This window comes from Phyllostomus discolor, chromosome 5, assembly GCF_004126475.2.
Source record: "Phyllostomus discolor isolate MPI-MPIP mPhyDis1 chromosome 5, mPhyDis1.pri.v3, whole genome shotgun sequence".
NCBI lineage: Eukaryota > Metazoa > Chordata > Mammalia > Chiroptera > Phyllostomidae > Phyllostomus > Phyllostomus discolor.
Window position 1 is genome coordinate 30,864,125 of NC_040907.2, and position 288,358 is coordinate 31,152,482.

A 288,358-nucleotide genomic window follows, 5' to 3' on the forward strand; every position below is an offset into this window, starting at 1 on the left:
GTTGCAAGGTCTGTCTCACTCCCCAGTTTCGCCTGGTTTATCTGTGTGCAAATGTGGGACTGCCTGGTTCCGCAAGCCACCCTGTGCACCGCACCCCTCCACAATCCGATGCCTCGCTGGGTCTGCCCACTGCCGCCTTGCATGCCTGGGGTCCGCCAGCCACTGCTTGTTTTTTTTGGCTGCCACCCCTCCCTGCCCGGCCACCCGACTGCACCCCTCTTACCTGTCTGGATGAATGTGTCTATTTTAACTCCTTGGTTGTTGGAGTTCCATAGAGTTCAGTTTTCTGTCAGTATTGATTGTTTTTTTGTTTCTAAATTTTTTGTCCTTATTTCGTTTGTGTGAGAAGGCACAGTGTGTCTACCTATGCCTCCATCTTGGCCGGAAGTGACACTTGGGTTTTCTGAACCAGCCTATTATAGTACGGAAAACATCCACATTTAGCCATTAAAACAGTGGGGGTTGGGTGGAGGGAGAGTTAGTGAAGACTTAAATGAGTCAGTTATACTGAACAGAACAATGGCTTGAAGAGACCAAGTTAAGTGGAGATAGATCTCTGGTAGAAGCCTTGCAAGCAGACTAGCCAGCAAGTTCGAAGGCCATGAAGAGAGACTGCATGTTCAAAGAACACCAAAGAGGCCAGTGTGACTGAAGGGAAGTAAGCCAATGGGAAGGTGAATAATGGCACAGGAGTTTAGAGAGGCAATGGGGAAGAAGGTGAAGAGCTCAGGTCCTGTGGGTCTTGTAGGCCATTGTGAGAACCTTGAATTAAGTAGAGGAGGGACATAATATGACAGGTTTTAGAAGGATCACTGTGCTGTATTAATAGACTCTGGGAGCAGGGAGACCACTTAAGAGGCTGCAACTGCATGAAAGGCCACAAACACCTGAGTCTAGACAACTCTAACAGTTTGAGATTGTGAGATGTAGTAAAATAATTGTTTTAAGCAGTGAGTTTTGGGTGGTGTGTTAAGTTGCAGTAGACACTGAAAAAATGGTCTTTCTCTCTTTCTCACATATTCCTACAATTTTCCAATCCTTTGGAAGCTTTCTCTTTTTATATCTGTCTCTTAAATGTTGAGTTGCTTTAGCACCCTGCCAGTTAGGAGGCAGAATCATTCCACAGTATTTATTGAGTGCCTAATATGCTGGAGATACAGCATTCAATAAGAAAGACAGATCTTATAATTTTCCCCAGACTTTTAGCCAGAAGAACAGAAACTCAGCTTTGGTCCTACTAAAAAGAAAGACCTGAGGCCATATCCATAAAACCAGCCTCATCCCTGCACTGCCTCCCCTTCACTTTATAATGCTTGTGATAAGTTATTGAATAATTATTTTAACTCAACTATAACACAGTTTGTTGGTAAAAGCAAGCCATGGAGTGGTTGACTTGGCCACGAGAGGCCTAAAATTTGACTTCTCTTTCCTTTGGAAGCAAGATTTCGTTCTCCTTGGTATAAGCTCAAGCAAGCAGAAGCCTTTGGAATTATACTTTTGAGGTAAGAACTAGTTATAAAATAAGAACAACATTCTTCAATGTCATTAATCATCAGAGAAATGCAAATTAAAACCACAATGAGATATCACCTCACCTGTCAGAATGGCCATCATCTATAAATCTATAAACAGTCCTGACCGTGTGGTTCAGTAGGTTGAGCATCATTCTGCAAAGTGAAAGGTCACTGGTTTGATTCCCAGTCAGGGCACATGCCTGAGTTGTGGGCATGTGAGAGGCAACCGATCGATGTTTCTCTTTCTTTTTCCCTTCCCCTCTCTCTGAAAATAAATAAAAATTTAAAATATATAAATAAATAAACATGTATTGATAAGGATGCAGAGAAGAGGGAACCCTGATGCACTGTTGGTGGAAATGCAGATTGGTGCAGCCACTGTGGTTGGGGTTTCCTTAAAAAAGTAAAAATGAACTGCCTTATGACCCAGTGACTCTACTTCTGGTAATATATCCAAAGAATCCCACAACCCTAATTCAAAAGAATATATGCACCCGTGTGTTCATTGTAGCATTATTTACAGTAGCCAAGATTTGGAAGCAGCCCAAATGTCCATTATTAGATGAGTGGATAAAAAAGCTTTAGGACATTTACACAATGAAATACTACTCAGCTGTAAAAAAGAAGGAAATCTTACCCTTTGCGACAGCATGGATGGACCTGGAGAGTATTATGCTAAGTGAAATAAGCCAGTCAGAGAAAGATGAATACCATATGATTTCACTTACATGTATATAATTTAATGAACAAAATAAACAAAATAGAAACAGACTCGTAGATACAGAGAACAGACTGACAGCTATCAGAGGAGAGGGGGTGGGGGACTGGGTGGAAAAGGTGAAGGGATTACACAAAAACAAAGCAAATACCCCCTCACAGACCGCAGTATGATAATTACCAAAGGGAAAGTGGAGTAGGGGAGGGAGAAGAGGGTGAGGGGGAGATAAATGGTGATTGATGGAAAGAGATTTGACTTGGGGTGGTGAACACAATGTAATACACAGATGATGTGTTATGGAATTGCACCCCTGAAACCTATATAATTTTATTAAAGAATGTCACTCTAATAAATTCCATTTAAAAACTAGAATTGGATCACATTATAAAGTATAAAAATAAAAACAGTATTCAACCCCACATCTAGTGTTTGTTGTAACTGCTCATGTTTAAACTAGCAAATGTTTTCAGAGAACTAGAGGACCTTCTTCTCTAGTTGAGGAAGAGCAGTTGAAGGATTGCTTCATTTAAACTCACTTTAAATTATTCCCTTAGGGCAGTGGTTCTTAAACTTTTGGCTCTCTGGACCCTTTCCACTGTTAAAAATTATTGGGACCCAATAAGTTTATATGGATTATATTTATTGATAGTTGCCATATTAAAAATTCAGACAAATTATAAAAACATTAATTCATTTTAAAAATAAAACTAAAACTGCTACATGGTAACACAAGTGACATTTTAATGAAAACATACCACTATGTTTTCAAAATAGAACATTTACTGAGAAGAATGTCATGGTTTTATCCTTACTTAAAAAAAATTTTTTAACCTTCCTGAGGACATTTTTTCACTGCTTTTAGAGAGAGAGGCAGGAGAGGAAGGGAGAAACATCGATGCAAGAGAGAAGCATCAATTGGTTGCTTCCTGTATGCACCTGTACTGGGGACCCTAAACACCAGGACAGGGGATCAAACCTGCAACCTATATATGTGCTCCAACCAGGAATCAAACCCAAACCCTTTCAGTTCCTAGATGATGTTCCACCTGATTAAGCCACATGGGTCAGGGTTGGTTTTGCTTTTATAGATCTCTTTAATGTCTGACCAAGCAGAGAACAGTTGGATTTTCCTATAAGTTCTGATATATTGCTTTGGGTGAATTATGTGATGAAAACCTGACCTCACACAGATAGGTAATGGAAAAGAAAGCTATTTTAGTAGGTTTGTCAGGTAGTTGTAGGTATTCTCTGATACTACACCAAAACTCAATACATGGTAGTTTGTAAAGATGAGTTGCAATTTAGGATCGTTATATTAATGAACATTTTACACTATTGTATAATACTCTTACTTTGAGTGGACACTTTATTCATGCATGGTTTTGCAACTTGATGCACTGATCATTTGTAAAATACTGGCTCACTGAGTTATGCAGATCTTCCCAATGTTGATTCATTCCACAGTATTTTTAAAATCACATTTGTTAATATCACCACTAATCTCATCAGGAAAATCCTTAAATGTTGGAAAGCTGGCAACCTTCTAAGGACAGATACAAGTTTTCCAAACTTCTGATTTTCTTCTGAAAGCTCAAACATTATCAATGGCAACAACTATTGTTAGTGGTATTCCTTGAAGTGACTGGCTTACTTTATTGTGATAGTTTGTTGGCCATAGTTTGTCAATTGTTCTTTCAAGTAAATAGAATGTTCTATGAAAAAAGCCATAGTTCACAAATCAAACAATCACACAAGTGCTCCTTCTGGAGACAATCATCATACTCCTTTAGTATGCACATACGTGTTAACATGCATACTTCCCATTTCATCACATGGGGTACTAAGAAGATGTGTACCCAAGGACCAAGATGTAGTGAAATTATTTGATTGCTTCGTCAAAGGCATTCTTAAGTGAAACTTACTTAGCTTTATTATTATTTTTATTGCAACTGTGTGGGAGGAAGAGTACCATGACTATCAGTACAGTTTGGTATCACAGCTTTGATTCATGCCAAAGCACCAGCAGTTTCTACCCATCACTGCATTTGCACCATCAGTGTAAATATCAATACAAGGACAGAGGCAAACCGTGTTTTGGTATTATCACGAATATAGTCTTGACCTGACAGATACCTTGAAAGTGTCTTGGGGACTCCACAGAGCCCACTGTAAGAACTACTGCCCTAGGGACTCCTTCCTTCTGTCCCCCACTGTTTCCGGTCCTCACACTGCAGCACTCACCACAAAGAACTGTCGTTCCTTTTCCATGTCCTGTGCTACATGGGACCCTCGGAGGACAAAGTCTGTATCTTACTTGCTGTTCTCTCAAGGAAAGGACAGCTCCCAGCACAGGACCTGGGACATGCTAAGTAAATAATAGTGAATGAATTTGAAACTTTTCATAAATCTTCCCTTGGCCTTCCATTTGTTGGTGGGAAAACAGGGCCGAGGGCCAGGGTCAGTGATACCTCTTCACCTCAATATTCCTTCTTACGAAATCAATCCATATTATTATCTCTCATGCCTAACCTTATGCTTACTTATTTGTATTTATTAGTCACATGGGAAGTACTTAATAAATGTTCATTGAACACAAGATGTTCCCTATGTTTGTTTCCTGCTTGCATTTCTTCTGGACCGGGACATTTGTGTGTATGTGTTTGTATGTGGTGGGGGAATAATTTAAGAAACTCAAGCTCCAGCCCTGGCTAGGTGGCTCAGTTGGTTGGAGAGTCATCCCATACACCAAAAATTTGTGGGTTTGATTCTGAATCAGGGCACATACCTAGGTTGTGGGTTTGATACCCTTTTGGGGTGTATGTGAGAAGCAACTGATTGATGTTTCTCTCTCACATCGATGCTTTTCTCTCTCTCTAGACCAATGAAAATATCCTTGGGTGAGGATAAAACAACAACAACAAGTCAAGCTCTAAAGTCTCTTTGAACTGTGGGAGACAAAAGCAACCTTTCAAAGGGCCTTGGTGCAGAAACTCTTCCCACGGTCTGCCTGCAAGAGGTCTCTCTTTGGGAATTTGCTGGACACGTCACAATATTCATCCACTCCATTTGGCTGTGGATTTATCAATGGGGCAGGGAATCATTATTTTTAGAGGGCAAGTAAAAGATAAAAATGAAAAAGAAACCACTTTGGCAGCCAACTGCAGATACTAAAATATCTGTTTTATTTCTGTACACAGGCCCGGCGGTTGCCCAACAGATTCATGGTAAGTTAGAGAGCAAGTGGTGCTGCAGGAAGATCCTTCATTAGTCAGGACTTGACTGTTTCAAGCACACGGAATTTTCATTGTTGGTGGTTTTAAAGGTCAGAATCTAAACATTTATGCTCTAAACCAGTGATTTTCAACTTTTTTTCCATCTCACAGAACACATAACTTACTAAAATTCCATGGCACACCATGAAATATATACTATTTTTTGCTGATGTGACTAAAAAGAGGTATCATTTTGATTCATTCACACTGGACGGCTATTATTGTGTTGGCTGTCATCATTTTTTTTATTTGACAACCTAAGGGTTTAAAGAGGTCAGTGCCCCTGACTAAGTAGTTGGGTGTTGCATATTTAAAAAATTCTTGCCCAGGCAGGGTGGCTTAGTTGGCTGGAGCATCATCCCATATACCAAAAAAGGTTATGGGTTTGATTTCCCATCAGGACATATATGTAGGTAGTGGGTTTGATCCTCAGTCAGGGGTCAGGGCACATACGAGAGGCAGCTGATGGATGTTTCTCACATTGATGTTTCTCTCTGTCTGTCTCTCTCTAAAATCAATAAACACATCCTCGGGTGAACATTAAAAAAAGTATTGTGGCACACAAGTTGAAAGTTGTTGCTCTAAACTAATGGGTCAATTTTAAACATAAGTAATGTAATCAGTTTGCTGATTTTTCCCACCCTTATTGAAAATAAAACTTTGCAAATGGCTTATTTTCCTTGTTTTTCAATTCGAAAGTATGGTTTATGGGCCACTGTTCACTTATCTATTGAACAACGATTTACTGGGTGACTACTAAGTGTCAAGGACAGTTTTAGGCTCTTGGGCTTTATTAGTGAACAAAAAAAGACCCAGCTCTCATCCTAACAGACAGAGGCAGCAGAAATTATGAAGCAGTGTAAAAAACAGAATAAACTGTTGGGTAGATTAAAGGTGGCAAGTGCTGTGGGAGTAAGGAAAAGTAGGCAGGGGAGGAACAGAGAGAGGGTGAACACCACACTGACCGCTATAAAGTCCTGGAGTTTAATAAAGGCTATTGAAACTTGGGACACGTATCTTATCTAAATTTTTCTACAACATTCTCATAAATGTAGAAGCAAATACAAAAGGGACAGGTGACATCAGTGAAAATGGTGGTCCTCCAAAAATTCTCTCCTCCCTAGAGCCATGAGAATACTGTCAAAACTACCAGAATTAACTTTTTTGGATGTTCACCATGAGCAGTGAGTCATGTTGCTTCCTTCAGCCTGCTGGTGATAGTCACCACGCATCTCCAGTTCATGCACAGACAGCAAAGAATGTGGTTGTACTGCTTTCCTGTCTCCCGTGATAAACCCATGTGACATTTAAAAACAAAGAATAATTGAGAATTGTCCAACAAAATGAAAGTGCAGCTAAAAAAGAAAAGGTGATCATGATGGATGTAAAATTCAGATTGAACATAAGTGGAGTAACACCAGAAAGAGCCGGTCGTGGGGGTGCTGTGGACACCACCATCACCGAAGGGTAGATCCGCAGCCACAGGAACGGAGCGAAGGCAACCTTATCTGCAGAAATGAGGAAAGTGCTCGTGATAAAAAGATGCAGCTGTCGCAGGGGAAGTGACGCCAGCAAAAACCTTCACACTAAGGGAATGCTCAGAGATAGTTCCTGGCGTTGAAAGCACAGAGAATAACATGCAGGGAGCTGATCCAAATTTAAATTTAAAAAGGAGCACGACAGTTCAGCGAGGTGGAGGGAAGACGCTTCATGTCATCAGAGAAGAAAAAAGAAGCTCTGTTTGAACTGTTCTCCGTAACTTTTTTACAAAGAAAACATCGAATTCTCCATTTTTCTAAATGCTTCAGATTACAATGTACTAAATAAATATTAGTTTTACTATCTTTTCAGTTCCCTATACATTAGTAATGGACAGTGAGAGAGTTTTTAATGTTGACAAAAAATTGTAAAGGTCACAGAACAATGGTAATCTCTCTCACTGGTTATTAGGATCTCTGGTGTCAACCTGCTGGGTCATTTTTACAGTTTCGGCATTACTGTACTGTGCAGAATGAGGGTTCCTTATACATAAAAATTCAGCATCAAGTGGTAAGTATGTGAAGAGGTCAGCATTTCAGATTAATGGTGAGAGGATGGGTACTTGAAAAAAGGAGACCGAGGACACTGGTTAATAGCAAGGACACGGTGAAACCAGGATTGAACACAGGCAAGCTGACTCTCGAGAATGTGCTCTTAACTAATGCACTACATTGCCTTCCTGTGGTGTATATCCAATAAATGGTTTCTTCCATAAAGATTCTGAATTCATAAAAATTAAAAATTTTGTACATTAGGAAAGAATATATATGAACTCAAACGGCAGACATATACATATGGGAAAACATATACAACAACGGACACAAAAAAGGGTGAACGTAGAGGTTTCAGCACCTAAATTAGCATGATCAGCAGGCTTTGCGGCTGGCAGACCACCATCTAATCTCTGGCTTCATCAATTACGTACTATTTATGAGACCTAGGGCAGTCACTTACTGCACCTTTGCTCTTGGTTTCTCATCTGGAAATGGGCATAATAATAGTATTTACTTCATAGGGTTGCTCAGAAGGTAAAACAAGATAACAGATGCATAGCTCTTAGCACAGTGCCTTGTCTTGGTACCTGTTGTTTTAGTGCTATGTAAAGAGTGTCATAAATCAATGAGAAAAGTAAAATCAAACCAACAGAAAAATGGACAAAAACACATAAAGGGTGGTTTATAAAGAAGAAAAACATTTGCTCAATACAGTAAGTAATCAAAGCATTGAAGATTAAATCATTCATACTATTTTCAGCACAATAAAATATCAGAATATTTTTAAGTGTTAATACCCAAGATAGAAGTTTAGGAAACAGATACTAAAGGGAGTGAAAATCGATACCTCCTGGCAATTTGGCAGTTTGATGAAGTGATTTTATGAATAAACAGTATCAAAATTCCTCACAATATAATGCATGTGGTCGATAAAAATGGCCTCAGCAACCATCATTTCCTGCTTGGATCACTCCCTGCTTCCAGTCTCCTCTCAGTTCATTCCCAACACAACTGCCAAAGCCAAATCTGACCATGCTTCTCCCTTGCTTGATGCCCTCTTGGCTCCTCACTGCAAAACCCTAAAGCGGCCCTCCAAGGCTGGAGGCCCTCCAAGCCTGGAGTCCCTCCTCTCCTCCTTCACACCTCAGTGACATGGGACTTGACGCGCTTCTCCACTGGCCTTTGTGCCAGTTGTTCTCCATCAGGATTTGGCATCCATCCAGAGTCCAGCTGGTTAGAATCATCCCATTCTGTCCTCTAACAATACCCTTCACTTCTTTGGAGTTCTCACACACACGTTATTAAATGTTTATGCCAGTATTTGTTTACTATCTCTCTCCCATTGGAATCTTGAGAGGGTAAGAATTGTCTCCTTAGCCACCATTTGATTTATTGCACCTGGTATGGTGCCTAAATAGGTGCTCGATGCAGTCACTGAATGGATGAGTGAATGATTTAAATGAATAGCATGCTACAAAATACGAATGCAAATCCAACTTGTTAAAAGAGGGACTAGAAACTCCTGTGGCCCGTAACAGACACAGAAACGAACTGCCTCGGGCAAGTTGGCGCTGGCCAGGTCTTTCCCAGAAAAGGGGAAGGCGCGCTTGGATGGCAGAGACACGGGCAGGAGCTTGCTGGAAAGAGCAGAGCTGAGTGGGAGCGTGGCAGGGCGTGCCCTTGAGGACAACAGCATGGGGAAGCGTTGGGAGCGACCTGGTGCTTGCCACTCTCTTAGGGACCCCTTGTGAGGGTGACTGCCGACTGTGACAGTGAGGGGACTGTGTTCGTACTTCTGTCACAGGGTGCTTGTTCTTCAGGACTGCACCTTAGCTGTGTGGCAGCTGGAGGCATAGTGGGGGTGGATAGCCATGATGCTGCCGCCTCCTCTTCTGTCAAAATCTGGATCTGGGTGGTTTATCAGCCACCTCAGGCTTTGTCCTTCCTCCCCGATACCAAATTCTTCTGCCTACTTGGCTCCTGAAGGAGGACTCCCATCTCCCAAATTGCCACATCCACCCCAGACGATGCCAGGCCACCTTTTCCCCCCTCTTCTGGGTAGCAGGGTCCTTGCTTCCCTGCTCAGCTCCAGGCTTAATGTTTGCCTCTAAGAAGCCCACCACTCCCACCTGACAGACATTTCCTTGGCTCCCAGCAGGACCGTGAAGTCCTGGAAAAGCCTTCTCTACCACCACTCAGGAGACCAATAAAGACATTCTAAAGGAATGAATTCAGCCATTTATTCAACTTTCCCACGTGCAAAACATTTTTTGGTAGAGTGTCATGGAGGCCCCGAAGGGAGGGAGATGTGGGGCAGGGACATGCAAACAGCCTAGAGGTAGGTTTAATTTAAAATCTAGGCTTTATTTTAGAGTTGGGTACAGAGGAGCTATTGAAGATTTCAGAGGAAATAGCTAGCCATGCTTGTGCAGAATCTTGGGAGTGGGACAGAAGGAGGGGAGTTGGGCTGGCAGTAATGCAGAAGTGACTGATGCGGGGCGCTAGTGGCAGTGAAGATTTAATGTTGAGCAGATGTAGGTTCTGGCCCAGGGAAGGCAGTGGCACTTGTCAGCTGAGACTATGTAGGAGGAAGAGAGGAGGGAGTTCACATCGTGGGTATGGAGGGAGAGGAAGAAAAGACAGTACATGAGGGAGGGGTGCTCAGTTGTTGCTTTATTCCTGGGGCAGGTGACTAAGGAGAAAGACCATCATCACTTGCTATTCATCCTTGACACCTTGTCTGGGGAGGAGCCTCCACCATCCTACATAGTTTTTAGTTTTGAGTCCAGGCTGAACCAGAGAAAAGTTGAAAAAAAAAAAAAAAAAAAAAAAAAGAGGAGCCAAAATTTGAAGCAACGTCTGTGGTGGGTAAAGAGCTAGAAGGCTTCCTTCAAGTAACTCAGGCCTGGCAGCTTATACTGGGCTTGTGGAAGGTTCCCTCTCACAGAGGCTAAGTAACACCAGAAGTAAGCCCCAGCACGCGTAGGCTCGGCATCTGCGGGGCTGAGTCACCAGTGGCAACCCGCCGCCCCTACTGTAACCCTGCGTGGGGGCTTTGTCTGAGTGCGTCAGCTGAAGCCCAGAACAGGAGTGCAGATCCCAGCTGGTCTATGCGAGGTGTCTCGCCCCAGGCAAGGCAGAGCAGGATACCGCTGACCCAGGGCTGCCCCCTGGCGCCGACTCACTCCTCCCATGGGCTCATGTCGGTGTCGATGGCCACGCAGTTGTAAGCTGCATAGCGGAGCTTCTCTTCGCACACTTTGGCACTGCGATGGAGTGGGGGTGGAGGCGGGGAGTTGGTCAGTATCAGGTACAGAGGCCCTCCCTATCACTACCAGGGGCGATGGGGCTCCAATTAGTACAGTTCCGCACTTCATCCACCCTAGCACATCACCTTTCTCCCACTCCCCACTCTGGACTCGAACCTAGGAAACCCACCTGGCATAATGCGGTAGGAAGAGGGTACTGGAGCAGGTGGAAGACTCGGGCAGCGCGTCTGTGGTCTCGCCACTGGAGGTGTGGAGTGGCCACAGGTCAGAAAGAATTACAGGGGCACAGGGCAGGGGTCTGACATATTTTTGTGTGGGGGGCTGGTCCGCTTCGGACCTGGCCTCCGCACTCACCCCAGCTTGTCCGGGTAGATGTAGATCCGCGCAGGCAGCCGGCTGCGTCCTGTGACAAAGCGCAGGAAGCGACTCCGGTCCTCTGGGTGAAAAGGAAATCAATGTCCACACTTCCAGCCTGACTCCGAGGCCCACGAGTGGAGTCAGCCCCAGGTATCATTCTGCCCTCTCCCACTGACCATTGGTGAAGTTGTTCAGTGCCTCCCAGAAATACTGCACCCGTGTGTCAGACGGCTCGAAGTCCTCAAACCGGGCTGGTGGTGACAGAGACAGAATTCATTCTTGTGTCCAGACAGACACAGGGCTTAAGCTCCACCCTTGTGCTGCCCCGCCCTGCCCCGCCCCACACTCACTGAGCTTGCGCAGAGCGTCCACAGTGACCTCTGGGTCCCCGCACACCTTCTTCTCTAACTCTTGCCAGGTCAGCAAGTCCAGCACAGCCTGCGGCACCACCTTCAGCAGACCTGTCTGCATGGCTGCCACCTGGTGGGGAGGGAAAGGCCTGGCTGGGGAAGAGGGCACAACTCCGAGCTCCGTGTGTGGTGGGGCCACTAGGGCTCCACTCAAGGAGATAATGTTGGACACATTCTTTGCCCAGCACTGGGGTATCTTGGTACTCCACAGATTAGCAGGAATGTGGGGCAGAGGGATGGTGGGGGCCAGAATTCTTGGGATTGGGTGCTAGTGTCCTGTCCAGCTGGGCTTTGGCTACTAGAAGTTGTCCAAAGTTCTCTGTTCTTCTGGCCCCTGGGCAGTACCTGCTCCTTGCTCTCCTCTAGCCGTGCCTTCTGCACCAGCTGGATGAAACGGGAACGATCCTCATACTCCACCACAATGCCTGCACCCCCGGGGATCAGCTCTACCACCTGCTGGTCACTGAGCACGGTGGTGAATGTTAGCTCCTTCCCAAATTTGAACTCAAATGTCTCCTTGTCCATTCCTTCCATCACTTCCAGAAGCTTTACCTAGGGGTTAGAGAGGGAGGCAGGAAGGTCAGTTTTTCATTGTGGAAACAGTCCTTGTTCTTCCTCAAGATACTCACAGAGAAGCAGGACAGACAGCCAGGCAAGGACGCCCCCATGCAGGGCCACGGGGGAAGTGAGGGGATCAGCACAAGGGCTTTGAAAGCATCAAGGCTGCAGGTAATTAGGCTTGGAGGCCAGGGAAGGCATCCTGGAGGGAACGGCCTCTACACTGAGACCCAAAGGATGGCTGGGACTTGGTTGGGCTGTAAGGAATTCAAGAGAGAGGATTTGGGGAAAAGGTGGAAAGAACAAAAGACCTAAGGAGTCTGGCTGGAACCTGAATGTGAACCACACAGACGTGGGCCAAGTAGCACTTTCTGGTTTCTGTATTTTGTCTTGAGCCCAAGGCAGAGCCATTGAAGGGTTAATGAGGAGTGTGAACTGAATTACTCTGGCCGCCGGAGATCAGCTGGTAAGAACAGATAGGGACACTGGCTTTGTAGCTGGCGGTTGGGTCAGAAAGGAAGGCGGCCTGAGCCAGGGGTGCAGTAGTGAGATGGGAAAAACAGACTCCAGAAGGAGATGTGACAGAGGGAGGGAGGTGAGGAGGAAAGAGGAGTGAAGAATAAGCCTGAGGGGCTTGGCAGGGGAAAGGGTGGGTGGCAGTGCCATTCCGGAGACAGGGAGCTCTAGAGAGCAGCAGACTGGGGACACCGAGCGTGTGCTGAACTCGAGGCGCCATCGCAGGGCAGATGTCCGGCAGGCAGGTGCACACAGGGCTCCGGGCTTTGAAGACAGGCTGGGGCTGGAGGTGAAGATTTAGGAGTCACCAGAACATGGACAGTAGTGGAAGCCACCGGAGAAGATGTGATCGAAGAGGGAGCATGTATGTGGCGAGAGGAGGTTCAGGACAGCCCTGGGGCGCAGCAACCATCAGCGGCTGGGCACAGGAAACGCTGCCTCCAAGCCCTGCTCACCAGCACGGAGTCCACGGTGGGGAAGTCCTTGCTCCAGCTCACCTCCTCACCAGAAAGCTGCTTCCACACGAAACCAGGCAGAGCCAGGACCTGTGGGACAAGTGTTCACTCATGTCTTCTCATCCTGAGCTGCCCAAGCTTGGCTGGCCCTTCTTCCTTCCAGGACCCAGGGCTGGTCTGAGGGAGGGCAGACTAGGCTACTCACCAGGAACTCCTTACCCCGAAGGGCAGCCCCCATCAGCTGTCCAATCCACTCGTACTTGGCAAAGTCTCGGCAGGAGGGGTTGGGCACATACATGTCCCGGGCCTCACCTGTGCCGTTGCCCTGTCCCCGAGACAGAGCTGTCAGCACGGCATGGGATGGACCTACTTTGTTCCCTGAACGGCCTCCCCAGGGGCCTGAGTGGTCCCTCCGAATGCACAACGGCTCCCTGTCCCCTGTGTGCCCAGAGGCTGCCCAGGGCAACTCAGACCCTCTGCCCCGTCTCTAGCTCAGCCTGGTACCTGCGAGGCTTGAGGAGACAAAACAGCAGAAACAACGTGGGAGGCAGGAGTGGGAGATTACCTGGTTGGCTGTGCGCACAAAGAAGGGCAGAGGCACAGGGGTGTCTGCCGAGCTAGGACACAGCTCTTCTGACATGTCCGCCAGGCTATCCCGGAAACCACCCCCTGAAACGACAGGGAGATGCCCTCAGCTGGGGCAATTGAGAGCTCCGGTCCACGTGATGGGGTTAATAAAGCAGGTCCCCTAGCTTGGTTGTTAGCTGGTGACCCGAGAAGCCTCTGCCACTCTAACTAGGGCAGGATACTTATTACCCTCCTTCAGGGTCTCACCTTGGTCAATAATGCCTTCTGCAATGAATTTACACTCCCACCACTGGTCATAGCGCATGGGCCACCTGTAAATAGGGGTAGACCTCTGTCATCATGCTGGGCCAGGGCTGGGAACAATTCCCCAACCCAGACACCAGCCAGGGGTGGGGCTACAGAGGGGTAATGATGAGGGGTGCCCCGGGCAGCGTGTGGATGTACATGTGTACATGTCTGCTAAGAAAGTCCCTTACCCTGAGGCCATACCTGTAGTCCAGGGGCTTTTCATACTTGTCAGAGGGTTTGAGGCCTTCATAAACCTGGGGCGGGGGAAAGAGGAGGGAGTTGCAGCAAAGTCTGTGTCGCAACTGGCTCCACTCTGGCCCAAGGACCTTGCTTGGGCCCCTTTTAGCCCAGCCTCCTAAGCCCCTTACTGAGCCTCCCTCAGTACGACCGCAGGGAGTCCAGACCTGGGTGAAGACAGCGTTCTTGCAGGAAGGGTCCCTTAAGGGGCAGGCACGGTGTTCCATAGCAAGGCGCCGGTTGATGTACAGGCGTGGCATAAAGCTGGGCTTGCTGCTCTCGGAATCACGCAGGCACTGGGCCACAAGGCCTGGCCGCTGGTGTGACAGTAGCAGGAACTGCTTCACTTGCTGGTGAGAAAAAGTGGCCAGAGCAGGACTGGTAGGCAGCCAGCCTCTGTCCAGACCCTGGAAGCCTCCTCTATGCCTGGACCCAACTCCACCATTCCAGTCCAAGCCTAGTCCATCCCTGTCCTTGCCCCAGGCCCTCCCTTAGGCCAGCCACCAGGGGGAGCTTTCTAAAACAAAAATATCCACCTTTGTCATTACCTGACTTAAAACCCTTCCAATGCATCCACTGACCTGGGATAAAGTCCCTGCTTCACAGCCCACCTCACAGTGCCCTCTGCTACCAGGGCCTGCTTCCCGCCCACCCCCTCCGGGCTTCATCGCCATTCCACAATCATGTCATCTAGATGCTCCTAGTACGCCACTCTCAAGTCATCTGGAGTTGCTATAACTCCCGTATGTACCTTTTATTGCAACTTCTCCTGTGCATGCTGTCACCTTTCCTCCCCCAGCCCTTGTGGATTTCACACACTATCTGAGGGTTAGCACCCCAAAGGCTGGGTTCTGACTATTCACGTCTAGCTTTCTTCTCATCCAGCCAGAGCCCAGCAAAGGTCAAGGCCTAGAGTAGGTTTTAAGAACTCTCTGCTGAACAGTGAACAATAGCACGAGCAGAAAGCGGGAGCCCACTGCCAAGACCGGCACTGGCTGGACCAGACTCACCTTAATCTCACTGAAAGTGCCCAGCGTGTGGTCCCAGGCAGGTACCAGGTGGTGTAGGACGCTGTCTAGGATCTTTATGAATCTGGGGTGGGTAAAAGCAACTGCAGCTAAAGTGTTTGGCAGGGATGTAATACCCCCTCAGTCACCAACACACAGGTACAGGAGCAACCAGCGCCCAGGGGCTACTCTGACACTTGAAGTTGAACAGCTTACAGTACAAGTCCTTGGGGATCTCCTCCACATATACATACAAAGCTCAGGACAGGGGAAAGGGAAAACTGGCAAGTCCAGGACCACAGTTACCTCTGCAGGAGGACAGCTCTGCGGTACAGTACTTCCGGGTCAGTGCCTTCCAGGCGCGGATATCGCACCAGGCTGGTGGGCTGGAACAGGTCTGCATTCAGCCCCAGCTCCCGCTGTCTTGAGGACTTGATCTTGACCCCTCGAAGGCGCACATCAATCCCATCATCTGGGGGAAAAGTCAGAGTGAGGTCACTTCCTGTGCCTGTTGCCTCCTTGGCCCTCAGGGGGAGAATGTCTCCTTAGTGCTTAGTCTTTTGTCCCTAGACCCTTGGGACCTTTGAGATCCCCTTCTACTCACCTATTTCTGATTATTATATTCTGTGTTGGTTCTTCCATCCACCACTATAACTGTTGTAATGCCTGAGGGTGCCAACTCAGTTCCTCTTCCTGGTGAGCCTAAAAATCTCTACAGCTTTAAATCACGTCTATACCTGGTAGCTTCCTCCTGGCTCAGGCCCCAAAGGTTCAAATCCTGGAGTTAGTTTAGCTATCACCTTCATCTCAACTCCAAGCCCATCCCCTTTTCTTCTGGGGGGGTGCCAGCTAGCCCCCCTCCAGATAATGGGGCTCCCTTTCCCTCCTTATAGCCTTAAGCCTCACCTCGGCATTCGACGATGCGGATCTCAATGATTGGCAGGTGGACAGTCATGTCCTCTAGGACACAGACATCCCCGATCAGGGTCCTGAGGAGACAGATGTGAAGCACTGTGGATATCTCTTGCCTTCAGGGACTGCTGGGGTCTTACCCAACCTTCCAAGCTGTGCCAGGCCCCATTGCTAGGATCATGCCCCACCTCCCACCCAGGCCAGCTTGCTCACTCGTCAATGCTCACGTCACTCAGCTTCTTCAGGTTGTCCCCTTCACCCCCATAGACCACCACTCGCTTAGGCATAAAGTTGTCATCTGTGGTATCAACTGTGATTAGCAGTTTCCTAGGGGATCAGAGTAAGCACATGGGTCTCCGTACACTCACAGACACGTGGTTCACCCACCTGTCCTATTGGAGCCCACTCACTTGACAATGGTGCCCTTTTTCATGGTAAGCCGCACCCAGTGCTGGCACTGGGACCCATCACTCTCCCAGTAGGTGTCTGCATTGCTGTCTGTTAGGCAGGACACATTGAACTCCTCCTGGGGAGGGGTAGAGAGGTGGAATCAGTTTTCACCCGCCCCCACCCCCATTCCCTGCGGTGGGAGTGTGGCTTTGGGTCAGAGAGCATGACAGAGAAGAGTGGATCTGTGTTAGGTAGCTGGAATTATCTAAGGGTTCCTATAAGATTTCCAAGATGGCGGGGGCTGGACTGAGTGTGGCCTGTCGGGATTCAGGTTTAGCCCCCATCTAGAGGTGCGGGTTCTGGATCTAGCAAGATGTGACTACCTCTTGCTTGAGGTGGGAAGAGTCCCAGCACCCACCGTGTAGGAGGAAACGTCTATGCTCTCCACATACTGCTTCACGCTACCCAGGTTCTCATCCTCCTTGCCCAGGTGGTCGTACAAGAAATGGATCAGGTCCTCGTCGCACTCGTAGGTCCACGTCGGGGGCACATAGCTAAGCAACCCCAAGTCCCTAATTAGGTCGGTCCCAGACCTGGAGCTCCTTCCTCCCCATCCCACCCAAGCTCACTCACAGTAGCCTTTGTACAGCTTCTGTGTAAGCCTCGGCTGCCTGAGGCCTCGATCCCAGGCGATGTGAGTACGTAAGGTCTACCACCTGTTCCCACCTGTGGGCAGAGAGTGTGGGGGCGGGGTTTAATGGGGGAGACATCAGCAGGCAGCAGGGCAACCTGCCCAAGGCTTGGAACCTTATCCAGAGCTCTATCTACTCCAAACTACACCAGCAGAAGCCCCACCCCAGCTCCTTCAGGCCCCGCCCTTTCCTGTTCTGAACCCGGCCTTCCTTTGGTACCCCACCTAATGGGCGGTGCCAGACTACTTTTCAACTCCTAGGGACCCCAGCCGACTGATAGTGAGCCCTTCCCCTCCAAGTGCAGGACCTGAGCAGTGGGCGGTAGTCCACTCCAAAGAGTTGTTGCTGTCGCTGGAGGTGGTCGGGAGTGTCTATGGGTACAAGGCGGGCCCCGCCTTCTGCCGGGCGGCACACCAGCAGCCAGCCTTCCTCCAGCCCGCAGTCACCCAGGTGCTCCGTCAGTTGCTCCTGCAGGGATACGTCAGATGGAGGCAGGTGTCAGGGAACTGCCCATGTTCAGGGGCCTGCCCTGCCCAGCCCAAGGCAAAGGGCACCGAATGCAATGCCACCTCAATATAGGGAGGGGAGGGGAACAGCCAGGGGCTTCCCAGGCCCCGAGAGTCTTTTGCGGGGCCCAGGGCAAGCCAGGGCGCACCTTAGTTAGCTTCACCCACAGCCCGTGGCCGTTGCACAGCTCCTCGCCGGTGGTGCGCACGCAAGAACCGCGCCGCAGTTCGATGCTGTTGCGGGCAGCGCGCAGGGACCCGGAGCTGGTACCGGGGGCCGTGCTTGCAGCTCCCACGCGGAGCCCCAGGCCCTCCGCCTCCCACACCGGCAGCAACACACGCGACGGTCCCGCCGGGTCCTTGTAAAGCTTGTACAGAACCTCGCGCGGCACGAAAGCCAGCGCTGCCGGGAGCGGCTGTCCTGCACGGAGGCTGCGCGCTGCCTCCGCCAGGAAGCGTACTCGACCCAACAGCTGCCGTGGGGTCTCTAGCGCCGCGCCCGGGCCGGGGCCTGCCATGGCGACGTGGCAGAGGTAGCCCAGGGGCGACCCAGCTCTGGAAGCAGCGGCCGGGAAGGTGGACAGAGCTTCTCACTGAGCTTCCCACTGAGCTCTGCCCCGCCTCCGGCCAGCTTTGCCGTAAGTTCTGGACTAAGCGCACCTGCCGCTGTATTGCCCTTTGTACACGGATCCTCAAGCATGTTACCCACCCCTGAGCCTCCCACTCAGCCAAACAGACCCAGGTTCAGTAGTTTCTACCCGATCAATCTCCCCTTTGCTATCCCTATTTCCACTATCATTTTATCTCCACGGCTACCACCCTTATTCAAGCCACCATCCTATTCAGGATGGATGGATCGTTGCAACCCCATTTTTCTGGTCCTGTGGTCTCCTGTTTTACCTTCTTGCTAACAAGTCATACTACTATACAACCAGAAGAATCTTTAAAAATTTTCTGAACATCCTCTTGGGCTCCCTATCCTAGAGACAGAACGACTAAAATATTTGGGAGAATAACCTCCTCCCCAGCCCTTGACACTGACAAGTGCCTTGAGTCACTTACGTTTGATCCTGGTTGTTAATCCAAATCCCAGGATACTACTAGTGGTCATTATCCAGTGTCTCCCTGTAATTCTGAACCAAAAGAGAGGAGAGGTCTAGATGGGAAGAGAGGAAGCAAAAAAGATTGACAGGAGCAGTTGGTGAAGAACAATTATGGAAGAAAGGAAACTGTCCCCTTCTCCCATTTAAAAAAAGATTTCATTTAAATATAATTTACATACCATTCAATTCACCCATTTAAACTGTACAATTCAATGGCTTCTGATATATTACATTAATTAAATAATTTTTTAAATTAATTGATTTTAGAGCAAGAGAGGAAGAGGAGCGAGATAGAGAGAAGCATTGATTTGTTGTGCAACTCACCTATGCATTCATTGGTTGCTTCGTGTATGTGCCCTGACTTGGGATGGAACGCACAACCTTGGCGTATGAAGATGAGATGCTCTAATTGATTAAGCTACCAGGCCAGGGCCCATATTACATTAATTTTAAAAATTGTGATAGAATGTATATAACAAAAGTTGCCATTTTAATACATTTTAAGTGCACAATGATATATTTTCAAAACTTTTTCATCACCCCAAACAAAAACTCTGTACCCTCTAAGCAATTAACTCTTCATTGCTTCCTCCTCGGCTCTTGGTAAACAAACTGTAATCTACTTTCTGCCTTATGAATTTGCCTACTCTAGATTTTTCATGTGAGTGGGACCTTACAATATTTGTCCTTTGTGTCTTATTCACTAAGCATAATGTTACAAAAATGTAGCATGTATCAGAACTTAAATTCCTTATGGCTAAATAATATTTTATTGTATGTATATACAACATTTTGTTTATCTGGTCAGCTGTTGATGGACACTTGGGTGGAACTCTGTTTTGATATAGTTTTCAAATAATTGAAGTTATCAATAAATTAATATGAAATGATCCCATGTAATTTTGACAGTTTTCCATTTTTTCTCACTAGAAAATTGGGAACACAGTTCTTTCCTTCTCTTCAAGCTATTTGTATGCTTTAACGCTGCTACAGGACAAAGTGAACCAATGCACCTCACAAGGGGCCTGCATGACCTAAACTCCGTAGACATTCCCAGCCTCTTTAATTCCACCCGATTGACCTCCTGGGTTTCATAACAATAGCCATTTGCTCTTTAGCCTCTTTGCTTTACACATGCTGTTCCCTTTGCTTGGAATACCCCCACTGCTTCCCCTAGTTAAGTGAGAAGCCCTTACTAGTTGCTTCTAGTTTTTTCCTTTGAAAACATTGTGATTGCTGATTTCTCTTTCTCCCCATCAGTCTGTAGCTCCTTAAAGGAAGAGGCTATCTTGTTCACCAATTACTTCTGTACCTATTATAGGCTCTTAGTAGTTAATAGAAATATTTAATGATTTCAGATTCTTGTATAGTTTGGTTCCATAATCCACTGTATGCCTAGCTGGCCAGGCATGACCATTAGAAACATGGACAGTGGGAGTGAAAGTGAGACCTTAGGCTGAGACTTCGGGATTCCTAGTCCATCAGAGAAAGGCAAATTCCCCAAGTCACGGTAAAGGGTAATTTAGAGAGAAGTTACTTTTTTTTTTTAGTTGCGTCGCTACACTTGACTTTATGGTTAAGTGAGGCCGGGAGTCCCCTACGCAGCGGCTGGGGCTGCCGGGTAGCGGTAGCTACAGTCTGGTCATGTGACTTTCAACATGGCTACCACTTTGACTCGGTCCATGGAGGGGCGGAGTTTGGGGAGGGGCCTGCTCAGACACAGGTTGAAGTTGGATTGGGTCGAAGTTACAGACATCTTACCATGGAGGCGAACGGGCTGGGGTGAGTTCTCTGCACCCTGCGCGGTCCGGCCACCGAGGCATCTGACTCGGGTCTTCCACCTGAGGGATCTGTCCCTGTACCCCCTTCCCTGGACAGTCCTGGGAATCAGGGTCCGAGGTCAACCTGAACCAGAGTCCGGAATCCCGAAAATCCTCCAATCATGGATTCCTAAGACCATCCCAGGATCCGCCTAGCCGGGACTGCGACCCCCAGACCTTCATTTAGGGGATACTCCTAGGACTTTCTAGTCCTCAATTAGGACCCCTATTGCTGGACCATCAACTCTGAGCCCTCCTTGGACTAGCCCCCAGAGCTGGAACTAGCCCACTTATACTCCCCTGTTCCTGTGATTTTCTGACCCTGAGACCCTCCAACTATCCTTTTGGGGTTTCCCCCGCCCCACTTCGCCAGTCTTTCCAGTCTTTGAACTTGGGGAAGCTGGCACTGGGGTAGGGTAGAGGCCCCAGCACGGCCCCTTGCAGTCTTGTGCACCACCTGATAGGCAGAAAGGAGGTGAAGTGGGCCGGGAGCCACAGCTTGGGAACTGTTCTGGTGAAGGCAGATAACGGTGCTGGACTGACTACGCCTTAGGACCTGGGCCTTCCCCACCTTTCAGCTTAGCTTACTGACACCAACCTCCCACCTCTGACCCCCATGTCCAGGCCCCAGGGCTTTCCAGAGCTGAAGAATGACACATTCCTACGAGCAGCTTGGGGAGAAGAGACAGACTACACGCCGGTTTGGTGCATGCGGCAGGCAGGCCGCTACTTACCAGGTCAGGGTCAGGGCCTGGGAATCTAGGTAAAACTGTGGAGGGCAAAAAGTTTGGCGGGGGCACAGAGGAGAGCTGTTCAAGGTTCTTCAAGGCTGAGCCCTGCCTTTTCTCTCCGGTCTACAGAGTTTAGGGAAGCTCGGGCTGCCCAGGACTTTTTCAGTACCTGTCGATCTCCAGAGACCTGTTGTGAACTGACTCTGCAGGTGAGGGGCCCACAACAGAGGGGAGAGATTTATGTCCTCCGCTCACTATCTAGCAACCTGTCTTCTATTCCCTGTAGCCACTGCATCGCTTCCCTCTGGATGCTGCCATCATCTTCTCCGACATCCTTGTTGTACCCCAGGTATCCACTCAAACCTGATTCTGGAATGGATGAAACAGGGATTAGACAGTGAGGCTCAAGATGGACACTTATCCTCAATGGATGTGGGGAAAACAGGCTGGAAGAGATGGTTTGGCTGAGGTTCACTCTCTTTTTCCTCTTTCCTGGTATGGGCTGAACAGAGCCTCTCTCCTGGAGTTACAGGTTGGGAACACGGATGTTTTCTTCCCCTTCAGGCACTGGGCATGGAGGTGACCATGGTACCTGGCAAAGGCCCCAGCTTCCCAGAGCCATTAAGAGAGGAGCGGGATTTAGAGCGCCTCCAGGATCCAGCAACAGTGGCCTCTGAGCTGGCCTATGTATTCCAGGCCATCACCCTCACTCGACAACGGCTGGCTGGACGTGTGCCCCTGATTGGCTTTGCTGGTGCCCCGGTAATGTGGAACAGGGCAGGTACTCGGGCATGGGGAAATCACTCTGGCAGGTCTGGTGTAGACAAGGGAAGGAAGTGTCAGACTTCTACACCTGTGACATTCTCTTTGTATCCTTTTGCAGTGGACTCTGATGACATACATGATTGAGGGTGGCAGCTCAAGCACCATGGCTCAGGCCAAGCGCTGGCTTTACCAGAGACCAAAGGCCAGTCACCAGCTGCTTCGCATCCTTACTGATGCTCTGGTACCATATCTGGTGGGACAAGTGGTTGCTGGTGCCCAGGTGAGTCCTGAGGGAGAGACAGATAGGCTGGGGTTTAGCATATAAGGACCAGAATCAATGTAGGTCCCTACACCTGAGAAGGTAGGTGTCTTAATGCCAGGCATGAAAGAAGTTTGGCTTGCAGTGATCTGGCCAGAGCAGCTGAGTGCACCCTGACACTGGCAGGGGCGCTAATGTTTTGTGTGTTCAAAGACCAAGGCTAGCACTGGGACCTGGAGGAAAAGACAGAACTTTTTGACTGGAACTGGGTGTATAGGTGCAGGCAGTATCAAGGATTCACGTCACTTGAGGAAAAATGGAGGCACATTCTGTGTGTGGGCCTGAGATATTTCCTTTGTGTGTGTTAAATGTGCCTCTTCACCACCACCTCACTGTAGGCACTGCAGCTCTTTGAGTCCCACGCAGGGCATCTTGGCCCCCAGCTCTTCAATAAGTTTGCGCTGCCCTACATCCGTGAAGTGGCCAAGCGAGTAAAGGCCAGGCTGCAGGAGGCAGGCCTGGCACCGGTGCCCATGGTAAGAATGGGGGAGGATGAGTGAAGGAGGTGTGACTGGAACTTTCAGGGTAAGTCCTGCATGGAATGAAGTGACCACTGAAGGGCAGCAAAGGTACAGCTAAGATAATAGTAGGTTAGTAGGCAGAGCAAAGGCCCTCTGTAGCCTCAGGAATCTGCCCTTGTTTCCCCCAGATTATCTTTGCTAAGGATGGACATTTTGCTCTGGAGGAGCTGGCTCAGGCTGGCTACGAGGTGGTTGGGCTTGACTGGACAGTGACCCCAGAGAAAGCCCGGTGAGTGAGGGAGCGGGAGGTAGAGGGGGTGCAGCTGCCATATGTTCTGTCACTAGAACGTAGCATCGACTCTGCTTCCAGGGAGCGTGTGGGGAAGAGCGTGACGTTGCAGGGCAACCTGGACCCGTGCGCCCTGTATGCATCTGAGGTAACAACCAGGGCCCCTGGGTGTGTCTGCGAGTGTGTCTCTGTGCACTGCACGGCGGTAGATGTGGTTGTATTCTTGTGTGTTTTCATGTCTGCCTGTCCCCTCTACCCTACACACACCATGTGAACTTTAGGAAGACAGGAATTTCTTTTTGTTGTTGTTGTGTTTTCACAGTGCCTGGCCCATCCTAGGCATCCAATAAATATTTTTTGGATTAATGACTGAATGAATTACACCAAGTAGAATCACGCCTACATATATGTATGTCACTATTATGTATAAGGAGGACAGAGGTTGCTGGCCCTCCCTGCAGCCAATGCCCTGTTGGTCCCCAGGAGGAGATTGGGCGGCTGGTGCAGCAGATGCTGGATGACTTTGGGCCACAGCGCTACATTGCCAACCTGGGCCATGGACTGTACCCTGACATGGACCCAGAGCACGTGGGGGCCTTTGTAGATGCTGTGCACAAATACTCACGTGTACTTCGACGGAAGTGAGCGTACATTCTTCTCCCCTCAAGTTCCACCAACACAGAATATTATTTCCAGGAGAATAAAAGTCCCAGAGCTGGAGTCTAGCATGTGGTTTTGTTTACCTGTGCCCTTATCTTCAGTTCCTTCTTAGCCTCTGCTCCCTCCCCGGGGCTTCCTTCTACACCCTTCCCAAAGCTGTGGAACTCAGGTATCGGAATATGTGCCATAGGACTTAACGTCAGGGCCCTCACCCCCACTGTGTCCTCAGTTCTCCAAGCCCCAGAGCAACCTAACAGCCGGAGCTGTGACATTTGCCAAGAAATTGGGTCCCCACAGCTTATGAGGTCAAAGTGACAGGGCTTTGTGTCTGAGGAGGTAGGTCAGAGAGGGGCACAGGAATGGCTAGAGTATTTCAGAGAGGCCTTCAAGGAAGATGGAGTCTAGGTAAGCAGGGAGAAGCTGAGAAGCCTTTAGCTTTGATACTGAAAGATACCAGAGAGGGGAGGACATGAGGACTGTGAGCCAGGGTGCTTGGGAACAGAGCCTTAGACCTGCGTCGCTGAGGTGGAAAGGCCTCTGACGCCAGAGGTCCCAATGGTGCTCAGGGTGGTTCTGCGTACCCTCTAATTTTCTCAGGATCTTGGAGTTTCTGGCCATTATGATGGCACCTGCTTCCTGGGACAAGGCTCTGAGCTGTCTGTGAACTCCGGAGAGGGGTCTGGTGTGGTGGGGAATCTTCCTTTGTCATTGCACATCTCACACCACTAGAAACCCACTGCAGTCTAGGCCCCAACAGCTCCCCGTCCCAGCCAGGGCAATGCAGAAGAGAGAGAAGGGCCCCATTTATTGAGAGAACACAATTTCTGTTTTCACAGAAATGATCTTTTCTGTGATCTGTGATTTATTTATAGAAAAGCACTCTGAGTTCACATACTTGCTAAAAAATGGTAATCATGATACAGAAATGGGAGTGGCTTTTTTTTAAACCAACCTACTGGGCCGAGAGGTTGTAGGGGCCCATGGCTGAACAGTGAGACTTCATTAGCCACAAACAGCAAATACAACTTCCTGGTTAGTGTAGAGGGAGAAAAAGGTGACACAACCAGTTTGTCAAAGAAAGGAAAATAAAGCAGACAGGTCCCTAGTTCACACTCTAGCTATTCCACCCTTTCCCTATCACACCCCACCCCCTACTCAGGAACTAAAACCTAGAACAGTCAACACCAAGACACTGGCATCCAAATGACTTCTGAATGCCCTTGCTACCTTCTATGGGAATTCCAGGCTCAGCACAGGGCAGGAAGGTAACAGGAACATCATACACTGGAGGTCAGCCAGGGCTAAGACAGAGGTTGCCCACTAGGACTAGAAACTAGTCAGAAAGGGAAAGGCCAAATGCATCCCAGCCCCAGCCTCCAAATCAGTAATCAATGGGACTGTGACAAAGCTTGAGGTAGCGAGGCGGGGGAAGAAAGCAAGTACAGGGTGAGAAGAGAACTGTGGAGCTGAAGAAGCCACTCTTAAGGTAGAGGGAGACGTGCTTAGAAGCTTGTTTGGTGACAGAATAAAGGAGGCACAGAGACGGGGAACATATTTAGCTGGTGAGAGACTAAGAGGAACTGGGAAGGGATCTGGCAAAAAGAGAAGAGCCACATTTACGCAGATCCTCAAGCATGAGTTCACAGATATACCTACATGTTGAAATATACAAAGTTACATGTGTAAAGACAGAACAATGGAGAGCAGGCATACACACAAACATGTTCATATACATGCACTCCTGTGTGCCCACATACTAAACATGCAACAAACATGAACACACATACGTATTCTTACATATTCACAAATGTGTGTGCCCTCACACAGAAACCCAGAGTCTAGCACACAGACATGTATTCACACAGATACATATATGTGCATGTACAGGCACACACAGATACATCTAAGCATACAGACATATGTACTTAGCCATACAGATATATACACATACATAATTAGAGATGAAACCAGACATTCTTTAACACAAAGGCGACCACAGCAAATGAATACTATGAGCTCAGTGGCCTCCCAGACCTTCACCTTCTCCCTGCACTTGTTTTCCAGGAGCTCAACAGGCTCCTAGAGGCTGTGTGAAGCAGGAGCAAGAGCTTCAGTGTCCTCATGGCTTCGTGCAGTGAAAGTCTAAGTCCAGTCCTGGCCCTGCCCCTCACCCACCGCGGAGCTACAGATGCCCTGTCTGTAGGCTGGGGTTTCTGCATAGACTAGACTTGGGATTTATTCTAACTGGCCATTTTTCTTCCTTCCACCCTCACTCTTCCACTGCCACCAGCATATACTCTGCAAAGAAAACCTGAGAAATGGTGTGAGTCTCCTCAGAAAACAGGCCTATCTTCCTACCCACAGCTGTTTCAAGTACCCATCAAATTAGAACCAGAGTTATAAATAGTTATAACTTTACAATGTAATTGGCAACACATATACTATAATATTTACAGTACCATAAATGCTTCTGTTTCTCTGGTTAAGCAATCCCTGAGACGGAACAGTGTTCAGTGTTTGCCAATGGAGAGAGGGCCAATGCCCAGGACACACGCAGGATACAGGAGTGTGAGGTGGCATGTTGTAAGGTTTCTGATTGATCTGCAGGACCCAGCTCCTCCAGGAACAGTGGGCTATGTGAGAATCTTGCCAAGGCAGGCATATTGGCTACAGTCGGACTCTCCCCATGCTCAGCCCTGTGGCCTGTGGTTCAGCCACAGGTGCTTCGAGTCCTCTCAGGGTGGACAAATGTCTCAGTGTCCTTGGCCTGACCTGATGGTACCTGGGAGCCCAGGCTGCCCCAGCAGTGAGCTGTCTGCTTTCTCAGCCAAAGCGTTCTCTCACCAGCAGCATCAGCTTCTTCTTGCCTTTGTAGATTTGTTTGAGGTTGTCGATGAACTGGGCAAACTGCAGGTGGCCGTCTTGCGGCAGCAGGAAGGTCTCCCGAGCCTTGCTCAGAAACTCAATAAACTCTCCATAGTGGCGAGGGCTGATGTGTGTCAGGCGTGAGTGTGTAGTGTTGATGTAGGCATTGATGGTGGCGTCCAGCAGTTGGCGCAGTGGAGCTTTGTCAGTGGACATAAGCTTCCCAGAGCTGCGGCGCCCCGGGATGCCAGCCAGGCCTGGCGCAGTCACGGTGCAGCGCCGCAGGATGTCCGACAGCACTGTGGCACAGTGCACGCTCTTCACCACCAGGGGAATGAGGGCCGCCAGCTCATTCTTGCCCAGAGAGTGGCTAAGGGCGCATGCCCAGAGCACATCATTGATGGCTGGATGGGTGTCCTGGTTGTAGGCTAGGTTGAGATGGCTCATGGCCAGCGAGGCCAGCTTGAAGGCACGTAGCGGGTAGCCACGGAGCTCCATGTAGCGGGCGATGGTGAACAGCTGTGAATGGGTCATGCCCCCAGCAGCAGCGTCAATGGCGATCTGGTAGGCTGCCTCAAAGGCGATGTGGTCTTTTTCACAGAGTGTAAGGGCTGACAGGGCACAGCTCTGCGGATCCTTCATAGCACACTGCAGGGCCAGTGTGCGAGCACAGCTAGCTAGCTCCTCCCGCTGTGGATAATCAAGACTGAGGCGCAGGATAGTGGTGTGGGACACGGCTGTGGCAGCCACAATGCTAGTAGCCTCGGTGGGGGTGAAGAGTGTGTACCAGCTCTGCAAGATGCTCACCAGGGCCCGCACACCTGTCAGGGAGAGCCTGAGCTCAGCCGTGGCCATCCGGGTCCCGATCCAGGTCTGCCCAGATTACCAACTGGGGTCAGAACTTGGCTTGCAGAGATGAGTTCTCCTTTCTCCTCCGCAGCCTTGAGATGATCTGAGGCAAACCAGGGAATGGGGAGCATCCCGGATGGCCAGACCCTGTCTGGGGTCTCTTCCCATCCCTTCCTTCCCCAGGTCAGAGGACTGAAGGTCTCTGCAGGTGCTCTTATCCCCTCACAAGGATGGAGCAGCACAGCCTGTGGTTTGCCTGCCCCAAGGCAGGGGTTGCAGATCTGCCTGGGCGTTCTAGCTGAAGTGGGGCCTCTCAGGGTAGAGTCCTGTGCTGGGGCTTTGGACTCTAGATGGGGTCCTGAGCCTCCAAGTTGTTTGGGGTTTCTCAGAAGTACGGACAGGGACTGGGACCAAACCACCAGGTCAACTACCTCACAGGGGTGCACTTGAGTACTGATGAAAATTCATTCTCTCGGATGTCCCTGATCAGAGAGTCAAAGTGCTGTTGACATCAGGGTATAGTCCAAGCAGAGAGAGCAGAGCTTGGACTGGCTGAAGAGAGGCCCCTTTCTACCAGTAGCCCCGTCCTTTCTCAGGCCATCAGTAACAGGAATATGAGAGCTCTAATGGTCTGTTGTCTTGTCACAAGAGTAGGGCCCAGGAATCCTTTACCCTGGGGGCGGAGGGAGGTAGGAGACTCACCCACTTCTGTAGCACACGTCACCAACCACCGCACCATCTCCCGGCGCCTCCAGTTAAGGGTTGATAAGGTCATCCTCATCACCTGGGCAAAAAAAGGGGCATTACCAGTAAGTTAAGCATAACTGGTATGAACCCCGTCTCCCTTCTTCCCCTTGCCATTTCTTTATGAAACAAGTATTTATTGGTGCTTTACATGACCATTTCTCCCAATAAGGACAGGCAGGTTCATTACATTTCAGCCCCACACTTCCTACAAATCAGACAGAAGGCTTCACTGATGACCTCTAACAAATAAAGTCCTTACCTACCACGCCATGCTTGACTTCAAGGAGTGGGAGTAGGGTGGGGAGATGAAGGGGTCCCCATGGAGCCTAAAGCTATGTTGCTTCTGGACTTAACTTCAAAATGGGGCCTGATTTATAGAGTTCTTATCTTGTGCCTAGGCTAGAAGTTGTACTGTGGGGACACAGAAAGAACCAGACCTGGCCTATGCCCAGACCCCCTAGGGTTGTATCTTTCATCAATTATTGCCAGGCCAGAAGCCTAAAGCTGGGATGGCCCACTCCTCCGTACCTGCAACCCCAGCTCCAGGGCCACGTTGAGCAGGGTGCTGTCAGCACTACTGTCCGTGGGGGTGGCAATCTTGAATGCATCTTGGGCCAGTTTGAAGATGAGGGAGGAAGAATGGATGTGCTTCTGTATTGCTTCCAGGATTGTTCGGAGCCTCAGAGTATCCCCTATAGGTACCAAGAAAAGGAGCAGGGACAAGGTCTTCTTTAAAGTTTCCCTGAATGGTCCACCGATCACAACAGGTACTGGTTGAAATGGCCGCTATCAGTTCACTGAATGCTCCTGAATGCTCCCATCCCTTCTGGATGATCAAGCACTGTCTCCACTGAACCCACAGAACGCTGTTTCCTTCCCCAACACCCACATGAATTCACTTCTTCTCACCTTTTCATCTGCTTCTACCCCTTGCTCTCTTTACGTCTCAGAAATAATTTTCATGAACACCTCAGTTTTGAGAGCTACTTATACAGAAGTCAGGAAGCCATATTATTGCCAAAAAAGTATGCCAGTCCCACTGTTTGCCTCCTTGGAGCAAAAAGAACATGGGTCACTATTTCCTATTCAGTAGGCAAGAATTCTACACAAAGTACTAGGGCACAGAGTAGGGAATACACCACAGGAAAGGCATCTGCGCCATTAGAAGTGAAGGCCACTGTATGAAGGCAGTATGGCATGTGAAAGATTGGCGTATCTTATAGAGGAGTAAATGTTAAGTAAATATAGAACAAAAAATAGGTCTTATGTTTTACAGAAATATAGTGGTAAGAAATAGGCTTTGGAATAAAATACACTGGAAATTGAACCTAGTTTCAGCCCTTTTACCAGTTACTTCATCTATAACATAGAAATGATATCTTTTAGGGTTGTTGTGGGAATTATATATAATTTGTATATAGGTAATATTTTATGATTCTAGTTTTATTAAAAAGAAATAAGGCCCTGGCTGGGTGACTTGGTTGGAGCATTATCTCATATACCAAAAAGTTAGGGGTTCAGTCCCAGTCAAGGCACATACCTAGCTTGTGGGTTCGATCCCCTCATTGGGGTGCATATGGGAGGCAACCAATCAGTGTTTCTCTCACACACTGATGTTCCTCTTTCTTCTCTCTAAAATCAATAAACATATCCTCTGGTGATGATTTAAAAAAAAAAGCTAAGTAGCATAGTGTGTATAGTGTGTCATGTGCATCCATATGAATAGACAATCTCCAGGAATATTTATTTATTTATTTTTTATTGTTTTACTTTTAGAGAGAGAGGAAGGGAGGGAGAGAGGGAGAAAAACATCAATGAGTGGTTGCTTCTTGCGCGCCCCCTACCAGGGACCTGACCTGCAACCCAGGCATGTGCCCTAAGAATCAAACCTGCGACCTTTGGTTTGCAGGTCGGCACCCAATCCACTGAGCCACACCAGCCAGGACTCCAGGAATATTTATATGAATGTCTTAGTAGTAGTTATCTTTGGATATTAGGATTATAGAAGAAATTACCTTTTTTCTTTTCTTTTTGATTCCAGAGAGAAAGGGGAGGGGGAGCAGAGAGAGAGACAGAAACAGAGACAGAGAAAGAGAGAGACACAGAGAAACACATCGATATGAGAGAAACATCAATCAGCTAGCTGCCTTTCAAATATGCCCTGACCAGGGGCTGAACCTGCAACCTACATATGCGACCTGGCCGGGGATTGAACCTGCAATCTTTTGGTTTATAGGACGATGCTCCAGCCAACTGAGCCACACCAGCCAGGGTGAGATTACCTTTTTTCTTCTATTATCTTTAAAAACAGTTTTTTTTTTAAATTAATAGACTTTGGCCTTGCCCTGACCAGTGTGGCTCAGTTGGTTGGGAGTTATTCTGCAGAACAAAAGGTCATGGGTTTGATTCTCGGTCAAGGTACATGCTTGGGTTCCAGGTTCAGTTCCTGGTCTGGGCTGTACAAGGAGCAACCAATGAATGTTTCTCTTCCTCTTTTTCTCCCTCCCTTCCTCTCTCTGTAAAAATAATTAAAATATTTTTTAAAAAATAGACTTTGGCTCTGGCTGGTGTGGCTCAGATGGTTGGAACATCATCCTGTAAACTGAAAGGTTGTGGGTTTGAATATTGGTTAGGGCACATGCCTAGATTGTGGATTTGTCCCCTGCTGGGGCATGTTCGGGTGGTGGCCCATCGATGTTTCTCTCACACTAAGGTTTCTCTCTCTCTCCTTCCCTTCCTCTCACTCTAAAAGCAAGGAAAAAAATGTCCTCAGATGAGGATAAAAAAATTTAATACTTTTTTTCAAAGTAGTTACAGGTATACAGAAAATTAAGCAGATAGTACAGAGAGTTCCCATATATCTCATCTCCTTACTTCCAGTCTCCTCTATGATAACATTTTACATGAGTGATATATTTGATGGGTCAACACCCACATGTTATCAACTACAGCCCGTAGTTTTGTTAGGGTTCATTGTGGTTATACAGGTCTATGGTTTTTACAAATGCACAGTATCATGGATCCCCCATTACTGTATCATACAGAATAGATTCATTGCTCTAAAAACCTGTGCTACACCTACCTATTCATCCCTCTCTTCATTCTTTCTGTGACTGCTGGTCTTTTCACTGTCCATAGTTTTACCAAGTACAATGCCATGAACTTAGACTTACAGTATGTAACATTTTCAGCCTGCCTTCTTTCACTAAGCAATATCCATTTAAAGTTCTCCATGTCTTTTTGTGGTTTGATAGCTCATTTCTTTTTATTGGTAAATACTATTCCACTGTATGGATCTATCAGTTTTTTTATCCATTCACTTTTTGAAGGACACCTGGTTGCTTCCAGTTTTGGACGATTATAAAAAAAATGCTGCAAACATTTGTGTGCAAGTTTTTGTGTGGACACAAGTTTTCAACTTATTTTGGTAAATACCCAAGAGAACAATTTCAGGATTATATGATAATACTATATTTAGCTTTGAAAAAAACTGCAAAACTGCCTTCCAAACGCTCCACCTTTTGCATCCCCAACAATGAGAGTTCCCGTTGCTCCACAGCCTCACCCGTGCTTGGTGCTGCCTGGGTTTTGGTAAGCTCTTCTAATAGGTATGTGGTGGTATCTCACTTTTGTTTTCTTTTCCCTAAACACAATATGCTGAGCATTTTTCATGTGCTTGTTTGCCACCTGTGTGTCTTGTTTGGTGAGACATCTGTTCACGTCTCTGACCCATTTTAAAATTCAGTTGTTTGTTTTATTGTTAAGTTTTAAGTGTTATTTGTATATTTGGGATACAAATCTTCTATCAGGTAAGTGTTTTACAAATATTTTCTCCCAGTCTGTGGCTTATCATTTCAGTTTCTTAACAGTGTTTTTCACTGAGCAGAAGTTTTTCATTTTAATGAAGTCCTATTTATCAATTTTTTCTTTCGTGGATTGTATTTTTGGCATCTAAAAAGTCATTGCCGAACTCAAAGTCACCTCGATTTTTCTGTTATTTTCTGTTAAGTTTCAGCTCTGCATTTTACTTTACGTCACTGATCCATTCTGAGTTAATTTTTATAAAAGGTGTAAGGTCAGTGTCTGTATTCATTTTTTTGAATGTGGATGTCCTGTTTTTCCAGTACCACTTGTTGAACAGACTATTCTTTGCTCCTTTGTCAAAGATCAGTTGACCATATTTGTGTGGGTCTATTTCTGAGCTCTGTATTCTGTTCCATTTAACCATTTGTCTGTTCTCTGGCCAATACCACACTATCTTGATTATAACAGCTTTACGATAAGTCTTAAAGTTGGGTGGTGTTAAGTTCTCCAAATGTGTTCTTTAATATTGTGTTGGCTATTCTAGGTATTTTGTTTTTCCATGTAAACTTTAGAAAGAGTTTGTCGATACCCACAAAATATCATGGGATTTTGATTGAGGTTGTATTGATCTATAGATCAAGTTGGGAACACTGACATGAAAACTGACATGAAAATATTGGACATGAATTATTTATTTAGATTTTCTTTTGTCTCTTATCAAAGTTTTATATTTTCCTAATATAGATATTGCGTGTACATATTTTGTTAGATTTATTCCTAAATCCTTTTCTTGGATGCTAATGTAAATGGTATTGTTTTTAACTTCAAATCTAAATTGTTTGTTGTTGGTGTATAGGAAAGCAGTGGACTTTTCTATCTTAACCTTGTGTGCTTGATATAATCACTTATAAACAGTTCCAATTTACTGTTAATTCCTTGAGATTTTCTACATAATCGTGTCATTTGCAAGCAAAGACAGTTTTTTCTTCCTTCTTAATCTGAATAATTTCCTTTCTTGTCTTATTGCTTTAGCTAGAATTTCCAGTATGATACTGAATGGGAGTGGTAAGAGAGGACATTTTTATCTCATACATGATTTTCAGGGGAGCACCTAGTTTCTCTCCATTAAGTATGGTGGTAGTTACAGGTTCTTTGTAGTTGTTCTTTATAAAGCTGACTGTCTGCTCTACTCCTATTTGCTGAGTTTTTTTTTTATTTTTAAATAATGGATTTAAAAAATCCACATCTGGATTTGGTCAAATCATTTTCTTGCATCTACTTATATAATCATATGAGCTTTCTTTTTTAGCCTGTGGATATGATGGATTACCTCACTTTTCAAGTACTTGAACCAGCTTTCCATCCCTGAAATAAATCCCACTTGGTCATGGTGTATACTTTTTTTATACTTTGTTGGATCCAATTAGCTAACATTTTATTTAAGAGTTTTACATTTATTTACATGAGTGATATCGGTCTGTAGTTTTCCTTTCTTGTATTATTTTTACCTGCTTTTGGTTTACCAGTAATGCTGGCCTCACCAGATAACTTCAGAGGTGTTCTCTCTGTTTCTGTTTTCTGGGAAGAGATTATAGAGAACTGGTATCCTTTTTCCCCATAAATATTTGATAGAACTCACCAGTGAACTCATCTGGGCCAAGTACTTTCTGTTTGAAAAATAATTGAATCAATTTCTGTAATACAGATCAGCCTAATCAGATTTATTTCTACATCTGTGAGTTTTATTAGATTGTGTTTTTTCAAAGTTGTGAACATATAGTTGTTCATAATTTTCCTTTATTGTCCTTCTACTGACCATAGGATCAGTAGTGATAGCCTGCCTCTCTCTCTCTCTCCTTCTCTCCTTTCTTTCTTTTGTTTAAAATAAATCCTCACCCAAGGATATGTTTACTGATATTTAGAGGGAGAGGAGAGAGAGAAACATCAATGTGAGAAACATCAGTTGGTTGCCTCCTGTACACGCCCTAACTGGGGATAGAACCCAAAACAGGTATGTACCCTGACCAGGAATGACGTGTAACCTTTTGGTGCACAGGACGACACTCCAACCAATCAGTCACCCAGCCAGGGCTCCCTCTCTCAGTTATTTATTTATTTATTCTTTCGTTTCCTGGTTAGTTGGGTAGAGGTTTATCAAATTTAATGGTCCTACCCTGGCTGGTGTAGCTCAGTGGATTGAGCACGGGCTGCGAACCAAAGTGTCGCAGGTTCAATTCCCAGTCAGAGTACATGCCTGGGTTGCAGGCCATGACCCCCAGCAACCGCACATTGATGTTTCTCTCTCTCTTTCTCCCTCCCTTCCCTCTCTACAAATAAATAAATAAAATCTTTTAAAAAATTCAATGGACTTTAAAAAAAATTAATGGTCCTTTCAAAGAAGCAGTATTTGCCTTCACTGGTTTTCTCTATATTTTTCCTATTTTAAATTTCACTGATTTCTGCTCTAATTTTTATTATATCTTTTTCTGCTCGTTTTAGGTTTATATTGCTCTTCTTTTTCTGGTTTTCGAAGGTGGAAACTTAGATTATTTATTTTAATTTCCCCCAAGCTTTACTGAGATATAATAGGCTTACCATTGGGTAAGTTTAAGGTACACAATGTAAAAAAAAAAAAAATACATATATATATATATATATATATATATATATATATATGGCAAGTGAGTACCACAATAAAGTTAATTAACACATCTGTCACTTCACACAATTACCTTTATTTTTAATCCTCACCTGAGGACATGCTTATTAATTTCAGAGAGAGAGGGGAAGGGGGGAAGAGACAGAGGGAGAGAAACATCGATCGGCTGCCTCTCGTGCCTAGGCCTATGTGCTGACTGGGAACTAAAACCATGACCTTTCAGTTTCTGGGGTGATGCTCCACCCACTGAGCCACACCAGCCAGGGCCAGTTACCTTTATTTTTGTGTGTGTCAAGAACATTTAATATTTACTCTATTAGGAAATTTCAAGTGTACAATACAGTATTGTTAACTATAGTCACATTATACATTGGATTCCCAGAACTTTTTCATCTTACAACTGAAAATTTGTGACCTTTGACCAACATCTCCTCCTCTCCCCGACTCCTTGGGCCCTGCCAACCACCAGTCTATGTTGTTACTATGAGTTTGGTGTTTTTAGATTCCACACATAAAATGAGATCATACAGTATTTGTCTTTTTCTGTCTGAATTATTTAACACAATGTCCTTAAGGTTTGTTCATCCATGTTGTCACAGGTGACTGTATTTTCTTTTTTTAATGGCTGAATAATATTCTCTGTGTGAGCATGCGTGTGTGTATACCACACTTTCTTTATCCATGTATCTGTCAATGGACACCTAGGCTGTTTCCAAATCTTTACTACTGTGAACAGCACTGCAAAGCAATAAAAATGGAAGTACAGGATTCTCCATACTGTTTTCCATAGTGGCTGTGCCAATTTACATTCCTACCAATAGTGCAAAAGGGTCCTTTCTCCTTTACATCCTTGTTATCTCATCTTTTTGATAATAGCCATCCTAACATGTGAGGTGATAAATTATTGATTTAAAATTTCCTTCTTTTTTTTGTTTTAAAAAGATTTTACTTCTTATTTTGGGAGGGAGAGAAACATCAATCAGTTACCTCTCAAATGCTCCCAACTGGGGACCTAGCAACCTGGGCATTTATCCTGACTGGGAATTGAACTAGCAACCTTTCGCTTCACAGGCTGGTGCTCAATCCACTGAGCCACACCAGCCAGGGCTCCTTCTTTTCTAACATGAATTTGATGTTGTAAATTTCCCTCCAAGCACCATTTTCTCTGCATCCCACACATTTTGATCAGTTCAATTTTAACTCATTTAGCACAAAATATCTAAAAATGTCTCTGGAGACTTTTTTGACTCTGTATTACTTAGAAGTGTGTTGTTTGATCTCCATGTATTTTGGGGGTTTTCCAGTTATCTTTCTGTTATTGATTTCTAGTTTAATTCCACTGTGGTTTGAGAGCATGCTTTATATGATTTCTATTCTTGTAAATTTACTGAGGTGTGTCTTATGGTTGAGAATGTAATCTATCTTGGTGAACATTTCATGTGAGCTTGAGAAGAATGTGTATTCTGTTGTTGTTTGATGAAGTATTTTATAAATATTAATTAGATCCAGTCAATTGATGGTGCTATTCAAGTATATTCTTACTGGTTTTCTGCCTGCTGTAGTTTGTCAGTTACTGTAAGGGGGTGCTGAATTCTCCAGCTATGATAGATTTTTCCATTTCTCCTTGAAGTTCTATTAGTTTTTGCCTCACATATTTTGATGCTCTGTTGTGAGATGAACACACATTAAGGATTAGTATATCTTCTTGTATAACTGACCTATTGATTTTATAGAGAGGAAGGGAGGGAAGAGTTGGGGAGAGAGAGGAAGAGATTGATTTGTTGTTTCAATTATTTATGCATTCATTGGTTGATTCTTGCATGTGTCCTGACCAGGGATTGAACTCACAATCTTGGCATATCGGGATGACACTCTAACCAACTGAGCTACCCAGCCAGCACCATGAGTATATATATCACATTTTCTTTATCCATTAATCTGTTGATGAACATGAGTTATTTCCAACTTTTGGTTACTGTGAATAGTACTGCTATGAACACTGGTGTACAAGTAGCTGTTGGAGGCCATGTTTTCAATTCTTTTGGGGCTATAGCTAGCTCATTTTAATTTATTCTTGAGTGAACTTTGGTAGTTTGTATCTTTCAAGTCCATTTCATTTCTGTTATTGAATTTATTGGCATATAATTGTTCACAATATTCCCTTATCACCTTATTTAAAGTCTTTAAAATTTGTTGTGTTGTCATCTTCCTCAATCTTGATATTGGTAATTTTTGTCATCTTTTTTTCTTGATCATCTGGACAGATTTCAATTTTATTTTTCTTTCCAAAGAAACAGCTTTTGGTTTCATTGACTTTCTCTACAGTTTTTCTATATTCTCAGAGCATTGATTTATGCTCTGATCTTTATTTCCTTTCTTTTGCTTACTTTGGGTATCATTTGTTCTTCTTCCTCTTTTTTTTTGGTTTCTTAAGGTAGAAGCATAGATTACTAATTTGAAACCTTTCTTCTTTTCAAATCTAGGCATTTAGTGCTAAATATTGCTTCTAAGCAAGTTTTAGCTGCATTACACAAACTTTGATATGTTGTGCTTTCATTTTTATTGTTGAAAACATTTTCTAATTTTCTTGTGGTTTTTCTTCCATTGTCCAGTGAGTTGTATGGAAGTATGTGATTTAATTTCCAAAATTTTGGTGGATTTTCCAGGTAACTTTTATGATTGATTTATAATTGTGATTTTCTAAAAAAGATTTTTATTTCACCTTTGTTTTTGAAAGATATTTTCACTGATATAGAATTCTAGGTTGACATTTTTTTAATAAAGTATTCTTTTCCCCCCACTATCTTCTGGCTTACACAGCTTCCAAGAGATACATTGATCTGTTGCCTCTTGCACGCCTCCAACCGGGGACCTGGCCTACAACCCGGGCATGTGCTCTGACTGGGAGTCAAACCTGCAACCTTTCAGTTTGCAGGCTGTCCCCCAATCCACTGAGCCACACCAGCCAGGGCTTATCCTTGTCATTTGTCCTTTGTATATAATGTGTCTTTTATTTCCTCTAGTTGCTTTTAAGTGAGAGTTTTGTTTTTTTTTTTTATCACTGGTTTTAAGCAATTTGTTTATGATGTGCCTTGGTATAGTGCCTGCCCCCCCCCCCCCCCCCCCCCCCCCCCCACCATATCTGGTGCTTGAGATTGAGCATCTTGATCTGCAGTCATCCTTACCATCCTACTCGGAATCTGACACTCCATGCCAGGCCACTGCCACCACCACTCCCTGCATAGATGCCTATTATCGAATTTGTTGAGGTTTACCAATAAGATTGGTAAAAAATCTTATCCCAGGGTAATTTTAATTTGTATTTCTCAAGTGAAGCCAAGCATTTTAATTGTTTATGTCATCTATATCCTTTTTTTCTATAAACTGCCTAATTATAGCTTTTGTTCAATTTTTGTACTATTTTATTGATCATTTCTATATTGCTCCATCTGTATATTTTACCTTTTTTAAAATGAGCATGCATTTTTTGGGCAGTAAGATACCATATAAAGTTACTTTATAAAAAAAATGCTTTGAGCTCTGGCTGGTGTGGCTCAGTGGACTGAGTGCTGGCCTATGAACCAGAAGGTCACCACTTTGATTCCCAGTAGTGGCACATGCCTGGGTTGTGGGCCAGGTCCCCTGCTGGGGGCATGAGGAAGGCAAATGATTGATGTTTCTGTCCCTCTCTTTCTCCTTCCCTTCCCCTCTCTATAAAAATAAATAAAAATCTAAAAAACATTTTTAAATACTTTTAAAAATACATATTATTACCTGGTATCAGAAAAACATTTACAGTTCATGGTAGCTAGTATTTTATTATAACTTCTCAGGGGTTTATTTTCATTTTTCTTTGTGGTGAAACCTCCATAGTTAACTGGGAGTATGTGAGTTTGAAAGCCTGAGAGTCACATTGGCTGCCTATCTTTTGACCAGGGCCTTGGGAAAAGCACCAACTGTCCTATCTGTAGAGAGAGTTGCAGCTCCGTCGTAGTCATCACTTTACCGAATCTCCCAATGGCCGTGGGAGGCTGATAGGTCATTGACAGTGATCCCCATGTTATAGCTTTTGAAACTGAGGTTTGGAAAGGTAAAGTGATTTTATCATATGGATGCTTAGATTTAGAAGTTTCCTTAAAAACGATCTCGTTCTGTGTATTCAGTCAGGGTCTTATAATCATTAAATAGGGCAAAACTCTGGACTGAACCCAAGTGCTCATTCTCAATGCGGCAATCAAAGTGAGGATCCCTATCAGTCTAAGAGGTTAAGGGAGGGTGATCAGCTTCCCTTCTTTAGGAGACTGCAGGCCAAGCCCATGACAGGGCCATGATATGGCTGGCACAGTGGGGGGTGCCAAAGGCTAGGATCTATCTGTGCTCACCTTTGGCAGCAGTCAGCATGGTGGAGGCCAGTTCACACTGCTGTGATTCCAAGTGTCCAAGTGTGAACCAGCGAGGGTAACGGCTGGGCACCACAGACACCACATGATGAGGGTGGGAAGTGTCGCCTGGAGAAACTGAGTTTTCCAGAACAGGTAACCTAGAAGATCCAGGGAGAGTCATTAGCCACCATTCAGATCCTTGCCATGCTGAGCCGTCTTAGAAAAGCTTGTTTTTGCAGGGAAATAAATGAGCAGGAAAGGGTTAACTAAAAACTTGTGAAGATTTTAAAATCTGGGGTACTGTACTTTATACGAGGTGAGTGCTGGGGTACTTGTAGAACTCAAGCTGAACAGTCACTACAAATGTACCTGAAAGGCAGTTCAAGAGCCATAAGAATATTTTTTTTAAGTATAAGGAATATATGCCAAAGAATCCCGAGCAGCTCTTTTCTGATTGAGGTGAGAAGCTCCCTCAACCTTATGGTCTAACTAAAAATTCTTCTGTACGGTCTGCTGCATCCTTGAGGTCCACCTGCTTAAACCAAGGATCCTATTCTAGTTTGGGAACAAGATGCCCACAGCTCATTGTTCTCACGTCTTGGTATATAAAGACTTATTTCTGTCTCCCCCATGTATCTGGTGACTGTTCCTGGGAGCCATGACTCAGCTGAGCTATGGAAGGGCTCAAACCCCTTCTCAGGCTGTCTAACTGGCCCAAGAACAGAAATACTCAGGTCATGGGTGCTCCATATCTACTAAAAACTGAGGAGCTTCCTCAGATGACCCACCAAGAGTAGTCAGGGAGCCAAGTGGGTCACCAGCAATGCAACCCAGATAGAAATTCTAGATCAGATGAAAATGTCTAAGCCATTTTAGGGCAGGCTTGGTGGCAGGTCCAATGGAATAGACAAAGAAGGAATGTGATACAAGTGAGATAAAGAAAAAGAGCATCAAAGACTTCTGCTTTGACGGAGGCAACTGGGCTGGGAAAGGGCTACCCACCTCATGGCACGTAAGGCTAATTTGTAAGACAGGTCTGGATCATGAGGCAGCAGAGCTGAGAACAAATACTTGGCAAAGGTATGCATGGGAACACTCTCTCGGTGAATGACTTCTCCCAGACCACTGAAGGGACCTCCTGTAGGAAGATAAGCCAGCCAGCTATTTATCTGTATGCTTCTATTTGCCAGCCTAGACTTGAGCCCTAGGATCCCACACGTTTGCTAGCCATGGGAACCTTCAGCACACTTTAATGCCAAAAATGTTTCTGTACCCATGCTCTATTATTGCAGAAGGTCCCCCAGAGTCATAGGTTAAAGACACTGTGACAATAGCCCCTTCTCTACTTACCTTCCAGTAGTAAGATGCACTGTTTCTGCAGTGTTTGCACTAGTGTATCGTCCAGCTGCAGCTCCTGGAGTCGACTCAGGAGCTGTTCCTCATTACGGCACACCTTGTCCTGTGCGTAGAGGCCTTCAGGCATCACCCTCTGTTGACCCATACCCATCAGAGCAACTTCCAAGGCCAGTGATAGGTAGGACTCACCGCTGTTTGGGTAGCCTGCTGCCATAGGTACATGCTGGTACACAGGGGGTCTGCTTTCATTCATATCTGAGGGCAACAGGTCACCAGATTCCTTAAGTCAGGCCCCATGGATTCATCTGCTTGTCTCTCCCTTCCACTTTGTCATTCAGCTTGGTCAACAGTTGTAACAGGGAAGCTGAGTCAGAATCCCATAGCAGTAAGAAAAATATACTGAACAAAGTTTACACAGAGCCACAAAGACTCCCAGCTCCTTCCTAATATATGGCTGGGCCAGTTGAAGATGGGGAAGTATAAACATCTTATACCAATCTTTTGATAGCATATTATGTAATACCATAATTACTTGTTTTTGTGTCTGTCTCTTTCACTAGAGTGTGAGCATCTTAAAGGCAAGAGACTTATTTTCTAGATATTTCCAGGGCCTGGTGTATGGAAGGAGTTAAGTATATGTCTGTGGTAAATAAATCCCAAGTACAACCTCAGGCTTTGCAGATGCATCACCTTGCAGATGAAATAGACCAAAGATGATGATACCCTTTTAAGGGATAAGAAGGAAGGTAACGGCAGCCCTAGCTTGGATTGGGGCCGTCCCTTGTATCTCTACCAAGATAAATCTGACTCCACCCAGCTAAACTATTACTTCTATAACACAACTTCTTTGTTATTATTACTTTATATGGTCCACCTCTGGGTTCAAAGTTTCAGGAAAAAAAAGCACAGGTTTAAAAGTCAAAGTTTTGGTTTCTTTCCTTTTCCCTTTCATTCACCTGGTAAGTATTTATGGAAGACTATTAATGGGAAGTATTACACTAAGTGCTGGGATCACAAAGATAAGTCAGTCATAATTTCTACTTTCAAGGTACTGACAGCCTAATAAGAGATACTCACTTGTAAACAAAGTGAAATGCAGTGTGCTAAATACTATAATAGGTGTATATATACAATATAGTAATGGCATAAATGAGAGAAGAATCAATTCTGTCTCTAGTCCTTGCTACTTTGAGACTCTCTTGAGTTACTTCCCTTCTATTTCTCATTTATAAAATTGGTACAAAACCATCATGGGAAAGAAAGGAAACATGAAATTATACAATTGCAAGGGATACACACACTCTTGATAGAAGCAAGGTTTTCCCCACCAGAGTGCTCCAAGAATTTGGCCTGACTCCTGAAGTATCTCTACTCCTTGCTTCCCTTCGATCATACTCCTCAGGGATTCATGGGAAGTGAGAGGAGCAAAAGAAGGTGGCAAGGTAAAATGTGAGAGTAGGAGACAGCTAGTTCACAGGGTGGGAAAGAAAGGTAAGAAAGAAGGACTAAGGAAACCAGGTATAGTTTCGATGAGAAAAAAAAGCTACAGGAGGGGCAGAATACATGCAGCAGGAAGGAGAGTGTTATGGACAATTCCGGCTTGCCTTCAGGCTGACCCCCATACCTGACACTTCCAGGTAACTATCATCATTCAGGCGACAGGCCTCAGTTAAAGTAAGAAATAGGCAGCCAATAGGATCCAGGGGGTGGCCCACCCAGCCTTCCAGGTTTGTGATGGTTGTGGTTCCTCTTTGCAACAGTTCTGGAAACAAGCAGGTCAAAGTTTTAGAGAGTGATGTAGACACATGGCTCTCTGTCCCTGCCTGAGTCTCCTCATAGTCTCTATCAGGACTCGGCCCTGAGACTCAGAGAAAGCTTCCCTCATTGTCTTGCCTTGGGTTGATAGGACTGGCCATAGGCTTATCAGCCAGCCACAAGGACTTGTCGTCTACATTTAGGTTATCTGCTGGCACAACATAAGTAGCTACAGCTTTACAGTTTTAAAAGGGTCTTCTCATGTCAGGTGTTAGTGGGCCTTCCAACAATCCTCTGAGGGAGGCATGCTGGCATTATTATTCCCATTTTACAGACAAAGATTCACAGAGGTAAAATGAGGCATTCCACATAACAGGTAGAATGATCTGGAATCCACTAGACTCTGCCACACCATCAAACTTAGTGAAAATTAAGTAATACACCTTGCAGTCCCTGAGGATCCTCACCAGCCATAGCCTAAGGAGTTAAGATGGCTCCTAAGAGCCTAAGAGTTAATGTGGGTCCTAGTCATTATACCTTTCTTCTGATGCTTGTAGATTTCCAGCTGCCGTTGTTGCTGCAACCTCAGAGTATTGATAATGGCCACTGCGAGTCTGAGGGCTTCTTTTGGATAACCATGGGAACGCAGGGCATCAACCCGAGCACAGGCTGTAGGCACATGTTCTACCAGAAGAAAATATTTTGGCTGAGTTATCTTTTCAAATGAGGAAGATTCATGCTTGAGGAAGAGGGTTTGTGCCCTGTTCAGTTCCTCAAATTCAACCTGACATCTATGGTGTACCAGAAACTAGATTCCATCTTTTAAGGATAGAAAGTTGAGTAAGTCACAAGCATTACCTTTAAAGAGCTGCCTTGAAGCCTCAGGATGTAGTGTAGAAAGGGACACACAACTAGGATAATGAAATGTACCTCTTTGTGAACAATGTACTATTAGAACCCAGTGGAGATAGCAACTAACTGCTGAAAGGGAGAGGCCTCATTCATTTATTAATCCTACATTTTCTGAGAACCTATCATATTCCAGGTAGTATATGGGCAAACAAAGTACAAACACAAATAAGAAAGGTCAGTTCCTTCAAAAAGCTTAAAAATGTTACATAAACAGACCATATAAAACAGTAAAAAAGAAATGACATAATAGAAATATATACAGAGAGAAAATAATATTTGAGCTGCACTTTTTGGACAAGATTTTAAATAGGTAGACAAACAGGGAAAGGCATTCCTGGCAAAGGGAATATATAAGCAAAGGCATACAAGTAAAAGTATAAAAAGTATTCTACATAGCATCTTCAGAGTATGACAAATAGTTCTGTGTAGGGAGTTGGCTATATGGCTAGAATAGCCTAGAAAGGGAGAATCTAGAATATAAAGAGCTTCAAATGCCATACTAAGGAGTTTGGGTTTACCTTAGGGATAATGGAGGACTACAAAAGGCTGTAACAGGCAAGTGATTATAATGAGATTTATGGTTTATTTCATAATTTCTTTTAGATGCGGTGTAGGTAAACATGGTACTTGCCTCCTATAATCACACAAAATTACAACTAACCTACAGAACAACCACCATTCAGAAGCACCTAAAATTTAGCTGAATGAAAGACTAACAACTAGAAAACTAAAGAAAAAGCCACATGAGACTGGTAGGAAGGGTGGAGATGTAGAGCAGACTGGTCTCACATCCAAGTGTGGCAGATAAAAATCAGGAGGTATATCTTGGTTGCAGAGGTCTCTCCTGAGGAGCACAGGATTTCAGGCCCAAACCAGCTCCTCCCAGCCCTGAAACCCTCCTCCCAGGGTTTCAGTGCTGGGAAAAAAAAAGTCCCCATAACTTCTGGCTGTAAAAATCAGCAGGGAATGAAGCTGCATGAGATGGAAGCTACTGGATCCCAGGCAGTTCCTCTTAAAGGGCCCATGAGTAGACTAATTTGGACTCACTCCCTCTGAGCTCCAGTGTGTAGATAGCAGCTTGAAAGGAACCAGAGACACAGGGGGAGAAAATGAATTGTCTGGCATCAGGGCAAGAGCTAGGAGGCAGCCTTCTCCTAGAGAGAAGTGCTGGCAGTGGCCACTGTTCCTTTTCTGAGACCTCTCCCCTGAGAGCTGGCAGGTGGGTGACATACCTGAGACTCCATCAATCTGGCTCACATTGTTTGCCCTACCCTGGTGGTTCCCTGAGACCCTGTCACATCCAATTTATGGATTTTTTGCCCACCTCAGCTTCCTCCAATAGCTTTTCCATGCAAATGGAAAAACCTCCCAAAAGGGCCCCTGAGCCAGCACACCCAGTAGACGGCTTCAGACCACATTGAGGCACCACCTAACCACCTCTACAAGTGACATACTCAAGGGGTGGACTCTGCAGCAACCAGAGTCCTGCTGAAGTAAGTCCAGCTCTGTGGGGTGGGTCCCAGCGCAGATCACCCTCCACAGCTGTTGAAGGTCAGTGTTCAGAGCCAGTCCTTGCAGCTGATCAGCCTCAGGGTAAATGCCTCCCATTGATGTGCTAACAGCAATCAAGGGTCAACTTAAAGAGGATGGTGTACACAGCCCAAATAGGGGGGCACACCTGGAGTGCACAGCTTGAGTGAATGAGGAGGCTCTGTCACTGGACCCTACAGGATACCTTCTGTATTAGGCCACACTACCAAATCCAGGAAGTGTAGCAACTCTACCTGATACATAGAAACAAACACAGGGAGGCTGCCAAAATGAGGAGACAAAGAAGCATGTCTTAAATGAAAGAACAGAACAAAGCTCCAGAAAAAGAACTAATCAAAATGGAGATAAGCAATCTAACAGATGCAGAGTTCAAAACACTAGTTATAAGGGTACTCAAGGAACTTAGCGAGGACCTCAACAGCATAAAAGAGATCCAGCCAGAAATGAAGAATACACTAATTGAAAAAAGGACAATTTACAGGGAAACAACAGTAGAGTGGATGAAGCTGAGAATCAAATCAATGATTTGGAACATAAGGAAGCAAAAACAACCAATCAGAACAGAAAAAAAATGAGGATAGTGTAAGGAGCCTCTGGGACAACTTCAAGTATTCCAAAATCCACATCATGGTGATGCCTGAAGAAGAGAGAGAGCAAGAAATTGGCAATCTATTTGAAAAAATAATGTCAGAAAACTTCCTTAACCTGGTGAAGGAAACAGACATACAAGTCCAGGAAGTGTAGAGTCCCAAATGACATGAACCCAAAGAGGCCCACATCAAGACACATCATAATTAAAATGTAAAAATTAAAAATAAAGAGAGAATTTTAAAAGCAGAAAGAGAAAAAACAGGTAGTTACTTACAAGGGAGCTCCTATAAGACTCAGCTGATTTCTGAACATAGACATTGCAGGCCGGAAGGGACTGGCAAGAAGTATTCAAAGTGATGAAAAGCAAGGACCTACAACCAAGATTACTCTACCCAGAAAAGCTATCATTTAGAATCAAAGGACAGATAAAGAGCTTCCCAGACAAGAAAAAGCTAAAGGATTTCATCACCACCAAACCAGTATTATATGAAATGTTAAAGGGACTTATTGAAGGAAAAAAACAGATCAAATATATAAATAATAAAATGGAAATGAATGTGTATCTATTAATAATTGAATATAGAAAAAAACAAAATAGATGAACAAGCAAAACAAACTCACAGATACAGAGAAAATTTTGATGGTTGTCAGATGGAATGGGGTTTGGGGGATTGGTGAAAAAGGTGAAGGGATTAAGAAGTACAGATGGATTGCTGCAGAATAGTCATGGGGATGTAAAGTACAGCATGGGGATGTATGGTGTCAATGAATGTGAGATTTATGAGGATGATCACTTAGTAGGTTATGTAATGTCTAATCACCGGGGTGTACACCTGAAACTAACATAATAATGTATGTCAACTGCAATTTAAAATAAAACTTTAAAAATTATAGAAATAACTGCAGAAAATTAGAAAACAGATAAGCAAAATATAAAATAAACATGAGAAATAAGGATTATTCTTTAAAAAGCTTTTATTTATTTATTCTTAGAGAGAAGGGAAAGGAGGAAGAAAGAGTGAGAAAAACATCGATCAGCTGCCTCTTGCACATGCCCCAAATGGGGACTGGTCTGCAACCCAGGCATGTGCCCTACCTGTGACCTTATGCTCTGTGGGATGACACCCAACTGAGCCACACCTGTTAGGGCCAGAAATAAGCATTTCCACTTTTATCTATATATATCCAGATTTTTCTATTCAATTTTAATTATAATGGGATGATATTATAATTATTTTTAAAAATATTTTTATATACTCTTTATTATATTTTTCTCTTTTTTTAGATTTTATTTATTTATTTCTAGAGAGGGAAGGGAGGGAGAAAGAGAGAGAGAAACATCAATGTGCGGTTGCTGGGGGCCGTGGCCTGCAACCCAGGCATGTGCCCTGACTGGGAATTGAACCTGTGATGCTTTGGTTCCCAGCCTGTGCTCAATCCACTGAGCTACGCTAGCCACGGGTATTTTTTTATAACTGGTTTTCCCACTTCACACAGTGTAAATATTTTTCCATGTCATTAAATGTACTTCTATAACACTAAAAATGTTTATATGTTACTCCACTGGCTGTGTACTGCCCACTGAGTCAATCAATCAGTCCTCTATTGTCAGATATTAGATTATTTCCAATTTTTGTCATCTGTGCATTATTTACAACCATGCTCTAAGAAACCCCTTAGCTATATGCATATTTTTAAGTAGTTATAGCTGAGGTTAAATTCCTAAGTGAACAATTCCTGGATCAAAAGGTATGAATATATTTTAAAGGCTTTGGTAAGTGCTGCTGAAATATCCTTCAAAAAGGCTGTAAGCATTTAACACTCCTACTAGTAGTATGAGAGTACCTATCTCCATGCAACCTCTTCCAACCAAAAAGTAATAATCTTTATTTTTAAAATCCTTGACCATTTGACAGGTAAAAATGATAATTCAATTATTGTTTAGTGAGCTGTATATTTTATCATAATCTTGTTAAAATTATATAAGTGTTATATCAGAGAAGAGGAAAGATAATCAAAGGGAACTTCAGGTAGTGACTCACAGTGAGTTGGCTGAGGCTTTCATGAGAGAGACAGAGACATATCCAGATTCAGCAAGATCTCAAGAAAGACAAAATAATGGGTTGAGGCATAGAGGTAGGGTAATAGGAACAGATAATAAAAATATATATCATTATTGTAAAACTCAGAAGATGAATATATTTAAGAATGTATATTTTGTAATGAGCATCCTGTGATAAAATCAAGAATAGATTGACAGAAGGCCAGAGGATGGTTTAAGCTGACAATAGAGCAGCTTTATTCTGCTCTGATGAAGGAAGGAAGGAGAGGTGGGAAGAAGATTGGTGATAGATGCAGATTGTGCCCTAGCTATTAGCACCAGGTAATTTGTGTCAAACATACTGCCTTTTTAGCAAAACATAATTTCAAAGCTAATTATAATGTTGCTCAGTAACTGTTGACTAAGAAAGCCTATGAACTGATGTCTAATGGTTTTGGTACTACTCTTTGAGTACTACCTTTCAACTCCCAAAATTTAGGATACAGAAAATAAATTCCTCTTTTTGAGATTATTGTACCTCAGCAGAGTACATATGCCAAAGGCTTAGGCTTCACATAAGTACTGAGACCCGGGTCAAGGCCCCAAAGATTTGCATGAAGACTGTCCAAATTATACTTGTGTTGCTGGTACCAATGCAGATGGCTCATTCAGGCCGAGTTGAAGCTGGGTTCCAAAAGTGTTCGAGTAGAGGAGGGGTACACTTACCAAGCCACAATGGCTGGCCTTGGGAATTAAAGAGCAGTCTCTCACTTTCCTGCTGACAGGCAGGAGCTACATATATATCGCTGTTAATTATTCGCTGTAGGTGGCTGTCTTGCCAATGCAATTCACGGCCCTCGATGGCTCTAGTAAACACTGTTCGTCTTGGTCTGGGTAAGGAGTCTGGGGAAAGAAAGAAATGCAGCAGTTTAATGATAGGCAATCTGAAACTCTAACTCCTGTCTTCAGGGTGGGACAGTGGGTTAGTGAGAGCAGCCACTCTACCATCTGTCTGAGTGTGTGTTGTGATTTGTTGTAATACTTGTTTACTGGACAGCTTTTAGTGTGTCTTTGCCCTCTATGGAAAGATCTTTTCTACAGAGATCTACGGCTGTCTTTGTGCTTCTTACAGAAAAGCAGTATCTCCTAGGACCCAGAGCCACATTGAAGAGAGGAGGAACAGTGGTGTTCAGCTGCCCAATTACCAGGATACAAACTGCATCTATAGAAGTCAGAGGAAGAAAGAAGTAGTCAGGTAATTAATCTAGTCAATCCAGAGCCTGTCCCATTTACAGCACGACCCTTATCAGACTGAGGACTTCCATGAAATTCATATTAAAAGCTGAAAAAAAAAAAGAGCTGAAGCCCTGTGTATTCTGGTATCGTTACCACACTGATAACTACAGGCTTACAGCCTTGTTCTGCAATAAGAAAATCTGATGCTGACAAAAGACTAATTAACTTCTTTTCTCATTAGAGTCTTACTATGCCATTTCTCTTCCAGAAAAAAGCTACAGGGAAATCATAACAATAGACAAGTGAGGCTCAATTCTTAGGAATAGTGGGTAGAAAGATCAAGTAGAAGATACACTGTCATAAACTGTAGCTATACGAAGACTCATGGAAATGACATTTAAGGAAATATAAAAAAAGCATAAAAGATTATTTAACTAGCTCCCTGCCAAATTAAGGGCAGCTGAACCTATTTTAGGATAAAGAACTAAAGTACTGTACAGATGTTTCCAGAGATGCCTAAATAAAGTGAGCATCTACTGAGCCTGTGCAAAATAATTGGGAGGGAAAGTCAGAAGATTCAGACTGAACATGAAAGAAATTAACATGTTCATCCACTAAGCAAAAGTCCTTGGATTCTGGTCATCTCTTCAGAATTTGATATATTTCACAGAGTATGGGCTCAGAGACTTAAGAAAGAATAGCACTGGCAGTATTTACTGAAATTGCTTCTCCTTCATGTTGTCCCTCAGTAGAAGCATAAGGATCCTTCTACAGCCTGCAGTCTAAGCCCCTGTCCTGCTGAAGAGAGAGTCCACTGTGGATCCACTGAGACCACAGTAGGGGTTAGGCTCCCAATATGTTTTAGAATTCATTAAATTAGCAAAAACCGAGTGCCTACCACATAGAATAAACTGTTCTAGGTGCTGAAGATAAAGTCTCTGCCTTTAGGGATCTTTATGTTCAAATGGGAAGAGGTGTATAAATAAATATATATCAGATGGTTATAAATACTATAGAAAAGATGAGAGCAGAGTTGTGGAGAAAGGCAAGATGGTGTTAGGTGGGGGTAATTGTTTTGTATAGACTGGTCTCAATAAGGTAGCATTTGAACAGAGACCTGAAGGAACTAAAGGCAAGACATAACTAAGGGAAGAGCATTCCAGGCAAAAGGAACAGCAAGTGCTAAGATCCTGAGGTGGTTAAATATCTGGAGGGTTTGAGGGCAACAAAGAGGTCAGTGTACTCGGAATGGAATGAGCAAGCAAGGAAATTATAGGAGATCAGGCCAGATAGATACTAGGCAGCCAGATCATGAGGGCATTGCAGGCCATGAGTGAAAAATGACCTTGGCTTTCTGAGTAAGATGAGAAGCCACTGGAGGGCTTTGAACTGTTGAAGATATATAATGTAACTTGCATTTTAAAAGGCTAACTGGAAGCAGTATTGAGAACAGACTATAAGGCAGAAGGGCAGGTGCAGGAGGAGCTATTAGGAGACCACTTCAATAATTTGTGAAATATGATGGTAACTTGGCAAGAGTAATAAACAGTGGGGATGATGACAGTAGAGGGATTCTTGATATATTCTGAAAATAAAGGCAATAGGATTCGCTCATGGATTAGATCTGGGGTGAGAGAAAAAGGGAAAAATTAAGTATGGCTCCCAGGTTTTTAAGACACACCTGCCATATTAGAGACAGGAAAGACTGCAGGAAGAGCAGGTTTGGGTGGGAATTGAGGGGTTTAGAAATCCTACTGAATGCCTACATACCTAAGTAGAGAAAATGAAAGGCCAATGAACATAAAGCCTGGAGATGAGAGGAAAACTCTAAGCAGTAGGTATAAATTTGGGAATTGTTAGTATATTGATGATTATTAAAACAATGCAATGATGGTGGATAAAAATTCAGGAGGGAAATCTCAGGAGTGAGGAGTCCAAGCTACACACCAGGGCCTCCAGAGTTCCAGTGCCAGGTAGATTAGTCCCCATAACTACTGGCTGCAAAAATCACTGAGGACTGAGTTGGTGGAAGAAACTTCTGAAGTCCCAAGCAGTTCCTCTTAAAGAACCCACACATGAACTTACTCAGACTCACTCCCTCTGAGCTCCAGCAGCAGGAAGCAGAGCAGCCTGAAAGGCACTAGTGGTAGACAGGAGAAACTAAAGTGTCTGGCATCAAGGTGAGAGCTGGTAGGCTGCTTTCTCCCAGATAGAAAGTCAGGCAGAGGCCATTGTTCCTTGTCTGAACCCTCTCTCTACAGAGCCACAAAACCGGCAGGCAGGTGCCATATATGAGACTCATCGATCTGGCTAACACTGTTTGCCCCACCTTGGAGATCCCCTCAGACTCTGACCTACCCAACTTATACGCCCACCCAAGTTGTTAACAGTGACTTTTCCTTCTGAATGGCTGGTGTTGGCTAATGCATCATATCTTCCTAAATCCTATCAAACAAGCAATAGCCAAACTCAGTGAGCTCCCAGCTCCTGTACTTCTTGTTAAGCAGCCCCAGATCCAGCACTAGCAGCAGCCAGCCTAGATTCACAGCTTGGCTTCTCCTGGAAACATCCAAGCCCAGCACAACTAACAGCCATCTCAAATTGCTTTATAGCTCATGAATGTGTGGCTCTGGGTAGAACATAGGTGGTGGCTGACATTGGCCTGTACCACCCAGTAAACCCAAGAGCCTGCACACTCAGTGGACAGCTGCAGGCCACATCTGAGCACCACTACCCTGCCCCTGCACAGCTGATCCTCCATGGTGGCTGTAGGTTGGTGGTCAGAGGTCATAGCCAGGCCTTGAAGCTGACTGGCCTGGGTAAATCCCTCCCATTGACCTGTCAACAACAACCAAGACTCAACTCTAAGAGGAGGGTGTATTCAACCCACATGGAGGGTGTACACTGAGTACCCAGCTTGGGGGATAGGGGAGGCTTTGCCACTGGACCCTATAGGACACATACTACATTAGGCCACACTGAGACAAGAGGTCTCTATGAGACATAGCAGCTCTACCTAATACATAGGAACAAACACCGGGAGGCTGCCAAAATGAGGAGACAAAGAAACATGGCCTAAATTTAAGAACAGATCAAAACTCCAGAAAAAGAACTGAACAAAATGGTCATAAGCAATCTATCAGATGCTGGGTTTAAAACACTGGTTATAAGGATGCTTAAAGAACTTGGTGAGTACCTCAACAGCATAAAAAAGATCCAGTCAGTGATGAAGGATACATTAACTGAAATAAAGAGCAATTTATAGGGAAACAACAGTAGAGTGGATGAAGCTGAGAGTTGAATCAATGATTTGGAACATAAGGAAGCAAAAAACAACCGATTAGAACAAGAAGAAAAAAGAATCCAAAAAATCAAGGAGAGTGTAAGGAGCCTCTGGGACAGCTTCAAGCATTCCAACATTTGCATCATAGGGATGCCAGAAGGAAAAGAGAAAGGGTAAGAAATTGGATATCTATTTGAACAAATAATGAAGTAAAACTTCCCTAAATTGGTGAATAGACATGCAAGTCCAGGAAGCACAGAGAATCCCAATCAAGTTGGATCCAGAGAGGACCACACCAAGACACATCATAATTAAAATGCCAAGTGTTAAAGATAAAGAGAGAGTCTTAAAAGTAGCAAGAAAAAAGCAGTTAGTTACTTACAGGGGAATTCCCATAAGACTGTCAGCTGATTTCTCAAAAAAAAAACTTTGCAGGCTAGAAGGGACTGGCAAGAAATATTCAAAGTGATGAAAAGCAGGGCCTTACAGCCAATATTGTTCTACAAAGAAACATGTTTCAGCAAAGATATCATTAGAATTGAAGGGCAGATAGAGAACTTCCCAGATAAGAAAAAAACTAAAGGAATTCATCATCACCAAACCATTACTGCAGACATGTTAAAGGAACTTATTTAAGATAAAGGAGAATATCCAAATTATGAACAATAAAATGGCAAAAAAATTACATATCAACAATTGAATCTAAAAAACAAACTAAGCACACAAGAAGAACAGAGGCAGAATCATGGATATGGAGAGAGTTTTGATGTTTGCCACATGGTAGGGGCATGTGGGGGGATGGGTGAGAGGTAAGGGAATTAAGAATTACAAATTGGTAGTTACAGAATAGCCATTGGGATGTAAAGTACACTATAGGAAATGGAGTACCAAAGAACTTATTTGCATGACCAATAAACATGAACAAAGGTGTGGGTATTACCTGAGGGAGTTGGGGTTATTGAATGGAGAGGGGGAAAGGGGGGAAAATGGGATAGCTATAATAGCTTAATCAATAAAATATAATTAAAAAATAAAACAAGACAATGAAATAAGTACAGAAGGAAAAGAAGAATGGTTTGATGACTGAGCCCTGGGCACTCTAGCATATTAGGCGGGTGGGAGGAGACAGTAAAAAAGACTGAGGAGGAGGAACCAATGAAGTAAGAGAGTAGAGTCTTGTAAATAAGATGAAAAAGGTGTTTCCAGGAATTAGAGATCAATTGTGACAAATACTGCTTATTGGTCAAGTAAAATTATGACTGAGAATCATCCAGCAGGTTTAGCAATGGTTGTTAACGTTAGTGACCAGTACAAGAGCTGTTTTAGTAGTGGGGGGATGAACTAACTGACTAGAGTTAGTTCAAGAGAGATTAAGAACAGAAGAGATAGAGATGGTAAATACATACTATTTTAAAAATAATTTTTCTTAATTCTACCACTATTTCTACTACCTCAGAAAAACAGGTAGGTAGCCAGAGAGGCATGTGGGGCCACAATTTTTTGTTTTATTTTGGGAGGACAGATAAAACAATGTGCTTGTATGCTCACAGGAATAATCCACAAAAATTTATAATGCAGGAGAGAGAGGGAAGAATTATGGAATGATATCTTGGATAAAAAGGAATAGGATCATTAAAAATAGTGGAAGAAGCACAGTAGATTGACATAGACTGAGGCATATGTGGTGATATAATTATGGAAATTCTGTTCTGATTGCTTCTATATTCTCAGTGAATAAGAAGCTAGACTATTAGGGAGGAAAGAGAGGAATATAAAAAGTTTTAGTGAAAAGATGGTAGAAAATAGAAATTTAGAAGAGTGAAACAAGGCATAGACTAGGGAAATGCACTGGATGTCCAGTCTACACAGTACTACATATACTCTTGAGATTAGTGGTCCTAAGCTTAAAATAAGATCAGTTATCATGGTTGTATTTCTCTCTACCATGTTTAGTTGTGCAGATGTGATCACCGAGTAATCAGACAGTTAGACTGAACTACTAACATTAGGAATGTAACATGAATGTAACAGAGGGAAAGGGGGGACTAAGTATGTATGCAAGGGAATAATTATAATGATGCACCAAGGAATCTAACCTGGATAGGGAGGAAAACGAAGCTGCAAGAGAATGAGAAAATAATAGGATCAAAATTCCTAGTGGGTCAAAGAATTACCAGAAAAGGAAACTAAAGCAAAAAAGCTAGTGAAGACTGGCAGTAGTAATTAGAGCTGCTTTAAATTGAGATTATGAAGAAAGAGAAAGTTATTGGCAATAGCAAGGTCTAGGGTATGATATTGGGACTGTATAGCTAATCACGTTGGAAGATGAATCTATTAAAAGAGAGGAGTCAAAGAACTGAGAGGCTAGAATACTGGAGGGATCGTCTATGTGGCTACTGAAATCATCAAGAATTGTAATAGAAGTAATGATAGAGAGTAGTGTTGTGAGCCAACAGCCAAAAATCTCAGGGAACAAGGAACTGACCCACAGGTCTACAAATGACCTAAACCAGAATGTTAGCAGACAGTATATTTTGATGATATACACTTTAAAGCCGGGGGCTACTTAGGAAGGAGGGGAGTACACTAATGTAGAAATGGCAATGAAGAATAAGCAGGATGCCTATTGTTCCATCAGGTCCAATGATAAAGAGATGTGACACATAAATCACCCACAATTTGAAAAGACTGCAGAGGAAGCAACATACTCAAACGAGAACCAGTTAACAGTGACACCAATACACTATGACAAAGAAGAAGATGCCAGACTGGAGGCATGTGTTTATATACATTTCACTTTCTCTAGGCCAACCCAAAGCCAATAGTAAAAAGATGGCTCCCTGTGTTGTGGAGGTTAGGTGAGTGCCAGTAAAGGGTAGTTTAAAGAAGTGGCAAAATTGAAGCCTTTTCACCTCTCGTTACCTTATTTGCCTTAAATACACTGACAGTCAATTATGGTACAGATGATGAAGACCAAGCAAGAACAGTAATTCAAGTAATTTTATTTTTGAGGCTAAAAATATCAGATTTATCACCTAAAATAAAGGCGACCACATGTAATATTAATATCTGATCAAAATCTCCTAAAATACAGCCCTGGCTGGCGTAGCTCAGTGGATTGAGCGCGGGCTGGGAACCAAAGTGTCCCAGGTTTGATTCCCAGCCAGGGTACATTCCTAGGTTGCAGGCCATAACCCCCAGCAACCACACATTGATGTTTCTCTCTCTCTCTCTCTCTCTCTCTCCCTCTCTTCCCTCTCTAAAAATAAATAAATAAAACCTTTAAAAAAAAAAATCTCCTAAAATAAAGGTTCCCAATAGGCCAAAGAGCACTCAATTGCCAACATCAAATAGCCAGAGCTGGATGAATTAAAACCGATATAAATGCTGATGCCCAGTGATATCAGTAAGCTACTGGGCTCAAAATGCAGAGTACAGTATCACTGTACTGGATTTGTCTTAAAATGAGGTAAGAGTCCTAATAGTAACTTGGGAGCATGACTCTTCCTTGCTCTCTGCTGTATAAACATTTGAGGAAAACAGAGAAACATAAGAAAGGCAACTGTCAGGACATCTTTAAAAGTTGTTTTCTGCAGGCCTTCCATCCTTCTGCTGAGATAGGTCTTCTGAGCTAAAATCAGCCCCAGCTAGGCCAAGATTCATTAGTCATCAAGAACTTGAAGGGTATATAAGATTCATGCAGAGGGCTCTAGGAATTTATGCTGGGTACTAAAAAGGACATTCTAGATGTGGAAAAAGACAGCATCCCCAATGTCAATGATAAAGGCTTACCCTTATTTAAAGTTTTGCATTTCAAGACAAAAAGGACTGACTTTCTTATTTAGGATGACAATTCTAATAGCCAAAAGTTTGTCCAGCTACCTTGCTCTAGGGCTTTCCCCTCAATCTTTTGGAATTACAGGCATGAAGACCCTAAAAAGGTATCTGCTCACCTGGGCTGTGATTGGCATTCTGGGAAAGTGCGTTGGTGATGTTGGGCAGCTCATGCCCATAGTTCCCATCCTCCAGGGGACAGACATCCAAGTTGCTCCACTTCTGCAGTTGCTGCAGCCAAGAGGATTTTTCCTCCAGTTTGCAATGTGGATTTAAAATGATGCACACCCATAAGGCCCCTGGAAAATAAAATAACCCACATTCTTCATATCTGTTTTTTGATGTATATGTAAGCCTCACTCTTGTTCAGTGTGCTCTCTCATTTTTAGCTGGTAGGAAAAGTTCTGAAAACATCAGCATTTCCCAATATACAATAAAAAATGAGATCTGCTAAGTTTTGAGAACGGGCATATTTTTCCTTCCCAAATCTTCCTTAAAGCAGAGTGACTATGATGATATCTGGATGTGTGCCTATGATAATGAACAAGACATTTGGGCTTGAATTCTTAGATTGAACCTGTAGTCTGACAAACATTTAGTGAGAGCTTTCCATGTTCAAGGCCCTGTGTTGGAGAATAAGACACTATTCCTACTCTTCAGCAGCTATCTAGTGGGGGAGATAGTTAAAAAACAGACACCGTTTGAATATGGTAAGTGTCAAGATAAAGATATATTCAGGGAACAAGAGCAGCACAGAGGAAGGGCATTTAGCACAAGGGCAGGAGTCAGCAGGGAGGTGCTCAGAAAAGGTTTTAATTTTTGGTTAGTTGACCTTGGACTGGGATTCAAATCCCTCAGCTATAAAACATATAAAAACACCTACGTTGTGGAGATATTGTAAGAGTTAAATGAGATAACATTTCTAAAAGGCCTAGCACATTACTTGGCACATAGTAAAATTTTAGTATTTCCTTTTTCTAGGGAAAATGGTTTATGTGGACTTGGATTTTGATACTGCTGATAAACTGTGATGCCTTACAACTATCACATTCTTGCATCTTCTCTGTTACTGTAGCAGAGTATCACACACTCCACATTACCAATGGGTACTGTTTCTTTGACTATATCACTCTTCTTTTTAAGCAAACCCACTTCTTCTTTTCAAGATTGGACATATGTATAGCTAAGCCAGATATATTCTCAATCTCAAGTTAGCAGTAAGCCTGGCTGTAGAATGGTTTAAGTTAAACATCCTTTGGGATAGAGCTACAGCTATGGATGAAGGTATGTTCAGATACTCTTTTAAGGCCCCTCAAAATAGGAATGTTCTAAAAGGCCATGTTAGCCTCAATTTCATATACTAACTGAAGATGAATATTCATTTCTATTGGCTCAATTAAAATGTTAAAATCTACCAAGGAAAGGGAACTATAGTATGCAATGTAATAGTATTATGTAATGATGGCTCTCAAGAGGATTATAGTTAGGAGTCATCCAAATAATTATAATAAAGTTTGGTAAATGCTACCATAGACATATATAAAACCCTATGAGAATACATATAAAGGAGCAATTAATTTTTCGCATGGGGTCAGAGAAAGTTTGGCCTTAAAAAATAAACATGAGTTATTCTGGTTAAAGATGTCTAACAAAACATATTTAACACAACTCCATCCTGAAACCTCACTAAAATGAAAGTAAAGGGACTTCTGGCCAAGATGGAGGCATGGGTGGACACACTGTGCCTCCCTACACAACCAAAATTAAGGACAACAAAAATTTAGAAACAAAAAAAACCCCCAACCAGAACAGACAGAAAACTGAACTGTACAGAAGTCCTGACAACCATTCATCCAGAACGGTAAGAGGGGCGGAGTCAGCAGCCAGCGGAGAGGGGTGGCGGTGGGGAAAAAGTGGTGGCTGGCAGACCCGGGCATGCAGGGCACAGGCAGTGGCTAGCAGACCCCGGTGGCAGATCCTGGGCGCAGGCGTGGGGAGGCAATGAGCACACCCAGCGAGACGTCCAAGACAGCTGGCTGTCCGCAGTCACACATTCACGCTCAGATAAACCAGGTAAAAACCGGCAGCGACACAGACCTCGCAACCCAGGGCCCGGGCGTGGGGAAATAAAGCCTAAAAGCACTGATTGAAAACACTTGTGCAGGTTGAGGTGCCAGGAGAGACTCCCAGCCTCACAGGAGAGTTTGTTGGAGAGACCCACAGGGTCCTAGAACATACACAAGCCCACCCACCAGGAAACCAACACCAGAAGAGCCCAATTTGCTTGTAGGAAGCAACAGAGGGGACTGAAATCTGACAGAGAGTGGAGCAAGCGCCATTGTTCCCTCTATGACCCTGCCCCCACATACAGCATCACAATGCAGTGACTGGGTTGCCCTGCCCTGGTGAACACCTAAGGCCCCGCCCCGCACTACGTAACAGACACAACCAGACCCTCTCCCCCGCCCCTAAAAAAGGCTCAAATGGAAGAACAAATCAAAGCTTCAGAGCCAATACTTTTAAGTGACCAAGAGATAGCCAGCCTATCAGATGCACAGTTCAAAGCACTGGTGATCAGGATGCTCACAGAATTGGTTGATTTTGGTCACAAATTAGATGAAAAAATGAAAGCTACACTAAGTGAAATGAAGAAAAATGCACAGGGAACCAATAGTGATGGAAAGAAAACTGGGTCTCAAATCAATGGAGTGGACCAGAAGGAAGAAAAAAACATACAATAAGAAAAGAAGGAAGAAAAAAGAATTCAAAAAAATGAGGAGAGGCTTAGGAACCTCTAGGACATCTTGAAACATTCCAACATCCGAATTACAGGGATACCAGAAGGAGAAGAGGAAGAGCAACAAGTGGAAAAGTTATTTGAACAAATAATAAAGGAGAACTTCCCCAATCTGGCAGAGGAAATAGACTTTCAGGAAGTCCAGGGAGCTCAGAGTCCCAAAGAAGTTGGACCCAAGGAGGAACACACCAAGGCACATCATAATTACATTAGCCAAGGTAAAAATGAAGGAGAGAATCCTAGAAGCAGCAAGAGATAAGAGGACAGTAACCTACAAAGGAGTTCCCATCAGACTGTCAGCTGATTTCTGAAAAGAGACCTTACAGGCAAGAAGGGACTGGAAAGAAGTATTCCAAGTCATGAAAGTCAAGGACCTACATCCCAGATTGCTCTATCCAGCAACGCTTTCATTTAGAATGGAAGGGCAGATAAAGTGCTTCTCAGATAAGGTCAAGTTAAAGGTGTTCATCATCACCAAGCCTTTATTATATGAAATGTTAAAGGGACTTATCTAAGAAAAAGAAGATAAAAAACATGAACAGTAAAAAGACAGCAAACTCACAGTTATTAACAACCACACCTAAAGCAAAAACAAACTAAGCAAATAACTAGAACAGGAACAGAACCACAGAAATGAGATCACATGGAGGGTTAGCAACAGGGGAGTGGGAGGAGGAGAGAGGGGGAAAAGGTACAGAGAATAAGTAGCATAGACGGTAGGAAGAAAATGGACAGGGGGAGAGCAAGAATAGTATGGGAAATGTAGGAGCTAAAGAACTTATGACACATGGACATGAACTAAAGAAGGGAATGTGGGTAGGAGGGGGTGTGCAGGGGGGAGGGGAGTGAAAGGGGGAAATGGGACAACTGTAATAGCAAAATCAAGAAAAAATGAAAGGGATAAAAACAGGCATAAACTCACACAGACACAAAATGGAAGAGATGAAAAAGAACAGCACAAATTTTGGAGTCTGCAAATCATGTGGATGAGTGATGGCTGATTTAGCAAAACTGACAAAGCTGAAATTTCCATCAGCTATTAGGAGAGCCCAGAAGCAGACTGATTCATAGTGTAGAATCACACTGGAAAAAGGGCAGAAAATACATAGTAGAATTGGTTAGAAGTCTGTCAAAGGTTCCCCAGTTTCCTCTTTTATTCAAGGTAGCTGAGTGCCTGCTCCTTCCCTCTCCTGGAAGAAGACCAGAGCTTTATTCACTGGAAAGGTTGATTCAGAGAGGCTCTGGATTAAAAATGCTACACATAGCTGAGAGTGAGGTTTCCGTAATGAAAACTAAGGGATTAAGGGAAGCTGTATTTATTGAACAAATGGATACCCTCCTTACCCAACCCTCTTTCACCACTTCGTTCTGAGAAGATGTGACAGGCTTATAACACACAGACAAGGTAATAGAGAACTTATCTTTGGGAAAGTACCATAATCAGCCCAACAGCAAAAAACACTGCAGATTCTGGTAGTTGGGGTTCGCCAATGAATAAGCCCAACCAGATCATCTTGAGTTAAGCTGACTAGTTGACAAAGCCACACACACACAGCCTCGTTTTTGCTTCTAAGTGTCTTACTCTTAAATAAGAATGTACAGCTAAAGAAAATTGGATATATGAGGAATGCATCTTACATAAAGGACAGAGAATGAAGCAAATAAGATGAAGAAAACACTTGGAGGAAACACAAACAAGGCAGAGAACAGTGAAAACACGAAGAAGAAAAACTGAACTATATTGATAGTCTCAAAGTGGGAAGATACTGCATCTGTGAAACAAGCACAGGATGCAACAACAACAAAAGGGCTCTTAGAAACTAGAAATACAATGATAAAAAATAGATTAAAATTTATAAGGTAGTTAAAAGATAAAATTGAGAAAATGTCCCAGAAGATAAAAACAAAAATAAATAAAAAGATACAGAAATAAAGACAGAAAAAAATAATACAACTAGAAGATCAATATCTATTCAATATGTTCAGTTGCATCAAATCATCTATCAATTTTATTATCTTCTTAGAGACATCCCTTCTGAAACCCTCTGTTATCTTATCCCTGATGTAGACTGTTTGTCCTCTAATCCTGCTGTAACCCACAAGCTAATATCCGAACATCAAGAGTAGTTCCAGACACAGAGAAAATAAGGGTAAGAAAATTTTTTAAGAAAAGTTTTCAAACTAAAAGACATCGTCTCTCATTTTAGGAGGCTATTGACTATTTTTTTAAAATTACATTTCATTGCTTATATTATGACAGTTGTCCCAAATTTTCCCCCATTGCCTCCCTCCACCCAGAACCCCACCTCTCTCAGGCAATCCCCCCACCATTGTTCATGTCTATGGGTCATGTGTATAAGTTCTTTGGCTAGTCCATTTCCTATACTGTACTTTACATCCACAAGGCTATTCTGTAATTACCTATTTGCACTTCTTATTACCCTCACCTTTTTCACCCAAATACCCACCCCCCTCCCATCTGGCAACCATCAAAATGTTTTCTATATCTATGATTGTGTTTCTGTTCTGCTTGTTTATTTTGTTTTTTAGATTCAATTGTTGATAGATACGTATTTTTTTGCCATTTTATTGTTCATAATTTTCATTTTCTTCTTTTAAAGAAGACCCTCTAACATTTCATATAATACTGGTTTGGTGGTGATGAAATCCTTTAGCTTTTTTTTGTCTGGGAAGCTCTTTATCTGTCCTTCAATTCCAAATTACAGCTTTGCTGGGTATATTCTTGGTTGTAGGTCCCTGCTTTTCATCACTTTGAATATTTCTTGCCAATACCCTCTAGCCTGCAAAGTTACTTTTGAGAAATCAGCTGACAGTCTTATGCAGGCTCCCTTATAGGTAGCCAACTGCTTTTCTTTTACTTATTTTAAGATCCTCTCTTTGTATTTAATCTTTGCCATTTTAATTATGATGTGTCTTGGGGTGGGCCTTTTTGAGTTCATTTTGTTTGGGACTCTCTGAGCTTACTGCATTTGTATGTCTATTTCCTTCACCAGGTTAGGGAAGTTTTCCATCATGATTTTTTCTAAGGTTTTCTATTCCATGTTCTCTCTCTTTTCCTTCAGGCACCCCCATGATGCAAATGTTGGTATGCCTAAAGTTGTCCCAGAGGCTCCTTACATTATCCTCATATTTTTGGATTCTTTTTTTTCTCTTGCTATTCTGATTGGTTGTTTTTTGCTTCCTTAAATTCCAAATTGCTGATTTGATTCATGACTTCATCCACTCTACTGCCGTTTCCCTATAAATGGTTCTTTGTTTCAGTTGGTGTATCTTTCATTTCTAAATAGTTATTTTTTATGGTCCTTTCATGTCCTTTTTGTCACTGGTTTGATTCCTGGTTAGGGCACATGCCTGGAGTGAGGGTTCAGTCCCTGGTCAGGGTATGTACAAGAGGAAGCTAATCAATATTTCTCTCTCACATCAATATATTCTTCCTTTCTTTCTCCTACTTTCCTCTCTCTCTAAAAATAAAAGTAATAAAATCTTTAAAAAATTAATGTAGGGAGGGATAGGGGCTCTCCCACTAACAAAAAAGAAAACCTTATCATTTTGGATGTGAGGAGATGAATGCTAAGAACAAAATTTTGAGAAAACATCCATATTTATGTAGTGAACAGAAAATGAGGAATAAGTACAACAGGAGCGAGATGGAAGAGCCAGGAGAAATTGGTGACACATGAGCCAATTAGCAATGTGGCACTGTCTGTATTAGTAATAAGCATTTATTTTACAGTTTAAAAAGTACTTTTCATTTATAGTGAAGTAACAGTTTTTCACATTTAATCTTCACAAGTAGAATGAGAACCAAAAAGAGGCAGTAAATTTGGCAACTAAAGGGATTCTAATGATCGAATTCCAAAATCGATAGGACTAAAGGAATGGAAAACCAATTGGGTGAGTTGGAAGAGGATTAATATAAACAGAAAATGTGTAACTCTAGTCATCAAGGAGTTCCTATTTCCTAGGCATTTAGGTATTAAAGAAGGGATCCCTAGAAAGTGAAAACATGTACTTTCACCTGTAAGTTAAAAATAAGTTTTCTGTTTTATTAAGTCCTTATGAATTTATTTCAAAAACACTCCAAGTTTTTTTTATTTCAAAAAAACTATCACATCTCTTGCCCTGGCTTGCGTGGCTCAGTGGATTGAGCAATGGACAGCCAAGCAAAGGGTTGCCAGTTCAATTCCCAGTCAGGGCACATGCCTGGGTTGTGGGCCAGGTCCCCAGTGGGGGCATGTGAGAGGCAATCACACACTGATGTTTCTCTCCCTCTCTCCCTCCCTCCCTCCCCCTCTCTCTTAAAATAAATAAATAAACTCTTAAAACAAAACAAAACAAAACAAAACAAAAGGTATCACATCTCTAAGAATGAGCCAAAGCAAAAAACATCCTGCAGTTGCCTCCTTATAATAGCACTCATGGGACTAATTACCAATATCCAAAAGCATATTGTCCAGCAACTTAAAAAAAGTGTCAAAAACTCTAACCAAAGTTTAAAATATACATAATAATTACACATTAAATTTAATAGTAAAGTAATATCAATTACATTTTAATGGGAAAAGCATTATATTAAGCATTTTATATACATTATCTCATTCAGTGCTCTAACTCTGTGAGTCAACAGGTTCTGGATAGGGTGCAGAAGATAGGAAACACAGGGAACCAAGGATGACTTAGGTTTTCTTCTTGAGCATCCAGATACATCTTGCTGATGTGTACTGAGATGGGGACAACAAGGGGAAAATCAGGCTTTGACAGGAAAATTAAGAGCTCTGTGATGGTCATGTTAAGTTTGGGTGTTTCTTAGAAGTGTAAGGAAGCCGGACATTGAGCCTAGAGCTCAGGAGAAGGGTCAGGGCTAGAGACATAAATTTATAATTTACCTGCATCTGGATGGTATTTAAAGCCATGGGACTGAATATGATCACTTAAGAAGGGAATGTAGATAGGGAAGTGGGTGCTGTGGCATTCTCAATATTAGGAAGGGTTGAGGAAAAGCAGAAACGCCTGCAAAGCAAGCTATGAAAACAGGAAGAAACCAAGAGTGAGTACTGTTGTAGAAGCCAAGAGGAGAATAGGTTTCAATATGGATATGGTCATTTTTATTGTAAACTGCTAAGAGGTTACAACTGAGAAGTGACCGCTGTATCTGGCAATATTGAAGTTACTGATGACTTTGACAAGAACTACTTTAGCAGGGTGGCACCAATGAGCAATGGAAGCTCAACTATAGTGGGCTCAAGAGACAATCGAGGTGAGCAAATGCAAAAGAGTGATTACAGGTAAGTTTTTCAAGAATTGTTGCTTTAAAGGGAAGAAAAATGGAGTAATGATTGGAGGGTGGTGGGAACATTAAAAGCACTTTTTTATGAGACTGAAGGTATTAGAACATATTTGTATGCTGATGGGGTTGACCTAGTAGAGGGAAAAGAATTAATGATGCCAGAGAAAGGAGATAAGTGTAGGAGCAAAATTCTTGAGAAAAGGAGATGGCATAGGGCCATAAGGACTGGCCTTTTATGGGAGCAGAGACACTTTACAGATTTTAACAGAAGAGTCAGTAAAGCACATGTGTATAGACATGGGAAGATGAGAAAACTTCATGTCTGACAGTTTCTATTTTATCTGGTTCAGGAACTGAAAGTAGTGAGCCCACTGTCTAAGTTCCTACAAACCCTGTCGAGGCCCTCCCAAAGCGAGCGGGCCTTGTGACCAGTAAGTAATGGTCAGGGTAGACAGGGGAAGCACGAATGCACTGTGCTCCAGTATCTAAACCCATAAGGCTTCCCTTAGGGCAGTGGTTCTCAAAACGTGGTCTCTGGAATAGTAGCATCAGCATCCCCTGGCAATTTGTTTGAGCCAGAAACTCTAGGGACAGGTCTCATAATTTGTTTAAACAGGTACTCCAGGTGATTCAGAGAAATTTTAGAACCAGTTTTTGCAGAATGCTGAGAGTTTCTTGGAAGACTGATGTAACAATTTCTTATATATGAAAATGTCAGAAGCAAGAGCTTTTCATAATGAACCTAAATATATGATGAGAGCTTTAAAAGCACATGGGAGGCAGCTCTGCTTACTTCCTCTCACCTACCTTTGACCCAAAGACCAAGCCCAAGTCCACAGCACAATCCCATGATTGTTATAAAAATTACTCCAAGAAGAATCAGATGAAACTGCCTCTGAAGAAGGATAACTTCAAATTCTTAGGAAGTATGCATTTTGAGGGGGAAAAGTACAAGACAAGATAGAACTGAAGGAGATGTTGCAGAAGGATGTTTGTTTTGGAGTCAGATTGGGGTTCAAGTATTAGAGCCACTACTTATTAGTGTGTGACTTTGAATGGAAAACTTAACTTTTCTGAGCTCAGTCTTGTCTTCTAAAAATATGGAGATGCCAGTATCTTAAATCCAGAAGGAAGTCTACCTATAATTCCTTCTTGTGAAAGAGTCTAGAAGCAGTTCTCAAGTTGCCATGCATTATGTCATGTGACCCTGGTCACAACGAGTTGGAGCAGTAGCTACAGACTAATAGCACAACATTCCTGTATTTCAGGAAGTGTGATTATGTGAAGGCAGAGAGAATTTTCTATAATTCATTTTATTCTGTATCTAGAAGTAACCAGAGCTATCTGTTTCTTTGCAATAAATATATGATTACTTTATAGGGTTGTTATGAGAATTAAATGAAACAATGTGAGTACAATCTTTAATATGGAGATTGGCACATAACAACATAGCTAGTCATCATTAATGAAAGCTCCAATGCCATTAGTGCTCCACATAATATAAAAAAGCCTCAGCACCCAAACTAAAATGCACACTTAGCCTCAAGGTAACCAAGTCCCAGAGTCATTATATCTCATTCTCCAAGGCTTTTGCCCTAATACTATAAAATATAGGCTTCAGTCCAGAAGAATTCACTAAAACCCTCAACTACAGGTTTTTTGGGCTATATTGTACAAGTGGAAGGTTTGTTGTTGCTTTCTGGGGTGAGGGAAGTACTGAGGAGCTGTATTAACTTTTAGACTATGTCATACAGAGCTTTTTCAGTATAACCCATGATTAGATGGTGAGTCCAAGGTATGGAAGATTCTGAAAACAAGGAGAGGAGTTGAGTCTTGGCACTGCAAACTAGTGTTGGAGCAGCAAGGGAATGATAAAAGGAAATGATAACCAAAGAATATGGCCTTAGTAAGAAGAATGTGCCAGAGAGGCCATTCAGGAAGCCACAGTTCTAATTTAATCTAAAAGTCCCAAGGCCCTCAACAAGACTGGTGGTGATGGGATATAAAAAGTGGGAATGGACACTAAACTGCATTTTGAAGATTGGGGAATCAAATGAAGCTGGTGACTGGAAGTAGGGAATGAAAGAAAAATGAGTGTTCAAGAATCACAGAAATGGAGATCACATGGAGGGTTATCAGAGGGGAAGAGGAGGGGGAAAATGGTAGAAAAGGTACAGGGAATAAGAAGCATAAATGGTAGGTAGAAAATAGGCAGGGGGAGGTTAAGAATAGTATGAGAAATGGAGAAGCCAAAGAACTTATATGTATGACCCATGGACATGAACTAAGAGGGGAATGCTGGTGGGAGGAGGGACAGGGTAGAGGGGAATAAAGAGGAGAAAAAATGGAACAACTGTAATAGCATAAACAATAAAATGTATTTAATAAATAAAAAAGAAATTAAAAAAAGAAAAGGAAGAAAAATGAGTGTTCGGAATATGTTTGGTAGACTAAGGAATTGCCAGAGTCAGGGGAACCTTTTCTTGTTGGAGGCCTGAGCTCATTTTAGATTTCCCAAGCTTAATGTGATCAAGGAATTTTTCACTGGACATGGTTAAAGGGTAGCTGCTAATATGAAACTGGTACTCAGATAAGTGGGAAGAAGATGAGGCTGAGATCACCATAGAGGTAAACTCTGAAGCCATGATAATAAAAGTTTTCAAGGGAGTACAGAGAAAGGAGAATGGAAGTCCAAGGCCCTGGTCTTGGAAATTGCTCTATGTCTAAGAGGACTGTTTCAGAGTAAAAAGGAAGAACAGAGCCAGGGACTTGAGGTGGGGAAATAAGGCTGACAAATATTTGGAGAGCCTGGCTAATGCCAAGCAACAGAAGCCAAGGGAAGAGGTTTCCTCTCAGCAAAAGTATCTGTGTGATATCATCTGGAACAGAATGCTGATATCAATAACAAAGTGCAATGCTATAGTGCAAATATCAAATATCAATGCTGATATCAATGCAAAGTGCAAGCAGCACAGGCGAGTTCAGAATTACTCCACTGGCCTTTGTAGAGCCTAAGTCCTCCACCAGCTGTGCTAAAGTTCACTCAGCAAGATCTATGTAATGACCGATGGCAAGTGTTCACTAACACTTGTTGCCCGTGAGTGCGCTGGTAGGACAGACATAGCACTTCTCTTAGATATGAAAACTTACCTAGTTCATCCCAGAGCTGCCTGCACTTATCTGTCATGCTTGTTCCTTGCTGCCTCCAGAGTGTGAGTCGTGGGTCAGCCATAAACTGCTCAGTTATTAGCGTCAGCATCCTCGCTCCGTTGGAATCTCTCATCCGCAGCATCTCTCGGACCTGACACATAAGGAGGGGGAAGGGGTTGGTGACTGCACATCATAAAAAAAGTAGGAGAATTAGAAAGGTGAGGAGGGGGGAGAGATGAAGTATCTAATCACAACATTTCCAAAGAGCCTTTAGAAGGCCTCTTGTTCTGTAAGCAAGTTCACCACATGTATCAAGAAAGCCTGCGATGCATAATCAGATACCACTTCACACCCACTAGGGCGGTGAGAAGCAGAAAGTCAGGTAACAAGTATTGGTGAGGATATAGAGAAATCAGGACACTAATACACCATTGGTGGGGGTGTAAAATGATGCCGCCAATTTGGAATCAGTTTAGCAGTTCCTCAAACAATTAAACACAGAGTTATCATATGACCCATCAATTCCATGTCCTGGAGAGAAAAGAAAACATATGTCCACATAGGAACTTGTACAAAAATGTTTCTATTAGCATTATTTGTAATAGCCAAAAGGTGGAAACAATCCAAACGGCCATCAACAGGCAAATGGATAAACAAAATGTGGGGTATCCATACAATGGACTATTATTCGGACATAAAGAAGATGAAGTACTGATACATGTCACTAATGCAGCTGGCCCCTGAAATATGCTAGTTGTAAGAAGCCAGTCACAAAAGACTGCATACTACATGATTCTATTCCTATTAAGGTCCAGAATAGGAAAATCTATAGAGACAAGAAGTAGATTAGTGGTTGCTCAGTGCTGGGGGAGGGGACATGCCGGATAGGGGAATGATAACTAAAGGGTAGGGGGGCTCTTTTTAAGGTAATGAAAATACGCTAAAGCTGACTGTGGTGATGGGTGCGTATATCTGAACATACTGAAAACCACTGAACTGCTGTATGGTAAATGGGAACATGAGCCCCTACCCGAGCTCCAACTCCCTTCCCACCTTGTGGGAGCATGATGAAAGCTATCAGTAAGTGGACTGTGGGACCCACCCTGGGAACCTGGCCCGCACCTCAGTCAAGAAATGGCTCAGTGTCGCAGGTTCGATTCCCAGTCAGGGCATATGCCTGGGTTGCAGGCCACGGCCCCCAGCAACCGCACATTGATGTTTCTCCCTCCCTCCCTCTCTCTCTCTCTCTCTCTCTCTCTCTCTCTCTCTCTCTCTCTCTCTCTCTCTCTCCCTCCCCCTCCCTCCCTCCCTTCCCTCTCTAAAAATGAGTAAATAAAATCTTAAAAAAAAAAAAAAAAAGAAACAGCTCAACAGAAACTGTTCTCGGATGTCACACAGCTTGTGCACGAGCACAACCCCCTCCGCCTGCATGCCCGCTTTTGCTTTGTTTTCTGTACTCTGTATAACTTTGTACTGGGAGAGTCTGAGTTATGGTAAAATTTCACTTATCGGCCACCTCCTGTGTGGCTTGTCCACAGGCCAGATGGAAAATTTCTCCAGCCAGCCAGCAACAGTGTGCACTTAACTCCTAATAAACCCCGACACAGGTTTATTAGGAGTTAACCCGATCAGTTTCACAACCGGTCGACCAGGTTATTTCTTTGGAATCAACAAACAATATGCTGAGATTTCCTTGGACCTCAGCTCTTTGCATAACAATTACACACTTTAAAATGGATGAATTCTATGGTATGTGAATTATATCTCACTAAATGTGTTTTTTAAAAAGAAAGAAAACCTGCTGGGAGAGCCCCCAGCACCAAAAGTCTCCTCAAGGCCTCATCAGCCAGTCTTGGGTCCAAATCTTCATGACTAAAAACCCCAGCAATGCCAGCCGATTTCGAGTGGAGCAGAAGGAAGAAGGCCACCAGGGTGAGGCAGCAGGGCTCCCCGGATGCAGCCTGCTCAGCTCTGCTCTGGTCAACTGCTCCCATTAATGTTCAAGCACTTGGTACAGCTAGGGCAAGTGAGCTGGCTACAATGCATGAAGCCAAAAGTGTGTTGAATTCCATTTACTTAAAAAAGTGAAATAAAAAAATTTAAGAACCTTTCCACAGCTTACCTTGGCAAACATTGAATTGAGTTGCTTTCCAGAGCCATAGTAACCACCCTGGGAGAGAAAGAGCTTCACTTGTTCTTTCACCTGTTCTTCATCCAAGTGCCAACAGTTTTCATCATCAATGCTGGCCCCAGCTGTGGGGTCAGGGGCACCTGTGAAGAATGGGAGTCATGAAATGAATTTCTTGGGTTTCATATGCTTCACCTTCAGGAGGAGGGGAAATCTGTGAGTGTATTCAAAAATATTTGCAGATGGCATATTATATACAGAAAACCCTAAAGAATCCACCAAGACTTAATAGAATTAATGAAAGAATTCAGTAAAGTAGCAGGATACAAAATTAATATACAGAAGCTTTTCACGTTCCTATATACTAATAACAAACAATCAGATGGAGAATTAAGAAAACAATCCCATTAACAATTGTGTCAAAAAGGAGAAAATAACAAGGAATAAGTTTAACTGATGAGGTAAAATACCTATACTCTGAAGACTATAAGACATTGGAGAAAGAAATTTAAGAGGATACAAATAAATGAAAGGATACACCATGCTCATGGATTAGAAAAATAAATATTGTTAAAATAACAACACTACCCAAAGCAATCTACAGATTCAATACAATTCCTATCAAAATACCAATGACATTCTTCTCAGAATTTGAATAATCCTAAAGTTTATATGGAATCACAAAAGGCCACAAGTAGCCAGAACAATCCTGAGAAAGAAGTACAGAGTTGGAGGTGTCATGCTCCCTGATTGCAACCTATACTTCAAAGCCATAATAACCAAAACAGTATGGTACTGACACACAAAAAAGACACATAGATCTAGACACAATGGACTAGAATGGAGAGCCCACAAATAAACCCTCGCTTGTATGGCTGACTATTCTACAACAAAGAAGGTAAGAATATACAAGGACTAATGACAGTTTCTTCAACAAGTGGTATTGGGAAAACTAGACTGACACACGCAAAAAGATCAAACTGGACTACTCTTGTACACCATATGTAAAAATAAACTCAAAATGGATTAAAGATGTAAATGTAAGACCTGAAACTATGAAACTCCTATAAGAAAACATAGGTAGTAAACTATTTAACATCAATCTGAGTAACACCTTTTTGGATATGTCCCCTAGAGCAAGGGAAACAAAGGTAAAAATAAATAGGTGGAACTTCATCTGACTAAAAAGCTTATGCACAGTGAAGGAAACTATGAACAAAACAAAAAGACAATCTGCTCAATGTGAGAATATATTCCCAAATGATGTATCTGTTAAGAGGCTGGTATCCAAAATACATTAGATACTCATACAACTTAATAACAAGACATATGAAAAGATGCTCGATATCACAAATCAAAACCACAATGAGATACTACCTCACACCAGTCAGAATGACTCTTATAAGAAAGTGACCAAAAAGACGTGTTGGCAAGGATATGGAGAAAAGGGAACACTAGTGCACTGTTGCTGGGACTGAAAATCGGTGCAGCCACTATGGAAACCAGTACGGAGATTCCTCAAAAAAACTAATAGTAGATCAATGGATTCAGCAATTCTACTTCTGGGTATTTATCCAAAGAAAATGAAAACACTAATTTGAATAGATATACCTCTCTATGTACATTGCAGCATTATTTACAATAGCTAAGATATGGAAGCAATGTAGCTGTCTATCCATACATGACTGGATAAAGAAGATGTATTATATATACACTCAATGGAATATTACACAGCAATAAAAAATTGAAATCTTGCCATCTGAGGCAACATGTATGGATCAAGAGGGTATTAGGCTAAGTGATATAGGTCGGACACAGATGGACAAATACTCTATGGTTTCACTGATATGTAGAATCTAAAAACTAACAAAATAAAAACAGACCCATAGAGAACAAAGGGATGATTGCCAGAGGGAGGCAGTGGAGGGATGAGTGAAAAAGGTGAAGGAGAAGTCAATAATATTGTGATAAGTTTGCATGGTGACTAATGATTACTAGAATTAGTGGGGTAATCACATTATAAGGTATAAAAAATGTCAAAGTCCTTACTGTACACATAACATTAATATAACTAATATAATATTGTATACCAGCTATATTTAAATAAAATCTTAAGAAACAACCCCCCCAAGTGGGTATTTTGCCTTAATCTAGGTTTTTTCAATTGTGTGGTCCAGAATAAATGTAAGAGATCTAATGCTAATTCCACGTTCATTTAAATTTCAGTAGTATCCTCTTCCAAAATCAGCCTATACCATCCTAGTAGAAAAAAGCCTGGAAAAACATACACAAACATAAAAATAGTGATTTTTTTCCTTAGAAGGATGACTTTATATTTTTCTTATTTTCCCTTTCTATGAGTTCAAAGAAGCTTTAAAGTACATGTACTGTTGTAAAATGAAGAATGCTTTCTCAAAAAATAAAAATTCCATTTTTAAAGCCCACTCTAAATATGTAGCTTCTCAGGTGAAGTCAACACTCCTAAATTCCTAAAAACTTGCCCCACAAAGCACAGGCAGAGTTGCATACAAGGTGATATAATTTTACAATTTTTTAAAATAATTTTTTCAATTACAGTTGATGTACAATATTATATTAGTTTCACATGTACAACCCAGTGATTAAACATTTATATAATATACATTGATCACCTTGATAAATCTAGCACCCATCTGAAACCATATTACAATATTATTACATTATTATTGACTATATTCCCTATGCTGTATGTTACATCCCCATGAGCATTCTGTAACTACCAATAGGTACTTCTTAATCCCTTCATCTCTTCCACCCATCTTTCAACCCCTCCTCCCATCTGGCAACTGTCAAAATGTTTTCTGTATCTAAGCCTATTTCTGTTCTGCTTATTTTATTTTGTTTTTTAGATTCCACATACAAATGAAATTATAAAGCATTTGTCTTTCTCTGTCTGAATTAATTAATTTAGTATAATACTCTAGGTCCATCTATGTTGTTGCAGATGGCAGGATTTCATTCTTTTTTGTGGTTGAGTTATATTCCATTATATATATTCACCACTTATTTATCCATTCATTTATTGATGGACACTTAGGTTGGCCACTGTAAATAATTCTGCAATTAATATATGAATACATATATATTTTTGATTTAGTGTTTTGGGATTCTTTGGATAAATTCCTAGAAGTAGAATTTCTAGGTCCTTCTTTGTCTCTTGTTATAGCCTTTGTTTTAAAGTCTATTTTGTCTGGTTTAAGTATTGCTACTTCAATTTTTTTTTCTTTGTTTCCATTTTCATGAAGTATTTTTCCATCACTTAACTTTCAGTCTGTGTGTTTTTTTAATCTGAAATCTCTTGTAGACAGCAAACATAAGGGTCTTACTTTGTTATCCAATCAGCTGCCATATTTAGATTAGAGCATTTAACCCACTTGTATTCAATATAATTGTTGATAGATATGTATTTATTGCCATTTTGTTATGCATACTTTTAATCTTTCTCCTTCTCTTCCTCCTTCTTAAAGAAGACCCTTTAATGTTTCTTGAAATACTGGTTTGGTGGTGGTGAGCTCCTTTAACTTTTTCTAGTCTGGAAAGCTCTTTATCTGTCCTTTTATTGTAAATGATAGCTTTGTTGGGTATATTACTTGTAGGTCCTTGCTTTTTATCACTTAATATTTTATGCCAATCCCTTCTGGCTTGCCAAGTTTCTGTTCGGAATACAGTGGACTACCTTTGAGACCTCCCTTGTTGGTAAGTACCTGCTTTTCTCTTGTGGGTTTTTTTTTTTTAAGATTTTACTTATTTACTCTCAGAGAAAGGGGAGGGGAGGGAAAAAGAGAGGGAGAGAAACATTAATGTGCGGTTGCCTGTAGAGTGCCCCCACACCAGGGACCTGGCCCACAACCCAGGCACATGCCCTGACTGGGAATTAAACCAGTGACCCTTTGGTTTGCAGGCCAGTGCTCAATCCACTGAGCCACACCAGCCAGGGCTCTCTTGTTGCTTTTAAATTTCTTTGTCTTTAACCTCTGGCATTTTATTTTTATTTATTTTTATTTTTTTATTGATTTATCTACTTTTTTTAAAAGATTTTATTTATTTATTTTTAGAGAGGGAAGGGAGGGAGAACGAGAGAGAGAGAGAAACATCAATGTGCAGTTGCTGGGGGCCGTGCCCTGCAACCCGGACATGTGCCCTGACTGGGAATTGAACCTGCGATGCTTTGGTTCACAGCCCGCACTCAATCCACTGAGCTACGCCAGCCAGGACCTTTGGTATTTTAATTATAATGTGCTTTGGTGTGGACCTCTTTGAGTTCATCTTGTTTGGGACTCTCTGCACTTCTTGGACTTCTATGCCTATTTCCTTCATCAGATTAGGGAAGTTTTCCATCATTATTTTTTCTAATAGGTTTTCTAATCCTTACTTTCTCTCTTCTCCTTTAGGTAACCCCATGATTGTATGTACACTTGATGTTATCCCAGAGGTTCTTTAAAGTATCCTCATTAAAAAAAATTTTTTTTTGCCATTCTGATTGGGTATTTTCTGCTTCCTTATATTCCAAATCACTGATTTGATGCTCTGCTTCATCTACTCTACTGTTTATTCCCTGTAATGTATTCTTCATTTCAGTTAGTAGGTCCTTCATATCTGACTGGTTCTTTATGTTCTCTAACTCCATTTTTGTTGAAATTCTCACTAAGTTCATCTACTCTTCCCCTAAGTTCACTGAGCATCCTTATAACCAATGTTTTGAACTCTGCATCTGGTAGATGGCTTGTCTATTTTTTTTTTTTGTTTAGTTCTTTTTCTGGAGTTTTGACCTATTCTTTCATTTGGACCATGTTTCTTTGTCTCCTCATTTTGGCTGCCTCCTGTGTTTGTTTCTATGGATTAGACAGATATGCTACATCTCCCAGTCTTGGTAGAGTGGCTTTATGTAGGTGTCCTATAGGGCCCAGTGGCACTGCCTCCCCCATCACCTGAGCTGGGTGCTCCAGATGTGCCCTTCTATTGGGCTGTTGTGCTCCTTCCTGTTGATGTTGAGCCTTAATTGCTGTTGGTACATCAATGGGAGGGATTTACCCTCAGGCTGATTGGTTGTGAGCGCTGGCACAGAAAATCTACTATGCAGGGGCTAAATCCATGCAGGACTCCCTCCAGCAGGGCTCTGGTGCCCAACGAGTCCTCCTCTTGAGTGTGTTGAACATAGAAGTGGTTGGGTGGTACTTTGGCATGGTCTGAAGCTGTCCACTGGGGGCACTGGCTCTAGGGTCTCCTGGGAGGTGCATGCCAAGGTCAGTTGCTGCCTGTGCCTTGCTGCGTATTAAGTGATCAGCAGATGCCTGCTACTTGCACTAGGCTTGGAGGTGCCTGGAAGAGGCCACCTGAAAACTGAGGTTATGACTGCCAGTGGTGCTAAGCCTAGGGCTGCTTAGCAAGAGGTATGAGGTACACTTAGGCCAGATATGGCTTGTTTGGGATTTGCGGACCCTTGAGAGATTTTAAGAATATCAAAAGCATGAAACAAAACAGGACATTTGAATGGAAACACCACTGGAAGATGCTTATGTGGGCTCACAAGATGGGTGGAGTGGGGTCTCAGGGAATCATCAGGGCAGTGAAAATAGTGTTAGCGAGGTTGATAATCAGATACAACACCCACCAGTCAGCTCTTTGTAGGGCAGAGCTCAGGAAAGGAGCAATGGCCTCAGCCAGAACTCTGTTTGGGAAAAACAGAGTTGCCCCTCCAGTCCTTGCTGGATGATTCAGTTCCTTTCCCTATGTCCTGGGTGCCTTTTGAGCTGTTGCCCCAGCACTGGAGCTCAGAGTGAGTGAATCCAACTAAGTCTGTTCATGGGCCCCTTAAAAGGAACTGCTGTGACTCAAGCACTGCTCTGTCTCACTCAGCCACAATGCCCGGTGGTTTTCACAGCCATAAGTCATTGGTACTTCTCTTCCCAGCATTAGAACCCTGGGCTGGGACTCCTCACTCTTCAGGGGATACCTGCATAACTGAGATATCCCTCCCATTTTTATCCACCGCACGTGGGACCAGCCTATTTTGTGTCTCTGCCCCTCCTACCAGTCTCAATGTAGCTTCTTCTTTATATCTATAATTATAGGATTTCTGTTCAGCTACACATCAGGTGGTTCTGAAAGATGTGGTTGTGGGAGGGTGTGAGTACCACATTTACTACTCTGATATCTTGACTGGAAGCCCTGTAATTTTATAAATTTATACTCAAAATATATTTCATGTTGATTCACCTCAACAACAGCACTTAAAACACAGTTTTAGTTATTTACACATCTCTCTCCCCCACTAGCCTGTTAGTTCCTGGCTCACAGCTGAATTCCAAGTTGAATCCATGGTTAAATCACCTATAGCACAGTTCTGGTAATGTGACAGACACCCCGGCGAATGTGTGTGGAATGAAAACTGAACCTTATTTCAATTTCTCAGAGACAGAATCCTGTAATACATTCTTAGAAACCTGCCTCCCAGTGACAATAAACTATAAGTCAATAGTCTATAGGTGTGGATACACAAAGATTACCAATTTGTGTCATGTTTAATCAGAGTACATTCTTCTTTGTCCCGACATCAAAGCTCTACTTAATTAAATGAAATCCAGGTCTGCAGAGCAAAGCTTTTTTAGTGCATCTTATTCCCCAGAGAATCAGGAGGGCTCCCACTGTCATTTATTCCACAAGTACTGACTAACACATATGATCTTCCCGTTTGTAGTAGACTAGTCCACCCTTATCCATGAGGGATACATTCCAAGACCAGCAGTGGATGCCTGAAACTGCAGGTACTGAACCTTATACATACGATGTTACTTCCCATACAGTGGTGCCTCGGTACTCATGGTTAATTTGTTCCAGAACTCGTGATGAGTGCCAAAACTGACAAGTACTGAACTGTTCATGAGTTGCTGTGAGACTGACACCTTGACTTCTGTTTCATCGTGAGAGAGGGGCACTGAGGGGCAAATGCTGAGTGCTGAAACATTTTTTTCTCATCAGAATGCAACAAGTACAGGGTTTGACAAGTTCTGAAGCCAATGAGTACTGAGGTATGACTGTATGTACTTAGGCACAGTGAAAGATTAGCAACAATAATTAATAATAGAATATTTATAACAATATACTGTAATAAGTTATGTTACTATACCGTACTCACCTTTCCACTTAAAGGAAGCACTTACAGCTTGTCTTTGGTGTATCCGAATTGCTAGCACTTACTGGCAATCACTGGCAATGCCAGTAGCATCACTACTATTATGCTTTGGGCCATTACTAAGTAAAATAAGGGCTACTTGAATACAAGCACTATGATACCAGTGCAGCTGTGATAACCAACATAGCTCCTAAGTGGCTAATGGGTGGGTAGTACACACTGTGTGGATATGCTAGACAAAGGAATGATTCATGTACTGGGTGGGACAAAGCCGCATGGAGTGAGACTTCACACTACTCAGAATGGTATGCAATTTAAAACTTATAAATTGTTTATTTCTGGAATTTTCAATTTAATATGGGGGGACCCCCAAAATGGAATTTATTTATTTAAAAATTGTGTGTTTATTCTTACATGTTTAAACTTCAAGTCCCTTTCAAAGTACTCTCCATTTGATGTGATATACCTGTTGAGATGTTTTTTTTCCACTGCTCAAAACGGTTTCTCAATTCATTGTTTTTTTTAAGATTTTATTTTATTTATTTATTTTTAGAGAGGAAAGGGAGGGAGAAAGAGAGAGAGAAACATCAATGTGTGGTTGCTGGGGGCTGTGGCCTACAACCCAGGCATGTGCCCTGACTGGGAATCGAACCTGAGACACTTTGGTTTGCAACCCATGCTCAATTCACTGAGCTATGCCAGCCAGTCAGCTCATTGATTTTGATGCCTTTCAGTGCTTCTGCCATTTTTTGTTCACTTCTTCCATATCAGCAAAACATTTCCCTTTGAGGACTTTTTTCATCCAGGGACACAAGAAAAGTCACTCAGACTCAGAATAGGGAGGGTGGGGCATCGGGATCATGCCATTTTTTGGTCAGAAACTGCTGAACAGTGCAGTGTGGACAGGTGCACTTGTAAGTCACACAACATGAAATGGGCAAATGCATTGAAAGAGTCTACAAAAAAATTCACTGAAGCTGAATACAGCCTCTTACAACAATGTCAACTGGTACACTGATACAGAAGGGTTCTCAGAACACTCACCTACCAGGGGAAGCCTATACTACAAGGGACCCACCCCCTAAAAGATAATTCTGGTATTTGTTGGGTCCCCCTGTATTTCAGACTATGGTTGACCATGGGTAACTAAAACCATAGAAAATGAAACTGCCGATATGGGAGAATGATATCTATTATATGCTACTTTTTTTCAAATGTATTATTCCAACCACTGTTGTGATCATATCATTTCCCTGCTCAAAAGTCTTCAGTGATGAGTCAGACTCTTAATAAATTAAGTCCAAATTCCTTAGCTTTGCATTCAAAGCCCTTCACAGACAGACCCTATCTTTCATTTCTAGCCCTGTCTTCCTGTATGTTATGCTTCAGCCAGAAAGTTAGTGTTCCCAGGAGTCAACAACATTTCCTCATGACTTTAATGATGCTTTTCCCTTTACTTCCCTTCCTCTCCTCCCAGCTTGTTCTTTGGCCAAAAACAACACTTCTCATTGTCAGTATTGCCTCGGCTCCAGAGTCAGGGCCACAATAAGAAATGCAAACCATAAAATAAGTACACAGAGAGGCTAATGCTGCCAAAGTTCATGTACTGCTTAGTTTACTTGGCAGGAGGGACTCTTTTTTTATCCCCTTACTGAATTAGCCATATACCTTATTGCCACCTGTTAAAGTATGTCCACCTTATGCTCACATACATATAAAGGCAATAACACTCTTCTGAACACTTTATTATCACTTCTCTTAAAGACCTGTTGTATTTTGTTTTATACTGAAATTTTCATTTTTCATTTAGTCCCAACTAAACTGAAGTTTTTAAGAGTAGGGACTCATATCTACCTCACAGTGCCTGGCACTGAGTTAATATTTATAGAATGAACAAATATATGTCTGATTTATCATCTATATTTAAGCTCTAGGTGGGCAAATAATATATCCTACACTTCTTTTCTACCCTGACAGTGGCAAAGCAAAACAAACATACTCTTCCTTATCCTTAAATATCTGTTAATAACCATATATAGGGTGCTTCCTGCAGGATGGAGTCTAAGCACTTTTTGGACACATTGTCAAAAGGATGTATACTCCTTAAGGGCAAAAACTACTTTGCTTGCTGGTATATTTGCAACGTGTAGAACAGTGCTCTGCAAATAGTAGGTACTCAGTGAGTGTCTACTGAATGGATCCAGTGAACTCTTGTAACAACTCTATGAGACAGTACTACTAATCTAATTTTAAAATGAAAAAAAAAACCCCTAAAGCTTATAAAGATAAGTAAAATAACACATGGAAAGTATAAGAGTCAGGATTTACATGTTGGTCTTTCTCCAAAGTTTATGTTCTTTACTACAAGGCTATTTTGGCCTCTTGACTCTATTGCTGTGATCCACTAGCTGTTTTCAGGCCCTTGAAGGAAGCTGGGTGGTGTGTCTGAAAACAGCCAAATCATTTTTTCACCTACGCTGCTACATAGGATACAGGCATACCTCACTCTGTTATACTTCACTTTATTGTGCTTCACAGATACTGTCGTTTTTACAAATTGGAGGTTTGTGGCAACTCTGCACCAAGCAAGTCTATCAGAGCCATTTTTCCAACAGGCTCAAAAAGATGGTTAGCACTTTTCACACCAAAAAAGTATTTTTTATATTAAGTTATGTACATTTTTAAAAGACATAATGCTAGCCATGGCCAGGTGGCTCAGTTGGTTGGAACATCATCCTGTACACCAAAAGGGTGCAGGTCTGATTCCTGGTCAGGGCACATACCTTGGTTGTGGCTTCAATCGCCAGCCAGAGCAGGTACGGGAGGTAACCAATCAATGTTTCTCTCTTACATTGATGTTCTTCCCTCTCTCTCCCTTCCTCCATCTCTAAAATCAATAAACATACCTTTGGGAGAGGATTAAAAAAAGACATAATGCTATTATTGTACGCTTAGATTACAGTGCAGTGTAAACATAATCATGTGACTTGCTTCATTTGATATTCAGTTTACTTTGGTGGTCTGAAACCAAATCCATGATATCTCTGAGGTATGCTCACATAGGATTGGTCAGATTAATGCAGTTTTCTCACTAGTAAGTGATTCTTAAATGTTAATATATAGAATAACCACTTGGGGTTTGTGTTAAAAAAGAAGATGACAGTCTCACCTTTAATGATTCTATAGTAGCTCTATAGAGACAGAACTGGGATAAAATGAGATAAACTAAGTATAAACCAGAAACTAGGCCTCTGAGTACCTTGTTGCCAAGAATGAGGATGAGGCAAGAACAGCAATGGTGCTCCAAAAGCAAGTGACAGAGATGGTTTAAAGACCAATTCTGACCTTTGGGTGGTTCAATTAGGGTATGAAAAAGTAGGAGCCAGTCTCCAGGGGAGCTGACTCTAATCAACTGGCTGGAAGTGTGCAGTGACATCCTTTCTAAGGATCTGAAATGGTATAGAGAAAATTGGAGAATCTTTTGGGCCCAGGTGGTGGTAGTGGCAGCAACTGTGGAAGAAATAAAGCAAAATTTATAAATACCCTACTGTGCAGACTATAGAAAACTGCTGGGATAGGACAAGGATAAGGCAAAGAAACCTTGAGAGTTACTAAGAGTAAAATTTCACCTGAAACCTCAAAAGGGTTTATTTGATAGGGAAAAAGGTAGGTAAACTGTGTAACTGTTTGCTGGTGCACAATGAGCCCAGGAGATGAGAATCAATTGCCAAAATCGGTGTTGCAGCAAGAAAGAAGTCAGTCAATATTTGAAGCACCCAGGTAGTAAATTACTATAAGGAGCAGGGTATAACTGAAGAAATCAGTCACCTGGGAAAGCATGAATTGGCAAGGAGGATTTTCTAAGACATTTTGATTTATTCAGTCAATATTTATATTATTGAGAGCCTACTATGTGCTGGGGCCTGTGGCAAATACTGAATATATAATGCTAAACAAAGCAGATATAGCCCCTTGTCCTCGTGGAGCTAATATACTAGTTTGGGGAAAGGGATGTTAAGCGAATACACCCCCCCCACACACACACACACACAATGTACTTATATTGTAAGAAAGAAAGACAGGTCAACAAGTCTTCCTTGAGAAGGTGACATTTGAGCAGACATCTGAAAAATGAATACGAGTTACCTAGCAAAGAGTGGAACAAAAACTGTGTATTTTTTGTTCAAAAAGTATGAAGTCATAAATTACTGTGATAATTAAGTACCTCTATAACTGGGGGAAGAGGATAGGAAGAGTATTCCAAGGAGAGGGAATATCATGTGAAAATGCAGGCAAAAGCCAGATCATGCAAGGTTTTGTAGGCCATGTGAAATCTGGATTTTATCCTAAGTGCAACAGGAGACCACTGAAGGATTTTAAACAGGAGTGATACTGACAAAATCTGTAGTTGTACAAAAATTACTTTGGATGGCTGTGTCAGAATGGGATAGATGGCAGCAACAATGGATATGGAAAGATCAGTTAGTAGGCTATGGTAACAATCTAGGTGGGAAATTATAGTAGTTTGATTTAGGGTGATAGCAGAGTTATCCTAAACATAGAAGTGAAAAATGATGAAACAACTTAGCAGGTAAAGTTAACAGGCCTTGCAATGGAATGCACATATATTATAAGAAAGAGGTGTCAGGGACTATAAGGGTTCTTATCATGATCTAGTAGCTAGATGGTGGTGCTATTTATTAAGCAAGTTTGAGGTAAAAGATGAATTCACATTTGGGTATGTTGATCTTGGGATGTCTCTGTGATATGGAACAGTTAGTTGAATATAGAGTATAAAGCTCAAAAGATCTGGGCTGGAGAAATAAATCTGTGAGTCACGGTACACAGATGACATTTCAAGTCATGGATATAGTAAAGATAGGCTATAGAGCTCATGTAGAATAAGAAGAAAAAAAGCCTATGATTAATCTATAAGAAATATCAACATTAAAGCAGATAGTACAGCAGGGTACAGCATGGAGGAATGAATAAAAGAGTGCAGATAATTTTGACTAGATAAACTAAGCCTGGTGTTCACAATAAGCCTCTCTAGCTGTCCTTCTCTAACTCCAACACAAAATTTTTCTCTAAAACTTTAGAGAAAAGATGAGAGTGTCCCTATATATATGCTCACTGGTTAGAACATGTCAGTCTTTTCATAAACAGATGAGTATGAAACTCAGTAGTGGTAAAGTGGACCCAGCTGATGTAATTGACACTTTAACATTGTAGTGTGCAATTTTCCATAGGAAGATAAAATAAAAAGGATATCTTTTCTAAATAGTTGTGAAAGAAAACATCATGTGAGTTGAGGCTTCAAGTTAGCATGATGCTGTAACAATGAGACCTGTCTTGATGGGACTTCATGTCTATGGAACCAATCTTCTTTCATTCTTAAAACATCCTTTTTATAAATTAAAATATAATACTTGCTTATGGTAGAAAATATACTAAAGCATAAAAAAATAAAAATCTATTCATAATTCTACCAGCCATAGATTACCATCGTTAATATTATGGTGTGTTCTTTTTTAAAGTATATTTTATTGATTATGTTACAGGTGTTCCAATTTTTTTCCCTTCGCCACCCTCTGCCCTGTACCTACCTTCCCTCCAGCAATACCACCATCTTAGTTCATGTCCATGGGTTGTGCATGTAAGTTTTCAGGCTTCTCCCTTTCCTATACTATTCTTACCACCCCCCTATTTTATTCCTATCAACTGTGCTTCCTGATCCCTGCACCACTACCCCTGTTCTCCCCCTTCCCCCTTCCTGCTCCCAGCTGATAAGCCTCCAAATGATCCCCATGCTTATGATTTTGTTCCTGTTCTGGTTATTTGCTTAGTTTGTTTTAATTTTTATTCTTTTATTATTTTTAAGATTTTATTTATTTAATTTTAGAGAGGAAGAGAAACATCAGTGTATGGTTGCCTCTCACATGCCACCTACCAGGGACCTGGCCCACAACCCCAACCCTCTCATTCGCAGGCTAGCGCTCAATCCACTGAGCCACACCAGCCTGGGCTGTCTTTATTTTGTAGATTCAGCTGTTCATAGTTGTTAGTTTGTTGTCATTTTACTGTTCATAGTTTTGATCTTGTATTTCTTAAATAAGTTCTTTTACATTTCATATAATAATGGCTTGGTGGTGATGAATTCCTTTAGCTTTACCTTGTTTGGAAAGCACTTTATCTGCTCTTCCATTCTAAATGATAGCTCTGCTGGATAGAGTAATCTTGGTTGTAGGTCCTTGCTTTTCATCACTTTGAATACTTTTTGCCAGCCCCTTCTTGCCTGCAAGGTTTCTTTTGAGAAATCAGCTGACAGTCTTATGGGAACTCCTTTTTAGGTAACTCTCTGCTTTTTACTGGCAGCTTGTGAAATTCTCTCTTTATCTTTAACCCTAGGCATTTTAATTATGATGTGTCTTGGTGTGGTTCTCTTTGGATCAAACTTGATTGGGATTCTCTGTGCTTCCTAGACTTGCACATCTGTTTCCTTCACCAAATTAGAGAAGTTTTCTTTCATTATTTTTTTCAAATAGATTTCCAATTCCTTGCTCTTCCTCTTCTCCTTCTGGCACCCCTATGAGGCAAATGTTGGACCTCTTCAAGTTGTTCCAGAGGCTGCTTATACTATCCCTTTATATTTTTATTTTTTTTCTTCTTGTTCTGATTAGTTGTTTTTTGCTTCCCGATGTTCCAAATCATTGATATGATTCTCAGCTTCATCCACTCTACTGTTGTTTCTTGTAAATTGTTTTTTATTTCAAATAGTGAATCCTTCATTTCTGACTGGGTCTTCTTTATGCTGCTGAGGTCCTCACTAAGTTCCTTGAGCATCCTCATAACCAGTATTTTGAACTCTATATCTGATAGATTGCTTATCTTCATTTTGTTTATCTCTTTTTCTTGAGTTTTGATCTTTTCTTTCATTTGGGCCATCTTTCTCTGTCTCCTCATTTTGGCATTCTCCTCAGTATTCTCACCAATACTTGATACTGATTTAGCCATTCTGGTAGATATGTACTGGTATCTCATTGTGGTTTTAATTTGCATTTCCCCAATTACTAATTGGTTAAGGCACTTTTTAATATGCCCATTAGGCATTTGGATATCCTTTTTGTCAAGAGCATTTTTGTGTTTCTTGTTCATTTTACTATTTGTAGGCATTTTTTATATATTCAGAATACAAACTTCTTGTCAGTTATCCATGCTACAAATATTTTCTCCCACTACTTGATTGCCTTTTCAGACTATCTATCCATCAATCTACCTACTATTTATTTATTGTAATTTTTTCAATTGGAATTGACATACAATATTATATTAGTTTCAATTGTACAACACAGTGATTAGACATTTATATAACTTATGAATTTTTTACCCCATAAATCTAGTTACCTTCTGACACCATACATATATTGCAATATTATTGACTATGTTCCCTCTGCTATACTTTACATGCTTTTAAAATTGGCAGTTTGTACATCTTATCCCTTCTCCTTTTTCACTCATCCCTCAACCCCCTCCCATCTGGCAACCATCAAAATGTTCTCTGTATCTATTAGTTTGTTTCTGTTTTGTTTGTTCTTTTATTTACTTTTCTAATTCCACATATAAGTGAAATCACATGGCATTTGTCTTTCTCAGTATGACTTCTTTCACATAGCATAATACTCTCTAAGTATATACATGTTTTTGCAAATGGCAAGATTTCATTCTTTTTATGGCTGAGTAATAGTCCACTGTATAGGTAATACCTCTTCTTTATCCAGTCATCTATTGATGGACCTTTATGTTGCTTCCATATCTTGGCTATTGTAAATAATGCTGCAATAAACATAGGGGTGTATATGTCTTTTCAAATTAGTGTTTTAGGTTTCTTTGTATAAATACTCTGAAATGGAATTGCTGGGTCATATGGTAGTCTTATTTTTAATTTTTTGAGGAACTGCCATATTTTTTTCTTAGTGGCTAAACCAAGTTATCCTCACCAGCACTTGTTCTTTGTTGATTTATCGATGATGGCCATCCTGACTGGTATAAGGTGATATCTCACTAGGGTTTTAATTTGCATTTCCCTGATGATTAGTGATGTTGAGCAGTTTTTCACATGTCTATTGGCTATATGTATGTACTGTTTGGAGAAATGTCTATTCAGGTTCTTTGCCCATTTTTTAATTGGATTATTTGTTTTTTTTCTTTTTTTGATTTTAAGTTATAAGTTTCTTTTTAGTCTCTTAATGGTGCCTTTTGACAAAGAGGAGTTTAAATTTTTAATGTAATCCAATTTATCAATCTTTTCCTATTTAATTTTTTTTCTTCCTCAAGGACATGAGAGTCATTTTCTCATTATCTCCTCAAAATTTATTGTTTTATTTTTCACATTTATATCTGCAATCCATCTGCAACTGATCTTTCTGTATGGTATGACATAGTAATCAAGTATTTTTTTTCATTAAGTGATATAGAAAATATTCTTTTTCCTATACCATTGAGAAGATTCTTCTTTCCCTCTACTGGGTATTTGGTGGGATCCTTTCACTGTGGAAACTCAATGGTTTTGTTCTAGAAAATCTTTTGCAATTATTTCACTGATACATTTCTTACCTCTGTTTTCTATTTCTGGAATCCCTGTTATTCAAACATTGTAGTTCCAGGACTTGTTCCTTAATTTTTGACATCTTTTTTTCCTTCTATTTTTGATATTTGTCTTTTTGCTGTATTCTCTATAGGAAATTTCCTTACATGTCCCCCCATCATTTAGTTTTATAATTTTTTGCCATTATATTTATTAGTTCTTTCTGTTTTGTATTTTGTTTTTATAGTATCTAGTTTTTATTTCATGATTGCAATATCTTCTTTTATTCCTATGATGACAATATTAATACTTTTTCAAAGGTGTCTTTTCTTTTCATGGCCCCTACTCCAAATTACCTTTCTATGTTTGTAAGTGCTGGTCTGTTGACTTGATCATTCACTTCTAGAAACTCAATTCTATAGTGACTTTAATAGTAACTTGCTAGCTTTTTCTCATTTCTCATTCTATTTTGCTAATTCCTCCTTCGGTTCGTGTTTCATCACCTATACATGCATGGCTGTATTCATGAAATAAACCCTTATTATTTTGCAGGTACCATGCTTGGAGACTCAAAAATTAGTAAAACATGGTTCCTGACTTGACTCCTCAAGTTATCTTCCCTTTATCTTGATGTCCAATTTCTCCTCATAGGTAAGCAGCAACTGAAGACCTGGCCAGCATGTTTACAGCAGAGAATCTCAGGGTAGGCAGTTACCAGAGCAAACTGAATCACCAATCCAGAGAGCACAAGGCAAAGTCTAGCTATAACCACATATAGGGCCCTAATAAAAGAAAAGTTTTCAGGGAAGTTAGGAGCATAGCATTCCTGAGATTTAAGGCACATAGTTAGCAGTTTTAGAAATTTTACCCCTGCCCCTCCCCACCTTTTTTTTAATATCCCTGCTTTTTAAGTCTGTTTTGGTGAGGAGTAGGGTTTGGTAGAGAGGAGAAGGAAGATGTTCTAAGTGTTTAAAGATTCAGCAGGGAACAGAAACATGACTTCAAACATCATTTCTATGGTAGTAACTCCAAAAATTTAATTTTTTTCTGAGTTCCAAATCCATATACCCAACAGCCTACCAGAAATTTTTACCTAAACATTCTACAAGCACCTCAAAGTTAAACTGAATTCACCCTTCTTCTAGATTCGTTCCTTCTCTAATGTTCCGTAAGTGAATGGAAACATTATCATTAAATCTATGAGTGCCATCCTAGCAAGACATTCTGGAACTCAGTTTTCTCTTATCTTCCTTTTCTTTACTCCCCACTCCTCCTACACACCTGGACATTGTATCCAGTCCATGTTACCTCTAAGATATCCCCGCCCTACTTTCAGTATCATTGTCTTCATAGCTCTGGTTATTACAATAGAAAGGACTTGCAGAAAACTATGGAACCTGGGGGACAAAGCTAATGTAAGTGTAGGATAAACACAGGTGCAGAAGTAGGAGCTCCTGGGGAAGGCTGAGGATCACATCTCAAGTTCAATGTGATCACTTCAACCTAATTTCAGACAAATAATAAGATACTGAGATGGGAGGTGTAATGAGGGATGGATAAAGGTTGCTTCAGCATAGCAGTAAAGAAAAAAGAGGGTTGTACTGGTGACAACAGTGGTGAAAAAGACAGATACAATGCAGGTCCTGAACCAAGGCTGTCTGTGTAAAAAAAGGCAAGACAGGTTGGACATAGAAAAAAAGTCTGAGAAAGAGCTAGTGGGAATGTGGCATGAATGCAGGCTATAGCCCAGTTGTTAGGGTACACAGCTGTACTTCTCTCCAGGGAAGGGGCAGAACTCAGGTCCCTAAGAACTCAGAAAAGTAGAACAGCCTCCCTGTGTGGGATACAAAGAGATAGAGAGGGCTACTGTTTAACAGTGTCACTCAAATAGGAGGATCTCAATTATTGTGTAACACACTATAACTTTAGAGTTTTATAAAGCAACAGAAGATTATTTCTGCTAGTTAGCAAGAGTTCCTGGAAGCCTGACTGCCTGACTATTCTCTAAGGAGTAGTGAGGCTGTGTGTAGGACTTAACTCTATTGGACAAATAGGACAGGGAGGCCCTTTGGCAAATGGACTACAGTATTACACAGGCTCCCTACCTGGCCTAATTGCCTCTTTTCACATTAATACCATAGTTATCTTCTAAAAATAGAAAGGTTGTATAAACAAGTCTAAAAACTTGAGTTCTGAAGTCAGGTAAGTGTGGGTTATAAATAATGTCCTTATTTATAAAATGGTGATAGTTGTATCACATACCTAACTGGGTAGTTTTGAAAACTAAATGAATTAACATATTAAACAATCACTTGCATGACGCCTGGAATATAGGACATAACAAACAAAATGAAAAATTGGCTCTACAGCTTCTTCTTCTCAATATCCTTTAATGGTTTCCAGGTTTTCTAAGTCTCTACAACCTGGCCTCACTATAAAAGCAAGCATTTGTTTCAGACTTGGCTGTCTTTTCTACTAGATTATAAGCTACTGGAAAGCAGGAACCATGTCGGTTTTATGTCCTCATCAATCGGCACTATTGCTTGCATATAGTAGCTACTCAGTATATACTTATTGAATGAATGCATGCACATACTATCTTTCTTCATCCATGCACTCCCCCTGTTATATAACTCATACACACAATCCTAACAGATGCTCTTTAGAATAACCCTGATGGTGTGCAGGATCCTGAAATGTTAAGGGAATTCTCATATCCATCCATTTCACTGAATGACAAAAATTTTTATGCTTTCTCTCACTCTTACAAATGCCAGGTTTTGGGGTCACAGATTGCGTGGACAAATAAAACCCATAAACTAGATCTATACCTCTAAATTTCTCTGTCCTTTTTTTGCCAAACCTTCCTGAGGTAAACAAGTGAACTGCTTTAAGACAGTAAGAGTTTAAATACACAGTTTGGAATAGAATGAGCTGATTAAGGCTAATTGATTATAACTGCAAAACATCCCAACCTCTAAACTTGTAATAAAATAACAAAGTAGATTTTTAGCAACAAAAATATTGTATAATTACCATTCACTTGGTTGATTTCTGAGTTGGAGGACAGAATTTCATCTGCCAGTTTCTGTGCCGTAGGAAGAACTTCAGTGTGGTGTGCTGTGATTAAATACTGAATAAACTTTTGTAGCTGGTCCCTATTCATCTGGAAAAGGGTTTCTGAGATAGGAAGACGCAATTTGACTTGGTCTGGTTTACGGATCCTGTAGAGTGACAGTGCTACCACATGAGCACAATAGAATATGTCCCTGTTGCCACAGCCACATGTCACTGAAGTGATTTTGCAGCGGTCAAAACTGATTGCAACTTTGTAAGTCATTGCTGGTTCCGAAGTAGTGGCAGGCTCAGTTACTGTGCCACTGAGATGGAAGCCTAAGGAAACAAAGAAAGTATGTTTAGAGATTCTGTAGTAAGAAACTTGAAGATTTTCATTTTGCATTTCAGTTAATCAATTCAGATACTATTTGCTGAGTATCTCCTATATCTATGGTAGGCTCTGCCAAAGATAGGTCAATGCAACTTAGGAACACACAATCTCGAAAGAGTCTTTTCCCTGGAGTCCTCCTGAACTAATAAGAAAACTTTGGTTTTTGGTTTTTACATATGTTCATTTTTCTGGGGAGGCAGTTCATAGTTTTCATCACAAGTCGCAAAAAAGTTAATAAGGAAACCCAAATAAGTTAAAAACCTCTGTAGTAAATTTTAAGCTCTAGGTGGTGAGCAAAGAGAAGCCTACAAATAACATCAGTACAATCTAGAGTAAGGTGAATGCTGTAAATAAAAAAGAAACCAAAAGAATGCCACATGGAGAGACAGGAAGAATAACAAGGAAGATAAAGACATTTCTTCCTCAAAACATGCAAGTCTAAAGTGGTGACCATGTAGAATACCTAAAAAGAAAAGAAACCTCATAAGACACGGAAAACACAGTATGGTATGGTAAGAATATGCAGCGTTACACCTATACTCACTAGCACGCAGCACCAACAATTTGCAATTACGTTTGTTGTCAACTTTTCACCTAATAGTTTTAGTAGTCACTGAGAATCATTTGCCTTCATCTAGCATTTCATTAGGGTGATTTTGTTTTTTGTTTTTTAAGATTTTATTTATTTATTTTTAGAGAGGGAAGGGAGGGAGATAGAGAGAGAGAAACATCAATGTGCGGTTGCTGGGGGTCATGGCCTGCAACCCAGGCATGTGCCCTGACTGGGAATCGAACCTGTGACACTTTGGTTTGCAGCCCGAGCTCAATCCACTGAGCTATGCCAGCCAGGGCCGTGACTTTGTTTTTTACTTAAATTTTGATGCTCACCTGCTCTGACTCTTGATACCCTCATCTGTAAAATAAGTAAAAAATATGTAAAGTGGTCAGCTCACTGCCTAGAACATAGTGGGTGCTTAATTTTAAAAAGTAAAAAAAAAAGCCCCACAAAAATTGCTTAGAACTTATGGGAAAAACAACTGCTTTATAGTCAAAAATCCCCTGAATATCATCTTTGTAATGATCTTTTATTCATATTTTCCTAAAATACTAAGAGAAACTTCTGGTCAAGATGGAGGTGAAGGTAAACGCGGCTTTCCCCCTTGCATAACCCATGTCAATATTACAACTGAACTACAGAACAAGCATCACTGACACCATCAAATTCGAGCTGAATGGAAGTCTGAGAATTATGGAATTGAAGAAACCACATTCATACAGACTGGTAGGAGAGGAGAAGATGCAGAGATGCGGAATGACCTGGTCCCAACACCCATTGTGGTGAATAAAATTTCAGGAGGGGTATCTTGAGAGTGAGGGGTCCCAGTCCCACACCAGGCCCCCAAGGCAGGATTCCAGTGCCAAGAAGATAAGTACCCATAACTTCTGACTGCAAAAACCAGCAGGGATTGAGTCAGTGGAAAAAACTGCTGGATTTCCAAACAGTTCCTCTTAAAGAACCCACACATGAAATTATTCAGACTCACTCCCTTTGAGCTCCAGCACTAGGGTAACATCTTGAAAGTCACCAGTGACGTACAAGGAGGAACTGAAGTGTCTTGTGTCAAGGTGAGAACTGGGGGAGAATCTTTCTCTCAGACAAAAAGGTCATAGTCCCTTCACCGAGCCCTCCAGCCGCAGAGCCACAGAGCACAACCCATGGATACGAACGAGGTGTGGGGACTGCCTGAGGGAGTGGAGTGCAGACTGGTGGGGGGCAAAGAGGAAAGAACTGGACAACTGTAACAGCATAATCAATAAAATAAAATTTTAAAAAAGCAGCAAGAGAAAAGCAGCTAGTTATCTACAAAGGAGCTCCTATAAGACTTGTCAGCTAACTTCTTAACAGAAACTTTACAGGCAGGAGGGATTGGGGAAAAAATATTCAAAGTGATGAAAAGCAAGGACCTACAATCAAGATTACTCTACCCAGCAGAGCTATCATTTAGAATTGAAGGGCAGATAAAGAGCTTCCCAGAAGAGAAAAAGCTAGATCTCTTACCACCAAACCAGTATTATATTAAATGTTAAAGGGTCTTCTTTATAAAAAACAAAATATATGAACAGTAAAAAAATATGAACAATACAATGGCAACAAATACATATCTATCAACAACAGAATCTAAAAAACAAAATAAATGAACATGTAGAACAGAAACAGACTCTTATGTACAGAGAACATTCTGAAGGTTGCCAGATGGCTGGGGTGTTGGGTGGATGGGTGAAAAATGTGAAGGGATTAAGAGGTACAAATGGTTGTTACAGAATAGTCATTGGGATGTAACCTACAGCATAGGGAATATTGTCAATAATATTTCTAATAACTATGTATGGTGTCAGGTGGGAGATTCATCAGGATGCTCACTTAGTAAATTATGTAACGTTTAATCACTGGGATATACACCTGAATCTAATATAGTAATGTATGTCAATTGTAATTGAAAAATAAAAATGAGCCCTGACTGGTGGGGCTTGGTTGGGTGTCTTCCTGCAAAGCAAAAGGTCACCAGTTCAATTACCAGTGAGGGGACCTGCCTGGATCGCAGGTTCAGTCCCTGGCTGGGACACGTATAAGAGGCAATCGATAAATGTTTCACTCTCACATTGACGTTTCTCTCCCGTTCTCCCTCCGCTTCTCTTTATAAATAAATACATACATACATACATAAATAAACAAAATCTTTAAAAAAAGAAAAAATGATTTAAAAAGTAATAAAACATCCCACAGCCTGTAAACTGTTAGAATTCAGATATAAATACAGGTAGTCTGGCTCCAGAGCCTTTGTTCTTAACTACTGCAATATATGCATATGACTATGCAGTTTAAAATATGTATACAAAACTTTATAAAAGTAATTAGGAAGTAAAACTCTACAAAAATGCATCAATGTCAAGTCTGTAAATTTTTACATTTTCCTGGCTTCCTGAGCAATTGGTCAAGGCAACTGAAACTGACTGCTGTCATGCTCTCACAGTTGGAAGGTGGGCTCATGAACTCATCTGCCCAAGACAATGTCTCAGCACAGTGAGCGAATCATCTGCTGAGAGTTCTAAAAGAAAGCGCTTCTCAGTACAGCCCTCTGACACTATTCAAAGCCTTTTGTGTTCCTGAGTGCAAGAAAGGCTCTAGTAAAGCTTGGGCAATTAAAACCACTTTGCTCATTGCTCTTTTGATTCACCAGACCCACGAGCAGGTGCCAATGCATGAAAATGAATGTAATTTCAACCAATGGCAGGGAAAGGAGAGCTGAGGTTTACAGAAAGAATCATTTTCTTATAGTCAGTTTAAGTGTGGGAAATGTGGGTGAGCAGTGTGTGTGTGTGTGTGTGTGTGTGTGTGTGTACACACTATATATATACAAACTAAGTAACTCCTTTGAATAAGCATACTTTCCTCTTGAATAAATTTGGTTTTGATGATGCTGCATCATGTAAATTAGACCTTCTCCCTTAGTTTCATTCTCCTGGAAGGCTGCAGCAGTATACCAGCAGTCACTTTCTCCTTTCTGTCACCTAGCAAAATGGCAGCCACACAAAGGCATAAAATGGTGATAGTGACATCCTCAAAAATAACTGATTTCCTTTCCAGAAGGCCTTATTCAAAAGCTGGATAACTGCTGCCTAAACAAGAACACTGAAATGGCTCTGTGGACTCACCATGATATACAGAAGTCAGGAATCAGGATGCTTAAATTCTAATTCCAGTATCCCTCAATTCCCTTTTGCCTCAGTTTCTTATTAATGCAAAAAAATATATTATCTATATGCCTATCAGACTCATGTGAAAGTAATTTGTAAAGAACACATTTCCAAGGGATATCATTCAATTGCACTCCCAACTGGCCAGGGCCAGCACCTACATAAGTTCACAAGAAGCAGATGGTGCCCTCAGCACTGGGTGTGCATGAGAGAGATTGTAGTGAGGAACAGTATTGTTATTCGGGAATACAAATGATACTGCCCCATTACCCTGAGAGCCACTTGGTTTGTTTGTTTTAAAGAGGTCACCCTAAGCTTCTCAGAGCAGCTGAGTAAGCTGGAGGGCCCTTCTTGTGGCCATCTGCTCCCCTCCCAGACTTCTCTGGCAAATCAAGAGGTTTTCCTTGTATTAACCTCTGGTCCTTCTTAGCACCAGCTTCTGCAAGCAATGGTCTCCACTGTCCATCTGTGCCAGCAACCAGCTAAAAAACAGTGAGGCTTCCCAAGCCCAGGCATTCACTTACAGAGATGCCCTTGCATTGTCTTCCAGTACTCTTACTTGGACCTCTATAAGGGGAGGAAGTATATATTTTAAAAGACTGAGTTATTTTCTTTTGTTATTTTAGAAACATTTTATGTAGGAAAATACAAAATAGGAAGAATTTGTCTGGAAAATTCATTTAAAAATCTAACATGCATAAAACAATCACTTTAAAAATAGTAATTTCATTCCCCTACCCCCAACTACTCTGTGGAGCATTATGATTCAGAGAACAAGTTGTCTTGTATATTGATGGATAACCTATCTATTCAGAACTACAGATTAGGTGCCGTTCCTCAGTTCACAGATTTGAACACATATTGGAAAAAAAAAATACCAGACTTCTTAGGCAGTTCTCAGCAGAAACAATGTACACATACACCAGGTACACATGTTGCCAAAATGGATGTTATAGGCTAGTAATTGCCACATGGCCTATTGATTTGAACAGAAAAAGGGCAACATATAGGCCTGTCCAGAAGGTATCCAGCCATGTAATATGAAAAAGACATTTACTGAAGAAGATACAAGATACACTGTACACAGGACAATGACGCCTCAGTTCCCTTCAAAGTAGGCACCTTAGGACCTCACATAGTTCTCCCAGTCATCATCAGCTGCCCTGTCATAGTTTCCTGAATCTCATGGATGGTCTGAAATCTCTTCCCTTTCAAAAGTGATTTTAGTTTTGGGAAAAGCCAGAAGTCACATGGCGCCAAGTCTGGGCTGTAGGGGGGCTGAGTCACCTGGGGGATTTGATGTTTCAACAAAAAACTCTGCATGAGACATGATGCATGAGCTCATGTGTTATCGTGATGAAGTTGCCGATCACCAGTTGCCCATAGCTACAGGCTTCTGAATCATCTGAACAGTTTCTGAGGAGGAATGTTCAAGATTAACGCAAAATTGGATGCAGATTTGTTGCTCTACTTGCTCAGTCATTTTGGATGCGACAGCCACACAGTACACGTGCTCACTCAACAATGTCTACTGCCCTCACTGACTAGTACAGTGAAGTCATTATTGTTCACACATGCACATTCCAGTCCATTCTCCTTGGCTGCCAGGCTACATCGATGTTGTGCAAATGTTCTCGTTATATTAACAATGGCTGGACTTTTTCCAGACAGACCTCATCTAATTGTAAAGTGATTTCAGAAATTACCATATTCCATTCAGTAGCCTACATCAGTGGAGGAAAAGAAAAACTGAACAATAAACTACTTTTCAAAAGAAAGAGGATACATGTAGCTATTTTTTATCGACCACCATATTAAGTGATCAAATATTTATATTTGAGAGTCTTAAAAATAGTATTCAGATTTATTTTAAAGCATTAAAAAATACCAGCCTTGGTCGGGTGGCTCAGTTGGTTGGAGTATCATCCTGTATACCATAGATAATGAATTTGATCCCTGGTCAGGGCACATACCTAGGTTGAGGGTTTGATCCCCAGTCGGGGCGTATACATGAGGCAACCTATTGAATGTTTCTCTCTCACATCAATGTTTCTTTCTCTTCTTCCCTCTCTCCCTCTCTTCCTCTCTCCCTCCCTCTTCCTCTTTAAAATCAATAAACATATCCTCATGTGAGGATTTTTTTTAAATTAACAAAATACCCCTTTCCAAGAGGAAAAAGATTTTCTGGTTACTTCTCTGAGATTGTGTGCACTGAATCAAATTATCAGAATATACTGAAATTAAAATTCAGTTAATATATACAGCACTTAGAAGAAAAGTGTCTGGCATACCCTCAGTACTCAAACATGTTATCATTATGTTAGCATTTCAGCTATAACTGTAGCTAGTTCCCTTATTCCAATGTCTAAACTTCCCTAATTTTAAGCAGACCCTAACCTCCAATGACCTAAAAAAAAATGCCTATGCATAAATGTCATGAACTATAATCACATTCTTCTTTTAAATTATAAATTTTTATTACTATTTACATTCAATATTATTTTGTATTAGTTTCAGATGTACAGCATAGTGGTTAGACAATCATATACTTTACAAAGTGTTCTTCCTGATAATTCCAGTACTCAACTGGCACCATACATAGTTATTACAATATTATTGATTATATTATGCTGTTGTAATCAAATTCTTATAGCAATCAAAAGACTAATTTTCAAAGTGATCTTAATCCTCACCTTTTCTAAACTCCATATTTTATTTTTAACACTGCCTTTTTAATATGGAAATGAATACATATCCCACATAACATCCTTTATTTAAAGATTTCATACATTAGTAAGAATGCCATTCCTAACATTTACAGCATTTTGGTCAAAGGCCTCATAGTACCCTCCAGCTTTATTCTTTTGTTCAGTCTTGCAACTTGACCTGTGTGGAGAAACAAGAATGTCAAAACAAATTCAATTAGGACAATGCTTTTCATTTTGTTTAGAAACTGGGGCAAAATCATTTTTCCACATTCTACAGTAACCTTATTCCATACAAACAGCAATCAAAGAGAAGACATTCTCATTTATCGTCACTGAGGGTTCTAAATGCATTCACATCACCCACTGGATCCGAGGAGCAGTTCTTCATAGGAAAAAGCTCTAGTGTCAGCAACTCTTTTGAATCACAATTGCCCTCTTACTGCACAATTCCACGAATTGGCCAGCATCTCTTTATGCCCACTGTTTTTGTATGGCTTTTTAACTTCTTTGCTGTTCTAACTCCAAAGGCAGGGAACAAAATTGTTAAGGAAACATTCTTCCTCATTTATACTTCTTTATAAAGATTCCCTGGCACCTTTAGAATATCAAAATGATGAATTGTGCATTTACGGGTTCCCAGGCTCTGTGTAATATAATTTGTTTTTCTGTTCTTTAAAATGAGTTTAAATTTGTTTATAAAATTCATGATTGATACTAGTTTTCTGAGTGTATTTGTGTGTGTGCTTAAAGAATAGGTGTTGAATTCTGTCAAATGATTTTTCTGAATCTTTTGAGGTGATCATATGGTTTTCCTTTTTTGGTTTTTAATATGGTGAATTACATTGATTAAATTTTTACATGTTTTTTTCTTTTTCTTAAGTTTAATCTTTACTGTATTTTTTCCATTACCATTTCATATATTTTCAATTGACTTATAATTTGCATTATTTTAAAAATGTTTTATTGGCTCCTGGTCAAGAGGGCAACTAGGCAGACATGGCTCACCTCTTTGCACAACCACATCAAAATTACAACTAAAATATAGAACAACCATCACTCATGACCCATGCACATAAACTAAGGGGAGGGACTGCTGAAGGCAAGGGGATACCAGGTGGAGGGGGGCAAAGGGAAAAAATCAGGACAACTGTAATAGCATAATCAATAAAATATATATAAAAATAAAAGTCTTCAACAAAATACTAGCAAAAGGAATTCAGAAATACATTTAAAAGATGTGGGGAGGGAGATATAAGGGGGCAAAAAGGTAATGAAAAAGTACAATGAAGATTAAATTTTAAAAATCACACACCATGATCAACAGGGATTCATTCCTTGGATGCAAGATTGGTTCAATATCCACAAATCAATTAAGTGATAGACCAAATAAATACAATGAAAGATAAAAATCATCTCATATTAACAGATGCAGAACAACTAATATCAAAATCCAGCATCCATTTATGATAAACTCTCAGCAAAGTGGGAATAGAGGGAACATACCTCAACATAACAAAGGTCATACATGACAAACCCACAGTTAACATCATCCTCAACAGGGAAAAGCTAAAAGTGTTTCCCTTAGATCAGGAACAAGACAGGGACATCTGCTTTCACCACTTTTTTTCTTTCACCACTTTTATTCAACATAATACTGCAAGTCCTAGCCACAGAAATCAGACAAGAAACAAAAGGCATCCAAACTGGAAAGAAAATAAGTAAAACTGTCATTATTTACAGACAACATATATAGAGAACCCTAAAGATTCTACCAAAAAAACTGTCAGAACTGATGAATAAACTCAGTAAAGTAGTAGGACACAAAATTAGTATTCAGAAAGAGATAATTAAGAAAAATACCATTTATAATTGTATCAGAAAAATAAAGCACCTAGGAATAAATTTAATTGAGGAGGTAAACAACTTGTATTCAAAAAATTATAAGACACTGAAGAAAATGCAAATAAATGGAAGCATATATCATGTTCAAGACTAGGAAGAATTAACATTGTTAAATTATCCGTAGTATACAAAGCAATCTACAGATGTAATGCAATCCCTATCAAAATACTACTAGCACTTTTTTACAGAACTAGAACAAATAATTATAAAATGTACATGGAATCACAAATAGACTCCAAATAGTCACAGCAATCTTGAGAAAGAAAAGCAAAGTTGGAAATATCATGCTATCTGGCACCAAACTATACTACAAGCCTATAGTAATGAAAACAGCATGGTATTGGCATAAAAAACAGACACATAGATCAATGAAACAGAATAGACAGCCCATAAAAAAAACCTACACCTTTATGACAAAGGAGGCAAGAATATATGATAGAGTAAAGAAAGTCTTACTCAATAAATAATGTTGGGAAAACTGGACAGATACATGGAAAAACATAAAACTAGACCACCTTCTTATACCATATTCAAGATTAAACTCAAAATAAATTAAACATTTAAATTTAAGACTAAAAACTATAAAACTCCTAAAAGAAAACATAAGCAGTAAACTCTCTGACATTGCCTTCATAATATTTTTTATTATGATATATCCTCTAGGTCAAGAAAAAAAACAAATGGGACTACAGCAAACTTAACATGTTATTTATGCACAGCAAAGGAAACTACCAACAAAACATAAGACAACCTACCAAATGGGAGAAGCTATTCACCAATGATACACCCAATAAGGGGTCAATATCCAAAATTTATAAAGAACTCACACAGCCCTGGCTTGTGTGCTGCGGTAGATTGAGTGCTGGCCTGTGAATCAGAGGATAACTAGTTCCATTCCCAGTCAAGGCACATGGTTGCAGACCAGGTGTCCAGTGGGGGACATGCGAGAAGCAACCACACATTGATGTTTCTCTCCTCTTTCTCCCTCCCTTCTCCTCTCTCTAAAAATAAATAAATAAAATCTTTTTCTAAAAAAAGAATTCATACAACTTAACACCAAAAAAAAAAAAAAAAAAGAATCCAGTTATAAAATGGGTAGAGGGCCTAAACAGACATTTCCCAAAAGATGGCATACAGATGGCCAATAGACATATGAAAAATGCTCAATGTAACTAATAGTCAGAGAAAATTCAAATTAAAACCACAATGAGCTATCACCTCACACCTGTCAGAATAGCTGTCATCAATAAATGAACAAACAAGTGTTAGCAGGATGGGGAGAAAAGGAAACAGTCATATATTGTTGATGGGATTACAAATTGGTATAGCCACTATGGAAAACTGTATAAATGTTCCTCAAAAAATGAAAAGTACAATGAACAGTATTTTATGACCCAGCAATTCTATTCCCGGGTACATTCAAAGAAATACAAAACACTAATTTGAAAAGATGAACGCACCCCTATGTTCACTGTGGCACTACTTACAATAGCCAAGATATGGAAGCAACCTAAGTGCCCATCAATAGACAACTGGTTAAAGAAGATGTGCTAGATATAAACAATAGATTATTACTTAGCCATTAAAAACAACAAAATCTTACCACCTGTAACAGCACAGATGTAACTGGAGGGTATTATATACACTAAGTGAAATCATCCAGAGAAAGACAAATACTATATCATTTCACTTACATTTGGAATCTAAAGAACAAAATAAATGAACAAACAAAACAGAAAAAGACTCATAGATATAAAGAACAAACTGATGTTTGCCGGATGGGAGGGAGGTTGGGGAACTGGGTGAAAAATATAAAGGGATTAAGAAGTACAAATCGGTAGTTACAAAACAGTCAAGGGGATTTTCTATACTATGTACAGCATAGGAGAATATAGTCAATAATATTGTAATAACTATGTACAGTACTAGGTGGTAGATACTAGACTTATGGGGGTAGGGGAATCACTTTGTAAATTATATGAATGTCTAACCATTAGGCTGTACACCTGAAACTTGTATGAAGTAATATTAAACGTCAACTGTAATTGACAAAAAATGAAAACAAAAAATAGTATAGTATAGTATAGTAAATACATAAACCAGGAACATAGTCATTTACTATATCATTATAAGTATTATGTATTATACATAATTGTATGTGCTGTATTTTTAGGTCTCTTTATACCAGCATCACAACCACATGAATGAGTTGCACTACAATGTGCAATGGCTATCTCACCAGGCAATAGGAATATTTTAGCTCCATTATAATCTTATGAGACCACCACTGTATATGTGGTGGGTCACTGACCGAAATATGGTGTGTATTATTATTATTATTATTATTGAATAAACTGAACTAGAGATGTTCGGTGACTTGCACAAGGTCATACAACTTATAGCTAACCAGTACTATGGAAGTTATATACAATGAACGTATGAAGAGAATATCAGAAAGTTTCAGAGAACTGAATCTCAAAGGATACTAAGCAGTTTCTCTGGAATTCTAAACTGATGATTCTAGGTATGCAAATTTCAATGATGTGAGGTAAGAAGAGATGGAAGTCAGTTAGGTTCCCTGCCCTCACAAAATAAGTAGTTTGGACTGTGTTATCTCTAAAGTCTCTTCTAGTTCATACAGTCTATGATTCCATGCTGCTAGTGCAGAAAATTAAACAAAGTGGGGCCTGTTGGTACAGACCTTGTCTCTATGTAATACTAGAAATAACCTATGGGAAATGTGTTGTTGTGTCCAAGAAACAAGGGCACAGATATTTGGAATGGAATTATAAATTATAAATGGAATACAGTTTTAAAGGCTTTGAAGTTAGCTGGGGAAACCAAACCACCATTTTAATATTGTTTCTTTCTAACTAAATATACCATATAAAGCAATTATTTAAAAGTTGTGCATGCTCTGTTCAAATGTACTCTGAAATGTTTGTTCAGGAAAAAAAGAGATGGGTCCCTTAAAAAATTAGAATCAGGCCTGGAACAAGCTGTGGCTCTTAGCAAAACGTTAATGAATAACCTTTTATGTCTAATGCCAATTAGCTTTTATAACAGTTCTAGCCTTCAAAGGACAGGAAGCAGCAAGGAAATTCAACAGAGAATTTCCATTCAGGCTGGAAAAAAGCAGCAGAGGGTAATCCCAGGAAAACAGTGGGATATATAAGCAGAATCATTTCCCTTCTTTTTGGTTTAGACTGGAAAAAAGCAGGATGCTAAAAGATGCTAGGAGGTAAGTGAAACCTGAACTAGGATGGAAGAATAAAAAAGAGCCTTTCGTAGGACCCAGTAGTATTAGAGCAACTGAGAGTGGTACATTCTCTTAGTTTTTCCTTCCTATAAGTTAAAAAGAAAAGTTAGAATTCTTTTTTAAGTATATTTTATTGATTATGCTATTACAGTTGTTCCTACTTTTCCTCCTTTATCCCCTCTCTGCCCTGCACCACCCAACCCTCCAGTATTCCCCTGCTCCTTAGTTCACGTCCATGGGTTGTACATATAAGCTCTTTGAATTCTCTGTTTCCTATACCATTTTTCACCTCTCCCTGTCTATTTTGTGCCTACCAATTATGCTTCCTATTCACTGTACCTTTTCGCCTATTCCTCCCTTCCCCCTCCACACCAAAATCCCTCCATGTGATGTCCGTTCTCTGATTCTGTTTCTCTTCTAGTTATCTGCTTAGTTTTTGTTTTCGTTATTTTTCTTTTCTTTTACAAGAAAGATAGTCGATAGTTGTGATTTTGTGGTCATTTTACTGTTCATATTTTTTATCTTCTTTTTCTTAGATAAGTCCCTTTAAATTTTCATATAATAAGGGCTTGGTGATGATGAACCCCTTTAACTTGACCTTGTCTGGGAAGCACTTTATCTGCCCTTCCATTCTAAATGAAAGCTTTGCTGGATAGAGCAATCTTGGATGTAGGTCCTTGCTTTTCATGACTTCAAATACTTCTTTCCAGCCCCTTCTTGCCTGCAAGATTTCTTTTGAGAAATCAGCAAATAGCCTTATGGGCACTCCTTTGTAAGTAACGGTCTCCCTTCCTCTTGCTGCTTTTAAGATTCTCTTTATCCTTAATCTTGGGTAACTTAATGATGATGTGCCTTGGTGTAGTCCTCTTTGGGTCCAAACTCTTTGGGACTCTCTGGACTTCCTGGAAGTCTATTTCCCTCGCCAGATTGGGTAAGTTTTCCTTCATTATTTGTTCAAATAAGTTTTCAATTCCTTGCTGTTGTTCTTCTCCTTTTGGCATCCCTATAATTAGGACATTTGAATATTTCAGGTTGTCCCAGAGGTTCCTAAGTCACTCTTCATTTTTTTGAATTCTTGTTTCTTCATTCTGTTCCAGTTGGATGTTTATTTCTTCCTTTTGTTCCAAATTATTGCTTTAAGCCTTCCTGTCACTGTTGGTTCCCTGAATATTTTGCTTTATTTCATTTTGGGTATCTTTCATTTGTTCTTTCATTTTTCATCCAAGCTCAATCAGTTCTGTGAGCATTTTGATTATCAGGGTTTTAAATTCTCCATCAGATAGGTTGGCTATTTCTTCATTGCTTAGCTCTCTTCCTGAAGTTTCGCCTTGTTCTTTCATTTGGGCCCTATTTCTTTGTCTCTGCACACATGTTAAGTTGTAAGGGGGAGGGGCCTTAGGTATTCACTAGGGCTGGGCAACCCTCTTACTGCAGTGCTGCCTGTGGGGGAGGGGCCAGAGAGGGAACAATGCAGCCCACCTGCTCAGCTCTAGCCCACTTTCCAAAGAGCTCCTGAACTCTCCTGTGAGACTGGGAGTTTCTCCCACTGGGGCAATGCCGCAGTACACAGTCAGCTCTGAGTCTCAGTTTCCAGTTCAGCCAGCTCTGCCCGAGTGGTCTGCTGCCTCGCCGTAAGTTCTTACTGATCTGGTTGTTCTGGTTGACTATTTCTTTAATTCCTTGGTTGTTGGAGTTCCATACAGTTTGATTTCCAGTACTACTGGTCATATATTGCTTTTAGATTGGTTGTTTTCCTCCTTTTGGTTGTGCAAGGAAGCAAAGGGTTTCTACCTATGCCTCCATCTTGGCCAGAACTCTACAAAGGTTCTTAAAGGTGGATTAATTAAATTGATAATGCACCAGAACCTGTGGACTGGTATAGACTGAGGTGTCTCAGCATGGATTGAGATTGAAAAGTCAGAATTCTTGTTAAACCAGAGTAAAGCCAAGGTTAAATCACAATAGTGGGTGTTTTATTTTGATGAAATACACAAGTGTGCTATGCATTTTATTAAATTATGCATTTTATACAGAAGTGCCAGGTTGTATATATTCCCAAGCAGTTATTTATATTTATAGTTTAGGATACTTTTCTAAATTTTGAAATATATTTTTTCAACTGCCTACCTGATATTGCCACTTAGATGCCTCACAGGCACATCATACTTAATTCTTCTGTACTTCTGATCTCAACCTATGCCTTCTTCTACCCCTGCTCCTGGCATAGCTTCCCTCCAATCTTCTCCACATCAAGAAATGGCACCACCATTAACCAAAGTACCCAACCCATAAATCTGGGAGTCATCTTTAACTTTTCCTTCTCTCTGACCTTTCACATATGCTCTGTTATCACATCATGTTGGCTCTACTTCCAAAATATTATTCTACTCCTTCCATTTTCTCCACTGGCACCAGCAGGACCCGATCATCTGTTGCTTACGTATATGGCAAGCACCTTTTAACTGATTTTCCTACTCCCACTCTAGTATATGCTGATCTAATTCCTACTCAGCAGCCAGACTGACCTTAAACTGTAAATTAAATTAGATATTGTTGGCAACCTGTAAAATGGGAAAAAATAACCCTGGCCAGTGTGGCTCAGTTGGTTGTCTTTTACAGTGTCTAAAAGACAATTAAAAAATTGTCTTTGGGTGACAATAAAAAAATAATTAAAATGGGAAAAATATTTGCAAATCATATATCTGATAAGGGCTTAATATTTAGAATATATAAGAAACTCCTATAACTCAACAACAGCAGCAAAATGACCCAATTAAAATATGAGTAAAGTACTTTGAATAGACAGTTCTCCAAAGAAGATATACATATGAAAAGATGCTCAACATCACTAAACATAAAAGAAATACAAATCAAAACCACAATGAAGGCCTGGCTAGTGTGGCTCAGTGGACTGAGTACAGGCCTGTGAACCAAGGGGTTGCTGGTTCAATTCCCAGTCACGGCACATGCCTAGGCTGTGAGCCAGGTCCCCAGTAGGGGCTGTGTAAGAGACAACCACACACTGATGTTTCTCTCCCTCTCTTTCTCCTTCCCTTCCCATCTCTCTTAAAAATAAGTAAATAAAATCTTTAAAAAAAGAAAAGAAAAGAAACCAGCAGTTTCTTCCATTGCCCAACCCCCACTGGTTTTTAAGGCCAGAACTTATAAGGCTTTATTTTGTGGCACTGGAGCCCTGGGCAGTGTGGTCTGCCCTGGGACTGGGATTGCTTGCTCCCAAGGTATCCCTGCCGATTTTTATCCACCACACATGAACGTGGAACTGCCCGTTCTGCCACCACTGCCTCTCAGGTGCCACACCACCTCTGCTCCTTGGCCCTAGCTCCCCATTTCTGCCCCTCCTACCCATCTGTATGAATATGGCTTTTTTAAATCCTTGGTTGTTGGACTTCCATACAGTTCTAATTTCTGGCAGTTCTGGGTGTTTTTTGTTTTGAGGTTAGTTGTTATTCTTGTGGTTGTGTGAGGAAGTAAAGCAGTCTACCTACACTTCCATCTTGATGAGATGTCAAAACAACACACTCTTTTTTTTAAACCATTATTTTTTTAAACTACTTTTTTAAGTTTTTATTTATTTATTTTTAGAGAGAGAAGGGAGGGGGAGAGAGAGAGAGAGAGAGAGAGAGAAACATCAATGTGTGGTTGCTAGGGGTTATGGCCTGCAACCCAGGAATGTACCCTGGCTGGGAATCGAGCCTGTGACACTTCAGTTCGCAGCCTGTGCTCAATCCACTGAGCTACGCCAGCCAGGACCCAAAACAACACACTCTTAAATAATCAATAGAACAAAGAAGAAGGCAAGGGGAATTAGAAAATAGATAACGAAGAAAATGAAAATATAAGATATCAAAATTTATGAAACACAGCAAAAGCAATGCTGAGGTAAATTTATACCTATAAATCCTTATATAAAAAAAACAATGAAGATCTCAAATCAACAACCTAATTTTACAATCAAAGCAACTAGAAAAAGAAGAACTAAATCTAAAGCTAGCGGAAGAAAGGAAATAATAAAGATTAGAACAGAAATAAACAAAGTATGAAATAGAAAAGTAGAGAAAATCAGTAAAACCAAAAAGATAATTTCTTTAAAAGATCAACAAAATTGACAAACTTTTAGTTAGATGGACTAAGAAAAAGAGAAATACTCAAAATACTATAACCAAAAATAAAAGCAGGGATATTACTACTAATTCTACAGAAATAAAAAGGATTATAAGAGAGTGTTATGAAATGACAAATTCCTAGAAATACAAAACCTACCAAGATTAAATCACACAGAAACAGAATATGTGAATAGACCATTAACTAATAAGGAAATTAAATCACTAATCAAAACTCTTCTAACAAATGAAAGCCCTAGATCTGATGACTTCGCTGGGGTATTCTAGAAAACATTTAAAGAACAATTACCACACTTTCTTAAACTTCTCCAAAAAACTGAAGAGGAGGGAAAACTTCCTGAGTCATTCTAGGAGGGCAGCAATACCAATATCAAAGCCAGGCAAAACACCACAAGAAAAGAACAATACAGACCAATAACCCTTATGAACATTGATGAAAGCATCCTCAACATAGTACAGCAAACCAAATTCAGCATCATGTTAAAAAGATTATATACCATGACCAAATGGGCCTTATTCCTGGAATGTAAACATGGTTCAACATACAAAAATCAATTAATATAATGGACCAAATTAACAGAATAAAGAGGAAAAAATGGAATAATTTCATTGATGTGGAAAAGGCATTTAACAAAATTCAACACCTTTTCATGATAAAAAAGGAAAAAGAAAAAAACTAGGAATAGAAGGAAACCACCTCAACATCGTAAGTCAAATTATTATAGACCAATATTTCTTATGAATACAGAGGTAAAAATCCTCAACAAAACATTAGCTAACAGAATTCAACAATATAGTAAAAGGATCAGATACCATAATCAAGTGGAATTTATTACAGAGATTCAAGGATGGTTTAATGTCTGCAAATCAATCAATGTGATAACCACATTAGTCAAATGAAGAATAAAAGTCATTGTGATCATTCCAACAGATGTAAAATAAGCATATGACAATATTCAACATCCATTCATGATAAAAAAGACTTTCAACAAAGTGGGTATAGAAAGAATATACCCTTACATAATAAAGGCCATATATGACAAGCTCACAGCTAACGTTATAATCTATAGAAAAATGGGTGTTTTTCATCTAAGATCAGAAACAAGACAAGTATGCCCAATCACACAACTCTTATTCACTATAGTACTGGAAGTCCAAGCCAGAGCAATTAGGTAAGAAAAAGAAATAAAAGGTAACCAGATCAAAAGGGATGATGTAAAACTGTCTCTATTTGCAGATGACATGGCATTATATATAGAAAACCCTGAAGATTCTACCAAACAACTGTTAAAACTAATAAACCAATTCAGTAAACTTGCAGGATAAAAAATCAAAATATATAAATCAGTTTCATTTCTATACACTAAAAAGTAACTATCAGAAAAAAATTAATAAAATAATCCCACTTAGAATTACATCAAAAAGAAAAAAATCCTAGAAATAAATTCAACCAAGGAGGAGAAAAACCTGTAAAATGAACTTTATGATATTGATAAAAAAAAACTGGAGACAACACATATAAAGAGAAAGATACCACATGCTCATGGGATTAGAAGAATTAATACTATTAAAATGTCCCTATTAGAGTAATTTACAGATTCAACACCATCCCTATTAAAATTACAATGGTATTTTTCACAGAACAATCTTAAAATTTATATGGAACCACAAAAGATCTTGAACAGCCAAAGCAATTTTGAGAAAAAACAAAAACAAAAAAACAAAGCTGGAGGCATTAGTTACTGGTTACAAACTACAGAGGTAAGCAAAAAATAGGTGCAATTACCAGCCATCATTACCTAAAAGATAAATTTCAAGATATGAAATAATAATAAGACAAATAACAATAATACAATAATTAATAAATAATACAGGAATAAACCGTGTTTTATGTACTCACAACTATGAACCTACTTTTGCCCACCCCTTCATATATTACAAAGCTATATAGTAATCAGAACATTAGATAGTATTAGAAAAAAACAACCACATAGATCAGTGGAATCAGAACAGAGAGTCCAGACATAAACACATATATAAATGGTCTATTAATTTAAGACAAAGCAGCCAAGAATATACAATGGGGAAGGGACAGTCTCTTCAATAAATGGTGCTGGGAAAACTGGACAGCCACAACCAAAACAATACAACTGGACCATTATCTTATACCATACACAAAAACTAATTCAAAATGGATTGAAAACTTGAATATAAGTCCAGAAACCATACACCTCCTAGAAGAAAACATAGGGGGTAAACTCTTTGATATCAGTATTATCAATATCTTTTTGGGGATGTCTCTTCAGCAAGGGCAACAAAACCAAAAATAAACGAATGGAACTTGACCAAACTAAAGAGATTCCACACAATGAAGGAAATCATCAATAGAACAAAAAGACAACCTACCAATTAGGAAAAGATATTCACAAATGATATATCCAATAAGGGGTGGATATCCAAAATATATAAGGAACTCATACAACTTGACATAAAAAAACCCTGATTTAAAATAGGAAGAGGACCTAAGTAGACATTTCTCCAGAGAAGACAGACAGATGGCCAGCACACATATGAGAAGGTGCTCAGTGTCACTAATCACTGAAAAAATTCAAATCAAAACCACAAGAGATACCATCTCACACCTGTCAGAATGGTTATTATGAAAAAGTCAATAAATAACAAGTGCTGATGAGGATGTGGAGAAAAGGTAAACCATCATGCACTGTTGGTGGGACTGTATAGTGCTACATCCATTATGGAAAACAGTATGTGAATTCCTAAAAAAATAAAAAATAGAACTACCATAAACCCAAAAATTCCATAACTGGATATTTATCTGAAGAAAAGATATATACATCCTTATGTTCAATGCAACATTACTTACAATAGCCAAGATATAGAAGCAACTTAGGTGTTCATCAATAGATGAATGGATAAAAAATGTGGTGTACATATGTACAATGGACTATTACTCAGCAATAAAAAGATTTTTGGTTTGCAAAAACATGGATGGGCCTAGAGGATATTATGCCGTGAAATAAAATATAAATATGACAAATACTGTATAATTTCACTCATGTGGAACCTTTAAAAAAAACAAAAATAAATGAACCAACAAAACAAAAATAGACTCATAGAGAATAAACTGATGGTTGCTGGGGGGAGGTGGGTAGGGATGAAAAAGGTGAAAGGGAGTAAGGGGTACAAACTTCCAGTTATAAAGTAAGGAATACACCCTTGCTGGTGTGGTCCTGTGGATTGAGCGCCAGCCTGCAAACTGAAAGGTCGTTGATTTGATTCCAAGTCAGGGCAAAGCCTGGGTTGCAAGTCAGGTCCCCAGTTGGAGGGGTGTGAGAGGCAACAGATCCATGTATCTCTTGCACATCAATGTTTCTCTCCCTTCCTCTTTCCCACCTTAACCCTCTCATGAAAAATAAATAAATAAAATCTTTTTAAAAAATAAATAAATAATCCACAGGACTGTAGTGTACAGCACAGGGAATACAGTCAATAATAATTTTGTACAATGACAGATGATTAGATACTAGGCTTACTGTGGTGATTGCATGATAAGGTATATAAATGTTGAAATCACATTATACATCTGAAACTAATATAATATTGTATGCCAACTATACTATAATACAACAAATAATTAAAATAAAAGTAGGATAGTAATTTTTAAAACATCCTAAATTTTGAAAGTAGGAAATCCTAATTCAAACTTGGCTAAACTTTTTTATTGTTGTTGTTCAAGTGCAGTTGTCTGCCTTTTCCCCTCACCACTCCCCCACAACCCCAGCCATCCCCACCGCCCTCCCCTGGTTCCACCCCCTCCACCCCTTGGTTTTATCCATGTGTCCTATATAGGTGTTCCTGAAATCCCTTTCCCCCTTTCTCCCCATTATCCCCTCCCACCTCCCCTCTGGTTACTGTCAGATTGTTCTTAATTTCTATGTCTCTGGTTATATTTTGCTTGCTTGTTTGTTTTGCTGATTAGGTTACACTTAAAGGTGAGATCACATGGTACTTGTCTTTCACCACCTGGTTTATTTCACTTAGCATAATGCTCTCCAGTTCCATCCATGCTGTTGCGAAGGGTAGGAGCTCCTTCTTTCTTTCTGCTGTGCAGTATTCCATTGTGTAAATGGACCACAGTTTTTTGATCCACCCATTTACTGATGGGCACTTAGGTTACTTCCAGCACTTTGGCTATTGTGAATTGTGCTGCTATGAACATTGGGGTGCATAGGTTCTTTTGAATTAGTGTTTCAGGATTCTTAGGGTATAATCCCAGCAGTGGAATTGCTGGGTCAAAAGGCAGTTCCATTTTTAGTTTGTTTTTTTTTTGTTTTTGGGGGGTTTTTTTAGGAAATTCCACACTGTTTTCAACAATGGCTGCACCAGTCTGCATTCCCACCAACAATGTACTAGGGTTCCCTTTTCTCCACAACTTTGTCAGCACTTGTTGTTTGCTGATTTGGATATGATGGCCATTCTGACCAGTGTGAGGTGGTATTTCATTGTGGTTTTAATCTGCATCTCTCTGATGGCTAGTGATGCTGAGCATCCTTTCATGTGTCTCTGGGACCTCTGTATGTCCTCCTTGGAGAAGTGTCTGTTCAGGTCTTTTGCCCATTTTTTAATTGGGTTGTTTGTCTTCCTGGAATGGACTTGTGTGAGTTCTTTATATATTTTGGAGTTCAAACCCTTTTCCAAGGTGTCATTAGCAAATATATTTTCCCACACAGTTGGTTTTCTTACCATTTTAATGCTGTTTTCTTTAGCTGTGAAGAAGCTTTTTATTTTGATGAAGTCCCATTTGTTTATTCTTTCCTTTATGTCTCTTGCTCCAGGGGACATATTGGTGAAAATATTGCTGTGTGGAATATCTGAGATTTTCCTGCTTATGTTTTCCTCTAGGACTTTTACAAACATGGCTAAATTTCTATGTAGATACCAGTTTACATGAAATTCCATATTAATTCAAGAAATAACTTTTCTATATAAAGCCACATCCAATTACCACAAAAAGAGGAAGAAGGAAAAAAAAAATATATATTTTTTTTCAACTTGTCGGTTTCACTAGTAAATGTACAATTACCATTACAGGAAAGGTTTCTTCTTTGCAGAACTCTACTGTGCATTCAAAAACAGTTCTAAGAAAGGCCTGTAATCTGTTTCATTGTTAGTCAAGTGCTTTATACATGCAGGAAAAAAGAAAAGAAAATCAGATATATATAATATGGAAACAGAAATACGGGCCAGAAGAAATCACCTCAATAATTCTTATTTTTCTCCTTTCCAAAAATTCCTTCTTATTACCCCTTTCGCTCTCCTCCCTCCCAAAAGAAAAAAGAAGCCAGGATACTTGCCAAACCCCACAAAAACCCTTAGGCCTCTCTCAAGCATGCAAATGCAATTTTCTACCCAGACAACACACTCCCTTTTTATGAACTCCAAAAACAATCTGTGAATGCCCACAGAAGAGAAAAGAAGAAAATTACAATGAAAGAAAACACAAACAGAGAGATGTCGGGGAGGATAAAGATGGATATGGCAAGTCCATATTTTAAACAGACATAAAAGATAATTAAGGTGAAGGGACTGTAATCAAATAAAATAGTCTGAAGGCTGTCATTTCATACAAATTAGGGAAAACCTAAGTCAGAGAAATATATGAATATTCACTTGAATAAAAATCACTCATTATAGGAGTGGTCCTTCAAGTAAAAGGATCCCTGTCAAGACCCAATGTGGCTGTCATTCTTTGTTCTATTTTGTAATTAAAAAAACAAAAAAAAGTGTATAGACAAAAAAAAAAGAAAAAAATAATTTTACGTATGCACCCACCTCTTAAACAGTCAAGAGCAAGAGCAAGTTTCTTTATGGTATAACTAAATATTATGTCAAAATTAGATATTCAAAGACTGTAAATAAATGACAAGAGACACTTTAGTCAGTCACATGATTCGGAATCCCTCCAGGTGCACATTATGATTCAGATTTGAACACTAAACAGAGTAGGCCACAGGGTAGAGAGGGAAGACTTGAAGAAAAACACAATGCAGGAAGGTCATCAAAATGAAAACTGTCTTCTTGCCTCACAATTTAAAGACAAGTTTTATTTTAAAAAAAAGCTTTAAGCCAATTTAGGCTGAAATAATTACAACATTTCACAATCTAACCTCTTAACGATGAATAGAATGCTTCTCCCTGCCTAAGGATCAAATTGGTTGGGCTCTACACTTGCCTGGCACCATGCTGTGGGCTATTTCCTTTAAAATATAACCAATCAAAGTTGTATTCAGGCTTTTGTGAGATTCAAAGCTTTCCTAACTGCTTATCCTAGAGCATCATTAAATTTCTCTGAAAGGAACAGACAAAGCTACATACAGTGATAGCCTCCTTTGGATATAGCTAATGTTCAGTGGCCCTTCGTTTCTCAAAGGTAGACATTGAACCCCTTTATAATACACCAAATAGATCTATTTTAAATAATATTTATAGTACTTGTCCTATAATATTTATACTAATTTTTTCTCCCTTCAATTTGCACCAACGCCCCACAAGATCACAGATGCTTAAGAGAGTGACAGAGGAAAACAAACTCTTCAAAATATGTAATTGTTACAAACACAATAATCTGTAAGTACTAACTGAAAACTAATACTATTTTATCAAGCTTAATGATAAATATCATTAACTGAATATACAATTTAGTATGAATATTTGTGGAGTGACTATGCTGTATAAGGCATACATAAACACTATATTAGTGTTAAATTTATGGTTTATAGGTGAGAGTAATTTTGCATACTGACACACATGTCACATAATAATATCTATACAAACAGGAGACTGAACATATAGTCTTTTAAAACCTTCCTAACAAAATGCATTAAGGTAACCAAGTTATATCACGGATTCAAGCATAAAAGAACATGCATAACAGATACTCATGGGTTAAATCTTGTTTTCAGTTATTTACAACATATGAGTCACCCAGGACACTCGCATGGGAGTATAGAACACAGAGCTAAGTATCTGTTTATATTGAAAAGTCACATATATCTTCATAATAAGTGTCTTTCAAGTTTACCACATCTTTTCCAACACAATATTTTGTTCATTTTCCCTATAAATCATGTTGAAACACAAATTAATGCTATGATAACTTTTAGACTACCAGAGAAAAGCTGCTATAAAGAAGATACACAAGTGGCCAACAAGCTAATGAAAAGATGTTTAACATGGATCATTAAGAAAGTGTAAATCAAAACTACAGTGGGATACCATTTCACACCCACTATGATGGTTATAATCAAAACAAGGGAAATCGACAAGTATTGAGAAGGATGTGGAGATACAGAAAACCCTTGTACATTGCTGGCGGAAATGTGGAAGTAAAAAATGGCACAGCCACTGTAAAAAACAATTTGGCAGTTTCTTAAAACGTTGAACACAGAATTACCATATGACCCAGCAATTCCACTCCTAGGAATTTACCCAAGAAAAATGAAAACATATGTCCATCCAGACACTTGTACACAAATATTTAAAAATAGCAGCATTATTCATTATAGCCAAAAGGCAGACACAACTCAAAGTCCATCAACTGATGAACAGATAAACTGTGGTATACCCATACAGCGAAATACATATTCAGCCACAAAAAGGTATAATGCTAGAACCTGAATGAACCATGAAAACATTAAGAGAAACAAGCAGGTCACAAAGGTCACATATTGTATGATTCTATTTATATGAAATATCCAAAATAAGCAAATCTACAGACAGAAAGCATCTTAGAGGTTCCAGTTTTAGACAACTTAATGGATACAGGGTATTCTGAGGTATGAAAAAGTTTTGAAGCAAGAAAAAGGTGGTGGTTGCACAACATTGTGAATGCATCAAATGTCACTACCGTCCACTTCAAAATGGTTAATTGTGTTGTGTGAATCATCTCAGTAAAGAAAACAAGAAAAAGCTTCTGTATTTTTAGAAGTTAGTATTTAAAATGGTATATAAATGTTATACATTATATGTTCTGAGGAAAAAAGTATAAAGTAAAATAATATCAACTATGGTAAAGGTAATAGTAAAATTCAAGGATATTATTTAAAACTGACAAACCACAAAGTAAAAGGTTGAGGGGTTTTTTTTTAATTATTTTATTGTTGTTCAATTACAGTTGTTTGCATTTACTCCCCACCACTATCCACCCCCAGCCAAACCCTCCTTCCTCCCTTGCTTCCAGCTCGCCTTGGTTTTGTCCACGTGTCCTTTAAAAGGTTAAGTTTTTAAACAAAGATTGTGGGCATGATAAAAGGTGTCAACATAAAGATAAGCACTAGAACAAAAAGCAGACCTTTCCTTATGCCAAAAGAAACCTTAAAAGAATAACAAAGGTATAGAAAAGAATGCCCCAAACGATAATATGGCAGTAATCAAAACATAAAATAATAATACAATAGCATTGAAACCAAACATATCAGTCACATCAACAAATGGAAATGGGCTTAATTCACTTATGAAATCTCTTTTCAATTGGCCCATAGGAAAATCTAAATTTATGCTATATATTGGAGATACATATATAAAAATACCAAAAATAAGGAATAAACAAAGCTATAATCAGCAAATGAAAACAATAAGAAAGCAATCCTGATATCAAGCAAAGTAGAATTAATTCAAAATCATTATATGAATCAAGAATATTTTATAATGCTAAAAGCCAAAATTAAAAATGAAGAAATAACAGTTCTCTATATCTATGTATCAGAAAAGATAAAACCCACCCATATAAAGCAGAAACACTAGGAGATAAAACTAGAAATTGACAAAAATCACTACTAGTAGAAAGCTTTAACATACCACTCTCAATAAAAGTGTACCTTGTGCACTGTTGGTGGTGATGTTAATTGGTGCAGCTACTATGGGAAACAGTATGCAGGCTCCACAAAAAAGTAAAAAGCAAACTGCTTTATGAACCAGCAACTCCACTTCTGGGCCCTTATTCAAAGAAATTCAAAACACTATTTTGAAAAGATATATGCACCCCTATGTTCACTGCAGCATTATTGATAATAGCCAAGATATGGAATCAACCTAAGTGTCTACCAATAGAGAATTGTTAAAGAAGATGTTGTACATAGGAATATTACTTGGCCATTAAAAACAACGAAATCTTAACCGTTTACAACAGCATGGATGTACCTGAAGAGTATTACACTAAGTGAAATAAGTCGGTCAGAAACTAATATATCATTTCATTTATATGTGGAATCTAAAGAATATAAGTGAACAAACAAAACAGAAACAGGCTCATAGATACAGAGAACAGACTGATGGCTTCCAGAGGGGAGTAGGGGAGGAGACTAGGTGAGAAAGGTGATGGGATTGAGAAGCACAGGCTGGTTATTACAAAACAGTCACGGGGATGTAAAGTACAGCATTGGAAATATAGTCAGTAATATTGTAGAACTATGTAGGGTGCCAGATGGGTACTGGAAATATCATGGGGAACACTTTGTAAAGTCTATAACTGTCTAACCACTATGCCACACACCTGAAACTAATACAAAATAATATTGAATGTGAACTATAATTTTAAAAATATAAAATTTAAAGAAAACTACTTTGATTGCAAAGTAATAAGAAAAACCTTTGACCTAAAATGACCTAAGAAGTGAAAAAAGTCTTGTGTTAAGTAACTCTTGAGTAAAAGGGGAAATACAAACAGAAATTATAAACTTTCTGAAAAATAATATAAAAAATACTATGTATCAGAATCTATGGGATCCATTTAAAGCAGTGATCAAAAGAAAAATTCATAGCATTAAACATCTATAGCAATAAAAATAATAAAAATTAATTAACTTAAATTCCAATCTCATAAAGGTAGAAAAATAACAGAAAAATAGCAAGTAATAAAAATGAAAGCAGAAATTAATGAGGTAGAGAAGAGAAATTATTTGATGAAATTAATAAATTAAAATTCAGGTTCTTTAGCGCTGGCTGGTGTAGCTCAGTGGATTGAGCACGGGCTGCGAACCAAAGCATCACAAAATGGTTCGATTCCCAGTCAGGGCACATGCCTGGGTTGCAGGCCACGGCCCCCAGCAACCACACATTGATGTTTCTCTCTCTCTCTTTCCCTCTCCCTCTCTCTCTCTCTCTAAAAATAAATAAATAAAATCTTTAAAAAAAAGTAAAACGATGTTGTACATGAGTACCCAGAAAGACCAAGAGAATAAAACAAATCCGGAAACTGACTCCATTCAGAAGTATATGATAAAGGCGGTATTTAAAATCACAAGAAAGATGGACTTTTTAATAAATGATGTTGGAACAACATCATGTGGATAAAACATCACATGGATAAAAGATAAAATTAGGTACACACTTCATACCATATTACAATAAACTTCAAATGGATCCGAGATCTAAGTGTAAAAAAGTGCAACTATACAAGTACTAGAAGAAAACACAAATAGGTTTCTCTATAACCTAGATGTAGGGAGAAGTTTCTTTTCTTTTTTATTTTCATTGTTTACACTACTAAAGATGTCTCCATTTACCGGCCACTTTGCCCATCTCCCTCACACCCCCCATTCATCCTCTTCCCTCTGGCCATCACCACACTGTTGTCTATGCCTATGGCTCGTGCATATATATTCTTTGGCTAATCCCTTCATCTTCTTTTATCCAGTCCCCCATGTCTCCCCTCCCCTTTGAGAGCTGTCAGTCTGTTCTATGTATCCATGCTTCTGTTTCTGTTTTATTCCTCAGTTGTTGTTTTTTTTATTAGATTCTACACATAAGTATCTGTCTTTCCCTGACTGGCTTATTTCACTTAGCATAATAATCTCCAGGTCCACCATGCTGTTGCAAAAGGTAGAGTTTCCCTCTTTTTTATAGCTGCATATATTCCATTGAGTAAATGTACCACAGTTTTTTTATCCACTCATATACTGACGGGTACTTTGGCTGTTTCCAGATCTGAACATAGGGGTGCATATATTCTTTCAAATTGGTGTTTCAAGATTCTTAGGATATATTCCCAGAAGTGGATTGCTGGGTCAAAAGACACATCCATTTTTTATTTTTTGAGAAAACTCCATACTGTTTTCCACAGCGGCTGTATCAGTCTACATTCCCACCAACAGTGCACTAGGGTTCCCTTTTAGGGTGTGAGATGATTCTCATTGTGGCTGTAATTTGCATCTCTCCGATGATCAGTTATGTCTTGTAACAATTCAAAATCCAGATGAATAAAAGATTGTTAAATATGACTACATTAAAGTAAAAAAATTTTTTGCATGTCACAAACCACCATAAAGTCAAAAGACAAATGACAACTTGCTAAAGAACTTCTAAAAATCAAGACAGAAAAGACAACAAAATCTGAAGATCCTTTTAAAAATTAAGAGGGAAAAAAACCCTCTAAACTTTGAAGCAAAAAAACCTCACAAGTCCTCTTAAATAATGAGGAGAAAATGGAGGAAAAGACATGAACAGAAAATTTACAAATAAAGATTAAAAAAAGCATTCAATTTTAAATGGTCCTTAAACATATGAAAAGATGTTCAATTTCACTCACAAGAAAAATGCGAATTAAAAATATTATGACTACCATTTCTCACCAATTAGATTGGCAAAAAACAAAACATATAACAAATTCTTCTGGTGAGTCTATATGGAAATAGGCACTCCTAAACTGCTTCTGGGAATACAAACTGTTTACACATTTTCAAGACTTTGGCACTATCTAATGAAGCTTTCTATGCAATTTTATCATTTGACCCAACAATCCCACTTACATGAATTTATTCTGTAATAATACCTATATTATCATGCACAAGGTTATTTATTGCAGCAAAATATTGGAAACTATCTAAATACCTGAACACAGGAGATTGGTTACATAAACTATAGTACTATAATACATTCATATATTAAGGTAATTTGTAGCTTTTATTAAAAAAATCTGTATTAACTGGTATGGAGTGATTTTCAGGATATACAGGGTGGAGAAAAGTAGATTTATAGTTGTAAGTATGTGAAACACAAAGTTTATTCTTGTATTATTTTTTAATTATTGCATTATTTTCCATATGAACAACTGTAAACCTACTTTTGCCCATCCTGTATTGTTAAGCAAGGAGAAAAAAGCAAATTTCAAAAGAGTATATAAAGTATGCTATTTTTGTGTAAGAAAGAGTTTGGAATTAAAAACACATAAATGTATCTGTCTATTTTTGCAAAAGGAAACAGAGGAAGAATAAATCAGAAACCAGTGAAATCGGTTACCTACAATGATACAAAGATAGGATAGAAGGGATGGAGGAGAGAGTAATGTCTCTCTGATTATATCATTTTGATAGTTTTCATTACACAACATGTTAATAATGTTCTACATACTGGGAAGATAAAATTACATCAATAAAGACGATGGATGGGCATGGAAAAACTGAATGCAAACAGGAACAAATGACCCCAACAGTATTTCAAAGTGATAACACAACCACATCTCAGCAAGTTCCTTCATGCCATTTCCCAATGCCCATCCTTCTACCTGCTCCAGTGACAACCTCTATTCTGAATTTTTTTGCCATGACTCATCTTTGCCCATTCTAGAACTTCATATGGGTGGAACTATATTTTACATTCCTTTGAGTAAAGCTTCTTTTACTTGGCATAATGTTTTTGAGATCCATCTATGTTGTTGTATATATCAGTATTTCCCTTTATTGCTAAGTAGTAGTGCATTGCATGAATACATAGTGTTAGTTATTCTCCTACAGATGTTTCACCCTTCTGATATTTCCAGTTTTGTGCTATGATGAATAAAGCTGCTATTAATCTTCACATACAAAGTGTTCATGGACATGTTTCATTTTCATTGGTAAACACCTATGAGGGAAAGCTTGTCATAAGGAGGTAGAAATGTAGTCTTACAGGAAACTCACTTTTTTCCAAAGTAGTCTGTTCCATTTCCAACAACGATGTGTGAGAGGAAAGATCTAATTGTTCCACGTCTTCACATTTGGTGTCGTCATCTCTGTACTACTACTCATAACTTTGCTATATGTTTGAACTTCCAAATAAATAAGGTAGCAATTATTTTTATTTACTTTCCGATAGTTCCATCCTAATAAATATAAGATAGGTACTGCTGTTCTTCTCATTTTAAATCAACTGACCCAAAGCCACACAGAAAACTGTTATATTATCCACTGATTGGTCTCTCCATTTCATCCACTGCAAAAACTGATAACGACTTACAATTAGATTCTACTAGAAGTCAATGCCATCATGTGATCATCTTTAGCAACCATGTAGATAAGCAAATTGAAAACCTGCTTCTAAATTCTTTAACTTTCTTATTTCCAGTGTGGTCTTATCTTACACTTCATTTCATGCTACCTACTCCCTTGGCCACACTTCAGAGTTTATCTTCCCAACCTCTGAAATCACTAAGCCATACATCCTACTCTCTTCTTTTTATTCACTGATTGATTGATTTTATAAAGAGAAACTTAAATTTGTTATTCCACTTACTTATGCATTCATTGATTGGTTCTTGTATGTGCCCTGAGGATCAAACCCATAACCTTGGTGTATTGGGATGATGTTCTAACCAACTCAACTACCCAGCCAGGGACCCACTTTCTTCTAACTCCTTTCCTTCTGGAGTGTTCAGTCAATTATCCCATTATAGTTGTTCTTTCACCTCATTAGGATTTCCAGTCCATTAACTAGTCCATTAATTTTTTTCTACCTATTCTTCACTCATCTTCTAGGAGCCTGGTACACAGTAATCACTTAACAAATAATAATATATTAAATTATCATTATTATCCAGCTTACACTTCTTGGATCATTATTTTAATTACTCTCTTGTCAATATCCTAAATCCGTCATTTAACTATCTTTCACAACAACCTGGCAAAACGTTAATACTAGAACTATCCACCTTCTCTATACTTGCACCCAGACTGAAACACTGTTAAATGAAAAATACACAATTAGGTTAATGAATGCTATTGAAAATTCAGGTTCACCAATTTTATTTGGGTCCACATCATTTTCAAGATTCTTAACCATGCTTTCTTCATCTATTACTCTACCAATTCTCAAGATGTAAGTTCTTCTTTCTTCAAAACTGTTATCTACACTTAGATGTATCACAGACATTTCAAATTCAATACATTGAAGACTGAACTCAACATCCTTCCTACCCAAAACTTGCCCTCAATCATCCAAACACATTCCTTCCTCTTCTGCAGACTCCTTACCTTGGTAATGATACCACCATAAGGCCAGAAACCTTGTCTCTTAACTGCTGCTTCTATAGCAATCCTCCCAATACCTAATTAATCACCAAGTCATTGACTACTTTTTATATACGTCTAGAATCCAACCACTTTTTCCATGAGTTCCACTGGCCCAGATTAATATTATTTCTAACAGTTATAGTTTCCCAAAACCTACTCTCCCTGCTTCCACTCTTACCATATCTCTAATTCTTTCTCCAAACTGCAGTTAGCTTTCCAATTGAGTTAAGACTCTTACAAGGCCCTGTTTGATCTGACCTAGCCAAACTTTCTAACTTTATTAAATTTCTTTCAGTCTCAAATTTGTCACTTTCTCACCTCTAGGACTTCACATACACTATTCTCTCTACTTGAGATACTTTCCTTATACCTTTTCATCCAGCTCACTCTTACTCAAACTTCAGGTCTCAAATTTAACATCACTTACTCTAGGCCCTATCCTACTTCCCAAAATAGTTAATAGTCTGCTGTTATTTGTCTTCCACCATATAATGTCCCTGTCCTCAAGGAATTTACAATCTAATATAAACAAATGCAACACAGAGTAGTACTTAGAATATATAAGGAGTATACAAGAAAGGAGTCTTTTTTTTAAGCTGAGAGAGTTGCAAAAAAGTTGACACCTGAACATAGTTTTAAAGGATGAAGAGAGGGTTAGCAGAATAATGAAGATACTGATCCCCCCACTCCCACCTTAAACACACACAGACACACACCACACACAAAGGTGAAGATGTGAGAGGATAGCATCCAAACAGCAGTACCTTGGTACTCATTGTTAATTCATTCGGGAACTCATGATGAGTGCTAAAACCGACCAGTACTGAACAATAGATCATTTTCTCTTGCTGGGCGGCAGCGTGACTCATACAAGTTCTAGCAAATGTGACAAGTCCCAAGCAAGAGCTGAGTGCTGAAACATTTTTTTCTTATCAAAATGAGATGAGTACAGGGTTTGACGAGTTCTGAAGCCAATGAATACTTAGGGATGACTGTACAAATGTTCATGGGCAAGGCAGGAGGAAGATTTGATAGAGGGGAAATGAGAGAGGTCAAGGACAAGTAAATAATTCTGAGCACACAGTAGAAGAGTATAGGAGAACCTACTCAGTAATTCCCAAAGGTGGTCTTCAGACCACCTGCTTCAGAATCAGCAGGCATTTGTTAAAATATGCCCATTTCTAGGCCTCCTGTCAGATCTAATCAACCAGAATCTCTGGAGTTGGGGGCTAACACATAACCTTCCTTACCAATAGCCCAAGACATCTTATGCACATCAATGTTTGAGAACTGTAGGTAATAATTTTTTAAGAGAGACACTGACCTTTGTCCTAAAAAGGGTCACTGAAGGCGTTTCATTTTTATGTAAATATAAAAAAGCAGGAAGATTTACTTAGTGATTAGAGGTTTGTAAAATACTCTGAGAGTCAAGAATAGATACCACACTCTAGATCCCTCCATCCCTGGCTACCATGGAGGAATAAGTCGCTTAAACAAACACTTTCTGAAAAGGATACAATATGGGGCCTTTTGCATTTGCATGGTAGAAAAAATACTGCTTCATTCTTGGGGGATTCTCATAAAGAGACATTGATTGTGTCCCTGCAAGAAGAGAATACCCGAGCTCAGCTAGGCACAACTCCTCTGTGACAGCAGGGCCTTAGAAAAGAATGGACAGTGTTATATATGCCAGAAGAGATTGGGAACAAGAAGTATATGAAGAGGGACACTCTGGGTCAACTGGAACACTGAGAGTAAACTTGTCCATGTAATAGTCCTTATTTGAAAGGACCTTACCAGCGTTTGCTTGGGCAGGCCAGTGAAATTTTGCTGTGTGGGGACTACAGCACCAGACAATGGAGGTATCTGACGTCTGTACCATCTGGCAACAGAGAACAACACTAATAGCAGGCTGAGAGTCACCACGAGTCCTCCGTGCTTAGAAATGGGAATCAGATACACCTGTTTAGGATGAACAACTGCTTTGAACCTTCCAGCTTATACAGGGAAAAGGAAAATGCCTATATTTCAGACTTTACATGGGAAAGGGTGATACTGACCTTTCTGTTAACTATAGAATAAAGGGACTTGGGTTGGTTTTCATTTAAATCAGAGAAATAAGATATGGACTGCATTTTCACTTGTGAGTTTTGTGAGGCAGATCATACAAGCTACATAAAATGTTTAGCGCAGAGTCTAGCTCACTGCAATTAATACATGGTAGTCACTGTGGTTGTTACTATTTTAGAAGGAGAGAGAAACAAAGGTACAATAGATACAAGGTTTTTAGTCTGAATATTAGGAGAAGGACCACAAACAAGGAAATGAGGAGAAAGATCTGAGTTTATGGAAAATATTTGGCTTTACACATGCCGTTTGGATAGAAAATAGGCATCCAAACAAGGTGATTGCTTAAAATGCACTGCCTACAAGGTCTGTTGGTTGGAATCTTACCCTTCCTTTAGCAGGTTTCCCCTTCCTGCTCCCCTTCTGCCCCCACCCCCTCTGCAATTATTCTTATCTTCTTGGATCCTTAGGCATATTTCTACTATTATTCTTATTATATTGTTTTATACTATAATTATTATTCTTACATGTATGTCTTTTTTTAATGTTTTATTGTTTATACTATTACAGTTGTCCCAATTTTCCCTCATCCTTCCCCCCCAGTATTTATCTGAAGAAAACAAAAACACTAGTTTGAAAAGATATATGCATCCCTATGTTCATTGAAGCATTTTTTACAATTACCAATATATGAAATCAGTTTAAGTGTCCACTGACAGCAAATGGATAAAGAAGATGTGGTATATACATATACAATGGAATATTACTCAGCCATAAAAAAGAATAAAATCTTACCATTTACAGTAATATGGATGGACCTAGAAGGTATTGTACTAAGTGAATAAGTCAGAGAAAGACAAATACCATATGATTACTTGTATGTGTAATCTAAAAAACAAAATAAATGTACAAACAAAACAGAAACACACTCATAGATGCGAAGAAAAAACTGATGGGTGCCAGTTGAAAGAAGAGTTAGAGGGCTGGGTGAAGAAGGTATTAATTAGACTTATCAGATGATCACTTTTTAAGGTATATAACTGTCTCATCACTATGTTGTACACATGAAACTAATATAATATTGTATACCAACTGCAATTAAAAAATAAATTTAAAAAATACTGTGTTATATACTTGAAAGTTGCTGAGTAGAGTTTCAATATTCTTACTGTAACAACAAAATGGTGAAGGGTATGTTAACTAATCTTATTGTGCGAAACACGTCACAATATATAAGTGTATCAAATAATCACATTGTGTACCTTAAACGTGTACAATGTCACGTGTCAATCATGTCAACAAAGTGGGGGAAAAAAAGAACAAAGTTGGAAACTCACACTTCCCAATTTTACAAGTTACTACAAAGTAACAGTAATCAAGGCATAAGAACAAACATGTAGATCAATGGAGTAGAATTAAGAGTCCAGAAATAAACCCACCTGTGGTCAGTTAATTTTCAACAAGAGTGCCAAGACCATTTGATGGGAAAAGAACAGTCTCTTAAACAAATCATGCTGGACAACTAGATAGCCACATGCAAAAGAATGAAATTGGAGACCTTTCTAACACCATACACAAATACAACTCAAAATGGAACATAGACATAAATATAAAACCTAAAACTACAAAGCTCTTAGAAGAATACATAGGAGGTAAATCTTAGTGACACTGGGTTAGAAATGGTTTCTTAGACATACTTTCAAAAAACAAGCAACACCTGGCTGGCGTAACTCAGTGGGTTGAGCTCGGGCTGCAAACTAAAGCATCGCAGGTTCACTTCCCAGTCAGGGCACATGCCTGGGTTGCTGGCCAGGTCCCCGGTGGGGGCCACATGAGAGGCAACCACACATTGATGTCTCTCTCTCTCTCTTTTTCCCTCCCTTACCATCTCTAAAATATAAATAAATAAAATATTTTAAAAAGTTAAAATGAAGGATTTAAAAAAAACAAGCAACAAAAGAAAAAAGAGATAAACTGTACTTCATCAAAATTAAAAATTTTTATTTTTCAAAGGATACTACCAATAAAGTAAAAAGACAACCCACAAAATAGAGTATGTTAGCAAATCATGCATCAGATAAGAGACTAGTGTCTCAAATAAAGAACTCTTACAACTCAACAATAAAAAGACAAATAACCCAACTTAAAAATGGGCAAAGGATCTGAATAGTCATTTCTCCAAAGATATGCAAATGAACAATTAGCACATGAAAAGATGCTCAACATCATTAGTCATCAAGGAACTGAAAATCAAAACCAACTACAATGAAATACCACTTCATCCTCACTAGGATGGCAATACTGAAAAAAAATTGATGATAATAAGTGTTGACAAGAATGAAGAAAAATTACAAATCTCATACATTGCTGGCTGGATTATAAAATGGTGCAGCTACTTTGGAAAATAGTTTGGCAGTTCCTCCAAAAGTTAAACATAGTTATCACATGACCCAACAATTCTATTCCCAAAAGAAATAAAAGCCTACATCCACACAAAAGCTTGTATGTAAATATTCATGACAGCATTAATTATGATCAAAAGGAAAGAATTCAGAAGTCCAACAACTAATAAATGAGAAACAAAATGAGGTATAGCCATACGATGGAATATTATTTAGCCATAAAAAGAAATGAATTAATGATACATACTACAATACGGATGAACCTTAAAGAAACCAGTCTCAAATGACTATGAATTATATGATTCCATTCATATAAAATATCCAGAATAAGTACAGAGACATAAATTAATGGTTACTTAAGTGCTAGAGGGGATGGAAGGGTTAAGGAGCGGTATTAAGGGGCATGGGGTTTCTTTTTGAGATGATGAAAATGTTCTCAAATTGACTGGGGTGATAGCTGCCATATCTGTGAATTAAAAAACCATTTAATTGTACACTTTAAATGGGTGAGTGGTCTGCTATGTTAATTATATCTTACTCAAAGTGTTAAGAGAAAGGAAGGAGAGGGAAGTGGGGGAGGAGAGGGAAGTGGGGGAGGAGAGGAAAGGAAAGGCTGCTATGAGAACCCTCAGTTCCGAATTACGAGGTCTCTTCAGGGCCACTGCTGACACTCTCATCTTCAAGGCCTTATCAGGCAGCCTTGGGCTCAAAGCAGAGGGAAGGTAGCTTCCTTACTAAAACCTCCCAGCAATGCTAAGTTGTTTCAATGGTTTGCTAAATGACATCTTTATCACATGGCTATAAAACTGCAGTAAATTAAACTCAAACTCCTCCATTTTTCAATTCTAATCTCTAAGTAGAAAACTCACTACTAAATAAAGTTCTAAATAAAACTACACTAAAACACTAGAAATAAAAACATAAGATTTTAGTTGACTGACTTCTTTTGTTGCTAGTTATCCTGATGATATATTAATGATACTTGCAAGGGGCAACAGAAGTGGTGAAAATCTATAAGACTTTGCAATTAACACCCTGATAATGTATCAAAGAAACATTAATAAAGCAGATTCAACAATGTTTTATTTGATCTTTAAAGCCTACATAATACACCTGATTTTGATGTTGCATACTGTGCTACCTTAGCAACATACGGTGTTTATGAAATAAAGTAGATTCACCAACATAAAGAAAAGTAACATCAGAGACGAGAGGACATTTAGCACCCAGGTTATCACTGGGGCATGACTTGGTACTCCCTTGCCCAATGTTGATAGTAAATGAACAGGTACAGTGGTCAAGGCATGAAAAGGCCATAGTAACTAGGACCATGACAGTCACCCCAGCTGGTAAGAGATTCTGGTCAAGAATCTAGAATGAAGATTAGAAGATTATCAGTTGTTACCTGGAGATTAGCTGTAGTGGCAGTGGTTGGAATTTGCCCACTAATCTTACTCTTGTAAATTACCCAGAAAAAGAGACAAAACAATGCTGTAGGAGTTGCTCCCACATGGGGTGAATTTACTATATGAAATGAATCCAAGCGGCACAAGGAGTACAGTGATCAGACATTCCCTTAAGGTTCAAGGCATTCATTCGTTCCTCTAAATGCCAGGAGAGCTGGTTCCTAGCAGCTCACAACTGTCTTCTGCTACAAACTGCCTTCAACGAAAGTATCATGGGTTGAGTTCTCTGAAAGCAGACTCTGAGATGGGCTTTGGGATCCAAGATACTTATTTAGAAATCAACATCTGTGAAGGAAAGCAGCAGACACAGGACTGAGAAGAGGAAAGTCAAACCACAATACAGGCTGACAACCAGGTATGGCTCTCCTAAAGCAATTATCGCCTGTCAGAGTTCCATGTTAGACTGAAATAGTTGGACCTCTATACCCTCACCATGCTCAGCCATTTGCACGCTGCCCCTAGATAGGGGTGTCCAACTTGCGGCCCACAGGCTACATGTGGCTCTGGATGTCTATGAATGTGGCCCAACACGAAATCATAAATTTACTTAAAACATTATGAGATTTTTCTGTGATTACATGTCACAATGTATTTAATGTGTGGTCTAAGACAACTCTTCTTCCAGTGTAGCCCAGAGATGCCAAAAGGTTGGACTCCCTGCTAGAAGATTGTGACCTCAAGTAAAGCAGCTGACAGCTGGAAGCTGTCTGCTGAAAGCACTTTCTGCAGCTGGGAAGGGGGAATGTGAGTTCATCTTCAACTCTTACCAGAGAAAGAAACTGCCTTTCCCAAGGCTATGCTGTCTCCACCTCAGGTCAGCCCACGTCTAATTCCAGACAAATGTGAAGTGTCACCCTAGCTCCAGAGTTCCAAAAAGGATTAACTAAAGTTTCTGTCACATCTGCATCAGTTCAATCTCTCTGCCCTCCCAATCTTTCTTCCCTCACTCCATTACAAGTGTTGTTTCCCAATAAACCTTTTGCGAGCAAATCTCAGACTCTATTTCCCAGGAAACATAACCTAAAAATCCCAATTCCGTAGGAACATGAAATAAAAAAAGTAGCTATGACCTACTCTGTTCAGTAATCTCATAGGATATTGTTTTATTTCAGCTAGGGCAAATCATTAAAATTCAGCTGTCTATGGCATAATAATGTCAAGCCATCATCCCATTGAAACAAACAAACAAATAAAAAGCAACTTATAGAACAGCATTTAGATAAGAAGCAGGATGAATATATCAGAGGTACCAAAATTGAAATATGTAACTAGTAGAAGCAAATAGTAGATGTGTGTTAACCTTTAAGGAAATAATGTAACTGTTCAATCCAAGACCTGAAAATGGGTAAAATAAGAAAGGTTAATGAATCACATTCACCCATGTTATATACATCAACGCTCAAAGGTAATAGAGGAATTGCAGAATTTTTATCAAATAAAGGAGATTATTTTGCATAAATTAGTGATTCCTGAACTTATTTTGAGTCATGGATCCCTCTGAGTATCAAATAACAGTTATGGACTGTCTTCTCCAAGAAATGTCCATATGTTTTTATAAAATCTGAAAATAATTTCAGGAGTTCATGGATCCCTGAAAGCCACGTACTATTGCCAGGTTAAGAACCCTGGATCTAAATCAGGTTTATGTCTCTCTAACCCATGTTAATGTAAAAGGTAAAAAAGATGCTAACCAAAAAATAAAGCACATTGAATAAAGCACATTGTCTTTCCTTTACTTTAGTTACAAAATTATATAGAAATATGTAAATAGGTTCTCACCATAAAACTATTCAAATAATAGAGATCATGCTAAATTTCTTCTTGGTCACTACCCATTTCCCCTTTCTCTTCACAGAGATGGCAATCCTGTCAGAGTTTTTCAGTGCTTTTTCAAAAACTATATTATCTATTAAAATGTAGAGAATTATTCTGAATAAGCTACATTAAGAACTAGCATTTTAAAACAACAAAGGATAGATACTAGAGATTTTCCTAGTACCAGCAAATTGTAGGGCTACTGAACTTAATGACTTTTCATATAACTCTTCCCTGAATCCATTCTTTCCATTTAATTCAATTTGACCCACAAGTTCCAAATCTGGTTTGGAACAAACTAGTGTATAATTAAATCAATAAATCAATTCAACCAACATTTATCAAGCACATTTCTATGCAAATCATTGTGTTTAAGTGCTATGGAGCAGTGAGTGGTTCCCAAACATTTAAACCTTGAGACAATGTCAAAAATACAGATTCCTACTGTAATTGAAAAAAAATTTAAAAATACAGATTCCTGAGCCTCATTCCAAGCATAGTTAACTAGAATTTCCAAGAGTAGAACCCCAGGATCTGTATTTTACCAAAGCTCTTCAAGTGACTTGAATAAAGTGTCAACAGCCAGTGCTGGGATTCACTATTATGAAAGCCATAGAAAAGGAAACGATAAGGTTCTCAACTCAATTCCACAAAGACCTCTTAAAAGTCCATTACGAAACCTACTGGATATTATGCTGGATGCTGAATGTATTGTAGAGTATAGTCCTTGCCCTGGAAGCCTTTGCAGACTGGAAGGGAAGACTGTACCTGTAACAAACAACTAACATGAGCTGGAGGGTGTTAAGTGGAGGGTGCTGTCTGTCTCCCCTCACTAAAGCATATGCTCCCTGAAAGCAGGAACTTCACTTAATTCACTGCCACATCTTCAGTGGCTAGACCAGACCCTAGCACATAATAGGTGCTCAATAAACAATTGTTGCATAATGTGTAGGACTAAAGTGGAAAGAAAGTTTTTAATTTCAACTAAATAGCTAAGGAAATGGCACTTTTAACAATAGATGTACAGACTGTTAAGAGGCAGGAAAGGGGGAAAGAAAGAGAACTAATATTCATAGTACCCCTACAGTGTATAAGAAATTCCAAGCTGATTTTGAATATATAATTGCATTTAATTATTATATAAACATTTTGAGATGGTATTTTGTCTCCATTTTACAGATGGAGAAACTAAGGCACAGAACAGTTAAGTAACCTGTCATTCCAAGTTCCACAGCTAGAAAGTGATAGAACTGGAATTTGAACCTAGATCTCCAAAAATAAACCTTAGGAATTTAGACCTCATTCCCAAGAAAGAGAAAACCTTTGGAGGTTTTCTTGTTTTCATTCTGGAATACTTGCTTTTTTAATACCAGCTTTATTGTGATATAATTCATATCTCATTAAACTCATCCTTTTAGGGTGTACAATTCAATGGCTTTAGTATATTTACTGATTTGTGCAACATACTGTAAATATTAGTTTTAGAACAGTTCATCATCCCAAAAGGAAACCTCATGCCCATTAGCAATTACCCCAGCTGACATAAACCACTAATCTACTTTGTCTCTAGGATTTGCCTATTCTGGACATTTCACATAAATGGAATCACATAACATGTAGCCTTTAAAAAAAAAAAACCTTTTATTGTGGCAAAATATACATAAGATTTACCATTTAACATGTTTAAGTGTACAGTTCTACACCATTAAGTATATTCACAGTGGTGTACAACCATCACCACTATCCATTTCCAGATCTTTTTAATCGACCCATATAAACTCTGTGTACCTATTAAATAATAACTCTCTATTCCCCTCTCCTCAGCCTGTGGTAACTATAACTAACCTCTTTTTTACATTCTCTGTAAATTTGCCTATTCTAGGTAGCTCATATAAATGGAGTAACATAATGTTTGCCCTTTTGTGCCTGGTTTCACTTAACACTTAAAATAACACCTTTAAGGTTCATCCATGTTGTAGCACGTATCAGGAGTTCCTTCATACTTAAGGTTGAATAACATTCCATTGTATGTATACACCAAATTTTGTTTATCCATAGATGGACACTTGCATTGCTCCCACCTTTTGGCTATTGTGACTAATGCTGCTATAAACATGGATGTAGAAATACCTGTTTCAGTTCCTGCTTTCAATTGTTTTAGTTTTATGCTGAGAAATGAAATTTCTGGATCATATGGTAATTTTATGTTTAATTTTTTGAGAAACTGCCATACCCTTTTCCACAGTGGCAGCACCATTTTCTGTATCTACTAGTGATGCACTAAGGTTCCAATTTCTCCATATCCTCAATAACAGTTGTTTCCTTTTTCTTTTTTTAGTTTTAAACAATTGTTGGTTTATGAAGAAATTTAGATGAAAAAAGCAAAAGTCTTTTGTATTTACTCAGACATTTACTATTTTTGGTATCATTTCTCTTCCATCTAAATAACTTCTAGCATTTTTTTAAGATTTTATTTCTTCATTTTTAGAGACAGGGGAAGGGAGGGAGAGAGAGGGAGAGCAACACCAATGTGTGGTGGCCTCTCACACGCCTCCTACTGGGGACCTGGCCTGCAACCCAGGCATGTGCCCTCACTGGGAATTGAACCGGCAACACTTGGGCTCACAAGCCCGCGCTCAATCCACTGAGCCACACCAGCCAGGGCACTTCAAGCATTTTTTAAGGATATGTTATTGATTATGCTATTATAATTGTCCCATTTATTTCCTCCCTTTTATCTCCCCTCCACCTAGTACTCCCATGCCCTCTAGCATTCCCCCCACTTAATAAGTTCTCCATTATTTTTTCAAATAAGTTTTCAATTCCTTGCTCTTCCTCTTCTTCTGGCACCCCTATGATTTGGATGCTGGAACATTTGAAGTTGTCCCAGAGGTTCCCTAAGCCTCTCCTCATTTATTTGAATTCTTGTTGCTTCATTCTGTTCCAGTTGAATGTTTATTTCTTCCTTTTGTTCCAAATCATTGATTTAAGTCCCAATTTTTTTCCCTTCACTGTTGGTTCCCTGTATACTTTTTCTTACTTCACTTTGTATAGAGGCAAAGCATATCTACCTACACCTCCATCTTGGCTGGAAGAACCCTATTTTCTGTTTTGTTTTGTTTTGTTTTGATAACAGCCATCCTGATTAGCGGGTATGAAGTGGTGTCATATTGTGGTTTTGAGTTTCATTTCCCTAATAATAAGTGATGTTACACATCTTTGCATTTATTTATTGCCATTTACATATTTTCTTTGTATAAGTATTCATGTCCTTTGTTCATTTTTTAATCACATTATTTTTTGTTGTTGAGTTGTAACAGTTCTTTATATATTCCGGACATTAATCTCTTATCAGACGAGTTGATTTTGAGTGACTAATGGTGTATCTATTTAGAATTATCTCGCAGGCAAATATACATGCCAATCTGGGAGAAACAAGTATTCAGACTTAACAGTCATATTATTTGCATGGTGACATTTATAAAGTATTTTACATATATTAGTTTACTTATAATCTCACAAAGATCTTGACACTTTTACAGATAAGAAATTAAGACAGATCTCCTGATTCCAAATCCCAATATAAGATTATTTGGAAGTGCATCAGGGATTCAAAGAGAAAATGAGGGCCAAGCTGACGGACTCCTGGACCCCACCCCAACTCCCCAAACAGCTCATATTTTTCAGCTGCAAAAAAACTGGAATGCCATTTAGATTTCATTTGAAAATGAACAGAGTTTTGTTTAATTTTGCTTTAAACAAAATTTAAGCCACTATATTATATGATGCTAACTTATGTTCATGAAACAGTAATTGAAGCTGTAGAAATAAAGGAGAGCTTGAGCAAGAAGGTACATCCTACTTTTGTGAGGTAAGAGAATAAAGAAGGAAGGTAGAAAGAAAACCAGAATGGTAAGGTAAAACAAAAATCTAGGATAAAGCATTTCAAGAGGAAGGTGCAGTAGACTACAGAAAATTCTCTACAAAGGATATGAAGGATGAGGACTGGAAAATGGATACTGTGTTCAGCAATTATGAGGTCACAGTGACCTTTAAGAGATTGATTTTAAAACAGCAAGTGAAAGCACAAGTCAGATTGAAAAGGCTTCAGAAATAGGGAAAAGGTTGAAAAAGGTAACACATATGTAACAATTTTGGTATAATAATAGAAAATATTTACATAGTACTTAATAAGTGCTAGGAACTGCCCTAAATACTTTACATTAATTTATCCTCAAAACTGAGACATAGTGAGGAGCCAGACAGAATTCTGAGACTACCTGCTGCACAGTCCCTGCATGCAGTGATTGTATTAGATTACATATCAGAGATAATATAAATGGTACATATATGCAAATATATAAATGATAGTACAGAGTACAATAATATAATATGGAGTAAGAGAAAAGATTAAAAAAATTATTTTTCACCATAGGGAACCATAAATGGAGGATTTTTTTTTAGAAAAATTTTTAAAGATTTTATTTATTTTATTTTTACACAGAGGGGAAGAGAGGAAGAAATAGAGGGAGAGAAACATCAATGTGCGGTTGCCCCTCCCATGCCCCCTACTGGGTACCAGGCCTGCAACCCAGGCATATGCCCTGACTGGGAATCAAACTGGGGAGCCTTTGGTTCATAGGCCAGGCACTCAATCCACTGAGCTACACCAGCCAGGGCAGAAGGATTTTTACATTGTTAACATTAATGTATGTTAGTGACGCTTGCCAGTCATGTCAGTTTAGCAAGTGTTGATACATCTAAGCAAATTAAAAACAGGTGGGACTCCCAGTAAAAATGACGGCATGGGTAAACACGGCTCACCTCCTCACACAACCATATTAAAATTATAACTAAACTACAGAACAACCATCATTCAGAACCATCAGAAACTGAGCTAAATGGAAGTCCCACAACTATAGAATTAAAGAAACCACATCAATACTGATAGGAGTGGCAGGGACACAAAACAGGCTGGTCCCACATCCACGTGTGGTGGATAAAAATTGTGAGGAATATTTCAGGAGTGAGGGGTCCCAGCCCCACACCAAGCGTCCTAGCCCCAAGGTTTCAGTGCCAGGAAGGTAAGTCTCCATAACTTCTGACTAAAAGCCAGCAGGGATTGAGGCTGTAGAAGACAGAAACTGCTAGAATCCTAGGCAGTTCCTCTTAAAGGCCCATGCACAAACTTATTTGGACTCACTCTCTCTGAACTTCAGTGCCAGAGCAGCAGATTAAAAGACATCAGAGACATACAAGTAGGAAATGAATTGTCCGGCATCAAGGCAAGAGCCAGAGGCAGCTTTCTCCCAGACAGAAGGGCTAGCAGAGACCATTTTTCCTTTTCTGACTCCTTCACTCACAAAGCTGGCAGTTGCCATATCTGATTCTCCATCAACCTGGTTCACACTGTTTGCCCCACCCAGGTGATTCTCTGAGGCCTTTCCCACCAAACGTTAAGGCCCACCCAAGCTGTTTCCTGTAGCTTTTCCACACGAATTGCTTGTCTTGCCCCATACTTCAGATTTTCCTAAATCCTCTCAAACAAGCAGCATCTGGCTTCAGCCAGCCCTGTAACTGTGCTAAGTTGCCCCAAGCCCAGAAATAGCAGCAGCTGGCCTTGGTTCATAGCTTGGCCTCTCCTGGGCACCTCCAAGCCTAGCATAAGTAGCAGTCATCTGTAGATTGCTTTGTAGCTTATGCTGTGTGATCCCAGACAGGACACAGATGGCTGGCTGCTCTAGATGTGCCCACAACAACCAAGGCTCAACTATAAGTTGAAGGTGTATGCAGCCCACACAGTGGGCACACCTTGAGTACCCAGCTTGGGTAATAGGGGAGGTTGTGCCACTGGACCCTACAGGGCACATGCTACATTAGGCCACACCAACAAGACGGAGTCATAGCAGCTCTACTTCATACACAGGAACAAACACAGAGAGGCTGCCAAAATGAGGAGACAAAGAAACATGGCTCAAATGAAAGAACAGATCAAAACTCCAGAAAAAGAACTAAACAAAATGGAGACAAGTAATCAACTAGATGCACAGTTCAAAACACTGGTTATAAAGATACTCAATGAACTTAACAAGAACCTCAACAGCATAAAAAAGGACCAGTCAGAAATAAAAGATACACTAACTGAAATGAAGAATAATTTACTGGGAATCAACAGTAGAGTATATGAAGCTGAGAATCAAATCAGCGATTTGGAATATAAGAAAACTAAAAACACCCAATCAGAACAGTAAAAAGAAAAAAGAATCCCAAAAATGAGGATACTGTAAGGAACCTCCGGGACAACTTCAAGCACACTAACATTTGCATAATGGAGGTGCTGGAAAGAGAAGAAAGCAAGAAATTGGAAACCTATTTGAAAAAATGACACAAAATTTCCCTAACTTGGTGAAGGAAATATACATACAAGTCCAGAAGGTGCAGAGTCCCAAGCAAAATGAACTAAAGAGGCCCACAAGAAGACACATTATAATTAAAATGCCAAGTATTAAAGATAAAGATAAAATTTTGAAAGTAGCAAGAGAAAAGCAGTTAGTTCCCTACAAGGGCATTCCCATAAGCCTGTCAGCTGATTTCTCAACAGAAATTTTACAGGCTAGAAGGGAATGGCAAGAAATATTCAAAGTGATGAAAAGCAAGGACCTACAACCAAGATTATTCTACCCAGCAAAGCTATCATTTAGAACCAAAGGACAGATAAAGAGCTTCCCTGACAAGAAAAAGCTAAAGGAGTTAACTCTTCACTACCAAATTGGTATTATATGAAATGTAAAGAGTCTTCTTTAAGAAGATCAAAAATATGAACAATAAAAGGGTAATAAATACATAGCTATCAATAATTGAATGTAAAACACACAATAAACAAACAAGCAGAACAGAAACAGAATCATAGATACAGAGAACATTTTGATGGTTGCCAGACGGGAGGGGGCTCAGGGGAATGGGTGAATAAGGTGGAGAGATTAAGTACAAATAGGTAGTTACAGAATAGCCATGGGGATGTAAAGTACAGCACAGCAAATAAGAGTAACCAAAGAACATATATGCATGATCCAAGGCCATGGACAACAAGGTGGGGACTGCCTGAGAGGGTGGGGGGACTGGGTGGTAAGGGACAAAAGGGGAAAAATTGGACAACTGTAATAACATAACCAATAAAAAGAATAAACAGAATGGTTAGGCTTTTCCTGAACGTACTAATACTGCAGGCTTTCATTCAGTAAAATCATGAATGATTAGGGAAAAAATATGTAATTATCTCCAAGGCTCTCAAAGACAAAATAACATTTTCGTATCGCTTACCAACCATAAGATAATGACTGAATAGACAAAAATCTATTTGCTCATTGTCTCTATCATACATTTGTATCTAAAAGAAGCAACAATTTTTAAAGAATTATAAAGATAACAAAGCTATTCTATAGACAGAAGTCTGTAAAAATTTATTCTGAGGGAAAAGGATTAATATATGATATAATAGTTGTCATCTTCCTGCCTGCTGATATTACTCTTTTGAATCAACTAACATCTAGTATTACAGTAATGTCAATACAAAAGGATTGATATTCCTTGAAGGGTTAATCTAACTTGTCAGTAATAGTGTTTTCACTCTTCTTAATATTAGACATAATTTTAATATTTATCCTTGGCATTACATTAAAATTGAGCAACAGATCCAGCTGTTGCCATTTCTCTAGTTAATCACCTCTTACTCTTTGCCTCCATTGTAACTATGTCTATTTACAAAACATGGTATTAAATGCTATTTTATATTTGTATCCTAAAGCGTGTACTCCTTAAATATAGATTTTATGTTCTAATTTGCACAGAACATTAAAATTATTAAAATTAAGTTTCACAAATGAATGAATGAGTGAACAAACATGAAGAAAATATGTTGGCACCACATTTATACTAGTATCTTTTGATGGTGACAATGATAAAGAATTGATATACTTTTGCATAAGATCATTCCAAAACACAGACATTATTTAAGTAGTAAAAGAATAATTTTCCACCCTGACTGGTGTAGCTAAGTGGATTGAGCTCGGACCTGCAAACCAAAGGATCGAGGTTCCATTCCCAATCAGGGCACATGCCTGGGTTACAGGCCAGTTCCCAGCAGGGGACGCACAAGAGGCAACCATACATTGATATTTCTCTCCCTCTCTCCTTCCCTTCCCCTCTAAAGATAAATAAATAAAATCTTTTTTAAAAAAAGAATAATTTTCCTGAGATCCATTAATAGACATAAGATAAATAAGAGAACAGATTGAAGCAGAAAAGAAAATTGGCATGACATGATCAATAGCATTTGTGTAATAAATATTACATAATGCTTTGATTGCCTACAATAAGTTTTTAAATGTTGAAAATACTAATAAAGGTGATCATTTTTCTAGAGCAGTGTTTTTCAAACTTTGCTGTACATACAACTACCTAGAAGCTTTTTTTAAATTCTTAATTTCAGTTCTTAACAGATTCTGATTTAATTAATCTGGTGATGTCCTAGGCACTGTCTTTTAAAAATCTCCCCAGGTAACTTTAATGTGAAACCAAGACTGCAACCCACTATTCTTTCCTTTAAAATCAAATTTTTTAAGTATAGCTTATATTCAGTAAAATTTACCAATTTTATGTGTACAATTCAGTAAGTTTTGACAAACAAATAGTCATGAGACCACCACCATAATCATGCTGCAGAACATTTCCATCATCCAAAAAAGTTTAATGTCCAATCTGAGTTCCAGGGTAGGAAAATGCAACATATTGTGGAATGAATTCCACCAGAAACAGGTAAATAATTACTTACTGAGCCTTATCACTATACAAATGACTAAACGTTCAATGAAGTATGAAGAACCAGTTAATAATAAGCTTCAAGGGTATTTTTTAATATATATAATGTTTAGCCCTGGCTGGCGTAGCTCAGTGGATTGAGCATGGGCTAGGAACCAAAGTGTCCCAGGTTCGATTCCCAGCCAGGGTACATGCCTGGGTTGCAGGCCATAACCCCCAGCAACCGCACATTGATGTTTCTCTCTCTCTCCCCCCTTCCTTCCCTCCCTAAAAATAAATAAATAAAATCTTAAAAAAAATATATATATATATATAATGTTTGAAAAATCAGAAACATCCAGAAATTACAAAATGTCTGTATATTTCCTAGGCTCTGGTTGCATATAAATCAATGAAGATACTATAAAATATTTAAAAAGTTATATAACAATTTTTTTTAGTTTTTTTAATACTCACCTGAGGATATGTTTATTGATGAGAGAGTGTGAGAGAGAGAATGATAAACATCAATGTGAGAGAGAAACATCCATTAGTTGCCTCTGTACACACCGCAAATGGGGATCTAACTGGTAACCTATGTACCCTGATGGAAAATCGAACCCACAACCTTTTGGTATATGGGACAACACTCCAACCAACTGAGCCACCTGGCCAGGGCTAAAAATGTTATACGACAATTTACTCATTGATTCAATAAACATTTATTGAACACAAACTTAGCATATGTTACAATACACATAAGGGGAAAATCATTTTTCTCAATACTGAGAACCAAAAATTAACCAGTTAGTTGTATGTAGCAGGATAATTTAGTATATGATAATATTGTTGGGAACCACCCTGCCTGGTTTCAGAAGCGGTAACCCACATGGCTAAAGCTGAGTAAAGAGACCTTGGGACCATTAGCCACTAATGAGACAAAGCTTATCTTCCTGGCAGGGGTGCCGCCTTTGCCCCCTTTTACTTCACCCTGCTTGGCCCCAGGGGAATGACTGGTTATTCAATGATGGGTAAGATTCCTCAAGGGAGGGATGATCTGAGACAGGCATGGTCGTGAAGGGGCCCTCATAGAAGGACTTGGGAGGCTATAGAAAAAGGGGATGACGGACCCTCGCTCCTCAGCTTTGACATAGCCTGAGTCCTCATTCTGTCTGTAAGACGTCTCCTAATCTCTTGGCTGCCTTACTTCCCCTGCCCGATTTAAGCCTGAAACAATGCTGGAGGGCAGTGCGGCCCTGGGCAGGAACAGGTGGTTCCCACTGGTGATCAGGCCTAAGAAAGAATGCATAAAATCCTGTGAAACCTGCTTTGCTAAGAATATCCTCAATTTTCTGATAAGGGTCCAAGCATAAAATGAGTTTGTTTTCCAAAGTTTAATGGCCCTTTAGCTAACTGACCCTGACTCAGAATAAGCCCTCATAGTTCTTTGAATGTTATCTGTTGTTTTATCATTACTGCCTGACAATGATGAATGAAGACCTTCCTTGAGGTAATGCTCCCAGAAACGCAGTAAAAGCCTGTCCAGGCAAGGGTCTGGGCGCTCTCTCACTCAGAGAGTGGCCACGCCGTGCCTTTTTCTCCACAGGACTTCTGCAGTTCATGTGAGTTTGTTCGTCACATCCACAATACCTTGGACACCACTGGTTGGAGTCTGCATCATAAGATAACGATAACATTAACATTAAAATGAGCTGATTTTCTTGACATACCACCTTGATGACAGGCTAAAAGTGGCCAAGGAGTATACCGCCTGTATTAGGAAAGAGCCTATAAATAGGTAAACCACCAGGTAGAAAATTCACATAGAAGTAATCTTGGGTGGCCCTGGCTGGTGTGGCTCAGTGGGCTGAATGCCAGTCTGTTAACCAAAGAGCTGCTGGTTCAACTCCCAGTCAGGGCATAAGCCTGGGCTGCAGGTCAGGTCCCCAGCTGGGGCCACATGAGAGGCAACCACACATTGGTGTTTCTCTCCCTCTCTTTCTCCTTTCCTTTCCCTCTCTCTAAAAATAAATAAAATCTTTAAAAAAACTCATATAAAAAATAAAATAAAATAGTCTGGAATGGATTGTAGTGTAGTCTATATCAAATATCAAATTTTAATTCCAAACCATATAACTTAGGGTTCAGAAGCTGGGAAAGACATGGTTCATATGCTTTCAGGGTTACCTATCTCTAAAGATGAGATTTTTTTTTCATGGTATGCATGAAAAAAAAAATTCCACTGTAATCTGTCCATCCATGTATGAGTGCTGGATTGCACAGTTGCACAGTCATCATTTTTTATAAATAATATAAACCAGAATGACAGGTTTAACCTTTAAATAACCACTTATTTGTCAAAAGTTCCACATGTATTATAAATATTAAATAATCATGCAAATTGAATCAATTACATTGAAACAATGTTTACCTAATTAAATAAATGTGGTGATTTCTAAATTTAAGCTACATCAGATGTAAAAAATATGAAAATTCACAAGAAACTCTCTTAGGCAACAAAAAGCAAGTATGAGATGCTGTTATGAGTTGAATTGTGCCCCCCTCAAAAATGGTATACAGATTGTGACCTTATTTGGAAACAGGGTCATAGCACATGTAATTAGTTACAATGAGGTCATACTGGAGTAGGGTGGGCCCCTAATCCATATGACTGATGTCCTTATAAAATGGCCATGTGATGACAGACACACAGGAAGAACGCCATATGACAAAGAAGGCAAAGATTGGAGTTATGCGGCTGCATGCCAAGGAATGCCAAAGGCTGCTGGCTAACCACCAGACCCTACGGAGAGGCAAGGAAGGATTCCCTACATAGGTTTCAGAAGGAGCAAGGCTGTGCAGAAACCTTGATTTCAGACTTCTGGCCTCCAGACTAAATCTGCCACCCAGAATGTGGCACTTGGTTACAGCAGCCATGGAAAACTAACATAGCATTTCCAGTATCTCTTTTAAACATTAATTTACCAACATATTAATGTCTTCAGTTTAAAAAATTATTTTCTAAAGTCTAATACAGTAAACTTGACTTTTTGGGACATATTTTAATACATGTGTATATATTCATATAATCATCACCATAATAGGATACTAACAGTTAATGTCTTGATTTTTAACAGCCATTGCATTAACAAAAGAAATTGTTTCACACAAGCATAAATTTCCATCCCTTTCACTTCAAAATTTAGACTTTGTATTCACACTTCAGTAACATATTTTAAAATTCCCAAGGTAGATATAAGTAGATATAACTACTTAGCTATAAGTAGGTATAGATCATGAATAAGTAGAGTATTCATTATCTTTAAAATCTAAAGCTCTGTCCTTGAGAAAGTCACCTTCAGTAAGAACTCACCTAAAGCTTTCATTTGAAGAAAGTGATAAATTATCATTCTTCCCACAAAACAGGTGATCAACATAAAAGATACACACATGTTGTAACACTCATACTACTTAATGCTATCAGTTTATTACATGCACAAGATTGGGGTTTTCTCCATATCTTCTAATACCACTTTCATACTAAAAACCCAGGCTTCTCTTTCTTTCCTTTTTTAGTTATATTACACTGAGATGTTCATTCTTAATATTCACTATTCAACAAACATTGGTTGAAGACTGCATGTGATGTGGTTGGTGGGGAGGGAGAGGTAAAGAGCTCATTGCTTAAAAAAAAAATGGCACAGTAATTTTAAATTGGTAAATTTCTACCCAAAACATTGTTACCACTTACCCCTTAAGAGGTATGCCACTGCCTCCTGTGTTGGAGTATGTTACATATAAATTAAGTAACTTTTCCCCACATGAAGTTTTATTATGATTTTATATCTTAGTCTAAGTAAAACACATGCTATAAAGCTTTTGAGGTGAGGATATCTTTTGTTCCCCCAAATAATATAGATAAAAACAAATTACATGTAAAACTCAAAAACTGTAATACTTGTTACTGCTGCATTTCACAAAAATTGTTATACAGTGGGAGGGAGGTGGGGAGGACTGGGAGGGCGGGCTGGGATGGTAGTAAAAGACAGAAAACTGTACTAGAACAACAACTAAAATTAAAAAATTGTACTAGAGAAAAAATTCACAGACATTTATTGATAATATATAGTGCTCATAATTATAAATTTACTTCTTGATGTTTAAACTATGGATAACTTTCTGAAATGGACCTTTTTATTATAATGGACTTTGTAACTACACTTTTTCCACATATGGTAGTGAAGATTATCCAATGACAATTACATGATTATTAGAACATGTGTGTTGGGGGGGTAGGACTGAGGGTGGGAAGTGGGAGTGGGTGGGGTGGTGGAAGTGGTGGCAGAAAAATGAAGACAACTACACTTGAAAAAACTTTGAAAAAAGGAAAAAGAAAATGTGTGGACTAAAAATGGTCTAGGGTTTTGCTGAAGTCAACTGTCAATATATGAAAATTTCTGGGTAAGTGTTTATATAATTAAGATATACCAGCACAGAATACACCCACATGGCTTTCCCTCACTTTTTAAAATCTAAATATATAAATAAATATAGTAGATCTGCATTTAGAGAAAAACTGTGAATGCTCCTTTTCCCTCAATCAATTCAGAGTTCCTTCAAAAGGCACAAATTTCCTTTTAAATTTTACCAAACAAAAAGATGTTAATTTAAAATATGATGGATAGCAAAAAACAGGTCCACATTTAAAAATTACTAGAAAATTTGTACTTGTCCTATTCTTATACCATCTGCAGACTCCTGAATAAGTATTTTCCCAAGGTTTATGCTATTGCTATTTCCATGGGCTTCTTAAACAGGTTAAAAATGCAGATGCTGAAAGCATCTGAACTCCATTACCTTCATAATACTGAGAGAGCAGTCTCTAAGTCTATTCGCACAGCTTCAAACCTACAGATGTCCGTGAAAAGACTAATTTACAATTTCCCCCTTTTAAAAGGAACAATACTTCTGATTCAACACTGTTATGTAAAAGAAATGTATCCTTTGAGCTTTTAACAACCTATAGTTTCACCATTTGTTTACATGAGCTGGGAAAATTTTAGTTCTGATTCAAAATCTGATGTTTTCTACAGAGTCTTTGCCTTCTAGCCATTCCATGATTTCCCATCACCACCAGACTCCATATGAAAAGTAATCAGAAGTTACTGAACTTAATATATTTACTTTTTGTACAAGTTTTTCTTGTTGTCTAATTTGTTTTCCTTCAAAAACTTTTGTGTTGTGCCATTTTCTTCATTTTAAAAATGTATTTATTTATGTTTATTTTAAGGTCTTTTTGTTTTCTTCATTTAGATCCCCTTAGGAATCTTTTCTTTAAAAGAATGTTTTAGAAATACCCTATCTTCCCTTCCTTCCTAAAGCATCAGGCTTCACTAACTTCCCTATTCTGAGGTTGTAAATATGGCTTGGAAACAGTAAGGTATGATGTAGAATGTTTAATTAGCACAATGTAGTAATTAAATTGAGTTTGAAGTGAAGTTATAAACTGAAGAATATAACTATCCTGCCTTCTAAATTACTTTCTCACTCATCTTTTGGCAATACTTTTTATAAAAACCTGTCTTCTAGATTAAGTCAAGTACTCACATTTTAAGTTTATGAGGAATGAGTCTCTAATTTTACATGTTAAAAGGTGGTTCATGCCAGATACAGAACTCATAATGAAACAAAATGGCATATCCTTTTCTTTCACACTCATTAGCATAAATTAAGGACAGAAGAATAAAGATTACACAGTGCATGGTTCTCAAATAGCATCACATACCTAGATGTGATTAATTCATTCTCCTACCTACCTTCGTCTATGAAATCCAAAGTGAGAATCTTTTCTCTAGTCCCCAAAACCATCATACAAAAGCTCATCAACCCCGGTAGCATGCTATCATATCATGAAAGAAAAATACCTGATTTACACATGATATGGATCACCTACAAAATCTAATTGCTTCTGGAACTTGACATTATAGTCACTTTCAAAATATATACCTCTTTAAAACTTTTCATCTCCATTTGCCCCCTCAGGTTTGCAAATTCTTTCAAATCCATCTCTTACTATAAAATGACCACTTAAATTGACACTTTTCAACTTAAAATATTGTAAACTAAAATCTTAAAAATTAACTAATCTAAGCTTATACAAAGAAGTTTACAGGTAATAAATTTCTATATTCATTTTCATGTTTTCAGTATGTCTGTTAAAGCTGTACATCTTAATTATCTGATTATTCAATTCATTCTTTCAAAAATACACATAAATACACAAAGGACTAGCCTTTTTCAAATAAAACTTCCTCAATGAACTGTCACTGTATTCTGATACAGGATGAATTTAGATAAATTTACATTTCCCATTTGCAAAACAAATTGTGATATACTTTTGTTTTAAAAAGAAACACAGGATTCAGTGATTCTCAATAACCAGAAATAGATTACTTTATGTGAAACACCACAAATGCACTACTCTTCAAAAGAAAAAAAAATGTTAGTTTTACCTGGGTAGAAGAGAGCTAGATGTTTGGAGTGTGTGTGTGTGTGCGTGTTCCTGTGCTTAATTCTAAAAGCAACCTCTGCCCAACTCCTTTCAAAATCAATATTTTTCAATAAATATGAGCATATAGTGTATAATAAAGTGCATAGAGATAATGTGCACTTCCAAAATGCTATAATAACCCAACAGAAAAAACATCAGTGGTTTAGTTTTCCACATTGAAAGTCAATATTAAACAATGTCATTTTTTTCTCTTTCTCCCTAACCATTCCACAAATCGGAACTACTGTGTTTGTATATTTAATAAGCATAACAAACTGACCAGAAGCTCTGGAAGAGTAAAAGAAAAAGAAATCATTTTTCATTTTCCCACAAACAAAAAAGATAAAAAAGCAAATACGAAGACTTGTTAAATAAGAAGCACTTGAAAAACCCAACGTGACCAGCTTTTTATTTACTCCAGTGTGACAAGGAAGAGAGACCCCACCCCCACTCCAGATTGTGTAGCTTTTTTTTTTTCCTTGGGTGAGGGTGTGGAGAAGCGAAGCTGTCACATTTCCATCTTCCGTTATTGTTAAGTCCGCTGCCTAGATTCCCAAGTATAGCTGGTTGAGAAGGAAAAAAAATACTAAAGCAGAAAATTTAAATTGCCTGAAATTAATTCTGTTGGTTTTTTCCAATTTTAAAATTACATACAGCCTCAACATGCTAAGACTATACATTGCCTTTGACAGCCTGTCCCTTAAACATTCCCTATTAAGACGGCTTGCTCCGGATTCACTAACAATTCTCTCCTCTCTAAACTTAAATTAGAAAAACGCATTCCAGAAATTAGTACATCCAAAAAAGCATTCCTCCCAATCCTTTTTGTTTTAGGTGTGAGTGTAGAATAAAGAGTAAAAAAGAGCCCTATTCGCTCTTCAAACAAAGTGAAACGGGGGTAGAGGGCCAGTGGGGAGAAAGAGCAGCAGTGGACCTGAAAGAAATGTTGAGAAAAGTTTTTATGTGGTTAGTATGTCCTTGAGCAAGGGAACAGGAGTTTGACAGTAAGCTGGGGTCTTGCCCCCGGGCTGGGGCAGAGAGAGAAGGCACCTGCGGGAGAAGCCAGGGACCAGAGAAGAGCCCGGTGAGCACCTACCGACTTGCAGCACGTTCTCCACGGAGCCGCTGTCCAGCAGACGGATGCCCCGGCGGAACGGCAGCCCCTCGCCGGCTGCTCCCGCCCCAGCACCCTGCCCAGGAGATGCCCCCGCCGCTGCAGCCCCGGGGGCGGAGCCGGCCTGAGCAGTGGCCCCTGGGGGTGGCTGCGGCCCCTCTTCAGTCAGCGATGCCCCCGCAGCGCAGCCAGCCGCGCTGACGCTCGGGCCGCCCCGGTACTGGAAGCTGGAGTACATGCAGATCTCCCGCTCATTCCGCGGGAAGGACCAGTAGACGATGCGGCGCTGCACAGGTTCCGGAATCCGCTCGAAGCGCTCCTCCACCCGTTCATACGCCCACTTTTCTGCCACTGTCTTGGCGGCGCAGTCCAGCAGGGACTCGGGCTGCAGGTGGGGGCGGGCCCCGGAGGGCAGGCAGCTACCGCCGACGCCCCCCACCCCGCCGCTGGCCGCCCCGGGCAAACCGCGAGGGTGGTGAGCCCGCGGGCTGGGCCAGGAGCAGAGGCGCTTGGCCGGAGAGACTGGCGGCGGTGAGAGCAGCTCCTCTCGCTCACCTTCTTCCGCCATTTCTGGGGACTGACTGATTGACTGAAGCGGCAGCGGCCGCGGCTGCACGGATTGCGGCGGAGACCCCAGCCACGGCCACGCGCCCCGCGCAAGCGCCCAGCTGCGGCACCGGGGCGGGGGTGGGGAGGCGGGGCGAGCAAACCTGCTGGCCGGCCGACCGAAGCGGGTGCCTGGGCTGGCCCGGTGCGCGCGCTGCGAAGGCCAACCGGAGCGGCCGGAGGACTAGCGCGAGGCAGCGCGCGCTGTCCGTGCCGCCGCGAGAGCGAGAAGGGACGAGAACGAGCGCCGGGCCGCAGCGCGCGCCAGGCGCAGACAGCCCAGAACGCGCCCAGCGCTCTCGCACCGCACCGCCGCCGACGGCCACCTAGGGGTCCCTCGTCGGTTCACGTACCTCCTTGCCCGCATGCCTCCAGCCTGCCTGCCTCCAGCCCACCTGCCTCCAGCCCACCTGCCTCGCGGCCAGAGGAGGTGCACTGTGTGGCCATGTGAAATGGCCGGGCCGCGAACCATCCAAAAATCCGCCTCCGTGAAGTTCTAAGCTTGTCTAAGCTTGCGGACGCAAGGAAAAATAAAACTCAAATTCCGGATAGTGCGTAGGATCTGACAGCAAAATGCTAGCAATAGACCAGGAAAAAGTCCGCAAGTTCAAGTGGTGAAAATTTTTCTCACCCCATAAGGATGTAGAATACAGTCGGCGGTCCCCTCCAAAATCATGCAAAGTCGCACTAGCCAGTGACTGGTCAGTCAGTGGGGAGCCAAGATCTCACCGCCCCTGCCACTGCAGTCCCCTGGGGATCTGCAACGTTTAGCCATTTGCATTGTAGGAAACAAAAACACTTTGTGTGGTTTTTGATAGAATTGTCTGATCCCCTGTCCCTAATCTAAATTAGTTCTTTTATATTTTTCCTTACTTGGCTCAGTCTTCTACACCTTCAATTTATTTGTAACAAGTTGTACACATAGTTTTATACATCTGTGTATAATGTCAGACTGCCCAACTAACTGTAAACTAATCAGAGTGAGGATCTCATTTTCTACTTCAGTCTGTTTTCTTCACTATAATTAATCCTCTGTCCTTCAAGTATTTTACCTAGAATTACATTAAATGTATAGATTAATTTGGGAACAACTAATATCTTTATAATTGAGTCTTCATAAATATACTACATTTCTTCATTTATATGGGTCTTCTTTACCAGTCTTGTTAAAATATCTACATATTTTGTTATCCTTATTTATTTTGTGATCCTAGTGATTGCTAGACCTTTTCCAAAATACTGTTAAACAAGAAACAATCTCACCTCTGGCAGCTTAATATCTAATTAGTGACATAAATGATGAAGTATATTAAAGTTAAATAACAATAAAAGACTAGAATAATAAAAAAGCAATAGCTTCAGAGGATTGTCAAGTGAATTGAAGAAGCAGTAATTATTAGAAGAATGATCATTTTGAGTAGAAATGAGAGAAAAACTCTACTGTATAGTCTTATTCCATCTAGATTTTGGAGAATTAAATAGGATTCAAACAGGCCAAAGGCTTAGGGAGGAAATTTTAATCGGGTTGAACAACTTCAGCAAAAATTCAAAAACTGAAATTATAAATCATTTTCATGGCACTGTTAAAAATAAATCTGGTTATAAAAAGGATGGTAAATAAAACTTAGAAGGTCTTTAAAGCCAAATTATGGATAATCTGAAATGCCAGGTTTAGGGATTTAAAATTGAATATACAACATGGGCAATGGGGAGCTAACACAGTGAAAATTGTTAGACATCTGTACAGCATTATAACATTGAATATGATCTGTTTTTTCACATTTTTGCCCAAATTAGTCTGTGCTTTGTACTTAGTACATAATAAATCCTTTATAAATGTTTCAAGAGTGAATAAATGAATGATCTGTCTGATATGGAGAACCTATTTGAAGGGGAGAGGTGAGAGATATAGAAACCTCTTAGGTACCTATAATAATCTGGTCATGCATTTTAGTGGCCTCAATTCAGATGACAGTAGAAAAACAAAAACTTCCCTGAATAAAGTGCTTCTGCCCTATTGTTATTAAAAACTGATATAATGAATATTTATCATCTATCCTGTACTTAAAGTAGCAGGGTGATTTTTTTTTAATTGACCATGAAGTTACACTTTGTGTTTTCTGATATATTTGCCATTTTTAAACAAATACAAATAAATAAACTCTTTGTGGGGCATTATAAGTTAAACATAGTGAAGGATACTAGGTTGTTTAAAACAGTTTGAGCATTAAGAATGGAGAAATCATACGTAGGCCTGAGCTGCAACTGGAATTGATACAGAGGAAGTTGCAGGAAGATAGGGAAGCAGGGGCATTTAATAACAATGGTACTTAAAACTGACGCCGTGCTTTCCAGTTTTCAGCTAAGAAACAGGTGGTTGCTGAAGAAAATTCACTGAATTGTACTGACCAAGAACACTAATTTTATTTGGACCCTGAACTATGCTTAGTAACTCTATTATTCATTCCTAATTGACTACTACCTTTATCCTTGCTTTGCCTATGAAGAAAGGCTCAGAAAAGTTGTGTCTTAGTCTAGGTTGCTAGAAAATGAGTACCAGAAGCAGAACTCCAGTCCATGCTGTTGAATTCTAAGTCCAGTGAAATGTCTTTTCAATACTGTAGTTGTCTCATCCAGGAGTTAAGGGATTTTGTAAGGATAGGATCAAAGTGACCATATATTCTCTCTCCTGGACAGGGACTCAATTTTTGGACAGGGTCTCAATTTTGGCCAGAAATGGACTAACCAGACTGTGTGATTTATAAGGGAATTGGCAGTTAAATTTCTCAGTGAAGCATTAGAACCATTTCATTGGCTATAATCAAATAGTAAAACTTAAAAAAAAAAAAAAAAAAAAAAAAGAGGGAGCCCTGGCTGGTGTGGCTCAGTGGATGGAGAGCCAGCCTGCAAACAGAAGGGTCACCGACTCAATTCCCCCAGTCAGGGCACATGCCTGGGTTGCAGGCCAGGTCCCCACCAGTTGGAGGCATGTATTTCTCTCCCTCTCTTTTTTCCTCCCTTCCCCTCTCTCTAAAAATAATTAAGTAAATAAAATCTTTAAAAAAGAGAGAAGGGAGAAAAAAGTGACAAAAATAAGAGGAAGGTAAAGAAAAAAACGAAAGATGAGAAGGAAAAGCAGCAGTGACTAAGAAACCATAATACACCAAAACTGTCAGCAACTAGAATAATGAGACCCAAAGTAAGGCCTTGTTAACATGTGGCTTGTGTGGAGTAAATACTGAGGATAGTGTTATTTAAAGCTATGTGAGGCCATTGTTGACATCTTCCAGCTCTTTTCAAGGTTAGTCTAAACATTGGTTCAGATTAAAATAATACTGGTTTGTTGATGTTAGCATAATTGTTCTAATGCTTTAGATACTAAAGTCAACATACAATGTCAAGCTTATAGTCTTGTTTGGGAAACAATCATTAAACAAATAAATATATAAATACAGATGGTAATGATATGGCACATAAGACTTCAGGGAATTTGTAAAATGTGGTTGGGAATAGCAAGTACTCTAGTTATAATGTAGGGGGTTGCTATTTTTTTTTTTTTATTATTGTTCAATTACAGTTGCCCCAGTTTTCCCCCTGTTGTTCTCCCTGTCCCATCCCCCCTCCTTTATTGTATTTTTTCCATTACTATTTATCCCCCTTGTACCCTCTTCCACCTCCCCCCTCCCCACCCCACCGCTGCACTCATCACACTATTGTCCGCTTCCTTGAGTTCCTGTTATTGTTTTTCCTTGATATGTCCACCCCGCTACGCTCCCCTACTTGAGGCAAGTACACACTCTAGGTTAATTGGAACACAAAGATTATGGTACAAAGACTGTAAAGGAGACTTGAGAGACATTGTGAAAAGTTTTACTTTTTTTATTCTCACTGAGGACATTTATTTCACTGTTTTTAGAGACAGAAAAAGAGAAAGAGGAAGCGAGAAAGAGAAAAGCATCAGTTGGTTAGTTGCCTCCTGTATGCATCACCATGGATCAGACTGCAACCTAGGTATGTGCCATAATCAGGAATCGAACCTGAAACCCTTCAGTTATGGGAGGATACTCCCACCAACTGAGCCACAACAGCCAGAGCTGTGAAAAAGCTTTAAAATACTAACCTAAAGAACCTGAATTCTCTTAGGTTGGCAGAGGTAAGCTGATAAAGATGTTTTGAGCAGAGGAATAACATGATACTCAACTACCAACTTACACCACACACAAAAATAAACTCAAGATGAATAAAAGACTTAAATATAAGTCATGATACCATAAAAGCCTTAGAGGAGAACATAGGCAGGAAAATCTCAGATATTCCACACAGCAATATTTTCACCAATATGTCCCCTAGAGCAAGGGACATAAAGGAAAGAATAAAGAGATGGGACTTCATCAAAATAAAAAGCTTCTGCACAGCTAAAGAAAATACCAGCAGCCCTGGCTGGTGTAGCTCAGTAGATTGAGTGTGGGCTGCGAACCAAAGCATCGCAGGTTCGATTCCCAGTCAGGGCACATGCCTGGGTTGCAGGTCACGGCCCCCAGCAACCACACATTGATGTTTCTCTCTCTCTCTCTCTCTCTCCCTCCCTTCCCTCTCTAAAAATAAATAAATAAAATCTTAAAAAAAAAAAGAAAAGAAAATATCAGCCAAATGAAAAGAGAACCAACTCTATGGGAAAATATATTTGCCAATGATACCTTGGACAAAAGTCTGACCTCTAAAATATGTAAAGAACTCACATGACTCCACTCCAGGAAGACAGACAATCCAATTAAAAAATGGGCAAAGAATCTGAACACAGTTCTCCAAGGAGGACATACAGAGGTCCCAGAGACACATGAAAGGATGCTCAGCATCACTAGCCATCAGAGAGATGCAGATTAAAACCACAATGAGATACCACCTCACACTGGTCAGAATGGCCATCATATCCAAATCAGCAAACAACAAGTGCTGACAAAGTTGTGGAGAAAAGGGAACCCTAGTACATTGTTGGTGGAAATGCAGACTGGTGCAGCCACTGTGGAAAACAGTATGAAATTTCAAAAAAAAAAAAAAAAAACACCTAAAAATGGAACTGCCTTTTGACCCAGCAATTCCACTGCTGGGATTATACCCTAAGAATCCTGAAACACTAATTCAAAAGAACCTATGCACCCCAATGTTCATAGCAGCACAATTCACAATAGCCAAGTGCTGGAAGTAACCTAAGTGCCCATCAGTAAATGGATCAAAAAACTGTGGTCCATTTACACAATGGAATACTGCACAGCAGAAAGAAAGAAGGAACTCCTACCCTTCACAACAGCATGGATGGAACTGGAGAGCATTATGCTAAGTGAAATAAACCAGGTGGTGAAAGACAAGTACCATGTGATCTCACCTTTAAGTGTAACCTAATCAACAAAACAAACAAGCAAGGAAAATATAACCAGAGACACTGAAATAAAGGACAAACTGACAGTGACCAGAGGGGAGGGGTGAGGGAGATAATGGAGGAAAGAAAAGAAAGGGTAGTCAAGGAACATGTATAAAGGACCCATAGACAAAGCCAAAGAGGGAGAGGATTGAGGGTGGTAGGTGAGGATGGGTGGGGCAGGGGAAAGTGGTGGTGGGAAAAGGGAGACAATTGTATTTAAACAACAATAAAAAATGATTAAAGAAGAAGAAGAAGAGGAGGAGGAGAAAGAAGAACATGGTAAAAGACAGTGTTTTAAGAAGGTTAATCAGGCCCTGGCTGGCATAGCTCGGTAGACTGAGTGCGGGCTTTGAACCAAAGCATCACAGGTTCAATTCCCAGTCAGGGCACATGCCTGGGTTGCAGGCCATGGCCCCCAGCAACCACACATTGATGCCTCTCTCTCTCTCTCTCTCTCTCTCTCCCTCTCTCTCTTTCTCTTTCTCCCTCCCTTCCCTCTCTAAAAATAAATAAATAAAATATGTTTTAAAAAAAGAAGGTTAATCAGACAGAAATATGTAGGACCAATGGGGAGAAGAGTAAGAGCCTAGAGGCAGAGGATGAGTTAAGAGGCTGTGGTGACATGCGAGAAGGAAGTGGTAAAGTCCTGTAGAGGGCATAGGACATCTAGACATAGGGGTAAATAGGGACTGAAATCTACCCTGCACCCCATTTGCCCAGCCCTGCACCTAAAGAATTGCCTTTGGGTACCCTTTTCTAATTCTCACCAAGGGACCATATGGGCAGTGTCTCTAGGCCTGTATTACTCTGATCTCTTTCCTCTGGTGAGGACATTGACCCATTTCAAAGAGGCTGTGGGTGTCTAAAGATATTTTTTATAGCATTGCAATGTCAAGTGTGAACACACAAATACCAAAATCAATGACCAGGAAGAATTCATGATAGTTTACAACAGCTCTTTTCATGTCAGGAAAATGTTCAGCCAACCCTAAAAACAAATCTTTAAAATTATATCTGTGAAACATCCTCAGCCCCTCTGGAATGGAACAAAAATCACTGATAAGATGAGGGTGAGGGATAGAGTAAGACCTAGAGATGAAGATTTAGGCATCATCTAGCAAGCACACTATATGCAACCCAGAATCATTTATTTAATAGTGGAATTTATTCTGGTTTCCATTTCAAAATGTAGAAAATGGATATGCCTTCTAAAATGTAGCTAGCTGATAATGCTAACTTTCCTTGGGTCTATGTTAGATACTGAATGAAATGGGGGTAGGGAAAGATATTTGGGAAATAAAAAGGAAAATCATTATTAAAACAATATTCAGTTGATCGGACCTATTACCCAACTCGGCCATATTTCTTGTAGTAGAAAACAGCCATAAAATTAGAGGAATTTAGCTCCAGGGGTAAGCCCCAACTTGACTAATCAATTGGAATAATCCCATACACCATTCTAAAGTGATTTATCCGGGGATAGGCAGATGTAAATTAATCTGTGTAGGGCATTTCCCTGGTCTTAGGGATCAGTTCAATAATCGGCATAATCCATTAGGCCAATGAGACTTGTGACTTGCTAGCAGCGTCCAGGAAAGAAGTGTTCTTGCTCTTTTTAAGAGAGTTTATAAAATCAATGCAATTCTCTTAGGACTATGATACAGAAAAAGTGATTGTTGGCAGCATGTTATGAATACATGGGTAAACTAGGCTTGAGTTGAGGCTGACACACCAGAAGACATATGGAAGAATAGAAAATAGATTTCTAGCAGCGTCATTGAGCAGATGAATCAAACCTACTTGAAGCCCTCTATGCCTGTCTACACCCAATTATATAAGCCAATAAATCCCCTTTATTATTTTCTCATTACTTTATTAAGGTATAATTTACATGCATTAAAATGCACAAATCTTAAGTGTACAGCTTAATGACTCTTTTTACATATGTACATACCCATGAGGCACCACACACATCAAAATATAGAACATTTCTGTCATTCCAGAAAGTTTTCTTGCATCCCTTCCTAGTCAATATCCATCCCCCACCCCCCCGCCCAGAATTGCACATTATTCATTTAAATGGAATCATATAGTGTGAAATTTTTATGCCTGTCTTTCTTTTACTAAGTATGTTTTTAAGAGTCATCTATGTTATTTACATGTAGCAGCCCTTTGTTTTGTTTTAATCCTGAGTAGTATTCCATTATATAAATGTACCATACGTTGTTTACCCAGTCTCCCTCTGATGGACATTTGGAATGTGTGTTAGTCAAGAAGGATTAGATGTGCAAGATATTTATTAGAGGTTATGCTTGGTAGGGAACATGGAGCAGGAGCTAGGAGCCAGAGAAGACTGTGAGAGCAATCAGACCTCAATGCAGATGAAGAAAAGGAGGTTGAATGGAAAGAGTCTTTGGACTGCAGTGTCTCACTTCTAAAAAAGTAAGACAAAACCAAAGTCACCCTTCAGAGAAGCCCTGCATCTCCGGGGAACAGGCCTACCTTACCACTCCTTCTATACTTAGTCAGAGGAGCATCCTGTGGACACTGTGGCCTCTAGGTGGATGCAGGGATAGATTTTAGAGCACAGCAGTTAGAACGGTCAATAAAGCATGTTCTCCACAGCCAGAGATCTGAGAAGAGTATTTTCATGGATGCCACCACCCACACTTGTACCTGACACATTTACTTCTCCATGCAATATTAGGGAGCAGATCCTCCATAGTTCTCTTTCTGAGGGGAAACTCAGAAGAGGAAGGTTGGTGGGGTGAACTACAGCCCTCGTTGCTACAATTGGTGTTGAAGCCGCAACTAGTATTCATCTTCTCCTCCTCCATTCATCCGTTCTGAATTCCCCTCACCCTCAGCTTTCACTAAGCAGGTCTCAGAGCTTGCTTAGTGGTGTGACCCAAACCCGCAGCCTTTAGGATTCTGAGCCCTTAGCATTCATTCTTTTTCAGGTTAGGATTGTTTCACCGTTACAGTGTGGTGAGAGAGTACCAGGAAGCACTCAAGTAGATCTCTTGGGTTCTACACGTATTCCTGCCTGACCCCACTGTGTACAAGGAACCTCACCTCCTTCTGCTAAAGTGTCAATGACTCCTGCCAGCATAGTGACTCCTCTTTTCACCTGCTAGTCTCTGGGCATCCAGAGTCACTGGTGCCCTGGTAGCAGCTACAATTTGTGGTATAATGGACCAGGACCTTTAAGCAGAACCAGTGTTGTGGAGACAGGAAGCACAGAATTCTCCAGAAGGTGATTGGGAATGATAAGTGGTGCCACTCCTGCTTCTATTCCTTGGTTTCGGGGCCTATGTCTCCTTCCTGGTAGGGACATAGCACCATACGGAGGTTCCCGGTTTTGAGCACTTTCTATGTGCCACAAAGTATACTAAGAATTTACCGTATTATCTCATTTATCAACCTTATTAACCCTTTGGGTTCAACAACATTTCAGCTATTCAGATGAGGAAACTAAGGCTTGAAGAGGTTGTTAGCCTGCCCAAGATCGCACAAAGTTAAATTCAAAACTACTCAGTACCTCAGCCCTTTTTTCATGATCTACTGTCTCCAAAACATGTTGTGAAAAATTGTTTTGATATGCCAAAGATAATGGAGGACTTTTATTTAATTTCCTTGCTTTGCAGCAACACTTACACAACCTCAACCACACTGTGATTTAAAATCCCCCTGCATTTTGAGCAGTGGTGGGTTAGTGGCTGTTGTTTAGAAGCCAATCCAAGAGGCCTCTAAGATGAGTATCAGCATGATTAAAGAAGCTCTGTACGGGTCCTGGCTGGGTGGCTGAGTTAGTTGGAGTGTTGTCTCATTTATCAAAAGACTGTGGGTTAGATCAACAGTCAGGGCATGTACCTGGGTTGTGGGTTCCATCCCCAGTCAGAGTGCATATAGGAAGTGATGAATTGATATTTCTCTTTCACACCAATGTTTCTCTCTCTGTCTCTGTTTCTGTCTCTCTCTCTCTCTATCTCTCTGTCTCTCTCTTTTCCTCTCTCTCTAAAGATCAATGACAATCTCCTCAGGTGAGGATTTAAAAAAAAGAAGTACCACATCAAGTTTTCACCTATTCACTTCAACTTCAGTTTTCACAGACTTTTAATGGCATTGTTTCCTCAGAAATCTCTACAGTCTATGTTATAGTGAGAGCTCTGTTTGCTGACAAGGTAGCCTGAGAATCTGTCCAGCAGGTAAGAAGAGAATGCAGGTCAAGGAGACATCCCAAGGATGAAAGAGAAAAGGGAGGAGGGCTCATATCAAAAGCAAAGAACCCAGAGTCCTTCCTTCTGGAACAAACAAGGATTCTGACTTCTTCTTGTCTTTTGCCTCTTCCCTTCTTCATGGTATGATTATGAACCAAATAATTTAGATCTCAGATTTCTAATTTCTTTATTCTTTCTTCTGCTCTTTCAGTCAAAAGCTCCTGTAGAGTCCATAGCTGTGTTCCTGCTTTGGATTTACCCATGCAACTCTATCCCCAATCCTTTTGCCTTTAAGTTGGTTGATCAAAAAGTATCTTGCTTGCAATGAGATAACGGGAGGAACTGTTACTATAGCTGCTACAATCCATCTTTCTTCTTAAAAGATGGTAATGGTGGTGGACTCTTTGGAATTTATGGCATTTCTTTTATACTTGTATGTTAAAGTCTACACAGAAATGTGATCAGAACCTCTTAACCATAGTGTCTGCTTTAAAGTAATTTCTGCTTTTTAACTTGGTTAATTCTCTGACCTACTTCCCATAGTGGCTTTTCCAAATCTTCTTCATGAAACTCTACCTAAAGCTCTCAACCTATCATTTTCTTTTTTTTAAGATTTTATTTATTTCTTTTTAGAGAGAGGGGAATGGAGGAAGAGATAGGGGGAGAGAAGCATTGATGTGTGACAACTTGTCATTTTCATAAGATGAGCTGTCCATGTATTATTTTACTAAACGTAATAGGCCATTGGGCAGCTCTCCATCTGTCCTCTCTAACCAGTCCATCTCTAAAGATCACAGCATTTGGCCTTCTTTTCATTCTGCTTCCTACCAAGGTCCAGCTCTCTGCCCATGCCCTCAATACCATCATCTTTGGGTCCTTTGAGATCTTCCTGCCACAATTATTCCCTATTTTCAGGTGTTCTCTCAATTTCTTTCTCTTCACTGGGTCTTTTCACCCTGCCTTCCAATATGTGCAAAATCTCTCATCCTGAGGGGAAAGGACTTTCCACTTGACTCCTCAGTTATCCCTAACTTGTTATATTTCATACTCTCTTTTCATTAGTCACACGTTTTGAATAAAAGTGATACACTAAAAGATCTCCTCCTGTTCACCTGTACCTCAATGATGCCCTGGAGTCCAGGCATTAAGGAAAACTGGCAGCACCAATTGTATCTGAAACTAGGGATAAAGGAGAGTGGCTAAAATGAGGAGGATTGGATAAAAGCTGTTTGAGAAGTGATTACTTCCCTAGATCTCCCAAATCCCAGGTGGCTGAATAGCTATCCCTCCCTTGTCACCGCAGAGATCTGGAGGCTGATTTTTTGGAGAGGATATGAGGACCCATGAATTGGGGAAATGCCAGGCAGTTAAAGGTTTGGGTACCTGCAGAAACAGGGAGTTCAAACGACCACATGTATACTAAATGCTGAGACGCCTCTAGCCCATCTTCCACACTCCTCCCAGAATGTTGGCAGTCACTGGACCTCTACTCCTCAGGCAGGAGATACAACTCTTCTCTGGGAATTTGACTACCCCAAGAGAAAGACCTAAAGATGCTAACGACGGGAATTTCCCCAACAAATGACGCATCCAAGTCTGTCCACAGGGAGACTCGAAGTCAACAATGCCCCATTTCATGCTCAAGCTCCCAGTCAGCTCTTCAACTTGTAACCATGAGCAGGCAACAAAGCATTATCTTGCATCTCCGAAAAAGCCTCTGACGTGAAAGACGTAGATCAAAACAATCAAACAGCAAACAGAAAAAAAACCTGAGAAAAATAAATTCCCTCTCGTGTAGAGGGAATTACTCAAAAAGAAGAGAAAGTAACACATTCAAAAAACAAGAATAGGAGGTTATTAATAAATGAAATAATAAAAGGATAATTCAGTGGAGAAAAAAAACTCTTGGAGTAAAGGGAGTCAAAAGGTACAAACTTCCAGTTACAAAATAGGTGAGTCACAGGATGTAACGCACAGCATGGCAACGATAGTGAGCAATGCTGGACTGCGTGCATGAAAGCTGCTAAGAAAGAAAATCTGAAAAGTTCTCAGCACAAGAAACCAAACTATGTGTAGTGATAAAGGCTAACTAGACTTATTATGATGATCATTTTGCAATATATGCAAACAGCAAGTCATTATGTTGTACCACTGAAGCTAGTGTGACGTTATATGTGAGTAAAAAAGAAAACAGAGGGAGGTGGGTGGAGGTGGAAGAGGGCATGGGGGGATAAATGGTAATAGAAAAAAATACAATAAATTTAAAATTAATTCTAAAAATAAAAAATAAAAAGAGAAAAACATCTTGGAAATTAAATACATAATAGCAGAAATCCAAATATTAATAGACAAATTGGAAGAAACCTTAAAAATAGTACAAAATGAGCTAAAGATGGAAAATAAGAAAGAAAAGATGAAAATATTAGATAACCAGTCCAAAAGGGATAACATCAGAATAATAGGCATGACAGGAAAGGGAGGGGGTCTTTAATAACATAATTCAAGAAAATTTCCCAGAATTGAGGCACATGAGTTTGAGATTTAAAAATGCTATGGCAAAAAGTTTGAAGTAACTAAAGCACGAGGAGTTTAGGGCTACCTGGTAAAAAAGGGGGGGGGGGCTTCAATTTTATCTTGTAAGCATTTAGGAGCCAGTAGTTATTTCTATATAGGAAATGAACAGATTAGATTGTATCCTAAGGGGTTTCGGGGGCAGAGGTTGCAGTAGGATGAATAACAGTGTGGAGAGGAAACAGAATAATGGCAATGACAATGGTCCCAAAGCTATTTAAAATGGTAGAGAAAAGACTGTTGAAGCAGGTTTGAAAGCTATTTAGAATATAAACTAGGCAGGCTTAGAACAATAAAGAAAATTTGATGGAAAATAAAGAAAGTAGAAAATGGCTCCCGGGTTCCTAATTTGGCTTACATAGTAAAAGTTAAAGTCGATAACCAAAATAGTAAAATCAGGAGTACAAGATTTAAAGGAAAGGTTAACTAGTTCATTGGGGACATTAGGTTTGAGGTGCCTGTGAGACATCCAGGTGTAAGTGGACTGAAACTGAAAAGACTACTTAGGACAAGGGAGAGTTTGGTTAGGGTTAGGGTAAAGTTGGGGTCTTGTGGAAGAAACTAGATCACCCAGACCAAGCGTATAGAGTGCAGGGGGCAGGCAGGGATGAACTAGATCAAAACCAAGTGATCACCAACCATTAAGGGGTAAACACACAGGGAAAAAAAACAAGCAAAGGAGAGTGGGGTCATATAAGAAACAGAGAATAGGATCACAAAAAATTGAACAGGTGAAATAGCATAAGGACAGAAACAATTTTGGATTTGACCATTAAGAGATTCAGGTTCGATATTGTGGTGGGTCATACATCAGACTTTAGTTTCTTAAGGGTTGAAATGGGAAGGAAAGAAACGAGGACATGTAAACACAAATAACTGCAATACAAGGTGTATATGGATAGTACTAGAAGATAAACATATATTCTTCTACTCTTCAGGTCGCAGTATGTTGTCTCCATGATAGCTGACTTCCTTCAGACTGCTGGCCTCCCCCAAGCTACCCAGACAACAGTGCCCATGTCTCAACCTCCAGTAGTGCCCCCTTTGCCCGTTCAATACACCACATTCTGCTTTCTAGGACCAGCAGCTCAGCAGAGCTGATGGGCCCCCAGTATGCAGGATTTTTTTCCATTCAGCCCACTCCTTTCCAGAACAGGTAGACACTCTAGAAGGGGCTGGAGAGAGCAGGATTAAATTATGGTCAGCACAGACTTTCCCCACACCTGCACCTACTACTGCAACTGCTCTCCAGGGCTGGGCATTTAGTCTAGCCCCCTGCACCAGGCTCCTTCCTTCAGCATGTTTTTCTCTTAGAAGGTCTGTGAACTCTCCTTCCAATCCTGTCCTGCAGACAATATGTGTATGCCAGAACTCAAACATGAGCCAAATGCAGGTTCTTTTCCCAGAAGACTTCTGGGCTTGAAGCAAACCACAGAATGTGACTGAAAACATTTTTCAACATTCTCATATATCCCATGGCAGATAGAGAATGGAGATAAATGGGGAATATGGAGAAAAATAACAACTACCATAAAATGAGTACTTACCAGGCATCAGGCACTGGGATAAATTCTATGTATTTTACAGGTGAGGGAACTGACTTAGAAGTTAAATAACTTGCCCAAAGTAATATTGCTGGGAAATGGCAGACACTATTTGAACTACACAGTTAGTCCAGAGTTCTTTCTAGATTAAGGACAAAGAATTAAGCACTGAATTTAAAAAAAAAAAAAGCATAAGTACATTGTCTCTGTTTCAAATATCATTTTTGAATAGGAAGTTCAGTTTAATAAAAGGACTAAAAAGTAAATAAAGGAAATGTCAGGGAACATAAGAAACAAATACATAAAGCAAAGTATCCAAAATAGAAATAAATGTCAGTCATGATGATAGATGCAAATAATCTAAAATCTCACATTAAAGGACTAAGACATGGGAATTCCACTTCAAGCTGTTAATATGGGCACAAGAATTCAACTTTCTATCAGGCAGGGTCCAGCAAGGAAACAGAAACCACACCAGTATTTAGGATGAGGAAAATTTAATATAAAGAGTGGTTAACTCGTAAAAAGTTAACTAATAAAAGGATAAAAGAGGACTTAAGAGGTATACAAGTCACAGGTACAAAAACAGTTATTATTTCTAAGGCTGAAGAAGCATGGACAAGGAAAGAACAAAGACCTAAGAAGGGTCCCACTCCTAAGCCAAGACTCAGACCTTCCTGGAGGTGGTCCACCAAAGCATAAACGGCATGCTGTAAGGCAGAAGAACCTCATTCTTTCCTGCTGTTTCTCCTAACCTGATAATCCACAGTCATTCTCCAAGATCCATCCAACTTCTGCAGAGGCCAAACAGTTATGTTAAATGTAGATGTGATAGGTATCAGTATCCCAGCATACATCAGGTGTTTGGTGGTCGCACTAATATCTGCAATTCCTACAGGGATGTGGTACTGCTATTTTGGTAGAGATGGTTAGCCTTTCTACCACAATGGCTCTCACAAACATGTTTATTCCAATTACACATTCAGGAACTCGGGAAATAAGCAAAGGATGTGTCTGTGAGTCAACTAGTCCCACCATAACTTAGGCTAAGACTCCCTCTATCCCCTAGCAACCATAACCCCCACTGTAAGACACAGTGTCATTTTAGATCCTCAGTAATTTGCATCGGTTCAGAGGCAGTGTGTCTTAATACCTGAAAGGTCTGGCTATTCCTTTTCTCCCAGTGCACAGCCACTTTAGCAAATGAGTGAAGGTGCCGTTGAACCAGGCCTGGAGGAAGATTTATGATGCGCTCACGCAGCAGTGCTGCAGAGTCATCCTCAAGGGCAAGAAGCCTCCCATTCAATCAGACTCCACATTTGTGAACTGGCTTAAGTCAGGAAATTGAGAAAGAGATGTTACTTTTTGAAAATTCTTATTTATTTATTTATTATTTATTTGAGAGATGGGGAGGGAGGGAGAAAGAGAGGAAGAGAAGCTTCGATGTGAGAGAGAAATATCGATCCATTGCCTCTTGCATACACCTCAACCCAGAGACTGAGCCCACAACCCAGGCATGTGCCCTGACCAGTAATTGAACCAGCGACCTTTCATATTGTGGGACAACGCCCAGCCAACTAAGCCTCACTGATCAGGGCAAGGCATGACTTTTTACTGTGGTAACTCAAGTCAGGTTTTTGGCCAACAGCCACAGACCAGGCTGTTCATCTGTTTGACTACATGGGATGTCATGATCAGTTAGCCACAGCCAAAGGTCCCTGTGGGCCAGAGCATTCTTATTACTGCTAAAGCCCTGCTGCCCTTCACAGTAAACATACACACCTTGTCTTTTATGGTTAAGGGCTGCCACTTGACCTCTGCTACTTGGAACCCATTGTTGCACGGCCATATGTTTCCCACGAAGGAAAGCAACCACAGACCTCTCCGATGTAACTTTCCATGCCTTAATATACCTTTGTCACTAGTGTATTTCTCAATGACTTAGTGACAGGAGTGCCTTTCAGGCCTCCTCAGGGATTTTAGTGGGAGACAAGTGTGCAGTCTTCACATGATAAACACTCTCAACCTCCCCATCTCCTTAAGTCTTTGGATTCCCATCCTTACTTCATGCCAGTGAAGCTCTGGTATCCTATCCTCACTAAACACAGGCCACCAATGAGTCAAAATTTTAGTCAACCAACCCATTAAGCTGTCAGAGACACTTCCATTTGCACAAATTAACACAGTAAATCTGGAATCTCTAATAAGCAACTCTGTATCAGTGAATTCTCCCTCATCTAGTCATATTTTGCCTTAGAATCTACTCTGACACATATTTCTGCTGATACTATATATATTAGCTAACCTTGTAATAACTCATTGAATGTAGTAGCTACTCCTTTCTGGGTCACATTATATACTATACTCTAGTGACACTGAGAGACCACTTTGTACTGCCTACCTGTTTCTGGTAACAGTAGCAGCCCAGACTGACATTTGACCCTGCCTATGGTTCTAGAGGCAACCAAGAATGACTGTGGTGGTTCTTACCGATGGACATCCCCTTGCAAGGTATCTGTCCCCAGTCAGGTTATTGCCAGGTTTTCAAGCAAAACAAGGCTAGTTTCCATAGAGTCCTGCCTTTGGAGGTGGTGGATATGTTTATGGCACAAATTGTGGTGACGGTTTCATGGATGCATACTTATCTCTAAACTCATCAAGTTGTATGTATTAAATACAAACAGTTTTTTGTATGTCAATAACTTTTTGAACTCAGTAAAGTGGCTTTAGCCCTGGCTGGTGTGGCACAGTAGACTGAACCCTGGCCTGGAAACTGAGCAAGAGTAGATTGAGCCCCAGCCTGCGAACCAGAATGCCAACGATTCAATTCCCAGTCAGGGCACATGCCTGGGTTGTGGGCCAGGTTCCCAGTTGGGGACAGGCGAGAGGCAACAAATTGATGTTTCTCTCCCTCTCTTTCTCCCTCCCTTCCCCTCTCTCTAAAAATAAATAATAAACTCTTTTTAAAACATTGTTTAAAAAAAAAAAAACAAGAATGTTGAATCCTTGAAGGAACTGAAGAAAGACTCTGCAGCTGAGCAAAATGTGTTGAACGCAATGTTGGCTTCCAGCATGAACTCAAGAAACGAGTCTCAAAATTTATATAATGTTGTTAACCAATGTTCCAAGAAACTAAATTTTTAAAAGATTTTAAAAGATTGGATGACACTCCAACCAACTGAGCCACACTGGCCGAGGCCATTCACTCCCTGTGTTTTAATAAGCATTTCCCCCTAGGGATTCCAATGTAGGTGGTTTGCAAAACGCACTTTGAGGATTGTGACAAACAGCAGCTTTTATCATCTCTTTTCTTGTCTGTCTCCCACAGACTCTGCATTCCTTTCAGGGCATTTCCTAGCACTGAACGCACTTGCTAAGTATTTGAGGAATGAGTAAATGACAATAAAAATTGGAGACAGGGCCATGTAGTAACAACGGAATACCTAAAAGCTACTCACCTTGTAAACCATAAATAAAATGTTCTATACTACAAACAGTGACTTTCAAACTTATTGGACCATGTCCCACAGTAAGAGATACATTTTACATCGTGACCCCATATACACATATACACATACATGTATAACTATGAAACAACACATTCACATACCAATACTCACCCTTACTACAAGTAAAGCATTCTGACATTTTCTAGTCCATCCTCTTTCAAAAACATACGTTGTTCCCTGGCTGGCATAGCTCAGTGGATTGAGCGCAGGCTGCAAACCAAAGTGTCACAGGTTCGATTCCCAGTCGGGGCACATGCCTGGGTTGCAGGCCACGGCCCCCAGCAACCACACATTGATGTTTCTCTCTCTCTCTCTCTTTCTCTCTCTCTCCCTCCCTTCCCACTCTAAAAATAAATAATTTTTTAAAAAATACGTTGTTCTAATGACCCATTAATGAATCTTGCACAGTTTAAAGAACAATGTGTAAGTGCTATTCTTGCCACTACCCCTTGGCTCACCCTGTCCCCCCGCCCTCCAGCTATGACCTGGCTTTGCTAAATTAGCTGCAGGTACCCAGGAGTCCCGTGAACTCTAATTCTCCAGTCTTGCACATGCTGCTTCCTCTGACTCAAAGGCCCTTTTCCCCTTTCTTACTTGAGTGATTCCCATTTATTCCATCTGACTATGGCCTGGAAAGCCTTCCCTCTTCTGGGCTAAGACAGTGTAGTCTTCTTATCTCCCTCGCTTTGTATGAAGATAGTCCACGTATCCCATATTCCTTAGCAGACTGTGACTGCTCAGAACTCAAGGACTGAACAAACTGAGCACTCAAAAAATGCTCGTCAAACACTGGAATAAAATTCAAAGTGCTGTCATGTGCTGTTTTGAGAGCAGAAATCTAGATGCTGACTGGACGGAGGGGAGGCATAATCTTAGTAAGATAGTTATGTTGTTAAAAACATGAAACTTTGTAAACAACCAGGAAAAAAACTCACGTTTTCAGATTCCTCCAATTTCCACGACTCACTAAAACTAGTCACTATTCAATCAAGTTTCAATTCATATACAGTACAGGTTTTTGCTGTGTGGTTTTTGTACAAAACCTAAGTCTTTAAGAGTTTTCAACATAGATATTAATAGAAATATTGATTCACTGAGAGTTGAGAAAGGCTTTGGTGCTGGAATCAAATCGATTGGATGAAACTCAAAGATGTCACCTCAAAGTGGTCAGCATGGTGGCCATTATAGGATGGACACATAGCCCTTAAAGGGGCCCTGCTCCTCAGCTCTCCAAAAGGCACACTGACAATGTCCACATGCAAAGTGAGGAACTGCAGGTACAAGGTCTTGTCTTTTCTTCACTCCCAAGGTTACTTCTGTTAGTGAATTTACTTACACTGTATTTTTGGTACAGCATTAACAAAATCCAAAGGTACCAAAGATATTTGTGGTGCCTTTATAAATTGTTTAGTCTTTGTGAAGACTTCAAGCATTTTTGTCATTTCCTAGTCTCCTTTGCTTTAAGCATTTCCACTTAAGGGGACTCTTAACATCTTTCACTCCTCTTTCTGTCCCTAGAGTGTTTCTTGTATCTTGTATTCTCCCTCTTCTCCTGTGTAATCAAAAACCAAGAGGATCTTTGAAATGCAGCTCTCTGACAGCTGATGGAGGTGAGGGACTAACCTGTGTCCTACTTTACAAAGGACGATGCCAGAGAGTGAGGCTTGGCCCCTGACCCCGGAGAGCAGGGGATGGTGTTCAGCACAGATGGCAGCGATGCAGGGATTGGAGAGGAAAATGAAGAAGGATGATTAGTTATGAAGTGTGTGTTTGTTGTGCAGCCTTATTCTCTTCTTCTAGGGCACTGACACTAGGTAAAATTCATCAACCCAGATTTAATTCTTACCGTTTTCATTTTATCTATTAAGAACTAAAAAGTGCTGCATGCTAGACCACTGGCAAGCTGCATATTCATCTGCACTTATGAAACAGCCTTGTTTCCGTTCTGAGAGCATGTGGTCTGCCACTAAGCCCCCTACTTGTTTATGTTTAATACAGAATAGAACTAAGAGAACTATCATAATATTTATAGGGAATACTATGTTGCAAATACACAACATTTACAATACTATGCCTATTGAGGTTTTTAATCTTTTGAGATATTTTTAAACATTCAAATTTCCTTGTCAGTTATGAGGTATATAAACATAAGTACAAATTAAAGAAAAAAATTACTCTCACTACTATAACAAATCAAAACTCTTTTTACTTTCCCTTTTTTCCCTTTAAGTGCTTGCCTATATTTCTATTAGTTATTTAACTTGCAAATAACTAAACAAGCAATAAAGGAATTGCTGAAAAGTCTCACTTCAAGTGAGGCTTGACCCAACAGTGCAAACTAAATCACCAAGTGAGCACCAAGTCTCTCCCGTGTACTCTATTCTTCCTCACTGTGTTGCTTTACCTTCAGGCTCCCTAGGGTGACCTTAGGGAGTTCTAGGCTCTCTCCGTGTGGTGACAAAACAGCTGCAGAAGTTCCCGATCCCACATCCTCACACTTCATCAAGCCCTACCAGAATGGCCTTTGATTTGGTTACCACCCTTCCCTGAACCAACCACCATGCCCATGGAGATGAAGTTCAGGATCCACACACGTGGCTGAGCACTGGTGGAAAGTGGTTTCCTTCACAGCAAAACATGTGTGTCTTAGGAAAAGAATAGATGCTAAACTGCATAAACAACATATATCTGTGACCATGTGCAAGCTTTATCTGTTTTATCATTATAATCATGGTCTGGATGTTATTTTATATTCTGTTTTTAAACACAATAGTCTATAGAATTATATTTCATTGTGTTTGACTAATAGTAAGCATATTTTCAGTGCTGTTAAATTTATGTCACTGTTAGTGATTCTGTCATCATTTAAACTTGAATGTGAAATATTGTTGATGTTAATGAAAAATCTAGTGACAAGTCATTCCCATGATATCAACATGTAAAATGAATCATCCACGATGCTGGTGAATCATAAGAATGACCAAAACGTATCTTTGGTGTGGTCAAGAGTTTAAGGCCAAGGTATTCTGAATATTTATCGGCTGACTGACTCCTTTATTCAGCTAGTGCTCACACGTGCCAGCGTGTGCCAGTAGTGGAGACATACAGATGGATCAAACTTGGTCCCTGACCTCAAGGAACGTGCGATTTTTTTCCAGCCTTTCCCTAAACCTCATTCTGGGTTTTGCAATCTTGTTTTCTATGTATTTTACTTTAACATAGCAAAATTCAATAACAACCTGAAGCTTATCTCTGATAAGCTTTTCCCTGGGGCAGCCTGGACATTATTTCAACATTCTTCACACTGAGCGTCAGGTCGTAGGACTGCAGTGTCTGACTTCAGAAAAGACCCTCGAGTACCTGTTTACGTGCTTCCAGAATTGTTATCAGTATGGAAGAGTTCCTAGAGGAATAAAGGAAGATTTGACTAAATGGAGCCAGGTACACCTGGATGTCAGCTCTTCTCCAACTAATGCATTGTTAGGTGAAATTCCAGTCTATCATCAAATTAATATTTTAATTATAACATGATTTAAATATCATTCTAATATTTCCCGAGAGAATATAAAATAAAAAATAAGTGATTAGCCTTTCACAGAAGCTTTAAATGTGTTAAAATCTATAAAACAATAGTAAATCTTTCTTTCAGAAGAATTCCTAATAATGTATGTAGATACACATCCCTCATTAAGACATTTAACTTAATTCCAGCCCTCTCCTCTCTGACAGTTGGCTATACCAACTCCCTATGTAAAATGAAGCAGGGAAAAGGAAAACTAGTAACTTAGAGTGGAGAAATCTGGCAAACATGACCTTAACCAAGTGACGAATGCTGACATTATCAGTAATGTCACATTTACCTTGAGGGGGCACTTCACCTCTGACATTCTTTCCAGAAGCTCGTAAACCCAGTCTGATCATGAGAAAAACATCAGACAAACCCAGACTGGGGGATGTTCTACAGAATACCTGGTCAGTACTTTTCAAGAACAACAAGGTCATCAGGAACAAGGAAAAACTAAAAACTACCACAGACTAGAGAGACCGAGAAGACACAATAACTTAGTGCAATGTAGTGCCCTCGGATGGATCCCGGAACAGAAAGAGGACGTCACTGGAAAAACTGGTGGAAACTCAAAGTTTTGCATTTCATTAGCTGTAATGTACCAATGTTAGTGTCTTAGTTTTGACATATCTACCAAATAAATGTAAGATGTCACCAGTAGGGGAAACTGGGTGAGGGGTATACAGGAACTCTTCATACTCTATTTGCAACTTTCCCATAAATCTAAAAGTATTCCAAAATAAAAGTTTATTTTTTAAAAAAGCATGATATGGGCATAATTACATGTAGACAGAGCAACAGGATTGAAGATATTGCCAAGAAATAGACTTACAGTATATAAAAATGTAATATGATAAAAGAAGATGTCATAAATTATGGGTAATGTACAGACTAGTCAACAAATGAAATTGGGTTAAGGTTGTTCAGCAATTTGGGATGAAATCATATTTGATCCTTCAACCATTTATTCATTTATAAACAATCTTTTAGTATTTACTGAGCACCACCTACATGCTAGGCATTATATTAGCTGTTAACGCTGCCCCTGTTCTCAAGCTGCTTACAATTTAGTGGGAAATGAGACATGGAATAAGTAATTAGAAATGTGATTATTATAAAGGAAAAAATACAGAGTGCTTGAAAAGGTTTCCTAACTTAGCCTATGGAATTAAGGAAGTCTTTTCTGAGGAAGTGACATTTAGGCTGAGATCCAAAGAACAATAGAAATCAGCAGTTTACAAGGTGATGGAGAGTATTCTAGGCAGAGAAAACAACCCAAGTAAAGACCTGAGACGTATGAGATAACCTAAGGAGAAAGATTATTGTGGCAAGAAAAGACACACACTGAGGAAATGGTCTTTAGGTACCCTACCCAGAGAGGATGCAGTGGAGGGAGAGCCAGCCCTGAGACAGGGCAGAAGCAGTCAGAGATGAGCAAGGAACTCCAAAGGAGAATGGCAACAGGGAAGCTGGGAACAGAAACTGTGAGATGCTGCTGAAGGCTGCGGTGTCCCTTGGATGTAGCACCATGAGCTTATTGGTAATCTTAACAAGAGCACTGGAATGATAGGAATGAAAGCCAAATTAAGTGGTTTGAAAGGGCAGAGGATAGGTGTTCCAAATTGAGAAGCAAAATCACCATGCGGGACTTGAAATGAGATTTTTTTAAAACCAGTCCATAACTCTTTGGTTCACACCCCATTTAGGGTAACTGAAGAACTGGGAGCTGGAGATGGAAAGGGGAGAGGTAGGGAGGCCTTGTTGGAACAGTCTGTCTTGTGCTCTCCAAGTCGGTCAGGGCCAAGGATGCATAAGTGAGCCTCATGCGTGAGAGAAAGTTGCTTTGGGATCATTGTAGAGCCTGTCCAAGAGGGACCCCTAGAGGAGTAAAGGAACTCAGATGCCTAGGGCTGACGAAGGCAGGAGTCACTAGCGACCAATTGGAAAAGACATTTTCACCCACATCAGATAAATGCCAGTGAGGGATGTCCATTACGGCAGGGGAGTCTCCAAAGAACTCACAAAAACACCCCATGACAGAGAGAGTCAGATTCAAATGCCTGCAGACTGTGTTTTGTAACTTGAAGAGCCCAGAAGACTTTTTATTACCTAAGAGTAATCAGAAAAGTTATGGGCCTACCCAAAATTTTATCCAGAAGCAAGGGAAGAACTAACTCTGAAGCATAAATTCAAGGGGTAAGTGGAAAACCAAAAATAATGAATAATGCTGCTTTAAAGTGACCTCCAAAATGTTGTGCTTTTTCAAAGTATTGGTTACATTTGGAATACAACATAGCAGGTAAAAAGCCTAAACTAGAGGAATGTACATCAACACATAAATCTTGAAACTAGAATGTTGAATAAAAACAGCAAGTTGGAGGAGGGTAAATGGAATATGATAAGACTCACACAAAATTTGAATATGTGTGAAATACACCACATACCATTTCGGTATACAGTCGTGCCTCCTTATCCACAGGGGAAACCGCGAGGCTGATGTGGCCCCCAGTGAAAATGAGTCTGACACCCCTGTCTTAGGGGAACCCACCCTAAGACAGAGGGCCTTCCTGGTGGAGCTTCACAAAGCCTCCCCTCAGGCCCCAGACACAATTCATGCCACTTCCTCTCCACTCCCTTTTCTCCAGCTCCTTCTTGGCTCTGCCACACTACCCTGGAGCCTTTCCAGCTGCAGGCCTGGCTAGCCCACTGTGAACAGCTAGGGGTCGACCCCTGTTCTTTGCCCTTCTTACACCACACCACAGCAGAGCTGCTCATCGAACGTCTGCTGGACGGGCTGAGGTGTTGAAAGTCCATCTTACATTTTAATTGATTGATCCTCTCCACCTCCCAAACCATGTACATGCATACCTAGGAGTTATTGCAGGTTAGGTTCCCAACAACCTCAATAAAGCAAGTCTCTCAATAAAGCAAGTCATAATCTTTTTGCTGGCAGAGGGTCTAGCCTTCAATTTGTAAAAACTGAAACATCTGTGAAGTTCAATAAAGCCCAGAGTAATGAAATGAGGTACACCCGTGTTACTCTTAAGCTGAGAACTGTTTACAGGTGCTAAAATCAAGATGCAAAGGTGGTAACAAAATTAGAATAAATTCTTCCTCCATTTGGACCAGAAATCAGCTAGAAAAAAATCCAACAATTTATTAGATTTAGACATTAATTCTGACAGTTTTCCTTTAAAAAAAAACCTGATTATGTTGGATGCTTTGACTTAGGTTGTCTAGATGAATGGAGGTAATTGTTTATTAATTTCTGCTTATTAATAATGAAAATGCATTGCTTGAAATGAACACACACAGGCTAGCCTCAACCAGCGCTCTCTAAAGAGAAACGTGTCTTACTCTTTTCAGTGAGGTGACCTCACGAGACTGCACGGATTTGGAAGCCAGCCCGCCTCTGTTCCAATCTTGGCTCCACCACCTAACAGCCAGGTGACTGGAAACAATTCACTCAACCCCTCTATTTCTAGTTACCTTAATTATAAGTTGGAGATAATAATAGTACCTATCTCATAAGGTTGCTGTTGTTGAGACCAGAATGGGGATGATCATGTTGCTGTTGTTTTGGGCTTGCAGGGCTTCTCACTGCCATCTTCCTCCTGCTCAGTCAGGGAGCATCTTACCTACCCCCCACCTTTCATCCTTGCACATCCCTCCTTCTTCTCTTAGCCAGCCACTGTGCAACCTCCTCCCTTCTCCCTCACTATTGGAGTCCAGCCCAATCCCTCTCTCCATCAAGCGACTGTGCCCTGATCCTCCACCTCTCATACCTTGGTGTCCCCGCACCATCTCTCTCCTCCAGCAGAGGATATAGGTATATGGGAGAGGTCTATTAGAAGGTTGCAGAATGGAAGCTTAAGAGGGTACAGTGGAATGACTGAGGATCAAAGCAAGGGAGGAGGGTGGTCAGTTGAGGGGATGTACAGAACAGCGGGAGAAAGGTCAGAAAGGTAGGATGACCCAGTGACTGAGATTCATCCAGAGAGTCTTGTGGAGGAAGAAGCATTACCCCTGACCCTTTCTCTCCCCAAGACAGTTCTTTTTCTCATCTTACCCTGGGACCTCAGGGGACTCCCTCATCCCCAGTGTCTGGAAGGAGTAATCGAACCAGAATCATCTGTCTCTCTCACAGATTAAGATGGTAGGTCTGTCGCTTCTGAAGAGAAGGCCTTAGGAGAGGAGCACGGCTCCTCTTGTTCCCAGCCTGGCCCCGTCTGCAGCGCCGTCTTGGCTTATCTGGGAAGTGGGAGATAAGAATACTGTGTTTCTTATCTATAAAATACTGGCTCTCTGGCCGTAGGCTTAATTTAGATTATAATCTCCTGGAATCCTGTTTGGCAGTGCTGCACAGAAACAAAGGATAAACTGTGGTGTGATAGGAATCGGTTCAATTTTCAGCTCACCAGCCATATGACTTCGAGCAAGTCATTCAGCCTCTCTGAGTCTGTTTCCTCATGAGGTCGAGTACCCACCGCAGAGGTTATAGGGAGAATTAAATGAGATGATGTGCGAAAGGCCCACAACACTATGAGAGCTGAGACTGCCTATTTGCTCGCCATTTGTAGTCCAATGCTTGGCACAGAGTATTCCCTCAATAAATATTTGCAATAACTAAATGAATGAGTAGGCACCTGACAAAATGTAGCCAGTATCCCTTTGCCTGTGCTCATTCTGGCTAATGGTAATGAAACTCTGCCCTGACATAGTCCAGGAAACAAATATCTGCTTCAAATCCAGGAATAGTGGCGCACCAGTCTAATGTGTCTGGGAAACTGCATCAGATGAGCTGGTTGGAGCTTCGTCCCCTGTACAACAAAGAGTTGCAGGTTTAATCCTCGGTTGGGGGTGTACAGAAGGCAACCAATCAATGTCTCTTTCTCAATCAAGGTTTCTCTCTCTCTCTTTCTCTCTCTCTCTCTCCCCCCCTTGCTCTAAAAATCAGTATATATATATATATATATATATATATATATATATATACTGATTTTTATATAATATATATATATATATATAAATATATATATATATCCTTGGGTAAGGATTTTTTAAAAAGGATGGGGGAGGCTTGTATGAAATGAAAGTCTCAACAATATTGATCGTCCCCATTGAGGAATTGAGTACAGTCCTTCTCAAACCTTAATGTGCCTCCACATCACCTGGGGACCTTGTTAAAAAGCAGGTTCTATTCACCCTCTTCCCATGCCACTAAACAGTGCTCATGATACCCCGGCTGATGCTCTCCAGAGCATCGACAGTGCCAATAAGGGAGGCGAACACTAGGCCGTGCTCCAAAGTCATTGCCCAGTTTCTAGCGGTGATGATGAAGCATTGTTACATTGAAGGATTCAAAGTCATTGATGTTCACAAAGCTGGGAAAGTTGTGATGAACCACATGGCATGGAGTGATCAGCCCCAGGTTTGATGTGCAGCTTGAAGATGTAGAGAAAGGGCAGAATAATCTGCTCCTGTCCCATCAGTTTGGGTTCCTTATAATGACAACTTCAGCTAACATCATGGACCACGAAGGAGCAAAAAGCAAATACAAAAGAGGAAAAAACCTTATGATTCTTTTGCAAGAGATATAATACACATACGCAAAAAAAAAATGCCTCCATTGGGGACAAAAAAGCAGGCTCTGGTTCAGGGAGGCCTGACAAGCTCCTGGTGATTGCTGACTGCTGGCTTGTGACCTCATTTGGAGAAGCAGGGGTCTAACACGGGGGTCGACAAACTTCTTTTGTAAAGGGCCAGACAGTAAATATTGTAGACTTTATGTCCTTTGTGGTCTCTGCTGTGGCTGCTCGACTCTGCCCGTCTGCAACAAGGGCGGTCATGGACAACACAAGCGAATGGGTGTGGTTGTGTCCCAATAACACCGTATTTACAAAAACCAGGGGCAGACTAGATTTGGCCTCTGGGCTGTAGTTTGCCTGCATCTGGTCTAATACATTTAAAGTCAGCATATACTTTTTGTAATGGACATCAGTGAGCTTGTCTCCTGAGCTTTCAATAACTGCTTCAGATATGGTTACTTCCCTTTCCTGCAGAGCCACCTCCCACTACCCGTAGTGGTTCCAGAGTGGAGCACCCACCGCCAGCTTCCCACAATGGGACTCTGACTCCGGACTCCAGGCGATTGGTTCTGGATGGTGGTACAACTCCAGTGGGCATCATTCACATTCTGCTCTACAGAACATTGTGCTCCAGGGATGCCCTTTGCATAAAAAAATAAGAGGAATGGCATCCTTTGTGTTGTACAGTTTTGACTGAAGAGGGCTACTCATACTTCTTCCTTAAGATTCTGAAATTGAGCCCTGGCTGGTGAGACTCAGTGGGTTGAGTACCGGCCTCCAAGCCAAAGGGTCATTGGTTTGATTCCTAGTCAGGGTGCATGCCTGGGTTGTGGACCAGGTCCCCAGTAAGGGCCATGAGAGGCAACCACACATTGATGTTTCTCTCCCTCTCTTTCTCCCTCCCTTCCCCTCTCTGAAAATAAATAAATACAATACTTATTTTTACAGATTCTGAAATTGAGTCTAAGAAATTTCTGATTCAGTCTTCCTGTCTGTCCTCTCAAACTGAGGATATATTAGTGAACATGAAGCCCCCCTATTTTTAAACTCTATCAATTGGGATGCAGAGGAAAGTAGCAGTGAGGAAGAATGAAGCAGATATTTGGAGGGAAACAATGGGGAGAAGTGGCGAGAGGGCTTCCCGGGTTGCCGCTGGCATTGCCTTGGCTCCAGGCCATTCCTGAGATCCAGCTGCATCTTTGCCCTTGCCTTCTATGGGAGAATCTGTATTCTTATATAAATTCATTTTCTTTTCATTAACTCTAGTAGAATTCTGTTGCGTGCAAACCACAGTCCTAACAGTATTAGCAAACAACAAAAGAATATCTTAGTAGAATTCAAACTTGGTAGGATTTTTTTAAAAAACAGGTGTGCAGATTAGTACAGGAGCACACATTTTTGTTTCAAACTGGATCTCCCAGACTATGGAGTATGTGCTATTTCATAAATATTAAAGTACATCTGTATTCTAATGATCTACATAGTCATAAATCATTTTGTCAGCTGTATAATAACTTTTCAACCCCTGCTTTAGTTAGAGTCAGTGGCAGAGAAAAGAAAACTACTCCCTTGGACAGAAAAGGATTTATCGCAAGGTATTAATGGCTTACAACGTTGTTACATGGGCTGAAGAAACAGACCCTGGGCTCATCTTCCAGGAACAGCTCTCCAACCCACGCTGCACAGCTGGGCTGCGAAGGAGGCCTCCGCTCCTGCCAAGCACAGGAGTCCACCCGCCTGCTGAATCAGGGTGTAATCACCAGCAGCCACTAGCTCCAGGATCATGCCATGCTTACACATCAGGAAGCTACCTGCCAAATTAGGGAGATGTCACCTACGCTTCCAGGTTCAGACCACACTGCTTCCCTCAGGACCAGCAAGTTAGATGCCTCAAACTCTCCCTCTCTTTTCCTCTCTTAACTCAGTTCACTTTCAGGTCCTGGGTGAATGCATTTGATTGAAGGAGCCTAAGTCTCATTCAGAATCCTAGCAGCAAAGGAGTCTGGAAAATGTAGTTTCAAATGTTATAGTCTCTGTATCCAGGAAGACACGCCACAGTGAGACTTGAACAGATGTTGAGTGAATCCACAGCACCGGCCACACCCCTAATTGGTCACACAGTTGTAAAACAAAAATTACATTTTTGTGAAGAAAATGCAAACATGAGCAAACAAACAATAATACAATAGTTCACTGCATTTGTCAAAATAATACCACATAATTTAGACTTTTCTCTTTTTTTTTTTTTGCCAGATAGTGTTAGTTATGTATTCATTTCTACTTAGGCATCTGGAACAGCTTTTAACATCTGAACGATTATGATGAATACAAAGATTTGCTCACTCATTCATTTCCTCAACAAACACTTTCTGAACACTTGGTGTGTCAGGTGTGGCTTCTGCCCTGCAGCTACAACAGGGAACAATGGGTGTTACATCCCACCAGCCCTTGAAAAGTTGTGTGTAGCTGAGTGATTTCAGCAGGAAGATTAATTGTATTTGCTCTTTCACTGCACATCGCCAAGGATTAGTGGGCTTCAAAGAAAGCAAGCGAGGCAGAAACTCTTCAAGATCATGGAACCACGGTGAAATTTTGGTCAAGACAGATTTTTGTTTTAAAATCTTATATGTAGATTTTTAAAGTTGACTTACGTGCCATTCCGTGCTTTAACCAAGTGTTTGTCCTTTGAGGTTAAAAAGCCGAATATTTAAAGATCATCAACCATTCCAACTACTTGTTTTTGCCTCTGTTGCCAGAAGCCCCTGAATCCTTTCAGCCTCACAGAAGACAGAGGAAATTTTCCTAGGGAATCTCTTTCCATTACCCCTTTCTCTCACCCCACCTGTCTCCTGTATCTGTAACTTCTCCCTCTGTAGCAGAGCCTGCTAGCTGTTCACCCAACCCATTTCCTCTTCTTCCTGGGTGCGCAGCAAGACTAAATTTCCCAGTGTCACTGGGTATGACCATGAGACTGATGTTCTCTGCACTGAACTGATATACACTACTTCTGGGCCAGACCCATAAAAACGTCGTATGAACATCACCCATGCTCTTTCCCTTCCGTGGCTTCATGCAGGCAAGCTTGGAATCATAGAAGCCATCTTGAAAATGGCTTCAAGGTGGAAGAAGTCTAGGTCCTGAATCACCATTTGAAGGACTGCCTCTGATTTTAAGTTATCAAGACATAGACTTGTATCATGTTTGAGCCTGTATGCAAGATTGGGATGATTTCTGTAGCAACTAGTGTTATCTTAACAAATGCATCCCTTACTGAATTTTTCCCATCAGCACTTGCACATGGGCTAGGCTCCTCCACAGAAAATGGGAAACTCTCCCTTGATTCAATATCCCCTTCCAGCTCCTACCCTATCTCTGAACAGCCAACTGTTGTCAGAAATTGTCTTCTCTTACTTTCTCTAGTTCCTCCATTCTACTCACACTTTGATCCCCCCTAACCTGGCTTCCACCCCCAGCACTTCACAAAAATTCCTCTCACCAAGGCCACTAGTAACCTCCACATCGCTGAGTCCAATGGACCGTTTCAGTGTCCATTAGATCTCTGAGGAATATCCGATTCAGCTGATCCCTCCCTGCCCCCAAAACACTTTTTCCTACTCTTTGTAGCACCACTCTCTCCTGGCTGATCTCCCGTCCCTGCATCTATTTCTTCTCTTTCTCCATTCTTGGCTCATTTTTTTTGACCTGAACTCCAAATATTTTTATTACACTTCTCACTCAAACTTCTTTTGTTATACAATTCCATCCACACCCATACCTTTAATAACTAACAAGAACTCAAATTTATGTCTCCGATTGAGACCTCCCTTATGAGCTCTGAACTCTCTGTCTACTTGCTGTATTCCCTTTACCCTTTATTCATGACACTGAAGACAGAACCGAGATTCCAGGACCAGAGAAATGAGAATGATTGCTGGTATATGCCCTGGCCAGGTAGTTCAGTTGGTTAGAACATCATCCCAGTATGCCAAGGTTGTGGGTTCGATTTCCAGTTAGGGGACATACAAGAATCAGTCAATAAACACATACATAAGTGGAACAACAAATCAATCTCTCTCTCTCAAATCAATAAATTTAAAAAATTTTACAGTCTACATATGAGTGAGATCATGCAGTACTTTTCTTTCACTGACTGGTATAATAGCATAAACAATAAAAAAATTTAATTTTTTTACATTTTAAACAGGAGTAACAAGTTGGACTGAGAGTGGAAGGAAGACTTTGAAGAAGACACTGTCTAACAGACCCTGGAGCATGTGGCCTGGGCAAATCACTCCCATTAAAGGACCAGTGGAGCAGAGATACAGTAAGAGATGCTTTGTTCCATCCTTTGCCTATAATGCCCCTCCTCTAAATCAGAGGACTGTTTCAACCTGTATGTCAGACTTGCAAAATTCCAAGAAATATTTAAATAATAGGGAATGTGTTTTAAGTCAACATTTGGGGAGAATTTTAAACATATGAAATTTGTTTTTGTTGGGTTAGGAACATAAATGTAGGGTAAGTGGAGGCAGCCTGGCTTCCTCGCCCAGGTGTGTGGGTAGCTAAGGGGAGCAGTGTTCCCACAGCCTTGGAGGGGCCTGATAACCAGTGTTCCCACAGCCTTGAGACTGGGTCAGATACACTGTTCCCATAACATGAAGTGAGCTCGCATGTGCAGAACTATGCTATGTTATGTAATGTTCTGGCATCTTGCTGGCTTTTTTTCCCCTCTGGCACTCAAACAGGAAGGGACTCCCTGCTGGGGGCGATGATGATGAGACACACAAGGGGACAGGTGCCACGCTGGGTGCCACGCTGGGGAGCGGGGGCCATGACATGAGACAGGCAGATAGACATGCAGCCTGCAGCGTGAGTGGCTCTCCCACCCGTGAATAAAGGCGTGCCCGACATCCCAGTGGCTCCATGAATATTTTTCTGTCTACACAAATACTATGAACCTGCCTGGCCTTGAACGGTGGAAACACAATAAATTTGTATTTTGTATAATTTTATTTGCTCGAGGTGATTATATTTTGTATATATGTTTTAAATTTTTTTCATTCAGAACATCAATTACAATATAATTGATTTAAATTATTTTTAAATATAAAAATGGAGCCCTGGCTGGTGTGACTCAGTGGGTTGACTGCCGGCCTGTGACCCAAAGGGTCACTGGTTCAATTCCCAGTCAGTGCACATGCCTGGGGTTCAGGCCAGGTCCCCAGTTGGGGGTGCGTGAGAGGCAACCACACACCGATGTTTCTTTCCCTTTCTTTCTCCTTCCCTTCCCCTCTTTCTGAAAATAAATAAATGAATAAAATATTTTAAAAAGAAATTGTTAAATATAAAAATGGAGCCCACAAGCTGCTACATATTAAGAATAAAGTACTGTTTCCCAGCTAGTAAAAGCAGGCAAAACTTGGCAATAATTTTAAAAAGTGGTATCAACATAGCAAATTAGATGTAATTCAGCTGTCACCCTGAGTCCTCCAGCCTGCGGGGGTTGGCTACTTTTTTTTTTTTTTAAGAGAGAGAGGGAAAGGAAGGGAGGAGAGGCAGAGAAACATTGGTGTGAGAGAGAAACATCAACTGGTTGCCTCTTGTACACAGCAAACCCACAACCTAGTCATGTGCACTGACTGGGAACCGAACCAGCTACCCTTCGCTTTGCGAGACAATGCCCAACCGAGCCAAACAGGTCAGGGCTAGTTACTTTTTAACATCCAGATGAACACTGCTCAGGCCACTGTCCCACAGAACGCAGAAGTCTGTGTCCTCCCGATGTTCTGTACATTCTCGGGGAGAACTTGTGTTCTTATCACCGAAACCCCTGTTCTCCAGCCCACAATGCTTTCTTTATTTTCCTCAGAGTTCTTCCTTGGACCTGGTCTTCCCATCTTTCCATTTCTCCCCCTCACTGCGAGTTGCCCAGGCCTGTTCCCCCAGGCTGCCCAAACTCCACATTCCTCACTTCTTACTTTCTTTGGCAGATCAGTTCTGCTCTCTTCATCTTATACTCCCCTTCCTCTCTGCCCATCCCTCATGCCTTCCCAAAAGGTCAGGGGGAGCAGCACAACATTTATATTTTTTGTAGGACAAACAAGGTTTTGTACAATTGAACAAAGAAGAGGAGCCGTGATTTTTTTTCTGAAGAGAATGTTTTCCCACAACAAAGAGAAAAGTCATTCCTTGATCATCAACAGCTGCCTCTCTTCGGTGCCTCAGCGTACACTGTGCCCTCTGTCTGGGGCAACCAGCACACTGCCCCCTACCCGCCTGGCGGCCCACACTCGTCCCAGGCACCATCACTGTCCCCTGCACCCGGTACCTGTTTGCTGACTGAATAAACAGATTAATCACATTTTCTCAACCCATCAATACAAACAGCATTCATTTCTGGAAAAAAATCTTCAGGAAAAATAGTGTAAAATTGACCCAGACCTAACCTAACAGCCTCATACTCTAAGCTACCATTACATTCAGTTTCTGCTTCTGCTGCTTCATTTCTAGAATTTTTATTGGCTCCTCTAAGTTGAAGGCCAGCCGAGACTGGACCACTTCCAAGATGGAGCATGTTGCTTGTCAGAACCCCAGCTACCTCGCTGTGATTTAGGGACACGCTCTGGTCCAGCCCTGGGAGACTAAGGGGACATCTGTGGGGGCCCTCCCTGGCATGCTGTCTTTTGGTCAACATTTGTGGGTTTTCGTTTCTGCCTCTGTAAGTGGAATATCTACAACACTGGCTATTAGCTAACAATACAATTCCTCTGACTTCTTAAAAATTCCTCTCTTGACTGTTTGGAAAGGGACTGCTTCGTCTCTATTTAACAACTCCTAAATCTCTATCACCAAACCAGACTAGTCTCAGAGCTCCACAGGTACCCATTCCACTGGCCCTGGAAAGCTCCATGTGGATGTCCCCCAGGCACATCAAGTCCTGCCCAACCCTCAGCTGTGCTCACACCAGAGGCTGCCTTCTACTGTCTTTCCCTGACAAGAGCTAATGTACGAGCTGAAGCCATCTGGGTCCTGAGGGAGGGATCGCATCCCAGATTTTTCTGTGTCTTCCACAGCATCTGGCACAAAAACTCACACTTGGTCAATAGTGATTAGTCAGGAGGTTGAGTTCAGGCGACCTTACTCAGATCAGTTATGGGTCTGTTTCAGCAAAGCCTGTGAACAGCTGTTGTCAGAGTTGAACAGCTTTGGTGACTGGGAAGACAATGTATTGGATTTTTTAAAGCTAAATCAATATATGAAAGATAAATTTAACTCTTCGAGTTCCCAACTGCTTTCAAACATGATGTGATTTATTACAATTCCTACCCCACAGAGCAGAGAGGAAGAGCAAAGCAAAGTCCTTGCTCTCAGCGCTTAGGAAAGTTGCAAAGGCTGAAAGCCGGGTGGCGGGGTGGCGTACCACTACTCCCTGCTCTTCCCGCGCCAGAGAAAAGGTAATTAAAAGGTAATTAGCGTCACAAAGCCCTTGTTGAATGCCGGTTGCTTGAGGTATGTCTGAGTCTCTGTTATGGGCTGAACTGTATACCCCCCAAATTCACATCTGAAGTCCTAACCCCTAGTACCTCAGAATGTGACCATATGTGGAGAGAAGACCTTTAAAGAGGTAATGAAGGTGAAAAGAAGTCCTATGGGTGGTCCTTAATCCAATATTCCCGGAGTCCTTACAAGAAGTCATTAGGACACAGACACACACAGAGGAAAGACCAGGTGAAGACACAAGAGGAAGACGGCAGTGGTCCAGCAAGGCGAGGGGGCTTAAAAGAAACCAGCCCTGCAGAATCTTTGATCTCAGACTTCCAGAAGATCTCCAGAACCGTGGGAAAATAAATGTCTGTTGTCTAAGCCACCTAGTCTGTGGTACTTTGTATGGCAGCCTGAGTAACCTAATATGGTTCCTTTTAGTCCTTCCACCAGCCAGAAAATAAGTTCATTAGCTCCATTTTATGGATAAGGAAGCTGAGGCATAAAGCAGCGACTTTCCCAATCCTGCAGCACATAAGTGACTGGGTCGGGAAGGGAGCTCTGGTTTGCTCAACACAGAGAGACTCTTCAGCAACCAGTGTCCTTCGTTCCTGGGCTCGGGGCCATTTGGAGACTTGCAGAAATGAGAAACGTAGTGTGCTCCTGCTGACCTCCCCTCTCTCCTCGACCTTTGTGGGTTCTCTCGATCTCTCCCTCTCTCTCAGCGCCCCTAGACAACCCAGGCATTGTCAGGGACTCCAGCACAATTAGCTCCTTGGTTTCATTCAAATTGTTTAGAAATGTTTGAATCCCCTTACGTAGGTGCTCTTCCTTGAAACCCTTGTACTTTACAGCCTATCTCACCCCAACACTCCCAACAAGAGTTAGAGGAGCTGTGGGGGTCTCTTCACTACTTCTCCCATCCAGAAAGCCAGACAGGGGCAGGACAGTTGCCCAAGCAAAGCACTGTACCAGTCTGACTTCACAGTGGTTCCCGTGCACCATTTTATTTACCTCTCGCAGCAAAACTAGGAACTAAGCATTATTTTCTACTTTTAAGAATACACACACACACACACACACACACACACAAGCCCTGGCTGGTGTGGCTCAGTGGATTGAGCACCAGCCTGAGAACAAAAGGGTTGCTGGTTCTATTCCCAGTCAGGGCACGTGCCTAGGTTTCAAGCCAGGTTCTCTGTGTGGGGCCCTGAAGAGGCAACCACACATTAATGTTTCTCACCCTCTCTTTCTCCTTCCCTTCCCCTCTCTCTGAAAATAAATAAATAAATAAGATCTTGCCCTGGCTGGTGTAGCTCAGTAGATTGAGCCCAGGCTGGAAACCAAAGTGTCCCAGGTTCGATTCCCAGCCATGGTACATGCCTGGGTTGCAGGCCATAACCCCCAGCAACTGCACATTGATGTTGCTCTCTCTCGCTCTCTATCTCTCTCCCATCCCTCTCTAAAAATAAATAAATAAAATCTTAAAAAAAATAAAAAATAAAAAAATCTTTTTAAAAAGAACCCACAAAAATGCTTTAATCTCTTTTAAATCAAAAGAAAAACAGGGAGAAAACTGTACTTGAACAATGATTGAAATAAAAAAAAAAACATTTAAGTCAAACAAGATATAAGGTTTTTAAATTTTTACTTATTTATTTTTAGAGAGAGGGGAAGGGAGAAAGAGAGGGAGAGAGACATGGATGGGAGAGAGAAACATTGATCGGTTGCCTGTTGCACACGCCTAGACCAAGGACCAAACGCTCAACCCAGGGATGTGGCCTGACCGGGAATTGAACCAGCCACCTTTCACTTTGTAGGATAATGCCCAACAAACTAAGCCACACCGATCAGGGTAGTGAAGATATTTTAATATATAATATTAACATATTCATCTTTATACCAGTGCAGTCATAAAATATAATTTAAGAAGAAATAGCTCAGTAGGAAGAGGCCCGAGAAAGTCATGGTGCTGCCCTGGGTGAACTAGTAGGAATACTTTCTGCCACAGACGTCAGGGAGCCCGCTCTCAATGGCTCGCAGCGGCAATGTTTCGTTTCCCGTACAGGAGGAAGTTCGGCATGAGGGGGCCTCCAGGGCCGTCAAAGACAGAGACTCCTTCCTGCTCTCCCCTCCACTGTCCAGGCAGCTGGCTTTATCCTCAGCTGTGAGCACAACAGCACAACATTCCAGGACACCTCCAGACTGGACAATGTGCCCAGGAAGAAGACACACTGTCACTCCCAGTGGCTCTCTCACAGAAGTGAGAACACCCTTCCCAGCATGCCCCCAACAAACATCCCCCCAGTCTCACTGGGCAGGAGCAGAGTGTGTCCCCATTCCTGAACCAGTTACTGGCAAGAAGGAGGGAATTAATACAATGGACTCAGACTAACCCTCTCAGATGGAAGAGAGGTGATGGAGTCAACCATAACACCTTCTGTAGAAGTCTTCCTCGGAGAGGGAGGAACAGAAGCCAACAGGACAGATGAGCTCACCCAGGGAGAGCGTTCAGACAACAAAAGTCAGAGAATGCAGGGGCTTCGGCGTCCACACCTACTGAGGGCAAAGAAGCAGAGATGGAGCCAGTTATGGTTCCTGCTGCTGAGGGGCTTCCTGGTGGGAGAGACACACCATTAGACAGTTACGGATGGGCTGGAGCGCTGGCTGGGGTCAGCGCAGGGCCTGTAAGGGTGGACTGGGCGGGAGGCCCGGTTGCACATTAATAACTGTGCGATTGGGCAGGTTATGCAAGGTCTCTGCCTCAGATTCCTCTCTGTAAAGTACCCTATACACAGTAAGCATCAAATAAGTGAAGCTATTGTTGCTTTATTACCATCCACATCATTATCATATTTAGGTAGTGGAAGCCATTAGATGGGAATTAACAGGCCAGTGTGCTGGTCAGATTTGTGTCTTGGTTAGGTGGCTTGGGCCGGTGGGGGCTGCCCCTGCTCTGGGTTTTCTCTTCGCTAGGTCACCATGAGCCATACACTGAGTTTCCCTCTGGCTGTCCCCAGCAGACCCCTCCACACCCGGCAGCATCTCTATAAAATCTCTGTTGGTTTTAGCTGCAATCCTGTGCTTCCGAATTGGAATGAATTACTGTCCCTCCTTTCACCCCTGTCTGCTTGCATGGTTGCCACTCAAAGAAATTAATCAGGTTTATTAAGTATGACCTCTCTTTTGTGAGCCCTGCTCCCGGTCTGCAGATCTGTACCTGTCTGCCTCTCTCCTAGCCTGGCTCCAGTCGCAGAGGCCTCAGCCTCTCTCGGCACTATCGTGGGGGCAGGGACAGGCAGCTGGGTGGCCACATCTTTTATTGTTTACAGAGACCAATGCACCAGGCTGGATCGGACAAAGGCAGGCCTCTCTGTTATAGTGAGTACAAGGCCCTTTGTTGCTAAGGCTGTGGAAAAAAATAGGAACAAAAAGGATAAACGTTGCATCCAAATATGCTAATAATTAACACTTAGCACCATGGATATAAAAAGCACTTAATACTAAATTACTGTGATCATAATAGCTATTCTTCGTTCAGCCTTACTCCATATGGCATCATTGCTTGTAGTTAAGTACATGGGGGCTGGAGCCTGACTGCTTGGGTCCAGTCCTGGCTCTGCTATTTACCAGGTCTGTGACTTTGAGCCAGTTACTTGAGTTACTCAAACTCCTCCTGTCTTGGTTCTACATCTAAAGCACAAAGTATATAACTCATAGGTTGATATGAGTTCATACTATGCTTATAAGGCATTTAAACATGGCCTGCACATAATAAACACTCAATAAATATCATATTTTTATATACCAGCTTAGGGCTTTGTGTGCGTTGATCAACAAATTTAGCCCTCAACACAAATTCGTGGCATAGACATTATTATTATTATCATCCTTATTTATCAGTTGAGGAAATCAAGACTCAGAGAGGTTAAGTAAGTTTGTCAAGGTCACTCAGCAAGAAAGTAGCAGAACCCAATTCTGTCTGACTCTAAAAGTCACGCACTTTCCACTGCATTAGGTCACTGTCTCCATGAGCTCCTGGCAAGAGGTCCCACATCAGTTGTGATGGCACATGTTGGTGGCACATTGTTGGTGACTGTTTCACAGATTCCTCCTCCCGTTAGTCACAACTGGAACACACTAGGTACTTTCAGAATGAAGGACAGAAGAATCCTGTATTTAAGGCAGATGAACCAATGATTTCTCTCCTCTCCAGCCTGGCTTTATGCCAAGGCCCCAACCTGCTCTAGAGTGCACAAAGCCCACTTCTCAAGGTGGAAAGCCAGCTAGGGAAGAGCATGAGCATGGCCCAGCTCCGGCAAGGACACACTCAGGTTCTACTGGCAGAGTGGAGCCACAGGGCAGAACCTGGCCATGGGGCACCAGGCCTCCCAGGACAGATAGTGTGCCTTATTTATTTTTTAAAAGATTTTATTTATTTATTTTTATAGAGAGAGGAAGGGAGGGAGATAGAAAAGGAGAGAAACATCAATGTATGGTTGTCTCTTAAGTGCCTCCTACTGAAGACTTGGCCGGAAACCCAGACATGTGCCCTGACTGGGAATCAAACCAGTGACCCTTTTGTTCTCAGGCTGGCACCCAATCCACTGAGCCACACCAGCTGTGGCAGACCTTGTACCTTAAAGTCTTTGGATATCACTAAGGAAATAAAGTGAAGCTGCATGGCCCAAAGCTCCTCTCCTGCCTTCCAGAGAACTTGAAATTCTTGAGGGATGTCTGCATTTTGTTTTTTAAAAGGAGAAAGATTTGTGTGATCCAAAGAGAAACCAGAGTGCATTTTGTTTTTTAACATAAAGGGTCCCAGAGTCTGAGCTATTATACCTCCGGTGGAACAACCATCTGGGTGCCAGAACAGTGAGAGCCCGTCAGGGCTCTGACCACTGCCCAGTCCTTCAGGCCTCTGCCTATACCTCTACAAACCAAAGTTGGCCCTCCCTCTGCTCACACTTCTACACAACCAACACTCAGTTAGCATTCCCAAGCTGCTCAGTTTCTAAACAGCAACCTGAGCAAAACTAAAACTCAGCCCTACAGTATCTCTGTGGAAGAGAGGCAGCTGGCTATATCATTCACTGCAAACATTCGCAGAGACCTAACTTCAGGCAAGGCATTGTGCTTAGTGTGACCCTTGTCTCAGTCCCTGCCCATCCCCCCACCCCTCACTTGTTTCTCTAGTTTATTGCTAGCTCCTGATGGCTCCTCCCCGGTGCCTCTCCCACATCCAGATGTCCATTTGCAATCAGATAAGAGCTGGCTGGGCTCATCCAGGACTCTGGGAAACGCAGCCCGGGCTCCTCAATGAGGACACGGACTGGTGTCAGGATAATAGTCTATTAGGGGCCTCCTGGAGGTCCCCAGGTTACGTCCACAACCTAGTTCAAGGTGGCAGAGCTCACTCATGTGTTGACAGGCAAGCCGTCAACGCTATGTGGACCCCGCCCCCCAGACCCCCATCACAGGCCTCCTTCCTCACTCCCTCCCACCCATACCTGCCTCTTGCCTCCTAGTCACAGCCCTGGGACTCACAAATGAAGACCAGAGCAGGAGGGAAATGGCCGGGCTGCAGATTCCATGAAAATAAAATGCTCTATAGTTAGAGAGACATAGATTTGAATTTCACTGTGTTACTTAACAGCTGTATGACTTGGGCTGGTCACTTAACCTCTCTGGTCTCATTTTTCTCATCTCTGAAAGGAGAATAATTTATACTATTGGGGTTTCTGTGAGGGTTAGAAACAATATAAATAGGTGTGTTTTACCCAGTGGCACTCAGTAAATAGTAGCTATTATGTGACATAGGTTAGGTCTTTCTATATTTATTTAATGTATATATATTTTATCTCTCTAAATTCTTACAACCACCAGGCTACCGGGTCAGCCCACTGGTGATGCTGCTCTGAAGGGCTTGACTGGTTTTAAACTAAGTTCTCCTGCAGGGTCTAGACCTTAGTCTGGTGCAGACATGGGGGTTTTGGCCACTCTGTCCCTGGTTGGGTGACCAACTGTCCCAATTTGCTTGAGATTGTCCCAGTTTTAGGATTGAGAGTTCCACATCCTGAGAACATGAAAGTTCAGTCTTGGGAAAACTGGGATGGTTGGTCACCCTATCAAGGCAGTTGACCCAGAGCAGATGGAAAAGAAGCTGGGTTTCCATAACCCTTCCCACCTTACCGGATACAGAAGCCAGACTGGGCCCCTCCTGGGTTCCCAGACAAAGCCTGGTTAAGCTAAGGCCAAGGGTGACACCTAGAGGTTATATGTAGAACTGCAAGTCTGGTAGTTACCCACCTGGCCCTGGAGACTTTATTTAGTTGGTTCATTTATCTACTGAGTTCTCAGCATGTACCAACCCTCCTATTAGACACTGGTAATAAGTCTTGGAGTGAGGGTTGGGGGAGTCTTGGAAGGCATCCTCAAGCAAGTTAAATTTATGCTGAGACCTACTGATTGAGAAGGTGTTAGCCAGGTCAAGACGGGAGGGAAGGGCAAAAACAAAAGCTCTGAGTGGAAAGGAGGGTGAAACTGTCAAGAAACTAATCATAGTAAGGGGGAATTGGATAGTGGTTATCTGGAAAAAAAAATAAAGCTGGAAATATTGGCAAAGCCTAACCAGCCACAGGAAATGTTTTTGTCTTTACCCCGAGGGCAATCAGAACTTAGTGAAGGGTTTCGCCCTGGCAGGGCGGCTCGGTTGGTCAGAGCATTGTCCACAGTGCCACAGCTGCAGGCTTGGTCCCTGTCAGGGTATATATAAGAATCCACCAATGAATGCATGAGTAAGTGGAACAACAAATCAATGTTTCCCTCACTCTCTAAAATCAATAAATTAAACATATTTTTTTAAAAAAGGACTGAAGGGTTTTAAGCAGGACAGTAACATCAGATGTGCATTTCTCAAAGCCAGCTTGCTGCAGGGTGGGGACTGGTTTGGACAGCAGTAAGCCTGGAGCCAGGGAAGCAATGAGATATCAGTGTAGTTTATAGGTGGTGCAGAGACAGTGAGGGCCTGGGTTTGAGTGGTGCAGGGGATGAAGAAAGAGGTGATGGTTTGAGAGATGAGGAAATGGGCAGGGACATGGTGGCTGGCAGGAGGTAAGGACTGAAGGAACTGGAGGTTGAAACATGGCTTGCAAGAGGGCATGGGGGGATAAATAGTGATAGAAGGAGACTTGGGGAGGTAAACACACAATACAGTGCACAGATGATGTGTTGAGGAATTGTGAGCCTGAAACTTGTATAATTTTGTTAACCAGTGTCACCCCAATAAGTTCAATAAAAAGGGGGAAAAAAATGAGCCCTGGCTGGTGTGGCTCAGTGGATTGAGCACCAGACTGCAAACCAAAGGGTCACCAGTTTGATTCCCAGTCAGGGCACATGCCTGGGGTGCAGGCCAGGGCCCCAGTTGGGGGAGTATGAGAGGCAACCACATATTGATGTTTCTCTCCCTCTCTTTCTCCCTCCCTTCCCTTTTTTAAAAACAAATAAATAAAACCTTTAAAAAGGGGGGAGTGGGAAATTACTTGCAGGTTTCTAGCTAGGACCCCTGAGAGCAGCAGGACTGCTGTGGAGACAGGAGCACTGGAAGGAGGACAATGGTGCACATTGCATTCGAGGTTCTTATAGGGCATCTAAGTCAAGATGGCAAGTAAACAGTTAAACAAAGATTAGGAAAAAGGACATAAATATGGGGCCATATGCATGTAGATGGCAACCAAAGCCTAGAGAAGTACCAATATTTAAGAGCAAGAAAAGAGAGACAACACAGCCAGAGGACATACGGTGTTAAGAAAGCCAAGGCAAGAGCATTTCGGGAAGGACAGAGTGGTTGACTGGGTTAAACATTTCTGAGAGGCAGAGAGAGGACATCTGAAGAGCGTTAGTGACCTGTGATCCTTTCAAAGTGGAGCTATCTGGCAGTGGCTCTGATGACTAAGAAGGCCACTAAGTGACTAACACACGCACAGCCCGGGCACACTGGACAAGGGGGGTGATTCATATGCTGGGTGGGGCAGAGCAGGACAGTGCAAGATTTCATCATGCTACTCAGGAGGGCATGCAATTGAAAATTTATTAATTGTTTATTTCTAGAATTTCCCATTTATTATTTCAAAACTCAGTTGACTGCGAGTAAACAAAACAGTAGGAATTAAAACCACGGGTGAGAGGGAAGGGAGTAGGGGACCACTGCAAATGCCAGGCAATGGTTCTCACTCCCCTTCTACAGCTAGAAAGGGCCCCTAAAACACCAGGAGAGGGCCCTGCCATAGGACTATGGAACTGAAACGTCACCTCTTCCTCAAGAAGTTTCCAATGCAGGGAAGGATTTAATTACTGACAATTGCCAATCAAGCACATTTGTGAGGCAGCAGATAGGAAGGAGGAAGCTCCAGAGGTGCCCCAGGGCTAACTAAGATGGACAAAAAAGAAAGCAATCTGCATGATAAAAACCCTTCCCCTTTTTCTTTGCCCAAAGAAAATATACTGGGAAAATATTTGGGGAATTACTTCCCCCAAATAATCCTTTCTTTTCTTTTGTTAATAGTTCCCTTGCCCCACTATCCTTCTTCCAAAAACCTTCCATTTTGTACAACCCTCAGAGTGGTCCTTCTAGTTGCTAAATGAGTAGGTGCCCAATTCAATTCATAAATCGCTAATAAAGACAATTAGATCTTCAAAATAAACTTTATTTTGTTAAATTTTACTTAACAATGCCAAAACCATAACATGCTACAAAATTTGCCTTATTGTCCCTCCCCTCCCCTCGCCCACCCCTCCCATTTTCTTCCAGCTGCAATTGGCCTTCTGGTCCACCACCCGGCCCAGCCCTGCCTCCGGGCCTGCACACTTGTTCCTTTTGCTCCCTCGCTTCTGGCTTCTCAGGAATTCACTCAGAAGTCACCTACAAATCTGACATTTGTTACAACATGGATGAACCTTGAAGGCATTATTCTAAGTGGAATAAGCCTTTTGCAAAAAAAAAAAAAAAAAGCCGCATGATTTCCCACACACGAGGCACCTCGAGTGGCCAGCATCACAGAGACAGAAAGCGGAACAGTGGTTGCCAGGAGCTGGGGAGTGTGGAGCTGGGAGTGCGGCGTTACCATTTGGTGGGTACGGGACTTCAGCCGGGGATGGTGAATTCAGTGAACGGATGGTGAAAGGGTAAAGGCAGCGCCATGTGCTATCAAGGTGCCATTATCTGAGCAGGCCTAGGACCTTGTGAAACGTGACCACCATTTTACTCTTCTGAGTTTGTCCCCAGGACTGGAAATTACTGGAAGCAAGAACAGAACTAAGCGCTCCCTACAGCCACAAGCGGAAGATAACGGGCACAACTGCAGCCCCTGTTACAAGCCCCCCCTCCCGCCCCCAGCCGGTGGACACACAACAGCAATCCCCCCCACCCTTTTTAATCCAGTTAGGATCCAATAAAAGCTCAAAGCCCCTACTGCTCAATACTGGTGTATCTCTCCACACCACGCCCCTCTCCTTTCTTGAGGAGTGAAAACAAGCACAGCACAGATGGCAGTGCTGGTTGCAAAACACTACATATGTACTTAATACCCCTGAACTTTAAACTTAAAAAATGGTTAACACGGTAAATATTGTTATGTATATTTTACCACCACCACACAAAAAAATAGTCTCCAGAATTTTTTAGCTAAAACATGAAATTGCTTAAACAAAAAACTACTTGTCAGGAAGAATTTGTGCTCCTCCCCTATTGGGGCTGATTCCCTTTGTTCAGAGGTTAGAGTATGAGAGCCCACTCCTGGCATGGAGTGAAGACAGCTATTGTGATTTCGGGAGGCTGGGGGAGGGAGGCTCAGTGCCCAAGGGTATGACCCAGCCAGAGGTTCTGGGAAGGAGCAACCTAGTGTCCACGCTCTGCCCTCTTCCCTGAGACAACCTCCCGCCGAGCTTGAGAGTAGCAGCATTCGCTCCGCCCCCTCTCTCTCCCTCCGGCTCCGCCCTGCACTGGCTCCACGCGGTTTTCACTCTCCAGGCACAGACCCCGCGCTCTGAGGCGTCTTCAGATTGGGCTGGTGCGGCAGAGAAAACCGTCCGCCCCCGAGTGATCCGTGTGTGATTTCTCCCTGGGAAAGTGCTAAGAATACGCTCTGCGGGCAAAACTGGACTCCACAGGTTTGGGACAGAGAATCCTAGAATCCCGAAAAACAGGTGAGCGCGCCCAAGGGAAGGACAGTCCAGGGTCACTAGCCAGAACTCCATGGCCGCGGCCGCCCGCCGCCTGTGCCATATCACCTTCCACGTGCCGGTGGGGCAGCCTCTTGCCCAGGATCTGCAGCGCCTCTTCGGCTTCCAGCCCGTGGCTGTGCGGGAGGCAAACGGCTGGCGGCAACTGGCCCTGCGCAGCGGGGACGCAGTCTTTTTGGTGAATGAGGGCGCGGGGACCCGGGAGCCTCTTTACAGCCTGGACCGGTGTCACGCTGTGCCCAGCGCCACCAACCTGTGCTTTGAGGTGGCAGACGCGGCAGTAGCTGCTCGGGCGCTGGAGTTGCGGGGCTGCAGCGTGCTGGTGCCCCCAGTTAACGTAGGGGATGAGCAGGGTGCTGCCACCTACACCGTGGTCAGCTCGCCGGTTGGCAACCTCAGCCTAACGCTGCTAGAGCGCACCCACTACCATGGACCTTTCCTGCCTGGCTTCCGGCCCCTGTCCTCCAAAACTGGCCAGGGCTGGATCAGCCACATAGACCACCTGACCCTGGCCTGCACCCGCGGCAGCTCCCCCAGACTGATGCGCTGGTTCCACGACTGTCTAGGCTTTTGCCACCTGCCACTGAGCCAGGGTGAGGATCCTGACTTGGGCCTTGAGGTGACAGCAGGGTCTGGACCAGGGGGTCTGAGGCTCACTGCCCTGCAGACCCCACCAAGCAGTGCTGTCCCCACCCTTGTGCTGGCCGAGTCTCTGCCAGGGGCCACCAGGAGCCAGGACCAAGTGGAACAGTTCCTGGCCCACCACAGAGGGCCAGGTGTGCAGCACGTGGGTCTGTACACACCGAACATCATGGAAGCCACTGAAAAGGTGACCTTGGCTGGGGGTCAGCTCCTGACTCCTCCTGAGGCGTACTACCAGCAGCCAGGCAAGGAAAGTCAGATCCTAGCTGCAGGGCATGAGCCTAGCAGGCTGGCCCAGCAGGGAATCCTGCTAGATGGCGATAAAGGCAAGTTTTTGCTTCAGATCTTCACCAAGTCACTCTTTGCAGAAGACACCTTCTTCCTGGAGCTGATTCAGAGGCAGGGGGCCACAGGCTTTGGCCAGGGCAATATCCGGGCCCTGTGGCAGTCAGTCCTTGAAGGAGCAAGCTGCCAGGGGTCAAGAAGCCTGGCAGCCGGTAAGACATCCAGCACAGGGCCTGGGAGAACGAAGAGTCACCTAGAGGCCCAGAGTGAAAGGCTCTGTCCCTAGGGGCCAGGTGTGGCCTCCACCTCATCAGTACCTACTGAAAGAAACGAACGCTGAATCTGTCACTGGTGTCCAAAGAAGATGGTTGGTTTTTAACTATAAAATGTTTCTTACGTAGTATGTATGTAATACATGTGGAAGATATAAATAAAGGAGTGTAACTCCTTTAGGAAATAGGACATGACCATTACTTCTGAAGACTTTTGTGCCCTTCTCTGATCCCATTTCCCTTCACCCTCTCCCTATTTTAGGGCCATTAACGCCTTGCTTTTCTGTGTTGTTTCACTACATATGTCATCTATCCCTAAATAAAAGATTTGAGGTAGAAATGTAAGACAACGAATCTTCCCCAGTGCTTTCTTCCTCCCTAAGGAGCAGCCACAGCAGCGGGGAGGGCTAGGTCAGGCCTGAGCCAAATCACCCACTGGCAGGGGCTCCCTATAGCTGCTTTCTCCCTCTCCCCTGGGGGCCAAGGGAGCTCAGATGACTGGACAGAACACCTTCCTCTGTCTGCCCGGGGCCGGCTGGGAGCTCAGCCAGCGAAATTCAGGACCAAGTAGGACCTGACCACTTTCTGGGACCCTGAGGTAAGGGGACTAGGGAGAGGATGCAAAGTCTCCAAAACAACTATAAAAATAAGCAATTTATTAAACAGGATTCACAAGGGGTGGGGACTTCCAGAGGTATCACTGGGCCACACTGGTGAGTCCAGGTGCATCAGTGGGGATGATGGGCCGAAAGAAACTATCCAGGACTTGCTGGCCTGGGCTGGGCTTTTTCCGACTGGACAGAGGAGACACCTGGGATCTTTTGGAACTCTGTTTAGAAGCCAAAAAAGGCACTGAGGGGACAGCAATGAATATTATCCTTTCTCCCCTACCCCCACTCCACTGATCTAACTCAGGCTCTCTTGAAATGTAGAAAAGCTTCTGACCTATCTCTAGGATCTGCCTCTTTGGTCAACTCTCTAAAAGGCAGTCAGAGGTAAGCTTCCTCAAATATAAATCTGAGTCCTGTCTCCATCTATAATGCTCCGGTGGCCTAGTGTTCACGACCCTGCTGACTGCTTCAGCTGAACCAAATGCTCGGAGTTCCTCACACGCTGCATTGTGCCCACCGTTACCTCCACTACTCCTGGGCCTGGAAGAACAAACATCCTTATGCTGATTCCCTTCCCAAACCCAGATTACCAGTTGCTCCTTTCAAACAGCCTTTCTCGGATCCTTGCCTCTTACACAGAACTGACGGCTCTCCACCTCTGTCCCACAAAATCTAATACAAACATTTCACACACCTGACACTACTGTGTCCATCATTTGCTCTGGTCCCCTCTCCATCTGGACCCCAGACTAACTGTAAGTTCTCTAGGTCAAGAACCATTTCCCTCCCCCTAGTGAAAATTGGAGTGGGTGATGTTCACCCAGTGTGTATTGCTTAACTCAGTGGATTCAGGCTTAGGGAGAGATGGCTGGGTGAGGACCCGGGGACTCACCTTGTAGGTCCCTGGATGTTGCCCTTCATATACACGGAACACCTAGCCAAGAAGAGGCAGAAAGCGCAAGGCTAGCATCCTCCCCCACAGAGCCAGAACCCTGTGTTCTGTCCTCAACTTCATGCCCCAGCACTTTTAAATATATGCTATTCTTTTTTCTGTTTACATAGTAGTAGGTTCACACAGAACACGTAGGAAATACAACAAAAGATAACAAAGACAATGCCTTTTTCATGGCAGTGGAGACAGCAGCAGTGCGAAACTCTTCCCGGGTCAGCCAGCGAACGCCAGGTGGTGTGATTGTCACTGGGGCCTGCCCTGTCAGGGCCAGACCGTATACTTGATAGGTCAGCTTGATGTGAGAGAAGGAGTGGACCACCTGGGGGAGGACGATGGGGCTGAAGCAGGCCTGTGGATGTGGCTGAAGGAGTCATCATTGTTGACCCCTCACTGCTCACTCACCTGCCCAAGGTGACACAGGCGAGTGGCAGGGAGGGGCCCCACCCAACTCTGCAGTTCCTGCAGCAGAGCCTTGCGCTGACACTGCCCAGAGGGTTCCATGGTTACAGACGGGAACTCCCACAGCCCTGCCAGCAGACCTGAGACAGAGATCAGCAGGTGTGGTTGAGGCCTTAGCTGTTGACGCCTCCATTCATCCCTTTTTGCTCATGCCACTGCCCTCCACTCCCAGGACCCAGGTACCTGAATTGGGCCTCTGCACCAGCAGAATTCGGGCACCCCCAGGGGCCCCAGGCTGCTCCAGAACACAGGTGGCTGAGTATTCCTCCCTGGGGGGTCTGCGGCTGGCCTTTCTGGGAAAGCTGGCCACTCCCAGGGTCTGGTCCCAGGGCTCGGCAGGAGGTGCGCACAGCCGGCACTGTTCAGTGCTGGGAGCTGGGGACAGAGCCCCAAGCCCCACTCAGGCCAGGTGGGCTTAGGTGAGAGCAGGCCTTGGCCCAGCTCTGCAGAATCTTACTCAAGTTGTAGGATGAACTGAAATAAGGCTTCCATGGGTAGGTCCTTGACAGTGCAGGGATGGGCTGGGACTGGGGCAGGCACTTACCACACTCCTCCACATCAAGACTGCCTGGCAGGCTCTGTGAGGCTAAGAGCTGTTTCCACTCCACCTGAGAGGCATAGGGTAAGACATCGTGGGGCAGAGCTCATTCCTAGGACGGGACTGCCCCTTCCCCTGATGGCTTACCCTCTGGTGTGCCCGGCACAGGCTCTGCACAGGGCATTGGCTGCAGAGTGGGTGCTGTGGGGTGCACACTGTAGCCCCCAATTCCATGGCTGCTTGGTTAAAGTCTCCCGGCCAGGCTGGATCTACCAGTTGCTGGGCTAGGCTCCTACCAGAAGGGAACACTTCTGTGAGCCGAAGAACCTTTGGTGGCATCCTTCCCAATATCCCGCATTACCCCAACATCCTACCAGAGCTGCTGGGAGACAAGGGTGCTGCCGGGATCGGCACCAATGACTCGGACACGGCATAGCACCCGCACCACATTCCCGTCTACCACACCGGTCACCTGGCAGAGGAGGCTAGGAGTCAGCCTGGGCCGGGGGGAGAGTGGGCACACACAAAACGCAAGTGGGCTATGGACTCACCTGGCCAAAGGCAATGGAAGCAATGGCTCCAGCTGTGTACCGCCCCACACCAGGCAGGAGCCGCTGCAAGGTCTCTGCTGTACGTGGCACATGGCCCCCGAGCTCCTTTACCACCTGATTGGGGTAGGAAAGCTCAAGGTTAGGAGACACTTGAGGCCCTGGGGATCCCACCCTCCCTGCTACCCCCTTACCTTCCGGGCTCCCTCCTGCAGCCTCCGGCCTCGAGAGTAGTACCCCAGGCCAGCCCAGAGCTGGTTCACCTCCTGTGGGTAGGGTCAAAGGTCAGAGGGATCAGAGGTCAGTCCTCTTTGTCCCCATTCCCCCACCACCTCCCCACCTTAGGGTGGGTCTCACCTCCAGGGAAGCACTGGCCAGATCCTGCAGTGTTGGCCACTTCTGTAGCCACAGGGTAGGCAAAAATAGATGAAGTCAAGGGTGAGGGAGACAGAAGAAGCCTTCTTTACCCCTTCCCCAAAGGACAGGCTCTCATCTGGGATCTAGCCCATGACCCTCCCCTTCCTTCCCTGAAGTCACCTGCATCCATCTGGTATAATAGTCGATCACCGTGGCAACCTGGGTCTGCTGCAGCATGACCTCTGAGACCCACACTGGGGGAGAGGGGTTGGCATGAGGGCGCTGCTGTCCTGCCTGCTCCTAGCCCATAGCTCCTGACCCCAGACCTGAGGGCATCCAGGCAAAACAGCTCTGCTCTCAGGAGATGTACTCACCAGCATATGCCCGCCTGTCCAGGTCCTCCTCACCTTCTGCCTGCCAATGCAATCCCAGATGGGGAGTTATTGTGGAGGGGGCTGGGCACTAGCCTCCCACCCCATGGTCACTGTCACTGTCCTTTGTCTGCCTACCAGTCTTCTCCAGGGTAGGTCCCGCTTCTTTCGGTCGTACCAGCTCAGCAGGCTCTCCCGGAAGACTGTGACCTCAGCTGTATCTCTGAATAGATGGTCCGGGCAGACAGAGGCCTGCAATCCCACCTCCTCCTGTCGCCTGGCCAGGCCTGCCGGGGCCTCAGGAAATTCAGGAGTTGTCCCAGAACAGGCTGTGCACACAGGACCTGGGCACCGCAGCCTGCCTGCGGTCTGCTCCCAATTAGGGCTCCCCGCACTCCCAACCCCTTGCTTAAGCCTTGGGCCTGGAGTCAGACCAGAATTCTCTGTGTGTTGCCTTAGCCAAGTTTCTAGCCTTATAATTTTCCCAGAGTGGTACTGCTGGCTCCTTTGTCTCTGGGTCTTAATGAAAATCCAACAGTTTCAGCCAAGCATAACATACCTGTGCAGGGCTTTCCCATGTAAAAAATACTTTCAGGCTGATAAACTCATTTGATCCCATGAAAGCCACACGAGAAAGAAAATGCAGACTACTGCTCCATGCTGCTGGTAAGAAAGCAGCCATTCAGAGCAATTATCCCAAAGTCACGAAGCAAAGTCAGAATCAGATCTGTAATTAGTCCCTTAATGCCTTGATATATAATATATATACCATACTCCCTTCCTAGCCTGAATCTGCACCCTTTCGTGGCCAATGAAACCTGCCCCGAGCTCCTCACCATCAGAGACAGAGGGCTTGGCCTGGTTGCTGCTGGGGGCATGTTTCTTCCTTCTCTCCTGGCTGGATGCCTGCTTCCTGCAATGACTTCCCACAGCTGCTCGTGGCTTCTTCATGATGGCCTAGAACACAAAGGCCCAGACCAAGTAGTCAGTCAAAATGAGGCTGAGTCTTGGGGCCCTGCAGAGGGTGGAGTAATTTGAGGCTTGTAGAGATTAAGCAGCTTGTCCATTCAAACCCAAAAAGTTTGCTTCCAGAGCCTATCCTCGTGTACTCTGCTATACTGCAGTCCCTGCTGAGCCTCTGCGAACTCTCAAACTTTTGACTTTATTACCTCATTTTCATCAAAAGAGCTTGTTTCCTTTTTGAGAAAAAAAAAAGAATATACACAAGCTGACCTCCATCTGCACTCTCCTTCTACGAAAAGTGGTCCCTCCTCCTAAATAGAGCTCAAGGTCCTGTTCCTCCAAGCCCCTCCACAAGACCACTTTCCTCCCCTTCATAGCCAAACTTCCTTCACCAACTCACTTACTTCCATAATTCATTCTACAATCCATTCTCCACAGAGTAAAGTGATCTTTTAAGACATGATCATGTCCCTTACTTAAAACTTTCAGTAGCTTCCCATTAGTTCGTTCAACAAATATTTATGGAGTGCCCATGTGCCAAGCAGGCACACAGTCTAGATACTTGAACACTTCGCTAAATCAAGCATCAAGGGTTCCTGCCCTCATGGTGTTTACGAGTATATTCTAATGTTCTAATGGGGGCAGACAATAAATAATATACATGAGTAAATAACATAGGAGGTTAGGTGATAAACACTAGCATAAAGAGTAGAGCAGGTGAAGGGGATAAGAAATGGATAGGGGAAGAAGGTTGCAATGTTAAAGAGTGTGGTCATGGTGGGCCTTATTAAAGTGATATTTGACCAATGACTTGAAACAGTTACAGAAGTTAGCCGTGTGGACCCCTGTGGAAAGGCATACTAAGAAGGATCTAGCGTAAAGGCCCTAAGGAGGGTGCCTGCTATGTTTGTGGAACCATAAGGAAGCCAGCGCGGTTAGAATTGAATGAGGAAGGGATGAGGAGTAGGAAATAAGGTCAGAGAAATAGGGTAAAGAAGGTGGGGGGCACAGCATCACAAAGTACCTTGTAGGCCACTGGAGGATTTTGGATGTCACACCCATTGCTCTTAGAAGCCAATCCTCTTAATATATATAGCCTTGCAAGCTCCAAGACCCCATCTACCTCATCCCCTAGGTCACTATGCTCCAGTCATGTTTGCTTGAAATAGATGCTTCACTCTGGACAGACACCACCTTGAGGCCTCACCCAGTCCATGTCCTCTGCTGGGACAGCTCTCCTATGCTTTACCCAACATCTACTCATTTTTCAGGCCTTTTTTTTTTTCCTTCAGGTCTTGACTTAAATGCCCCAATCAGATACCCTGAGTCCTACCCTCTTGTGTACATTTCCATTGTTGGTCTTACACCAATTGCAATTTGACATTTATTTATGATTCTCTGATCTATGTCTGCTTCCCCAACTTAACTGTAAAACTCCATGAGAGCAAATACTGGGTCTCTTTTATGACTGTTGTGTCCCCTGAGCTAAGCACAGTGCCAGGTCAATTGAAAGCAAACACTTGGCTTCCTTATGAGGAAACCATGAGGGGTTTTTCTTATTTTTAGAATGGGAAAAATCCAAATAATTCTGAATAATGAAGAAAAGGACTCAGTAGAGAGAAAGGATGAATATGAACTAGAAACAGTGAATAACCAAGAAGAAAGGGTTGAGAGTCTTTGGTAGGAACTGGAGATCTTGGGAAAGGGCTGCTCTTTGGTAGGGATACCGCCCTCCGGGTGGCAGGAGTCATGTCCAATCACCCTCGAGGTCAACTTCCCTCCGAACTGCTTACAATTTGTCTCCTCCCCATAGTTTCCATTGCTGGAGCCTTAATTCAAGTCTTTAGCATTACTTGCTTGGATTATTTCAAAAGCTTCCCTGCTAGTGCATTGCTCTAACCCCTCTGCAGCCTCGGCTCTTGCCCACCTCCTCGCCTCCCACTTCCTGGAACACAGTGAGCCCCATCCTTCCAGGGCACCTGCCCTTTCCTAGAATGTTCATCTTTCCCCTACATTTCCCGGTACTCGCCTACTCGTGATTTGAACTTAGCTGCGGCAGCGCCACCTCCTCTAGAACACCCACCTCTAACCGGGAGCTGTGTCCACGAAGACAGCCTAAATCTCGAGCCCTCCTGGCCTCTAACTTGAACGCCAAATTACCTCCCCGGCCTCGGTTCCAGGGGGCGTGGCTCCGGCCAATCCGGCAACGAGGCGGCCCGCGATAGCCAATAGGCTCCCAGAATGCTGCGAACCCACTTCTCCGCGCCAGGCCCGGGAGGTCTAAACCGAAATACGACCCTCCAGCGACTTCCGGAGGCGACCGTCTGCGCCCACCCCCGACCCAGTAAATCGCGCCTGGAGACAAAGCGGAAGTTTCGCGTACCCACAGATTATTCAGGCGAGGGACCCACGGTGTCATGGCGGCCAGCGGTGGCGCAGCCTCAGCTACAGCGGTCTCTGATGGTGAGTGGCTCTTCAGGGGCCGTCATAAAAGTCTGTGCACTCGGGGAGAGGGGAAGGCCTCGGGCTTATAGTTCTAGAAACCGACCTCAAGTTTCAGAGAACTAGTTTTTTCCTTCTCAACCAGCCACGTGGAGACTACAAGTCCCGGTGTGCACCGCGGCTCTGGCCGCCAAAGCCGGGAGTGTTGGGAACCTGTCAGGGTAGGTGGGGCCATGTCGGGAGATGTAGTCTAGAGCTCATGGTTCTGTTAAATGGGGCAGATTGGGAGTTGTGGTCCAAAGGAAATTGGACGTTTTGAAATCCCGGGTGTGGGGCATTATCAGGCTCTGGCGCATACAAGCTACTGCCACTTGCGGCTGCTTGGGCACCATGGGAACAGTGCTATGGAGCCTGAGAAGTTACAAGAGCTGAATTCCTTGAGCCATAACGGTCCCTTCAGGACATGGGAAAAACAAAGCTCACAGATTATCTAAACTTCGTCTTCTACAGATAGTGACACTGAGGGAAATTTTCCCCAAAATCTCACATAAGCCACTGGGAAAACGCAGGCTTTCTGTCTCCAACTTCAGGGCACCGTTCACTCCAAGGCTGGTGTGTAAAGCATGCCTGTAACAAAGGCTTGAAGGGAAAGCTGCTATTTCTTGCCGTCATGGAAAATATTCCCAAACCATGGTCTAGCTTGGCATCTTTCACAGCAGCCCTTGCCTGAGCATTAATATTGATGGTCCTGTCCTTACCCCCAGGTGGTGTGAGCACAAGCTCAAAATCTGGAGATGAGCTAGTAGTCCAGGTTCCTGTGGTGGATGTGCAAAGTGACAACTTTAAGGAGATGTGGCCATCCCTTCTGTTGGCCATAAAGACGGCTAGCTTCGTGGCTGTGGACACGGTGAGGGTTTGGGATTGGGGAGAGCAGGTGGTTGTGAAAGTGCTGGTGCTGGGGACCTAACTGAACTCTCCCTTTACCCACCCGTAGGAACTGAGTGGGCTGGGGGACAGGAAGAGTTTGCTGAACCAGTAAGTATAACCATGACCTCTTTGGTTCCAGCCTTGACGAGGGGAATGGGGGGATAAACCTTAATCCTTGAGTGGAGGTCACATCCTGGGTGGTTTGGGTCCTTCATGAGACTAACTCCTAGCCACAGCCACCCCCAAACCCAACTCCAAGGTGCATTGAGGAACGTTACAAGGCCGTGTGTCACGCTGCCAGGACCCGTTCTATCCTCTCCCTGGGCCTTGCCTGCTTCAAGCAGCAGCCAGACAAGGTATGGGGCTGGTTTCACCCACTTCCCAGGTTTGTGGCTGGGGGGAGGAAGAGGGTTGAGATCCTGGGAAACATCGTGTGTGAGGTTGTGATATAGCAGATCCTCCTCCCCACCCAGGGCGAACACTCATACCTGACCCAGGTGTTCAACCTGACCCTGCTGTGCATGGAAGAGTATGTCATAGAACCAAAGTCTGTGCAGTTTCTGGTACAGCACGGCTTCAACTTCAACCGGCAGTATGCCCAGGGTATCCCGTACCACAAGGGCAATGACAAGGTAGGCCTCCAGCCTGGAGACTGCCCCTTCCATGACTCTTTCTTCCTACCCTAGGCTGGATGCACGGGGAGGATCTGCTTCTTACAGCAAATGGGGAATCACTAGGGACAGGGCTGGAGAAACAAGACTAATACGTGGGTGAATAGCACTGAGTTAGGAGGGAGGGAGTGCTTTCCAGGTAGGGGAGCTTAGAATAAGCATGGGACTCTGTCCTTCCCCATGACCCCTTTCTTTCCACCCAGGGTGATGAGAGCCAGAGCCAGTCAGTGAGGACACTGTTCCTGGAGCTAATCCGGGCCCGCAGGCCCCTGATACTGCACAATGGTCTCATAGACTTGGTGTTCCTGTACCAGAATTTCTATGCACACCTACCTGAGAGCTTGGGTACCTTCACTGCTGACCTGTGTGAAATGTTCCCAGCTGGCATTTATGACACCAAATATGCTGCTGAGTTTCATGCCCGCTTTGTGGCCTCCTACCTAGAATATGCCTTCAGGAAATGGTGAGGGACTGGTTGAGGGAAAGGGATGGGGCCTGGTGTAAACCTGTTTCATTCATTTAGGATATTTATTGGGTGGTTACCATGTGCCAGGCACTGTTTTAGGTGCTGAGGATTCAGCAGTGAACAAAACAGAAACCCTTGTTCTCATGGAATTTATATGCTAGTGGGCCAATACCCTCTTTCGCTGTTACAGTGAGCGGGACAATGGGAAGCAGCGGGCAGCTGGCAGCCCACACCTTGTCCTGGAGTTCTGCAGCTATCCTTCTAGCATGAGGGCCCACATAGACTACCGCTGTTGTATGCCCCCTGCAACCCACCGTCCTCATTCCACCAGCGTCTGTGACAAGTTCTCGGTGAGAACACCCACCCATTTCCTGGGGGAGGGGAGGATCTGGTACCTGGAACCCCTCTCTAGTCCTTCTTCCTACCTCTAGGCGTATGGCTGGTGCCCCCTAGGATCACAGTGTCCTCAGTCCCACGATATTGACCTTATCATTGACACTGATGAAGCTGCCATGGAGGACAAGCGGCGACGGCGACGACGTAAGGAGAAACGGCGGAGGGCTTTGTTGGGCCTGCCTGGGAAACAGACCTCTGGGGAAACTGAGGATGGCCCTCCCACGAAGCAGGTCTGTGGGGAAGGCCTCAAGGCTGAGAAAATTGAGCAGGAGGTGGCTGAGGATGAGACTGGCAACCAGCATGGCTCTCAGCAAGGTCACAAAAATGACCTAGAGGTGGAACTTAAAGCAACAAGCCCTGAAACATCTGACGTGGCTACCTTAGAAGCACCAGGGAGTCTAGTCAGTCCTAACCCAGTGCCTGCAGATGGACTGCATCGGGCTGGTTTTGATGCCTTTATGACAGGTTACATAATGGCCTATGTGGCAATGGGTCAAGGACCTCAGCCCTGTAGCTCTGGACCCTGGCTACCTGAGTGCCACAACAAGGTATACCTGAGTGGCAAAGCTGTACCCCTCACAGTGGCCAAGAGCCAGTTCTCCCGTTCCTCCAAAGCCCACAAGCAGAAGATGAAGCTGGCTTGGGGCAGCAGCTGACTTAACTGCTACTGCACTCAGAGCCCAAGAAGAGAAAGCTGAGGGTAGAACGAGGGGTCTGGGTCCCTCTGGCCTGTGAATGTCCCACTCCCAACTACTACAGAGTTGAGGAGCAGGGGGTTCCTGACAGAGATACTGCTACATGGCTCCTGGACCTTCTTGACGCCAGAGGCTGAGGAACAATGGTACAAGTAAGAAGGCTGATCAGCACCTGTAACACCAACTTTATTTTTAAATCTGAAAGTGTTTTGGGATAGTTTTACCAAAAAAATCAGCAGAAACAAGTTAAGAAAATATTTGACCGGCTTCATCTTTGGTTATTTCGTATTGTGGCTCTGTAAGAACAGACTGTTCCCACACCTCCAACCACAGCAGGAAGGGAGGAAAATCAGTCCACATATAAACCGTTTAACCAGTTGGGTATATTACATGTTGACAAAGACAAAGAGCAGGCCCTAGGGCCTACAAAACCAGCCCCACTCCCAACCACAAGGTTGAAAGTCATAGGGCAGAACATTAAGACTCCTTCATAAATATGAAAATAGATTAATCAACTGGAAAAGATCTTTGAATAGGTTAGCTACAAGCCATGACCACCTCGCTGCCTTACTCTCCCCTTGCATAGAAATGTAGTGACGTGGTCTGACCATGTAAGTGCAAACAGCAATTATTCATTCAAGTGTCTTAGACATACTGGCAAGAAGCACCCCAGTGTTCAGGTCCAAGAAACAGTCATGCCCTTTATGGCCTCCTGGCCAGCTCCAGGTTCCATCCAGTAGCTTATATGCCCCAGAAAAGGGCAAGAGACAGACCTGGGGTGGAAGGAGAACCTGGGGTAATAACCACCTGCCAGCTCAAACTAGAACTAAGTCTTCTGGTCCTGTCTGCAGAAGTGCATTGGGGGTCAGGTGGAAGCCAGAGCTCCTTGCTGGATTCCAGAGGCTTGGTATCAGCTGTTGGCCCTAATTAGGAAGGCCTCTCACTGCTGCCTCCCCTCTAATACACAGCCATTGGGCACTGGGAGCCCCAAAGTTGAGCCTGGCTTGGCCTAGCCTGCTTGTTCTGTGGGCCCCAGGGAAGAGTCTAGGCTGTGCACCAAGAGGGGGTGGGGAAGGGGGCACTGGCTTCAGCTGAAGGTCCATCCTCACGGTGAAGCAGGACTTAACCCTTCTCACCCATCCTGCTGTCCCTGGGTTTTCAGGCCTATGCCTGAGACAGAGAAGGGAACTGGAGCCAAGCCTCTTGGCCTTTCTTCTTCTACCTCCATCTCCTCAGAGGTACCTGCAAGGCATGGACTGGCCCCCTGAGGCCTGGGCCCAAAACCGTTTTCTTCCTGGGGAGTGGAACAGTCCATGGCTTCATGGGCTGGAGCAGCTGGTAGGGCAGGTGCTCGGAATGGCGGGATATCTCTTACTTTGTACTTGAGACTACTGAGACGTGGTAGGGGCCCATCAGACAGTGATTCCTCTTGACCTACAAATGGACAGGCCTCTTGATGCAAAAACTCTGGTGAACCAGGCAAAGAACGCCACCGGCGAGCAGGTGGGGCCAGGGGTTCCTGCCAGTCAGCCACAGGCAAAGTTCCAGGCCCTGGTGCATTCAGGTCAAATACGAGGGAGATAACAGACTTGCTGGGCAGGTCAAAAAACTTGATCTTGCCACCCTTGAGGTCCTGGCGAGCACTGAAAGGGTTGATTTTGGGTGTGCGGGCAGCACCACCTTGTGGCTGGTAGTAGGGGTCCAAGACATTCACTGTACGTGGGGGCTTGTGGGAGAAGATGTCTGATTGGCTTCGAGACAGCCAGATAGTACGTCTTGGGCGTGGGGCCTTGGGAGGGATCTTGTCATCTAGTGAGCTCAGTCGCTTCACCCCAGGTCCTCTTTCCAAGAGTCCTAAAGAATAATACATCAAGTCAGGGTTACTTTCACTAGTCATGACACATAGCAGCAGTATACAAAATGGTGTTTTTTGTTTGTTTGTTTGTTTGTTTGTTTTTTCACTTGAGAAAACAAAGTAGGTGCTGTTGTCCTCATTTCGCCAGTGAGAAAACACACACAAAAGGGAAGCGATATACCAAGTCACAACTCTTGGAGTTCAGTATTTTTTCCATTGTCCCCTTGCCCCTGCACCTTTCTTTTGAACATGGAATCACAGCCGTAGAGGAGAAGACCCCACAACCTAATTTCCTCCCTTGGGGTCAGATTGGGCACTGGTCAAATCTCTTACCCTTGGCTGTAGGCTGTAGTTTCATGTCCCTCTCCAGCTCTTCCTCCTGTAGACGGCTCAGAATTTCCTCCAGGGTCTTCTCAATCTCCACAAAGGATGGGCGCAGTTTGGGGTCCATCTGTAGTCCACAGCAGCCATTAGTCCTGCCCTCCAACCTCCCACCCCAAGGATAACATTTTAGTCTGTTTCTAGCATCTTTTAAGACTCACGTGCAGCTAAGAGATCTTTTCTGAAGGCCATAGACCATGAGGATAACTCCCAGAGCTAAGATCAGGGGAGATGCTATTGTCTAATGCCCTCCCCTATCGCAGCACCCTTTCTGTGTCTTATTCCCTTGTCCCCTTGTTTGGCACAGAACTCTCCTAGAGGGTTTATTCTGTTCTTTCTTGAGTTCTGCAGCTAATGTGTTTCTTGAAGCTACCTAGACAGAGCCCAGCTACTCCTTGGTCATAACAGGTAGGTAGGTCCAGCCCCAGAGCTGTATGAAATGAAAGCTAACAAGAAAGGCAACATGTGGTGGGTCTACCCTACAGGCTAAGGATCGGATATTACAAAGCTACTTTCCTTTCCTTGGTCCAGGGCTCTGGAGAGTCTGGCAGGCCCAGAGGAGGGGGCAAGGGCACTGCCATTCATCAGTGAAAATGAAGCCCCTCATGAAGCTAATTAAGGAGCCCCTCCCTATAGTCCTAACCAGGTGAACCTAGCCCCTGACCAAAAACAGAAGCAAGTAGAGACACTCACATTACAGCAGTTGAAGGTAAGCTGCAAAAAGTCTGGGGGACAGTCTCCCACCATGTGCTGGAAAGCATCATAGTCCAGCCCGAAGTTCTGTGCATGGGTATGTTGGGGAGGGAACAGGGGACATGGGTAAATGGGTTATTAATCCCTCCATCCATCCTGGCCCACTCAGAAGGAGAGGCTGGGAGTTGCCCCTGAGAAATAGCCACACAGACTAATTCCACCCCAAGAACAACTGTCTCAAAAGCACCCCACCGCAGTGGTACAATGCCCATGCCTGCAGCTCACCTCTGTGCGGGGAAGGTAGTCCGGATCAGCCTGGATACGGGCGATGATCTCACAGAGGATGATACCATAAGAGAACACGTCCGCCTGGTGGGTAGTAAGACCTCAGTTTCCCTCTCAGTGGGGTGTGAGGTGGGGTTTCTGCACCTCATGTCCACCAGCACAGGCCTGGGCATGAATGCCCATTTCATTCACTGGGTAGCTGCCAGGTACCAACCCTGCTCCTGTTTGCAGAATCTCACTCTAAACATAAAGGGTGATCCTGGACACTGCTAAGAGTATTCTGAGAACCAAGCCTTGGTTCCCTAGACTCACCTTCTCATTGTAGGGCTCATCTCGGAGAACTTCAGGTGCCATCCAGAAGGGTGAGCCCACCACAGCCAGCTTCTCACTGCCCCCGCTGTGGGGTGAGATTATAGGGAAAATGAGCTTGTTACTGGCTGGTTCAATGGGACATCTGAATATTGGGAATTTTCCCCTGAGGATAGGCGCAGACTAGGACTGATCAAATTTAGGGAGCTGAGGTTGAGCTGTGACCATGTCCTGGCCTCTGGGGAGGAAACTGGAATTTTCCTTTTGCCTTAGTCCCTTCTGTAACCCCAGCACCCGTTAGGGCTACCCACCTGACATCAGGAATCTTCTCAGCCAGGCCAAAGTCAGCTACCACTGCAGAATAACCATTTTCATCCCTCTTTATCAGGCAGTTCTACGGTTCCCAAAGAAGAAGACAGTGTGGCTCAGAAGTGGGGACCAGGCTGCCGTAAAATCACCACCACCACCCCCGTCACAGGGCACCTTGCTCCTTGCAAGTGTACCCTTAGGCTGACCCTGGTGATTGGACCTGGGGGTTCTAACAGCCATGTGAGATGAGTTAGGCCTGGATCATGGGTGGCTGCCCTAGGGTTCATATCACGCTCCTACCACCAATACTTATCTTTGCTTTCTATGTGCTAGGCATGGTTCTAAGTGCTAGAGATATGCCAATGAATGAAAACCCTTGTCCTCTTGGAGCTAACAACCTAGCGAAGGAAAGACAGACTTTCAGCGCCCTGGCCTCCCTTCCTCTTTTCCTCAGAATGTGGAGACCAAAGGCCAGGCCTGACCTTGCCAAGAAATGTAAGCATAGGACAAGCATCCAAGGCTACACTAACTTTCACTGCCCACAGGATCATACATAATCTCCTCTCTGGTATTAAAGCCTATGATCTGGCTCTAACCAACCAGCCTACCTCACACCTGCCCCCTCTGGCCCTGGTCTCCTGCACACATCTCCACCCAGACTTGTCACAGACATGCTTGCCTTGTGAGGCCTGAACAGGCTCTTCAAACCTTTGCCTTTGCTTATACTGTTCCCTTCCATTTGGAATGTTCTCCAAATTCTCCTTTTTACCTCAGAAAATTTTGTGTGTTAAGGCAAGCTGCGTTTCCAGCTCTGCCCTCCAGCTTTCACCTTTATGTGTTTCATCTCAACTCCTGTAACTCCTCTATGCCACTTCCTCTTACAGTCTAGCAGGCTATCACCTCCTCAGGAGCAAGCTCTGGTTCCCCACAGCATTCAACTCAAGAGAGGCTCAGGTCATGCTCACTGAGCAAATGCTACTGTCTCCAGAGAAAGGGTGAGCCCAAAAAGCTCATAAATAAATACAAAGCAGTGACAAACTCTCCCAAACAACTGCATTCAGAATAGCCCTACACCACTGTGGCTCAGGAGGCACCTTGCTTTACTCCACTTCCACAGGCAACAGACAGCAGGGATCCTTGGCTCACAGGGATATTTCTGGGGCCAGCAAGGCCCTATCTGACCCAAACCAGCCATTGCCAAGTCACCTCCTTCTTAGGTCACATTAGGTACAAAACAGTCCCTTATTCTGGCCTGGATGTGATCACACTATTCTCTCTTTCCCTGAACTAGAATAGGCTTGTGATTTCATCATACCCTCTCCCACCTTGGATCCCAGGTAGGCAAGCATCGTCTCTGGCTTTCAGGCAGGACCATCCTTGTGCCTGTCCCGCTGTTAGCCCTCCCATCAGTACTGCCGGCTCAGCATCCTCCAGCTCCTTGACCGTGAATGTCTGTGGGGCCCCAGGCCAGCTTTAGTATTAGCCAAAGTGCAGGCTATAGGGCACTGGCCTAGGAGCAGTGGCAGCTCAGATCTGTTACCTACTTTTCTGCCCTCTTCCTCCTATTTTATTAATAACTCAGACTCCTGTCTCCAAGGCACAGCCTAAAATCCTATTTACTATTTGCTTTACAATCCCCCAGAAACAACCTTGTTAAATTCAGCTTGGGAGCAGCAAGTAAGGAGCATGGCCACAGTGCACTGTCTTGTCAAAGCTGTTCAGTTTCGGCTCCATTTTCACATTCATGGAGACCTGTTCATTCATTGCAAACCAACCATTCAGAAGTAAATGGCTTCACAGTAGCTTCTCTGAGTGGCTGAGAAATGGCTAAGGCAGAATGAACAGAACCCCACAACATAAGGCAAGGTGGCACCTGCTTCTGATCTGCACTGCTCCTCAGCCAATAACTGGGCATTAGAGCCAAAGACAAAGGACAGGATACTGAAAACCAAAAGGGGACAAACTTTAGTAGAGTGTATCTCAGGTGATAAGGAAAATGGGGGAGGAGCCCCTGACCAGGATTAGCCCTTGGGATTTTCTGACAAACTCCTGAGCCTGCCTTTAATAGGGCCCAGGCTAGTGAGGTCTGTCTGGCAACACTTGCTGTTTCTACTTCCTTATCTCCTATTTATTCTTCGCTGGCTTCTGCTGTTATCATGGAGTATTATCATGGAGGATCCCAATGAGTTCCATGGCATTAAGCTCAATAGCCAGAACTAGTGCTTACATTACTGGATCATTCTGCTGTTACCATTACTGACTCCTTCCATCAGTGTTTTCAGGTATCCTTCAGGAACTGTATTAGTACTAGGCGCACAGAGAATAACCAGTTGTCCTGGAGCTAATAGGTTAGCTATTAGAGGCTAGTTAGAGGCTATTCCTGTTTCTTTTAGATTCTTCTCTCCTGGCTTCTATGACAACTACAATTCTGGATTTCCTTCTCTATCTTTGGCTACTCTGCAGACTCCAACACAGGCTCTTCTTCCCATTCTATGAGGATGATGCTCTCAGGATTCTATCTTGGGCCTACAGCTCTTGTGCTCTGCTGCAGAGGCTATACCACATTTCTTTTCTCATTACCACCTTCATGCTGGATGACTCCCAAAGGTGTATCCTCAGCTCCGACCTTGATCCTCAAGCTGCAGGTTTGCACAGCCCACCTATTTCTGGGCATCTCCTGGATTACTCATATTGAACTTCATACAGTCAACTTTCTCTCCCCAAAGTTAAAATTCTAGCTATATTTTTATGTCAATTGGTACTGCTATTTTCCATCCAGTTTGTTAAGCTAGAAACCTGGGATGTATCCTAGATTTTTTACACTTACTCCAGCTAGTTCTTGCATCTAAATGTTTTTTAAATCAGGGCCCCCCTCCTTCATCCTTACTTCTATTGTCCCTGAATACTGCAATACTCTTCTAACTGGTCTCTGTGGCTTGCGCCAGTCTTGATCTCCATAATCCACCTTCCTCATTCCCGTCAGCATGATCTTCGTAAAATGCCAAAGCTAACTGGTACTTCCCTATTTAAATAAAGCCAGAGGTAACATATTGTGTTGATTCCATTTACATGAATGTCCAGAATAAGCAAATCCATAGAAACTAAAAATAGATTAGTGTTTGCCAAGGGCTGGAGGGAGAGGGAAATAGGATAAGGGGTTTTCCTTTTGGAGTGATGAAAGTTCTGAAATTAGATAGTGGCAATGGTGGAATATACTAAAAACCATTGAAATGTTATACTTGAGAGGATGAATTTTATTTTATGTGAAAGTATATCTTTAAAAAGCTGTTACTTTAAAAAAGCCAACAATGGTTCTTCATTTCCTATCTATTAGATAAATTACAAGTCAGAGAATATAATATGATCAGACTCCTCTCTTTTCAAGTCCTACCCCCTACCACTTTAACCTCACGGTCTGCACGGCACACTGTTTATGCCTCTATGCCTTTGTTTATGCAGTCTGTTTTGTCTGGTCTGGAATATTAGCCACCCCCTTTCCCCACCAACACACACAATACTTACTAAGTAGAATTCTATTTTCAGATTCAGCTCAGGCATCATCTCTTCCAAGAAAGAAACTTTCTCAATATCCTCAGGTCAGGTTAAATATACCCCTTTTCAAACATCCTATGCATTCTCTCTCTCTAATCTAACATTTGCCATCATAATGAAAGTATCTGTACCTTCCATAGCTACAGTCTTTAAACCATAGACTATATAAGCTTTAGGAAAGCAGGGGAGTCTTTAAGAGGAAGGTGGCCTGGAAAATATTTCCTGGCCCCCTGGCTAAGGGGGAAGTTTGCCTACTTCTGTCTGTGTGGTACCCTAGAAATTATAAAACATTTTCCACAAACACAAAAGCAATCACAAATGCTTCTTCAAAACAATACTTTCAGTGGGCATATCTGAGATTTTTTAGATTTAAGATGAGAAAAGTGAAGTTTCCAACTACAAGTGGTAAAAAACCAGTTTTCCTGATTCCAAAGGTTTCCTACCTGAGGCTTTTGGACTCTCCAGAGGAGCAGGCTGAAAAGCTTTCCACTGGAGACAGCAAGGCCACGGCAAGGGCAATGTAGTCTTAAGAGAGCAGCATTACGGGGGCCCATGGAGAAGGCAGCACCGTTGTGCAGGCAATGTAATAAGACCCCTTCGATGGGGATGCAAGCCCCTACTTCCAACGTGAGTTAATCCAAGGCCATCTAGTGTAATGATTTCTCACCCAACTTGGACAAGGCATTTCTCACCCAACTTGGACATGGCCCCAATACAGACCACAAAATATGAAGCTCAGGCCACTGTGGGGTTTTGCAGAAGCCAAACCAATTTTCAGGTCGTGTGGGAAGAACGGCAGCAGAGTGAGAGAGAGAGAGGGGAGAGGGAGGGGCGAGAGAGAGGGAGAGAGAGAGAGAGAGGGAGAGAGAGAGAGGAGAGAGAGAGAGAGAGGAGAGAGAGAGAGAGAGAGAGAGAGAGAGAGATGCCTTATTTAAAAATGTCCTTGCTAGAGTCAGTAGCAGACAAAAGAGAGGCCCAGTCAGACTACCCTGAGGTGAGAGGTGACCTTTTCAGGTTCAAAAAGGAACCAAGACATTGCTTTGTCCTCAAACCTATTACATGTTTTCCTCTTTGGGGCAGGGAAGGATCCCATTCGTTTGTATGTCTAACCTAGCACAGACACACAAAGAGCTGAGCAAAAGCTTGTTATATGAAAGTTTGGACTATGACTCAAGCAAATGGGCTTCTTTCAAAAGCATATGTCAAAGGCATACACTGATCAAACATTCAACTCTCGATAGTGGGGACTGAGCTAACAACAGACTCAAAGGGGTAGCAATGAATGCACTTCTGGAACCAACACAAATCCTTCAGTACTGGGCCACAGTAGACACCTGAGAGTACTTCCTGAGGTCTCCTAGAACAACTGCATCATCAATAGTGGCACTGAATAAAGCCAACACAGCACAGGGAGATCAGAGACTACACTACCCTCCTAAATGCCCCAGAAACTATTTAAACCTCTTAGAAGGTTATTTGGTTTGCTGTCCCATCCCTTGCCTTCCATCCCACCATGTGATTCTATATTTTTACCATAGCTCTTATGTACTAATCTGCTCACATATCTGTCTGGTCAACTAGCCTAAAGCCCAAGATGGCCCTAGTGGGTGTGGCTCAGTGGATTGAGCACTGGCCTGTGAACCCGAAAGGTCACCAATTTGATTCCCAGTCAGGGCACATGGCTGGGTTGCAGGCCAGGTCCCCAGCTGGGGGCTTGTGAATAGCACAACCCCTCAATGTTTCTCACCTCTTTCTTTTTCCCTTCTGCTCTCTCTAAAAATAAATAAATAAAATAAATGCCCAAGGATGGTACAGATTGGGTTCCAGTCATTTCTATGTCCACAACACTATGTCCTCTAATAGCACAATATAAATGACTCTCAAGCTACTGATGAATTTCATTATAAAAAACAACTACAGAGTGCCCTACTAGACATTCTCTACATCCCTCCAGTATTCAACGTGTTCCTAATTCATGCTCTTTTAAGTCTCTGAAAAGTGTCATTTTCTGTTCCTAGTTATTGTATGGTTCCGCCTAAGACCATAGTTAAGATATAGGCTTTTCATACTGATGGATTCACCATAGTGGCCTCTTTGGAGTCAATGAAAAGAAATATATATATATATAAAAAAACAAAAATAGAGTTACAATTCATAATTCATACTCCTAAGGGTAACCAAACACATTGGTGCTTGCCTGATCCTGGGCAGCAATGGTAATAAGCAGAAAGAAACTGCTCTCTCAGCTGCCCCTAAGAGCCAAGCCGCATGCACAGTGGTACTAGCTACTCCTAGAGCCACAGGTAAAAGCCTATGTGTGGTAATTGCCACTTCCTGATGGAGCTCATGAACCGAATATTTGAAGCCACATTACCTTCTACTCCTTCTAAGTAAACTATCAGCACCACTACTGCACAAAGTTGTGTCAGATTATTTCTCAAAAGTAATTACATAATTAGACTGAACAGCTACCTCTGATAGACTTTCCAGTCTTGAAAACAGTACTGCAGTAACGTGTGAATCCTGCAAGGGCAATGCTACTTTTAGGAGGCACTCTGACAGGTTCTTTGCTTTTGCCACACAGGCTCAGGATTATTTGGAAAAAAGGATCATCTGCTTCTGTCATGCTTTACTCACCTGGAACATGTTCTCAATACTTTAAATCCCTCCTATGAGTTCTGCTCTGAGATATCTGGGCTGATCGCTTCTGTGAGGTCAAGGACAGAATTTATTTTACAGACTAGAAACCCTGAGGCCCCAAGGGCACTGAATTCATTTGGAGCGGTGGGACAAAACTGGGTCTGGGACTCAAAATCTCAGCTCTCAAGCAGATGTTTTGGCTTCTGTGCCACCAAATGCATTTTCTGAAAGAGGACCAGGAAGGCCCTCCTCTGACAGGCTCTGTGCTAGGTGTGAGACACAACACAATAAAAAAAACAAATAATATGAAGCAAACCTTCTATTGTACTTAAATTAAACTCAGACCCAAGGCTGGCAAAGAGGAGATATTTTGGAAACCTCAAAGCCCTACTCTGTCCCCTTAGCCTTATTTCTCCCTTGAGGCTTCTTATTCTTATAGTCACTATCACCACAGTCCAGGTTTTTGGGTGGGGCTGCTCTGGCCTACGTGTGGACCTTCATCCTTCTCCCTAATCCTGGCCACACAGTTACAGTGAGGCTGAGATTCAAACAAAAGGTCAGAGATGATGAAAGGGCAATGAGAATAGTCTCTCCTTCTGGATGGTCTGGCTTGTAAAATTTCCCTGTTTTTCTTCAACTTGAGATTCCCTAAAATGCACTTCCTAGCCTGTCTCCAGTTTGCAAAGTCATTTGTTCTTACCACCTGGAAGTATCCCCAATACCTCCTTAAAGTTCAGGCCCAAGAAAGCACAGCCCTAAGGGGCACACTTCTTTCTCCTAAGTTCCTAGTTTCTTGTCTCAGGCCACTGGGAGACACCAGAAATACTTACTCCCCATTAGTAAAACCAAGGGACAGTGGTCTTACCCTATAGCTCCAAAAAGATTATAGTCATTAAAAAAAAATTGTTTAAATCCTTGCCCAAGGACATCTTCCTACCTTTTTTTTTTTTTAACAGAGAGAGTAAGGGGGGAGAGAAACATCGATGTGAGAGAGAAGCGTAGATTGGCTGCCTCCCGTATGTGCAGCCTGGGGGCATCGTATGCTCCTGGACCAGGAATTGAACCCACAACCTTTCAGTTATGGGATGACATTCAACCAACTGAGCCACACCAGCCAGAGCAGTTACAGTCATTTTTACAACATGACAAGCCTACACAGAACCACACTTGTACATTATCACAATGGGACAAAGTACTTTGGGAACAGAGAGGAGAAAATGATGAGCTTTTAGAACCTATTAGGGGAGCTTTTCTCCAGAAAGTCTAGTGATATTTCTTTTCTCTGAAAATCTATATCCTATGGCTGAACACTCAATTGTAAAATATTGTGGACTATTTTTTAATTATTCCCCAAAAAGACTGTGATACCTCTAGGTCAGCAAAATTGTCCTTTTCTAATATGCCTTCATCCATGGTGCCAGGCACAGGAGACACTCATGTAGGGGTGGGAGAAATGTCTGCGTGTCTGATAGATAACTTGTCATGATTTTGCTCTACCTTGGAGGAAAAGACGCTCTCTGAATAAGAAGCAAAGATTTGATTTTGGCTCCATGCCCGAGGGAGACGAGGCTATCGACTTAAGGCAGTATCTAAATTGACACGACCCTACCTATTTGCCTGGAAGAAGTGCAGATTTCCTAGTCTTGACTTTCTAAAGCAATCTAGGAAATAAAAAAGGCTGATGAAGGGAAAAGATACCATCTTCCATGCCCCAGCTGTCCAACTGTCCAGTCCTTGCAGGTACTGATAAAGACAAAGGCTTCCTCATAAGTAGGCCTCAGCTGGTCACCAGATTCTACCTGCCAGCCTTAGTTAGTGTTCCTTTCTTAACAGTGCAGCTGACTACAAATGGCCCTTCAATCACCTCCCCCAGAGCTTTTCTGTGTAGTACGCAGTTTATAAAACAATGGCCAGGGTCCCTTGGGGACAGTACTTCTATTTGGAACACTGGAATCATTCCAATGTGAGGCCAGAAACTTACTTCTCTAGGCCTTATTGGCTCTGAGAATACAGCTTGCTTTTGTTCCCTTTGTACACTTTTTCTTATAACAGTCTCTCTTACCCTGGTCCAGGACAGAAGAGGTATAGGAGTATATGTGTATGCATGTATGTGTGTATCCACATGTATATGTTGAGGATGCGGAATGAAATGACAGCTCTTCTTGGGCAAGTACAAAACTCCCATATACCTCTCTAAAGACTTTAAATTGGGTCTTGGACAGAAGTAATATTAGATGAGGTATGCTTCTCACATCAATGATCAAACGTTACTACTTATATAAGCCTTGTCTCAATGGTATCCTGGGCAAATTGGCCCTGACATGCCGATGGGTAGCATGGCCAACTTCCTCTAAAACAACTCTTTTCTGACCTGGTCACACAGCATTTGGACAGCAAGAGAATACTACAGAGACTAGCTGACACCAAACAGGAACTGGCAGAATGGCAGAAACTCAATCACAGAGATAGAAAATGGGTTAGTACATTACAGCCCCCAAAACCTGCACTCGAGTGACTAAAAATCACTGAACTCCCCCTGCTCTCAGTTAAGAGCCACTTCCTGGAGGCCATGAGAGAAAACAGTCAGAGACAGGCTCCCACATTGTCTTGACTGCTGTCATCCTATTGGTCAAGAACCTCTTAACTCTCCTCACACCAGTTGCTCCTGCAACACACATTTTCAGGAGATTAAAGTAAAGCATGAAAGTTCTCAAGATGTATGTGTTGTCTGGCTCAACACTGAAAGGTACCCACTGCGAGCCAAGATTGGCTTTCTAAGGACTACCTTAACAGAGTATTAAGTTGTATCCTCTGTGACTAACTGTTAAATGTAGAGGAGAGCTCCATCTCTCCAAAGCTTATTATGACTGGTTTCTTAACACAGCTTTCTTGGTCATGGAGGACAGTGTCTCAAAGAGTTGTGCAAGAAAAGCCTTCGTACCTTAGATGTGAGGTCCCGATGGAAAATGCCTTTGAAGTGAAGGTAGCTGAGGCCCACTGCTATGTCATAGGCCAGCTTCACCCTCAGAGTCCAGGGCAAATGCAGGTTACTGTCTAGCAACTGTTCCAGGTTTCCAGAGTTGATATACTGCAAAACAGAAGGAAAGCCCAGCTACCATTTGTCAGGAATGTTCGGCTCATGGTAAAACCACTAGAGAGTAAACAGAAGATAGACTGTAGGTTTTTGTTTGTTTTAAGTGACTGAGGCCTATTGTGCATCTGATAAGTGTTACACATAAAGATACCTTCTGTTAAGGAGATCACAATCTATTAAGACATAGACAGACAATATCATTTGTTAAATGCTAAAGCATTAACTTGGTACATGTACAACAACACTATGCAGAGCAGAGAAAAAAGTTACTAACTCAATCTGAACATGTCAGAGAAGGCTGCACAAAGAAAATAAGGAGTCAAAACAAAAAAGAAGGAGTCAAAAGCATAACCTGGGGGAGCAGGAGACAGTCCATACAAAGGGAGCAGCACAGGCAAAGATACAGGTTAGTGCACGCTGCACGTAGAAAAGATGGCCCCGATATGCGGATGAGGCTGATACACTTGGCTAAAATCTATGGGCTTTACCTTGTCTATAGGGAACAAAAAAAGCCTTTTAAGCAGAAGAGTAACACATTCATATTTGCTTTTTAAAGAAAAGATTATTTTAGCAATGGTATTGATAGATGGATTAGAGTGGAGAATATGGAGAAGAGAAAATAAGTAGAAGATATTGCAATACTCCTGGTGTGAAGTTGATGCCTGAGTTAAGGCAATAGTGAAGGCAATGGAACAGAGTAAGATTCAAGATACTCAGATGGCAGAATAAAAACAAAACTTGATGACTGCCTGTACAGGGGGATAAGGGCAATGAAAAGCTGTAAGTTGCTCCCAAGTTATTGGTCCCTGGATGCCATTATGAAATATACAGAATACAGAGAGTGAAGCAGGTTTTCAGAAGAAGAGGCAATGTTAAAAGATAAGTTCAGCCAAGATGTGTTGAGTTTAAAGACTTATGGGACAACCAAGGTTGAGATGCTCTGTAGAGAGTTAAAAGTTCAGGAACAAAGTCTGGGCTAGAGACTAACATTTACGAGGCAATAACATTGAGCTGAGTGGTCACAGAGGCCAAGGGGTGTACAAAATTGCCCAGGGGCTAACATGTAAGGTGGCAAACTAACATATAAAGAAGCAGGCATAAAAAAGAAGAACCAAACAAGAATCATCATAGAAGTCAAAGAAAGAGAATACTCCAAAGAATAAAAGACCAAAAGTATCAAGTGTTATAGATCAAGTATGATGAGCATTAAAAATGTCTACTAAACTTGTAAGAGGAGTCACTGGCAACCATGGCCAGAGTAGTTTCAGTAAAATGGTTAAGACCAGAGTAAGGTGAAAGTGAATTGAGGGATGAACAAGAGATAAAGCTGCAGAGAAACTATGTGAAGATGTACCCTTTTAAGAAACTTGGCTGTTCATCATTCCTACCTAGCCATGAAGGGCTGCTTTGCTTTTTTTTAAAGAGCAAATAAACATATTATATAGAGATGATAATAACAGCAGCTAATATTTATTTATATGCTACTTTGTGCCAGGCCCTATTCTAAGAATTTTACATTAATTATCTCATTTAATCTGCACATAACCCTATGTGATAAAGTGTACTATCATCCTCATTTTACAAAAGGCATTTAGAGGTCAAGAATCTTGCTCAAAGTGACCCAGTTATTAAGGAACAGAGCCAAGGCTCAAACCCAGGCAGTCTGGTTCCAGACTTATGCTCTTTACCACTGCATTATACCAGAGAGTCAGAGGCCGCAGTATCCAAGCCAGCCTCATGCAGAACAGGAGCTCTCAGTTTTCTGTCAATTAGGTTAATGGATTTATTTAAACCTTACATGGTGTAGTATTATCTTCCTCCTCCTTCCAAGGAAGAAAAAGGGACAAATTCCTCTAACCCTAAAATTAAGCTCTTAATACCTATTTATGGGGGGTACTATTGAATTTACAAAAAAACTAGGAAACCTAATGGGCTAGGAGGCAAAAGATCTGACTTATAGTCCAATTTTGCCTCTTGAGAGTCATTTAACTTTGGGCATATCAATTAATATGACTATCCTTCAGTTTTCCCACCTATAAAGTAGGTATGGTAATCTCTGATCCATATAACACATAATATTATTATGAGAATCTAATAAAAATATATGAAAGTGCTTAGAAAAAAATTAAGTGCCATATCATCAAAGACTTTCTGATGTGGTAACATAAGCACCAAAAAGAGCCAGTTGGGGGCAGCACGGTGTAGCACTTCAAGATCCTTGGATCAGGAGGATCAGGTTTGGCAAAGCAGAGAGAAGGGCTAAAAATACACCTAATTTCTCAAAACAGAAATCTGTCGATTTGCTTCATCCTGCTTGATAACCCATCTTTGGACATCTCAGAATGGAGGCACAATACAGCATTCGCACAGTGCCTTCAATTTCGTTCACTCCAGTTGATACTGTCCACAGTGCACAGGAGTGAAGTGCTCATTTGCCTAAAAAGAAACTGAAACCTGCAAACTCTCAAGCCACACGGGGGCATAAAAGCTGACCACCTAATCATGCAGACAATTTCTTTCGGCTATGCGAGTCAGAAAGATCGGAGGTGGTCACTTCTTTGGCATGGTGACAATGGAACACGGAGACCTGACTTCAGAGCCACTCCGTTTCCCAACGGAAGGTGGCCGGGCAGAAAAGACTGATGCAAGGCTGGCTGTGTGTGCACTATCTGTAGGTCGGACTAAGCAGGACTCTTGATTCTGGTTCAAAAACACGTCTACTCTTTCGCTGTAGCTCTGAAGACCTGAGAAACCCACAGACCAAGCCAGAGGGGTGAGAGCAGAGAAGAAAGGTGAGACACAGTGAGGAATCACACTAGTTAATAGGCTCTAAATTTTCTGGGCAAGATGGAAAAAGTACAAACCAGGACCAGAGAGTGGAACCACATGAAGTTTTACTGTTACAATCAATCTCTCTCGCCACGCCTTTGGTGAATACTTTGGTGGGCTGGTCAAGTCGCTGGGCCTTCAGAAACCACAATGTCTCAGTGTCTCAAGATCTTTTGCATTTATGAGAAAAGGAGTTTGAGACCCCCAACAGGAAGATTCTAAGTTGCTACATACTCTGTGTGCCATTAGTTGGAACGTTCACTTCCCCATAGGCAACTCCCAGTGCAGACTCAGCTGGCGTGTCCTCTGAACAAATAAATCCCTCTGCAAGGAAGCAGAGGCAAGAGAAACTTGCACGAGCCACACTCAGCTTTCTGGGATGAGGATAACAGCTGCTCTTTGCTTTCTTTTTCTTCCAGACCACTCCCTTGGCAGCTCTACAAAGCACCTAAGGCATTGGCAATATATTGACATAACTACAGAGAGAGAGGTATTTACACTTTCCATTTCTTACTGGTTTTCTTTTAAACTTTCAAACTCAGAAAAATATAATATCAGCGAATCAAATGTGTTACTGGTACTTCGTACCCCTCAGTGACAGGTCGGCCAACTTTTCCTGCCCCACAACCTGCCTGTCCTCTTCATGATCTAATCAAACGTTATAACAGAGTTTCTGCCACTTCATTTGTGTTTGATACCTAAGTTCAGTTAAAGACGGTTTTCCCTAGAAGGCACTCAATAGATAAATGTATGTTGTGGTAACTAAACAGTATTATTATATATGTAAAAAATCATATGCCAACACCCTAAAAAAAATCACCAAAGGGACAGATGAGTTGATACTCAGCTCTCCACTCAGGAATATCATTTCAGGTTATTTCCACAACACTTTCATTGAGCACGCCTTCCTGTCTTGCTGCACCCATATGAGAGTAAGAACAGGTCCGTTACAATGAACTTTATATCCCCAATGAGTAGAAAGAGTCCTAGCACATGGTAAACATAGTGCATCTAAAGATGAATAACATGTAGATAAGACTTTAAAGAAGTCCAGTGAAAGACACATAGGTTAAGTATATAATACCAACAGGCCTCTTACCAGAGGTAAATACTAGGGGTATGAAAGTAGAAACTGACTCTGCCTGAGGAGTCTGGAAAGTTTCAGAGAGGAAGTAACATCTGAGTTGGATCCTAACAGATAGCAGTGGTCTAGGCTGAGAGAATGGTTCTTTCCCTGTATCCCATAGAGGCTCTGAGGGTACCAGCTCAGGCACAGAGAGGCACACAAACACGGTCCACACAGGGCATATTCTGGAGCAAGGCTTGACAATACCTACCACTCACTACACCCACAGCTCCTGTTCCCGATTCTTGCTGATTCTAGTCAACTACAGCAGCCTCACCTGGTCTATATACCCAGAGCTCCTGTTTCCAATTCTTACTGATGCTAGTTGACCACAGCAGCCTCACCTGATCAAAACCAGAAAGAATAAGACCAAATGGCTGCTTTTATTTTATTACTTAGAATTATCACATACTGATATCTGCAACCAAAAAACTTATTCCTGAACAGTGATTCAAAACCCATATTCAGACAGCTCTAAGAAAATATCAACTGTAATATCCCGTTTTGAAAAATCTACCTGCAGGACTGGAGCTAGAATGCAGATAAATGTGCTGCCATGCAACTACGATCACTTGTTGTCATCTAATTAGCAGGGCTGTCCTGAGGAAGATCCATCCACCAACCAATAAAAACCTACTATGGTGAAACACAGAGATAAGTGGGGCCATTTTCTGCCCTTAGGTTTGCAGTCTAGTAGACAAAAACATATTTGTAATCAACTAATAAGGTTTTTTTTTCCACACAGGACAGTAATATGATCAGATATGCTACCTAGAATACCATTTTAACAGTAATATAAAAACTGTATGGAAAGATCATGAATTGAGGCTTGGAGGATAGTTAGGAGACTTCTGGAATCATCCAGGTGGGAAGAAATAAAGGCCTGAATAACACAATGGCAGCGAGGAAGGTAATATCTGGAGACATCTCAGAGGCAGAATCAACAGGATGTAATGTTTTATCAAAGGTTGGTTATAATTAAGAGATAAGGTATACATAATATGTTCAGCACAGTGCTTATCTCACAGTACACAATTTATTCCCTCCATTATCAATATCTTTTTTTTTTTCAGATTTTATTATTTATTTTTAGAGAGGGAAGGGAGAAAGAAAGAGAAGGAGAAAAACATCAATGTGTAGTTGCCTCTTGCACACCCCCTACTGGAGACCTGGCCTGTAACCCAGGCATGTGCCCTGACTGGGAATCGAATCAGTGACCCTTTGGTTCACAAGCTGGCACTCAATCCATTGAGCCACACCAGCCAGAGCTCCCCATTATCAATATCTTATCATCATCATTCTTCCCCTGGGTTACTCCGTTAGTTTTCTAACTAGTATCTGGTCTCCTTCATAGATCTTGAACACACTTAGCCCTTATTCTAACCCATTTTATATAATAGAAACAAGATAATCCTTCTGAAATGCCAACCTGAAGCCCCCCTCCTGTTACAATTATTCATTGATGCCCAATTACTCTTAGGGTAAAACCCACATCAGCAAGGCAAACAAAATATTTCACTCCTGCTTATAAAGGTTTCATTCCCTGCTCACTTGTATATTTGTACACATTGCTGATACCTTTATCTGGATGACCCTTCTCCCCAACCTAGGCCTGGCTAATCACTCATTGTTGAGGATTCATTTCCATTTCATGGACACTCATATGGGAGTAAGAAAGACATTCTATGCAAAAGGAACACAAATATAAAGTGTAGAGATTAGTAGTTTTTTTCTGCATAAATATAGTAGTGAAGAAGGATGAAGGGAGGGTATTGCAACAGTTCACATGACAGATGACCAAACGCCTGATTTAGAGTGATATTTGGGCATGAAAAGTGGGTAGAGCTAGAATGCAGAGGTAGTATCTAAAGAATTTAGCAACTGAGTGGTAGATATGAGAACTGAGGAAAAAGAGAGTCAAAGGCACTCAGAGCTTCCAAATTGAGGTGTTCAGAGAAGCAATGGGAAGAGATCCTGTAATCCTATTTCAGAAAAGTAAGTCAGAAACCAGCATCAATGCCAAACATCCAAATAGGAGGCTTGTTGAATCTCAGTCCTTTGGATGGGCCCTCTACAGAGGAGGGCCTGGGCTCCAACCTACTTTTCACTGAAGCCCAACAATGCCATTGTGCTGGCCACGGTCTGTTTGTTGGTCGGCTCCAAACACAAAGGCCAACAGACACCCCATCCTGCTGGCTTGGTTTAGAGAAGAAAAGAAAGCTTTGTTACTGCCCTGGGTAATTCCAGGACAGGCATCCCAAGAGCACCCTGTGGGAGGCTTTTGCTCCAAAGTCACCTCCTATTCTCAGCTCGAGGTTCCACAGCCACTGCAAGCATCTGTCTGTATATCTGCCAAGACCCAAGTGTGTGACGGGTCAGCCTCCACTCCAGGAAGTCCTCCAGGGCCTGTCTGACTGAAATGGTCAGTGGCAGTGAACTGATTCAAAGAGAAGAGAACCCAAAATGTGTTTCAGGATATTTAAATATTTCAATCTCTCTGCTTTCATATATGTTCATTTACTGCCCAGAATACTCTTCTTCCCTTCATAGCTTTGCTAATTCTTTTTATTTTTTTAATCTTCACCTAAGGACATGCTTATTGATTCTAAAGAGGGAGGGTGGGAGGGAGGAAGAATAATCGGTTGCCTGGAACAATAAATTGTTGAATGAACAAATGAGTAATTAGCTACATTTAAATAATGAGAGGCAGGCCTTAACTTCCCTCTTATGGGAAACCCTCCCAATTCAATCATTAATGTCATTTAAGATCAAAACGCAAAATATGCTTTTAGACAAAATTCTGATAAATACCATGCAAAACAAATATTAATAATGCCTACTATAAGGCAGATACTATGGTAACATTGGCTATAAAGTGTAATATGAAACTGTTTGGCTATAATAGCTCAACGGTAGAACCCAAATGTCCAACAATTGATGAAGGGGTAAACAAAATGCTTGTTTACTGTCTGCGCACAGGATATTATGCAGCCATAAAAAAGAATGATGTATTAACTCATGTGCAATGTGAATGAAACTTGAAAACATCTTGCTAAATGAAAGAAGCCAGACACAAAAGGGCATATTTTATGATTCCAATTATATGAAATGTTCAGAGTAGGAAACCCCACAAAGAAAATGTAGATTAGTGGTTCAGAGGCTGAGGGGAGGGGGGCTGGAGAGTGACTGCCAACAAGTACAGGGGTTCTTTGGGGGTAATGAAAGTGTCCTGGAATTAGATGGTGCTAGTGGTTACAAAACTTTGTCAATAGACTATCACTGAATTGTACACTTTATGAGGGTGAATTCTGTGGTATGTGAATTACATCTTGATTTAAAAAACAACAGGGAAGTTTGAGAAACTGCCACAGGACAACTAAATGTAACGTAGTATCCTGGATGGCATCCTGAAACAGAAAAAAGACAAGAGGGGAAAACGAAGGAAATCCTAATAAAGTATGGATTGTAGTTAATGTAAAAAACAAAAAACAGTGTTTGGCCACTCAGCAATATGAAATCCTAAGAATCCTCTTACCACCCTTACAGCAGATTTCTTAAAGTTGGCAGAATTACATGAACTTAAAAAATAGAACCGAGATCATCTTTAGGAAATTATAGAAGACATTTCTTTTGTCAGCAGCTGAAAGCCAAGTAGAAGAGGGCAGAAAGATATCTCCCCCGCTTCCCTCACACTTCCCACAGATGAACACTATGAACCCATTCACCACTTTAAAGAACATAGATTTGTGTAACAAACCCTGAAATAGTACCAGTGGTTTTCTATGCAATGTAAGCTACTATAAACATTAAAACAATTGTTTATTCACAGACTCCAAAAAGCTTTCCCCATAGATTTTTAACTCTTACATCAAATATCTCATAATCAAGATCAAATTTGTTTAAATACAGTAAACATTAAGAAGATAAATGTGTAGAATAAATTCTCTCAAAGAAATAAACTAAGATAAGAGGACTGTTCCCTTTACCCCAAGGATCTACTAGCAGTCAATGGTTTTGGACATGATTTAAGATCAGGCCAGGGCTCTTGATCACTCCGTCCAGCCTGCCTTCCTATCCAAAACTCACAATAACTCTACCAGCAACACAACATGGCTACGGGAGCCATGGTTTAAGAGCATTCCTCCCTCCACCTTACTACTGCTGATGGGGGGGGGGGACCCAAGAGTTAGAAGATTTTAGTTTTAAGTAATAGTTAAAAGCTTAGTAATCAATGCATGTAAAAAGCAATTATTTGGGAAACTGAGGCTGTGACCCACCCTGACTCCATGAGACCACGAGCAGTTCCACCTTTGTGCTTCAGGAGGACTGCAAGCAATCAAGATGGTATCTGAGTCATTGTGCTCCAGGGTGAGATGTCCACAGCCCTGGACACACATAAGGTCAACAGATGAAAGAACACTGTAGCTTTTATCTGATTAACCTTTTCTCTGAATTCCAACCCCTTATAGAAAGGGTTGGTTTGAAATGAAATGTAAGATGGTCTCTTAGGGTACATAACCCACCATCCTCTCAGGTCACCGGCCATCTGAACAAAGCGCCCATACAGATTCAATCCCTGTCTCATTGCTGCTTATTGGTTCTGGTGGTGACAGGCAACATGAACACGGACTTTTCCAGTTCCACTACAACCCTGCACTCTCCAGATCTAGACAGGAATCTCTGACATTCACCTGGTGATTGAGCTCAGAGTGAATGCAGCTCAAAGCAATCTGTTAAGGAAGACAAAACGTCCTGCGTCCCCACCAGAGCAGAGGAGCAGGGACTTAACAGTGTACAAAATAAAAGAAAAAATAAATAAAAGACGTTAGGTTTCTAATTAATGTGTTTTATATTAAAGGAAACTCTGTCCTCAAATAAACCAATCATTTCTTCCACCTCTTCTGCTTATATTAGAACACTGCTTGGTCTCTGGATAAGGAAGAAGTCAAGCAAAAGTTAAAGGCGGCAAAATACAAGCTCAAACGGTATCTTCTAGTGGCAAATGGTAGGCAGAAGAGTAGCAAGGGAGGAAAGGTTTCAAAGATTTCCAGTGTGCTATGTGGAAGACAGCTTCCCAGCCCAACTGTGAGTTAAAGAAATCTCTTCTGATGGCTAAGGGTCAAATAGGTAACCAAAGTGCAGGCAGAAATCTTCTCTAAAGGTTAAGGGTCAGATAGGTAACTAAATACCCAGAAATTCACAAAGATTACTTTGACTTACCAAAGGAAGAGGTGGAGAAAGAAGAACCAGCCAGTTCTGCTTCTATCGCAGAAAAAACAGATTTGAGGTCTGGTGTATCTACATCTTCAAGGAAAAAGGGGGAATCTTTTCCTTAGTTTCAGACCATCTCAAGTGTCAGAATGATGTACCTCTTCCATGAGACAGTAAAGGAGAAAAATCAGATGGCTAATCTTGAGTGATGTTAAGTCTACATTATTTTACCAATGGGTTCAAAATATCTTTCCTCTGTCAGCCACAGGGACTCTCTAGAAGCTAATGCTGGTCTAAGGCCAACTCTCAATTCAAGCAAAGCAGCAGATCTGCATATGATAGAACTCAGAAGGGTTTGGGGGATTCTAAATTGTAAAAAATTTTTCTAAATGACTAGAAGCAGAGTAACCATAGCACTGAATTCTGAACCCCTTCCCAAATAAATTCAGGATGTCCCGACACACCATCAACTTCATTTCATGAGTTCATTAAGAATAGGTACAATGCCATGCTTAGATCAGTGCCTGGAAAAATAGGGCCCAATAATCCTTGTTAAATGAATTAAGTGTCCCTAATCATTATATGTCGCTAACCTATATACAGGGATTCCTTCTTCACCCTTCACGAATCAGTTCTCATCAGCTAACCCAGTCTTCAGAGCTGAAGGTCTGGTCCAAGGAAGGGCCTTAAAGATTCAGTGCTGTCCTGAAAGGCTCAAAGACTGAGTCTGGTTTTCTACAGTGAAGAGACTACAGATGGTCCCCAACTTATAATGATTCAGCTTAACAATTTTTCAGCTTGATGATGGTAAAAAGTAATATGCATTCAACAGAAATCATTCTTTCAATTTCAAATTTTGGTCTTTTCCTGGGCTAACAATATGCAGTATGATACTCTCCCATGATGCTGGGCAGCGGCAGTGAGCCCCAGCTCCCAGCCAGGTGCCCAGTCACAAGGGTAAACAACTACAGTGTAATGTGTTGCCAGCGTTTTTTGGATATTGTGTTCTCAGTAAGGTTTAGGTAGGCTAGGCTAACTTATGGTGTTCATTAGGTTAGATGTATTAAATGTATTTTCGACTTAATACTTTTAATTTACAATGGGTTTATTGATACATAACTCCATTCTTAGTCGAGGAGCACCTGCATGCCAATTATGGCGTTATGTTCAAAAAACACTTCCAAGGCGATACACACACAGCTGAGGGAGGCAAAGTATTCCAGCTGCGCTCTGCAAGTTTTCCACATCTCGGTAAATGGTACCACCACTTACCTAGCACTGGGCATCATCTGATTCCTCACTCTCCTTATCAGAGTCACTACCAAGACCTTGTGCTTCTATTTCCAAAACAGATCTTTAAACATCTTCACAGGTCCTACCCCAGTTCAACCCAAACCTCTCACATAATCTCGAATATAAGTTTCTCCTTACTGGTCTCCTTGCCCCCACATTTGTCCCCCTACAATCTATTCTCCACAGGTCAGCCAAAGTGCTATTTTTAAAATGCAAAATGTATCACATTACTCTCCTGTCTAAAATCAACTGCTTCCTAATATATTTAAAATAAAATTAAAAATTCTTACCATGGCCTATTAAGGCCCTGCATGATATAGCTTTTGTGTATCTCTCAAAATTTTAATGTTCTGCCCTGACTGTTGTGGCTCAGTTGGTTGGGTGTCATGGACGAAGCGAAAGATCTATGGTTCGATTCCCGGTCAGGCACAAGCCTGAGTTGAGGGTTCGTCCCTACTTGGGAGGCACAAGAGAGGCAACCAATCAATGTTCCTCTCTCACATCGATGTTTCTGTCCCTCTTTTTCTGTCTCCCTTCCCTCTCTCTGAAAATACGTAAATAAAATCTTTAAAAATTTTTTAAATTTAAAACAAAATTTTTAAATCTTCTATCTGATCTTCATGAACGTTTCCTTACCTTTTAGGTAAGTCTCAGAAAAAAATTCCTGTGACGTTATGTATAGGATAAGTTAGTTGTATCAACATACATTACATTACCCTTATTTATCTCATTTGCCATGGATAAATTTTTTCAAAAGTAAATGTTCAGCCCTGGCTGGGTAGCTCAGCTGGTTAGAATGTTGTCCAGATATGCCAAGGTTGCAGGTTTGATCTCTAGTAAGGACACGTACAGAAATCAACCAATGTATGCATAAATAAGTAGAACAACAAATCAATGATTCTCTCTGTCCCTTCCTCTCCCTCTAAAATCAATCAATAAAAAAAAATTTTAAGTACATGTTCATGCCCAAGGACATGGAATAACAATGTAATATGACAGACTAGACCTCAAAGGCAAGCCATTCTAAGCCCTATATCATACATTTTCCTTCAGTAACACCCTGCATCTGCAAAGCAACTCATATTTTAGCTTTATCAGAAACAGGTTAGTGAATAGAATGAGAATGACACTCAACATAACTACCCTTCACCATGGTGCCCTCCAGCCAACATTCCAGATTTCCAACATCTATGAACTTGGTCTTTAGCTTCCCCAGCTTAGTGGAAAAGCAGTGCATGAAGAAGCCTGACTACTTCCCCCTTCCAACCCCTACATCTTCAATGACCTGCTCCCTGTTTGGTGCCAGTGGTAAACAAAAAGAAAATGGTCCCAGTCTTCAGCAACTGATATATGGGAGAGACAAAACAAACAAACATTCACATAAATGAAGAATTATATGTTATGAATGCGCTACAATGAAAAAGGAAAGGGAGCTATCTAAGAGAATAATAAGCAAAGTCACGATCTAGACAGGGGTACGGGGGCAGGTCATTGGGAAAAGCCACTACAATGAAGTGAAAATTTAAACTAAGATTTGAAAATTGAGGACTTAAGTAGGTGAAAAGTGGGAGAACAGCTTTTCAAGTATTATTTACTCCCCCTAAGTCTCAGTGTCTTCTTACATAAAATAGCAATAATAATGGCTATATTTCAGAGGGTTATCATAAGGATGAAAAAAGAAAATGACACTTAACATTCTAGAAGTATCAGCTACTTCTTTAATGGGTGTGATTTGATAATCAGAAAAAAATTTTTTTCTTAAAGAGAGTGTCCCTGATACTGCCAACTACAATAAATCATTGGTTTAAAAATATGAAATATTTTTTCACCCAAACACCTTAGTTGACTTAAAGAATTATCAGGTAAGTAACACATCTACTGTTTTATTTGAATTTCCAAAAGTCCAGTGCTCAGTTCTGTTCCTTCTGGGTGTATCAGAAATACGTGTTGGACTGGCTGGTTGGATAGAAAACAAGCTGTTGAGCAAGTTAGTCACAGAGGCAAAGGATGACCACACCAGAGGTCTCACACTTGAACGGTGCTAAAGGCCATTTAGAAATTACTCCATTCGTGAGGCAGAGTTCCAACCACTCACACAGGTGCCAAAATGGGTTAGAAAATTTATCTCAACTTCACTTTTTAAATGGCATCAAATGTTTGCTTCCTTTCCCTTCATTTGATCATCCAGTCAATATCCATAAAGTGCCTTCTACACACAAGCTACTACTGGAAAATTAGAATTATACAAATGATTAAGATGCTATCCCTGCTGTCATATATAATATCCAGCAACTAATTAGTTTTACAAAGCATTTTCATAGTAACCTCATTTGAACCTTATAGTATTTTGAGACATTCTTGTCATCCTTTTTTTTATTTTTTATTTTTTGAAGGAGAAGAAGACAGGGAGCAATGTATCAACGTGCAAGAGATACATCAATTGGCTGCCTCTCGCACTCCCCCAACTGGGGAACTGGACTACAACCCAGGCATATGTCCTCATGGGGAATCAAACTGGTGACCTTTGGGTTCACAGGGTGATGCTCAATAGACTGAGCCACACCAGCCAGGGCTCGTCATCTTTTTTAATAAATGAGGAAATCAGGCCCAGAGAATTTAAATAATTTCCTAACGGTTATTTTACTAGTAACGGCAGAGTGTGGATTTGCACCCAAGCCGTTTGACCCTGAAGCCTGGGCTCCTTCTACTCTAGGAGTTTATGGCTTGTATAGAAAAACTAAAGCAAAAATGACTTTACTACATGGCAGAATGTATGATAATAGAGGTCCAAAAAACCTATATAGGAAAAGAAGACCAATAGAGGGAAATATTATAACCAAGTAAGGAAGAGGGAAAGCATAGCAGTGACAGAGAAAAAAATACCATTTGATCTCACCTTTAACTGGAACATAATCAACAAAAGAAGAAAGCAAACAAAATATAACCAAAGACACTAAAGATAAGAACAATCTAACAATAGCCAGAGGGGCAGAGGGAGGGGACAGAGGGGAGAAGGGTTTTCAGGAACTACTACAAAGGACCCATGAACAAAACCAAGGGGGAGGGTGGAAGCAAGGGAGGCAGGTGGTTTGGCTGGGGGTGGGGGGCGGAGAATAGTGGGGGGGAAATGCAGGCAACTGTAACTGAACAACAATAATTTTTTTTAAAGGAAAAGGTTTTATGGAGAAATAAGTGGACTTGAAGCCAAGTTGTAAAGGAAGAGATTTCTATAGGATAAAGGAAAAGAGTATATTCCAGGCTGAAGAAATAATATAAGGATGCAGACCATGTTTAGTAAACACATGAAAACCAGTTTGCCTGCATTATAGAGTACTGGTTAAAGAGGAAAACTGTGAGGAAAAAAGGCAGAATGATGCTATAGAAAATAGAGGACTAGGATACCAGGCTAAGAGTTTGTCCTGGATTCCAGGTTTTAACCCTGCTGTACATCAAAATAACCTATGGAGCTTTGTTAATTTATTTTTAAATACTACAGATGCCTAGACCTCACTCAAGACTTTAATTCAGTAGGTCTTGTGTGAGGCTCTAGCAGCTGTACCTTCTAAAAAACTCCTAAACAACCCTGGTAGGCAGCTAAGGTTATCAAACCATACTGTAATTGATGAGGAAATCACTGAAGGTTTTGAGCCAGAAAATGCCACTAATTATTCAATCAACAAATATGATAAGCAGCTATCATTTGTAAGGTCTTGTGCTAGGAACCAATGGATGTCAATATAAACAAAACAGTTAAGGAATTCATAATCTGCCTTATACACACAAGCAGTGAATTAAAATCAATGGTAAATATTACAACAAAGCCCTGGCTGGTGTGGCTCAATAGACTGAGTGCCAGCATGTGAACCAAAAGGTCACTGGTTTGATTCCCAGTCAGGACACATGCCTGGGTTTGCAGGCCAGGTCTCCAGTTGGGGGCATGTGAGAGACAACCAATTGATATATCTCTCACACATCAATGTCTCAATGTCTCTCCCTCTCTAAATAAATAAATAAAATCTTTAAAAACTATATGTTGCAACAAAGACTAGTGTATTGTGGGAACATATAGGAGAGTTACCTAACTAATCTTGGGAAACCATAAGAAAGTACTTTCCCCAGAGAAAGTAATATCTAACTAAGCTGGGTCCTGAAGGTTAAGGAGGGCCTGGCTAAGCCAATGGGAGATGGACAGGTTGTATTCTAGGCAGAGTGAAGAGCTGGTATAGAGACCCAAAGGTGGAAAGGGTCATGTCCTATTTGTGGAACTTACAGAGGTTCAGTGCAGTCATAATGCTCAGTTGAGACAGGAGCAGAAAAGGTCAAAGAAGTGAGCAGTAAGACCACAGAGATAAACAGTAGCAAGATCAGGTGTTTTGACTCTACCCTGAGGGCAATTAGGAGTCATAAAAGGGTTTATGCAGGGAGAAACAAAATTAGACTTGTATTAAGCACTGCAATGTTGGCATCAAGACAGACAAAAAGACCAATGGAATAGAGTAGAAAACCCAGAAATAAACCCTCATGTGTCAGTGGAGAAAGGACAGTCTCTGTATTCAATGAGAAATGCAAATCCAAACCATAGTGAGATATCACTTCATACCCATTAGGATGACTACTATTTAAAAAAAAAACAAAAAAACAAAACAAAACAAAACAGAAAGTAACAAGTGTTAATGAGGATGTGGAGAAACTAGAATTCTTGTGCACTATTGGTGGGATGGTAAAATGGTACAACTACTACAGAAAACAGCATAGTGGTTCCTCAAAAAATTAAATATAGAACTACCATATCATCCAGCAATCCCACTTCTGGGTATATATCTAAAAGAATTGAAAGCAGGGTCTTAAAGAGAAAACATGCACACCCAGGTTCAACCCAAACCATCAACTGATGACTGGATAAGTAAAATGAGGTATAATATTATCCAGAAGAAAATCTTGTCACATGTTACCACATGGGTAAACCTCTATAATATTATTATAAGTGAAATAAGCCAGTCCCCGCAAAAAACCCAAATGCTATATGATTCCCCTTCTCTGAGGTACCTAGAGCCATCAAAATCACAGAAACATAGAGTAGTAGTCACCAGGGGCTGGAGGGAGGGGGAAATGGGGAGCTATTCAGTAGGTATAGAGTTTCAATTGTGCAAGATTAAAGAGATCTAGAGGTCTGCTACACAACGCAAACACATTGAATACCAGTAAATCGTATACTTAAAATAGCTAAGATGGATTAAAATACAGGTTTGTATGTTAAAAGGACCACTCTGGCTGGCAATATGGATTTAAGGTGATGAACAAGATGATAGGGAGACTAATTAAGAGTTTGTGGCAAGAGATGATGATGGCAGAAGGAAATGGCAAAAGATGAACAGGTTCAAGATATAGCAAGGAGGTGTACGATGGACAGGACATGGTGATAAGATGTTTCACATGGGATAAATCAGGGATGAAGGAAAAGAGAACTATCCTTTGTAAAAAAGCTAAGCACTATACTAATACTTTTGCAAGTTATTAATTACTCTCTTGACACAAAGTGTCTGCTTAGTTAATTTGCTGAGTAGAAAACAGACACAAGCAATTACAATGGGAAGGTGGCATGTGCTAAAATGAGCATGTTAAAAAATGCCTGTGCCCTGGCTAGTGTGGCACAGTGGACTGAGTGCTGGCCTGCGAACCAAACGGTCATCAGCTCAATTCCTAGTTACGGTCATGCCTGGGTTGTGGGCCAGGTCCCCAGAGGGGGACTCGATGCACAAGAGGCAACCACACATTGATGTTCCTCTCCCTCTCTTTCTCCTTCCCTTCCTCTCTCTCTAAAAATAAATAAATAAAATATTTAAAAACAAAAATGAAATGCTTCTGATTCAGGAAATCACTGATCTAAGAATTTACTATCTAAGCAAACAATGGTGACCATGATAAAAAGAACCAACCAACGTAAAGACCAAGTAAACACAAAAAGTAAGTACAGGTAGTGATTATGTCATCAGGTGTAGGAATGCTGGAATGCCCTTAAAAGTAATAAAAATGTGTGAGAGGCACATTGAGAAATTATCCTCTTTCTATTGTCCTACCTGCTACAGAATTCTAAGCAGAAACAGCTCTCAAGAGCCAACACAGACCAAGTTCCTGTGAATGATACCACTTTTCAAGTTAAGAAAAACACAGTTGTCAAAACTTCAACTACAAACAGGATTAGCCTAAACTCAAAAAGAGTTCTATGAATTAAACTGCCATATAGTTTTACAATCATGGAGAGGATCAGGAGAAATATTAGCTAGAAATCCCCTAAAGCATTTTCTAAATCCTTTTGCTGTTTACCACTACCAACATTGTGAAAAGATTCATCAAATGGATAGCCAACACAATTGATAACCTAAAAATAAAACACTTTTTTTAAAATAGGTGTTTGGAAAGCACTTTAGGCAGAAGCCCATATAGTGTTCCCATTAGAAAACAAAGGCAAGGGTATTTATGAGGAAGGGAAGGGGAACAATGACACCATAGACAAAAAGTATTTCTGTTGGTGCTCATAAGCTAGCAGAGTGATGCTAATTATAAACAATACTAATTTTCGGTCCATTAGTCATCAGTCAGTAGTCATAATATCTGCTTTCTTGTTATCTTTGCAAACAGTTCTTCAGGACACAAGGTTGCCTTAGGCCCAGTCCAAAGGTTACTTTGCCCTTTAACATTCCAAAGGTTGGAGGCATTAAGATAGCAAGGTAACTCCTCTGGGATGGCAGGTCCTCCGAACTGCAGCTCCAGCTTCATTTTATGTTGGCTCCATATCCATAGATATACAGATACATATGTAGATATAAATAGATAAAAATAGACACAGATAGTTTTTACACATCTTTGAAAGAGTGAGATATCTTTGTGGCTAACACTTTAACTGCTGCAAGCTTAAAGATTGGGAGGCAATATTCATTTATTCATCTATTTATCCATTCCCCCAACTAATATTTATTGTGTGCCTTTATGTGCCAGTTATGAAGACTCAGCAATAATAAAATAGACAAGCCCAAACAGATTAAAGTCTAGTAAACATAATTATAGTCAGCCAGAACTTGATTCAGATCCTAGATCCACTACTTAGCTAAGAGACTTCAGATCATTTGTTTCTGAGACCTCAGAATGCTCATCTGTAAAACAGAAAAAATATCACCTATTTCATGAAATTGTGTGAGAACTGAAAATGGCGGGGTAGAGGTGGGAGTGTAGTAGGTCCTGGCACAAAGCATTAAGAAAAAAATAACTTTCTTCTTTTTTTTATTGTTTATTTATTGATTTTAGAGAGAAAGAGGGAGAGAAAAAAACAGATTTATCATTTCACTTATTTATGCATTCATTGGTTGTTTCTTTTCCTTTAAAATTTTTATCTATTTTTAGGGAGAGGGGAAGGGAGAGACAAGGAGAGGGAGAAAAACATCAATTGGTTGCTTCTCATATGCCCCCAACCAGGAACCTGGCCCACAACCCAGGCATGTGCCCTGACTGGGAATCAAACCAGCAACGCTTTGGTTTGCAGGACAACACCCAATCCACACCAGTCAGAGGCACTGATTGCTTCTTGTATGTGCCCTGACCAGAGAAAGAACCTGCAACCTTGGCATACTGGGACAAGCTGAGCTACCCAGCCAGGGAAAAATAACTTTGAATGTCCAACAAATATTTCAAACTAAACTCTTCAAAGCTGATCTCTTTATCATCTCCTATCATGTATCTTCTATAGTCTTCTCTACCTCCATTAACAGCAACTCCATCCTTCAGGCATTCAGGCCTGAAACTTCAGAGTTATCCATGACTTCATTTATCTTCTTAAACCCCATACTGATGCTATCAGTAAAGCCTGTTTTATCTATTTTCAAATAGATCCAGAACCACCAACCCCACTGCCACCACTCTGGTCCAGGTACCTTCGTGCATCTCTCACCTTTTTTGCACGGTCTGTATTTACTACACGGACTCTATTGCTGTAGTCTCTTAACTAGTCTTCCTGCTTTCACCCTCGCCTCCTTTTCATTCTAATTAACTGCACAGTAGCCAGGGTGATCCTGTTAAAAGTTTTCACATCATGTCACACCTCTACTCAAAAACCTCCAAAACATAATTCATCCTGAGTAAAAGCTCAAGTTCTTAAAACAATCTATAAGACTCCATATGACCTGGCCTGTGTTTCCTCTCTGACACTCACCCACACCAATTCTTTTTACTCTCGCCTCTGCAACCACATCACCCTCCTTGGAGTTTCTAGACCACACCAATACTTATTTGCCACACGTCTTTGTACTTGCCATTCCCATTGCCTAGAAAACTCTTTCCCCAGCCATATATTCACACGGCTAGTTCCCTTATCTTCTTAATTTTTGCCTTTTCTATAAGACCTTCCCTGTCCACATATTTGAAATTGCAAACTCCATAGCACTTGACATCATATATATTTCTATTTGTTTTTCTAGTCTAATTCCTCTGTCCAAACCCTAATAATTACAAGGTAAATTCCAAGAGAACAGACATTATTCGTCCATTAGTGCTGGACACATAGTAGCAACCCAGTAAATATTTTTTTAATAAATAAGTAAGCTAGAAGAAAACTAGTGAGTCAGGGAAAAACTGTTTTAAGAATAAAGGAAACTAATAATCAACAAAACAAAGAAACAAGCAAAATATAACCAAAGACACTGAAATCAAGAACAGGCTGACAGTGACCAGAGTGGAAAGGGGAGGGAATTTCAGGGGAAAAGGGTGAAGGGTTTGCAGGAACAGTTATAAAAGACACATGGGCAATAACAGTGGGTGGGGAGTAGAAATGGGAGAGGGGTGAGGAGAACTGGGGTGTTGGGCTGGGGTTGGGGGAAAAGGCAGAAAACTGTACCTGAACAACAACAACAAAAAATTTTTTTAAAAAGGAAACTAAATGAACTCTTTTATTATTTGTGGGTTAGACTGCCAACTGCAAATTCTTGTCTCTCAAATGTCATAAGGAGGACTAAAAATAAGAGTAAAAAGCATGTACAATTTATTTAGAGATTTTTCATCACTAAATTACCAAATCAAAAAACAAAAGCTATTTTTTTTAAAAGTAAAGATGCCAACAAGTATTTAAAGGAATCCTTTTAGCTATTTTTACAAATATAAAAAAATAAGCAAGCTTTTAATGGTGAAAGGACTTGAGATGTAACATTTCACACTATTTTTGACTTCTAGTTCTTTCCAGTGGGGCTGACTCAGTTTTGTTAGAGCTGTATCTACACTAAACAATCAATTATAAACGCATCCTAAACATACAGTTGACCCTTCAACAATGAGGGAGTAATGGGAGCCAAACTTTCCATGCAGTTGAAAATCCATATACAGGGTCCAGCAGAAGTGAGGCTTGCTTGAGTGTTGTTGATAGGGTAATAATACGGGTGAATAATTTATAGTTTTAATTTGAACATTTCACCTAAAATGTCATATGGTATGTTTATGTGTGATATTATGTTACAGAACTACATGCTTATGCTTTTGTAATAAAAGATTTTGCAATAAAAGGGGGCATTATTTGTGCCAAACCCTGTATGACTTTTGTCATACAAAACTTTACTAACAGCTTACTGTTGACTGAAATCCTTACTGATAACATAAATTGTCAATTAACATATATTTTGTATATTATATACTTTATTCTTATAATAAAATAAGTTAGAGAAAAAGAAAATACATTTACAGTATTTATTGAAAAAATTCTGTGTATAAGTAGACTCTTAGTTTGAATCCATGGTATTCCAGGGTCAACTGCACTATGGGCATAGCCATGGGGGAATTATTATAGGCCCTATGTGATTTTGTAGGTCAGGGCTTCAGCAGACTGAGCTCCATTAGAGAACCTGGGATTCAACCGAACTTGGAAAGTGGGAGGGAGAAAAGAAGTAATGGCATTCTAGGTCCTGGAAGGCACACCTAAGGCCAGCATGTGTAGAAGACAGCAGAAGACACCTAACTAAAGGGAGGGATTTGTATTCTGAAATCAGATGAGAATGAGTCTAGAATATTAACCAGAAGTTTTTATTTTTATTTTACTTAAAAAAATTTTTAAATTTATTAATTTTATAAAGAGAGAAGGAAGAGAAAGAAAAAACCATTGATTTGTTGTTCCATTTATTTATGCACTCATTGGTTGATTTTTCTTTTTAAGTATATTTTATTGATTATACTATTACAGTTTTCCCAATTTTTCTCTCCCCTTTTTCCCTCCTCTGCCCTGCACCACCCCCATCCTCCAGCATTACCCCCCACCCCTTAGTTTATGTCCATGGGTTGTACACATAAGTTCTTTCGCTTCTACATTTCCATATTCTTAACCTCCCCCTGTCTATTTTATGCCTACCAATTAATTATGCTTCTTATTCCCTGTACCTTCCCTCCCCTATTTTCCCCTCCCCCTCGCCACTGATAGCCCTCCATGAGATCTCCATTTCTCTGGTTCTGTTCCTGTTCTAGTTGTTTGCTTAGTTTTTGTTGTTTAGGTTCAGTTGTTGATAGTTTTGAGTTTATTGTCATTTTACTATTCATAGTTTTTTATCTTCTTCTATTTCTTAAATAAGTCCCTTTAACATTTCATATAAAAGGGCTTGGTGATGATGAACTCCTTTAACTTGACCTTACCTGAGAAGCACTTTATCTGCCCTTCCATTCTAAACAATAGCTTTGCTGGAAACAGTAACCTTGGATGTAGGTCCTTGCCTTTCATGACTTCAAATACTTCTTTCCAGCCCCTTTTTGCCTATAAGATTTCTTTTGAGAAATCAGCTTGTTGGGAACCACCCTGCCTGGTTTCAGAAGCTGTAACCTCCACCAAGGCCAAGGCTTAGGCTGAGGGAGCGACCTTGGACCGTAAGCCAGCAAGGAGACAAAAGCTTATCTCCCTGGCAGGAGCTCCACTTCTGCTCCTTTTACTTCATCCACAACTGGCCCCCAGTGCTTAGTCGGTTAGCCAATGACAGGTAAGATTCCCCAAGGGGGAAACGACCTAAGACAGGCATGATCACATGGGAAGCCCCCAATGAAGGACTTTGGAGGGTACAGCAAAAGGGGGTGATGGACACTCGCCCCTCGGCTTTGACAAAGCCTGAGTCCTCATTCTGTCTGCAAGAACTCTCCTAATCTCTTGGCTGCCTTTCTTCCCCTGCCTGACTTAAGTGTGAAACAATGACAGAGGGTGGTACAGCTCTGTGCTGGAAAGGCCAGGTTCCCCGGGTGATCAGGCCTAAGAAAGAATATGTAAAATCCTGTGACACCTGCTTTGTTTACAATGCTCTCAATTAAATGATAAGGATCCAAGCAAGAAGTTTGTTCCTCAAAGTTTTATAGTTCTTTAGCTAGCTGACTCTGACTGAAAATAGGCCCTCAAAGTTATTTATTATCTATTGTTTGATCCTTACTGCCGCACAATAATTAATGAGCTTTATCTGTATTCCTGTGCAAATGAACCCAATAAAAGCCCATTGAGGAACAGACTCCTGGCCCTTCTCCTTTTGAGAGATCGGCCACCTTTCCTCCCCAAGCAGATCATGTCTTGGTAGACTTATTCTCATCTGTGGAGGCCTGGGAGGCCCTGCAGGTGGAGCCCCCCGACATCAGCTAATAGTCTTAGGGGCATTCCTTTGTAGGTAACTCTCTTCTTTCCTCTTGCTGCTTTTAAGGTTCTTTATCTTTAATTTTGGGTAACTTAATTATGATGTGCCTTGTTGTATTCCTCCTTGGGTCCAATTTCTCTGGGACTCTCTGGGCTTCCTGGACTTTCTAGAAGTCTGTTTCCTTCAGCAGACTGGGGAAGTTCTCCTTCATTATTTGTTCAAATAAGTTTTCAATTTCTTGCTCTTGTTCTTCACCTTCTGGCACCCCTAGATTTGGATGTTGGAGTGCTTAAAGTTGTCCCATAGGTTCCTAAGACATTCCTCACTTTTTTGAATTCTTGTTTCTTCATTCTGTCCCAGTGGGATGTTTATTTCTTCCTCTTGGATGTTTGAACCAAATCATTTATTTGAATCCCAGTTTCCTTCCCTTCACTGTTTGTTCCCTGTATATTTTGCTTTATTTATTTCACTTTGGGTAGCCTTCATTTGTTCCTTCATTTTGCAACTGAGCTCTATCAGTTCTGTGAGCATCCTGATCACCAGCATTTTAAACTCTGCATCAGATAGGTTGGCTATCTCCTCCTCACTTAGCTCTTTTTCTGGAGTTCTTTCATTTGGGCCATATTTCTTCGTCTTGGCCCACCTGGTAAGTTGTAAGGGGGCAGAACCTTAGGTAATCATCAGTGTGGGGCAACCCTCTTTGCTGCTGTTGTAGGGCTGTCTGTGGGGGAGGGGCCAGAGAGAGAACAATGCCACTTGCTCGCTCTGCTCTAGCCCCACTTTCCAATGAACTCTCCTGTGAGACTGGGAGTTTCTCCTGCAGTTGCAACCCCCACATTATTTTACAGCTAGAAGTTTTGAGTCATTTGTTTCCAATTCAGCCAGCCCTACTTTGCCAGCATGTCCTTTCCACTTGGCTGCCCATCTCCCATCTCCACCCCTCCTACAGATGTGGATAAATGTTTCTTTAACTCCTTGGTTGTCAGAGTTCCATGCAGTTTGATTTTTCAGGCACTTCTGGTTGTTTATTGTTTTTAAACTGGTTGTTATCCTTCTTTTGGTTGTGCAAGGAAGCGAAGAGTTTTTACCTACACCTCCATCTTGGCTGGAACATCACTGGTTGATTCTTGTATGTGTCCTGATCAGGGTTTGAACCCACAACTTTGTCATATTGAAACAATGCTGTAACCAACTGAGCTACTCAGACAGGGCTAAACAGAAGTATCATATTATCAAAGTATGCCTAATGAAGATTTGAGGAGTAGCATATCAAATTGAAGCAAAGAAAGACTAGAGACAGGAAAACCAGCCACAAAATATTCGTAGAAATCCAGTCATAGAATAAGATTGTGGCAGGAATGGAGAGAGAAAAAAGAATCAGAAAGACATTAAAAAGAAAATATGAGGATAGGACTGGGAACTGAATAAATTACAGAGATGAGAAAAATGTCAAAACTAACATCATATTTTTTAATTTGGCTGAAAAAGGATTCTAACAGCAAATGGTAAGACTGAAAAGGGTAACTGAGCTAACGAGCTAAATTGTATTGAAACAATGGAAAATAGAAGATGACAGAAAAAAAGAATATAAACTATATTGAATAAGTATCATTAAGATATACAGATACCTGAGAGTTAACAGCATAGAGTAACAGCTGGATAGTAAAAAATAGTTTCTAAGGAAGAGCATAATAAGAAATTTCTCATTATCCCAGTCAGTAAACAGGAGTTCATGAAAGACATTGTAGTGAAATAAAAATGGTCTTTGAGATGTAAAGTCTTAACAATGCACCTACCCTTGAATCAAAGCTAACCAATAAAATGCAGCTTAAGTGACATTATGGAACTTCCACAGCCAGGTCATAAGAAGTCATCTGGCTTCCGCTTGTTAGTTTGTACCTCTCGTCAGTCACTGTAAAAAGTCTAACACTACCCTGACACCACCAAGCTGTGGAAAGCTCAAGCCATAAGGAGATGACCTAAAGAATGAGACACCATGCAGTGAAAGAAAGGGGCCCACGAGCCCCATGGCACCAGACATGTGAATGAAGTAGCCATCTGGGAAGTAGGTCCTCCAGCTTAGTCACCCCAACTGACACATGTGGATCAGAGACTCAGGAAAGCCCTTCTGAATTCCTGACCTACAAAATCACAACCAGAATAAAATGATTGTTTTAAGCCACTAAATTTTAGGGTAGTTTGTTATGCAGCAGTTCACTGGGGAATAGCCTTCTATTTTATACTGATAAGCTTAGAGCCTAGCAGAGCATCTAGCTTATAGCAGATTCACTTAAAGTCATGTGTATAAAGTGAATCTCTTTCTTCCCTCACACATGCTAATTCACATCTCTTTCATTTTCCCTACCCTCACCACTCCTTTAGGAAGTCCTGAGTCACAGGGGCAAACATTGTTAGCACCTTTGGTGTGTCCTCTTAATTACCATGTGGTAGTAAGAGCCTCCCCAAATCCATCCCATGATTGAAAGACAGGTATGGCTATGCTACCAAAGTTAACCCAAAGTAGACACCAAATGATTTCACATCTGGCTTAAGGTAAAATAAGGCCAGGAGAAAACCTTGTACAGGGCCACACAAAAACAAGAAAAGAAGCAGTCACAAATAATGGCAATATTACTGCAAACCAAGAAACTGGAATCTGGCTGTTCAGTTTTGTAAATAATGCATAAGTGCGGTCACTGAAACCATGGGGTTTCCTTTCACTGTAAGCTCTCTGATTATATAAGGCTTCTTATAGGTCTGACAAAAAACAACTCAGAAACAACACATATCAACCCACATATGGAATTTCCTAAATTAAAGTAGCTAATCTTTAATAAAGAAGGGAGGTGGATAGTGGGGGGTGGAAAGAGTGAGTGATAAGAGGATGGAGGCTATGTGAATAAAAAATTCTCTTCAGTCACTTTGCAGGGCTGATCCATTCCCTCGTGAGCTAAAAGCATTTCTTTCCGTACCAAGTATCTGCCAGACTGAGGAGACGCTGCTGTAAACAGGTTACATCACCTCATTAGGCCATGCAATTGCTGTGTTTACACCTGAGTTATTCTCAGTGCCATGGTGGGAAAAGAAAATAGTTTCTTCATGGCAGAAAAGGCAAGAGAGACCCCCCAAACCTACCTGCCAAGCAATTCTTTTGCTGACTCTTTGGACCAGAGAGTATGGTTACTGGAGACCCCAACCCCACAACCTTATACTCTACCCATCGCCCCAATTCCCAGTCTTCTAGGCATTGAGAGGTTCTGCACAAACAGGTTTCCCAAACCATTTGATTACAAAGATATTTCCCTTTTTGTGCCTTTCTTAATAAGCTTAAAATGAATAGCATTACGATATGATGCATAATCTGTCCACAAGTATCTCTCTCCTTTCTTTTTTTGACTGGCACCCTCCACCTTGGATACGGAAGAGAAAACATATAGCATGTAAATTGTTGGTAGCTATTTGAATGACAGCCAACCTTAGGCTAAAGTTGACAATGTAAAGATGGAGCAAAGAGACAGAAAGAAGTGAGGTCTCTGGATAACATCTATTTAACTGCTGACGCAAACCAACCCTTAACCTAATAAACTGCTAGAATTCCAGTTACATGAGTCTTATTGCTTAAGGGCATTGAACTATTTTCTATTACTTGTACCCAAATGCATTCTAATATATCCAATAGCCAGGTCACACTGAAATACACATGCTACACATACAAGAACCTGTGCTTAGCACCGTGAGGAATACAGAAATAAACTAAGGGCAGCATGTTGCAGTGAAAAGAATATAGCCTTTGAAGTCAGATGACCCTGGATCCAAATCCTGCTTAGGGGAAGTCGCTTAATTTCTCTAAGCCTTAGTTTTCTCACCTATAAAGTGGAAGAAATTAGGCTACAGAATTTTGAGAATTATGCTAATACACAAAAGCACCATGTATAGCACTTAGCCACAGTGGGTGTTTAATAACTGGTAGTTATGATTTTTAAAATGAGAGAAAGTCTTTACCCTCAAGTAGGGTAGAAAAGATGAATAATTATGATTTAATAATTGGGATATTTACAGGGTATGGAAGACTGCAACAATGGTTCCAACTCTTCACCCCTTACTCAGTCCATGCCCTTTGATGTCTAACTTTGCTCCCAGGGTGGACTTAGGTGTGTGACTTGCTTTGTCTAATGGGATGTTGGCCAAGCAAGGTTGAACACAAGAAGAATCATGAAAAGCACTTGTGCAAATGGATTGGCATACTTTTGCTATTCTGGTATCATCTTTTAAAGGACATGCCCAGGCTAGCCCACTGGTCCCAGAAGGAAAGATGAGAAACAGCTGGAGCAAAACTGCCCCAGAAGGCCCCACCTAGAGCAGACCACTGCTGATCCAAAGACGCCTGAGTGTGCAGTGTCTGTTCCAAATTCAACTAATATCTTCAGTGCCAGTGAAGACTTGTGGAAATGACTCAAGTCCAGAAGAGACCAGATCATTCTGAATGTGGGAAATATTCTTCCTAATAATATCAATACTTTACAGGCATTAACAAAAGCTACACTACTCTACTGTAATTACCAGCCAGTTATTTTAAGAGAAATAAGGAATGACGCTCACATTACTGTGGAGAGAGCAGGCATAGCACCAATCAAGAAATATTTACTAAATGTCATTCAAGCTCTAAGTGCTGTTCTAGAAGCTATGAGTAATTTATTTTTATGATCCTTAGTGAGACTAACAGCTGTGCTGCCAAGTCAAAATTAAAAGGCAATTAAGTGTAGGAGTCCCCAGAGATCTATGCCATGATGGTCTTTGCTGCTCCTCTTCTGAAAATATCCAAGACCATTTGGATATCTGGACTTTGTGACCATTGCCCTATTAGCGTCATAATAATAAGTGTTAATATCATAAGCTATGTCAACATCTCATTAATGATACTAGAAATGCACACTCACAGAACACCCACCATATGTTATAAATAGCTATAAACAAGCTAAAAAGCAACAGATATTATTTAAGTACAACAGGGGCAAGGGAATGTTGTATTAAGATCATTCATTTCTGCCATTTCCATTATATCCCATTTCTAAATTTGGGACATGATCACAAATATGAAAGTATGTTTACAATATACAAGTCCTTCCAATGACTTCACAGTTCAGAAAACAATGATAAAAGCAGGGAGTACAACAAATACTTTTACCATCATTAGTTCAAAGCTCTGGCAGATACAAGGCTTAAAAGGAGTTGTCTTTGAAGAATTTATAGACTCACTTCTGAGAAAAGAAATACAAAGAAAATATCTCTTGATCTGGGAAGCTGGTTATGGGTGTGTTCATTTCTATAAATCTAGTGAGCTATACACTTTTCATATGTGTGTTTTTTCTGTTTTGCTTTATTTTAATAAAAGGTTTTTTAAAAAATTCAATGATACTAACAACAGTATAGAACTAAGTATCAAATGAAAACTAATGACATTTCAAGGAGCTCAAGAGGTACTAGTCACTGCTAATAACAAAAGCTATACTAGTTAAAAATGTATTCAGTAATTACTATATGCCAGGCACTGTGCTAAATAAGCATTTTACATTTCACCCTCACAACATCCCCATGAGGTTGTCATCGTTTCATCAGCAGCAGCATTTGCCACAATTAATTATTCTCTTCTTGAAACTCCTTCCTTTCCATTCCAGATTTTCTTTCCTGGCTTTCTTCCTACCTCACTAGCTGCTCCTTAGTCTGCCCTTCCCCCAGACTTTTAAAATTGAAATACTTCCAGGTCAGGGGCAGACAGTTAAGGCGTGGCCTATCAGGAACCAGGCCTCCAGGGAAGCTTGCCTGAGCTCCGCCTCCTGTCTCTCCATCCCCACCTCCCAAATCAGTGGAAAAACTGGTCCCTGTTGCCAAAAAGGTTGGGGACCTCTGTTGTAGGGCTTAGCTATTGGTCCACTTCTCTATCTAGACTCCCTGGGGCAGGTACTATTATTATTATTTTCATTTTACAGATAAAAACATTGAGGCACAGAGATTCAAACCTAGATAATCAAGACTTCAGAGCCCATGCTCTTAACCACCTTACTATTCTACCTTCTTTGCCTTCCATATAAGAGGCAGCACATAGTTACACACATTCCACATTGTGGTACCCTCAAGTGACTGAGAAGAGACACAGAGAGAGGCACATGGGATCCTCCTCCATAAGATATTAAGGACTAATACCAGGCACCAAGCCTGCAGGAAAACCAATACTCTTGCAAATTCTGTCACACAATTTTCCTTCCTAAATTTCTTCACTTTGTGTTTTGGTACTTAACTTCTCAAGAAGAAATGTGAAAACATTCTAGAACAGACTCTAAAATCTAGATGCTCATCAGAGTAATCTGGAGAGCTTTTAAGAATATATATGGGCCCTATGCAGACCTACTCTACTAACCCAGAAGATTCTAGGAATCTATGTTCTAAGAAGCACCCAAGCAAATTCTGGAGCTGGTAACTCAGTATTCGAATTTGGGGAGTTTTTGTTCTAAGAGGATTCTCTGGTCCTCAGGGATTCAAGAATGACTATCACATATTCATCTGCCTAGAAGACACAGAGAATGAAATAAGAATGAAAATGTAAACTGATTTCATGGAGTAATGAAACTGACTTATCAGGAAACCATAGTAGTGAAGATAGTATTCTAGATCAGGACATCAAATGTTTCCGGGTAGTCTGGGAATCAATTGCTGTAACAGAGTCTGCAGCCAAGTGATGCCATCCCTTAGCTTAGGAGGGGGTCATCCAGGCAGCAAGAAACAATTTATTTGAGCACTCACATTCTTAAGACTATTTACCAAGTATTATGAGGGACTCCAAGAGTATTGAGAGATATGGCCCTCAGAAGAAAGCATTGTTAACTCTGCCATTTTTGTATAAACAAAAATGTACACCCATTTTCCTTACATATGCAAGTATCAATCACTACAGAACCATAAGCTGCTGAAACTAAGGCAAAGAAGTCACCTTCAACATGTTTATTGAAGTCTTACCTCTGTAAGTGCATGCAATTGTCCTTGATGTACACATACACCCATGAACCTATAAAACAAAAGTTTTTTTTTAAACAAATGAAAAGAACATAAACATTACTGCCATATAGAAAAGCTAGTTTAGTTACCTACGCATTAGAAATGATCTAGTACCTGTGAAGTCTCTGGGCTCCCGTACAACCCTATAACATCTCAAACTTTGAGACCAGACTGGTAAATTCCTAAGTTTACATGAAACGTCTGGTTGTGACAAGACCTAGTGGTAAAAAGCAATGATTGGAGGAGGGGGTAAGCCTTAAAAATAGCATGATATTTGGGGCTTAGTTTCCTCATCTAAAAAGTCAGCAGACTGGACTACCCAATAGAAGGTCTGCAATTCACAAACAAACTGAGGGTGAAAGTGGGGGTAGCCTACATTTGCTGAATGACAAAGAACTAACTTCCTTTACATTAAAAAAAAAAAAAAAACTCTTCCAAACATGTAATAAAAAAGAACCCAACAGAAAAATAGGCAAATGGCATGTGCATGATTCCCAGAAAAATAAGTATAAATGACTAATAAAAATATCAAAATGTGCTCTAATTCACTCATAATAAAAGAAATATACATTAAAAGAAGGAAATTGTGCTTTTTTTGAGATACTGCCTTTTAAATCTATCAAATAAAAAAAGATTAAAATTCATAATGTCAAGAAGGTGACCAGAAAACACTACTGAGTTCTTGGCACAATTTTTTCAAATGGTAATTAATTATACCTAGCAAAAATTTTAATTGCTCCAACAATTCCATTTCTAGGAATTTATCTTACAAATATACCCAATTTAGGTGAGCAAAAATTCATGTAAAAAGCACCTATTCCACCAGTATTTATGAATGTAAACAACTATCAGTGAAGACTGGTTAAATATTTGTGGTATATTCCTAGACTAGAAAACTATACAGCCATTAAAAAGAAGGAAGTTGCCCTAGCTGGTGTGGCTCAGTGGACTGAATGCCCGCCTGCGAGCCAAAGGGTCACTGGTTCGATTCCCAGTCAGGGCACATGCCTGGGTTGCAGGCCAGGTCCCCAGTTGGGGACATGCAAGAGGCAACCACACATCGATTTTTCTCTCCCTCTCTTTCTCCCTACCATCCCCTCTCTCTAAAAATAAATAAATAAAATCTTAAAAAAAAAAAAAAAGGACGAAGTCGATCTTTATGCACTGATATGGGAAGATATCCAAAATATACTGTTAAATGAAAACATCAAGTTACAAATCCCATTTATGTAAAAAGTTTGTATATTAATTAAAAATGTCTAGAAACATTAATAAGTGGTACTGAGGGGGAAGTGGGTTAGTATTTTTAGTGTATATACATACTATATTTTAAGTTTATTTCAACCAACAGGTTACATTTATACATAAAAATGATTTTTAAATAAAAACCATACCATGCCACCCTATAAAAATAAATAAGTACATAAGTACCATAAATCAATGATTATGACTAATGATCATAAAGTGGGATATGACAAATGTCCTAAAGTCCGCGACAAATGGGGTTTGAGTTGCCAAGACAGAAGTCTCGCTAATAATATTCACAATTCTCAAAGAAGTTCTAGTTCAGAAGAACAAAGAAAAGGGAAGAGACTGACTGCAAGTGAGAGTGTTGGCACAGCAGTGACTGTGCTGGAAAGGACCATAAAGTTCCATGAGGGCAGAGCCCAGGTCACATTCTCCCCTGTGATCACAGCACCTGACAGTGCCTAGCAAAAGTATGCACACTCAGTAAACAACTGTTGAGTGAAAAGGAATTGAGTGAGGGAAAGCACCTAGCTGGCTGTTTTAACAGCGTGGTTTTAAAGACATACTGCTTCAAGCAAAATTACTATTGTGGAAATTTCAGAATTCTCCAAGAAGTGGTCTCTGGTCCACTAGTTTTTTCTAAGTGCATCCAGAGACTTGGTGGGAACCTGAGAAAGGAAGGATCTGAGGAAAGATCTAGGCAGTACTGAAAATAGGATGCAGGCTCCAATGACTAGTTGTAACATACCCCTGGCTTCGGAAGAAATGGAAAGCAAAATAGAGTGGTTAAAAGGGCTCTGAAGTTAGAGAGCGTAGGTTCAAATCTCACCTCCACCCTTTACTTGGCAAGCATTAGTTTCCCTCTCTATAAAATAGGACAATAACCCACATCACTCTTTTGTAACTTTCCTTACTAAGGAAGATTCAATTTTATTTATCTCTGCATTTCTAGTACCTAGTATAGCATCTGGCACACAGTAAACAAGCTCTCAGTAAAGATTTGTTGAATGGCACGAATGATTTTTATGACCTGGAAACTTAAGTTAAAGCTCCTCCCTGTGATGGAAGATTTTACTTACTGAAGATTATCCTTCCAGAATCAGTTAAAATTTCTTCTTCTCTATAACAATCTCCTGGATGTGGTCCACATTAATCTTCTCGCTCCTTGTCCTTCTCCTTCTTAGCCCCCTCCACCCCCCACAGGACTGCTAGTACTTTTATTCCACTTTGAAAGATTGTTCATTAGCATAAGTAAAGTGGTAGAAGGTCTGGAGTCAGACTGCTTGGATTTGAATCCGGGTTCTCTTACTTACTCATGACCTCTCTGTTAATCAGTTTCTTCACACGCAAAATGGGAATATTAATATTACCTAACCTATATGGTTACCATGAAGATGAATTACTTGGGCTCCTGGAACATAATAAGCACTAGAAAATGTTAGCTATTCTTCCTCTTTTAACATTTCCAATTCCTTCTCCAGAATGTAATATAAGAAAGGTTTTGCCCTGGCTGGTGTGGCTCAGTGGATTGAGTGTTGAACTGTGAACCAAAAGGTCGCTGGTTTGACTCCCAGTCAGGGCACGTGCCTGGGTTGCAGGCCAGGTCTCCAGGGGGTGTGAGAGAGGCAACCACACATTGATGTTTCTCTCCCCCTCTTTCTCCCTCCCTTCCTCTCTAAAAATAAATAAATAAAATCTTAGTGAAAAAAGAAAGAAAGGTTTTTAAGAGTACAGAGCTCATCTCATCTCCTTCTGTATACTGTGCCTGAAACATGATGCTGTGAACATAAGATTCTAACAAGCATTTCTTGAATAAAACAAACAATAATCATCAAGTTAGCTTCATGATGTAAAGTCAATTTATAAGAAAGAACACTTAGAGGCAGGTACAAAGCTGGAAAGACAAGAGGTATTTATTTTATTAAGTAAATTATTTACACAGAAGCTAGGCAATAGGATTCTACTAGCAAAACATTAGCTACATTCTAGAGGAATGGGTCTCCTAGAAGCTGAAAAAACCTGGTTTCAGTGTGATGCCTCCTTCTCCCCTCACCCACAGACCCACAGTCACTGTGACCACATCACCCACAGAAGTATCACAGACAGAAGACTCAGAAAGTACTGGCTTCCGGTGACAGTTTTCTGTATGCCTTCTTACACCCCCTACTCACGTCACCACATCACACTGGTGTTGCACAACTCTGCTTCTATGGGAAACTTTTCTGCCTGACCTTCTCAACCTCATTTCCTTTCCACCACTACCACATCCAAAAAGGTGTCACAGAGCTTGCAAGCTGAGACAGGCCTTAGCTTTATATTGGAAGAGGAGCTTGAGCAGAATTAATCATTCTAGTTGCTATAAACAGAATATATTTTAAAAGGGAAATATTACTCATTCTTAACAGGGAAGTGATATATGCCTAGAAAAGCATTTAATATTAACAGTAAGTTTTCACCAAAATTTGTATTGCTAATCATATCAAACTCTAACTTGTGAATAAAACCTCAGATCTTTTTTGTTATGAAACAGGACCTAAGAAAATTACATCCTGGATGATTTTTTTTTGAGATTTTATTTATGTATTTTTAGAGAGAAGGGAAGGGAGGGAGAAGGAGAGGGAAAGAAACATCAGTGTGTGAGACATACATTGATCGGCTGCCTCTCACACACCCCCAACTGGGGACCTGGACTGCAACCCAGACACATGCCCTGACTGGAAATCGACCTGGCAACCTTTTGGTTTGCAGGTTGACGCTCAATCCGCTGAGCCATACCAATCAGGGCCTGAATGATTCTTATTCCCCACTACTACCACTCCAAATCATGTCACCTAGACTTATTACTTAGTTCAAGAAGGGAGCACTTTCATAATGCATGTGCTTGAGAGGGAGTGATTATTCAACTTTGTTATTTTTAGTTTCACACTACACACTCATTCCTGTTGAGAAGTAGGGAGAGTTGCTTTTGTTTTTTTAGATCAGTGCTTTATAAATTTTAATGTAAAAATGAATCACCTAGGAATCATGTAAATTGCTGCCTCTGATTCTATAGGTTGGAAGGTGGAGTCTGAGAGTCTGAATTCCTAATAAGCTCCCAGGATGTTGATGTTGTTTAGTCCATGAACCACCCATTGAGTAGCAAGGCTCAGTCTATACAAAAGACAGCAGATCTCTAAAGTTAGTAAGACTGCAACAGAAAACTCTCAACTCTGATACTACCAGTAAATTCCACTTTGACCAGAGGCTTAATATGCCTCAGTCTTTCCTGTAGCATGATTTACCATTTCCCATAAAGTGTTAATACCATGCTCTTCCAAACCTTTGCCTTTTCTGAGGGTATTTCCACTGGCTAGAATGCACCCTCCTCCCTCATTTCCACATACAATCTACCTATCTTCAAACCCCAGCTCAAATACCTCCTTTCCCACAAAACAAATGTGGCTCCTTTCTGAACTAACATGCTTCTGAACCACCAAGGTTCTCCATCTACACCACCCTCCATAGCATCATCATTTCCTACTTTGGACTGTGTTTTATAACATGCCTACTAGACATAAGCTTCTTAACAGCATTCTTTTGCTGGGCATATAACAGTATATAAATGCTTGATGGGTAAATTTAAATAAACTCTGACCACTCAAAAATTATTCAGTGCTGACTGTGTGCCAGACATTGGTAATGATCATAAGTGTGGTAATAACTATTTTTTAAAGAGCACTTACTAAGTAAACATATTCTAAGCACTTTACATTATATTTATTTCATCCTCACAACAACGTAGTGAAGTAGTACATTCATTATCCCAATCGTACTGATAAAGAACTGAGGCTAGGAGAAATTAGGTAACTCACCCAAGGTCATTCAGCTGGTAAGTGACAGTAAGGAGTCGAGCCTTAACAGTGAGTTCCAGTGTCTGTGTTCTTAATCACTGTTATAGTATCTCTTCATATAGTTATAAAAGGGATATAAAAATGAGATATAAAGGGATATAAAAACAAGACAGGATCCCTTTCCTTAAGAAGCTATTGGTTACTCAAAATCTCTTTGTGGCAGCTCCTACCTCCTGATCAAAGTCCAAATTCCTTAACATGTTATTCAAGGGTCTGAATTATCTGACTCAAGCCTCTCTTCTTTATCTTCTGTTACATAAAGAATTCCACCTGAATTCACCATGGTTTAGTTATATAATCTGCCATTCCTAAATATGTTCTGAATTCCGTATTGTTGCTACAACGAGGCCATTTGGAATTCATTTTTCAAATCCTTCAAAACTCAGTTCAAGAATATCTCCAAATACTGATAACAAGAATAATAACAACAACAGCACCAAATATTTATAAACCATTTAGTGTGCTAGGCACAGCCACATATTAAGCCATTTAATTCTGAAAATGGCCCTTTGAGGATGATTAGAATAATTCCTATCTCAGAGACATAATTTCAAATATTTCCCTAATCTTTTTAATCAAAAATTAATCTTTCTCTTCCCTCTACACTCATATTATACCATAAAAATCTCTGTTATAACACTTATCAGGCCTGTTTTCTACATCAAGTTTTAACTATATCTACTTCTTCCACTGAATTTAAAGGGTTCCTGAGTGCAGAGATGTTACGTGTGGAAGAGAATGACTACTTTTTAAAAAAATAAATTGCTTCCCTTTTCCTCCTGAAGTAAACTACATGTCTCTTAACGGTTGGTTAAGACCGCACTGGGTTCTGGCCAGCGGTACAGGGGCAGAAGTGAGTATGCGATTTCTAGGCCTCTTCCATACAAACCTCAACACTATTCTCCACACTTTATTCTTTCACCTGCCAGCAAAAGCAGAAGAGCCAGTGGAGGCATCCAAGGCCCTGTCCTTGGTAAGAAAGAAGCGCTCCCTACCTACCTCCACCCAACATGCAGTGGACTGCGACATGAATAAGAAACAAGCTCTTAAGCCAACAAGATTTTAAGTTGTTTACTACAGTAGTTAGTTCACCTGAATTAAGTACACCGTGTAGTTTTGTGTCTCTGAATATATCTAAAACATTGCCTTGTTCATAGTTTGTGCTCAGTAAATATTTACTGAATTAAATTAAAACTTGACCTTACAGGCAAGAAGGGGCTGGAAAGAAATATTCCAAGTCATGAAAGACAAGGACCTACATCCCAGATTGCTCTATCCAGCAAAGCTCTCATTTAGAATGGAAGGGCAGATCAAGTGCTTCTCAGATAAAGTCAAGTTAAAGGAGTTCATCATCACCAAGCCCTTATTTTATGAAATGCTAAAGGGACTTATCTAAGAAAAGAAGATAAAGAAAAGACATGTATAGTAAAAGGACAGCAAATTCACAAATATTAACAACCACACCTAAAGCAAAACCAAAAGAAACTATGTAAACAATTAGAACAGGAACAGAACCACAGAAATGGAGGTCACATGGAGAGTTAGCAAGGGGGGGGGGGAGGAGAGAGGGGGAAAAGGTATAGAGAATAAGTAGCATAGAATGTAGGTTGAAAATAGATAGGGGGAGGGCAAGAATAGTACGGGAAATGTAGAAGCTAAAGAACTCATAAGTATGACACATGGACATGAACTAAAGGGGGGAAATGTGGGTGGGAGGGGGGTACAGGGTAGAGGGGAGAGAAGGGGGAAATGGGACAACTGTAATAGCATAATCAATAAAATATATTTTTTAAAAAATTTAAACTTAAACTTCTTATTCCATGGCAGGACCTTTCCTAGACCCTACTTGTCAGCCAGCCATCTCCAAAATGGGAAATGAGCAAGATTGCCGGTTAAAGGATGGAAAGCAAATTAGAATTTTTATTCATATTATTTTTTATATAAAAAAATAAATTGAGATTTACTAATATTTAATATGGCTTATTAGTAGCACCTAGGCAAGTGCTCAAAAAATGTTTTCCTAATGGGACACTGTGGTAGGCAGAAAATGTCCAAAGATGTTCATGTCCTAATCTCCAGAACCTATGAATATGTTGTTATATTGCCAAGGGAAAGAATTAAAATTGCTGCTAACTTAAATTAATTGGAATTATTATTGCTGCTTATCAGCTGCTTTAAAAAAGAAGATTATCCTAGATTATCAAAGTGGGTCCAGTGTAATCAAAACAGTCCTCAAAGGCAGAACAGGGAGGCAGAAGAGACAGTGTCAGAAGGATATGATGCAAAAAAGACTGAATGAGTCAATGCCAGCTTCAAAGATGGAAGAGAGCTACAAGCCAAGGAATGCAAGCAGCTGCTAGGAGCTGTGAAAAGGAAACAGATTCTTCCCTACAGCCTGCAGAAAGGAACACAGCCCTCCCAAAGCTTGATTTTAGCCCAGTAAGACCCACGTCAGATTTCTGACCAATAGAATTGTGAAATAATAATTCTGTATTGTTTCAAGCCAATAGGTTTGTGGTAATTTGACATGTTAGCCATAGCAAACTAATAACAGATACATAAATCAGAATATGTATTCATCACTATTCTATATCATGTTTACAAATCTAGGATAGACTTTAGGCTCTAATACTTTCTAAAGCATAAGGAAAGTAATATATTCCTTTGTGGTATTTATACTCAGTCAGTCAAATATTTATTGAGATCACAGTTCTGTATAAAACTCAGAGCTAAACACTGAAGCTTAAATGTTCCTCCCCCTCAAAAGTTTATAATCTAAACAGTACAGTGAGGGAGAGGTATGACAGCAGTCTAAAATATATCTAGCTATTCTCCTTTCACAAAAAAACAAAAAACAGGGGCAGCTTTAGCTCAAGCCGTTGCTTTGTCAAGGCAGTCCTAAAAAACAAAAAACAAACAAACAAAAAACCACTGACAGTACTGTTAGACTTAAACCTGCTCAATATTGCATAACAGGAACAAGTAAGCATTCTGTGACCATTATATCAAAGCCGTAAGACAATTACTACTTACTGCTCACCTACGATATACCTGGAAACTGTGCTGGGTGTTTTATATGCATTACCTGAGATGAAATTGCCCCCATTTTTATCATTTAGGAAAATGAGGTTGTTCAAAACATTTAAGCAACTTGACAAAGATTGGAGAAGGAACTAGAATCTGGATCTGTTTGGCTCCAAAGCCCATGTTTTCTTGTGACAATGGATATGAAAAAAAAAAAAAAAAAGACCAGTGGTTCAATAATAACTTTATTTTTGATTCACAAAAGAGAACTGCCTATCTGTAAACCGATGAAAATCTAATTGGTTTGCTTTACAAGCTTTTCTATTGCCAACTTGAGCAATAAGCACCATACGTACTGTAGGAGAGTTATTTTGATTTGTACTGGTCTTTCCAGAAAAAAATGTCTGACTCCAAAGTTATAGTAAAAACAATTAAGAGACCTGAAATAAATCTACAAAAATAATAAAATATGGGCATAAATTTTATATTAATGTTTTCTAAAAGATCATCTGAGACCTACTGGAAATGGCTTACTTTTCTTTAAAAAGTATTTCCAGAAGTTATAATATATTTTTATCTGATCTCCTCCCATAATTTTGAAAGGGAAGGTCTTGTAACATACTCTACCAGATTCCCCTAAGCTTTAACATATGGCATTAAAAGGAACTTCTTTGCATTTTACTTCCAAATAAAGCAAAGACACCATCATTCTCTTGGATTAGAAAAAAATAACCAAAAAGTAGAAGAGAGGGGAATGGCTCAGATCTCAAGTCCCAAGAGAGCTATGAATCGAGGCCCATAAAATAAAAGCAATAATATCCTTGGGTAAGGTTTGCTGCAGTTGAAACGTGTTTTAGAGATATTACATCACTGAACACTGGTTGTGCTGGGTCCCAGATATGAGGATGCATAAGTAAAACTCAGCTGAACAGACATTAACCTCCAGAGCTTCACATCGGGTGACACTAAGCAGAGCTGGTTCAGTCTGGCTCTCTCTTTGCTGTCCCTGTTTTTTTATGGTCCAATTTTAAGACAGCTAAAGGCAAAATGGACCTTGCTCAGCAATCACCTGATCAAGTCAATAGCACTCCATATAATAACAAAAGGACCAATCAAGTTCAATGGTCTAATTTTACTTTTTTTAATTTCAAGGAAATTATATCAAAATCTAAAAATTTAAAATTAGATCTGCTTGCTTATAAATATTAAACCAGTTTAATAAATACAAAACATCTTAGGTTTCTGAGAGGAAAATATCCTCTAGCTTGAATAACAACTCTAAGTAAACTGAGACTGAGTTCATTCTGTATTTTATTTCACAGAAAATTGTAAACCTCATTGCTCAAAACTGCCATGCAAGCAGCAAAATACCAAGTCTCCTGACAAAGGCAGAACTATTTATACCTATATGCAGTGACTTTAAATGTTTCCAAAATGTTGTTTTAAAAAAATATCAAGGAAGTTTAGAAGAGAACTAATATCCACAAATACAAGTATCTAGATTGTCTCCCCAAGCACTGAAAAAGCCTCCTCCTCCTTCCCACTTATCCTTTAATCTAAGATTACTCATAAAGTCAGACCAAAATAGCAAAATACAAACACAAACTTCATTTTATGTGAACACATTTCTGAAACAACACTCTCACAATAATTTATTTCTCCCCCTTCTCCCAAAGTGGGAGAAACGTATAGAGGAAAAAAAACTCAACCCAAGAAACATGTATCAAGAAATTAATATGTAGAAGGTTTGTGCTCTCAATAAATAAATAGAACACTTAAAAAATATTTTACTGTCTGACCCATATATTCTGGTACAGTGCCAGGCAAAGAGTTCAGATTAAGTGGGGGCTATAGACAATAAACATGATGATTCCTTATTCAGAAGTTTTTTTAAAAAAAAGAACTCACAGACAAATAATGATAATGATGGGTAACATTTATTGTGTCCTTAAAATGTGTCAGATACTGTTCTAAGCTCTTTACATGGAGTCACTTCATTAAACCCTTATGAAAATATTGTGTGGTAGATACTATTATTATCTCCATTTTACGTTTTTTAAAAATTGAAGAGAGATTAAGTGGCTTGCCCAAGGTCACACAACTAACAAATGGCGGGGCAAGACAGGACCCTTACCTCAAGCTTTACGCCTATACAGCCTCAGTATATGATGCTTCAGATGATTATGACATCAAGAATAAAAATAGCAACAGTTAAGATTTAATGCCTTGCACTGTAATAAATTCCTTCTGTACATTATCTCATATAATTCTCCCATCAACCTGGTATGGAAGTACTATTGCTACTCTGCACTACATAGATGAAAAAACTGAAGCTGTGGAGGTTACATAAGTTGCATAAGTCCCCCAACTAAGACACACTACCATCTTGAAACTCTTGTCTGAATTTCAGGCTTGTTTATCCAACTGTCAACTTTGATATCTCTTAGATCTTCCATCCCCAAAACCTGTCCCCCACACCAAGTCTTCTCAAGTGTAGTTGCCAACAATTCAGTTCTCCCAGTTGTTCAAGTCAAAACCCTAAGAGTCACCCTTGATTCCTCCTTCCTTTGTGCTAATATCCCACACCCAATCCAACAGGAAATCCCATTGCCTCTACTTTCAAAAACATCCAGAATCTAAGAACTTCTTCACCTTTGCTGCTACCATACAGTCCAAACTATCATGGTCTCTCTCTAGTTTACTACAATAGCTTCCTTAATTAATTTTCACCAGTTATACATTTTACATGACCTCAAATAGGTAATAATGAAAAATAATGTTCCCCTGGCCTGCCTACTCCCCAGAGGGAACCACTTTCAATTTTTAGCTGTTTCTTTTATGTACCGTCATAGCTCTTCTTATATTACACTTATTACGCTATTTCTGAGCTTCTACTGTCTGTCCAGTGTGAAAACTAAGGATTTAGCCTTCTTAAATTACTTCCCTTTCAATATTATTATAAGACAATTTTGGGTAAAATCAATGTTGAGAAGAAACAAATCAAGACTCAGCATTTACATTATTATGACTGATTATAATCACTGCTAGCCCAAGTAGTGTATTATGATTTTTATTTCTTGCACAAATTTTGTTTCCTTAATTTTTCATTGCTTAGTTATTATATGCCTACTACTAATTCTTTGCAAAGCCTCCAAGAGAATTGTAAAATTCTGCTGTATATGAATTTTGACCCTCTCAAACACATCTGGGAATCTTTAAATTCTTTCCTCAAACCGGCTCTCCCAACATCTCTCCTGGAGCTCTTGATCCTTCTGCGCCAATCCAGACTGCTTATTCTCCAGACTGTTGCCCAGCTGTCACCCTAGGGCTTGCTTTCATCCTTCTACTCCCTTCTTTCTAGATCCATCCTTTTTATTTTGTTTTATTTCTCCCCTTGTTTTGATGGAATATATCAAATTTTCCATCAAATTTTTAAATTTTAAAAAATATGCCAGTAGCTTCATTTAAAAAGGCATGTGAGCCCTGGCTGGTGTGGCTCAGTGTTTGAGTGCCAGCCTGCAAATCAAAGGGTCTCCAGTTTGATTCTCAGTCTGGGTTGCGGGCCAGACCCTCCAGTAGGCAATCATATATTGATGTTTCTCTCCCTCTCTTTCTCTCTCCCTTCCCCTCTCTAAAAACCAAATAAATAAAATCTTTTTTTTAAAAGGTACATGAGAAGCAAAATCTTGCATATCTGAAAATGTCTTTATTCTACCCTCATGCTGGACTGGATAGTTTGGCTGGATATAGAATTCTAAGTAGAAAATAATTTCCTCTCAGAAAGCACTGTTCCATTGGTCTAGCTTCTAGACCTGGTGTTCAGAGGTTAATTTTCAATCCTTTGTATGGCATCTGTTTTGGATTTCCCCCCTCTGTTAATGCTTAGAATCTTATTTTAATTACCCATATTCTAAAATTACCTAAAAATATGCTCTGGGGTGGGTCTTTTTTCATTCATGGGGCTGGGCACTTAATAGGCCCTTTCAAGCTGGAAGTTCATGACCTTCAGTTCTAGAAAATGCTTTTGTATTTGTCAAAAGTAGACTTCTTGGATCATTTAATTTTCATATCTTTTCTCTTTTATTTTCCATCTTTGATTTTTTCCTATTAATGGATGATTTCTTCAATTTTATATCTCCTTGACTTTCCAATTCAAATGATTTCATTTATTACATTTTTTCATTTCCAGAAATGTTTGAGAATCTTTGTGGTTCTCTATTCCTTTTATATAGTATACTATTCGTGTTTCATGGATGCAGTATCTTCTCTTTATCTCCTAAAAGAAAATATTTATAAGGTGTTTTGGTGATTACTTTTTAAAGTTTTCTTATTACTTGGGACTATTCAATTTCTCTAAATCCACCAATTCCCTGGCCGGTGGTGGGGGTGAGGGTGGAATGGGGATGATTCCTGCCTGCCTGAGCGATAAGCAATAGATGAGGACTAGAAGTATCATAACCCTCACTATTCACTGTGCAGACTATTTCCCTCTTTTCAGAATAGCACTCCTTCCCTATCTTCTGTCATATGACATGTTTACAGAGTATGAAGCACTTCTGGTTTAATTTTTCTCCAAAATTAAAACTCATTGTGTCAGGATGGATTAGAGTTAACTTATTAGTTGCAATGAATGGGGATGTTGACTTGAAGGCCTAGTTTCTCCCTTAAAAGACTTTCACTCATCCTCTTGTTTTCAGCCTAAACCTGATGCCCACCTTTAATTCCTGAGCTTTGATGGGTTTCTGTGATCCAACTGGCTTGCTTCTAATGGGTATCCATTTCTATAGATACTGTTTTATAAGCAATGGAAATACAATAGTGAACAAGACAAGTCTACCCTAGACTGAAGGCTACAAATAATTAATAAACAAATAAATAAACAAGGTAGTTTCAGAAATGATATGAGCTATGAAGACAAACCAGAGGGATGGGATAAATAGTGATATGAATGCTATTTTAGGCAGGCTAGTCAACAAAGTCTCTTTGAAGAGGGGATATCTCAGTAGACACATGCCCTATGATTCTGTGATAAAGACATTACAGGAAAAGAGAAAAGTAAGTAAAATGTGGGAAGGAGGTTAGTGTATTTGAGAAACAAAAGGGCCAGTAAGAAAGGTTAGAATGGTGTAATATAAAGGAAGAGTGATCAGAAATAAGGTCAGAGAAGCAGGTAGGTCAAATTATTCCAGGCCTTGTACACCAAAGCCCATTTGTTTGTATTTTATTTGAAGGGTGAAAAAAAGTTATACAACGAAATTCAGCAGGCAGTCTGATATGATCTGATTTACCTTTTTAAAGTTCAATCTGGTTATTGTGGGGCAAGAGAGGAATCTAGGAGATCAATTAGGAGTGTGGGCCTAGGATCATGCCTGTGGAAGTGATAAGAACTAGTCAGACTCAGGACGTATTTAAAGATAATGTTGAACCACATGATGGTTTGAAATGGAGTGTGAAGAAAAGATATTAAGGACAACTCTTAGGTTTTTGGTCTAAGTAATAAATAAATGATGGTTCCATTTGCTGAGATGGGAGTGGTCTAGAAAGAAAAATGATCAATAGTGGTCCCTAATAGGTACTCAATATATGGTGGCCACTGCTTATATAATTTTCTACTACATGTCAATTCTATTTCTTTTAAAAACTATTTTAGCCCTAGGTGGTGTGGCTCAGTGGATTGAGTGCCAGCCTGAGAACCAAAGAGTCGCCAGTACGATTCCCAGATTAGGGCACATGCCTGGATTGCGGGCCAGGTCCCCAGTGTGGGTGCTCAACAGGCAACCACACATTGATGTTTCTTGCCCTTTCCTTCTCCTTCCCTCCTTCTCTCTTTAAAAATAAATGAGTAAATTTTAAAAAATAAATATTTAAAAAAATTATTTATTGATAAGAGAGAAACACTGATTTGTTGTTCCACTTATTTATGCATTCATTGGTTGATTCTTGTATGTGTCCTGACAGATGATAAAACCTGCAATATGGAGTATCAGGACAACATTCTAACCAATTGAACCACCTGGCCAGGGCCAATTATACTTCATTAAAAATAATTTTTATTTTATATTTTTAAAGATTTTATTTATTTCTTTTTAGACTGAGGGGAAGGGAGGGAAAAAGAGAGGAAGAGAAACATCACTGTGTGGTTGCCTCTTGTGTGATCCCTCCAACTTTGTTCTTCTTTCTCAGGATCGCTGTTGCTAACATGGGGCCTTTTGTGATTCCATATAAATTTTTCAAATATTTATTCTAGTTCTGTGAAATATGTGATTGGAATCTTGATAGAAATTGCATTGAATCTATCAATTGCTTTGGGTAGTATGGATATCTTAATGATGCTAATTCTTCTTATCCATGAACATGGTATGTGCTTCCACTTATTTGTATCTTCTTCAATTTCTTTCTTTAGAGTCTTATAATTTTCTGAGTACAGGTCTTTTACATCCTTGTATGGTTTATTCCTGGGTATTTTATTCTTTTTTTATTATTATTAATACGGTATTTATTTGTCTTTCTTCTGTCAAACCCTGAGCCAACCACTTTCCCCAGGCTGCCAAGGGAGGTATAGGAAAAGGAACATACACAGCAGACCAGACACAGGAGAAAAATCTATGGGAGGTGGTGAACACTCCTTCACGTGGCGAAGAGGATGAGAAAAGCCACCATCAGGCAAAAGAGCCCCATGGCCTCAGAGAGGGCAAAGCCCAGAATGGTATAGGAGAAGAGCTATTGCTTCAGAGAAGGGTTCCTGGCACAACCAATGATGAGGCTCCCAAACACAGTCGTAATTCCAGCCTCAGAGTCTGCCACCCCTGCTGTGGCAGTCCCAGCTCCAATGAACTTGGCTGCTGCGTCAATGTCTCTTGAAATGGCCCTGGTTTGGAAGCTGTGGCCAGGAATAAGAGAGGTCAGGGTTGTGGGCTGTCAAGCTGCTGAGGCTCTCATCTGTCAGTGTCTCTGTTCATTTTAGCACCACTGCAGATAGTGCCCAGCTCAGCAACTAAGAGGGGACCCTGACCAAGGTGGGCGTGGAGACAAACTTGGCGTAGGTGTATATTTTCAGGGGAGGAGGGGCTGTGGCAGGAGAGCTGCGCCCAGTGTGGGGAAGGCAGAAAGGCGGTATTTTATTTTTTGTACCAATTGTGAATGTGATTGTTTTCTCAATTTCCCCTTCTGTTAATTTGTTATTGGCATATAAAAATGCAACTGTTTTTTGGATAATAATTTTGTATCTTGCTACTTTGCTGAATTCATTTATCAGCTCTAGTAGTTTCTTGGTGGTATCTGTGGAGTTCTTTATGTACAGTATTGTGTCTTCCACAAATGACAGTTTTGCTTCTTCCTTTCCAATTTGGATGCCTTTTATTTCTTCTTGTTGCCTGATTGTTGTGGCTAGGACTTCTAGTACTATATTGAATAAGAGGGGGACAAGGGGACATCCCTGTCTTGTTCCCATCAACAATAAGATCAAGGAAGAAATCAAAAGATACCTTGAAACAAATGAGAACACAATAACCCAAAATCTGTGGGACACTGAGAAAACAATCCTAAGAGGGAAATTCATAGCATTACGCGCCTATCTTAAAAAAAAAAAAAAAAGAAAAAGCTCAAATAAACAATGTAACTTTACAATTAAAATAACTTGAAAAAGAACGACAAAGCCCAAAATGAGCAGAAGGAAGGAAATGATAAAGATCAGAGCAGAAATGACAAAATAGAGTCTAAAAAAAGGTACGTAAGATTAATGGATCCAAGAGTTGGTTCTTTGAAAAAATAAACAAGACTGACGCTGAGCATCTTTTCATGTGTCTCTGGGCCCTCTGTATGCCCTCTTTGGAGAAGTGTCTGTTCAAGTCTTTTGCCCTTTTTTAATTGGGTTATTTGTCTTCCTGGAGTGGAGTCGTGTGAGTTCTTTATATATTTTGGAGATCAAGCCCTTGTCCAAGGTATCATTGGCAAATATGTTTTCCCATATAGTTGGCTCTCTTTTCATTTTAATGTTGTTTTCTTTAGTCATGCAGAAGATTTTTAATTTGATAAGGTCCCATTTGTTTATTCTTCCCTTTACGTCCCTTGCCTAAGTGCCCATCAGCAAATGAGAGGATCAAAAAACTATGGTACACTTACACAATGGAATTCTACGCAGCAGAGAGAAAGAAGGAGCTTATACCCTTTGTGACAGCATGGATGGAACTGGAGAGCATTATGCTAAGTGAAATAAGCCAGGCAGTCAGGGACAAATACCATAGGATCTCACCTTTAACTGGAACATAATCAACAAAAGAAAAAAGCAAACAAAATATAATCAGAGTCACTGAAATTAAGAACAATCTAACAATAGCCAGAGAGGAGGGGGGAGGGGACAGCCAGGAGAAGGGTTTTCAGGAACTACTATAAAGGACATATGGACAAAACCAAGGGGGAGGGTGGAAGCAAGGAAGGGAGATGGATTTGGAGGGGGTGGGGGAGAGGGGTGGAGAGATAATACAGACAACTATAATTGAACAACAATAAAATAATTTAAATTTTTAAAAAATGATTGAGAAACTTGTAGCCAGATTCATCAAGAAAGGATACAAATAAATAAAATCAGAAATGAAAGAGGAGAAATAACAACTGAATAACCAAAGAATTACAAAGGAATGTAAGAAAATATGAACAATGATATGCCAACACTGGACAACCTGGACAAAATGGATAATTTCCTAGAAATTTACAATCTTCCAAAACTAAATCAAGAAGAGTCAGAGAATCTGGATAGATTACACCTAGTGAAATTGAAACAGTAATAAAAAAAACTCCCAACAAACAAAAGCCCTCAATCAGATGGATTAGCAGGTGAATTTTACTAAACATTCTAAGAAGAACTAACACCTTACCTTCTAAGACTATTTCATAAAATTCAAGAGGAGGGAAGACTCTCAAACTTGTTTTACAAGGCAAGCATTATCCTAATTCCAAAACCAGATATAGATACTACAAAGTAATAAAAGTATAAGCCAATATCTCTGATGAACAAAGACACTAAAATCAATAAAATCAATAAAAAATCAAAAATAGCAAACCAAATACAGCAATGCATCAAAAAAGGTCATACACTATGATCAAGTGGGATTTATTCTGGGAATGCAAGGTTGGTACAACATTCAAAAGTCAATAAATGTAATTCACCACTTAAACAAAATGAAGGATAAAAACCACATGAATGTATCAACAGATGCAGAAAAAGCACTTGATAAAATCCAGTGCCTATTTATGATAAAAACTCTCAGCAAACAGGGATTAGATGAAACATACCTAAACATAATAAAGGCCATATATGACAAACCCACTGCCAGCGTCATACTCAATGAGTAAAGAGTTTTTTATTCAATTCTGAAATCAGTGGAAGCCACAAAAGTTTTTTAAGAAATAAGTTTTACCTGGCTGGCATAGCTCAGTGGATTGAGTGCGGGCTGCGAACCAAAGCATCCCAGGTTCGATTCCCAGTCAGGGCACATGCTTGGGCTGCAGGCCACGGCCCCCAGCAACCACACATTGATGTTTCTCTCTCTTTCCCCCTCCCTTCCCTCTCTAAAAATAAATAAATAAAATCTTAAAAAAAAAAAGAAAAAAAGAAGTTTGTTTTACAATTATAGCTGTGTATTAGAAAAAGTGAAAATGGTGGTGGGGGAGGTGAGAAATAGGGAAAATCATTTACTCCAAAAAAAAATGAAGAGGACTGAACTAATAGATTTATAAGGGAAGGAACAGATGCAAGGGCTTTGAAGATTTAGGAGCAAGAAACAAAAAGAGTAACTAAAGATGATTTGGGGATTTTCGGAATGGGTAACTAGAAAGATAGAAATCTTAACTAAGATTAGGAAAATATCCTGCCATATTGTAATAGCATCAGCTAATACTAGTTTGTTTCCTAGCTGTAGTTTGCTTCCCAAGGAGACTGTCTGCCTTCTCTACTTCTCTTGTATTCACCATGATATTTTACCTAGCATGGGGTCGGACGGAGTATGAGTAGTTCCTAAATCAATATTTGGAGACTTAAAAGCGTATTCTCCATTTTAACAAAATGACGATCATATTGTTGCAAATAGATTTTAAGATAAAACAATTCTGAACAAAAATTAGTAGATAGGAAAACATATTCAGAATGTGGCCTTAAAAAATAAGCATTAGAATGTGAATGAAGAATCTAAAAGAAATATTAAATTTCTCATGGCATGAAGAATAACAAAGAGGTATGAGAACAAATCTTGGTCCTCAGAAAGGCCATTGGGGAGTGGAAGTGAGCAGGGCATGCAACTGGGTTACAGATCTTGAGCACAAGAGTTCCTGGCATAAACAACCTTATTCACAAGAGGACAAAACAATCAGTCCCTGCACTCAACAAAGTACTTTATTGTTCCTTTTTTTAACTGATAACTTAGAGCAACCGATGATAAAACAACCAATCTTAACTGTATCCATGTATTAAAAGCATATATAAATACATGAACAAAACATATAAACCTACTGCTTCTAAGACTTACCAGGTCACTCTTTTCTTTCCACCTAGAAATCTTAGGAGGTAAGAAGATAAAAGGAAAAGAGGAAGTAGGAAGTTGGAATCAAGAAACAGAGAAACATAAAACTCAGCTCACTCACTCCTGCTGGGCACAAAATAGCTGTGCCAGCAAAGGACCAAGACATACCCAGAGGACTAGATGCCTAGCGTCACACAGATCATGAGATAGCCTTCTTTCCTAAGTATGATTTTCCAAATCACTAACTAATGCAGTGATTTTCAATTTTTCCTTTGTTTTTTAAGCAGGAGACCTTTCTTCAAAACTCCTTTATAGAAGCTTTGTTCAATATAAAACAGATAAAAAGTAGAGCTGCTCCAGCTGGAAAAGGAGAAGGGAACCGAAAGTCTCATCTGTTCAGCAATCTCCTTTCTGGCGTTGCCCCCAAGGAGGCATGTCTATGGAAATCCTAGGGTTCCGAGAGATGGATTCTTCCCAATTTAAATCTAATAATCTTTTTTTTAAAGATTTTATTTATTTATTTTTAGAGAGGGAAGGGAGGGAGGCGGGGGGGGGGGGGAGAGAGAGAGAGAGAGAGAAACATCAATGTGTGGTTGCTGGGGGTTATGGCCTGCAACCCAGGCACGTACCCTGGCTGGGAATCGAACCTGCGACACTTTGGTTCGCAGGCCGCGTTCAATCCACTGAGCTACACCAGCCAGGTTAAATCTAATAATCTTAATTTGAGGGAAAATTTTGGTTCATACTTCTGCCTCAGTTTCTGCACCTATAAAACTTACAGTATTTACAGCTTGAAAACAGATTGTGAGCCATACTAAGTCACAAGACCTTTACATTACAAAAAATATTAAGCATTAGTAAATTTCTAAGACAACTAGAAAGGCATTTAGAAAATAAAAATTCTAAGAATTCTGAGAATGGAACATAGTCATGTTCAGATTGACATTTAAGACATCCTAGGAAAATATAATAAATGTTTCTGCTGCTGTAGTACTCCTCTGAGTGGGTAACAAAAGCCAAGAGGACTCTGCTTGCTCTAGGCCATTAGTAGGAGAATTTCCTTTCATTGTGTTCAAAATACACAATGAAAATGAAGACACAAAACCATAAAAGATATAAACAATTAGAAGCTTCCATTCCCAGGCTTTTAACTGCATTATATTTGAGACAGGTGGCTTATGCAGAACAAAAGGAGTCATGAAAAGAATGCAAACCCATTGTGGTTAACAATGAATTATAATAATTTTCATGTATTACATAGTTACTATGAATTATAACAAATCCATAAGCTTTATATACATTATCTTGTCTGTTGACTTATTATGGAGATCAAGATAGAGTTAACACTGATTATTATATATTAGAGAACTTGGCTGAGAACAAGAATACTACTACTTATAAGTTAAAAGGGAGTATGCGTCATTCTTGAACAATGGAACCAAAAAACAGAGGCTAAGAAAATAGATCAGGGAGATCAGTAATGATATCATTGTTCTCATCATATCACCATGTTTCTAGGCTGGAACACATATCTATTTAGTAAAACAAGAGCAAAGATGTAAGTGGACTCTAACCCAGTATTGTCCAATACAGTAGCCAGTAGATTTCTGTGGTAATTTAAATCAAATCAAATAAAAATTTAGTGCCTTGTTCACTCCAGTCCTCACTGATTTTATTAGTTCTCTTTTCATGTACATAAGTACTAGATCCCCAATTAGAGTGCAAATTCCTTGCTATGAGACATTCCATTTTATATATACCTTCATACTTTTCTGATATCTGACATATCATTAAGCATATACTAGATGCTTGAAAAATGTGTTCATCTAATTTTTGGATTGGGAAGAAAGTCATCATTACAATAGTGGCTGAACATTTTTATAGTGGTCTAAGAAGCCAATTATTCTATATAAAGATAGAAAGTTTCAAGTAAGCAGTATAATCTAATTTCATAATTTATTACCACTGACCAAACCATGTAAATCATACTTAGGTTATCTGATTTCTCTCTGGTCCAATATAAATACTAGCAGTAGGTGACCCTAGGCAAAGAGCACTTTTAACTTTTCAAAGTGTATTATACACAAGCCCTACTTAAATACATATTAACTTAAATTGTCTTACTTTGTTTTGCTGGGGTTCCAGAACAAGTCACCCCAAGATGTGCCTCTGGTATGCAGACTTTTTTTAGCTAAAGGCAACCTACACCCTATGGGCTCAAGAGAAACTTCAGCCCCCGAACCCAACCCTTTTAATTACCTAGCAGAATTTGAATTAGGGGCCTTGCCCATAATAAGAGGTTATCAGAGATAACTTCTCTGACCTATCAAATAGCAGGGCAAACTACTAATTACTGAACATCTGTTCTTCTTATGTCCCTGCAATGACCTTCTGAAGCCCCAAAGTGCTTTATCTCATCCTTAACTCATATATATGTCATTTTCCCTGTCTGCCTCTAAACCTTCCAGGTATGTGGGAGTCTTTGACTCTCTCACGTATGTGGGGTTCCCATGCATACACATGCAATTAAATTTAGTTATTTTCTCTTGTTAATCTGTTTCATGTAGATTTAATTATTAAACCAGCCAAAAGAACCTGGGAAGGAAAAGGAAAGTTTCTTCCTCCTCATAGTTACATTTGGAAATACACTCACCTCACCAAAAAAAAAAAAAAAAAAAAGGTAATTAGAGTAAGATTCAGACACTGATTACTAGAAAGTAATGATTATATAACCTTATATATATATATAAATAATTCTCCTTTAATAAGGTGAACTCTCAAATGAGTGCTAAAAGTTAAGGGTAGATAGCCTAAGGCATAACTTAATTTTTATTTTCATTCACTGATTTAATTACAATTCCTTATAAAGGAATTAAGAAAATTAAGTAACTAAGTAAGTCTAAAATCTTTTTGAGGGCCTGCTAATCAAAAGGTCCCCAGTTCGATTCCCAGTCAGGGCACATGCCTGGATTGCAGGCTAGGTCCCCAGTTGGGGGCATGTGAGAGGCAACCAACCACACACCAATGTTTCTTCCCTTCTCTGTCTCCCTTCCTTTCTCTCTCCCTTCTTCTTCTTCTCTCTCTAAAAATAAATAAATAAACAAATATACAAACAAACAAATAAATGAAATCTTTTTGATAAATTACTAATTCAGCAGTAGGAAACAACTGTTTTAATAAGCTGCTACTAAGGGAAAACAATTTGAGAAACAGAAGAGAGTTTTATTAAGTGCAATTAATTACCAGAAAATTAAGTTTCAACAGGCAGAAAAAGATTTACAGCACAGCTAAACCCCAACAAGACAGATTCAGCAGGAAACCCTAAATCTCTCATTTCAACTGTTAATGCTGTTCTAACAGGCTTCCAATAATGTTTCAACTTCCTCACTGACCACCCACCAGAAGGAAAGAAAAGCCGTTACCTAAGGATGTTGGGATGCGAGAGTCTATTCATAAGCTGCACTTCCTTCAGCATGTTTGCCCGGTTACTACTCAGAGTGTTCATCTTAAGAGCCATCACCTGACCAGAAGCTCGGTGACGCACCTGGAAAATAAAAAAGAACAAGAAAAGAGGCTCAAGGGCAGCAGGAATATATGAGGTCAAAGTCTCCACATGTAGAACATGCCAATGTAGATAAAGCAGACATGGTAGGGAATGTTTTTCTGTAAACTCTGTGATTACATCAGGGTCTCACTTCCATTAATGAAGATGAATTTATTCCATCCAAAACCAAAATTGTTTCCAACTAAGCTGGCCAGAAAAACACTGTTAAATAATACCTCAAGAAAGAATGTTGTGGGGTTTTTTTAGTATCTTATAGAAAATGGGGGAAATTTATTAGCCTGGTTCCTCACGGCTAACATTGCCGAATCTTAGGACACTAAGACGAAAAAGTCCCTTTTGTGGAATTTAAGTATCCACAGAAAAGATATATGCACAAGCCTTGTATAACTCTAAATGAACAATAAAGCTGTCTTTATAGGACACTAAAGATACAACCTCAAAATCTCCCTCAAGCATGATAAAATACTTATCTATAAGAAAAAAAGCATTTCATGTTAAATATAGAAAGAAGTTGGTAAACCTTCTAAAGTTAATATTGTAGTTACTCAACCCAAAGTACTTTGTAATCATTTACACACACTCAAGTCAGATACATGGGCCACACAACTTACACTACTTCCCATGAACACTGAGGAAAGTTCACTTCTAAAACATTCATCCATTATAGAATTCTATCTATTTTACATGGAAAAAATATTATTTTATAATTTCAATCCACACTCCACAGGTTTCAAAACCCACAATACTTTACTTACAAGAAACTTAACTATGTTTTCACCCTCTAAATGTGGTCATAGTAGTAGCAAAATGAGATTATCTGAGAAAATAGTTTGTCTTACCCAAAAGAAACTCAATTATTCACTGAGATGTGTGTTCCCTACTGAGAAATTATGAATGAGGCAGTAGAAAAATAAAGTACCAAGGACCTCATTACTCTCTGGTTAAAACAATTTCATTTCAGATCTTATTCAACAAGGACTCACTATGCAAAACTGTCATCATCCTGTGGACTTTAAGAGCAGTATTTCAGTGTGTTATACCTGGCCGAGTGTAAATTCTAATAGAAAACATGACAATCTACTTAACTCTTTAATCTCCAGAAATTCCTTGAAATGACAGTAGCCCAGAAGTTTAGCGTATCTATTAATACAGGGCAGACATCACAGCTTATGGTAGAATTCAAAGAAACAATGTTTTAGAATAGCCAGACAGAAGAAGGGGAAGGAGGAAGGAAAACACTCAGAGCCACAGAAACGCTGATCAGAAAAACTGAGGCAGAACATTGGCTGTCTCTCCCCTCTTCTAGATCGCTTAGTGAGATTTGGAACCCAACTCTCTTTCTAGTGCATCAATGATTCTGTTGTCATGTACCTCGTGACTGATGAAAGAGAACTGGCCTTCCTTTTCAGATCCTGCGTGGATAAGTTAAAAGAGACATTTATATACAAAGAACACACTGACAGTATTTTTCCAACTCTATTTACAGAAGACATCTGTGTTTTAATAAGAACTCTCTGCCTTCTGAAAGTCACTCTTCTTTCTTTTTCCATCACCTGAAAATTATCACTGTGAGTTCTTAACAAAATGTCTGCTTTAAGAGTTTGACATTAAAACAATGTGTGAAATTCAGGGATAAACAATCTGTGTTTCAAACTAATCAGAAAGAACCCTACTTCCTTAAGCAAGAGCACAAGATGATGAACATATTCATAACTCATTGTATTTGTCTTTCATCTGCATAAAATATTCTTCTCCTTTCTTCTAGCTTCTCAAATTCTACTTACCATATCTTTCGAGCCACACTCAAATAGTCCATCCTTGCTGAAGCCTTCCTTGATTCTCTCTGGAAATTATTTGTGATTTCCTTCTTTATACTACATCAGAACAACATTCATTACACCAGTATACCACTCACCACATAGTTCTCTATACAAATATCTTCTCACTGGGCTATAAAGCATCTTGAGAACAGGAAGTACTTGTATATTAATATTCATTCTGGTCTTACAGTGCCTAGGAGGCCTGGAACATCATAAGGGCACAGTAAAAACAACAACAGTTAAATGATACTTCTAATATAATTTTTAAGAGCCAGTGAATCATTTATTTATGCAGGTGACTTCTTTGGGGGTGAGTGGTAGGAAAGAGTGTTTTTCTTTTTCTTTTTTTGGTGGCAGAGGATGGAAGGAGAATGGAAACAGAAAAGTAGTATAAGATTTGGTCAAAGTGTTCTAGGGTTTATGGTGTAGAAAAAGACAAACAATAAGCTATATGGCTAGTCAGATAAGAAAGAGAATAAAGAATAAAACATATGCCCTGGCTGGCATAGCTCAGTGGATTGAGCACAGGCTGCAAACCAAAGCATCGCAGGTTCGATTCCTAGTCAGGGCACGTGCCTGGGTTGCAGGCCACAGCCCCCAGCAACCACACATTGATATTTATCTCTCTTTCTCCCTCCCTTCCCTCTCTAAAAATAAATAAATAAAACCTTAAAAATTTTGTAAAAGAATAAAATATAGCACAAGAGGTATTTTATATAGATGTTGCTGGGATGAGCACGTAGGGGAAAACCTCATGGAACTTTGGTGAAATCTCAAAGGATGAATAGATTTGGATAGACTTTTTTTTCTTTTTCTCCATGTTCCCCCATCATAATACAGACTAGGCAAAGGGTCTGGGCTGAGGTGTATATGGGGTGGGTTTACTCTGCCTCCTCTTTCTGTACAGGCGGTGTAAGAACACAGCCTGTGGTAAGTACCAGGAGGCCTAGTTTTTTTTTGTTTTTTTTTTTTTTTTTTTTTTTTAGATTTTATTTATTTATTTTTAGAGAGGGGAGGGAGGGAGAGAGAGAGAAAGAAACAAACATCAATGTGCGGTTGCTGGGGATTATGGCCTGCAACCCAGGCATGTACCCCGGCTGGGAGATTTTTTTTTTTAAGTATAGAATAGACTATACTCTATACCTTAAAATATACTCTATTCTAAAGAATATACTCTATTCTAAAGTATAGAATAAAGGAAGAAAAAAGTACCATCAAATATAGGGTCCACAAAATGTGGAGAACCTGCCTAAATGCAGGAGGATCTTCATTCCAAGTTATCAAAACCACAAAAATTAATTAGCCCTCAAATGTGCTTAGATTCTCAGGGTAAAGGAAAGGCCTAGTTCAGCTTAAGTTTGTCCCCTAAACAGAGATCATTGTTACTACTACTACTACTAAGAGGATTCCCAAGAGATTGATATCTTTAAATATCTTTTAAAATAAAGTTCAGAGCCCTGACTGGTGTGCCTCAGGGAATTAGGCGTCATCCCTCTGACCAAAAGGCCGCCAGTTGGATTCCTAGTCAGGGAACTTTCCTGGGTTGTCAGCCAGGTCCCCCACTGAGGGCATGTGAGTGGCAACCCATCGATGTTTCTCTCCCTTCTTTCCTCCCTCCCTTCTCCTCACCTGAGGATATATTTATTTATTTTAGAGAGAGAAAAAGAGAGAAACATCAATTGGCTGCCTCCCATAAGCACCCAGCCCAGGGATCAAACCCACAGCCTAGGTATGTGCCGACCTAGGATCAAACAAACCCACAATCTTCTGGTGTACAGGACAATGACCCAACCAAATGAGCCACCAGCCAGGCTTCATGGGATATTTAACCTACTTCTTAGAAAGTAAAAGCTCAAGCAGAAATGAGTATGGATATGGTACATATTAATAAAATTGAAATGCTTGATCTAATCCTACCCCAACAAAGAAAGATTTTATTTTATTTTATTTTTCAAGTATACATGAAAAAAAATACCAAAATGCATCATAAGGAAATTCTCAAAAACTTTCAAAGAATTAATGTGGTTTTTGAACTACATTCCTAGAGCACTATGAAATAAAATGAGAAATCAATAATGAAAAGATAATTAAAAACAAGAATAGTGGACAATACTAATTCTTTGCCCAACATCTTAGATGACAATCCAGCAATTTTCCTTGCAGCTAGAGTAGACCAGATGACTGAGTTCTACTGACAAGATTAAGTGGGAATTTGTAGGTGGGAATTTTGAGAATGCTACTGGTTTCCTGGTGAAATTGTCCTTTATCTTTCCCCCTTTTTATAGATAGGTGGTGTTTGCATCAAAAAAGTAGCTATCTTGTAAAAAAAAAAAAAAAAAAAAAAAAAGGACGAAAGCCACACACTACAGACACAGGAAGCTGGAAAAAGATTGGATTGTTGATGACTTCCCTCAGCAGATGCACAGCACATGAATTTCTCAAGATTTTTTGAGAAAAAGTAATCTCATATAGGTGGACGCACCGTACCTCCTCGCACAACCAAGAACAGAACCACAATAATTTACAACAATGATTTGCAGTCATAATATCAGAACTATCAGAGGATTTATCTAAATGGAAGTCGGACAGCCAAGAAGTTGAAGTAGACCCGTACATCCAGACTGGTAGGGGACGACGAGCCGAGCGAGCGGGCGCAGGGCTGGCGCGGGTCGCAGGCGCGCGTAGGTCGGGAGAAATTTGGCGCAAAATCGGTGCGACAGCAATATGGGACACAAGAGCACAGCGGTGCAGCGGTGATCCCTGAGTAGCAAGCAGTAGCTGGGGGAATCAGTGGGGCAGCGATTGTGGACCAGGGCAGAGCTCACGGCCCAGAAGCCCAGGGAATTGTCTGAGCCCAGGAGAACAGAAGGGTCGCCATTGATCCCTCCTGTCCCCGCTCCCTCCCCTGCCCCCACATATAACGTCACAATCTAGCGACTGGGGCGCCCAGCCCCAGTGAACACCTAAGGCTCCGCCCCCCACCGTAACAAGAGCGACCAGACCGGAGAAAAAATAAATAAATAAATAAAATAATAGGAGAGACAGGGAAAGACATAAGACATGTTTCCAGCAGAACAGATCAGTCCCCCAGGACTCATCCTTTTGAGTGACCAAGAAATAGCCAATCTATCAGATGCACAGTTCAAAACACTGGTGATCAGGAAGCTCACGGAACTGGTGGGTTTTGGATGCAAATTACATGAAAAAATGCAGATTACCATAAAAGGGATGCAGGAAGACATACGGAGGAGAGCCAATTGTGAAAGGAAGGAATCTGAGTCTCAAAACAACACAGTGGACCAGAAGGAAGATAGAATCAACCAAGCAGGAAAGCATGATGAAATAAGAATTCAAAAAATCGAAGAAAAGCTTAAGACCATCGAGGACACCTTTAAACGTTCGAACATCTGAATTATAGGGGTACCAGAAGAGGAGGACCAACAAGTGGAAAAGTTATTTGAACAAATAATAAAGGAGAACTTCCCCAAACTGGCAAACGGAACAGTCTTCCAAGAAATCCAAGGAGCGCAGAGAGCCCCAAAGAAGTTGGACCCAAGAAGAAACACACCAAGGCACATCATAATTACATTAGCCAAGGTAAAAACGAAGGAGAGAATCCTAGAAGCAGCAAGAGATAAGGGGACAGTAACCTACAAAGGAGTTCCTATCAGACTGTCAGCTGATTTCTCCAAAGAGACCTTACAGGCAAGAAGGGGCTGGAAAGAAATATTCCAAGTCATGAAAGACAAGGACCTACATCCCAGATTGCTCTATCCAGCAAAGCTCTCATTTAGAATGGAAGAGAAGATAAAGTGCTTTTCAGATAAGGTCAAATTAAAGGAGTTCATCATCACCAAGCCCTTACTTTATGAAATGCTAAAGGGACTTATCTAAGAAAAGAAGATAAAGAAAAGACATGTATAGTAAAAGGACAGCAAACTCACAATTATTAACAACCACACCTAAAGCAAAACCAAAAGAAACTAAGTAAACAACTAGAATAGGAACAGAACCACAGAAATGGAGGGCACATGAGGGGGCTAGCAGTAGGGGTGGGAGGAGGAGAGAGGGGGAAAAGGTATAGAGAATAAGTAGCATAGAATGTAGGTTGAAAATAGATAGGGGGAGGGCAAGAATAGTACGGGAAATGTAGAAGCTAAAGAACTCATAAGTATGACACATGGACATGGGCTAAAGGGGGGGAATGTGGGTGGGAGAGGGGGCACAGGGTGGAGGGGAGTGAAGGGGGAAATGGGACAACTGTAATAGCATAATCAATAAAATATATTAAAAAAAAAGAAAAAGTAATCTCTTACTTGAATGAGCCACTATGTTCAGGTTTCTGTAACTTACTGCCAAAGACAATCCTGATTTGCAAAAGATTAAAAAATGAGTTAGAGTTCAAATAAAGATGCTAGAAAACAAAGAGCCCTGATGCTAGATAATAAAGAGCCCTGGCTGGTGTGACTCAGTGGGTTAAGCGCGGGCCTATGAACCAAAGGGTCTCGGGTTCGGATCTTGATCAGGGCACATGCCTGGGTTGCAAGCCAGGTCCCCCATACAGGGAGCACGAGAGGCAACCACACACTGATGTTTTTCTCCCTCTATTTCTCTTTCCCTTCCCATCTTGCTAAAAATAAATAAATAAAATCATTAAAACAAAACAAAAAAATAAAGACAAAAGCAAAAATTAATGACATAGAAAACAAAGAAACAATAGAGAGACTAAACAAACAAAAAGCTGATTTGGGGGAGGAAAAAAAGAACTAATGAAATGAAGAAACAAAGCTCCAGGGACTCTGAACCAAGACAAAAATCTTTCATTTTCTGGTCCCTGCCCACCGTTGCAGAGTCATCACAGGCTTGCCATCCCTTACATGTACACACCAGACTTGAAACAAACCCCTGTTCTCACTATTCCTAGACTACTCCATGCTCACATTCCTGGGTTTCCAAACATGCTTTTCCTCTTGCTTGAAATGCACTTCCCTGCTTGTGCACCAGACAAGCTCTCTTCTCCTTCAAGAAAACTCAAAGGTGAACGTCTCTGGGAGGTCTTTTTAGACCCCTTCAATAAAGATTGTACTGGTGCCCAGTGTTCTGTTCCTTAGCACTTTATGCATACTTTCACACATTTAGCAGCTATGTATTGAGCAATTTTAGGCTCTTGCTAAAGGCTCATCTTTAGCAAATACTGTTTTAAATAACATTTCCTGTCTTCCACCCTAAGCAAAGAGCTCTTTTATGGCAGGATTTTATTTATTTTTCTATCCCAAGCATCTAGCTCAAAGTCCTATACCTCATAAGAATTAACTAAATACCAGCTGCATAAATAAATAAATGATTAAGATAGCAAATAATCCCAATGTTTATGCTGGAATAGAAAAAGCAGAGTGCTATGAGATCGCAAAGGGGAAGCAACCAACACTCTCACTCTCCTCACTGCAAAATAATACAGCCTAGAATAAGCTTTAAAAAATATATATTTTTATCCTCATCTGAGGACATTTTTTCATTGCTTTTTGGAGAGAGAGGAAGGGATAAAGAAATATCGATGTGAGAGAAACATGGATTGGTTGCCTCCCACAAGCACCCGGATCCAGGATCGAACCTGCAACACTTCAGTTACAGGACAACACTCCAACCATTGAGCCACCCCAGCCAGAGCCTGAATCAGCTTTTTGTAAGATCTTTCACATGCCTTCATATGTATCATATTTACAGAAATACTTCTATGTACTGAGTGAATCCAAGTTGTCCACACAACTCACACACTTCCAGTTTTTGTTTTACCAGCTGGATTGTCAATTCAAGTAAAGGATCTTGGGAGGTATTGACGCATAACAATATGCACACAGTAAAATTTGCTACCTGATAAATTATCCCTTGATGCCACCTAGTCCTGAGCTCAGCCCAGAGAGACAACTGCAAAATTCTTTACTAATTAGCAGCCCAACTTGCCATATCAGCTCTAGAAAAAAATATTACATGTACTGAATATGGCCAAAAGCTACCATCAGACACTGTTGTGATGAGCCTTAAGTTACATGTAACACAAATGCAGAGTCTCCTTTAAAACACGTTTCACATACCCCAAAACACTGATCCTCCCCATTAGAGTTTCCTTTCTGAAACCCCTTGTACCTCAAAGAGTTTACAAAACCAGATAAATGCAACAAGAAAAACAATAGGAAATTTAGCAAGAAGCCATTTTGACACAGTAAGGATATGCAACAAAGCCCATTTGTAAGGTGCAGAGTTCTAAGAAGCACTGGAGTGCTATCCTCTTTTCTTGCCAAGCTTTTCAATGCTAAACTCCTTGAAAAGTGGGGATGGGAGGTGAGGAGGGAATTTTTTTTTCTTCTTTATTCCTTTGTCTCAGAAACTTCTGTAACACAGTGCCAGCCCCTCTGAATTTGTTTGGTAGGTATGGCAGCTTCCTGATCTTTAGGAATCTACTCTGACTGCTGCTTATCTCCATTTTTCTTCTTCTCCACTCTCTCCAAATAAAGGTACTTCTCAAGGCTCAGTCCTTGCTGCTCTAGTCTTCTCTGTCCATACTCTCTCCTTGACTGTTTCGGACACTGAAAACATTTCCCCGATGGTTAAATATATGCTCAATTCCTACATAACACTGCTTTTATGCCAGAGTAATTCTGTACAATTAAGGGTTTTATCTATATCATTCTTCCTCAATGCCATTCTTGATTTTGAGGGTTACCTCAATTCTCTGACTACCTGGGGCAGTTTAATTCTAAAATTTCGGGCTTGATATGAGGAGACAGACAAGGAGACAGACAGACACACACACACACCCCACATCTTGCTCATGGATGTTTTGAAGTTGATGTGGTTCAGAACTCTATTTTGTTTCCCAAATGGCCTTGGTATAAACTGACACCTCAGTCAGAGCAAAAACTGGAAACTGATATGTCAGAAATGCTAATAGGCTTTCTTTTCTCCTAACCCTCACCCTCACACAAAATATGTATTATCCTCACATCATCCTCACTGTCCAGTTCCTAAGTCATCTTACAAAAAGCTTCCTCCAAAACATAGAGCTTAACTCTTTTCTGGTTATTAAAACATGCACATAGTAATTACATGTTGTTAGCACGGGACCACCTGGTATTAATGAAAACAGCTTTTATAGTGAGGTCTCAAAGAAGTATACAGAGACAGACAAAGAACAGCCATAAAGTAAAAACAGACAATCTGGGAAAAATCCATGAGTATTTGTAGATTCAGATTGCAACATGACCACATTTAAAAGAGAAAAAATTCACTCTCTTGCAAATTTCACAAGTTATAGTTTGAGAGGCTAAAAAATTGTAGTCAACTGGGACACTGACATCACTGCAGGAACACCAGAATTTCAAGATCCAGAACCTTACTTCTCAAAGAAGAGAAGGCTACAGAGAACACAAAATCTTTACCTGCCCAAACACAAAATAAAACATCCCAGAATAAAATCACACTCACATACCAAAATGTTCCACTTACTTTCCTTATACCACAACTGTTAATACTGCTGTAGATTTGGGGTTTGCATGACAAACTCCATGGCACTAAATAATGAATGTATAACCATGAATGTGAATAAATCAATTGTTCAGGCCCAAGCAGATGGCAGCTATCTGGCTCTTTTGGTTTATAACTTTACTGTTTCTTATAGCTTGGCATTTCCAGACATAGCGCTGTTAATTTAGGACAAACATACCAGGGGGAAAAGTGAGAACTTAAGCCTTTATCTTATATAACTAGTTACATACTTGTCACACAAACTGAATCAGGTTGAATCCCACATATATATTTTTGGAATATAAATACTATACATATATAAGGTGTATATATGTATGTACATATATATATGAGCACTATATTTTTGGTATGCTATATGCATTATGCAGTCCAAGAATATAGCATAAAGCCCTAGCTGATGTGACTCAATGGATTGAGCACTGGCCTGTGAACCAAAGGGTCATCGGTTCATTTCCCAGTCAGGATACTTGCCTTGGTTGCAGGCCATGTCCCCAGTAAGAGTCACACAAAAATCAACCACACATTGATGTTTCTCTTTCTCCCTCCCTTCCCCTCTGTCTAAAAATAAATAAATAAAATCTTTTTAAAAAAGAATATAACATAAATGTATAAAAGTTAATAAAATAATCTCTTTCTTGTATATTGGATCAAACTTAGATGTATTATTCCATTTATCAATTAGGTATATATGAATTCAAATCTTAGCTATACCATTTACTTGTGATATATTTGGCAAAATACTAAACTTTTTTTAGAAGATCTTATTTATTTATTTATTTTAGCGAGAGGGGAAGGAAGGAAGAAAGAGAGGGAGAGAAATACTGATGTGTGAAACAACCATCAGTTGCCACTTATACTACCCCCAACCAGGGACCTGGCCCGCAATCCAGGCATGAGCCCTGACTGGGAATCAAACCAGTGACCTTTTGGTTTGCTGGACGACACCCAACCCACTGAGCCACACTAGTCAACGCCTAAACATTTTTGAACCTCAGTTTCCTCATTTATATAATGGAAGTGTAACTATTCATAGAACTGTTGTGGTAATATAAAAAGATAATATATACAGATTGTTAACACAGTATGTAGCACAAAGAACTCAACATATCTTAACTGCATACATAATAGAAGTAACAACTAGTCCTCACATAGGGTATATTATGTGCTGGACATTATTTTAAGTACTTTATATATACTAGCTCATTATATCTCCTCAACAACTCCGTACTATAGGTACTATTAAATTTATGGCAGAGACTTAATATGGACAGAAATCTGGAGGGCCTGTGGGAGGAGGTAGGGCCTGTGAAGGACCTTTCACACTTTATATCATCCTAAGAGGCCTCTGAAAGTACTCTATGTATGTTTACAACATAGCTTTATGATTGTAACGGCTCCTCCCCTTAACTTCCTCCTCCCCGCTGTAAAGTGCACCTTCCATCTCTGTCTGGTTCAGTTTGTGCACATGGCTCATCACATCTGCATGTACCAAACTTCAGTCCTGTCTTTTTCCTGAATAAATCCCTTTTGGTGACAGAATACCTAGTCAACTTTTGTTTTACGGTTAACAATACTATTATTATATTCATTTTGCAGATGAGGAAACCAGAACTCAAAAGTCAAGTAATTTCCTTAAGTCAAAAAGTACTGTAGGTGGCAGAGCCAAGATTCTAGCTGCAGAGTCTTTCTCAATGTATTTTTTATATGTGTGTTTTTCTTTTCTCTTTTTTTTCTTTTCTTTTTTTTTCTTTCCTTCCTTCTTTCCTTTCTTTATTTTTAGAGAAGGTGGAAGGAAGGGAGAGAGGGAGAGAAACATCAATGTGTGGTTGCCTCTCACACACCCCCAACCAAGGACCTGACTCACAACCCCAGGCATGTGCTTTAACTGGGAATTGAACCGGCAACCTTTTGGTTCACAGGCAGGCATTCAATCCACTGAGCCACACCAGCCAAGGCTGTATTTTTTTTTCCCTTATGCAACACATATTTAGTAAGTTCCCTTTTACTGGTAGAGTTTGTGTTAGTACTAAAGATAAGAGATGAAAAACACAGGGAATTTTGATCTGACAGAAAAAGACAAACATGTAAACAAGCCATAAAATGTATCATAGTTCTGATAAAGTCTGTTCATGGTATACATGAGGTAAAAAGGGGGAACAATCATGATATGAAAAATATGATAATGGTAAACAAGAAGGCATCTGATTTCACATCACCATCAAAAATGAAATCAGCCCTGGCCAGGTAGCTCAGTTGGTAAGAGCATCATCCTGACATGCCACGGTTACGGGTTCAGTCCTGGTCAGAGCACAAACAGGAATCAACCAATGACAAATAAATGTTTCTCTCTCTCTCTAAAATCAATTTTTAAAAAGATAAAAATAGCCCTGACTGGTGCAGCTCAGTGGACTGAGCAACAGCTGTGAACTAAAAGGTCACTGGTTCAATTCCCAATCAGGGCATATGCCTGGGTTGTGGGCCAGGTCCCTGGTTGGGGGAATGTGAGAAGCAACATACGGATGTTTCTCTCCCTCTCTTTTTCCCTCCCTTCCCCTCTCTAAAAATAAATAAAGTCTTTTAAATAAATAAATAAAAATGAAATCAGATCTGCCCTGGCAGGGTAGCTTAGTTGGTTACAGCATTGTCCCGTTATGCTGAGGTTGTGGGTTCCATCCCCAGTCAGGGCACATTCAAGAATCAGCCAATGAATATATAAATAAGTGAACAAATCTCTCTCACTTGTTCTCTCTCTCCCTTCCTCTCTCTCTCTCAAATAAAAAAAAAAAATGAAATCACATCTAAAAAAGAGTGATTTGATGTGAGATCAAATTTGAAATGTTGTATAAAACTAAAATAGAGAAAATAATATCAAAGATAACAAAAGCTACTATTTGCTTGATGAACTAGGCATTGTACAAGGTACTCTATATGTGTCATTTGATCCTTCCAACACCACAAGGTAGACATTGTTATGCAGGGTACAGTGAAAAGAACACAAACTTTGTGCTCATTTTAGGTTAAAATTTCATCAAGTCTCCCTCTTTCACTCACTAACACAGATACACATACACATACTGGTTCTCTTACCTTTCTTTCTACTCCTACTCAGGCTCCTTTGTCAGCTCTTCCTTCCTCTACTCAACCCTTAAATACTGGAGTTCCTTAATGCCTGGTTCCATGCCTTCTTTTATGCTGTCTATTTACAGTCCGTATATAATCTCATTCATACCTATGACTCTTGTTACTTTATGTTAATGGCTCTTAAACTGACTGTCTTCTGAGCTCCATCATTTCTTTCTATAGGTTCCATAAGTATCCAAATTATTACTCATCTACTAGAAGCAGAGTTCAAAACAATGGTTGTAAGAATGCTCAATGAACTTAGTGAGAACTTCAACAGTATTAAAAAAGACACGGGAACCATAAAAAAGAACCAGTCAGAAATGATACACTAACTGAAATGAAGAATAGTTTACAATTTCCAGTCAAGATGGAGGCATAGGTAAACATACTTCAGCTCCTCACATATCTACAGCAAAAATTATAACTAGACTACAAAACAAATATTACCCAGATTCGTGGGGAAATCAAGCTGTATGAAAGTCTGACAACCAAGGATTTTTAAAGAAGCCACATTCATCCAGATGGGTAGGAGGAGCAGAGACATGGTAACGCATGGAGAGGCGCAGAGAGATGCGAGAGGCACGGAGACATGGAGTAACATAAAGAGGTGGTGGGGTGGGCAGTCCCACACTCACGTGTGGTGGATAAAAATTGTGAGGGTTACCTCCAGAGCAAGGGATCCCAGCTCCAAACCAGACCACCCAGCCCAGGGTTCCAGAGCCAGGGAGATAAATCCCCATAATCCCCGGCTGTAAAAACCAGTGGGGGTTGAGCAGCAGAATAAACTGCAGGATTCTCAGGAGACTCCTCTTCAAGGGCCACAAAGCTCTCAGGACTTACATTCCAAATCAAATCAACAACAATTTGGAACATAAGGAAGAAAAAAGTATTCAATCAGAATAGCAAGAAGAAAAAAGAATTTAAAAAACTAGGATACACTAAAGGAGCCTCTGGAACATCTCAAAACAAACCAACATCCGAATCATAAGGGTTCCAGAAGGAGAAGAAAAAGAGCAAGAAATTAAAAACTTATTTGAAAAAATAAGAAAAGAAAACTTCCCTAATTTAAGGAAGGAAATAGACATACAAGTCCAGGAAGCACAGAGTCCCAAACAAGTTGGACCCAAAGAGGACCACACGAAGACACATCATAATTAAAATGCCAAAGGCTAAAAATAAAGAGAGAATCTTAAAAGCAGCAAAAGAAAAGGAGACAGTTACCTACAAAGGAGGTCCCATAAGGCTGTCAGCTGATTTCTCAAAACAAACTTTGCAGGCTAGAAGGGACTGGCAAGAAGTATTCAAAGTAATGAAAAGCAAGGACCTACAACCTAGATTACTTTACCCAGCAAAGCTATCATTTAGAATGGAAGGGCAGATAAAGTGCTTTGCAGATAAGGTAAAACTAAAGGAGTTCATCATCATCAAACCATTATTATGTAAAATGTTAAAGGGACTTATTTAAGAAAAAGAAGATCAAAACTATGAACACTAAAATGGCAACAAATTCACAATTATCAATAACTGCATCTAAAAAAACAAACTAAGCAAACAAGCAGAACAGGAACAGAGTCATAGATATGGAGATTATTTGTATGGGTATCAGTTGGGAGGGGAAAGGGGAAGAATGAGGGATAAACTGCAGAGATTAAGAAGCATAATTGGTAGGTATAAAATAGACAGGGGAATTTTAAGAATAGTATAGGAAATGGAAAAGCCAACGAAGCTAGAGAGCTAAAATACAGAGAGATCTCATTGGGTAATAGAGAATAGTTGAGCCCTGGCTGGTGTGGCTCAGTAGACTGAGCACCAGCCTGTGAACCATAAGGTCCCAGTTCAATTCCCAGTCAGGGAACATGCCTGGGTTGCAGGCCAGGTCCACAGTTTGGGGCATTTGTGGGGCAACCAATCGATGTTTCTCTCCTTCTCCTTCCCTTCTTCTCTCCCTAAAAATAAATAAATAAAATCTTAAAAAAAAAAAAGAGTAGTTGAGTTATCTCAAGAGATTTGAACAATTATCTTCCTAGAAAGTTTCCTTCCAATCATACTTCCAAACAAAACAAGCACTGATATAAAAAGAAAGAGCCTTCTATTATTTCTACTGTATACCAACAGAAGCACTCTTAATTTGAAACATTAAACAGGTTTTTAGCCACTGCTAGCCTGGTGCTGAGTATATTTTCCATTTACCTGAGGGTGAAAGGCTGAGGCCATTTGGTTTTAAATTTTTCTCTTACTCTACAAGTGTACACACCACTCATGCCACCTCCATTTACCCACAACTCAGTTCTTCCCTAAATAAATTTCACTAACATCCAAAATATTTCAAGTCATTCTCCTAGAAACAATGAAATTACCCTAATCCCTGTATTATGATTTTAAAAAATAAAAACAATTAACAAAAGAAAATATATGAAACTCACAAGTGGTTTTAAATGTAAATCAACTCTTTTGGTTTTTAAAAGTATATTTTCCCAAATTCAGTAATAGAGGTTATAAAATATATTCAACTTTTCTAATGCTTATAGAATAGGAATTTATAACCTTAACACTATTGACATTTTGGGCCAGAAATATTTTGTTGTGGGGAGCTCTCCTGTCCTTTGTAGGATGGTTAGCAACATCCCTGACCCCTACCCACTAAATGCCAGTAGCACCCCCTACTCAGTTATGACAACCAAACATATCTCCAGACATTGCCAAACAACCCCTGGCACATGCCCCATTCATGGGCAGACTCCACAACCCAGGTATGTGCCCTGATTGGGATCAAACCTGTGACCTTTGGTTTATGGGACAACACTCCAACCAAGTGAGCCACACTGGCCAGGGCTCAAACAGATATTTTTACAGCTATACAACTAAATAAGATTACTTATGATGAGACAATTTTTTAAAATATTTTTTGGTAAAGAAAATGACAAATTATTCTAATTATAATTCATGGGACTACTGACCCACGCAGTGTACAATAGAGATCGTGAGCCCCTCACCAGGTGGCTGTTGGTTGGAGTGTCGACCCATGCACCAAAACACTGCAGGTTTGTTCCCAGTCAGGGCACAGACCTAGGCTGTGGGCTTGATCCGCAATAGGAGTGCACATGGGAGGCAACCAATCGATGCTTCTCTCTTGCATCAATGCTTCTCTCTCTAAAAAAATCAATAAAACATATCCTCGGGTGAAAATTAAAAAATAAAAAGATCAGCCCTGCCTGGTGTAGCTCAGTGGATTGAGCACGGGCTCCGAATCAAAGGGTCACCAGTTCAATTCCCAATCAGGGCACATGCCTAGGTTGCGGGCCAGGTCCCCAGTATGGGGTGCAGGAGAAGCAACCATTGATATTTCTCTCCTTCTCTTCCCTTCTCTCTAAAAATGAATACGTAAAATCTTTTTAAAAAATAAATAAAAAATACCCCCTGACTGGTGTAGCTCAGTGGATTGAGCTCGGGCTGCAAACCAAGTATCGCAGGTTCGATTCCCAGTCAGGGCACAGGTCTGGGTTGCAGGCCATGGCCCCCAGCAACCACACATTGATGTTTCTCTCTCTCTCTTTCTCTCTCTCTCCCCCCCCTAAAAATAAATAAATAAAATCTTTAAAATATATAAAAATAAATAAAAAATAAAAATAAAAAGATCACGAGGACTTTACTAGTTTGGTTTTTCATCCTTCATACAGTATAGCAGGGGTGTCCAAACCCTGCAGGCCACATGTAGCCCAGGATGGCTATGAATGTGGCCCAATACAAAATTGTAAATTTACTTAAAACATTACTCAGTTTTATACTAAGTTTTATAACTTAGATATGTACATTTTCTATATTAGTGATCATGAACTTGGGGCCTGCTTGGTGATTTTAAAAGATTATTGAAAGCGCTGCTGAATAATTAGGGTTATAATGTGAGGACTTTTTTGCTTATCTGTGGTGGTGGATACCATGAAAATTCTGCACAGACCTTTTTTTTGCTCATTGGTTCTCATTAGTGTTTGTATATTTAATGTGTAGCCCAAGACAACTCCAGTGTGGCCCAAAAGTGCCAAATGGTTGGATACCCCTGCAGTATAGGCTAATAGTCTGTTACTTATTGAAAGCCCGGCTTCAGTACTAACTGAAGAATAGTGTATATTGAACAAATAACATAACTAAGGTCTAGTCTTAAAAATTAATCACCAGCCCTGGCTGGGGTGGCTCAGGGCACTGAGCACCTGCCTATGAACCAAAAGGTCAACAATTTGATTCCTGGTCCAGGCACAAGCGAGAGACAGCCGATAGATGTTTCTCTTGCACATCAATGTTCCTCTTTTTCTCCCTCCCTTCTTGTCCCCCTAAAAAAATAAATAAATAAAATACTTTTTAAAAATTAATGGCCAGAAGGTCCTACATTCTAAACTGAAGTTTTTAAAGGAATACAAATAAGCAACAGCATAAATTGAAATTTCTCAGTGTGAAGTCATCCATCAACCAGTCTTTCTTTTGCTACCTAAAAGTTCTTAAATTATCTGCATAATTCAGATCTCCCACATAGGAAGTCAAATATTTCCTTTTATTGCCATGAACTATACTTTTTCTTTAATTTGACTTTTAAAGCTCTATAATCACCTGTACTTTGTAATCACAGATGAAAACTAACCATCCTCTATTTGTGCACTATAGGTATTAGACCAGAGGCTGGCTAACTTTTCCTGTAGAGGGGTTAGATACTAAATATCTTAGGTTCTGAGGGCCAACATGGTTACCGTTGCAACTACTCAACTATGTCATTGTAACACAAAATCAACCACAGACCACACATTAACAAATAGGTGTAGATGTATTCCAATAAACTTTATTTACAAAAACAAGTAGCAGGCTGGATTTGGTACAAGACCTGTAGTTTACTGATCCTTGTATCAGACTATTACATATGAGAAAAAAATAAATAGACCTGTCCCTCTCTTTCCCAGTGATAATGTTCTCACCATCATATTAACTAATTACTTCAAAAAATACCACGAACTAGCGTTCTCCTATTTTGTAATGGACACTCACAGTGGGATAATGCTAGACTCTATCACTTTAAATGAGGAACTAGTACGAGGATCAGGTTCAGGACTGAGATTTATACTACAAACACTGTACAGAAAGCCTGAGCCAAGAAATAAAAATAAAAGCCATTAAGTTCAGCTCCAGAACATGCATGACCCCAGCAGAGGCAATGTGAGACCAATGTCTTGGGACACAACCACAATCCAGAACACAAGAACTCCAAGGAAAAACATTTGCCCCGATGACAGGCATTTTAAAAAAGATTTTATTTACTTTTAGATAGAGAGGAAGGGAGGAGGAAAGAGAGGGAGATAAACATTCACATGAGAGAGAAACATCAATTGTTTGCCTTGTGCACATGCCCCAACTGGGGACAGAACCTACAACCCAGTCATGCGCCCTTGATCAGAATCAAACAAGCTGACCCTTTGTTTTGCAGGTCAGTGCCCAACCAATTGAACCACACCAGCCAGGGCAGATAGGCTTTCAATAAAAAATTATAAATCACAGAAGAAATGAAAAACTATAAAAAAGAACCAGCAGACAAAACAATAGCACAGTGCACACTCCAAGAGTTGCAACTAATATGAAAGGGACTTAAACAAAATGACAAACTAATTTTTAATGGTCAAAGCAAGTATATTAGAAAACCTATAAGAAACAATTTTCTAGTAAAAATAATTTACCAAAATTGACTTAGAAGAAACAAAAAAATTACCCTAGAAGAATAGGAAATGTTTCCAAAGTAAATGGTCAAGCAATTCACAAGAGAATTCCATCACGTATTTAAAGAATAAATTATTCCAACATTATTTCAATCCTGCCAAAGCATAGGGAGGAAAAAATCTTCAGATTTATTTTTATGAAACAAGTATAACATTGCTACCAAAACCTAACAACAAAAGCATGAAAGTGAAAACCACACACCATTCAATGCTATTTTCACAAATATCAAGGCAAAAACAGCCCAGCAAAAAGAAGTTAGCAGCACATTAAAGAATAATACACCAAGAATGCAAGGATGGCTCACTATTAGAGTACCTACTACTATAATTCACTTTACTAAGAGATCAAAAGAGAAAAATACTTTTATCACTATATGTATTATAGTTCCCCAGAAAACAAAACCAAAAAGATATACACAGATAGAAAAAGATTTACTGTAAGAAATTGGCTCACACGATTATGGTTGCTGAGAAGTCCCAAGATCTGCAGTTAGCAAGCTGGAGACCCAGGAAGCCAGAGGTGTAGTTCCAGTCTGAGTCCAAAGGCCTGAGAACCAGGAGAGCCAATGGTGTAAGTTCCAGTCCAATAGGCGGCAGGCTCAAGGCCCACAAAGAGCCCATATTTCAGTTCCAATCAAAAGGCAGGAAAATACCAATGTCCCATCTCAAGCAATTAGACAGGAGAAGTTCCCTTTTAATCATAGCAGGGTCAGCCTTTTTGTTCTATTCAGGTTGTCAAACGATTGGATGAGGGCAACCCATATTAGGAAGGGCAATCTGCTTTGCTCTATCTCCTGATTCAAATGTTAATCTCATCAAAAACACTTGCTCTCTCGCGCTCTCTCTCTCTCTCATCTCATAAACACAAAAGGAAGAATAATGATAGAGAACTAGACTAACCAGATATTAAAATAGAGCCACAATAATTAAATTATTTTATCAGTGTGTACTGGTATATGAATAGGCAGATCAGTGCAATAGAATAAAGTCTAGAAACAGACTAAAATACTTAGGAAAATTCAGTATAAAGGTGACATTTCCAGTTAGTGAGAAAAATATTAACTATAATAAATGTTGCTAGTACAAATGAGTAGCCATCTAAAAAAATGAATTCCAGATGGATTAAATATTTAAGTATAAGTAGTAAAATTATAAAGGTAATTTAAAATGAAAATTTTATTCATAATATAGGAGTGCAGAGAGGCTTTTTAAAATAATAAAAGAAACAGAAGTCAGAAATTAAAACAGTAAACAACAAAATGAACTATTTCTATGTTGCAAAAATTGTCACAAGTTAGCTTTAAAAAATGCAAGTTTGGAAAATATAATTCATAGCATAGATATAAAAGAGTCTACAAATCACTAAGATACAAGAAAAATAACATTGTACAAAAGTGTGTACTATGCACCATGTAGAATACTAGGCAATGAGGCAATGAGGACACAGCAGTGCACAAATCGATAAAAAGAACATAAACCCCTGCCATCATTGAACTCACACTCAAGTGGCCTTCTATCTTAAAGTAAATAAATAATAGATAATTGATATATAATCTATAATACACACACATATGCTAGCACAAACACATACATATAGTTGCTTATCTATGCACATAAGAATCGCTAGAAGGATACATAAGAAACTGTTAAATATTGGTTGCCCCCAGGGAAGAAAACTGCATCAGAAGAGTGTAAATGATTTTCACTGAATAACTTTTATACCTTTAGAGTTTGTGCCATGTGATTTTTAAAACAAATTCAATTAAAAATAAATAAAAATAGGTGTACAAAGAAAAGCAACTGAAGGGTATTTGAAAATAAAAGAAAAGCACATTTAAGAAAAACAAACAGCCCTGGCCAGTGTGTCTTAATTGGTTGGAGCATGGCCCCAAACATTGAAAGTGTGTAAGTTCAATTCCCAGTCAAGGCACATACCTAGGCTGCAGGTTCAATGCCCAGTTACGGCATGTATAGGAGGCAACCAATTGATGTTTCTCTCTCATCTCTCTCCCTGTCTCTACCTCTCTCTCTTCTTTATTTCCATAAATTAACACACATAACAGTGAGAACTTTATGTATTAATTTTTTAATTATTTCTCCATGTGCTGCTCTAGAACATTTATGATTTTAATTTTCGTAGTTAACATTTACATCCAGTTGGAATTTATCCTGGTGTAAGGTATAAAAATATAATTCAAATGTATTAGTGTTTCAGATGGCTACCTAGTTATGCCAACATTTGACTGGTTCATCTAATTTAAGATAAAACCTTTACCACATACTAGAATATCATATATATTGTAGCCTTTTTCTGGGTTTTCTATTTTATTCCATTGGTCTGTCTATTCAAGTGTCAGATCAAACAGGAATCAGGTAATAAAAGTGACCTTTCAACCCACTTGGGGGAAAAAAACATTAAAAATCGTATTTAGACAATTAGCTAACCATGTTTTAACAGTAAAATTAAATGCCTATATTTCATTTCAAACACTGAAATAAACTCAAGATGAATTAAAAATAAAAACTGTCTACAACATTTCATTATGTCTAAGACTTTCAATATCTTGAAATTGAAATGCTTTAAAATTACTTCCAGGCACCTATACCATGTGCACTAAACTTGTAAACCAGTGCTTAAATAAATACCTAGCTACAACAAGACAGCCATTTTTTAAGAAATTATGTATCACCACAGTCTTGATGATAAAAGCGCAATGTTGTATGGAACACAATGACATCAAAGCCTCTGAGCTGAAAAAAGATTCTAGACAGTTATACTCCAAATGTAAAAAGGATTTAAAAGTGCTTTAGCCAATTTATTTTCGATACATCTTCCTTTTTTCAAAAGTATAACATGATAAAAAGCTATGCCTACCAAATCAAGTCTATAAGAGCCCTTTAAGTAAAAATAATATATCTAATAAGAATTGTCACAATTTAATTGGCAACAGGTGATTCTTATAATCAATGGTATCTTAAATTCAATAAAATATGACTTAAAAGCATTAGGAAAAATATAGCATAATATTTTCAAAAGCCTGCAGTGGGAAGGATCTCTTAGACAAAATATAAAATCCACAAGTTACAAATGAAAACATGGATAGCTCTAACTACATAAATTTCAAAAACAAAAAGTGAAAGACAGGCAGAGAGAAAATACCTGCAACACATATAATGAAGAACTATAACCAAGATTTCTTAAAAAAATACAGGTAATAATATAAGCAAATTATATAAGTGACCAATAAACAAAAAAGAACTACATTGATAATTGACGCATACAAATTAAAATGAGTTAATAACCCTGGCATGTACGGTCAATTAATGTTTGAGAGTGTGCCAAGACCATTCAGTGGGGAGAGATCAGTCTTTTCAACGAGTGGTGCTGGGAAAACTGTATATCCACGTGCAAAACAATAAAGTTAGATGCTTACCTTACACCACATACAAAAATTAACTTATATAAATTAAAAAGACCTAGATGTAAGAGCTAAAACTATATGACGCTTAGAATAAAACATTATGGAAAATCTTCATGATATTGAATTTGGCTAGGATTTCTTGGATATAACACCAGAAGCAGCAGCAGCACAAGCTACAAAGGAAAAAAAATATAGATATATTGAACTTAATCAAAGTTAAAGACTTGTGTGCATCAGCCCTGGCTGGTGTGGCTCAGTGGACTGAGCGCTGGCCTGCGAACCAAAAGGTTGCAAGTTCAATTCCCAGTCAGGCACATGTCTGGGTTATGGGCCAGGTTCCCAGTGGGAGGCACATGAAAGGCAACCACATACTGATATTTCTCTCCCTCTCTTTCTCCCTCCCTTCCCCTCTCTAAAAATAAATAATCTTTTTTAAAAAGTTAGATTAAGTGAAATAAGGTAGTCACACACACACATACACACAAACAAATACTATATGATTTCATTTATTTAAGGTATCTAGAGTAGTCAAACTAACAGAAACAGGCAGTAGAATGGTTATTGCCAGGATCTAGAGGAAAAAAGACGGAAAGTTGTTGTTTAATGGATATAGAGTTTCAGTTCTGCAAGATGAAAAAGTTCCAGGGATTGGTTATACAACAATGTGAATATACTTACACTACTTAACTATACACTTAAAAATAATTAAGACAGTACATTTTATGTTATGTGTATTTTACCATTGTTCTTTAAAGTTATACACAGATTTATTATGTAACCCATATTTCCACTTAGAGGTAAATACCCAAAAGAATTGAAAGCAGGGGTTCAACCAGATACTTGTACACCAAAGTTCATAGCAGCATTATTCACAATAACCAATATGTGGAAACAACCCAAATACACATCAACAAATGAATGGAAAACCAAAATGTGGTATACACACTACGGGATATTATTCAGCCATAAAAAGGAATGAAATTCTTAAAAATTTTTATTTATTTATTTTTAGAGGGAGGGGAAGGGAAGGAGAAAGAGAGAGAGAGAGAACCATCAATGTGTGGTTGCCTCTCTCGAACCCCCTACTGGGGGCCCAATCTGGCCCACAAGCCAGGCCTGTGACGTGACCAAGACTCAAACCAGCAAACCCTTAGTTCACAGGTTGGCACTCAACCCACTGAGCCATATGAGCCAGAGCAAGGAATGAAATTTTGATATGTGCTACTACATGGATAAAATTTGAGGATGTTCTACTAAGTGAAATAAGCTGGACACAAAAAGACAAATGCTGAATGTTTCACTAATATGAAGTACCTAGAAATAGGCAACTTCATGGAGACAGAAAGTAGAATAGAGTTAACAGGGGCTGGGAGTAGGGGCACATAGGGAGTTACTGCTTAATGGGTACAAAATTTCTGTTTGGGATGATAAAAAGTTTCTGAAAACAGATACACACAGCATTGTAAATGTAGTTAATGCCACTGAACTGTATACAAGGTTGAAATGGTAAATTTATGTTACATACATTTTACCATATTAAAAAGAAAGAGAACCCTGGCTGGTGTACTCAGGCTAGACTGAGAACCAAAGGGTCATTGGTTCAATTCCCAGTCAGGGCACATGCCTGGGTTGTGGACCAGGTCCCCAGTGGGGGGTGCGTAAGAGGCAACCACACACTGATGCTTCTCTCCCTCTCTTTCTCTCTCCCTTGACCTCTGTCTAAAAATTAATAAAATCTTTTTAAAAATAAACATAAATCAAAAACAAAAAGAGAGAAAGAAAACAGAAGAAAAAGAATAGGAAATGGAAATGGTGGGTGGAGATAACTCTGTGGAGGTGTTTTGGTCCAAAAGAAAATAAGACAACTGGGAGTGTAGCAACAAGGAATGATTTTCTCCACTTTAAAAAAGATTGTTTCAAGGTGAAAAAAGTAACAGAATGTTTATATGCTGGTAAAGATCATTTAATAGAGAGTGAAATATAATGTAGGAAAGGGGAGAATTTCTTGGGTAATAACTTTGAGTAGTCAAATTAAAATAGGACATACCATACATATAGAAGAATGGCTTAGACTGGGGCATGGATAGTTCATCCATATTGACAAATACAAAGGCCAAGTAAGAGGGTAGAGATGTGGGTTAGTAGCCATATGTGGTGGTGGGAGGCTGTGGAAGTTGTCTTCAGCTTGCTTCAGTTTTCCCAGTCTATTAGGAAGCAAGCTCATCACTGAGACAGAGGACCAGAGAAGTTCTGGGAGTTTGATGACAGGAGAAAAGGTATGAAATAATCTTCTGTGAGAGTAAATGAACTTGGGAAATATGATTGCTTGGGAGAATTAAAGGCTGAATTTTATTAAAAGTAATCAAGCAAAAACTGTATTATCAGGGTATGTATGTGTGTATACAGGTACAGCAGAAGTAAGGCCTATTTGAGTGTGGTTGGTAGGGTAATAATATGGGTGTAATAATTTATAGTTTTAATTCAAACATTTCACCTAAAATGGCATGTGGTATGCTTGAGTGTGATATTGTTATGTTACAGAATTACATGCTTATGATTTTGTAATAAAAGTTTATAATAAAAAGGGGGTGCTGTTTGTGCCAGACCCTGTTTTTATATATGTATATAAGATGTGTTTATAATGTATGCATAAGCACAGAAAAGGGTCATACATACAGCTGTTAATAGCACTAATTTTAGAGAGATACATATGAGTAGGGAGGAGGAGAAAGGGAAGAGACTGCTATATTATTTGGATTTTTAAACAGCATGTATTATTTTATAGTTAAAATAATAAGATATCTGCCCTGGCTGGTATGGATCAGTGAATTGAGTGCCAGCCTACAAACCAAAGGGTCACCCATTCAATTCCCAGTCAGGGCACATGCCTGGGTTGCAGGCCAGGTCCCCAACAAGGGCACATGAGAGGCAACCGCACATTGAAGTTTCTCTTCCTCTCTTTCTCCCTCCCTTCCCCTCTCTAAAATAAATAAATAAAATCTTTAAAATAATAAGATATCTCACAAGTTAATAAATAGCTTGAGGAGATGGTTTAGATTAGAACACTGCTCGAGATCCAGGGCACTGACTAGGCAAAGCCTATGTCCTAATGAAACACGGCTATCAATTCTGCAGTGAAGCTGACCATCGACAAGACAATATGAGAAAAGCTGAGGCATCACTCACCTTGAACACTTCAGAGAAGAAGCCAGAGCCAATTTTTTCACA

At 40.9% G+C, this 288,358-nt stretch overlaps 7 protein-coding genes, 1 non-coding gene and 1 pseudogene across 33 annotated transcripts in view; 3 read left to right on the forward strand and 6 right to left on the reverse strand.

The window, feature by feature from the left end:
• Positions 1 to 9,756: 9,756 nt before the first annotated feature.
• On the reverse strand, positions 9,757 to 18,494 carry HECTD3 (HECT domain E3 ubiquitin protein ligase 3). Of its 3 annotated transcripts, none has more exons than XM_036025959.1 (21): positions 17,872 to 18,494; positions 17,524 to 17,684; positions 17,158 to 17,250; positions 16,943 to 17,078; positions 16,545 to 16,660; positions 16,348 to 16,461; positions 16,129 to 16,211; positions 15,529 to 15,694; positions 15,226 to 15,307; positions 14,383 to 14,565; positions 14,180 to 14,232; positions 13,937 to 14,001; positions 13,668 to 13,771; positions 13,308 to 13,427; positions 13,103 to 13,192; positions 11,919 to 12,125; positions 11,514 to 11,643; positions 11,340 to 11,414; positions 11,161 to 11,242; positions 10,976 to 11,040; positions 9,757 to 10,803 (listed from the first exon to the last, which is right to left on the reverse strand). In XM_036025959.1, the coding sequence occupies exons 1-21, from the start codon at positions 18,238 to 18,240 to the stop codon at positions 10,736 to 10,738; spliced, it is 2,562 nt and encodes an 853-aa protein (XP_035881852.1). In that variant the 5' UTR covers positions 18,241 to 18,494; the 3' UTR covers positions 9,757 to 10,735. The 3 variants fall into 3 exon arrangements, with proteins under 3 accessions (XP_035881852.1, XP_035881851.1, XP_028368573.1); XM_036025958.1 differs by having other exon boundaries at positions 10,976 to 11,055; XM_028512772.2 differs by having other exon boundaries at positions 10,976 to 11,047; positions 17,872 to 18,493.
• A 1,965-nt stretch (positions 18,495 to 20,459) lies between these two features.
• UROD (uroporphyrinogen decarboxylase) lies at positions 20,460 to 23,935 on the forward strand. Of its 3 annotated transcripts, none has more exons than XM_028513693.2 (10): positions 20,460 to 20,607; positions 21,270 to 21,382; positions 21,506 to 21,585; positions 21,663 to 21,725; positions 21,941 to 22,138; positions 22,260 to 22,421; positions 22,799 to 22,936; positions 23,110 to 23,210; positions 23,292 to 23,358; positions 23,694 to 23,935. In XM_028513693.2, the coding sequence occupies exons 1-10, from the start codon at positions 20,588 to 20,590 to the stop codon at positions 23,853 to 23,855; spliced, it is 1,104 nt and encodes a 367-aa protein (XP_028369494.1). In that variant the 5' UTR covers positions 20,460 to 20,587; the 3' UTR covers positions 23,856 to 23,935. The 3 variants fall into 3 exon arrangements, with proteins under 3 accessions (XP_028369494.1, XP_035881853.1, XP_035881854.1); XM_036025960.1 differs by having other exon boundaries at positions 20,491 to 20,601; positions 21,264 to 21,382; XM_036025961.1 differs by lacking the exon at positions 21,663 to 21,725 and having other exon boundaries at positions 20,517 to 20,607.
• Positions 23,936 to 24,714: 779 nt separating this feature from the next.
• Positions 24,715 to 145,352, reverse strand: ZSWIM5 (zinc finger SWIM-type containing 5). The gene is made up of 14 exons (XM_028513486.2): positions 142,623 to 145,352; positions 87,910 to 88,266; positions 69,113 to 69,261; positions 66,991 to 67,141; positions 55,855 to 56,034; positions 48,109 to 48,285; positions 42,825 to 42,971; positions 42,157 to 42,294; positions 40,527 to 40,787; positions 40,179 to 40,314; positions 39,177 to 39,334; positions 28,860 to 29,023; positions 28,287 to 28,368; positions 24,715 to 27,556 (listed from the first exon to the last, which is right to left on the reverse strand). Exons 1-14 carry the CDS (start codon positions 143,206 to 143,208, stop codon positions 26,694 to 26,696), a joined length of 3,549 nt encoding a protein of 1,182 aa, XP_028369287.1. The 5' UTR covers positions 143,209 to 145,352; the 3' UTR covers positions 24,715 to 26,693.
• A 41,766-nt stretch (positions 145,353 to 187,118) lies between these two features.
• On the forward strand, positions 187,119 to 188,923 carry HPDL (4-hydroxyphenylpyruvate dioxygenase like). Its single transcript, XM_028513114.2, is given in 2 exon segments — positions 187,119 to 188,479; positions 188,481 to 188,923. Coding segments are annotated over 2 exon segments (1,170 nt in total). The 5' UTR covers positions 187,119 to 187,396; the 3' UTR covers positions 188,568 to 188,923.
• Positions 188,924 to 189,221: 298 nt separating this feature from the next.
• On the reverse strand, positions 189,222 to 196,041 carry MUTYH (mutY DNA glycosylase). 17 transcript variants are annotated; one of them, XM_036025966.1, is made up of 16 exons: positions 195,930 to 196,041; positions 193,255 to 193,375; positions 192,557 to 192,705; positions 192,422 to 192,461; positions 192,228 to 192,301; positions 192,048 to 192,089; positions 191,885 to 191,956; positions 191,694 to 191,807; positions 191,517 to 191,614; positions 191,290 to 191,434; positions 191,149 to 191,212; positions 190,788 to 190,979; positions 190,548 to 190,684; positions 190,312 to 190,464; positions 190,086 to 190,127; positions 189,222 to 189,411 (listed from the first exon to the last, which is right to left on the reverse strand). In XM_036025966.1, the coding sequence occupies exons 2-16, from the start codon at positions 193,367 to 193,369 to the stop codon at positions 189,280 to 189,282; spliced, it is 1,569 nt and encodes a 522-aa protein (XP_035881859.1). In that variant the 5' UTR covers positions 193,370 to 193,375; positions 195,930 to 196,041; the 3' UTR covers positions 189,222 to 189,279. The 17 variants fall into 17 exon arrangements, with proteins under 17 accessions (XP_035881859.1, XP_035881863.1, XP_028369625.1 ...); XM_036025970.1 differs by lacking the exon at positions 195,930 to 196,041 and adding an exon at positions 195,769 to 195,897; XM_028513824.2 differs by lacking the exon at positions 195,930 to 196,041 and adding an exon at positions 195,765 to 195,881.
• TOE1 (target of EGR1, exonuclease) lies at positions 195,649 to 199,235 on the forward strand. Of its 2 annotated transcripts, none has more exons than XM_028513821.1 (8): positions 195,649 to 195,844; positions 196,588 to 196,730; positions 196,818 to 196,858; positions 197,010 to 197,106; positions 197,224 to 197,382; positions 197,625 to 197,884; positions 198,078 to 198,237; positions 198,319 to 199,235. In XM_028513821.1, exons 1-8 carry the CDS (start codon positions 195,799 to 195,801, stop codon positions 198,937 to 198,939), a joined length of 1,527 nt encoding a protein of 508 aa, XP_028369622.1. In that variant the 5' UTR covers positions 195,649 to 195,798; the 3' UTR covers positions 198,940 to 199,235. The 2 variants fall into 2 exon arrangements, with proteins under 2 accessions (XP_028369622.1, XP_035881875.1); XM_036025982.1 differs by lacking the exon at positions 195,649 to 195,844 and adding an exon at positions 196,246 to 196,435.
• The window catches only part of TESK2 (testis associated actin remodelling kinase 2), a 117,121-nt gene continuing 27,910 nt past the window's right edge, over positions 199,148 to 288,358 (reverse strand). Inside the window, exons 2-11 of one of the 5 annotated variants that reach the window (XM_028513820.2) lie at positions 288,317 to 288,358; positions 263,331 to 263,452; positions 241,194 to 241,242; positions 211,944 to 212,090; positions 202,813 to 202,895; positions 202,505 to 202,589; positions 202,193 to 202,276; positions 201,908 to 201,994; positions 201,167 to 201,284; positions 199,148 to 200,832 (exon numbers count right to left, since the gene is read on the reverse strand). The exon at positions 288,317 to 288,358 is cut by the window's right edge and continues 269 nt beyond it. In XM_028513820.2, coding sequence (XP_028369621.1) covers positions 200,111 to 200,832; positions 201,167 to 201,284; positions 201,908 to 201,994; positions 202,193 to 202,276; positions 202,505 to 202,589; positions 202,813 to 202,895; positions 211,944 to 212,090; positions 241,194 to 241,242; positions 263,331 to 263,452; positions 288,317 to 288,358 — 1,539 coding nt within the window. In that variant the 3' untranslated portion in view covers positions 199,148 to 200,110. Of the gene's footprint in view, positions 200,833 to 201,166; positions 201,285 to 201,907; positions 201,995 to 202,192; positions 202,277 to 202,504; positions 202,590 to 202,812; positions 202,896 to 211,943; positions 212,091 to 241,193; positions 241,243 to 241,321; positions 241,345 to 263,330; positions 263,453 to 282,162; positions 282,186 to 288,316 lie in introns of those variants that run through there. The other 4 variants (XM_036025963.1, XM_036025962.1, XM_036025964.1 and 1 more) reach the window with 4 other exon arrangements.
• Positions 255,857 to 256,511, reverse strand: LOC114496162 (annotated as a pseudogene).
• Positions 266,110 to 266,240, reverse strand: LOC114498321. Its single transcript, XR_003684751.1, has one exon. It is a non-coding gene; the product is annotated as a small nucleolar RNA SNORA51 (small nucleolar RNA).

What these genes read in the sequence shown, in the direction of transcription:
- HECTD3 (XM_028512772.2), bottom strand. Translation starts at nt 18,240, where the DNA reads ATGGCAGGCCCCGGCCCGGGCGCGGCGCTAGAGACCCCACGGCAGCTG. An exon ending in AGAGCTGTCCTCCTGCAGAG is followed by an intron (nt 15,308 to 15,528) that starts GTAACTGTGGTC and finishes TACCCACCCCAG; the next exon opens with ATTCATAAAGATCCTAGACA. An exon ending in AGAAGGCATTATTGACCAAG is followed by an intron (nt 13,772 to 13,936) that starts GTGAGACCCTGA and finishes CTGTCGTTTCAG; the next exon opens with GGGGTGGTTTCCGGGATAGC.
- UROD (XM_028513693.2), top strand. Translation starts at nt 20,588, where the DNA reads ATGGAGGCGAACGGGCTGGG. An exon ending in TTGGCTTTGCTGGTGCCCCG is followed by an intron (nt 22,139 to 22,259) that starts GTAATGTGGAAC and finishes ATCCTTTTGCAG; the next exon opens with TGGACTCTGATGACATACAT. An exon ending in GCGCCCTGTATGCATCTGAG is followed by an intron (nt 23,359 to 23,693) that starts GTAACAACCAGG and finishes GTTGGTCCCCAG; the next exon opens with GAGGAGATTGGGCGGCTGGT.
- ZSWIM5 (XM_028513486.2), bottom strand. Translation starts at nt 143,208, where the DNA reads ATGGCGGAAGAAGGTGAGCGAGAGGAGCTGCTCTCACCGCCGCCAGTC. An exon ending in GCAGCTCTGGGATGAACTAG is followed by an intron (nt 56,035 to 66,990) that starts GTAAGTTTTCAT and finishes TTTATTTTCCAG; the next exon opens with GGGCCTTATGGGTGTGCATC. An exon ending in GACGTGTGCTACAGAAGTGG is followed by an intron (nt 27,557 to 28,286) that starts GTGAGTCTCCTA and finishes TCTCCCTGACAG; the next exon opens with GTGTGCGGGCCCTGGTGAGC.
- TOE1 (XM_028513821.1), top strand. Translation starts at nt 195,799, where the DNA reads ATGGCGGCCAGCGGTGGCGCAGCCTCAGCTACAGCGGTCTCTGATG. An exon ending in AGCTACAGCGGTCTCTGATG is followed by an intron (nt 195,845 to 196,587) that starts GTGAGTGGCTCT and finishes CCTTACCCCCAG; the next exon opens with GTGGTGTGAGCACAAGCTCA. An exon ending in GAATATGCCTTCAGGAAATG is followed by an intron (nt 197,885 to 198,077) that starts GTGAGGGACTGG and finishes TCGCTGTTACAG; the next exon opens with TGAGCGGGACAATGGGAAGC.
- MUTYH (XM_028513822.2), bottom strand. Translation starts at nt 195,800, where the DNA reads ATGACACCGTGGGTCCCTCGCCTGAATAATCTGTGG. An exon ending in ATTATACCAGATGGATGCAG is followed by an intron (nt 192,090 to 192,227) that starts GTGACTTCAGGG and finishes CTGTGGCTACAG; the next exon opens with AAGTGGCCAACACTGCAGGA. An exon ending in AACATCCAGGGACCTACAAG is followed by an intron (nt 189,412 to 190,085) that starts GTGAGTCCCCGG and finishes GCTTCTAAACAG; the next exon opens with AGTTCCAAAAGATCCCAGGT.